The sequence below is a fragment of the Arvicanthis niloticus genome, chromosome 29 (genome assembly GCF_011762505.2).
Source record: "Arvicanthis niloticus isolate mArvNil1 chromosome 29, mArvNil1.pat.X, whole genome shotgun sequence".
In the NCBI taxonomy this organism is placed as follows: domain Eukaryota; kingdom Metazoa; phylum Chordata; class Mammalia; order Rodentia; family Muridae; genus Arvicanthis; species Arvicanthis niloticus.
Genome location: NC_133437.1, coordinates 188,737 through 455,492, shown reverse-complemented (window position 1 = coordinate 455,492; position 266,756 = coordinate 188,737). Strand labels below are relative to the sequence as shown.

At 41.1% G+C, this 266,756-nt stretch overlaps 6 protein-coding genes, 1 long non-coding RNA gene and 1 pseudogene across 15 annotated transcripts; 1 reads left to right on the top strand and 7 right to left on the bottom strand.

Moving 5' to 3' along the window:
- Nucleotides 1-35,934: 35,934 nt before the first annotated feature.
- Bsph1 (binder of sperm protein homolog 1) lies at nucleotides 35,935-61,502 on the bottom strand. Of its 2 annotated transcripts, XM_076926959.1 has the most exons (6): nucleotides 61,430-61,502; nucleotides 57,872-57,874; nucleotides 53,564-53,581; nucleotides 38,180-38,209; nucleotides 36,816-36,947; nucleotides 35,935-36,077 (listed from the first exon to the last, which is right to left on the bottom strand). In XM_076926959.1, exons 1-6 carry the CDS (start codon nucleotides 61,500-61,502, stop codon nucleotides 35,935-35,937), a joined length of 399 nt encoding a protein of 132 aa, XP_076783074.1. The 2 variants fall into 2 exon arrangements, with proteins under 2 accessions (XP_076783074.1, XP_076783075.1); XM_076926960.1 differs by lacking the exon at nucleotides 38,180-38,209.
- Nucleotides 61,503-94,083: 32,581 nt separating this feature from the next.
- Nucleotides 94,084-104,515, bottom strand: Cabp5 (calcium binding protein 5). 2 transcript variants are annotated; one of them, XM_076926982.1, is made up of 6 exons: nucleotides 104,245-104,515; nucleotides 101,906-101,936; nucleotides 101,280-101,423; nucleotides 99,222-99,331; nucleotides 97,491-97,638; nucleotides 94,084-95,184 (listed from the first exon to the last, which is right to left on the bottom strand). In XM_076926982.1, exons 1-6 carry the CDS (start codon nucleotides 104,305-104,307, stop codon nucleotides 95,159-95,161), a joined length of 522 nt encoding a protein of 173 aa, XP_076783097.1. In that variant the 5' UTR covers nucleotides 104,308-104,515; the 3' UTR covers nucleotides 94,084-95,158. The 2 variants fall into 2 exon arrangements, with proteins under 2 accessions (XP_076783097.1, XP_076783096.1); XM_076926981.1 differs by lacking the exon at nucleotides 104,245-104,515 and adding an exon at nucleotides 103,830-104,175.
- A 15,983-nt stretch (nucleotides 104,516-120,498) lies between these two features.
- Nucleotides 120,499-134,064, bottom strand: LOC143440316 (uncharacterized). The gene is made up of 3 exons (XR_013108075.1): nucleotides 133,870-134,064; nucleotides 120,825-120,936; nucleotides 120,499-120,621 (listed from the first exon to the last, which is right to left on the bottom strand). It is a non-coding gene; the product is annotated as an uncharacterized LOC143440316 (long non-coding RNA).
- Nucleotides 134,065-143,061: 8,997 nt separating this feature from the next.
- Nucleotides 143,062-186,369, bottom strand: Pla2g4c (phospholipase A2 group IVC). 4 transcript variants are annotated; one of them, XM_076926979.1, is made up of 18 exons: nucleotides 184,979-186,369; nucleotides 175,955-176,100; nucleotides 174,717-174,837; nucleotides 172,504-172,615; nucleotides 172,164-172,300; nucleotides 170,251-170,440; nucleotides 168,097-168,217; nucleotides 166,087-166,227; nucleotides 165,154-165,207; nucleotides 162,150-162,221; nucleotides 160,893-161,042; nucleotides 160,301-160,492; nucleotides 159,767-159,862; nucleotides 158,949-159,103; nucleotides 156,230-156,401; nucleotides 149,385-149,535; nucleotides 146,642-146,768; nucleotides 143,062-144,771 (listed from the first exon to the last, which is right to left on the bottom strand). In XM_076926979.1, the coding sequence occupies exons 3-17, from the start codon at nucleotides 174,752-174,754 to the stop codon at nucleotides 146,651-146,653; spliced, it is 1,899 nt and encodes a 632-aa protein (XP_076783094.1). In that variant the 5' UTR covers nucleotides 174,755-174,837; nucleotides 175,955-176,100; nucleotides 184,979-186,369; the 3' UTR covers nucleotides 143,062-144,771; nucleotides 146,642-146,650. The 4 variants fall into 4 exon arrangements, with proteins under 4 accessions (XP_076783094.1, XP_076783093.1, XP_076783092.1 ...); XM_076926978.1 differs by having other exon boundaries at nucleotides 160,893-161,045; nucleotides 175,951-176,100; nucleotides 184,979-185,469; XM_076926977.1 differs by having other exon boundaries at nucleotides 160,893-161,045; nucleotides 184,979-185,468.
- A 151-nt stretch (nucleotides 186,370-186,520) lies between these two features.
- Lig1 (DNA ligase 1) lies at nucleotides 186,521-220,239 on the bottom strand. Its single transcript, XM_076926972.1, has 28 exons — nucleotides 220,083-220,239; nucleotides 218,403-218,476; nucleotides 215,912-216,001; nucleotides 213,068-213,203; nucleotides 211,752-211,872; nucleotides 209,675-209,770; nucleotides 208,475-208,582; nucleotides 206,624-206,749; nucleotides 206,405-206,480; nucleotides 205,396-205,476; nucleotides 205,093-205,149; nucleotides 201,833-202,005; nucleotides 200,968-201,134; nucleotides 200,543-200,619; nucleotides 199,342-199,433; nucleotides 199,031-199,130; nucleotides 197,873-197,958; nucleotides 197,140-197,255; nucleotides 196,734-196,829; nucleotides 194,888-194,998; nucleotides 194,259-194,330; nucleotides 192,002-192,146; nucleotides 191,757-191,839; nucleotides 190,134-190,286; nucleotides 189,216-189,269; nucleotides 188,478-188,621; nucleotides 186,837-186,929; nucleotides 186,521-186,742 (listed from the first exon to the last, which is right to left on the bottom strand). The coding sequence occupies exons 2-28, from the start codon at nucleotides 218,465-218,467 to the stop codon at nucleotides 186,662-186,664; spliced, it is 2,799 nt and encodes a 932-aa protein (XP_076783087.1). The 5' UTR covers nucleotides 218,468-218,476; nucleotides 220,083-220,239; the 3' UTR covers nucleotides 186,521-186,661.
- A 22-nt stretch (nucleotides 220,240-220,261) lies between these two features.
- Nucleotides 220,262-239,716, top strand: Zswim9 (zinc finger SWIM-type containing 9). 4 transcript variants are annotated; one of them, XM_076926973.1, is made up of 4 exons: nucleotides 220,262-220,385; nucleotides 221,602-221,885; nucleotides 229,371-229,683; nucleotides 237,007-239,716. In XM_076926973.1, the coding sequence occupies exons 1-4, from the start codon at nucleotides 220,299-220,301 to the stop codon at nucleotides 238,993-238,995; spliced, it is 2,673 nt and encodes an 890-aa protein (XP_076783088.1). In that variant the 5' UTR covers nucleotides 220,262-220,298; the 3' UTR covers nucleotides 238,996-239,716. The 4 variants fall into 4 exon arrangements, with proteins under 4 accessions (XP_076783088.1, XP_076783091.1, XP_076783090.1 ...); XM_076926976.1 differs by lacking the exon at nucleotides 220,262-220,385 and adding an exon at nucleotides 220,511-220,562; XM_076926975.1 differs by lacking the exon at nucleotides 220,262-220,385 and adding an exon at nucleotides 220,575-220,686.
- An 11,634-nt stretch (nucleotides 239,717-251,350) lies between these two features.
- Nucleotides 251,351-252,298, bottom strand: LOC143440231 (vomeronasal type-1 receptor 4-like). Its single transcript, XM_076926947.1, has one exon. It carries the CDS (start codon nucleotides 252,296-252,298, stop codon nucleotides 251,351-251,353), a length of 948 nt encoding a protein of 315 aa, XP_076783062.1.
- A 5,671-nt stretch (nucleotides 252,299-257,969) lies between these two features.
- On the bottom strand, nucleotides 257,970-258,690 carry LOC143440230 (vomeronasal type-1 receptor 1-like; annotated as a pseudogene).
- Between the last annotated feature and the right edge of the window lie 8,066 nt (nucleotides 258,691-266,756).

Here is a 266,756-nt window from a genome sequence, read left to right as displayed (position 1 = left end):
TAGTGATTGAGAGTATTGCTGGGTATAGTAGTCTGGGCTGGCATTTTTTTTTCTCTTTGGGTCTGTATAATATTAGTCCAGGATCTTCTGGCTTTTATATTCTCTGGTGAGAAGTCTAGTGCAATTCTTATAGGTCTGCCTTTATATGTTACTTTACCTTTTTCCCTTACTGTTTTAGTATTTTTTCTTTGTTTAGTTCATTTGGTGTTTTGATTATTATGTGATGGGAGGTATTTCTTCTCTGGTCTAGTCTATTTGGAGTTCTGTAGGCTTCTTGTATATTTTTGGACATCTCTTTCTTAGGTTAGGAAAGTTTTCCTCTATAATTTTGTTGAAGATGCTTACTGCCCTTTAAGTTGGGAATCTTCACCCTCATCTATACCTATTATCCTTAGTTTTAGCCCTCTCATTGTGTCCTGGATTTCCTGGATGTTTTGGGTTAGTAGCTTTTTGTATTTTGCATTTTCTTTGACAATTGTGTCAATGTTTTCCATGCTATCTTCTGCACATGAGATTCTCTCTTCTATCTCTTGTATTCTATTGGTGATGCTTGTATCTATGACTCTTGATCTCTTTCCTAGGTTTTCTATCTCCAGGGTAGTCTCCATTTGAGATTTCTTTATTGTTTCTACTTCCATTTTTAGATCCTGGATGGTTTTGTTTAATTCCTTCACCTGTTTGGTTGTGTTTCCTTGCAATTCTTTAACGGGTTTTTGTGTTTCCTCTTTTAAGAGCTTCTACCTGTTTACCTGTGTTCTCTTGTACTACTTTATGTCCTTCATAAAATCCTCTATCATCATCATGATAAGTGATTTTAATTCTGAATCTTGCTTTTTCAGTGTTATAGGGTATCCAGGGGTTGCTATGGTGTGAGAACTGGGTTCTGATGATGCCAAGTAACTTTGGATCCTGTTGCTTATGCTCTTTTGCTTGCCTTTTACCACCTGGTTAACTCTAGTGCTACCTGCACTCACTGTCTCTGACTAGAGCCTGCCTTTCCAGTTATCTTGCTTGTGTCAGAACTCCTCAGGGTCCAGATGTCTCTGTGATTCTGTGATCCTGAGCTCCAGCTGCTCTGAGTGCAGTGGCTCCTCTAGGATGTCTCAGGATACGGTGTCTACTGCTCTGAGTGCAGTGGCTCCTCAAGGATATCTCAGGATATGATGTCTTCATGGGAGCAGACCAGCTCCCAGGTTTGATGTTGTCTAGGTTTGATGTTCTGAATGCACTTGCTTCTCTAGGATGTCTCAGGATATGATGTCTTCACCGGAGCAGGCCAATTAAGTGTCTGCCCCAGCCACCAATTATTTTCCATCATAACATAGTCTTAGTCAGACTTATCACTATCCATTTATGTATATCTTCAGGAATAAAAAGTTCTTATCCAAATTCCTTATTCATAGAGTTTGACAACTCTGTGGGAGTTAGCACATCCTTGAATTGATTTTTCTTCCTTTTTCCTGATTTGTTAAATTATGTTCTTCTAAGTCCTCTTTACTGTTTCTGTCTAACATTTTCTAAAGACAATGGGCATATATATTTTCCTTGAATATTCAAAAAGTTTTGGAAATTATGACAAATGTACACATAATAAATGAAAAGTTGTCTAAAGATGTCTCTTGTGCTATGTGCAAAAGTACTTTGTGATCAGATACCAGAGCACCTCACTCTGGAAGATTGAAATGGACAGCAAAAAGATCCCATTATTCTTCTATGCCTCAACTGAATAGTTATTTTGTCCTGAGGCTCTTGTTACTTATGCTAAAGAGAAAGAATTTCAATTTTCTCAAGACTAAGGCTGGTATCCAGCCAATAGTACTTGGTGAGTTGGGGCAAGTTTGAAAGGAAAAAATTTACACAAGTTTCAAAACCTACAAATGTGGCAGAAGTGGACTTGCATCTTTGGCATTCTACTTGCAGGCCAGTGAAAACTACCAGTGATTCTCATACACAAGAAGTTCATTTTCCCTTTTTATGTGGAACATTTTATGTGGAAAACAAAAACAAAGAGATATTGCAATGGATTTGTACTTTTACTGTTTGCCTGTAGAACCTGTTAAGAATATGCACCCATTAATATTAGATAGTTAACACTCAAATCATGTATGTCCCATTAATTAGTAGAGATCATGGCTAAAGGACTCTCTGTAGTAGGGGTTGTTTAATATCTATGCTTCATAATCACACAGCATAAGGATATAAAGGTCTCAAACATCATGAGTATTTTAGAATTTAAGAGTAGAGTAACTAAATGTAGATGAGGTGTATGAATCTATAGTATTGGTCTGCTGTGGTTGCCAATGCAAAATATCACAAACAGGCAAATTGCATCTTCCCTCACTCGAATGAGTGGACTTCTTGTCATTCCTCAAACATCCAAAACATGGTCTTCTGTAAGGACATTTACATTTCATCACTGTTGTTCCCAAACACTATTCCTCAGTTATCAGGGCAGACTTACTCACACATTTTCTTCAGTTGCCAAGAATCCCATTTTGGTAATTTGATAGTGACATATCCACTATACACTCTCATGTTTGAATACCACAACATCTTGCAGAACCTTTGAAAGGTGGTGACTTCATCCATTCATGAGTTAATATTTCCAAGACTTTTTCTGCCTGATGTCTACTCTACATTTTTATCTATAATTCACAGTTGAACTTCAATTCTTTAATACTTTATTCCAAGACAAATGGAGTAACAAATAACATGCTAGGCCTCTTTTTTTTTTTTGATTGAGTACACCAGGCTTTTCCCCTAGATTTGGGGATAAGAATCTTCTGACATAGTATAGATAAAGCAATTAGGTAGACATATGACATGTACTGGTTAATCATACAGAATAACTGTTGTGTTTCATGCCTACCTTACTACTTCTATGCTAGAATTTTGCCTGACTGGAACTTGTACAGGTTTTTTTCACACTCTCACAATTACTGTGAGTTTGTATGTGCATCTTCACAAAGCTGGGTGGAAAGGTGGAGAGGATGGTAATGGAAAGAGATAAGGGAGAATTTGAAAAAGAAAAGGAAATTTTAAAAGGAAAGTAAATTGTTAAATAAGTAAAAATAAGAGATGGCGGTTGGTCTAGTGAGCTTGACTGGCTTGAATACATTGTAAGATAGCTCTAATGTCCATTCTTCCCAAAGAAAACCAGTGATAACCTTGGTAATTGTGTGTGTTTTCACAAAGGAGCACTTTCAGTTAATATATCTGATTCTGAGTAGTATGTAGAATTTTAGGCATTATTGGCAACAATATTTAAAACCAGTTAATAATTTTGGGTGTGTCACTAAAGAAGAGTGTGTTCTGTGCCAAGATAGCTGAGGTTGTTACCAACTTTCTTATGTTCATTGCATATTGTGGCACCACCAACTGCTCACTGAATAAGCAAACATAAATAAATACAATTCAAATAGAATGTGCTTAGATCAATGGAAGACATTCCATCCTCAAGTCTGATAAATGTGATTTAACTCTAATTTCTGGCTCTAAAATTATTATAAATAAACCTCTATAGTAAGAATTTTGGTTTCTGTTGTCATTTTGTCTAAATGCAACTAACATGCTTGTGTGATCTATAAGTTTTGTGTTTTGTTTTCCTGATGTGGAAATAAAGGTTAAAATAGAATCATAGTCATAAAATTACAGAGTTTTTATGACTCATGGTGTGTGGCAATAAAAAACAATAATAGGCACAGAACATGATATAGAAGCATTCACTTACTGCTTCTGCTATTATCAGTGCAGCTACCAGTCTATGGGGACATTATCATTCAAACCACAACACTGTAAGAAAAAGCAGTAATGTGAATAAATTTGCAGACAGAGAGGCTATGGTATAAAAAGTTAAATACTAGTCTTATGATTTAATAAAATCTGGGTTAGTATTTCACGCTCCTTGATACCTGCCTCTATTGTATTCTCAATTACCAAAATACACTAATTCTTTGTACATTGTCTTCTGGTTGTTTTGGACTAGAGAGTGAACCAAGATTGGCTTGAGGCTTCCCCCTAGTGGGTTTCTAAAGAACATGTGGAAACCAATCACCATTTCTTGAATATTTATACGTTAATACTATCTGCAACCATCATGTTTAATGGATAGCTTGGCTGGATATAAAATTGTTTGTGTCCGTGTTACACATACATGACAAGTAATGGTTTTTTTCTCTATTATTTTCTCTTGAAATACATGAAGCCAAGATGACAATTATATTGCAGCTAAATGTCCAACAAGTGATGAATGATTAAAAATCTGTGGTATATTTATACAATGGAATTCCACTGATTCATTAAAAATCATAAAGCCATGTCATGTACAGTAACATAAATAGACCTGAAGGATATTATGTTAGCTAAAACAATCCAGTGATATAAACATAGATATTATATCATTTAACCCACATGGTTCAAAAAGATTGATCTTGTATAATGATAATAAATTAGTGCTCATTACAGACCAAGGGTGGCGGATGGAAGGGGCATGAAGAAGTTGATTGGTGAATGCAATGCTACACTTAGATAGAAGGAATAAATTCTGTTATTCACAGCATAGTAGATGGATATAGTTTAAATAATGATTAATGTGCCACTCAATTTAGTTAGATGTAGGGTTTTTGACAGCTATTTTTTGTTGGGATGCCTAAAGGAATCTGAATACTTTAATTGTGTCATTTTGCTTGGATAGGAATTAGCTTCACAGTTGAGTCTATTTTTCTAGTTAGAAGGCATATTCTCATGATATATTGAATTGAGATTTGTCTTATAGTGGGAAAGTTTTCTTGACCTATAACATGAAATTCTTTTCTAGAATCTGCAATTACTTCTGTCATTTCATTTCTGCTGCCTTCTGTGCTAATCCATGTTCCATTTTGTCTTTCCAAAACTATCATTTCATTTGTGTAAAACATAACATTCTTCATAATTAAAAGTCTAATTCATTTTCATATTCTGCCCTCCATTACCCTTACATGTCTCCCTCTTTTTCCCTCTCATCTCTCATCCTCTTTTTTCTCTCCTCTCTCTCTCTCTCTCTCTCTCTCTCTCTCTCTCTCTCTCTCTCTCTCTCTCTCTCTCTCTCTTTCTCTCTGTGTGTGTGTCTGTGTTGTTCTCTTTACCTCTCTCTGCCTTCTCTTGCTCACTTTCTCTTTTGTTTTCTCCCTCTTTCCTCCCTTTTTTCACCCCTCCCTTCTATATCTTTTCTTTTCTTCTGTCTTTCTCCCTCTTACTTCCTCCTTATTCTACATAAGTAGTTTAAGGCTCAAAACTGAGAAAATATCAATCCTTTAAAGTGACTCTAATTACAGGACAGATAAAACAAAGTAATTGATAATCAATAGCAAAAAGCAAAAAGAATAATGACAACTGAAGGACTGAATTCAAGAGGATAACCACCCAAATCATTCAATCAAATAAAATAAAGAGCAAAAATTTAGTGGGGACAATAAAACAATACTATTTAAAAAGTGAAGTATCCACTGATAGACTTCTCTTTGTGTTGCAGAATGCAGCAGAACTGCCTGTGACTCCAGCTCCAGGAGATACAATGCCTCTGGCTTCCATGGACATCTGCACTCACATGTATATACACACACACACACACATTATGGAATAATAACAGTTTTAGAAGAGAATACATAAAACAGAACTATAAATCACTTTCCCAGATTAACATAAGCAGAAAAATTTGCACAAATCTACATGAAAATAGAACTCAGCTACAAACTCAGAACATAATACCCACAAGTAAATGTGGCTCTCACCCCTCATTGAAGAAACTTCTGCTTACAACAGACAGTGGCCATTACAGAAAGCCATAAGTAGTCAAAATAGAAATAATAACTAATCACCAACTACCAAGTCCAGTGGACACATCTATAACACAACTCCCACAGCTAAGACTCAGAAAGCTTTATGAAAGAGGAGTCAGGAATATTATATAAGAGTTAGAGGACATGATATATGCTGTTACATTGTGTATCTTAAAGATACCATGTAAGCATCACCTCAACAATATCCCTGCCTAAACAAGACCTGAACAAAGACAACAGAATGGACATACTAACACAGGAGGGGAAAATCTCAGAGGGTCTTACCTTTAGACAAAGAACTTCAGGCAACCAATAACTTGAGAAAGGGAGAATTAGCATTTCCCAAAGATGAGCTTTCTAGTTGGTTATTCAATACAAAGTTGTCAGCCTGATTATATACACACAAGTAACAAAAACAGACTCATCAGGTTGTATTTATATATCTATGCATTTGCATATAGATATAAATATATAAATATAATAATTTTATATATGTATATATGTACACACATACACACAATAGTAAAGTAAATAGTAAAGAGGCCATCAAGTTTAGATAGATAGATGGTAGGAGTTTGATGATGAAAAGAGAAGGAAGGAAGTGACATATTCAATTAAAATTAATAAATAATTTTCAAGGTCTGATTATTTGTTTTAAAGTCTTAATTTTGACTGTACTCAGACTTAGATGTAGAAGCACTCAGCAAGGACAGACTAATTCTGTTAGTAATCTGTTTCTAGTATTTCTTTGGCCTTCATAAGTCTCTTGGCCAAAAGTTGTGTGTACTCCACAGCTCACTCCTTATTTTCCTTAGTGTGTTGTTTCTTTAAGGCAATACATTGCAGGACACATGAGGTAACATCTTCATTAAAATCTAGCTCATGTTTGGCTGTGTATCTCTGAATCTTTCTCCCTTTGCTGCTGGATGAAGTTCCTCAGGAGACAGTTATACTACTTTCCTGTCTTCAAGCATAGCATAGTATCATTTTTAGTATCTTGGGTTGGCTCTCTCACATGGGATGTGTCTCAAGTTGGAGTAGTCATTGGTTGGCTATTCTCTAAGTCTCTGCTCAGTCTTTATCCCTGCACTGAGACAGGCTGACTCCATGACAGTCTTCAAATTGAAAATTCAGGAGACTAGGCCTGAATCTGTTTTCAAGAACTGGACAAGGCAAGGCAAGGCAAGTCAGTTACTGAAAAAAACCCAGGCCTTAGACAGCCAGTCAGAAACTGCCCTGCCATCAGAAGCTGCCCTACCACCTGGCCTGAGGCAAGGGCAATAACTTTCCAGACTTCCCCAGTAACAATTTTCAGCTCCTCGTGCCCAGCAATAGTTCAGGAATGTCCCTAGAAGCAGAGCCAACAGATTAACATAAAGGTCACCAACCTATCCTCAGAATTTTTCTAATATGTTTTGGGCCTGCAAGCTCACTGGGGTACCTCCATTTTGGTAGATGGTAAAATGCAGTGTACTAGACTTCTGCAAAATAAAATGCTCTTTGCTTTTCCATACTATTTGAGTCTGGGGTATCATTCTTCAGAGAATCATGGACTTTTACAGCTCTTGTAGGCAAGATAAATTTTGAGTTGAAGGTTTTGTGGGTGAATTGATGTCCCCCCCTCCCTCCTCTGGAAGACCTACCTGGCTACAGGAGGTGGAACTTCAATCTCTATATCTCCTTCTGGTAGGAATTTCAACTAGGGTCACCCCCATTGGCTCCCTGTATCCTCCCTAGTACCAGGCCTCAAGCTAGTCGCGAGAGATGCCCACAACCAATGCAGAGACTCACAGCCAAACATCAGGCAGAGCTCTGGGTATCTAGTGGAGGGGTGGGACTAGAAATGGGCATGTCAGAGGGGTAAAGACACAAGAAGGCATACAGAGTCAACTAACCTGGGACCATGAGACTCACAGAGCCTGAGAGCCAAGCAGGGAACATTCTAGGGCTGAACCTAGGTCCCCTACACATTTGTAGCAAATGTGCAACTTGGTCTACATGTGGGTTTCTATAACAAGCTGATCAGGAGCTGTCTCCGTCTCTGCTTTCTGCCATTAGATCCCCTTCCTCCAACCTGAACTGCATGGTTGGGCCTCAGTGGGAGAGTATGTGCCTAGTCCTGCTGGACCTAGACGTCCTAGTGTGGGGTAATACCAAAGAGAAGAAAGGGGTCAATGGAGGGAAGCGTGTGTAAGGGTGAGCCTGGAAGAAGAAAAAGGAGGGGGCTGTGATCTGGATGTAAAGTAAATTTTAAAAATGAATTACTGGGGGTGGAAGGTAGCTTATATAAAAATGATTGTGTAGTGGGAGCTGCTCCTCTCTGCCTGCTTAACAAAATACTTTTTGTTTAAAAAAGAATGGAAGAACAACATAGGCAGGCCTGACCACCCAGTTCTTCCAAAGTTTAGACCACCAACCAAGGAATGTACCTGGAGGGATCCATGGCTCCAGATACAAATGTACTAGAGATTGCCCTTGCCTGACAGGAATGGAAGAAAAGTCTCTTGGTCCCAAGGAGATCTGATGCCTCAGCATAGGGGGATGCTGGAACAGTGTGGTGGGAAAGTGTGGATGGGTGGAGGAGTACTCTCACACAGGCAAAAGGGAGGGAGAAGGGTGAATGTAGGATAGGAGTTGGTGGAGGGGTAAGCTCAGAGTGGGATATCATGGGATGGAGGGTTGGTGGAGGGGGTAACCAAGAAGTGGGATATCATTTGAGATGTAAACGAATGGAATGATTAATTTTAAAAAAGGGAAAAAAAGAATGGGTTTCACTCTTAGGAGAAGAAGAAAGAATTTCCTAAATCTACTACAGTTAGACTAGAACTGCTCAGAGGTGTTAAAAAAAAAAAAGGAAGCACAAAACCCTGAAGAGAAATAAGACAAACATCTAAGAGAGGACTTCACAGGTAATCATTTGCTATACAAAGATGATGACTGAGAGTTCCTACATAACAAAACTGCCAAGCAGAAATGGTGGATCACTTGTATTCTTAATGCTAAATTGGTGGTGAGCTCTGAGTCAAGTGATAGGCATATATATATATATATATATATATATATATATATATATATATATATTGCCAGGAGGTACTGTCAGAGCCTGTAAAATGAGTCCAGAGAGTACAAAACTCAATTTGGCCAGTAGAGGGCACTGTGGCACAAAGAAGAGGCTGTACAGGCGAGGCATGTCTGTAATAAAGTTGAACATAGGTTAAGCAACCAGCCAACTATTCAACAGACCAAAGTTCACAAGTTCAACTGTCCTTCCTCTTGTATAATTAACTCAGTCTCCAGTCTTCAACAGCTCATACAGAAGCTGTGAGAACACTTCCTATTTTTTTCTTTTTGTTTTCTTTTTCTTACATCCCAATCTCTGCCCCCTCCCAATCCCACACACACACAGTCCCTTCCCCCATCCCCTCTTCCCTTCTTCTCTGAGATGGTGGAGGCCCCTCTATATATGAACCCCTACCCTAGCACATCAAGTCTCTGCAGAGCTAGGCCTGCATCCTCTACCACTGAAGTCAGACAATGCAACCCAGTTAGGGGAACATATTCCACAGACAGGCTTTAGGGATAGTCTCTGCTCCAGTTATTGTGACACTCACATGAAGACAAGCTGCACATCTGCTACATATTGTAGAGACACTAGGTTAAGCCAAGGTATGCTTTTTGGTTGGTGGTTCTGTCTCTGAGAGCTCCCAAGTATCCAGGCTAGTTAACTCTGTTGGTCTTCCTGTGAAGCTGCTATCCACTTCAGGGCTCTCGATCCTTTCCCTAATTCTTCCATGAGAGTCCCTGAGCTCTGTCCAATGTTTAACTGTGGGTCTCTCCATCTGTTTGTGTCAGCTGCTGGGTGGAACCTCTCAGAAGTCAGCTGTGCTAGACTCCTATCTGCAAGCATAGCAGAGTATCATTAATAGTGTCAGGGATTGCTGCTTGCCCATGGGATGGGTCTCAATTTAGGTTTGTTATTGGTTGGCAATTCCCTCAGTTTCTGCTCTATTTCCATACGGAATTTCTTGTAGACAGTATACATTTTGGGTTAAAAGTTTCTTTTCTTTTTAATTCATATCTGATGCTTCCACTTGCCATCCCACCCCAGAAAAGAGCAGGACTACCAGGGACATCAACCATACATGGCATAACAATATACAATAAGATCAGGAACAAACTAAAATCAAGGCTGGTCAAGGCAACTAAGGAAGAGGGAAAAGGTGCCAAGAACAGGCAAAAGAGTCAGAGACATTCCCACTTCTACTCTCAGGAGTCCCACAACAACACCAAGCTACACTGCCATAATAAATATGCAGAGAGTCTAGTGCAGACACATACAGTCTCCATGACTGCTGCTTCCATCTCTGTGAGCCCTATTTGGTGGATTCTGTGGTCTATGTTCTCATGATGTCCTCAACCCTTTGGCTACTAAAATCCCTCCTCTTCCTCTTCTGTAGGGTTCCCCTTGCTTTGGCAAATGTTTGGCTATGGGTCTCTGCATCATTTCCCATCATCTGCTGGATGAAGCCTCTCTGATGACAATTGGCCTAGGCAGCTATATGATAAGTATAGTAGAATATCGTTAAGGATTATTTCATTCTCTCTCTCTCTCTCTCTCTCTCTCTCTCTCTCTCTCTCTCTCTCTCACACACACACACACACACACACACACACAGCTGTGAGTCATTCTACCCTAAGTCTTTGGACCATCCAGCTTCTGATTCCTGGCCATCTAGGCAGTGTCAGGAATAGGCTTCCTATGGCAGCATGGGCGTCCTCAGACCAATCATTGGTTGGCCAATCCCGTAAGATCTACTCTACCATTGCCTCAGCACATCTTGTAGGCAGGACAGGTAGTAGGTTGAATGTTTTGTGGCTGGGTTGGTGCCCCAGTCCTACCACAAGAAGTCATATATGTTAGAGAAGATAGCTGGTGTAAGCTCCATATCACCCATTACTAAGAGTCCCCTCTACAGTCACCCTTATAGATTCCATAAAGTTTTCACTGCACTAAGTTCCCAGAGCATTCGCCACATTTTAGTACTAAAATCTTTTTACTGTATTTTAACAATTTATAATTTTTATTCTACTTAATTCTTTAACTTTGTTTGCAAGTATTTTTAGGATTTATGTTTATTTATGCATATGTGTGTTTGACTTGCATACTGTCTCTGCACCATGTGCCTGCAGAGGCCAGAAGAGGGCATCAGATTCCCGAGAATGGAGTTACAAATGGTTGGGAGCCATTATGTGAGTACTAGAAAGAGAACCTAGCTCCTTTGCCAGAACAACAAATGTTCTCAACCACTGAGCCATCTCTCCAGTTCTCTAACTCTTTTCTTTATCTCAGTCAGAAACTTCCTAACTGCAGCCACCACTGCTCAGATTTCTCGGCATTCTTTGTTGCCGAACCTTGCCAAAATAGAACATTAAGCTCAGCTATCCATACAAGGGCTGGACCTACACAGCCCCAGCACATATGTAGCATATGTGCAGGTTGATCTTCAAGGGGGTCCTCTAACAACTGGAGTGGAAGCTATCCTGACTCTCTTGCCTGCCTGCAAATCTTGTTCCCTTAACTGGGCTGCCTCCTCTGGCATCAGTGGGAGATGTGCCTGGGCCTGCAATGACTTGATGTGCCAATGTGGGTTGGTATGCAAGGAAGACCTCTTCCTTCTCAGAAGTGTAGGGGAGACAGAGAGGCTGTGCAAAAGGGGCACTAAAGGGAAGCTGTGATCAGGATGTAAAATAAACAAATAAATAAATAAATACGCCAATGGTACAGGACCCTTTCTGTCTACACCTGTGCCTGGAGCATCCCTAAGGCTTCAACTCTGCACCCAACCCCCCAAAACCCAGAGGAGGCTGGACTCCCAGGAGTTCTAACATGCCCATGAGTATAGGTGAGTAAGTTGCAACCCCCCTGCCCACTAAACAGGGAGTAATTTCAGACCCACTGAGACCCCAAAACTCCCTCAAGGCAAAGAACCCTTCCTGCCTGGGCCTAGGCACAGGACCCTTTCTGTTTGTGCTTGTGCCTGGAGCATACATAAGGCTTCATCTCTGTAACCAACCTTCCAAATCCAGAAGAGGCTAAACTCCCAGGAGCTCTAACACATAGGAACATAGAATAATAAGATCAGGGGATCTCAGGAGCTTGGGAACACCAGGATTTCAGGAGCACAGAAGCAGCCTGACATCCAGGAGCTATCACAACCAGGTTCTCAGAATCACAGGATCACAGAGACAGCTGGACCCTGAGGACTTCTGCCACAGCCAAGATAACAGAACAGACAGGCTCTAGACAGAGAGAGTGAGTGAAGGTAGCACAAGAAATAACCAGATGGTGAAAGGCAAGCACAAGAACATAAGCAAGAACAAAGATTACTTGACATCATTAGAACCTAGTTCTCCCACCATAGCAAGCCCTGAATAACCAAAGACACCAGAAAAGCAAGATTCAGATTTAAAATCACTTCTCATAATGATAATAAAAGACATAAATAACTTTCTCAAAGAAATACAGGAGAACACATGTAAACAGGTAGAAGCCCTTAAAGAGGAAACACAAAAATCTCTTAAAGAATTACAAGAAAACTCAACCAAACAGGTGAAGGAATTGAAGAAAACAATTTAGGACATAAAAATGGAAGTAGAAAAAAAGAAATCACAAAGGGAGACTACCAAGATGATAGAAAACCTAGGAAAGAGATCAGGAGTCAAGGATGGATGCAAACATCACCAACAAAATACAAGAGATAGAAGAGAGAATCTCAGGTGCAGAAGACACTATAGAAAACATTGATACAACAGTCAAATAAAATACAAAATGCAAAGAATTCCTAACCCCAAACCTCCATGAAATCCAGGACACAATGAGAAGACCAAACCTAAGGATAATAGGTATGGAAGAAAGCAAAGATTTCCAAAGTTAAGGTACAATAAATATCTTCAACAAAATTATAGAAGAAAACTTCCCTAACCTAAAGAAAGAGCTGCCTATGAACATAAAAGAAGCATACAGAACTCCAAATAGACTACATCAGAAAAGAAATTCATCCCATCACATAATAATTAAAACACCAAATGCACAAAACATAGAAAAAATTTAAAACCAGTAGGGAAAAAAGGTCAAGTAACATATGAAGTCAGACCTATCAGAATTACACCAGACTTCTCACCAGAGAGTATAAGAGCCAGAAGATCCTGGACAGATGTCATACAACCCTAAGAGAACACAAATGCCAGCCCAGGCTACTATACCCAGCAAAACTCTCAATTACCATAGATGGAGAAACCAAGACATTCCATGACAAAACCAAATTTACACAGTATCTTTCCACAAATCCAGCCCTACAAGGATAATAGAGGAAAACCTTCAACATGAGGGGAATTATACCCTGGAAAAAGCAAGAAAGTAATCTTTCAACAAACCCAAAAGAAGATAGCTACACAAACATAATTCCACCTCTAATAACAAAAATAACAAGAAGCCAAAATCATTTTTCCTTAATATCTCTTAATATCAATGGACTCAATTCCCCATAAAGAGACATAGACTGGATCTTTAAACAGGACCCAGAATTTTGCTGCATACAGGAAACACACCTCAGTGACAAAGAAACACACTACCTCAGAGTAAAACGATGCAATACAAGTTTACAAGCAAATGTTCTCTAGAAACAAGCTGGAGTAGCCATTCTAATACTGAATAAAATCTACTTTCAACAAAAAAGTTAATAAAAAAGATAAGGAAGGACACTTCATACTTGTCAAAGGAAAAATTTACCAAGAGGAAATCTGACTTCTGATATCTATGCCCCAAATGCAAGGGCACCCACATTCAAAAAAAAAAAAAAACTTTACTAAACCTCAAAGCATATACTACACCTCACACAATGATAGTGGGAGATTTCAATACTCCACTCTCAGCAATGGACAGATCATGGAAACAGAAACTGAACAGAGATTCATTGAAACTAATGAAAGTTATGAACCAAATGGATTTAACTGATATCTATAGAACATTTCATCCTAAAACAAAAGAATATACCTTTTTCTTAGTACCTCATGGTATCTTCTCCAAAATAGACCATATAATTGGTCACAAGACAGGTCTCAACAGATACAAGAGGACTGAAATAATCTCATGCATCCTATCAGATCACCTCAGACTAAGGCTGGTTTTAAAAATAATAAAAATCAATGGAAAGCCCAGAAAAACATAGAAACTGAACAATGCTCTACTCAATAACTTGATCAGGGAAGAAATAAAGAAATAAATTAGAGACTTTTTAGAATTTAATGAAAGTGAAGACACATCATATCAAAACATATGGGACATAATGAAAGCAGTGCTAAGAGGAAAACTCATAGCCCTAAGTGCCTACAAAATGAAACTGGAGACAGCAAACACTAGCAGCTTGACAGCACACCTGAAAGCTCTAGAAAAAAAGCAAATGCACACAAGAGGAGTAGATGGCAGGAAATCAAACCCAGGGCTGAAATTAACCAACTAGAAACAAAAAGTACTATACAAAGAATCAACAAAAGCATAAGCTGGTTCTTTGAGAAAATCAACAAGATAGATATATATACCCTTAGAGAGACTAATCAGAGGACACAAAGAGAATATCCAAATTAATAAAATCAAAACTGAAAAGAGAGACATAACAACAGAAACTGAGGAAATTCAAAAAATAATCAGATCCTACTATAAAAGTATACTCAACAAAACTTGAAAATCTGGATGAAATGGACAATTTCCTAGACAGACATCAGACACCAAAGTTAAATCAGGATCAGATAAACCATCTAAATAGTCCTAAAATCACTAACATAATAGCATCAGTTATTAAAAGTCTCCCTACCAAAAAAAGCCCAGAATCATATGGTTTTAGTGCAGAATTCTATCAGACCTATCAAGAAGACCTAATTCCAATTGCCTATAAACTGTTCCACAAAATAGAAACAGAAGGAACACTGCCCAATTTGTTTTATGAAGCCAATATTACGCTCATACCTAAACCACACAAAGACCCAATAATGAAAAAAAACTTCAAACCAATCTTCCTTATGAATATTGATGCAAGAATACTCAATAAAATTCTCACAAACTGAATCCAAGAACACATCAAAACAATTATCCACCGTGATCAAGTAGTCTTTATCACAGGAATGCAGAGATGGTTCAATATATGGAAATCCATCAATGTAATCCACTATATAAACAAACTCAAAAAAACCACATGATCATCTCACTAGATGCTGAGAAAGCCTTAAAGAAAATTCAACACCCTTTCATGGTAAAAGTTTTTGGAAAGGACAGGAATCCAAGGTCCATAGCTAAACATAGTAAAGCAATATACAGCAAACCAGTAGCCAACATCAAAGTAAATGGAGAGAAACTTGAAGCAATCCCACAAAAATCAGGGACTAGACAAGGCTACCTACTCTCTCACTAAGTATTCAATATAGTACTTGAAGTCCTAACCAGAGCAATTAGGCAACAAAAGGAGATCAAAGGGATAAAAATAAGAAGAAAGAAGTCAAAATTTCACTATTTGCAGATGATATGATAGTAAACTTAAGTGACCCTAAAAATTCCACCAGAGAACTCCTAAACCTGATAAACAACTCCAGCAAAGTGGGTGGGTATAAAATTAACTCAGTCAAATCAGTAGCCTTCCTCTACTCATTGGATAAACAGGCTGAAAAAGAAATTATGGAAATGATGCCTTTCACAATAGTCACAAATAATATAAAGTTCCTTGGTGTGAATCTAATGAAGCAAGTAAAAAGGTTTGTATGACAAGAACTCCATGTCCCTAAAGAAGGAAATTGAAGCAGATCTCAGAAGATGGAAAGATCGACTGGTCCATCTCCCAGCACTTGGATGACAAACACTTTCTATATATTTCTTAGCCATTTTCATTTCTGCTTTTGAGACATCTCTTTTTAGAGACACACTTCATTTTTTAATAATACTATGTTTATAAAAACTAAAATATAGTTTGTAACTGTATTTGAAATACTTATATTTACATTACAGTAAAACCCTCATGCCTCATCAAAGAAGATTGTTTTGCAGCAGACAGAGGCTACTGTAGAGATCTACAACTTGTCAAAATGCAGAGAGTAATTGGCCTTAGGGTGTTCCTTCTTGATTGATACATCTACAATGAAGTCCTTACCCCTAAGTCTCAGAGACCATTTTGGAAAAGGGGCCTGAAAATTGTAAGAGCCAGAAGATTAGAAAAGTTACTGCAATATATGACAGGGAAGTTGACCCATGAAATCTCTACTATATGGTTGTCTAAATGAGACCTGCAAAGTGACAACACCAGTTGAAATGACAACATGAGTGAGGATAATTTGACAAGACATCACCCCCAGATGGAGAGCTACAGGTAATCAATGGCTGATGAGAGACGAGGAATCAGTATAAAGTCCCTGATAGTTTATCCAGTCTTAAGTAATCAGCCTTAGAAATATATGCAGGCAAGCCATACTAACAGCATTCAGTAACTTAAATATAAATGTAATGTATAATATGTATGTGTAAATGTATGTATATATTATGGATAATTTTTTAAAAGAGGTTATGAACTTGAGAAAGAGTAGGGAAATGGGAGAGTGTAAGGGCCCAAGGGGAATGTAGAAATGCTGTAAATTTATTACTAGGATATTCTTAGCACTCTACCCCTATTCAAGTTTGAATACCTAAAGTTGTGTTTAGTTGCCAGTGGTTGCAGATGACCTTAATTTGGGTTATATAAGGAATCATCCACCCTAGCTAGAGAGGTCTATAACAGGTCAAAGGATTGCAGTCAAGGACAGATTGTTGAAAATGTTTCATTTGGATTCATTACAAAAATATGGATGAGCCGACCCAGAAAGACAAATACATGTTCTCTTTCATCTTTGATCCCTAGCTCCAAATCCTCAATCAAATAGAGACCATCATAGAAAGCCACAACTGAGCACAGTGTAGGAATCAACAGATTGTGGAGAGTCCCTCTCCAATGGCTACAAATACACCATACCTCCTGCATCTGTGGTTTAGGAAACATTGCAGTAGAGAAGGTAAAAGATTATAAGGGACAGAATACCAGTAAGTCTGCTGTGAAAGAGTCTCATCTAGAAATGGGTATATAATCAAGATGGACACAATGACAATATCAATGGATATTAACATCTGTGGACTCTCCTGAGGTACAGCTCACAACAGAAACAGATTCAGCAGATTGTATTTCTATATATTGGTGCATATACATATATACAGACACACAGATATGTGTATGTAACAGTCATAATTAGAGAGTAAATGCTATTAACTTGAGAGTGTATATCAGGGAAATGAGAGAGAGGGGTTTGAGGGAGAATGTTGGGGGTGTCTGGAGGAAGGAAAAGGTGGTAGGAATATGATGTAATTCTAGTGGCGGCACATGACTTTAATCCCAGCAGATTAAACATGAGAAGCAGAGGCTAATAGATATCTGTAAGTTCAAGGCAAAGCTCATCTACAAAGTGAGTTTTGAGACACCAGGGCCACACATTTCCCTTGGGAAAGGGAATGACATTTTAATTGTAAGTAAATAAAATATCCAATAAAAATTTAAAAAATAATTTACAAAAAATAAACTCAAAAAGAAAAGAATTTAAACATACTAATAAATTAAAAACCTCTTTTGAGAAATTGTCAGGACTGGCTATTACTCAACAAAAGAATATTTAACTAGAATACTCCAAAAACATGCAGCGAAGACATTACTTTCATATTTATCATGTCTTTGATTTACCTTTTTCACATATATAAAACAAAGAATAAAACACTATTTTCTAACATTAATGTGGTAACCCTAAATGAGCAATAATTCTCATTAGTATAACTACTACAGTTTTAAGATATTGATTGTAGATAAGACTTGGCTTCATTTAGCATCTGAGATTTCCATGTGAGAAAAATATAAAAGAACAGAAAATGACTTAAACACCAGTATAATTCAGCATTTCTTCTCTTATATTTAATGGAGTCTCAGAAACATATAGATAATGAGTAGAAATCCTGTAATTTCATGGTATGATATAATTTTGTGTTTTACACTGCTTTTTCTGTTTTTGTTGTTGCTTGTTTTGCTTTGATCAGACCTGAGGTTGAAAACCAACACTCTTACCTAATCAAAACAAAGATTATCATTATAAAAACAAATTTTATAAACCTAAAACACGTTTATATTGTAATTAATTAATTAATTAATTAATTAAGGAAAGCTCTGTTTACAGCATCATCAGTATTCCCCAGGTCACAGTTGCATGTGTGTCTACATTTCTCCCAAGCCCTACTTCCAAAGGTCTCCAATTCATGTAGCCAGAATTGATGACAGCAATGATCCCACTTGTTGGTGCCAAGTATCTGTAAGCTGGTACATTTTTCATTGCTGCAACAAAATATTTAACGGAATCAACTCAAAGATAAAGGGATTTATTTTGACTCACAGGTTTGTGTGTGTGTGTGTGTGTGTGAGTGTGTGTGTGTGTGTGTGTGTGTGAGTGTGTGTCTGTGTCTGTGTCTGTGTCTGTGTGTCTGTGTATGTGCTTAAATGCCCCTATTCTCTGTCACTTGTTGACAGTTTTGGCACGGATTGAAGAGGCTTAGGAGATGAGATAATGTTAGAGAAAGTATGTCACTAGAGGAAGGCTTTGAGGTTCCTGAAGATTTGCTCCATTCCCAGTTTGTTCCCTGCTTCCTGATTACCATTTGAGATGTGAGTTTATGGCTTCTGCTCCTGCTGCTATTCTTTCACTCAGCCATTATGAACTCCAACCCTCTGGCACAGTAATCTCAATTAAACTCTTTGCCTTTTAAGTTAACTTGGTTATGATGTTTTATCACAGCAATAGAAAAATAACCAATACAAGTACTCTTCCTACATGTGTCTTGATGTACCACATGTGGGATACTTTTGGAAGACAAATGAAAGTAAAGGATCCCCTGGAACTAGACATTAAAAACAATTGTGAGCTGACATCTGGGTGCTGCTCTTTACTCCCAAGCTGTCTCTTCTACCCCTAAACTCAAATGTTTAGCATTCAGTCCATCACAATAAGAAAAATGCAACACAGATCAGCCATAGTTATAGAAACAGGAAGATGAAACAGCTAGTCACATTGTGTTTATAGTCAGTAAACTACAAAGAAAATGAGTTCTAATGTCCCATTCACTTTCTTCTTTGTCCTAAGTCCATGACCACATACCATGGAGAGATGCAACTTTCATTCAAGTTAAGTCTTTTCCAAATGGAATTAATTTTATATCCAGCCACTTTCCTGAAGTTGTTTATTGGGTTTCCAAGTTCTCTGGTGGAATTTTTGGGGTCACTTATGTATAATATACTATCATATCATCTGAAAATAGTGATATTTTAACTTCTTCCTTTCCTATTTGTACTCCTTTGACCTCCCTTTGTTGTCTAATTGTTCTAACTAGAAATTCAAGTACTATATTAAATATATAGGGAGATATATTTAATATATATAGCCATATATATATAGCCATATATATATAGCCATATATATCCTTGTCAAGTCCTTGATTTTAGTGGGATTGCTTCTAGTTTCTCTCCATTTAGTTTGATGTTGGCTACTGGATTACTGTATATTGTTTTTGCTATGTTTAGGTATGGGCCTTGAATTCCTGATCTTTCCAAGACTTTTACCATGAAGAGATGGTAGATTTTGCCAAATGCTTTTACAGCATCTAATGAAATGATCATGTGGAAAGATCCTTTAGAAATATTGATGCAAAGTCAGATACAGGTTGGTATCAGCCAACCCGACAAATATGAAAAATGTTTCTCATCACAGACCAATTGATAGGGGCTGACTATGTGATTCCAGATCTCTTGCCTGCCTCAGAAATGGGAACTCTTTCCATTCAATTTACTCTTTCAATTCAATTTACAGTTTCTCCAGTGTACATCTGTAGTCATCAGTATCACAGCAAAAAAAAAAAAAAAAATGCTTCCTTGCTCTTCACAGTCAGCAAGAGCAAGAACCATGGGCCTCCACACAGTTTCTGGTGACAACACTGACCATAAACACAGCCCAAGATGCAGCAGGACAACAGACCTAAACAAGGCCCTCAAAGGCAGCCTAGACCACAGACATCAACAAGGCCTTCAGTGGCAACATGGGCCAGACAGCAACACAGACCTTAGCTGAAGCAGGACCACATCCCAGACATAACCCTTTGCAGCAGCACAAACCTGGACATTGCCATGGCCTCAGGCTGCAGCACAGACCACAGACATCTGGCTGGCCCTCAGTGGTAACATGGGCCACAGGCATCAACACAGGCCCAAACCACATCAGGACCATAGACCCAGGCATTGCCCTTGGCAGCATTACAGACTTTGAACCTCAACATAACCCCAAGTGGCTACACTGGCCACTCACATAAGCCTGACCCTTAGTATCAGCACAGCTCATGGGCATCAACATAGCTTCAGGTCTTGGCATAGACCACTGACATCCACATGGTCTCACTTCACCTGACCCTGGTGTCAAGGGCACCAGAAAGCTGAACAACTCAGCTTCCACCCAGGCTCAGATCCAGGCTTCTGAGTTGTTCCAACCCCCAGATCCACCCCATCTATGAAGTGCTGCAACAAATGAAAGAGCCTGTCCTGAAGATTCAAAACTGCAGGATCTCCATGGCACAGGGCAGCACTGGAATGTCTGAAAGGAGTCACAGTGAGAATCCAGTATTATGTGACAGAAGCCTCAAACCAGACCAATAACTCCTTGCAATGGACATTTGCATGTAAAGCTATATAGGCAAGAGGATTTACAATGTGACATACTGCAGCTTCTACATAAAAATGGGTTTTTTTGTTTTGTTTTTTTGGAGATTGCAGGGGTGGAGGGCAGATCTTGTGGGATGGCTCACCCACACCCAGGCCTCCAGAGTCACCTCCTCTGTACTGCACAGTCAAGATGCAGAACCCACTCTCCCAAATGCTATAGTCTGTAAGGGCTGGGCCAGCTCTCCTGCTCTCAGGGCTGTCTCACGTACACCCACACTACCAGAACCAGCTTTACTGTGATTCTCAGGCAAGGTTCAGATCCCGAGTGCTGTAGCTGGCAAGTGGCAGGTACAACTCTCCCATTCTTAGGATCTTCTGACTGCCAAGGGTGGTGAAGAGCAAGTGCGAAAGGCATCACACCCACACCCATGTCAACTTATGCCAAATTTATGGTAGGGCCAGCTTTCTTGAACTCTCACCCTCAGGGCTGGCTCACCTGTGTCCCTGCCACAAGGGTAAGCTCTGCTGAGTTGTCCAGAAAAGGTGCAGGGCCAGCTCCTGTTAGTGCTGCAGCTGGTGAGGGGCAGGGCTAGCTCTCCTAAGCACATGACCCTATATGTAGCCTTCTGGACTGTCAGAGATGGCAAGGGGGTGGCATCACATGTATACCTCTGACACCACATGGCAGATGAGTGGTGGAGTCAGTTCTTCCACACTCATACCTGCCACCAGTGTCAGCTCCACTATGCTTCCTCAAGTGAAATGCAGGGCCTGCTCTTCTGAGTGCTGCTGCAGGTGAGATATTGGGCCAGCTTTTCAGAGTGCCAAATCCAGAGAGGGGCAGGGCCAGGTATGCACAGCTCCTAGACAATCACTTGGTCCCTGACAGCTGTCCCAAGCATTGATATCCCCATGTTCTCTAGTGGTAATATGAGCCATGGACATCTTATCAACCCCTGCAACATGGTCAAAAACTCTGTCATGGCCCTCAGGAACAGCTCAGACTGGGACCACACCAATGGCCTCAGGTGGCAGAGTTGGCCACTCACAGGCTACTCCTCTCCACCCTCAAGTCTCCAGTTCTACCCTTCATCATAATGCTCAAACTGTTCCACTTCTCTTTCTCTCCCATCTGATTACCAAATGCTCACACATTGTGATTGTTCCTGCTGCAGGTGGGTCACACAGCTGGCAGCCCTCTTGGTGACATCCTCCATCTGTGCTATACAGCATGGCAGCAAGTGGGTGTCTATGGTCCTCCTGAGCCATGCACTGGAGGGCAGGCCTATTGGTGAATATGGTGGTCTGCAGGTCTCTGTTTGTTTTCCTCTTTCTACAGTGCACTGCTGGATGTGATTTGATTTGATTTGATTTGATTTGATTTGATTTGATTTGATTTGATTTGATTTGATTTTTATGAGTCCTAGGCATAAGACAGGTTTGACAACCAAGCCAGGCATTAGGCTTGGTTGAACAAAGGGCTGCCAAATGCTCTGCCCATGACAGATTTAAGAAAAGCAACAACAATAAGGTGTCCCTTTGTCCATTGCCAGGGGTGCTTAATTTTTAATTACATTTAATTATCTTTAATTGTGTGGAAGGAAGAAGTGGTCAGAGGAAAACACACAGGAGCCTGTTCTCTCCTTCTACTATATGGATTCTCTTTCTACTATATGGAATTCAGGTGATCAGGCTTGATGACAAGCACTTTTTTCATATTTTTTATTGGATATTATGTTTACATTTCAGATTTTATCCCCTTACCACATTCCCTCCACCACCCAGGAACCCCCTATCCCATCCCTCCTCCTGCCTTCACAACGGAGTGCCCCTACCTACACTCCACTCCCCACTACCCACCCTTGAATTCCTCCCCACTTGGTGTTCAGCCTTCATGGGACTAAGGATCACCTCTCCCACCCATGCCTGACAAGGCCATCCTCCCCTAAGTATACAACTGAAGTCATGGGTACCTCCCTTTGTGCTCCCAGGCTGGTGGTTTAGACCCTGGGGAGATCTGGTTGGTTGGCACTGTTGCTCTCCGCTTAAGGCCACCAACCCTTTCAGCTCCGTCAGTTCTCTAACTTCTCCATTGGGAACCATTGATCAGATCAATGGATAGCTGCAAGAATCTGCTTATGGATATGTCAGATTCTGGCAGACCTCTGAAGAGACAGATATATCAGGCTCCTGACAGCATGTACTTTCTGACATCCATATAGGCGTCTATCTTTGGTGACTGCACATGGGACGGAAACCAAGGTAGAGTGGTCTCCAGATGGCCCTTCCTTGACTTTCTGTCCCATATTTTGTCACCATATTGCTCCCTTAAGCATTCTGCCACTCCTTCAAAGTAGGACTGAGGCAACCACACTTGGTCTTCCTTCTTCATGAGCTCCATGTGGTCAGTTAGTTGAATCTTGGCTATTTCAAGCTTTTGGGCTAATATCTGCAAATCAGTAAGTAAATACCATGTGTGTTCTTTTGTGATTAGGATACCACACTCAGGATGATATTTTCTAGTTTCATCCATTTACCTAAGAATTTCTTGAATTTATTATTTTTAATAGCTGAGTACTTCTTGTTATATGTTGGAGCATCATCTGGGTATATGCCCAGGAATGGTATAGCTGGGTCCTCACGTAGTTGCTATGTCCAATTTTCTGAGGAACTGCCAGACTGATTTCCAGAGTGGTTTTACCACCATGCATTCCCACCAACAATGAAGGAGTGTTCCTCTTTCTCCACATCTTCGCAAGCATCTACCATCACTTGAATTTTTTATCTTAGCTATTCTGACTGGTGTGAGGTGGTATCTCAGGGTTGTTTTGATTTGTATTTTCCTGATGACTAAGGATGTTGAGCATTTCTTAAGGTGCTTCTCAGCCATTTGTGTTTCTTCAGTTGAGAATTCTTTGTTTAGCTCTGTACCCCATTTTTAATAGGGTTATTTGGTTGTCTGGAGTATAATTTCTTGAGCTCTTTGTATATATTGGATATTAGGCCTCTATCGGATGTAGGATTGGTAATGATCTTTTCCCAATCTGTTGGTTGCTGTTTTGTCTTATTGACAGTCTCTTTTGCCTTACAGAAGCTTTGCAATTATATGAGGTCCCATTTGTCAAATCTTGATCTTAGAGCATAAGCCATTGGTGTTCTGTTCAGGAACTTTCCCCCTGTGCCTAAGTATTCAAGGGTCTTCCCCACCTTCTCTTCTATTAGTTTCAATATATCTGGTTTTCTGTGAAGGTCCTTTATCAACCTGGACTTGAGCTTTGTAAAAAAGGGATACAAATAAATTGATTTGCATTCTTCTACATACTGACCTCCAGTTGAGCTACCACTATTTGTTGAAAATGTTGTCCTTTTTCCACTGGATGGGTTTTAGCTCCTTTGTCAAAGATCAAGTGACCATAGGGGTTTGGGTTCATTTCTGGATCTTCAGTTCTATTCCATTGATCTTCCTGCCTGTCTCTGTGCCAATACCATGCAATTTTTATCACTACTGCTCTGTAGTACAGTTTGAGGTCAGGAATCATGATTCCCCCAGAATTTCTTTTATTGTTGAGAATAGTTTTTGCAATCTGGGGTTTTTTGTTGTTCCAAATAAATTTGCAAATTGCTCTTTCTATCTCTATGAAGAATTGATTTGGAATTTTGATGGGGATTGCATTGAATCTGTAGATTGCTTTTGGCAAGATGGCCATTTTTACTAAGTTAATCCTACCAGTCCAGGAGCATGGGAGATCTTTCCATCTTCTGAGATCTTCTTCAATTTCTTTCTTCAGAGACTTGAAGTTCTTGTCATACAGATCTTTCACTTGCTTCATAAGATTCACTCCAAGATATTTTATATTATTTGTGAGTATTGTGAAGGGTGTCATTTCCCTAACTTCTATTTCAGCCTGTTTATCTTTTGAGTAGAGGAAGGCTACTAATTTATTTGAGTTGATTTTATATCTAGCCACTTTGCTAAAGTTGTTTATCAGGTTTAGGAGTTCTCTGGTTGAAGTTTTATGGTAACTTAAGTATACTATCTTATCATCTGCAAATAATGAAATTTTGACTTCTTCTTTTCCTATTTGTATCCCTTTGATTTCCTTTTGTTGTCTAATTGCTCTGTCTAGGACTTCCAGTACTATATTGAATAGGTAGGGTGAGAGTGGGCAGCCTTGTCTGGTCCCTGATCTTAGTGGGATTGCTTCAAGTTTCTCTCCATTTAGTTTGATGTTGGCTACTGGCTTACTGTATATTGCTTTTACTATGTTTAGGTATGGGCATTGAATTCCTGATCTTTCCAAGACTTTTACCATGAAGAGATGTTGAATTTTGTCAAATGCTTTCTAGGCATCTAGTGAGATGATCATGTGCATTTTTTTCTTTGAGTTTATTTATGTAGTGGATTACATTGATAAATTTTCGAATATCAAACCATCTCTGCATTCCTGGGATAAAGCCTACTTGATCATGATGGATGATTTTTTTGATGTGTTCTTGGATTTGGTTTGCGAGAATTTTATTGAGTATTTTTGCATCAATGTTCATAAGAGAGATTGGTTTGTAGTTCTCTTTCTTTGTTGGGTTTTTGTGAGGTTTAGGTATGAGCATAATTGTAGTTTTATAGAATGAATTAGGTAGTGTTCTTTCGGTTTCTATTATATGCAATAGTTTGAAGAAAATTGATATTAGGTCTTCCTTGAAGGTCTTATAGAATTCTGCACTAAAGCCATCTGGTCCTGGTCTTTTTTTTTTTTTTTTTTTTTTTTTTTTTTTTTTTTTTGTGGGGAGACTGTTAATAACTGCTTCTATTACTGAGGAGTTATGGAACTGTTTAGATGGTTTATCTGCTCCTTGTTTAATTTTCATACCTGGTATCTGTCTAGAAAATTGTCCATTTCATCGAGGTTATCCAATTTTGTTGAGTATAGGCCTTTGTAGTAGGATCTGATGATTTTTTTAAATTTTCTCATTTTCTGTTGTTATGTCTCCCTTTTCAGTTCTGATTTTATTAATTTGGATACTGTCTCTGTGCCCTTTGATTAGTCTGGCTAAGGGTTTATCTATCTTGTTGATTTTCTCAAAGAACTGGCTCCTGGTTTTGTTGATATTTTGTATAGTTCTTTCCATTTCTACTTGGTTGATTTCAGCTCTGAGTTTGATTATTTCCTGCCATCTACTCCTCTGGGGTATATTTGCTTCTTTTTCTTCTAATGCTTTCAGGTGTACTGTCAAGTTGTTAGTGTATGCTCTCTCCAGTTTTTTTGTAAGCACTTAGAGCTATGATTTTTCCTCTTAGTACTGCTTTCATGGAGTCCCACAAGTTTTAGTATGTGTCCTCCTTTTTATTAAATCCTAAAAGGTCTTTAATTTCTTTCTTTACTTCTTCCTTAACCAAGTCATCCTTGAGTAGAGTATTGTTCAGTTTCCATGTGTATGTGGGATTTTCATTGTTTTTGAAATTATTAAAGACCAACCTTAGTCCATGATGGTCTGATGGAGTACAAGGGATTATTTCAATCTTTTTGTAACTGTTGAGACCTGTTTTGTGACCAATTATATGTTATATTAGAAGGTACCATGAGGTGCTGAGAAAAAGGTATATTCTTTTGTTTTAGGATGAAATGTTCTATAGATATAAGTTAAATCCATTTGATTCATAACTTCTGTTAGTTTTATTGTGTCTCGGTTTTGTTTTTGTTTCCGTGATCTGTCCATTGCTGAGAGTGTAGTGTTGAAGTCCCCCACTATTATTGTGTGAGGTGCAATGTTTACTTTGAGCTTTAGTAAAGTTTCTTTTATGTATGTGGGTGCCCTTGCATTTGGGGCATAGATGTTCAAAATTGAGAGTTCTTCTTGGTACATTTTTCCTTTGATGAGTATGTAGTATCCTTCCTTATATTTTTTATTACTTTTAGTTGAAAATCAATTTTATTTGATATTAGAATTGCTACTCCAGCTTGTTTCTTGGGACCATTTGCTTGGAAGATTGTTTTCCATCCTTTTACTCTGAGGCAGTGCCTGTCTTTAACATAGAGGTGTGTTTCCTGTATGCAGCAAAATTCTGGGTCCTGTTTATGTATCCAGTCTACATCTTTTTATTAGAGAATTGAGTCCATTGATATTAAGAGATATTAAGGAAAAATGAGTTTAGCTTCCTGTTATTTTTGTTATTAGAGGTAGAATTATGTTTGTGTAACTATCTTCTTTTGGGGTTGTTGTAAGACTGCTTTCTTGGTTTTTCTTGGTTTTAGTTTCCCTCCTTGTGTTGGAGTTTTCCATCCATTATCCTTTGAAGTGCTGGATTTCTGGGAGGATATTGTGTAAATTAGGTTTCATCATGGAATACGCTGGTTTCTCCATCAATAGTGATTGAGAGTTTTGCTGAGTATAGTAGTCTGGGCTGGCATTTGTGTTCTCTTTGGGTCTGTATAATATCAGTCCAGGATCTTCTGGCTTTTATAGTCTCTGGTGAGAAGTCTGGTGTAATTCTTATAGGTCTGCCTTTATATGTCACTTTACCTTTTTCCTTACTGCTTTTAGTATTTTTCATTGTTTTGTATATTTGATATTTGATTATTATGTGACAGGAGATATTTCTTTTTTGGTCTAGTCTATTTGGAGTTCTGTGGGCTTCTTGTATATTTAAGGACATCCCTTTCTTTAGGTTAGGGAAGTTTTCCTCTATAATTTTGTTGAAGATATTTACTGGCCCTTTAAGTTGGTAGTCTTCACCCTCATCTATACCTATTATCCTTAAGTTTGGTCTTCTCATTGTGTCCTGGATTTCCTGGATGTTTTGTGTTAGGAGCTTTTTGCATTTTGCATTTTTTGACCATTGTGTCAATGTTTTCCATGGTATCTTCTGCACATGATATTCTCTCTTCTATCTCTTATATTCTGTTGGTGATACTTGCATCTATGATTCTTGATCTTTTTCCTAGTTTTTTTTTTTTTTTTTATCTTCAATGTAGTCTGCCTTTGAGATTTCTTTATTGTTTCTATTTCCATTTTTAGATCCTGGATGGTTTTGTGTAATTCCTTCACCTGTTTGGTTGTGTTTTCTTGCATTTCTTTAAGGACTTCTACCTGTTCACCTGTGTTCTCCTCAAATTCTTTGAGAGTGTTGCTTATGTTCTTTTTAAAGTCCTCTATCATCATCATGAGAAGTGATTTTAATTTTGAATCCTGCTTTTCCGGTGCGATGTGGTGTTCAGGACTTGCTATGGTGGGAGATTTGGGTTCCGGTGATGCCAAGTATCTTTGGGTTTTTTTGTTTACATTCTTATGCTTGCCTTCTGCCATTTGGTTAGCTCTAGTGCTACCTGTACTCACTGGTTCTGACTGGGGCCTGCCTTTCCAGTTATCTTGGCTGTGTCAGAACTCCTTGGGGTCCGGATGTCTCTGAGATCCTGAGCTCCAGATGTTCTGGGTACAGTGGCTCCTCTAGGATATCTCAGGATATGGTGTCTCCACAGTAGTAGACCAGCTAGGTGTTTGCTGCTCTGAGTGTAGTCACTCCTCTAGGATGCCTCAGGATATTGTGTCCCCTGCTTGAGGTCAGTGGCCTCTCGAGGATGTCTCCTGATTTGATTTCCACAGTGGAGCAGACCAGCTGGGTGTCTGCTCCAGCCACCGGGATCTGAGAAGGGGTAGAAGGGGAGTGGTATTCTGAGGCAGGGTTTGGGTGCCATGTGTGCCCTGCGGGCTCCCTGTTGCCAGTTGTGCCTCTGGAGTGTAGGGTGGTGGGCGAATGATCCTACCTGCAGCTCTGAGGTCAGTGGCCTCTCTAGGATGTCTCCGGATGCAGTTTCCACATGGAAGTGTAAGAATAAATTGTAAAAATGAAATTTTAGGTCTCAACATGAGAGTTTCTTAGGTTCAGAGTTTCAATTTACACTCAAGTGTTAGCTGCCCCTGGGGTGCATTCCAAGGGCTTGAATAAACATTTCAAAGGCACAAAAGACCCAAGATAGAGGCAATAAAACACCTGGGTAAACGGAAGTCACTTGAAAGGAATTCTCCCAGGAGCAAGATACAGATGTAAATTAGGATAATTGGGATGGGGGCTAGATGGAAACCAGGCTTGGGAACGGATGTTTGATATATCCAATCATATGTAACCGCGCCAAACTTTCCCGCTCTCCCCAGCCCCTACCCATAAATATCCCAAGTTTCCTGGGCTTGGGGTCGGAATCTCTATCTCTTTCGTGAGATATATTCCGGCCCGAGGGCCCTCGTCATTAAACCTCCTCTGCAATTGCATCAAGAAGGTTTCTCATGTGTCCTTGGGTTCGTGCAGGTCCGGACTTGGGTGGGAGTCCCCTTTTGGGGTCTTACATTTTGGTTCCCTGACCAGGAAACTTGCGACCACCCTAGACACACGATGACCCCTTGGAGGTAGGTTTGTGTGAGTGGTGTGTGTGAGAGTGCGGCGCTGCTGTCCTTGTCTCTGTGTTTTGGTTTCTGCTGCTGTCTTTGTTTCCGTGTTTTGATATCGGTTTCTTTGGTGAGGGGAATCTTCCCCATCGGAGACTGAGTGCAGCTGTCATTGTGGACCATGAGGGCCCAATGACTGTGGATGGACAGACGTGTTGAAACCCACAGGCTGCAGCCCGGGAAGGACGCTTCACGGGTGGTTAGGAAGTCAGAGTGGTCTGGCTGCCCTTGGGGAAAGGCGGTATCCTTTCCCATCTGGGTTAGGGAGTCAGGGAGGTCTGACTGCCCTGTTTTGGAACAGGAGATGAGTGCTCCTGCTAGGGGGAAGATGTGGAATCCTTCCTGTCAGAGGTCGAGTTTGGCTGGTTCTATGAGACCAAACTCGGGCAAGTGTGTCTGACTGTGTTAGTTCTGTGTGTTTATATTTTGTGTACAGTCTTTCTGGAACCCCTCCCTGCCGCTACTGTGTGGCAGAGTACCTGAGCCAGGCTCCACAACCACTGGCTGCCCTGGCCCCCTCGGTGGCCCCCTCTTCGCCAGCGCTCGAGCCGCCCTGGTACTGGAAGCCAGAGTACATGCAGGCCTCCCGCCCACCGCAGTTTAAAAGGCGGGAGAGGAGTTCCCAGCCTCCCGCCCGTGATGAATTAAGTACGAGCGGGAGGCGAGAGGCGGGTGGCGAACACATGCAGGCGGGCGCCTAGCAAGAGATAAGGGCTTTAGTGAGTGCACTCGACATCCTGAGAACTACGTTTCCCAACAGGCTTTGCAGCTTTGACAATTATATCCAAGATGGCAGCCGGCCTGAGAACTACGTTTCCCAACAGGCCATGCAGTTTCCAGACACCGCTGCGACTGTTGACAATTCTGTGCCACTGATATAGTGATAGGGGCAGTCTATTGTGTTGTCTTTCCTTGTCTTTTCTTGATAAACTTCGTTCTGTGTTATTTGTTTCACATGTTCTTGGACTCTGACTGACAATTGACGTTCCTTTTCTTTTTTCTGGACTGATACTGTGTTAACATCCTGAGTTTTAAAAGCAGAAGCAATGAGACAGGCTGGTCCTGTTCCACAGCTTGTGGCCAAGACAAAGCTCTGTTCCTCTGAAGGAAGAGACAGAGTGTGTCAGGTGCCTGATTTGGTGTGATGAACTACTAAAACTGCTTACTTAATTTAGTTTAAAACTTACTTGTGAGACAGTCTCAATTTACACAAGAAAAACATAATTCGCCCTGCTCTGTGGCCAGGAGAAGGACACCAACAGAAAGAACCTTGAAGAGAACAGACTGTTTTCAAAAGCGGCTCTTAGAAGGGGGCCAGCAGTTTTTTTGGCTTCTATGATAAGAAAGTTGATAGTGGGTTTTCCTAGTTTAATAAATAAAAAAGCACTTTTTTCCTTTAGTTACAGCTAAAAAGTTACAGGCTGTCCTGAGTCAGAATATATATATATATAAGCTTCTATTTTGATAGACTTTCTAGCCATTGCTGAGATAATTTCATTATGTATATGAGACTTTCATCAAGATTTGGTTCAAAGGTGAGAGTTCAGACAAGAAGAAGTGGTGAGGACTTGTGCTCTTATATTAGATATAAAATGTTTACTTTCCTGTTCTTGTTGTGTATCACTTCTAAAACAATATTCTAATTAGAAATAACTCTTTAAAAGATTTTTATAGAACTATGACTAAAGTTTCTATTTTGTCAAAAGTTAAATTTAAATAAGTATCAAATCATTAATACTATGTGAGCCTTCAACATCTTAATAGTCTTTACTGTGAAATGCTGTAGATAAAGTTATTCATTCTGATTTGATTTCTTTCTTAGAGCTTCAGAGGTGAGCTCACATTACACCTGTAGACAAGGTACTGTTTACAGACTGAACTAGGTTGTGGTCTCTAGTGTGAGGGGAACAACAGTCATGCAGCCTCACAAATACATCAGTCTACACAGAGTTCTAAAAGACTACTGCTTTTACAGGTGATCGAAGCAATGAATAAGATAAGAGCCTTTCTTCCACAAGACCCTTGTAGGTTCTGGTCTTCAGGAGTGAAGAACAAGAGAAGACACTGGAAAAAGAATGCTCCTTCAGGATGGGGACCCCATCAATTGATCAGGCTGTGGTCAACAGCGGGTTATAGAAGGTAAGGGACACCCAAAGGCCCACGCCAGATTCCATTGACAGATCTTGAGAGAGCTACATGAGATCCCACTAATTTTAATCAAGACACATGAGGTTAAGCAAGGGTCAGATAAGTTACCCACAGCCTTTCTAGACTAGCTCATAGAGACATTCTGTCAGTGTAGACAAGGCTTCAGAGGCTAGAGAACTACAAGATAAGTCATTGAAAGATTTAAGAAGTATCAGGGAGAAAGGAAAAGAAAGATAAGATAGATGAAATCATAGACAGGATTAAAATTATTGATGATAATAGCAAGTGTGAGAAGATTTAGTCTAAAAGAAAGGAGTAGAGAAGGTTTAGTGTAAGTCTAGAAGAAAAGAGTAGAGAAAAAGAATAGAGATAAGTTGCTGTGAAAGTCTAGAGAAAAAGAATGGAGAAGATAGAAAGTCTAGAGAGAGGTGAAGAAAAACAAAGGTGACAGAGAAAGAATTTACAGAAAGCAGAAAAGAGGGACTTCAATCAAAGAGAGATAAGAAACTCCTTGAAAAAAGACCAGTGTGCACATTACAAGTAAAGGAGCCAGCTTCGGTATCCAAGAGGGCCCTAACAAATAGAAGCCAGGGCCAAGAAATCCCAGGCCTTGAAAACACCCCAAATGTCGAAGATATTAACTCTGTGTAAAGACAGAGATTAAGATAGACAGGGTCCTCCTCCAGGCCAATGGGCCAAAATATATTTATGGACTACCCGAAAAATGATGGACTGAGAGATGGGCTGGGTATCCGATTCATTTATGATCATCCTAGACTGTTCCTACCCTCTGTCAGGTTGAGACTTACTCCCCAAGATGGTGGCCCAGACGGGCTACAACTAACTGACAAGAACTCACGGGTAGAAGAAAGGTTTCTCCTACTGACTCCAGCCAGGAGCCGAGGTAACCTGCTTTACAGACGGGAGCAGTTTTCTCCATGCTGGTCAGAGACAAGACAACTTACTGTGTTACTGTGGTAGACAAATGTCATCTGGGCTGACTCCCCACCCCTGGCCTCGTCGGTGCAGAGAACAACCTTGGAACTTGTGGGGCTGACGAGAAAACCAACATCTACATGGACAACAGGTATGCTTTTGCCACAGCCCATGTCCGCAGGGCTATATATCAAGAGAAGGAACCCTGATGAAGCCAGCAACTGTGAGTACTCGTTGCCCAGGACACCAAAAGGGAAGAGACTCAGTGGCCTGAGACAATAACCGGACAGATCAAGTGGCTTGATACGGGAGCCTGTTCCAGTTGTGGGCCTAAGAGATGGCCTCACTTAAAACACAGAATAAAAGAAAAAAAAAAAAACTCAGATTGCTAGCCATCCTGCCAGATACTATCTAATAGGAAAGAGACAATGGTGCACACAAGAAGGGAGAACTATACTCCCCAGAAAACAGAAGATTTACCAGGTTAAATGCACAGATGGACTCTTAAGATAAGAGTGCAACCAAGCAGCCAAGAGATTTAAAAACATATAATAGACCTCAGGTTTTGGGCCAGAGAAATGATAAGACAGTATAGGATATGCCAACAAGTAAAGGCTTATGAGACTTAGAGTAAATAAAAAAAAAAAAAAGCTAGAAGGGAACAGCCTAGAATAGAAGTTGTCCCAAGGTTTTCAAGCATCTGAGATAATTAGATCAGATAATAGCCTTGCCTTTGGTTGTAAGATAAGTCAGAAATTGTCAGAAATATTAGAGACTAATTAAAAGCTCCACTGTTTATACTGTCTCCAGAGCTTAGGACAGGTAGAGAGAATAAACAGAACCCTAAAAAACTAAATTACCCCTGAGAACTGGCACTGGCTAGAGTGTCCCTTTCCTTGTCCCTATTCCAAACTCAGAATGTCCCTCTTGTGTGAGAGATGATTTTTCAGGCTACTAAGAAACTATTCCTGATGCTGTTAAACATAACTCGGGCCGACACCTGCGTTTGATGCCAACTGGAGAGAACAGCCGGACACCTGAACAACCTCCTCAGGCTCAAGATCACCTGCCGTTCTACAAGGCCAAGGACCAGCAGGCCTTGACTCCTGAGATATGCCCATCCTGGAGACACAGGGATAGAGATTGCCCAATTGTCAGAGATAAGAGACATTTGAATCTAAACTGTGTCCCAGACACAGCCTTAAAGAGTGGGACTTAAACTACATATGTACATCCCCGAGATGAAAAAAAGCCAACAGGCCCATTAATGTGTGTGTATATGTATATGTATATGTATATGTATATGTATATGTATATGTATATGTATATGTATATGTATATATATATGTATATGTAGAGAGAGAGAGAGACAGCTACTTTACCTAAGTACATACTAGAGACCATCCAGGGGGTGAGAAAAAAATAGTTAAAGATTCAATGACAAAAATATAATTAGATGCTTAGACAACAATATCACTCTTTACACCCAGATGATGATTCATAATTCCAAGATTGGAATTTGACCATGAGAGAAAAGGAGGAAATGTAAGAATAAATTGTAAAAATGAAATTTTAGGTCTCAACATGAGAGTTTCTTAGGTTCAGAGTTTCAATTTACACTCAAGTGTTAGCTGCCCCTGGGGTGCATTCCAAGGGCTTGAATAAACATTTCAAAGGCACAAAAGACCCAAGATAGAGGCAATAAAACACCTGGGTAAACGGAAGTCACTTGAAAGGAATTCTCCCAGGAGCAAGATACAGATGTAAATTAGGATAATTGGGATGGGGGCTAGATGGAAACCAGGCTTGGGAACGGATGTTTGATATATCCAATCATATGTAACCACGCCAAACTTTCCCGCTCTCCCCAGCCCCTACCCATAAATATCCCAAGTTTCCTGGGCTTGGGGTCAGAATCTCTATCTCTTGCGTGAGATATATTCCGGCCCGAGGGCCCTCGTCATTAAACCTCCTCTGCAATTGCATCAAGAAGGTTTCTCATGTGTCCTTGGGTTCGTGCAGGTCCGGACTTGGGTGGGAGTCCCCTTTTGGGGTCTTACAGAAGCAGACCAGCTGGGTGTCTGCTCCAGCTACCAGGATCTGGGTGAGGAAGGGGAGTGGTATTCCACAGGGGTGGTGTATGGGTGCCAGGTGTGCCCTGGAGGCTCCCTGCAATGGCAAGCACTTTTACCCACTGACCCATTTCCCCAATATTGCAGAAGGCATGATGGTGAGGTACTATAATCACAGCACTTGGGAGGCTATGGTAGGAAATCTACCAGTTTAAGGCAAACTTGGCTTATGTACAAAGACCTCAACTTTTTCTGAAGTATTATGAACATTGCCAAACACAGACACTGAAGGTGGTGGCTCAGTGTGAACCTATTTAAAGCACAAAAATCTTGGGAATAGAGACCTAGACTTTCAGTTTTTGTTGTTTTCTTGCATTAATTCTTATGTCCAGCTCTAGACCAGACACTTTCTCAGACAGCTTCAGGAACTATTGTCTTTTCTTCCTGGATAAGAAAGGACACAGACACAATCTTTAACACACATATTCTTAGATTTATCCTTTTACGAACCAAGTGGGTGCTGATGTCAGGTGAACTCACCTAACAGCCAAGAAGAACCAAGACCTAGATAGGCATAAAGATGGCTACCTGGGTTCTAAGTGAACACAGGACCTGGCATCCTGTCAACCCTCCACCAAGCCAGGAGTCATGTGATCATGATGACAAACTCACTGCATCTATTTCAATTGTCTTGTTACATATAGCACCAATCTCATGGTGGTAGTTTATATAAGGTCCTTCATGTTCTGGATGAAATAGGAGACAGTTATAATGCCCACCAACTTGCACAGTACCAGATGTAGCTCCTACTGTCTAGTGTTGAAAATTCCTCAATATATTATCTTCAAAATCCATCTTTGAATTCTGCCCAGAAGACTTCACCTTTTAGAAAATTTAAGAAGCTTTTGCTTCCCAGTAAACTATTCCAAACCTGCTTTGTGTTGCTGTGGTATTTCCATGGCACACATGAAAATGTGGGGCTTCCCTTTTCTTCTATTAGAATGGATTTATGAGTCAGTTGTTCCCCTTTTGGGTGAAAATATGAGACATTTGCTGTATGTTCTTTGTTGTCAGATACAAATGGTGCTATAAGGGCAAAGGTCAGAGCATGATTTGACTTGGTTCAAATATAAAGCAAAGTAGAGACAGAGCAGGGGAAGAACTGTGTTCTCAAAATTTGAGCTGTTTTGGCAATAAACTTCTAATTGACTTAACTGTACACTTTAATCTTCAATGCAAAATCAAGAAGAATTTATGGATATTTCTCATATTCCCTTTGTCCCCACACATTCATCATGTCCCCTATTATTAATGTCCCCAACTGAGTAGTGTGAATACAGCAACTAAAAAAAATTGACAGACTGCTTTCACCCTGATATGACTTTTAATGGTTTCATTTTATACACATAGCAAATAGAAAGTGAAGGCTGAACAATACTTCTCCACCTTAAAATCCCGCAATTAATCATCTACACCCTAAGTCATCTATAGTCAGAGAATCTTCAAATTGCATTTTAGAAAAATAAGCTTTAAATTTAAATAAAAACTTGTAATAAAGACTCAACTTCTTCCCCTCTTGACCAAAAGAAAGGAAAGAAAGTCCTTTCCAAGAAGAATTAGTAATTTTCTTACTTCACCCCACAACCAATTACCATCATTGTCATCATCATCATCATCATCATCATCATCATCATCATCATCATCCAGTAAATCTCACCATTATATACAATATTTCCAAACATGGTCTTTGTTGTAATTTGGGGTCAGTGAACACCACCTTTTTCCAAACACCTCCCCATCCTCTGTGCAATCCCAGTAGATCATACGTCTGTACCAGAAGGGAAAGGTACATGGAGCATAGTCTGTAAAAGGAAGAGTCAGTGGGAAGAGGAACACTTTTTTCTTTACAGCACACACACACACACACACACACACACACACACACACACACTTCTGCACAATCTGCTCTTCTCTAGTTCATGTAGCTTATGAAAATGAGATTGCTACTACCTTGCAAGTCATTTCTCTTTGATGTTTTACTAAGAGTATTTTATCAAGATGATGGAATCAAAAACCCCTCTAATACATCTTTAACTCTATGTGAGTTTTATATTATCAGAAATTATGCATCTTGGGGACTTGAAAGACAGCTCCATATCTAAAGTCTTCACTGCGCAAGAATGAGGACCCAATTTCAGATACCCAGGATCCAAATAAAAATCCAGATGTAATATCACATGCCTCCAATGTCAACTTTAACAGAGGGTAGAGAGAAATAAATCTCCTGGGCTTGCTGAACAAGTACTTTTTACCAAATCAGCAACCTCCAAGTTTAATGAGAGACCTTGTCTCAAAAAATAAAAAACAATAATAAAGGTAAACAGTAATAGAATGAGATGCATGTCATTGACCTCTGGCCTCTACACACTCACAGGTGAACACCCACACTTATAGCATATGCACTCACTGAACAGCAACAAAAAAGTTGTATGCCTCTTATTTTCACAACAGAATTTCTCTGGATTCTGGGTTCTTATCTATCACATCAAATGGTTCCCAAGACAAGGGATCACCCTCCCATCTGTGAGTGAAGCACTTACCTGTAAGAGCACAGTATTTCCAGTAACCTTGAAAAGTCTTGTTTAAAGAACACCACTTGTGTTTCAGATTGAAATTGACACAGTCATAGAATATTTCACTTCTATACCAGAATGGAAAGACACATACACCATCTAAAAGAAAACAAAAATTCTTTATCTGTTCCCATGTGTATTACTGGAGTGTTTTTTAAAATGAATTCCTGCCCTAAATGAGATATATGTCAATGCCCACACAACACGTTATAAAAGGTGTGTTAGGATGTAAAGTCAAAAGGTTGGGGAGGAGAGCTGTGGCATACTGTCTATACATGGCATTGCCATTGTAGCTGTGATGAGTTGCTTAGCATCAAGTCAACAGATCAGTCAGCATTCCAGTAGGCATCTCTAGTTGCCAAAAATGAGTGAATTTTGACAAATAATTAGTTGCCAAAATGAAAAACAAAAATGAAGAGGACATGAAAGGTGGAAAGGAGTGTTAGGAATTTGAGAAGTGGGATGGAGTGTTAGAGATGGATACAATCAAAATACATTGTTTACATACATGAAATTGACAAATAGAAACCATTTTATATAACACATTTTAATTAAAATAGAATTACATCGCATACCCCTTTTCTTTAAATGTATTAGATTTATATATTTTTTAAAAAACTATTCTATTTTACATTTTATGAGCCTATGATGGTTATTTTTATTCAAACTACCACAGCCGTGATCCCACAAACATCAAAAATATTACTTATTTGACTCCACCTAGGCTAATATGTTTTTTCATATTGAAACATCTGTAGTATGGTTAGACAACTGATTATAAAACAAAGTGTTTTTCTACTTCAGTACTGTTTTGTTTGTAATATCCCAAATTATTATTAGCTGATTTTCTATATGAATTTTTAAATCTGGAATTCCCTATTAAAATGGCAAAAATTTAAAAGTATACATTTTTAGTGATGGTAAAAATTCATGGGGGCATATTTCACTCTTTTATCTGTTTAAAAGGACCATATTCAATGTTTTATGAAAAAAGAGAAAAATTACTAGAAACAAATCACTAAGTTCACATTTTTATGAAATTAGAAGAAAACACACAGGGACTGAAGAGATGGCTCAGTGGTTAAGAGCATTGGACTTTCTTCCTAAGGACCTGGGTTTAGTTGTCAGCACCTATATGTCTGCTCACAACCATTTGTAACTTCAATTCCAGGGAATTTGATGCCTTCTTCTGGCCTCCATTGAGAGTAGGAATTCATGTGGTGAACGGACATACAGACAGGCAAAGCACATAAAATTACACATAAAATTAAAATAAAGAAAACATGTAAAAGAGAAAGAACATAATAATGAAAATTTTCTGATCAACTTACCTTCAGTCTCTGGATTTCTAATTATAGACTCTGCAAAATTAAAATTTAAGTAAAGTTCATTTCAATTATAGACTTTAAAACATACTCTTCTGAGAAATGACATTAATAGATAGGTTAATATGAGGAAGAGCAGTGTTGGCATGAGATTATGTCAAGGAAGAGAGTCCATGACCACAGCAACTCTTCTGAAGAAAAATACTTAATTGGGACTGGCTTACATTTTCAGAGGTTCAGTCCATTATCATCGTGATGGGAACATGGTAGCACATAGACAGACATGATGCTGGAGAAGGAGCTGAGAGTTTTTCATCTTGATCCACAAGCAGCAGAAGACTGTGTGTCACACAGGGTGTAGCTTCAGCATTGGAGACCTCAAAGACCATCCCCACAGTGACACACTTCTTTTAGCAAGGCCACATCTACTCCAATAATGTTCACACCTCCCAATAGTGCCACCCACTAAGGGCCAAACATTCAAACACATGAGTCTATGGGAGACATACCTATTCAAATCACAATAGATATCATACATGTTCTGTTTTCAGATCTAGTTTAATGTTCCTGAAATGATTTGCTTTATAGAAATTATACATCCTTTTACATTGCTGGGGATTGAACTTGGGCCTTGTGAATGTGGCAAGTACTTAGCCATGCTTCCAGACCCTTGCTGGGGAAATTCTTGACAGGCTCTCTACTCATTCTATACATCCCTTAATGACTTCATTCTAAAGTACTTCATCATCTGTGTAAAAGAGAGTAGCACTTCCTCTTTTATCAATGTCTGAATAGCTCTTAACATTAATAATCCAGAAAAAGTATTTATAATATATTTATCTTATATCAGCCACAAAGTCAGATTCTAATAATCTTTGCCAGCTTTACTAGTAGCCTATTATTTTATACCAGCTTATAGGTTATTTCTCTTTCATAATATTACATATACTAGAGGTTCCCTTTGCACTTGAGTTAACTAGTATTTTTGACAATATATAGTCCTGTGTTTATTGGTTTAGTTGGAATGGCATTCTAATTAAAATTCCAATTCCATTACAAATCACATCTGGTCAAGTGCAAAGAATTGTGAATGAGGGAGCAGAAATGTTGTCAGACAGCCCAGGGCAGAGCCAGTGCTTCAGATTCCCTCTCACAACAAAAGACAGCTTGACTCCCAGGAGGTCCGTCACAACCAGGCTCACAGGTGAGTGAGACACCCTCTGCCTGAATATCTGGCCTAACTGAGACCCTCACAGGGCCTAGCTTAGGCAGGAATTATCTGTCCTGCCCTGCTGGAGATACATTTTCCTTCCATCCAACAACTGGACACTAGGACAGACCCCTTGCTATACCCAGAGACAGCTTGAGTACCAGGAGTTCCATCACAACCTGATTCACAGGAGGGATAGGATCCAGTCAGAAACACTGAGGCCAATTAACAACTAAGTTACCAGATGGTGAGAGGCAAGCACAAAAACATAGCCAACAGAACCCAGTTTTCCCACCACAGGATATCCTGGATACCACAACACACCTGAAAAACAAGATTCTGATCTAAAATCTCATCTCATAAACATGATAAGATAACCTTAAGGAAGACATAAATAACTTTTTAAAAGAAATACAGGAGAACACAGGTAAACAGATAGAAAGAAGCCCTTCAAGAGGAAACACATAAATCTCTTAAAGAAATACAGAAAACACAAGCAAACATGTGAAGGAATTGAATAAAGCCATTGAGGTTCTAAAGCTGAAAATAAGCAATAAAAGAAATCAAAAAGGGAAGAAACCCTGAAGATGGAAAAACTAGGAAGGAGATCAAAAGTTGCAAATGCAGATACCACCAACAGAATACAAGAGATAGAAGAAAATATCAGGAATAGAAGATACCATACAAGATACTGACACAACCATCAAAAAATACAAAGTACAAAAAGCTCCTAACCTAAAACATTCAGAAAATTCAGGATACAAAGAAAAGACCAAACCTAAAAATAATAAGACTATAGGAGATTGAAGATTCCTAATTCAAAGGGCCAGGAAACATCTTCAACAAAATCATACAAAAAAGAAAAAAAAAAAAAAAACCCTTCCCTAACCTAAAGAAAGAGATGGTCACAAACATATAAGAAGTCCACAGAACACTAAATAGATTATAGATTAGACCAGAAAAAAAAATTCCTCTGTCACACAATAATCAAAACAGTAAATAAACAGAACATAGAAATAATGTTAAAAATTATAAAAGTCCAAGTAATCTATAAAAGCAGATCTATTAAATTTACACCAGATTTCTTAACAGGGACTCTAAAAGTCAGAACATCTTGGACAGAGGTAATGTAGACCCTAAGAGAACACAAAGGCCAACCTAGGCTACTATATCCAGCAAAACTCTCAATCACAATAGTTGGAGAAACAAATATATTACATGACAAAACTAAATTTAAACAATATCTTTCCACTAATCCACTCCTACAGATGATGACAGAAGAAAAACTCCACTAAATGTAGGGAAATTACAACTATGAAAAACCACAAAATTAATTTCACAACAAACTCAAAAGAAGAGAACCACACAAACAGATTACCACCTCTAAAAACAAAATTAACAGGAATGAAGAATCATTTATCTTTAACATCTCTCAACATCAATTAACTCAATCCCCCACTAGCTAACATAAGCTAACATAAGCTAACATAAGCTAACTGTCTGGCTATTTAAACAGCACCCACCATATTGTTGCATACAGGAAACACACATCAGTGACAAAGACAAACAACACTTCAAAGTAAAAGGCTGGAAAATTTTTCCCAAGCAAATGGTCTCAACAAACAAGAGTAGCCACTTTAATATACAATAAATCAGAATTTCAAACAAAAGTTATCAAAAGAGATGGGAAAGAACACTTCATACTTATCAAAAGATAAAAATATTCCAAGATGAATTCTCAGTTCTGAATATCTACAACTCAAGTGCAAGGGCACCCATATTTTAAAAAAAAAATTACTAAAGCTCAAAATACACATTGAATCCTACATAATGATAGTGGGAGACTTCAACTCCCCACTCTCAGCAATGGACAGATCATGGAAACAGAAACTAAACAGAGACACAGTGAAACTAACAGAAGTTATGAACCAAATAGATATCTATACAACATTTCATCCTAAAACAAAAGAATATATCTTCTTCTAAGTACCTCATGGTACCTTCTCAAAAATAGACCACATAATTGGTCACAAAACAGGCCTCAAGAGATACAAGAAAATTAAAATAATCCCCTGCATCCTATCAGATCACCACAGACTAAGGCTGGTCTTCAATAACAACAAAAACAACAGAAAGCTCACATTTACATGGAAGTTGAACAACGCTCTACACAATGATAACTTGGTCAAGGAAGAAATAAAGAAAGGAATTAAAGACTTTCTAGGCTTCCGGTCTGAGGACTGGACCAGACTTCTGCCTGGCCTGTTGGTGAGTGCACCCCGGATCCCGCCACCTGAGACATTCTGGGGGCTCCAAGGATCCCACAGCCAGGTTTAGGTAGGAAAACCCACATACTGCCCTGAGCCCATAGCTGGGTGCCCGGAGTGCTCAGATTCCAGCAGATACCCCCCACTCCCCGCCTCTGCCGGCTAGCACCCTCCTTTTGCCCATCTCCAGGGTCTGAGGCCTGGACCAGACCTCTGCCAGGTCTGCTGTTGTGTGGACCCCAGATTCCGCCTGAGACATACTGGAAGGTCCACTCAACCCAGAGCCGCAGAGGAACAACTGAACTCAGAGCATCAGACGACATATCCTGAGATATCCAAGAAGAGACACTGCACCCAGAACAGCAGACACCTAGCTGGACTGCCACCTTGGAGGCACCATATCCTGAGGCATCCTAGAGGTACCACTGTAATCAGTGCAGCTGGAAAAATATCACAGAGACATCTGGAACCCTAGAAGACCAGATACAAGCAAGACAACTGGAAAGGCAGGCTTCAATCAGAGACAGAAGTACAGGTAGCACTAGATTTAACCAGATGGCAAAAGGCAGGTGTAAGAATGTAAGCAACAGAAACCAAAGTTACATGGCATCATCAGAACCCAGTTCCCCCATCATAGCAAGCCCTGAACACCCCATCACACCAGAAAAGCAGGATCCAGAATTAAAATCACTTCTCATGATGATGATAGAGGACTTTAAGGAAGACATAAATAACACTTTCAAAAAAACAGATAGAAACCCTTAAAGAGGAAACACAAAAATCACTTAAGGAATTGCAAGAAAATGCAACCAAACGGGAGAAGGAATTAAACAAAACCATGCAGGATCTAAAAATTGAAGTAGAAACAATAAAGAAATCACAAAGGGAGAATACCCTGGAGATGGAAAACTTAAAAAACGATCAAGAGTCATAGACACAAGTATTACCAACAGAATACAAGAGATGGAAGAGAGAATCTCATGTGCAGAAGATACCATGGAAAACATTGACACAACTGTCAAAGAAAATGCAAAATACAAAAAGCTACTAACCCAAAATATACAAGAAATCCAAGACACAATGAGAAGGCCAAACCTAAGGATAATAGGTATAGATGAGGGGGAAGACTCCCAACTAAAAGGACCAGTAAATATCCTCAACAAAATTATAGAGGAAAACTTCCCTAACCTAAAGAAAGAGATGTCCATAAATATAAAAGAAGCCTACAGAACTCCAAATAGTTTAGACCAGAAAAGAAATACTTCCTATCACATAATAGTCCAAACATCAAATGTACAAAACAAAGAAAAATACTAAAAGCAGTAAGGGAAAAAGGCAAAGTAACATATAAAGGCAGACCTATAAGAATTAAACCAGACTTCTCACCAGAGACCATAAAAGCCAGAAGATCCTGGACCAATATCATACAGACCCTAAAAGAACATAAATGCCAGCCCAGACTACTATACCCAGCAAAACTGTCAATCATTATTGATGGAGAAACCAAAATATTCCATGACAAATCCAAATTCACACAGTATCTCAACACAAATCCAGCACTTCAAAGGATAATTGGTGGAAAACTCCATCACAAGGAGGGAAACTACAACCTAGAAAAAGCAGGAAAGTAATCTTTCAAAAACCATAAAAGAAGGTAGCTACACAAATATATCTCCACTGCCAATAACAAAAATAACAGGAAACAACACTCATTTTTCCTTAATATCTCTTAATATCAATGGACTCAATTCTCCAGTAAAAAGACATAGACTATCAGACTGGATACGTAAACAGGACCCAACATTTTGCTACATTCAGGAAACACACCTCTGTGGAAAAGACGGACACTACCTCAGAGTAAAAGGTTGGAAAACAATCTTCCAAGCAAATGGTCCCAAGAAACAAGCTGGAGTAGCGATTCTAATATCAAATAAAATCAGTTTTCAACCAGAAGTAATCAAAAAAGATAAAGAAGGACACTTCATATTCATTAAAGGAAAAATGTACCAAGAGGAACTCGCAATTCTCAACATCTATGCCCCAAATGTAAGGGCACCCACATACATAAAAGAAACTTTACTAAAACTTAAAGCATACATTGCACCCTACACAATAATAGTGGGAGATTTCAACACCCCACTCTCAGCTATGGACAGATCATGAAAACAGAAACTAAACTGAGACACAATGAAACTAACAGAAGTTATGAACCAATTGGACTTAACTGATATCTATAGAACATTTCATCCTAAAAAAAAAAAAGAATATACCTTCTTCTCAGTACCTCATGGTACCTTCTCCAAAATAGACCGTATAATTGGTCACAAAACAGGCCTCAACAGATACAAAAAGATTGAAATAATCCCTAGTACCTTATCAGACCACCATGGACTAAGACTTATCTTTGACATGGACAAAAACAACAGAAAGCCCACATACACTTGGCAACTGAACAATGCTCTATTCAATGATAACTTGGTCAAGGAAGAAATAAAGAAAGAAATTAAAGACTTTTTAGATTTAAATGAAAATGAGGACACATATCAAAACTTGTGGGACTCATTGAAAGCAGTACTAAGAGGAAAAATCATAGCTCTAAGTGCTCACAAAAAAAAAAAAAAATTGGAAAGAGCATACATTAACAACTTGACAGCAAACCTGAAAGCATTAGAACAAAAAGAAGCTAGTATACCCAAGAGGAGTAGACAGCAGGAAATAATCAAACTCATGGCTGAAATCAACCAAGTTGAAACAGAAAGAACTATACAAAATATCAACAAAACCAGGAGCTGGTTCTTTGAGAAAATCAACAAGATAGATAAACCCTTAGCCAGACTAACCAGTGAGCAGAGAGTCAGCATCCAAATTCATAGAATCAGAACTGAAAAGGGAGACATAACAACAGAAACAGAGGAAATTGAAAAAAATCATCAGATCCTACTACAAAGGCCTATACTCAACAAAATTGGAAAATCTGGAGGAAATGGACAATTTTCTAGGTAGATACCAGGTACCAAAGTTAAATGAGGAGCAGATAAACCATCTAAAGAGTTGCATAAAGCCTAAAGAAATAGACACAGTCATTAAAAATCTTCCCACCAAAGGCCAGATGGTTTCAGTGCAGAATTCTTTCAGACTTCAAGGAAGACCAAATACCAATCCTCTTCAAGCTATTCCATCGAATAGAAACAAAAGGAACACTACCCAATTCGTTCTATGAAGCTACCATTACACTCATACCTAAACCACAGAAAGACCCAACAAAGAAAGAGAACTACAGACCAATCTCTCTTATGAATATTGATGCAAAAATACTCAATAAAATTCTCGCAAACCAAATCCAACAACACATCAAAACAATTATCCATCAAGATCAAGTAGGCTTTATCCCAGGAATGCAGTGATGGTTCAATATTCAGAAATCCATCAATGTAATCCACTACATAAATAAACTCAAAGAAAAAAACCACATGGTCATCTCACTAGATGCTGAGAAAGCATTTGACTAAATTCAACATCCCTTCATGTTAAAAGTCTTGGAAAGATCAGGAATTCAATGCCCATACCTAAACATAGTAAAAGCAATATACAGCAAGCCAGTAGCCAACATCAAACTAAATGGAGAGAAACTTGAAGCAATCCCACTAAGATCAGGGACCAGACAAGGCTGCCCACTCTCACCCTACCTATTCAATATAGTACTGAAAGCCTTAGCTAGAGCAATTAGACAACAAAAGGAAGTCAAAGGGATACAAATAGGAAAGGAAGAAGTCAAAATTACACTATTTGCAGATGATATGATAATATACTTAAGTGAACCGAAAACTTCTACCAGAGAACTCCTAAACCTGATAAACAACTTTAGCAATGTGGCTGGATATAAAATCAACTCAAACAAATCAGTAGCCTTCCTCTATTCAAAGAATAAACAGGCAGAGAAAGAAATTAGGGAAATGACACCCTTCACAATAGCCACAAATAAAATAAAATATCTTGGAGTGAATCTAACCAAGCAAGTGAAAGATCTGTATGACAAGAACTTCAAGTCTCTGAAGAAAGAAATTGAAGAAGATCTCAGAAGATGGAAAGATCTCCCATGCTCCTGGATTGGCAGGATTAACTTAGTAAAAATAGCTATCCTGCAAAAAGCAATCTACAGATTCAATGCAATCCCCATCAAAATTCCAAATCAATTCTTCATAGAGATAGAAAGAGCAATTTACAAATTCATTTTGAACAACAAAAAACCTAGGATAATGAGAACTACTCTCAACAATAAAAGAACCTCTGGGGGAATCACCATTCTGGACCTCAAACTGTACTACAGAGCAGTAGTGATAAAATCTGCATGGTATTGGTACAGAGACAGACAGGATGATCAATGGAATAGAATTGAAGACCCTGAAATGAAACCGTACACCTATGGCCACTTGATCTTTGACAAGGGAGCTAAATTCATCCAGTGGAAAAAGGACAGCATTTTCAACAAGTGGTGCTGGCTCAACTGGAGGTCAACATGTAGAAGAATGCAAATTAATCCATTCTTATCCCCTTTTACAAAGCTCAAGTCCAAGAGGATAAAGGACCTTCACATAAAGCCAGATACACTGAATCTAATAGAAGAGAAGTTGGGGAAGACCCTCGAATACCTAGGCACAGGGGAAAAGTTCCTGAACAGAACACCAATGGCTTATGCTGTAAGATCAAGAATCGACAAATGGGACCTCATCAAATTGCAAAGCTTCTGTAAGGCAAAGGACACTGTCAACAAGACAAAACGGCAACCAACAGATTGGGAAAAGATCATTACCAATCCTACATCTGATAGAGGGCTAATATCAAATATATACAAGAACTCAAGAAATTAGACACCAAACAACAAAATAACCCCATTAAAAATGGGGTACAGAGCTAAACAAAGAATTCTCAACTGAGGAAACTCGAATGGCCGAGAAGCACCTTAAGAAATTCTCAACATCCTTAGTCATAAGGGAAATGCAAATCAAAACAACCCTGAGATACCACCTCACACCAGTCAGAATGGCTAAGATCAAAAACTCAGGTGATAGTAGATGCTGGCGAGGATTTGAAGAAAGAGGAACACTCCTTCATTGTTGGTGGGGTTGCAAGCTGGTACAACCACTCTGGAAGTCAGTCTGGCGGTTCCTGAGAAAATTGGACATAGCACTACCTGAGGACCCAGCTATACCACTCCTGGGCATATACTCAGAAAATTCCCCAACAAATAACAAAGACATATGCTCCACTATGTTCATAGCAGCCTTATTTATAATAGCCAGAAGCTGGAAAGAACCCAGATGCCCTTCAACAGAGGAATGGATACAAAATATGTGGTACATTTACACAATGGAATATTACTCAGCTATTAAAAATAATGAATTCAAGAAATTCTTAGGTAAATGGATGGAACTAGAAAATATCATCCTGAGTGAGCTAACCCAATTACAAAAGAACACACATAGTATTTACTCACTGATAAGTGGATATTAGCCCAAAAATTTGAAACAACAAAGATTCAACTACCAGACGACATGAAGCTCATGAAGAAGAAAGAACAAGTGAGGATGCCTAGGTCTTTCTTAGAAAGAGTAACTAAATACCCAAGGGAGCAAATATGGAAACAAAGTGTGGGACAGAATCTGAAGGGGGGGTTGTATGGAGACCATTCCATCTGGGTATTCATTCCATGGGCAGTCACCAAAAATAGACACTGATAGGGATGTCAGGATGGGAAAGCTGACAGCAGCCTGATAAGGCTGTCTTATTAGAGGTCCCCTACAGTCTGACATACCTAGAGACAGATACTCACAGCAATCCATTAATCTGATCAAAGGTTCCCAATGGAGGAGTTAGAGAGTAAACTGAAGGAACCTTAAGGGCTGGTGGCCCCATGAGGAGAGCAACAATACCAACCAGCCAGAGCTCCCCAGGGTCTAAACCACCAGCCTAGGAGCACATATGGAGAGACACATGACTCCAGCTGTATATGTAGGGGAGGATGGCCTTGTGGGCATAGGTGGGAGACAAGGTCATTGGTACCCTGAAGGCTGAGCACTGAGGGGGAGGATCTGAGGGTGGGGAGAGGGGTGGGGGTAGGTGGGTAAACACCTTCATAGAAGCAGGAGGAGGGGGGATGGGATAAGGGGTTCCTGGGTGGTGGGGAAATGTGGTAAGGGGATAAAATTTGAAATGTAAATATATCCAATAAAAAAGGGGAAAAAATAGAAAAGCGGTTAGAACCAACATTCTTAATAAATTGTCAGCCCTCTTTAAAAAAAACTATCTTGATACTAAAATTTGTTTTGAGAATTGTATATTGCAGAATGATCAGCCTTGGTGTATCTACTCAACAAGCAAGCTGGGCAGACCTGCTCAAACCTCTGAGGTCCATGAATTCCATCTGGAGGCAGCGAAGACACAGCATCAGAGGATTGTCAATTTGCTCTTCCCCCCACTCCTCTGCTAATATCTCAATGCCCATAATCAGCTTGAAGAAGCTAATGAAGAGTCAGTGCCCCTATTCCCTGGGCTTGGGGACTAAGGTGGTAAATGTTGGTCTGTCTCTCTAGGGAAAAGTAGTGGTTTTGTGGGAATAGAAAGGATTAGCTAGGGGTTAATTGCATAGCCATAACCTATTAGTAGAAATCTGTATAATTAATATCAAGATGAAGATATAATTTCTTAAATGGCACCAATTTACTTTGATTACTAATTTTAAGGTTTTTATTGGCATGAGCTTCTTAGTGATATAAGAGTGAGATGAATATTGTTACTCTCATAGGCATTGTATCAGTATAACACATTTAGGAATACAAAGCTTAGACCCAGTCCTTCTTTAACTTTTTTTAACTGACTTGAGATGGTCAGCCTGTGAGTTAAGGGACTATAGCAAATTCATGACTTGGAGTTTATTATAAGGGTGTTTTCTATGTTTTATTTAGAAATAGCTGAGTGGAGTTAACAGGCAACAGTCCAGATTACCTTACATGGATAGTTGGTTTTCAAAACATCAGAAGTCCTTAGAATTGACATGACAAACATTTCAGTATTAATGTTCATTTTCATTAGAGACCTGTCTGCTCCGGACAGCTTCCTATATTGAATTCTAAGAAGAAATTGAGCATCCTTGGAGTTACTCCAGTTGTGGTGAGACAGCCACTAGGCAAGAATTGCCACTTTCCTTCTACAGACAAATTACTGTCCAGAAAAGGACACACTTGCAGAATAGTCGACTGATTATATCTGCCTAGACAGAGTAATCAGCCCTTAATAATTCTGCAGCACTAAGGTCTGTCAGATGATCCTGGGCCAGAAGGCAGAAAAAAAGATAGTTGTTATATCTAGGTTGGTTAGTGGGTTACACCTCTGATTGAACAATTCCAAACTTATAAAGCCTATGATTAACATTTTTTAAAAAAATGTGTAAATGCAAAAAGGAAAAGGGGGCATGGGATAGGGGTTTTCTAAAGGGGGAATGGGGAAAGGGGATGGCATCTGAAGTGTAAATAAAATATCTAATAAATAAAAAAATTTTCTTAAATGTGTAAAAAAAATAAAAATAAAGACGTTCTAGAATTTAATGAAAATGAAGGCACAGCATACCCAAACTTGTGGGACACAATGAAAATAGTGCTAAGAGGAAAATCCATAGCGTGAAGTACCTTTATTTTAAAAATGTAGAGATCCTATGTTAGCAACTTAACAGCACATATGGAAGTTCTTGAACAAAAAGAAGCAAACACATTTAAGAGAAGTTGACAGCAGGAAAAAAATCAACCTCAGGGCTGATGTCAATGAATTAGAAACAAAGGGAACTATACAACAAATCAACAGTACTAAGAGCTGGTTCTTTAAGAAAATCAACAAAATAGATAAACCCTTAGCCAAACTAACTAAAGGACATAGAAACAGTATCCAAATTAACAAAATCAGAAATGAAAAGGTAGACATAACAAAAGAAACTGAAGAAAATCAAAAATCATCAGATCCGACTACAAAAGCCTATACTCAACAAAACAGGAAAATCTAGATGAAATTGATAATTTTCTAAACAGATACCAGGTACCAATATTAAATCAGCATCAGATAAACCATCTAAACAGTCCCACAACCCCAAAGGAAATAAAAGCAATCATTAAATGTACCCCCCCCCCACAAAAAAGCCCAGGGCCAGATGGTTTTCATGGAGAATTCTATGAGACCTTCAAAAAGACCTAGTACCAATACTTTTCAAATTATTCCACAAAATAGAAACAAAAGGAATACTGCCTAATTCATTCTGTGATGCCACAGTTATGCTGATACCTCAACCACACAAAGACCCTACAAAGAAAGAGAACTTCAGAGAAATCTCACTTATGAGAATCAATGGGAAATCCTCAATAGAATTCTCACAAACTAATTTTAAGAGCATATCAAAACAATCACCACGATCAAGTAAACTTCATCCAAGGGATGCAAGGATGGTTCAATATATAAAAATTGGTCAATCTAATCTATTATATAAACAAACTCAAAGAAAAAAATCACATGATCATTTTAATAGGTGCTCAAAAAATCCTTTGACAAAATATAACAGCCCTTTTATTAAACATACTGGAAAGATCAGGAATTCAAGACTCATACCTAAACATAGTAAAAGCAATATAGAACAAACCAACAGTCAACATCAAATTAAATGAAGAGAAACTTGAAACAATCCCACTAAAATCAGCAACAAGACAAGGATGTCCACTCCCTCCGTTTGTTCAATATAGTACTCAAAGTTCTAGCTAGAGCAATTAGACAACAAAAGTAGATCTAGGGGATATGATTTGGAAAGGAAGATTTCAACGTACCAATATTTACAAATGATATAATAGTATACATAAGCAACATCAAAAATTTTACCAGAGAACTCCTACAGCTAACAAACAACTTCAGCAAAGTGGCTGTATATAAAATTTGATCAAACCAATAAGTAGTCTTCCTCTACACAAAGGATAAATGAACTCAGAAAGAAATTAGGGAAACAACACTCTTCCCAATAGTAACAAATAATATAAAATATTTTAGCATAGCTCTACAAGCAAGTGAAAGATCTGTATGACAAGAAATTCAAGCCTCTGAAGAAAGAAATGAAGAAGAACTCTGAAGATGGATAGCTCTCTCATGCTCATAGATTGGTAAGATTAAAATAGTAAAAATGGCTATCTTACTAAAAGTAATCTACAGACTCAATGCAATCCCCATCAAAATTCCACCTTAATTCTCCACAGAGATAGAAATAACAATTCTCAACTTCATCTGAAATAACAACAAAAAAAACAGAATAGCAAAAACAATTTGCAGCAATAAAAGAACTGGGAAAATCACCATCCCTGATCTCAAGTTGTACTAAAGAACTATAGTAATAAAAAACTGAATGATATTGGTACAGAGACAGACAGGTAGTTTAATGGTATAGAACTGAAGAGCCAGAAATAAACTCACATGCCTATGGTCACTTGATCATTGACAAAAAAGCCAAAAACCTACAATGAAAAAAGACATTTTCAACAAATGGTGCCAGTGTAATTAGTGGTCTGCATGTAGAAGAATGCAAATTGATTTAGTTTTATATCTTTGTACAAAGCTCAAGACCAACTGGATCAAAGACATTCATATAAAACCAGATATATTGAATCTGATAGAAGAAACTGTGGGGGAAAGCCTTGAACACATCAGCACAGGAGAAATTTTCCTGAACAGAACACCAGGATCTCAGGATCTAAATTCAAAAATTGACAAACTGGACCTCATGAAACTGGAAAACTTCTGTAAGGCTAAGGACACTGTCAATAGGACAAAATAGCAACCTAAAGATTGGGAAATGATCTTTCCCAACCCTAGATCCAATAGAGAGCTAATATCTAAAATATACAAAGAACTCAAGAAGTTAGACTCCAGAAAATCAAATAACCCAATTAGAAATGAGATACAGAGGTAAACAAAAAAATTTCAACTGAGGAATTTTGAGTGGCCAAGAAGCACCTAAAGAAATGTTCAACATCCTTAGTCATCAAGGAAATATAAACAAAAAGAATCCCGAGATTCCATCTCACATGAGTTAGAATGGCTGAAAACTCAGGGACATCAGATGCTGGAAAGGATGTAGAGAAAGAGGAACACCCCTCCATTGCTGGTAAAGCCACTTTGGCAATCAATCTGGTGATTCCTGAGAAAATTGAAAATAGTTCTACCTGAAGACCCAGCTATACTGGGTATTTACCCAAAAGATGCTCTACCAAATAACAAGGACACATGCTCCACTATGTTTATAGCAGCCTTATTTATAATAGCCAGAAGCTGGAAATAACACAGATGTCCTTCAGTGGAAGAATGGATACAGAAAATGTGGTATATTTATAGAATAGAATACTACTCAGCTATTAAAAATGACAACTTCATGAATTTTGTGAGCAAATGGATGGAACTAAAAAATATCATCCTGAGTGAGGTTACACAGACACAATAGGACATTGATGGTATGTACTTCTTGATAAGTGGATATTAGCCAAAAGCTCAGAATACCTACATTACAACTCATAGACCATATGAAGCTTAACAGGAAGGAAGGCCAAAGTGCTTCAAATCCACTTAGAAAGTGTAACAAAATAATCACAGGAGGCAGAGGGAGGGAGGGACCTGGTGGAAGAGGAGAGAAGAAGAAAAGGGTAGCAGGACCATGTATATGAAGGGAAAGAAAAGAATTTAAGTGGGCCAGGAGAATGAATAGAAATAAGTAGCAATGGGGTGTTGGGAATTTGGGAACCACTAGAAAGTCCCAGATGCCAGAACCCAATGGGGATTATATTAGCTGAAATACTCAACATCAAGGAGATAGAACCTGTAGAGACCACCCCCAGAAGATAGACATGGCTCTCAGTGGTAGGATGGTGCCACCCACCCATCTCAAAAATTTTAATCCAGAATTGCTCCTGTCTAAAGAAAATGCTGGGACAAAAAATGAAGCAGAGACTGAAGGAAAGGCCATTCAGAGACTGCCTCACCTTGGGATCCATTCCATCTGCAAACACGAAACCCCAACACTCACTATTGCTGGTGCCAAGATGTGCTTGCAGACAGGAGCCTGGTATGGCTGTCCTCTGAGAGGCTTTGCTAGTACTGTCTAAAACAGATGCGGATACTCATAGCCAGTCACTGGACTGAGCACAGGGACCTCAATGAACGAATTAGGGGAAGGGTTGAAGGAGCTGAAGGAGAGATTGCAACTCCATAGAAAGATCAACAGTATCAACTAACTGGACCCCTCAGAGTTTCCAGGGACTAAACCACCAGTCAAAGAGTATATGGACCTGTCTATGGCTTCCAATATATATGTAGCAGAGGATTGACTTATCTGGCATCAGTGGGAGGGGAGGCACTCGGTTCTGTGGAGGCTTGCTGCCCCAGATAAGGGGATACTAAAAGAGTGACATGGTAGTGAGCATGTAGGTAGGGGAGCACCCTCTTATGAGCATTGAATAGGAGGATAAGGAAGAGCATGGAGGGGAGACTGGGGATGGGGATATTTGAAATGTAAACAAATAAAATGATTAATAAATTTAAAAACGTTGTCAGAGCCAGATATGGTGGATGAAAGAGTGTTTTCCCTACACAGCAGGACTGTTACACATTTGAACTCGGAGTTATTATAACAGCAATGCACAAGACCCATGCAAATTCAAACCATATAAAACCCTTAACTATTTTAAAGAAACTTACTTTCATATATATATACACATACATATATATATATACATATGTGCATAAAATAATATTTTGTCTTTTAAAACTATGAAATATCCAATGATACCACGTACTACAACATTTTTACAACATCTAATAAAAGGTTTTTAAAAACAAACTTACCTATAGTTGGTGCATAATCTGAAACACACAATTAGGAACAAATACTTATTTCACTAAATTTAACATTTAGAATTAAAGAGACAAAAACGTCTCACTAAATTCAATTGTAAGAAATTGTATTCATAAGTTGCACATTTGAACACAGTGGTTGTGATAGCATGCACAAGAGTTGTACAAGCTCAAGCCATACAAAATTCTTAACCATCTTTAAACTTAAGTATTAAAGTATCATGGCTTGTAGAAGTCAAGAGAGTACTCTGAGTGACTATGACTCTAGTCCAGTGGCCTCAGAGGTCAGTGAAGGGCTGACCTTTGGCTCTAGTGCTTAGGATCCCATAAAGGAGTGAAGCTTTGCACAGAAACTGAAGTGGGAATCATGAAACCTGCATGAGCTTGAGCTAGGTCCTCTGCATATATGCTATGGTGGTTGGCTTGCTGTTTTTATGGGACTCCTAATGGGAGCTGGGTATATCTGATTGTTTCACCTGTTCAGAGGAACTTTTTCCTCCTCTTGGGTTACCTCACTTATCCTTGATATGAGGGTTTGTGCCTAGTCTTGTTGTATCTTGTTGTGCCATGTGCAATTGATATTCTTGGAGACCTTTTTTTTTGAAGGAAAACAATGAAGGAGTGGAGGTGCTGGGGGAGAGGGAAGGTGCTGGAGAACCAAGGGGAGTGGAGTGAAGGAAAAATGCAGTTGGAATGTATTGTATGAGAGAAAAAAATCTTTTAAAAAAATGGAGCTTTAGTCTTGAAGGTCATTGTGAGAGCTGTCTTCCCATTGCTGAAGTTTCAATTGTTGCTGCAGAACCTTGACACTCTGTACAACTGTGGTTTTAGAAGATATTCTTGGCTTGTAGATTTAACCACAGTTCCCAGATAGTAGACAGACTTTACTGGATCTGAAATGTGTTTTCTGTCTCCAGAAGATTTTTAGAACCCAAGGTATAATAGAAGTTTTGACTCCACCTAGTCACCTTAGTGCTGAGTGCCCAGCCTCACTCTTGATCCTATTGGCATATAGCCAACACAGGATGATATCAGCAATCCATCTGTGTTTCATCAGCCCCCTAGCTTAACTGCATGCAGTTATTCCTCTAGGAATCATCACAGAAAACAGAGCATCCCAATAGACTCAGGAGGAGAGGAAATTTTAACAAATACTCCAACGAGTGCATAAAAGAGACAAAGCAACACAAAAAATATAACCCAACCTCCACTTTTGATCCATTACCTACTAACCAAATCCACTACATTGTGATCCAAAGTTACAGAAATTAAAAAGAGAAATGTCTTTCAAGAAGAGTAATTTTGAGGGTGCTCCCTAGGACTAACATCAAAATATGAGCAATGAGAGCTTTGAAACAAGAAAAACATAGGTTATTGAGTGTTCAGCCCTCAAAGATTGGGATATCACTGGGGCTAGGAAAATGATGCACAAAAGGAAACAGAAAAATATAAGATCCAACATGTGGAGAGAAGTGTGAAATGATGTTCTCTGGACATGGAATGGCTTGGCTATCACATTCGCAGCAGCTGGGGTAATCTTGCAAATGATCAATAGAATCAAAGTTCCAGCATAGACAGAGGAGATGTGGGAGGTGACCTCTGTAGGCACAGACCTTACTGGGAAACAATTGACAGCCAAAAGCTTCTGGAAGAGAGCATCATTCTTTTTTGAGGGTGCGGCTACTGATAGAATTCTGTAGTTCCCATGTCTGAATTGCCTACACTCATGCTCACATGTGTTCCATTTACTAGACTTAGTGCATTATTAAAAAAAAATTTGGTGTTGCAGGAAGAAGACACTCAGGCCACCCTGCCTTCATGGGACAGGTGGTGGGTACCACTATAAAGAGCAAATAATTGATGGAGAGATTGGAAAGATAGAAAAATGGAGAAGTACATGCACTGTGAAAAGAGGCAGATCTGGAGATGTGACAACATGCAGCAGCAGTGAGAACCAGTCTGATGTGAGTGGAGTGCACTGCCACCTAACACCATGGGTGATGTCTCTATTTGTGCTACCTTCAAAGGCAATGTCTGGGTCTATGATCCTACTGAAGCTAGGGTCTCTGTTGATGTCTGTGGCCCATGTTACCATAAAAAACCATGCATATGACTGTGGTCTGCACTGCCCCCTGAAGCGATGTTGATTTCCATGGACCATACTACTGCTGGGGCCATACGGATCTGAATGACCTGAACTTCCACTTGAGGCCATGGTTGTCTGAGCCAGTGCTGCCTTCAAGGGCCATGTCTGGATCCATGATCTTATTGATGTGGGAATCTGTGTTGTTGTTTGTAGCTTACAATAATACCAAAGTTCATGAGGATGTTCATGGTCTGGATAGCCACCTAAACCTATGCTGATGCTTGGGGGTTGTATTTCCTCTGGAAGACATGCTTGATCTGAATAGCCTGTGCTGCCACCTGAGGCCAGGGTGATTTCCAGATCCATACTGACACCGAGCACCATTCCTGGGCCCATGGTTCTACTGAAGCTAGGATCTTTGTTAATATCCATGTTACTACCAAAGGCCATGTGGATGCCTGTGATCTGTGCTATAGCCTGGATCCATGTTGATACCTGTGGACCATACTGCTACAGGGGGCCATAATGATGTGGGTGGCCTGGACTACTACCTAAGGCCATGGTAATGTTTGACCCTCAGGGTCATGTCTGGGTCAGAGGTCCTTCTGAAGCCTAGGTCTGTATTGATGTTTGTGGCCAATGTTGCCACCAAATTGCATGTGGATGTCCATGGTCTGAACTGCCATCTAAATACATGTTTATGTTCATGGACCTTGCAGTCACTGGGATGTGAATGGCCTGCACATCTACCTATGGCCATGGTGATTTCTGTAGTTCAGGCTGCCTCTAAGAGCCTTATATGTTATCTGTTGGCCTATGGCAGACTAGGGCCATGTTTATGGTCTGTGCTGTCACCAGAAACCATGTGGTCTATGTTCCAGCTGACTGTAAAGACCAAAAAACCTATTTCAGTTATAATGAGTACTGTAGATTCAAAGTTGAGAAAGAGGATCCTGGAATGCTTATATGACAACCCCTACCCCATCCACAACCACCGCAACCCCCCCAAAAGTAGAAGCCTAACATTAAGCCATTGAAGAGAACTATTAAAGTGTTATAAGAATACTGAAGTTAGCTCTCAACAATTGATGGCTTCTGATAAGGGATGTGGGAGGGGAACAACTCAGTGCTATTTAAGGGGCAAGCTACTCTAGCTACTAGAGTTTGACCATGTTCTACTGAGTATAGAGATAACACAAATCTGACTTGGTTTTTTTAGGAGGGTCACAAGGCAGAGGGTGGACATGGAAGGACTGGGAAATGAGTGTAATAGGGTACATGAGATAAAACTGTCAAAAATCAGTAAAAATATTATGTTTTCTTTTTTGGTTGAGAAGAGAAATTAACTTTCTTTATTTTTTATTTTTTATCTTTTTATTGGATATTATATTTACATTTCAAATTTTATCCCCTTACCATATTCCCACCACCACCCAGGAACTCCTTATCCAATCCCCCCTTCTCCTGCTTCTATGCGGGTGTGCCCCCACCTACCCCCCACTCCCACCTCCCCACCCACTTCGTGTTCAGCCTTCATGGGACCAAAGATCTCCTCTCCTACCTATGCCAAACAAGGCCATCCTCCCCTACATATACAGATGGAGACATGGGTCCCTCCCTCAAAACATCAAATATACAAAACAATGAAAAATACTAAAAGCAGTAAGGAAAAAGGTAAAGTAACATATAAAGGCAGACCTATAAGAATTACACCAGACTTCTCACCAGAGACTATAAAAGCCAGAAAATCCTGGACTGATATCATACAGACCCTAAGAGAACACAAATGCCAGCCCAGACTACTATACCCAGCAAAACTCTCAATCAATATTGATGGAGAAACTAAGATATTCCATGTCAAAACCAAATTTACACAATATCTTCCCACAAATCCAGCATTTTAAAGGATAAAGGATGGAAAAGTCCAACACAAGGAGGGAAACTACAACCAAGAAAAACCAAGAAAGTAGTCTTACAACAACCCCAAAAGAAGATAGTTACACAAACATAATTCCAACTCCAATAACAAAAGTGACAGGAAGCAACAATCATTTTTCCTTAATATCTCTTAATATCAATTGACTCAATTCTCCAATAAAAAGACATAGGCTACTAGACTGGATACATAAACAAGACCCAGAATTTTACTGCATACAGAAAACACACTTCTGTGACAAAGACAGACACTACCTCAGAGTAAAAGAATAGAAAACAATCTTCCAAGCAAATGGTCCCAAGAAACAAGCTGGAGTAGCAATTCTAATATCAAATAAAATTGATTTTCAACCAAACATAATCAAAAAAGATAAGGCAGGACACTTTATACTCATCAAAGGAAAAATGTACCAAGATGAAGTCTCAATTCTGAACATCTATGCCCCAAATGCAAGGGCACCCACATACATAAAAGAAACTTTGCTAAGGCTCAAAGCATACACTACACTTCACACAATAATAGTGGGAGATTTCAACACCACACTCTCAGAAATGGACAAATCATGAAAACATAAACTAAACAGAGACACAATGAAACTAACAGAAGATATGAATCAAATGGATTTAACTGATATATATATATATATATATATATATATATATATATATATATATATATATATCACCCTAAAACAAAAGAATATACCTTTTTCTCAGTACCTCATGGTACCTTCTCCAAAATAGACCATATAATTGGTCACAAAACAGGCCTTAACAGATACAAAAAGATTGAAATAATCCCTAGTACCCTATCAGACCACCATGGACTAAGGCTGGTGTTCAATAATGACAAAAACAATGGAAATCCCACATTCACGTGGAAACTGAACAACACTCTACTCAACGATGATTGGTCAAGGAAGAAATAAAGAAAGAAATTAAAGACTTTTTGAATTTAATGAAAAGGAGGACACATCATACCAAAAATTGTGGGACTCCATGAAAGCAGTACTAAGAGGAAAACTCATAGCTCTAAGTACCTACAAAAAGAAACTGGAGAGAGCATACATTAACAACTTGACAGTACACCTGAAAGCGTTAAAACAAAAAGAAGCAAATATAACCAAGAGGAGTAGACAGCAGGAAATAATCAAACTCAGAGCTGAAATCAACCAAGTAGAAACAAAAAGAACTATACAAAATATCAACCAAACCAGAAGCTGGTTCTTTGAGAAAATCAAAAAGATAGATAAATCCTTAGCCAAACTAAACAAAGGACACAGAGACAGTATCCAAATTAATAAAATCAGAACTGAAAAGGGAGAGATAACAACAGAAACTGAGGAAATTAAAAAAATCATCAGATCCTACTACAAAGGCCTATTCTCAACAAAATTGGAAAATCTGGAGGAAATGAAAAATATTATGTTTTCAATGGAAGGAGAGGCCCTTGGTCCTGTGAAGGCTGAATGCCCCAGTTTAGGGGAATGCTAGGGCGATGAGGTAGGAGTGGGTGGATGGGTTGGGGAGCACCTTCTATAGCAAAGGGAGGGGGAAATAGATAGAGGTTTGTGGAGGGGAAACTGGGAAGAGAGATAACATTTGAAATGTAAATAAGTAGAATAACCAATAAAAGAAAAAACATTGTAAATAGGACATGTTGGGGTAAACTGAAGGGGGAAATAAAACTATATGTACTTATTTTTATTGTATGTATGTATGTGTGTGTTTATGTGTGTATGTATGTATATATGTATGAAATTCATAAGAATAAAGAAAATTTTTAAAAAATTAAAAGAAACAGCAAACAGGAAAGGTTTGCTAGCTATTGGTTATATATTTTATTCCTAAAATAATGATTTCAATCTTGGAAAGAGATCACTCAAACCAACCCTCTGTGAAGTGTTTCCAACTCTCACTTCTCCCTCTCCAGGCAATTATCACAAATGGTTTCAGCATGTACCACTCAAGGCCTGTTTCTTGTCTTCCCACTTGCCTGTTCAATCATTGACTGAAGATATTTGTGATGTTTAATTTTAAACCTACCATGATATCAGTGCCAAAATGCTAAGTAGGATTTGATGATTTTCATTATTGGATTTCTCTGAAAGCAGAATGCCTGTAACTTGTGATCACATTCTCTCATCTTCAGGCTGGCTATTGTAGTAATATGATCATAACAGCCCATACTGACTAGAGTCAGCACCACAAGTCTTCTGTATGTAATTCAGTGGCTCAAATAAAAGGCTGATAGGCACTTGGCAATTGCCACCAAGCCAAGTCTGAGGACCCAAGTTAGATCCCCAGCACCCACATAGCAGAAAGAAGATATTGGATTCTCACAAGTTGTCCTCTGACCACCATATAGGCACTGTAATGAGCCACCACCAGCCCTTCCAAAAAACCCACATAGAACAAGCTTGAGGTGACACCTGGAGAAGTCTCAGTATTTAAAAGCCCTCACTGCTCTTGTAGAGGATTTGGGTTCAGTTTTCAGGACCCATATGGCAACTCACAGCCTTCTGTAATTCCAGTTCCAGGGCATATCTTACACCCTCCGTGGTCACCAGGTATATAGATGGTATTTATATATGCACAAAGGCAAAACACTCAGACATGTAAAATAAGTCTTTTTGAGGAAAGACACTGATGGTAGCCTTTGTAACTCCAGGAAGCAAATATTCATAAACTGTCTAAAGGAGGATCATAAATAAGCAACAGTTGGATGACCAAAAGTAAAACATCACTACATCATTCTAAGTACAGTATAGCATGCCTAAGATCCATGGGATATCACTTTATATAGCAGAGATGATGATGATGATAATATATGGAGGGATAAGATGTCAATACCTTAGAAGGCCAGATTCTGAAAGTAGAAAGGACTTAGGAGCATCTTAAGTAACTTCTTGTATTATGTCCTGTGTGAATTGTACACGGTAAAAGAGAGAACTGGGCCAGCAAGATGGTTCAGGAGATAAAAGTGCTTGCTGACAAAGCCTGATGACCTGAATCTGGTCCCCCAGAATCTATATGGTGGAAGGAAAGAACAGACTCCTGCAAGTTTTTTTTTTTTTTGATCTGTACATACACACTATGATATCCAAGTGTATATGCATGTACACAAATAAACTTTATTTAAATTTTTCAAAAAAAACCACATAGCTATGGCAAAAGTGTTGCCTTTTAATAGTCATAAAATAGGAATTCCAGTTGATGAAAAAATGGTTATACAAAGAGAATCTTTTCTTTTTCTTTTTTCCTTTTCATTTTTAAGTACTTATTCACTCTGGCTTTAAAATATTTTTAGATGGAAAGGCATTCTGAGGAGTACTTAAATGAGTATATACTCTCTGCTGCTTCATAAAACATAGCTTGCACAGCTCGGCACAATCCTCACATCACTAAGATAGGAACCAGAATGCAATCCTTTCTTAAATAGCCATTTCAGAATCACCCAAGAAAACACAACTTTAAGGAAGTTAAAGTTAAGGAAATAAAATGGGCTTTACAAAACTATGTCTTCTTTTCTCCATATGTAGGCACTCCAAATATATCAAAATAAAGAGAAAACTTGTTCTGGATGTGATTTCTGGCAAGGGAATACCCCAATTTGCATTCTCATTCTTTCCCCTTTTTTTAGTTTTATCATGCTAGGTTTAAGCATTTTGTGGGATCCTGTTTTCTAGAAAACTTGCTTTTTCATTTATTAGAACACACAAAACAAGGGTGGCCTCTTCTCTACAGGACATCTCAGAGTTTGTTACATATGGCAATAATGTACTAGGCTGCTTCATCAAAAACCCACCCCCAGCCATACTCACTTCATTCCTTACCTTCTTCTTGAAAACTAAAAAGGCTATGAAACAGGCAGATTGAAACCAATAAAAAAGCCACAGGCTGTGCCATGTTCCTCCTGTTAGGTTGATAAACGTAGCTCACTCTGAAGATCTTTCAGGGCTGATATCCGGTCACAGCCTCTGTCTCCTCCTTGTCATGTCTCCTTTCCTCCCTTCTCCCTCCTCTTCCCACTCATTTTTCTCTTCAGACCTAGACCCAGTCGGTTACTTTTTCTTATCCTTTTCTGTTAAAAATGCCTACTTGGTTTCCTATCTCCCTTTTCCTTTCTCACTACTTCCTCCAACTCTTATTTCTCCTCCACCTTCTCATCTCTTCTTCCTCACCAACTGCCCCACTCACTCCATCTCTAACTCCAGTTCATCTTGTCATCTACAACCGTCTTCCCCTAATCTCTTTAATCTTCCCCTATGTTTTCTCCCCCTTTTCCATTTCCCCTTGCTCTTCTCTTCATTCCCCTCCTTCAACTTCCTCTACTGCTCACTGTTTCTCCATCTCCCTCTCCACCATTTTCTCTTCATCATCTTTCCCTCTCTCTAGACAGCAAAGTTAAGCCTCTATACATGCAAGTGAATATATACATAAAAAGAAATACTTCACATTAATGGCACTAAGTATAAACAAAGAAATCCTAGGTGTTCCCTGGAAGTTAATCATCTGGGTCACATGGGAAGCCATGTGTATAAGACTACCTACATCCATCTTCATAAGCCAGGGTTGAGGAAAATGTTACAGAAACCCAAGAAAGCTTTTTGTTCCAGAGTCCTATGACTTAATAGATTGGTTGAAGAGTGGCTGGGTAGCTCCCTGAATTGTGTTCTTTTCATGCTGCACAAAGTGTTTACTAAAATGTGTTCACCTCCAAATGAAACAGAAACATTTCTCAGTGAGGTTCCTCCCAGCAACTCCACAGATCCTATGGTCTTGTATCATCTGCCAGTAACCCTTGGGCATTAGGAACACTGTGACCCAGGAAGTACCATCACCCACCAGTGCAGAAGAAATCTGTACTCAGAATTCTGACACCTGTGTATGGAAGAAGCAGTGGGTACAGGCTGGATAGTTGTCTTGTGGAGAACATTGTTGGTTTTCCAGCCAGGATGATGGCAGTCTGTGAGATTGTGATGTAGTAAATAGTCTCAGAGGACTCTGCCCTGAATTTCTCTCTCTCTCATGAGTTCAGTGGTTTTTCCACTGAAAGATGAAGAAGAATGTAAGAACACAAATGACAAAAAATCAAGGTTAGGCTCTTTTACAATTTTCTTTATAAAAACTTTGCTTGCTTGCTTGCTTGCTTGCTTGCTTGCTTGCTTGCTTGCTTGCTTGCTTGCTTGCTTGCTTGCTTGTTTGCTTGCTTGCTTGCTTCCTTGCTTGCTTCCTTGCTTGCTTCCTTGCTTGCTTCCTTGCTTGCTTGCTTGCTTCCTTCCTTCCTTGCTTGCTTGCTTGCTTGTTTGCGTGCTTGCTTGCATGCTTGCTTGCTTCCTTGCTTGCTTGGTTAATTAGTTTTTAAACATGGTCTCACATAGCCTAAGCTGACTTTAAATTTGCTGTAGCTGAAACATATCTTGAACTCCTGATCTTCCTGCTCCCTAGTGCTAGGATTATAGGCATGTGCCACCAGGTCCAGCTTGAGCGGTCATTTTTATTGATAAATATTGTTTCCATTAATGAGATACAATGTTGAAGCTGTTGCAATGTTAAGGTGTACATGGTAATATCAAATTAATCAAGAAATCTACCACCTCCAAAACATATGATATTTGTGAGCAAAGTTCTGAAAGTTTCCCTTTTAATTTATTTATTCACTTTATATTCCAATTACTGTCCCCATATCTAGTTCTCCCTCACACAGTACTTTTCTCACCCTCATGTCCTCTGCTGAGATGATGGTAACCCTCTTGGGTATCTCCCCACCACTCTGGCACATCAAGTCTCTGCAGGGCTAAGAGCATCCTCTCTCACTGAGGCCAGAGAGTGCAATCCAGTTAGGAGAGCATATCCTACAGACAGCCAACAGCTTTAGGGATAGCTCCCATTCCAGTTATTGGGAGATCCACATACTAATCAAGCTCCACACCTGCTACATATGAACAGGAAACATAGATCCAGTTTGCATATGCTCTGTGGTTGTTCTTGAATTTTTGAAAGGCTTTTTCAGTATCTAGTGAGATGATCATGTGATTTTTTTCTTTCAGTTCATTTAGATGGCGGATCACATTGATGTATTTTTGTATATTGAACTGTCCTGGGTTGAAGCCTACTTGATCATGTTTTTGATATACTCCTGGATTTGGTTTGTGAATGTTTTTACTGAATATTTTGCATGAATATTCATAAGAGAAATCAGTCTGAAATTCTTTCTTTGTTAAGTCTCTGTGTGGTTTAAGTATCAAGGTAACTGCAGCCTCTTGGAATGAGTTTGGCAGTATTCCTTTTGTTTCTATTTTGTGGAACAGTTTGAGGAGTGTTGGTATTAGCTCTTCTTTGAAAGTCTAGTAGAATTCTGTGCTAAAACCATCTGGACCTGGAATTATTTTGTTTGGGAGACTTTTAATGCCTGCTTCTATTTCCATAAGGATTATGGGGCTGTTTAAATAGTTTAGTTTTCCTTATCTTAATTTAACTTTGGTAAGTGGTATCTGCCTAGAAATTCATACATTTCATTCAGATTTTCCAATTTTGTGGAGTACAGGCTTTTGAAGTAAGATCTAATGATTCTTTGAATGTCTCGATTGTCTATTGTTATGTCTCCCGTTTCATTTATGATTTGGTTTATTTGCATACTGTCTCTCTGTCTTTTACTTAGCTTGGCTAGGGGTTTGTCTAGCTTGTTGATTTTCTTAAAGTACTACTTCTTGGCTTTGTTGACTCTTTGTATTATTCTTTGTTGTTTGTTTGTTTGTTTCTAATTGATTGATTTCAGCTTGGAGTTTGATTATTTCCTGGCTTCTACTCTTTAGTGTATTTGCTCCTTTTTTCTAGAGCTTTCAGGTATCTATTAAATTGCTGGTATAAAAACTGTCTAATTTCCTTATGAAGACACTTAGCACTATGAACATTCCTCTTAGTATTGCTTTTATTGTGTCCCATAAATTTGGGTATGATGTTTTAATTTTCATTGAGTTCTCAAAAGTCTTTAACTTTTCCTTTATTTCTTCTGTGACCCAGACATCAATGAGCAGAGAGTTGTTTGATTTCTATGAGTGGATAGGTGTTCCCATGTTTTTGTTGTTGTTTAAGTCCAGCTTTAAACCATGGTGGTCTGTTATTTCAATTTTTTTTATTTGTTGAGGCTTGCTATGTGAATGACTATATGGTCAATTTTGGAGAAGGTTGCATGAGGTGCTGAGAAGAGGGATAGTCTTTTATGTTCAGTGAAATATTCTGTAAATATTTGTTAGATTCATTTGATTCATAATGTCTGTTAGTTTTGTTATTTCTCTGCTTAGTTTTTATCTGGATGACCTGTTTGGTGAGATGATTATTAGTGAGAGTGTGATGTTGAAGTCTCCCACCATTAATACGTGTAGGCCAATGTGTGAGGTTAAGCCTTATGATATTTCTTTTACAAATGTGTATGTCTTTGCTTTTGGAGCATAGATGTTCAGAATTGAAGTGTCATCCTGGTAATTTTTTTTTTTTTTGATGATTATGAAGTTTCCTTCCCTGTCTTTTTTGATTAATTTTGGTTGAAAGTCTATTTTATTCGATATTAGAATGGCTATTCCAGCTAGTTTCTTGGGTCCATTTGATTAGATGCTTTTTTCCAGCCCTTTACTCTGAGGTAATGTCTATCTTTAATGCTGAGGTTTGTTTCTCATATGCAGATTCTGTTTTCACATCCATTCTGTTACTCTGCCTTTTTTATTGGGAAATTGATTCCTTTGATGTCAATAGATTTTAATGACCAGTGATTGTTAATTTCTGTATTTTGATGTTGAAGGTGTTGGTGTTTTTTCTGTGGGGGGGAGCAGGGGAAGGGGAGAGAGACAGAGACTTCCCTTATTTTGCTGGCATGAAATTATTTCCTGTCTTTTCTTCGATGTAGTTATTTTCCTTGGCTTGGGATTTTCCTTCTGGTATTTTCTGTAGATCATGATTTGTGGATAGATGTTGTTTGAATTTGGATTTGCCTTGAAATATCTTGTTTTCTCCATTTAAGTTGACTGCGAATTTTGCTGGGTATAGTAGTCTAGTTTAGTATTTGTGGTTTTTGGATGTTGCACAATATCTGTCCAGGCCCTTCTAGGGTTTTGAGTCTCAGTTGAGGATTTGAGTGACATCTGATAGGTTTACCTTTGTATGTTAGCTGCCTTTCTCCCTTGCCACTTTTAATATTCTTTCTTTGTTCTGTAGATTTGTGTTTAATTATGTGCTAGGAGGATTTTCTTTTCTGGTTCAGTCTAACTGGTGTTCTATAAGCTTCTTGTATTTGTATAGGCATCCCTTTCTGTAGATTGGGAAAGATTTCTTCTATGATTTTGTTGGAAATATTTTCTGGGCCCTGGAGCTGGGACTCTTCACCTTCTTCTATTCCTATTATTTGTATAGTAGGTCTTTTCATGGTATCCCAGATTTCCCAGATGTTTTATGTCAGGAATTTTTTGGATTTGATATTTTCTTTAACTGATGTATAAATTTCTTCTAGTTTATCTCTACACCTCAGATCTCTTCCATCTCTTATATTCTGGTGGTGATATTTGCATTTGTTGTTCCTGTTCTATTCCCTAGGTTTTCTGTATCCAGCATTTTCTCAGTTTATGTTTTCCTTATTGATTCTATTTCCATTTTCAGGCCTTTAACAGTCTTATTCCTTTTCCGGTTTAATTGTATTTTCCTACATTTTAAGGGATTTTTTTCCTCTTAACTTTCCTCTATCTGTTTGATTATATTTTCCTGTATTTATGTAATGGATTTATTAATTTCCTGTTTAAAGACCTTTATCATCTTTTTAAAATGGTATTTAAGGTCATTTTCTTGTGTTTCAGTTGTTTACAGATATCCAGGGCTTGCTATAATAATATAGTTGTGCTTGGGTGGTGTTATACTGCCCCAGCTTTTGTTTATGTTCTTTCTCTGGCCTTTAGCCATCTAGATGGCTTTCATTCCTAGATGTTCCTGTTGTGATAGGTATTGGGAGAGAGGAGGCCTAACATCAGTGACCTTGGTGTGGCAGACCTCTGCTGACTACCCTTCGGCTTTAAGGTTCCAGATCAGCTAGTATGTATGGTTCTGGATCAGCAAGTCTGATAAAAGTGGATAAAAAGATGGTGGAATAATAAAGGTCCAGTAAAGATAACAGCCTGCTCAGAGCAGCTAGGCCTGCCCAAGAGGACTTGAAGTTGGGTGGGGGAAATTGGTTCAGGAAGGGAATCTAACCTCTATGGTTCTTGACTGCATAATTGTGCTGTTTATATACTCAATGAAGAATGGTCAAACTCCCAGTGGCCAGTCCTTTAAAGAAATCATGGTCCTTCCAGACAGGCACCCCCCCTCCAGAAGCCATCAGTTGTGAAAAGCTATACTTCCACATTCTCATCACAATTTTAAGGGTTCTTTTCAACAACTTTCTGTCTAGGCTGTTAATCTTTTGGTTGGGGAGGACAGAGGGCTTGTCCCATAAGCCTTCTATGTCCCTCTTTCTTCATTGTGTATCTGCAGTCATCAATACCATGGCAAAAGTGTCAAGGTCTCCAGTGTCAGCACATGCCACATGCATGGTCTCTAGTGGCAGTACAAACCATGAACATTAACATGGCTCTCTACCACTATATGAGCCACAGACACCATAATAGCCCTCAGTAGCAAGCACAAGCCAAAGACATCACCATGGTCTCAGGTAGCAGTATGGGCCACTCACATCAATATGGTCCCTGGTGGCAGCATGTCCCACAGATATCAACATGACTACAACACAGAATATGAACATCCACATGGCCTTTTGTGTTAACACAGTCCATGAACATCAAAATAGACCCTAGTTGCAGTAGGACTATGGACCCAGACATGGCTCATAGAAGCAGCATGGATCCAGACATCACCATGGCCTCAGGTGGTAGCACAGAACACTCACATCAATATGACCTCAGGCAGTATAGTACTGCCTGCCTGCATCTTAGAACATATAAAACATCTGTTAATTAAATAATTTCAATCACAGCTTTCTGTGGCAGAAATTTTCCTGAGCAATCTATTTGCAGTGGGAGGCTTGTGATTGGACAGAAAGAGGGGAGGTGGAGCTAAGGGTGGTAGACAGAGAGAGGGAGAGGGGGGAGAGGGAGAGGGAGATGGGGAGGGAGAAGGAGAGGGAGAGAGAGAAAATGCAGAGAGATGCAAGAGAGTGAGGGAGGAAAAATGGCTGCAGACATGGACCCAAGTGGCATCAAGTAAATTGGTAGATATGAAACCTAAAGGTTAGGAATATTCAGATAACCTTCTAAATTGTGTGGGCATCTTGTGATTTGAGTATTTGCTGATATATAAATCCATTGGTTAACTTAAAGCATCTAGAGTTTTGATTTACTGGGTTGCTGGAAGGTGGGTCCACTGACAACTGGGTGGTTATGGCTTTAGAGGAACTAGCAGCTCCAGGGAGGAGTGAACTGGAGCTAGAAGCACAGCAACTGATTGCTATGGGGGCAAGTTAAAATGAGTAGCCTGGAGGACAAACAGCTCAGACCAGGAGGCCCAGTTGTAGCCAGCATTAGTGTGGGAACATGGCGGCTGAGCCATGAGCCAGCCAGATGTCACCTTCTAATACCTCCCACAGCAGCTTTCTCTTCACTAAAATGGGAGAACAAGACTTACCATAGAGGGGTGGTACAAAGACTCACATAAAGAATGAGGTATAGATGGAAAATTAAGGTTAATAAATTAACTAAGGTGTAGCTGTCAGGTTTCTAGTAAGGCTATGATACAAGCATGGAGGTGTAGCTTGTAAAGGGTCTGGAGGACATAGCAGAAGTTGCTTCTCTCCATTCTCCATATATGGGAAGTGAGGATGAAGAGATAGCTTGGTAGTGAGAGCACTGACTGCACTTCCTACTGACCTGGGTTCAATTCTCAGTACCCAAATGGTGACTCACAAACCTCTGTAACTTCAGTTCCAAGGGACCAAACACCATTTTCTGACCTCTGCAAACATCAGGCATATATTCAGTGCACTGACAAACATGCGAGCAAAGCACCCATACATGGTAAATAAATAAATAAACAAATAAACATCTAGAATCTGCCTCATATATTGTATGATCTTGAGATGGGTTTATTCTTCCTTATTTGAAGACTAAAGAAAACTCATACCCATGTCTGACTGTGACTCTTCTCTAGAGTCATGCACGCTCTTCCCTGTTCTACAAGAAAACTATTCCCCAAGACTTGCGACAAAATATACTCTAAGTATCTGAATTGAATATTGAGTGGTTGCAGATAAGCTTAACCTCTACCTAAATATTTTTAGGGTGGGTGTCTAGCTACCAAACTTTATCTCAGTGTGATGCTGGTTAGAGACTACCAATATTTCCTATTAATATGCAAAACTTATACTAAGTAGATATCATGTTCATTTGAAATCATAAATAAATTTCAATCCTACAATATCATTTAACCATTTGTAAAATCTCATCTTGCACAAAATCCCTTTTGTTATGTAAAGTAGTAAGCCTTGCAAATGACTGGTGAATTGAAACATTACAGAGTAAATGCAAACATCTTGTCACATTGAAAAACTTTTGCTTGTGCAAAAATCAGCCAGATGCATAACTCTGTTGCACAAATCAGCTCACACCAATTCTGGTGGCCTGAACAATCAAAATTTTAGCATGAATGGGTCAGAATATTCCAAGGCCCTCACATTGGCAGAGTAGCAGTCAACAGTGGGTCATTGCTGAGGGAGGAACAGTGACTCTCCTTTGGGGACACATGTTTGATAAGTCAGCCATGCTCAAGTGCATAGTTCCACACTCACATGCATATATGAAGCAATAATTGAATTAGAGTGTGTGAGAGAGAAGACAAAATTCAGAGGAGGACAGGGTTATGGCATTAGAGGAAGTTAGAGGAAAATAATAGTCAATGGATATGATAAAAATATATTGTATAAATGCATGCAATTCTCAACAAATAAATAAAAATACGACTTAAAAAAATCAGATAAAGACTGAGCAGATCTTGGGTGGCAGCTCTGCCCCCAACCTTCAAGAACCCAGAGGAAGTGGGGATCCCAGGCACTCTAACTCAGGCAGTATCTTAGGTAAGCAGACAGCAGGGCCCGCCCTAAACAGGGAGTAACCTGGACCAACCGAGGACTCAGGAAGTCACTCCCGGCCTGGAACACTGGTTCCTTCCGGTCTGGGCCAGGGCACTGAGCAGATCTGGGGTGGCAGCTCTGCCCCCCAACCTTCAAGAACCCAGAGGAAGCGGGGATCCCAGGCGCTCTAACTCAGGCAGTATCTTAGGTAAGCAGACAGCAGGGCCCGCCCTAAACAGGGAGTAACCGGGACCCACCGAGGACTCAGGAAGTCACTCCCGGCCCGGAACACTGGTTCCCTCCGGTCTGGGCCAGGGCACTGAGCAGATCTTGGGTGGCAGCTCTGCCCCCAACCTTCAAGAACCCAGAGGAAGTGGGGATCCCAGTCGCTCTAACTGGGACAGTGTCTTAGAAACTAGTTCTTGGATCTGAGGCCTGGACAAGACCTCTGCCAGGTCTGCTGTTGAGTGGACCCTGGATTCCACCTGAGACATACTGGAAGGTCCACTCAACCCAGAGCCACAGAGGAACAACTGAACTCAGAGCATCAGACAACATATCCTGAGATATTCTAGAAGAGACACTGCACCCAGAACAGCAGACACCTAGCTGGACTGCTACCTTGGAGACACCATATCCTGAGGCATCCTAGAGATACCACTGTAATCAGCTCAGCTGGAAAAGATCACAGAGACATCTGGACCCCTAGAAGATCAGACACAAGCTAGATAACTAGAAAGGCAGGCTTCAGTCAGAGACAGTAAGTACAGGCAGCACTAGAGTTAACCAGATGGCAAGAGACAAGCACAAGAACATAAGCAACAGGAACCAAAGTTACATGGCATCATCAGAACCCAGCTCCCCCATCAGAGCAAGCCCTGAACACCCCATCACACCAGAAAAGCAGGATTCAGAATTAAAATCACTTCTCATGATGATGATAGAGGACTTTAAGAAAGACATAAATAACACTCTCAAAGAACTTAAGGAGAGCACTGGTAGACAGATAGAAACCCTTAAAGAGGAAACACAAAAATCCCTTAAGGAATTGCAAGAAAATGCAACCAAACGGGAGAAGGAATTAAACAAAACCATGCAGGATCTAAAAATGGAAGTAGAAACAATAAAGAAATCACAAAGGGACAATACCATGGAGATAGAAAACCTAAAAAAAACATCAGGAGTCATAGACACAAGTGTCACCAACAGAATACAAGAGATGGAAGAGAGAATCTCATGTGCAGAAGATACCATGGAAAACATTGACACAACTGTCAAAGAAAATGCAAAATACAAAAAGCTACTAACCCAAAATATACAAGAAATCCAAGACACAATGAGAAGGCCAAACCTAAGGATAATAGGTATAGATGAGGGGGAAGACTCCCAACTAAAAGGACCAGTAAATATCCTCAACAAAATTATAGAGGAAAACTTCCCTAACCTAAAGAAAGAGATGTCCATAAATATACAAGAAGCTTACAGAACTCCAAATAGTTTAGACCAGAAAAGAAATACTCCCCACCATATAATAGTCAAAACATCAAATGTACAAAACAAAGAAAAAATACTAAAAGCAGTAAGGGAAAAAGGCAAAGTAACATATAAAGGCAGACCTATAAGAATTACACCAGACTTCTCACCAGAGACCATAAAAGCCAGAAGATCCTGGACCGATATCATAAAGATCCTAAGAGAACACAAATGCCAGCCCAGACTACTATACCCAGCAAAACTGTCAATCATTATTGATGGAGAAACCAAAATTTTCCATGACAAATCCAAATTCACACAGTATCTCAACACAAATCCAGGACTTCAAAGAATAATTGGTGGAAAAATCCAACACAAGGAGGGAAACTACAACCTAGAAAAAACAAGAAGGTAATCTTCCAAAAGCCTTAAAAAGAAGGTAGCTATACAAACATATCTCCACGGCCAATAACAAAAATAACAGGAAAAAACATTCATTTCTCTTTAATATCTCTTAATATCAATGGACTCAATTCTCCAGTAAAAAGACATAGACTATCAGACTGGATACGTAAGCAGGACCCAACATTTTGCTGCATTCAGGAAACTCACCTTTGTGAAAAAGACAGGCACTACCTCAGAGTAAAAGGTTGGAAAACAATCTTCCAAGCAAATGGTCCCAAGAAACAAGCTGGAGTAGCAATTCTAATATCAAATAAAATCATTTTTCAACCAGAAGTAATCAAAAAAGATAAAGAAGGACACTTCATATTCATCAAAGGAAAAATGTACCAAGAGGAACTAGCAATTTTGAACATCTATGCCCCAAATGCAAGGGCACCCACATACATAAAAGAAACTTTACTAAAGCTTAAAGAATACATTGCACCCTACACAATAATAGTGGGAGATTTCAAGACCCCACTCTCAGCTATGGACAGATCATGGAAACAGAAACTAAACCGAGACACAATGAAACTAACAGAAGTTATGAACCAATTGGACTTAACTGACATCTATAAAAAATTAATCTTCCAACAAACCCAAAAGTAGATAGCCACACAAACATAATTCCACATCTACCAACAAAAATAACAGGAACCAACAATTACTTTTTCTTTATATCTCTCAACATCAGTGGATTTAATTCCCAAATAAAAAGACATAAACTAGTAGACTGGGTACATAAACAGGACCCAGCATTTTGCTCCATACAGGAAACACACCTCAGTGACAAAGACAGACATAACCTCAGAGTAAAAGGCTGGAAAACAATTTGCCAAGCAATGAATAAAATTGACTTTCAACCTAAAGTTATCAAAACAGATAAGGAAGCACACTTCATACACTTCAAAGAAAAAATCTACCAGGATGAACTCTCAATTCTGAACATCTATGATCCAAATGCAAGGGCACCCACATTCATAAAAGAAACTTTGCTAATCCTCAAAGTACACATTGAACCTCATACAATAATCGTGGGAGACTTCAACACCCCACTCTCAGCAATAGACAGATCATGGAAACAGAAACCAAACAGAGACACAGTGAAGCCAACAGAAGTAATGAAACAAATGGATTTAACAGATATCTATACAACATTTCATCCTAAAACAAAAGAATATATCTTTTTCTAAGAACCTCATGGTACCTTCTCAAAAATAGACCACATAATTGGTCACAAAACAGGCCTCAAGAAATACAAGAAGATTGAAATAATCCCCTGCATCCTATCAGATCACTACAGACTAATGCTTTACTTCAATAAAAACAAAAACAACAGAAAGCTCACATTTACATGGAAGTTGAAGAATGTTCTACACAATGATAACTTGGTCAAGGAAGAAAGAAAGAAAGAAATTAAAGACTTTTCAGAATTAATGAAAGTAAAGGCACATCATACCAAAACATGTGTGACACAATGAAGCAGTGTTAAGATGAAAACTCATAGCTGGGAGTGCCTACAAAAAGAAACTGGAGAGAGCATACACTAGCAGCTTGACAGCACACCTGAAAGTTCTAGAACAAAAAGAAGCAAATAAACCCAAAAGGAGTACATGCCAGATGATGCTGGTAATATTTATATCAGCACCACCCAATCTGGCTTGTTCTTTTTTTTTTCAGAATATCTTTGTTTTTGCATGCCTATTTGATTGTTTTACCTTTTTTCTTTTTTTATTTATTGTTTCTTTTTTGATATTCATTTCACATTTATCTTATTTTTTATATTTTATTTATATTTCAGATGCCATCCCATTTCTCCATTTCCCCTCCCTAGAAAATCCCTATCACATGCCCCCTTTGCCTTTTTGATTTATACATTCTTAAAATGTTAATCAAAGGCTTTATAAGTTTGGTAATGCTCAATCAGAAGTGTAACCCAATACCCAATCTAGATATATAAACTATCTTTGACTGGTGGAGACACGTGAACATCTGCCTCCATGCCTCCCTCTCTTTCTCTCTCTTTCTCTCATTACCTAGCTTCTCCCTTCCTGTTAAAAATAAAACTTTTCTCTCTAAATACAATTAGAGCATAATTATGCCTATTTGTATCAGTGAGGTAAGAGATAGTCATAATACCCAGTCCATCATTTTGTTGACTAGCCAGAACCTCTGTCATCTCTCCTAACAAAAACACTTAGTTCTGAACCTGGCTTTTTTCTTGGCTTTAGAATGAATGTCAGCTGAAAACCACCCACTCAGATCTTTTCTCCCAAAGTGAATAGCCAGGATTGGCTATGAGACTATCGGTCTTCAACCCCATCAGAAATCCAGAATGACTGAGTTAACTGAAATTATAGGAAGCACTAAGCATAGCTTCTAAAACTTAACCTATTTATAGAGACCACTGAACACCTGGAAAGCCCCTATACTACCGAACGTTGGAGCATCAAATCTTCAGCCTTCTGGCCCAGAATCATCTGACAGACATTAGTGATGCAGAATTATTAAGGGCTGATTACTCTGTCTAGGCAGATATAATCAGTTGACTATTCTGCAAGTGTGTCCTTTTCTGGATAGTAATTTGTCTGTAGATGGAAAGAGGCAATTCTTGCCTAGTGACTGTCACTGCACAACTGGAGTAACTACAAGGATGCTCAATTTCTTCTTAGAATCCATGATAGGGAGCTGTCAGGAGTAGACAGGTCTCTAATCAAAATGAACATTAATATAGAAATATTTGTAATTTTTTTGAACTTCACATCTCTGAAGAAAGAAATAGAAGAAGATCTCAGAAGTTGGAAAGATCTCCCATGCTCCTGGATTGGCAGGATTAACTTAGTAAAAATGGCCATCTTGCCAAAAGCAATGTATAGATTTGTTGGGGGCCGACTTTTAGCAGAAAGCGGCTATCAGCTTTGCAGCCATCTTGAGCCATATACCCTGACATGAGACTTGAATTACAATAGCCTACAACAGCTGAGAACACTCCAATAATCTTGGTTTAGATACCTTGAGATTAAAGGTGCGTGAGATTAAAGGTGTGTGAAATTAAAGGTGTGTGATTTAGAAGTATAGAGATCAGAGTTAGAGACAAGACCTAAGGGCATGATTAAAGGTGTAACTTAGAGGCGTGGCTTAGAAGTAAGACATAAAATGCAGAGGCAGACAGTAGGATTCAGACATTAGGGAGACTATAGACGACAGAACCAGACATCAGACTAGAGAGAGAGATTCATACACATCAGACATTAGGTTGAATCTGCCCTCACCCTCGCTCTTGCTGAAACCCGACCTGCAGACCGGAGCAGCAGCTTGGGCCGGGATACAGTGGCCGCCCAAACGTGGGTTGGCCCAGGCCTCAACATTTTGCTCAGGACGAGACATTTTTTGGCCACCCCAACGTGGGACTAGTGCAGTCCCCAACATAGATTCAATGCAATCCCCATCAAAATTCCAAATCAATTCTTAGTAGAGATAGAAAGAGCAATTTGCAAATTTATTTGGAACAACAAAAAACCTGAGAGGAGTTAACAGACAACAGTCCAGGTTACCTTACATGAATAGTTGGATTTCAAAACATCAGAAGTCCATAGAATTGACATTACAAACATTTCTGTATTGATGTTCATTTTGAATAGAGACCTGTCTGCTCCTGACAGCTTCCTCTCTTGGATTCTAAGAAGAAATTAAGGATCTTTGGAGTTACTCCAGTTGTGGTGAGACAACCACTAGGCAAGAATTGTCTCTTTCCCTCTACAGACAAATTACTGTCCAGAAAAGGACACACTTGCAGAATAGTCAACTGATTATATCTGCCTAGACAGAGTAATCAGCCCTTAATAATTCTGCATCACTAATGTCTGTCAGATGATTTTGGGCCAGAAAGCTGAAGATTTGATGCTCCAACGTTCGGTAGTATAGGGGCTTTCCAGGTGTTCAGTGGTCTCTATAAATAGGTTAAGTTTTAGAAGCTATGCTTAGTGCTTCCTATAATTTCAGTTAACTCAGTCATTCTGGATTTCTGATGGGGTTGAAGACCTATAGTCTCATAGCCAATCCTGGCTATTCACTTTGGGAGAAAAGATCTGAGTGGGTGGTTTTCAGCTGACATTCATTCTAAAGCCAAGAAAAAAGCCAGGTTCAGAACTAAGTGTTTTAGTTAGGAGAGATGACAGAGGTTCTGGCTAGTCAACAAAATGATGGACTGGGTATTATGACTATCTCTTACCTCACTGATACAAATAGGCATAATTATGCTCTAATTGTATTTAGAGAAAAAAAAGTTTTATTTTTAACAGGAAGGGTGATATGTAGGAGGATCCAAGCAGGAAGCAGTACAGAGAGGAAGAGATGGGGTAAGGAGAGGAGGAGAAGAAGGAGAGGAGAAGCTAGGTGATGAGAGAGAGAAAGAGGAGGGGGCATGGAGGCAGATGTTCACATGTCTCCACCAGTCAAAGATAGTTGATATATTTAGGTTTGGTATTGGGATACACTTCTGATTGAGCAATACCAAACTTATAAAGCCTTTAATTAACATTTTTTAAAAATTGTATAAAACCAAAAAAGGAAAAGGGGTCATTGGATAGGTGTTTTCTAGGGAGGGGAAATGGGGAAAGGCGATGGCATCTGAAATATAAATAAAATATCCAATAAAAAATTCCAAAAAAAAGAAGGAACACTACCCAATTCATTCTATGAAGCCACAATTATGCTTATACCTAAACTACACAAATTCCCAACAAAGCAAAAGAAGGCCCTTGTGAAGACAGTGGGACAGAAGATGTGCTGGGGGGTTTCCAGGGGAAACTGGGAAAGGGGATAACATTTGAAATATAAATTTAAAAATCTAATAAAAAAGAAATATAAAAGAGGTAATTTTAAAAATATTTTTCAAACTTTGCTCTTGTGTGAATGCATAAGAGCATGCATTAAAGAGGCCTTCCATAAGGGTTGAGGTTCTAACTTGGTATTGGACTACATGCGTAGAACCTACCAGTGAGGAAGTGAGATGTAACTTAGAAGCAGCATACTTGTCTAGCATGCATGAGGTTGTGTGTTTAATCCACAAAAAAATCTCATCAGTAGCTTTGAGAGAACAGATAAGACAGCAAAAGGCTGGAAGCTCTAGATACACAAAACCAAAGTAAAAAGACATAGCCATCTGCACAAAATGTGCCTTTGACCTTTACCCCCCCTTATACACACACACACACACAGAGAGAGAGAGAGAGAGAGAGAGAGAGAGAGAGAGAGAGAGAGAGAGAGAGATGACAATAATGTTTTTGTATTATTTTTAATATTTTTAATTTATTCTGCTCTCATATATTAAAACCCAACTGCAGTTTTTCTCCCTAATCTCCCCCCAGTCTGTCACCTTCCCCCAAACCCCCATTTACTTCTCTTCAATTTCTTTTTAGAAAACAGCAGGCCTTCCATGGATATTAACCAAACATGGCATATGAAGTTTCAGGAAGACTAGGCAGCTCCCCTCATATTAAGGCTGAATAAAGCAACCAAGTAGAAGGACCAGAGTCTCAAAAGCAGGCAATAGAGTCAGAGACAGCTCCTGTTCTCACTGTTTAGGAGTCCCACAAAAAGACCAAGTTACACAACTGTAACTATAACATATGTGCAGAGAGCCTAGGTCAAACCCATGCAGGGTCTCTGGTCATTAGTTCAGTCCCTGTGAGCCCCTATGAGCCCATATTAATTGATTATGTAGGTTTTCTTGTGGTTTTATTAACTCCTCTGGCTCCTATAATCATTCCTTCCCCTCTTCCACATGATTCCCCAAACCTTCCAACTAATGTTTGGCTGTGGGTCTCTGTATCTGTTAACATCAGAGATGATTGGTTCAGGCTCTGTATCCTCCATTGCTAGGAGTCTTAGCTAGGGTCACCCTCGAATATTCTTTGGATTCTCCACTTTACTAGGTTTCTAGAGATGGCCCTCAATTCCAGTTGTCTTTCCCAATACTCTCTCCCTCTCTCCTCCCCCAACCTGGTCCCTCCTGTTTCCATCCCCACCCATCCCACCCCCATTCACTTGCAAAATATATTCTATTTCCCCTTCCCAGGGAAATTTATGGATACAGAGCCTCCTATAACCAGGCAAGATTTCTAGAACTGGTCTCTGTAATGCTATTTTGGAAGCTGACAAAAAAAGATCTCAAGTTCAAGGCTTGACTAAACTTAACTACACTTACTTGAAGAGTAGGTTCAATACTATTCTGGACAATTAAACAAGATACTGTTTCAAAATAAAAGGTAAAAATGGATCTGGGAAGTCATTTTCAGTGGTAGAAAACCTGCCTAGAGTCCCTCAGTACACAATGGATTTGGACATGGCTCAGTGGTAGAGCACGGGCCTAGAATTCATCACAAAGGGACTGGAAGTGGGGACATGACTCTGCATTAAATCCTTGCAATCTTTTCTGAATAAGGCCTAAGAAACTCTCATAAATTCAGTGTTTGATTATTCAATATCTATCCAAGAGTCACTGGTGGTCTGTTAGATGCCACAGAACACTGATTTTGTATTTTAAAATCTGTGACACCCCCCTAAGGATTGAGCATAGGGTTGTGCTTATAATGGATAAATTCTAAAATATCATCACTTATACACAGAAACTTTTTGTCTTGTTCCTTCCTATAGTTTAGGCCTTAAACATCTCTCCCTTCTTAAGTACTTATATTAAAGCCTTACTCTTCAGTTTATAGAGCTATGGGGAAGAGATTTAAAAATAAAAAACTTGGAATGGTATGACCAAGTAGAAGGACCGAAAGGAATTATAGGATCCCAGTCTCATTTTGCTCAGGCTTCTGTTGTTCTGTTCTGGCCTTGGAAGGGGTGGAATGACATGGTTCCTGTGGAACCATGACATATACCTGTGGAAAAGGGCCAACATGGCATGGGCCTCTGCATCAGTGGCTGCTGTGGCTGTAAGGCTTGTTTGAATAATAATGTACATATTTTCATGTTCTTCCTTCAAAGAATGCCCTCCCTGTTAACATTACTAACTTTATGGTAATCAGAGACAGCCTGAGCCCAGGAGAAGAAGGTGTAGCCAATGTCTCATCAAAATGGTAAACACTGACACTTTCAGAATAACCCTTAAGGCTGTGGGAAAGAACTCTGAAAACATGTACTTGAAAATATATAATTTCTCAACTATGCAAAATATAACAAAATATAAATTATATAAAGAGCTTCACAAATATAAAAGAACAAAAGCAGCTGTGCTGTGAGCCAACTTGTCAAAAAGAAACTAAGAAAGAAAATAAAGAGATTTAGGGAGCAGTAATTGCAAGAGATCCCACCCAGCTAAGTTTTTTGTTTATGTTTACAAAATACAAGCAGATTCCTGAGTTCAAGGTTAGCCTGGGACAGAGCAAATTTAGGTCCAAGTGTGGTTGAAATGGTAATTCCAGGGTGGGGTCCTACCCAGCTATCTTATCTTCTATGCTTATGCTTGTTGTTTTTTCCCAAGAGTCAAAGGGCTAAGGTCATGGAATGCTGATACTTGGGATGGTCAAGAGGAAAACTGGAATAAATAACTAAATTGATATGCGCTGAGCTCTCTCTGGAGATCTCTGGAGAGCAAACACAGCTCTTCAAGAATTTTTTGTAATAGAATTTCTGGTTTCTGTCAGAAAAAAAAACATGGAGAGTGAACACAGCTCTTTTAGAATGTTTTATAGCTCTTTTAGAATTTTTTCTAGCAGCTATCCAGAAAAGGCTGTCTGAAGAGCAATACAGTTCTTTTAGAATATTTTCTGGCTTTCTGATTTTGATCAGAAAATCCAAGAATTACTTTTAGAATTTTTCTTACAGGATCTCTGACTTGTTTGGAAGATTCAAGCATTTTTACAGCAGATTTTCTGACTTTGGTCAGAAAACTCATGAGCTACCCAGAGAGTTTTTAGAGTTTGCACTAGCAGAGAGAACTGTCTCAATCAAAGAGAACTGCCTCAAGCAGAAAGCTGCCAACCAAAGAGTTTTTTAGAATAGCAAAAAAAAGCTGTCTAGAGCAGAGCAGAACACAAATACCCACCCACTCACACACACACACACACACACACACACACACACACACACACACACACATATACAGAGAGAGAGGGGGGCCAGACAGACAGAGAGAGAGAGAGAGAGAGAGAGAGAGAGAGAGAGAGAGAGGAGGAAGAAAAAGAGAAAGCAGTATGAAAATATGTCTCCAGCAGACTACAGAGCCAAGAGCTATCTACAGAAAGCTATCTAGGGAGCCATCTCAAGTAGAACATAGGCTGCCAGCTTGTTTTTGTTGCTCCCAGACACTTTTTGCTTCTCTCATAACCCTTCTCCAAGCCAATGCTGGTCCTTGAAAGAAACTTCCTAAGAATACACCTGTATTCCATTGGAAAACTTGGTTTCCTAGTGTCTTCTCTGCACAGATTTACTGGAGTATGTTGTTGTTGTTGTTTTGTGAATCTTTGTTATGTGAGCCTAAGTTTGAGGTTCGGGATTATAAACAAGGAGTACAGCCATAAGTCAAATCTAGCACTTTTATTGAAAGAGCTAACACTGAATAGAACTGTTAGATCACAGAAAATACTCAGATTGGTGAGTTATTTCAGCTATTTGCAGAATAATACAAACATGGTGAAGACTATTGATGCAGGTTGCAAGCAAGTTGTCATAGATAAGGAATATAAATTATTAGAGACAGTAAGAAAAAAATGACATTCAGGGTGGAATAAGGGGCATGAGAAAAAAGGAAAATACAAGAGAAACCATAGGGTAAGGTCAAGAAGACATTCATCAGAGAGTGAGAACACAAAGGTCAGTAGGATGTGGATTATGGAGGATTGTAACCCAGTTAAGAAGATTAGGCCATCTGTTGAATTGCTTCGCAGATGGCTAATGGTATTCATTATATTTGGGTTCTTACTAACAGTTCTGAAGGATAACCTTAATTCCATGCATAGGAGCCATCTGCCCTTTTAATTTCCGCAACCTACCATGTACTTAGTGCATCCCATGGTTGAGGACACACTTTGTTGTTGATGATGATAGTACTGATGATGATGATGATGATGATAGTACTGGTGGTGTTGATGGTGATGACGGTGGTGGTGATGATGATGGTACTGATGACAACATGACTGAAATAATCATAACAGGGACAGCTATTATTTGCTAAGCATAACCCATGCTTTCTATATAATTTTAGTAGTTTCCAGATTCAAGCTAGTTTAAACAACATTTCTGAGAGCCACAGATGGAAAATGCCATGTTACTTAAGAACCCATAAGCACATCAACCCATTGAAGAAATTCAAAAGTGGAATTCTCTTCTTTATTCTTGCTAGTCCTTTCCTCATGATCCAAAGTAAGGATGATTTAATAGTGTCAAACAGCTTGAAGATGTACTTCATGTTGCCCACTTGCAAAGGACTGATTATTATAGCAATACATTATTCAATATTCAAGTTCATTTAACACATCATGATATATTGAGCAGAAAAGCATTTTACTGGTAGAGAGAGAACAAGATCTTTCTGCTTTATATCTATTAAGCTCAGGAACTCAGATCACTTTCTTAGACTTTTATAACCATACTCCAATTTGAAATTTAGGTCCCAGTGAGTTTTCTCTTTGGAGAGTTTATCTGTGCAATCTGACATATAAGAAAGTGTCAGATGTTAAATATAGAACTATTAGACTCTCCACCAGTTACAGCACCCCCCAAAAGTGGAAATTTTTGTCTAAACTCAGTGGGTGGGAAAATTACAGCTCCCTTCCTACCACCTTCCCCAAACATGTTGATATGCATTTAACTAGCAGGCAACAGAAAGCACTGGACAGAGAATTCCTTGAGAATTGTTTTGAACCAGAAGATAACAAACAGCATTTCCACTACAGTGTTTGGGAGAAGAGCAGGAGGGGTTACCTATTAGATTATTTTATTTGTAGACTCCCTCATGTTGTTATAGAATATCAGGGAAAGGAAAATGATGAGTTTGAGCCTGGATTAACAGACAAGAAAGTTAAGCTGTCATTCCATCTTTACTCCAAACAAGTACTTTACAGTACTCCTTGAGTGATGTGAATGTTGGCTAGAATAGCACTCCCTAAGATAGAAGACCAAATGTTAGCTATCACATATTGAGTAGTAAAATAATAATGATAATAAATAATAATAAAGCAACAGCCTATAATTTGGCTCTAATTTGTATTTTGCCTCTTCTTATGATCCCTTCATTATTTTAAAATAAAAATTTTGCCAGCTTGATCAGACTTCTTGACTTGCTGTGCTTCCTTATTTTCTTGCACATCTCAGTCCTCTCCACAGGGTCTAAGAGTTCCACTTGATTGCCCAGCTGGAGTGGGCAAAATACTATTCAGCTATTAAAAATGAAGACATCATGAATGCTGCAGGCAAAGGAATGAAAATAGAAAATATCTTAAGTGAGGTAATGCAGACCCAAAAGAACATGCATGGCCCATTAAATGTCTTCTGTTGTGGTATTTTCCTGTGAGCCATGTTGATGCCATAATAATTTTAGAGTTTGGAATATCACATATTTAAAATAGGGATGCTGATACTATAATGTTAATAATGACAGTATTAAAAGACTGCTCTAGAAGTAAAGATATAATATATAAGGCTAATCAAGATTATCATACTGTCTCTAAGTTTATAGTTAGTGGGGAAAATTGCTGAAGAGATGATTCAGCAATTCTGGCTGTTCTTGAAGAAGATTAGAATTCAGTTTCCAGCACCCATACAGTGGCTCAAAACTGTTTGTATCTCAGTCAATACAACATTTATCTCTGCAGACTTCCACCCTTTCTTTTAACCCCCTATTCTGTAATGATCCCTGGGCCTTGGAGACAGGAGGAGGAGATGATAAAGATGTCCCATTTAACATGCAATCTTGATAGATGTCTCATCCTGACTTTGTAAGGAAGAACATTTATTCAGTGCTCTCTGGTGTTGGGCTCTGATCTTGGGACCAAATCTTAACAAATCTATTGATGCATTAAGACACCAATGCATTTCTGGGAGATGGAGTCACATCCTCTTCATTCAATAAATGTTCCCAGTAAAATTAAGGCATTCCCAAGGTCATACCCCTAGGCTGTGTCAGAGTTAGAGTTTGAATTCTAGTACAACTTGTTCATGGTGCTCTCTCATTATGTGCTGTTGCCTACACAGAAATAAAAGTGTGTACAAGGTACTTATCCATGGACAAATTCATTTTCGCATAAAATGCAATTATGTTCTTTCTTTGTCATTTAAGAAATATTGATTATATCTAGAGTCTTGTGTCCTAGATCTACCCTAAAATCATGTATTTTCATAATTCTAGATCAACCTTATCCTTCCATTAAACATCACTCACTTCTAATGTTTATTTCAACATTCTATCCAACACTATCTATATCTTTCTTCATTACTGCTCTCAGATTTAATTTATATCATTAATACGGATTGGCACACACACAGCTTCACTATTTTTTTTCCATTTCTGTTTTCTTTATTGACATTCCTAGCTTTAAATAAACATTAAAATCTTTAATGGCACAAAATGGAGTGTTACTCAATGTGTTGGAGATTCTCGATTTGTACCTGCTGAGTAATAAATGTCTTAATATCAATTGTTTCTTTTTTTTTCCATTTTTCTTTTTTTTTATTAGATATTTTATTTACACTTCAGATGCCATCCCCTTTCCCCATTCTCCCCCACCCCCCTTAGAAAATCCCTATCACATGCCCCCTTTTCCTTTTTGCATTTATACATTTTTTTAAATAATGTTAATCATAAGCGTTATAAGTTTGGAATTGTTCAATCAGAGGTGTAACCCACTGACCGACCTAGATATAACAACTATCTTTGACTGGTGGAGATACATGAATATCTGCCTCCCTGTCTCCCCCCTCTTTCTCTCTTTCATCACCTAGCTTCTCCTATCCTTCTTCTCCTCCTCTTCTTACTCCTTTTCTTGCTCTCAGTACTCCTCCTACCTTAGCTCTTCCTACACATCACCCTTCCTGTTAAAATGAAACTTTTCTCTCAAAATACAATTAGAGCATAATTATGCCAATTTGTACCAGTGAGGTACAAGATAGTCCTAATACCCAGTCCATCATTTTGTTGACTAACCAGCACCTCTGTCATCTATCCTAACTAAAACATTTAGTTCTGAACCTGGCTTTAGGATGAATGTCAGCTGACTACTATCCACTCAAATCTTTTCTCTTACGGTAAATAGCTATAAGTTTTCAACCCCATCAGAAATCCAGAATGACTGAGTTAACTATAATTGTGGGAAGCACAAAGCATAGCTTCTAAAACTTAGCCAATTTATAGAGACCACTGAACACCTGAAAAGCCCCTATACTACCGAACGTTGGAGCATCAAATCTTCAGCCTTCTGGCCCAGAATCATCTGACAGACCTTAATGATGCAGGATTATTAAGGACTGATTACTCTGTCTAGGCAGATATAATCAGTCGACTATTCTGCATGTGTGTCCTTTTCTGGACAGTAATTTGTCTGTAGATGGAGAGAGGCAATTCTTGCCTAGTGGCTGTTACCACACAACTGGAGTAACTCCAAGGATGCTCAATTTCTTCTTAGAATCCACGACAGGAAGCTGTCAGGAGCAGACAGGTCTCTAATCAATATGAACATTAATATATAAATATTTGTAGCATTAGTTCTATGGACTTCTGATGTTTTGAAAACCAACTATCCATGTAAGGTAACCTGGACTGTTTTCTGTTAACTCCTCTCAGCTATTTCTAAGTAAAATATGGAAAGCACCCTAACAATAAACTCAAAAATATGAATTTGCTATAGTCCCTTAACTCATAGGTTAACCATCCCAAATCAGTTTAAAAAGTTAAAAAAGGGCTGGGTCTAGGCATTGTATTCCTAAATGTGTTATACAGGCACAATGCCCATGAGTGTATCAATATTCATCTCATTTTTATATTAATAAGAGGCTCGTACCAATGAAAACCTTAAATTTGAGATCAAAGTAAATTTTGTACCATTTAAGAAATTATAACTTCATCTTGATAATAAGTATACAGATTTCTACCAGTAGGTTATGGCTATGCAGTAAGTCCTAGCTAATCCCCCCTGTTCCAACAAAACCACTACTTGTCCCTGGAAAGACAGACCATTATTAACCACATTAGTCCCCAAGCTCAGGGAATAGGGGCGCTGACTCTTCTTTAACTTCTTCAAGCTGATTAAGGGCATGGAGATTTTAGAAGAGGGGTGAGGGGTAGAGTAAGTTGATAAGCCTCTGATGCTGTGTCTTCACTGAATCCAGATGGAATTTCAGGACATCAGAGGTTTGGGCAGGTCTGCTCAGTATGCTTGATGAGTAGATACACCAAGGCTGTGTATTCTGCAATATACAATTCTCAGAACAAGTTTTAGTATCAAGAAAAAAAAAAAATTTTCACCCCCAGGGCGCTGACATTTTTTTTTTAAGATGTTGGTTCTGAAGACTTTTTTTTTTCCCCGCTTCTTAAAATTGGTTGTAGTATTTACGTTTCAGATTTTATCCCCTTAGCCTACTTCCTCCCACCACCCAGAAACCTATCCCATCCCCCTCCTCATGCTTCAATGAGGCAGTGACCACACCTACCCCCCTCACTATCCCCTCCCCGCCCTCACATCCCCCCCCACTGTGTGTTCATTCATTCATTTTTCATTCTTTTTTTTTTTTTATGGGACCAAGAAACTCCTCTCCCACCTATGTCTGACAGGGCCATCCTCCCCTACATATACCTCTGGAGTCTTGGGTCCCTCCCTATGTGTTCCCAGGCTGGTGGTTTAGACCCTGGGGGGCTCTGGTTGTTTGGTATTGTTGCTTTCCACCTGGGGTCAATAACCCTTTCTGCTCCTTCAGTCCTCTCACTAAGTTCTCCATTGGGAAACCCCTGATCATATCAGTGGTTAATTGTGAACATTGTCCTCTGAGTGTTTTAGTCTTTGGCTGACCTCTAAGGAGACAGCTATATCATGTTCCTCACATTATGCACTTCCAGCCATCCACAACAGTGTTTAGGTTAGGTGGCTGTACATGGGGTGAATACCCAGGTGGAATGGTCTCCTGATGGCCCCTCCTTCAGTTTCTGTTCCATGTTTTGTTTCCCTATTTGCTCCCTTGAGCATTTTTATTTCTCGTTCTAAGTAGAACTGAGGCATCCCCTCTTGGTCTTCCTTCTTCATGAGCTTCATGTGGTCTGTGGGTTGAGTCTTCCATAATCCAAGCTTTTGGGCTAACATCCGTGGAGATATGTTTGTGTAACTCTCTTCTTTTGGGGTTTTTGGAAGATTACTTTCTTGCTTTTTCTAGGTTGTAGTTTCCCTCCTTGTGTTGGAGTTTTCCACCAATTATTCTTTGAAGTGCTGGATTTGTGTTGAGATACTGTGTAAATTTGGTTTTGTCATGGAATATTTTGGTTTCTCCATCAATAATGATTGACAGTTTTGCTGGGTATAGTAGTCTGGGCTGGCATTTGTGTTCTCTTAGGGTCTGTATGATATCGGTCCAGGATCTTCTGGCTTTTATGGTCTCTGGTGAGAAGTCTGGTGTAATTCTTATAGGTCTGCCTTTATATGTTACTTTGCCTTTTTCCCTTACTGCTTTTAGTATTTTTTCTTTGTTTTGTACATTTGATGTTTTGACTATTATATGGCGGGAAGTATTTCTTTTCTGGTCTAAACTATTTGGAGTTCTGTAAGCTTCTTGTATATTTATGGACATCTCTTTCTTTAGGTTAGGGAAGTTTTCCTCTATAATTTTGTTGAGAATATTTACTGGTCTTTTTAGTTGGGAGTCTTCCCCCTCATCTATACCTATTATCCTTAGGTTTGGCCTTCTCATTGTGTCTTGGATTTCTTGTATATTTTGGGTTAGTAGCTTTTTGTATTTTGCATTTTCTTTGACAGTTGTGTCAATGTTTTCCATGGTATCTTCTGCACATGAGATTCTCTCTTCCATCTCTTGTATTCTGTTGGTGATACTTGTGTCTATGACTCCTGATCGTTTTTTTAGGTTTTCTATCTCCAGGGTATTGTCCTTTTGTGATTTCTTTATTGTTTCTATTTCCATTTTTAGATCCTGCATGGTTCTGTTTAATTCCTTTTCCCGTTTGGGTGCATTTTCTTGAAATTCCTTAAGAGATTTTTGTGTTTCCTCTTTAAGGGTTTCTATCTGTCTACCAGTGCTCTCCTTAAGTTCTTTGAGAGTGTTATTTATGTCTTTCTTAAAGTCCTCTATCATCATCATGAGAAGTGATTTTAATTCTGAATCCTGCTTTTCTGGTGTGATGGGGTGTTCAGGGCTTCCTCTGATGGGGGAGCTGGGTTCTGATGATGCCATGTAACTTTGGTTTCTGTTGCTTACATTCTTGCTCTTGCCTTTTGCCATCTGGTTAACTCTAGTGCTGCCTGTACTTGCTGTCTCTGACTGAAGCCTGTCTTTCTAGTTATCTAGCTTGTGTCTGATCTCCTAGGGGTCCAGATGTCTCTGTGATCTTTTCCAGCTGCACTGATTATAGTGGTACCTCTAGGATGCCTCAGGATATGGTGCCTCCAAGGTAGTAGTCCAGCTAGGTGTCTGTTGTTCTGGGTGCAGTGTCTCTTCTAGAATATCTCAGGTAACGTTGTCTGAAGCTCTGAGTTCATTTGTTCCTTTGTGGATCTGGATTGAGTGGAACTTCCAGTATGTCTCAGGTGGAATCCGGGGTCCACACAACAGCAGACCTGGCAGAGGTCTGATCTAGGCCTCAGATCTGAGAACTAGTTTCTAAGACACTGTCCAAATTAGAGCGCCTGGGATCCCTGCTTCCTCTGGGTTCTTGGAGGTTGGGGACAGAGCTGCCACCCAAGATCTGCTCAGTGCCCTGGCCCAGACCGGAAGGAACCAGAGTTCCAGGCCGGGAGTGACTTCCTGGGTCCTTTTGGTTCCCAGTTACTCCCTGTTTAGGGCAGGCCCTGCTGTCTGCTTACCTAAGATACTGCCTGAGTTCGAGCACCTGGGATCCCTGCTTCCTCTGGGTTCTTGGAGGTTGGGGGCAGAGCTGCCACCCAAGGTCTGCTCAGTGCTCTGGCCCAGACCGGAAGGAACCAGTGTTCCAGGCCGGGAGTGACTTCCTGGGTCCTTTTGGTTCCCAGTTACTCCCTGTTTAGGGCGGGCCCTGCTGTCTGCTTACCTAAGATACTGCCTGAGTTCGAGCGCCTGGAATCCCTGCTTCCTCTGGGTTCTTGGATGTGGGGGGCAGAGCTGCCACCCAAGGTCTGCTCCGTGCTCTGGCCCAGACCGGAAGGAACCAGCTTCACTATTTTTAACAATGAATCAAATAGATGGAGTAATAAAGTTAATAGTTTTACACTATCAAAAGTTTTAAGTCTATTTCAAACATTAATGTAACTTAACTCCTATATCAATCTATATATCAGGGTGAGGTTTGCTGTTCTGGTTTTGTTCTCTTTAATGTTCAAGCTCCTGAGATCTACAAAGTCGGTCATAGATTATTCCAATTCATTTGATCATTGTCCTACCTTGCTCTCTATTGCTGTGATAAAGAACATAATCAAAGGCAATCTGGGAAGAAAGGAGCTTACTTCAGCTTTCAACTTTCAGGTTACTCTCCATCACTGAGGAAAGTCAGGGTAGGAACTGAAGCATGAACCTGGAGGCAGGAACTAAAGGAGAGGCCATAGAGAAACACCAGCCATGACTTGTTCCCTGTGTTTTTCTCAGCCTGCTTTTTCAAAAATACAATTCAGGATCACATGCTCAGGAGTGTTATTACCTACAGTAAGCTGGACCCTCCTACATCAATAATTAGTTAATAAAATGCCCCCAAAGACTTACCTACAGGTCAATCAGTTGGGGACATTTTCTAAAATGAAGCTCTTCCCAGATGACTGTAGCATGTATCAAGTTGCAAAAAAAAAAAAAAAAAAAAAAAAAAAAAAAAAAAAAAAAAAAAAAAAAAAAAAAAAAATTAACAAGCACAGAAGTATAGATTATAGTCACTCTGGTTGGGCCAGGGGTTGTAATGTGCATGGAACCTGTTGTTGGGTTGATGTCTGGGTCCTACCTCTGTCTTGCCACATGACTAGGGCCTCTCATGGGAACAAAGGTGTGGGGAATTTGGCTGTGTCCACTCCATGCTGGTACCGGGTGTACATCAGGTTATTTGAAACCACAGGACTCCACTTGGGGATGGGGAGCACAGTCTAAGGTCCCCCAGGGGGTTAGAGCTCTTAGCTTGAGTGATTCCCCAGGCCAAAAGGCCACCAGAAACCAGCTGGTTCTCAGGCCCTTTGGCTCCCAGGCATGACTGGGGGTCTTGGAAGGGCTAAGAATAAAGTGGGAGCCTACGGTCTAGGAGGGAGGAGAAGAAGCTCTGGTTGTGTCCCATAGGGATGAGAGTTCTTGGTCATGGTAGTTCACTTGGCTGGGTCATAGCTGGCTTGGCTTGCTTGCTTGGCTTGGGGGTCTCCATGGCTGGAAATGCAGAGAGTTCTGTGGGAGATTAGACAGTGGCTCTATAGACAAAGCCCCGTTCCATTGTTCCCTATGGGTGGACCCTGAAGAAGAAAATTAGTCCATGCTCTTAAGATATTTATTGTCCTTGTACAAAGCTCAAGTCCAAGTGGATAAAAGACCTTCACATAAAACCAGATACACTGAAACTAATAGAAGAGAAGGTGGAAAAGGCCCTCGAATACCTAGGTATAGGAGAGAAGTTACTGAACAGAACACCAATGGCTCTAAAATCAAGAATTGACAAATGGGACCTCATAAAATTGCAAAGCTTCTGTAAGGCAAAGGATATTGTCAATAAAACAAAACAGCAACCAACAGATTGGGAAAAGATCTTTACCAATCCTACATCCGATAGAGGGCTAATATCCAATGTATACCAAGAACTCAAGAAATTAGACTCCAGACAACCAAATAACCCTATTAAAAATGGGGAACAGAGCTAAACAAAGAATTCTCAACAGAGGAAACTCGAATGGCTGAGAAGCACCTTAAGAAATGCTCAACATCCTTAATCATCAGGGAAATGCAAATCAAAACAACCCTGAGATACCACCTCACACCAGTCAGAATGGCTAAGATCAAAAACTCAGGTGATAGTAGATGCTGGCGAGGATGTAGAGAAAGAGGAACACTACTCCATTGTTGGTGGGATTGCAAGCTGGTACAACCACTTTGGATATCAGTCTGGCAGTTCCTCAGAAAATTGGACATAGCATTACCTGAGGATCCAGCTATACCACTCCAGGGCATATACCCAAACGATGCTCCAACATATAACAAGAACCTATGTTCTACTATGTTCATAACAGCTTTATTTATAATAGTCAGAAGCTGGAAAGAAAAATGTGGTACATTTATACAATAGAGTATTACTCAGTTATTAAAAATAATGAATTTCAGAAAGTCTTAAGTAAATGAATGGAACTAGAAAATATCATCCTGAGTGTATTAACCCAATCATAAAAGAACACACATGGTATTTACTCACTGATAAGTGGATATTAGCCCAAAAGCTTGAAATAGCCAAGATTCAACTCACAGACCACATGAAGCTCATGAAGAAGGAAGACCAAGTATGGATGCCTCTGTCCTACTTAGGAGGAGTAATAAATTTTTCAAGGGAGCAAATATGGAGACAAAGTGTGGGACAGAAACTAAAGGAGGGGCCATCTGGAGATCATTCTACCTGGATATCCATCCCATGTGCAGTCACCAAAGGTAGACGTTGATGTGGATGTCAGGAAGTGCATGCTGACAAGAGCCTGATATAGCAGTCTCCTTAGAGGTCTGCCAGAGTCTGACATATTCACAGGCCAATGCTCACAGCTAACCAATGATTTGATCAAGGATTTCCCAATGGAGAAGTTAGAGAGAAGACTGAAGAAGTTGAAATGGTTTGTGGCCACATGAAGAGAGCAACAATACCAACCAACTAGAGCTCTCCAGGGTCTAAACCACCAGCTTTGGAGCACATAGGGAGGGACCCATGACTCCATCTGTATATGTAGGGGAGAATGGCCTTGTCAGGCATAGGTGGGAGAGATCCCTGGTCCCATGAAGGCTGAACACTGAGTGGGGGAGAATTCGAGGATAGGAAGGTGGGAGTGGAGGGGTAGGTGGAGGTACATTCTCATAGAAGCAGGAGGAGGGGGGATGGGATAGGAGGTTCCTGGGTAGTAGGGGAAATGGGGTAACGGGATAAAATCTGAAATGTAAATATAATATCCAATAAAAATGTAAAAAAAAACAAACACAAAAAGATATTTATTGTCATGGTGGAAAATAGATGAAAACTATACCCCAGTTTCTCAGGGCAGGCCTAATGTTAAATATCTTTTGTAAGGAGGAGGGTCTGGGAAGGAATGTTTAATTGGCTATGCCCCTCTTGCCTCTAGGTATCTCATTAATATGGAGATCGGTATTGAGGCTCTGTAGGCTATACTTATGCCCTCTACCTGTGCAGGGACTAGAGGGCATTGTCCTACATCACTGGAGGACCCCACTCTATGGAGGTCTTCAGCCTTGAGTAAGAAGCCTGGAGCCTGGAGTCTGGGAGTCTAGAGAAATGCATGTAGTCCCTTAGGATCATCTGAGGTCTCTGACAATTTCTAGCCAGTCCTCAATCAGAAACCATGCTGTCCCTTTGAAAGACCCCCAAAAGGGGACCCTCACCCAAGTCCAGACCTGCACAAAACCAAGGACACACGAGAAACCATCTTGATGCAATTGCAGAGGAGGTTCAACGACGAGGGCCCTCCAGCCAGAACATATCTCACGCAGGAGATAGAGGTTCTGACCCAGAACCCAGGAAACTTGGGATATTTATGGGTAGGGGTTGGGGAGAGTGGGAAAATTTGGTGTGGTTACATATGATTGGATATTTTAAACATCAGCAACTTGCAGAACTGGCAGAACTTGCAGAACCTCGGACCTCCCAGAAAGGGAGGAAGAGAGAAGTAAACACCAGATAGCCCATTACTCACTTGGGCTTGTTTGGACTTATCTGGGCACGCCCTTGCATGTCTTTATTTTTGGTCACCCTGCCCCTGCAGGGACTTAATATTTTATTATGACTAAATTTAACAAATTGTTGGTGGCCTTTGCTGACCATGAATTTTTGGTTATTGTTTCAATGCTGCTTTCAAATTTTATTTTCACACTTTCATGGTCCTACAGGGAACATACATAAACTGTGGGATTCTGCAGTTGGCTTGGCCACAATATACTCAAACCCTAATCTTAAGAAAAAATACTTCACTTTTTACCAAGTTTCTATTGACCAGGCCTATAAAAAGCCCCTGAACACTAGATCAAAGGCAACCCACTGAGGTGCCCTTGAATTGACCCTAGGATCTTAGCTTCCTTTTTTTTTTCTGCAGTAACTCTAAACCTCCGTGTCCCCCCCACCCCCATGAGCCTTCTTTTAAGACTAATACTTTATAAAACTAACCCTCAGGCTGGAGAGATGGCTCAGTGGTTAAGAGCACTGACTGTTCTTCCAGAGGTCCTGAGTTCAATTCCCAGCCACCATATGGTGGCTTACAACCATCTGTAATGGGATCTGATGCCCTCTTCTGTGTGTCTGAAGACAGCTACAGTGTACTAATATACATAAAATAAATTAATCTTAAAACTAACCCTCTGCTGACTGTGGATTTTATTTTTAAGTTTTATTTTTAAGTATATGACCATGAATGTTTGACATTCTACTTCCTGAATTAAGCCCATCTGAGAAAGGAAAGCCTCCATCCCATTCATCCCATGTTTCAGTCTCAGTACTTAACAATAGTGTTTCATCAAGTAGACTTTTGTGTGTCAAGGTCAGAAGAAAACTGTAGCATAACCATCAACTCTCTGCTTGAACAAAAGACATGGTGGATATGGGGTTCTTTGTGTGTGTGAGTGTGTATATGTGTAGTATTTTTATTTATATATTTTTTAAATAATACACTTTATTCTTTGATAACTTCAAGCATCATTTCAGTGTCTATTGATCATCTCTGTCTATGACTACCTCCCTCTAACATTCATTAGTGACTCCACCCCATTTCCTTCTCAACTTCATGTCCTCTTTTTATTGTTACTAATAACCCTAATGCTAAAATACTGATCTGCTCAGAGGCTCAATAGTGGCATGACAGTTATGACAATAACCAACTGATAGATTAAGAAACCTACACCATTGGAGGGAATTCATTCCTGGTAGGCCTGGTCAAAAGCTCACAGGCTCTAGAAGGAAACCTACTATTGTTTCACAATATTGTCATGCTGTTAAACCGCATCCTAAATATTTGTAATTATAAATAGATTTGTTCTTTTTTTTCCTTTGGTCAGAGAAGCTTCTTTTTGCTTGGGTGCATAGAGATTAATGCATAGGCTCATAAATTGCCAAAGTTCTGGGTATAAACAACTATGAGTGCTCAGCGGTGGATGAGCTATCTCTATCAACCTCTCATCATTCAAAGTTCAGGGAATATAATAGAAGAGAGAGGTTGAAAATGTAAGAGCTGGTGGATGGGTAGTAGAGCTGTGAAATGCTGATTTCTAAGCACAACAAGGCTGTTAACTGCAACAATTCATAGTAGCTATGGTTACTTGCATAAGATCAATCCAGTCAAAACTCCAGCATAGGTAGGAATGGGAGGAGGGCACTTGAGGTACCACCACCATTAGAAGAGCCATTGACTGGTTACAAATAGAGAATCACTCTCTTTGAAGGCTGTTCATGCCCTGGTGGATATAAGCATACCACTCTCTCACTTTACGTTCCTCCAGATTGTTATTCCCAAGAAATCCAAGACTACATACACAATGTTCTTCTTTTAATGTTTATGGATATTTTATCTGCACATATATATGTGAACTATATGCATGCAGCTCCCACAGAAGCCAAAAAGAGAGCAAGATACCCTGGAACTGAAGTTATAGATGATTATAAACCACCATATGGATGCTGAGAATCAAGGTCTAGTCCTCTGAAGAGCAGCAGAGGCATCTTTCCAGACCAATATTTCCTGCAGCTTGTTTTTCCATTAATTTATTAATTAATTTATTTGTTCATTTTACATCTCAGTTGCAGCCCCAGTCTCTCATAACAAACTCTCTACTTACACAGTCCCTCCCACTACCACCCTTCCCCTCCCGGACACCTCTGAAAAGGAGTAGGTTACTTTCTGAGTACTATGGGGCCTCCTTTGTGAATTCATGAGTCCTAACAAGCTTTCCTCTGGGTTAAAATGTTTCAAATCAGAGATAATTGCTACATAAATACAGAGAGAGAGAGAGAGAGAGAGAGAGAGAGAGAGAGAGAGAGAGAGAGAGAGAAATACTGAAAGAAAATCAAGCTGTCCCTGGATAGTGACACAACAGAAACAGCAACCACAGACAAAAGGATGGGAAATATGTTCTTCTACTTTTACTTTATTTCAGTTGTGTAAATTGAGCCTATTGGATCAAGAATCAGATGACATATTTTATATTTCTAGATAATGGACTTCAGTGCAACAAAAGCTTGGAGGAAGACATGACACAAATTCTTTATCTTGAATGATAAAGCAACTGAAGGGTCCAGATTCATGGTGGTACATGAGGGATGAAGTTCACAAACAACCTAAGGTAGAGACAAGCCTGGAGATGCCTGGGACAGATCAACACACAACAGAGAGCTTCCAGAAATAATGCAGTCACTTGGCTTGGGTTAGGGATTTGGGGAATATTCATTCTCTCTCTCTCTCTCTCTCTCTCTCTCTCTCTCTCTCTCTCTCTCTCTCTCTCTCTCAATTTGCATGGGATTAAATACTCAACAGGGATCAGCTTACAATAAACCTTGAAAATCCAGCTTTGCAGTTTAGCTCAGTTCCCCTGGGGTTATCTCACACTAGGGCAGGGACATGGGTGTTTACAGGGGGAGGGCAACAGACTTCTGGGAAATTGGAAAAAATGCAACCTTGAATGCTTCTTCCTGATACATTTCTAAAATGATACTTATTAGGATTGTCATTATAACCCTTTGACTAGTAGAACATTCTCTTACTAAGAGAAGGAAATGAAGTTAGAGTAGCTAGGGGAAATGTAAGCTATGTGTATAACTTTCTGAAAGTCTTTTTTTTTTTTTTTTTTTTTAGACTGTGAAAAAGTTCCCACACCATCTTTTAACCAAGGGAGTCATGGAAGGAGAATCTGGTGGAAAACAGATTAGGAAATGATCCCATAGCCTCTGGAATGTTTGAATGGCACTAGATCCTAGTATAATTCAGATCCATATACATAAATTCTTCCTTCTAAATCTGCTTCTATGTATGCCTCTGCTCCCAAGAAGCAAAACAACTGTTTGCAGTTGCATCCCAGTCCATACAGTGACAAGTCCACTCCCACCCTCCATCCTTTAAGGTATTCCAGGCATCCAGTGCTCTACAAATGTTCAGCCATGTTAACAAGGCAGCATGTGTCTGGAGCTCCTATTACCTCTTCAACGAGACATCATCTTCACAAACTCTGAAGAAAGAAAGGGAAAAAAAAAAACACCTGTGAGGCTCATCCATGAGGCAACTGAAGTTACTTAGGAGAGCTTCTCCTATGTTGCAGGCAATGACATTAATCTTTAAGAAATACCTTGAACTCTCTATGACAGTGTTCATAAAACATACTAAGAGCTTATCAACATAAATTATTAGTACTTTATTTTATTTTGTGTGTGTATGTGTGTTTGTTATATGAATGTATGTACAGATGCATGTGCACCTGTGCATTCATGTGAAGAGCAGAAGAGAATACCCAGTGTCCTTCTCTAATTCTCCTTATTTTATTCCCTTGAGAATGGGTCTCTCATTGAACCTGGGGCTTTACTAGTTGTAGCTGTTGTTTTAATGTGTATTTGTATTTTGCCTGCATGTATGCCTGTGTACCATATGCATGCAGTGCCCAGTGGACCCTCACCAAAGTCCAGACCTGCACGCCCCAAATTTTATTTTCACACTGGAATTGGAACTGTAAGCCTCTGTGGGTTATGTGACCTCTAGAAGAGCAGCCAACACTCTGAACTACTGACACATCTCTCCAGACTCTCCTCACCAATTTTTTGTTAGGCTGTTGGCCAGAGAACTGCAGTGAACCTCTGCTTTCTAGTCCTATCTACCATCAGTTACAGGCATAGGATCCTGGGTATTAGGTATCCAAACACAGGTCCCCATACTTGGGCAGCAAATGCCCTTATATACAGAGCTATATTTCTAGCCTTTGTTCTATTTTTCAGTTCTCCTGGAAGAGTGACATTCCACAAAAATAAATGAGCTTAGTAAGGGAAACTGGGTTGGTCAAGATCAAGTGGACAGTAAATAGAAAACCCTGCAGGAACAGATTGCCCATTACTTTGTTTAGACTTAATTACAGATGACCTCACTGGCCCCACTGTGTCTTGAGGCTATCCTATCCTTCTCTTGCTAATAGTTAGCCTAAAATTCTATCTGATAGACTCACATCCATTTTTCCCTACTTTTAGTGATGCACATGGTACATCTGAGACTGATAAGATCTAGCAGGTACCCAACACATTTACTAAGTTTCCACTTGGGGACTTGTAGAGCAAATATAGTTTCCAACTCCCCCTCAAAATGACTGGGGGGGGGTGGTGGATCAGTGTTTGCTGCAAAAGCAGGAGGAGCTCACTTTGCATCCCTGGTAATGACCTAAAACTCTAATTGTGAACCTGTAACCATAATGTTGTAGGCGGTGGAAAGAGGATAATGGCTGGGGCTTGCAAACTACCAGCCTAGCTTCAGGTTCAGAGAGAGCTTTTGTCTCAGTGAAATACAGAGGAAAGCAATTGATCAGGATACCTAATACCCTCTTCTGAATGCTGTGCATGTGCACCCCTTGCTCTCTCTTTCTCTTGCTCTCTCTTTCTCTCTCTCTCTCTCTCTCTCTCTCTCTCTCTTTCTCTCTCTCATACACACACATACACACTGTCCATTGACTTCACACACAAACACCAGAGAGAGGGAGAGGGAGGGGTGGAAGAGAGATCCTCAACTGTCCTGCAGCATGGAAACAAACACAAGATATATTCCCTGGAAAAGAACAAAAACTCCTGTAAAGGTCACAGTCAGGATTAATGCATTCAAGTAAGGGAGAGGGGAGATTCTTCACAAAGAGGAATTATCTTGTGTCCTTGAAGGACGCATAAGTCTTATAAGTGGAACAAGAGGGCAGGACATAAGTTACAAAGGAAGAGAAGTTGAAGCATACCAATTCACATCATAGTTGCAAAAGATAAGACTGGGTAGGCTGAAAAGTCATAGACTTGAAAAACAGACTATAGATTTTGACCTCTCCTGAAGGCAATAGCTAGATGCTTAGTACTTTAAATCAGAGAATATCACAATTTAAACTTGATGTAGCCAATGTATGCCTACCTCAGATATTATCCCACAGAGTACTAGTTCATACTTATTACCAAATTGACAAAACCTAGAGTTGTCTGGAAAGAGGAAACCTCAACTGAAGAATTACCAGAATCAGATTGGCCTGCGGGCATATCTGTGGGACACTGTTTGGCTACTAATTGGTATAGGAGGCCCCAGTTTACTGTGGGTAACACCATTCCCTGGACAAGTGGTTCTGGGCTACATTAGAAAGCTAGCTGAGCAAAGGCCAGTGAGTGAGCTGTTTTATTACATGAACACACAGGAAACTAGAACATACCTTCAAATGAAAACTTGGAGAAGATTAAAAAGTGGATGACTTGGAGAACCACATAGAGAAGTGACAGGTGTAAATTCCTAGATTTCTGCCCAAAGTATTACCTTCAAAGTCAACTGTGCCATCTCCATTGACATCAGCCTCCTGTACCACCTCAGCAATCTCCCGGGGTGTGAGCTTCTCCCCCAGCAGCCTCTGCATGGCCTGCTGCAGCTCTGCCAGTGTAATCTCCCCATCTCCATTGGTATCAAACTAAACAGAAACAATGAGGCTAGATCAGCTTCACTGGAGAGGATGGCCTTGAGGAAGGTCAGGGTTCTAGTTACTCACTGAAAGCCAAGAACTAAGCTAAGTACTTAGGACATATCACCTACTGGAATGTTGGCTCATCGACATTATTCTTTTAAATTTGACCTACATTATTTTAAATATATTTATTGGGTATCATTTATATACAAATTATACACACACACACACACACACACACATATATATATATATATATATATATATATATATATATAGCATTCAACTAGATGAGTTTGGAAAGATGCATAGATTCAAGGAATCATCATCACAACTAGTGTGAGACATATGTCATGGCCAGGAGCTTCTGTTTGTTTTCCATGTCTTTAAACAAATTATTACATTTATTTGTTTGTTTATGTGCATGTACACATGTGGGTACACACATTCCTTGATGCACTATGAAGGTGGGATAACAACTTGCAGAACCCACTATGTGAGTCCTGAGGACTGAACTTGGGTCATCAGCCTTTTAATATTATCCTATGTCACTATAAGTATTATATCATCATAAATGTTTAATTTCTTTCTGATTTTATTCAGCCACAAATGAAAATTTAATCATGACATTTGTAAAAAGATGGATGATACTGAAAATCATTATGTTAAACAAACCAGATTCAGAAAGACAAAAGCCACACATTCTCTCTCATATATGGCACCTAATTTTAAATTTAAATATAGATGTATAGGCATATATAGGAAGTGAAACTAGAAAGCAGACAACAAGAGGGGAAGAAGCTATTTTAAGGAAGAAGGAAAGAGGGGAAAGAGGGCAACAGAATACATATGAAATGAAAGCTAAAGAGGGACCAAGGCAATGTTCTAGTGGAAATCACACACCCCAGCCCCTCATTAGGGGATTCTAGGCAGAGGCTCTGCCATTTATCCATGTCCCAACCTCTCACTGGGGAATTCTATGCAGGGACTCTAGCACTGAGCCACACCCATAGACCCTCACTAGGGGATTCTAGGCAGGTGCTCTACAACTGAGCCATGTCCCCAGCCCCTCACTGAAGGATTTGAGGCAAGTGATCTATCACTGAACCATGCCCCAGATCCACACTGGAAGATTCTAGGCAGAGGCTCTACCATTGATCAATTCCCTCACATCCTGGAGACCTTGTCTATTTCTTATTATGTCCATCACTTGGTCTTGGCTCCCTTCTCAAATATTTTCTTATTATATAACCTCTGCCCTAGAATGTGCTCCCTGTCCTAGAATGTACTTCCAAAGAAGAGCTCTGCCCATCTAAAAATATCAAACTCTTAGATTCTTCCTTCCTATTGAAGAAACCAAGAGGCCCCAACTTGGGGAAAGAGAGGGTATTGGATATCATCTGTGATCTTAGAGCCTCAGTTTCTTCATATGTATGATAAGAATTGTGTTTACTCCTAATATTGTGAGAGTCAACTCATATGAATCACACACAACTAGTTGATTTTGGGGTGCACTGTCTATGGTGTAGACTAATAAAACATGATGTCTCCCTTGCCCATCTCTCAATATTATGGAGTTATTAACTCACCTCTTTAAAGGCATCTCGCATCTCCTGAACACCGATCATCCCTGCTGTCTCTGCAAGCAATTTGGGTGTCATCAGTTCCACAAAGTCTTCAAAATCTACACGGCCACCAACTGAGGAAGGAGAAACATGGTTAGCAAGGATTCCACAGGCTTTGATTTTTCCATTCCATCCCTCTACTTTCTCATTCATGCCATAAATAAGTATGCTCCCAGCCTCCTGCATTCTAAGGATTCTCTTTGGGTTTCTACCTCTAGCCAGCCAATTCAAGTTCTCAGGTTGCTCTAATATGAACTTATTAGACAAGGGATATACATATAACTAGGTGACCTTCATAAAAATCTCTTTAGTTTTTATTCATTTTAATCTCTCTCTCTCTCTCTCTCTCTCTCTCTCTCTCTCTCTCTCTCTCTCTCTGTGTGTGTGTGTGTGGTGTGTGTGTGTGTGTGTGTGTGTGTGTGTGTGTGTACATAAATGCGGTTACCTCAGAGGTCAGAAGAGGGCATCAGATTCTCCTGGAGCTGGAGTTACAGATGGCTGAGCTGCCCAACATGGATGCTGGGATCCAAACTCAGGTCCTTTGCAAAAGCAGTAGACACTCTTAAACAGTGAGTCCAGACCCACTCAACAAATACCTTATTTGTTTAAAGCTTATACACACCCCATCTATAGACCAATAGAAGAAATATAGATTTAAATGTGGACCAGTCTCTTTCAGGTATGATGACAGTCATCCCTTTGTGTCCACTGAAGACTTGTGTCATGAAGTCCATGGCATATCAAAGCAAGTCAGTGCTCAAGTTCATAAGTGGCATAATGTGTGTATCTTGCACTTGCAGTGTCCCGTATGTTCTAGTGACCTCTGGATTTTCCATTATATACTATACTGAGATGCTCTATGAATAACAACTGTGCTGTATTATTTAGGAAACAAAGGCAGAAAGTCCTTATATGTTTAATGTACATACAGTTCCTTTTATATATATTTTCTGTTGTACTTGCTTGAATGTGCAGATAATGGAACCAGCAGACAGAGACTTAACTACTATTATGATATAAAATTAAATCTTGTTAACTCAGACCCATGCCCAGGAGCCAACCTAATTCTGGCTTCAATCACAGAATTGACTTTGATCTCCATTTAATGATGCATCCCTGAGCAGTGCTACTGAGTGACACTGGCTCCAAGTCCAGGTTCATGTTCAACATCCATCAAGCCCCACTACAGAGAAACCCACTACAGATGAATAGTTATATTCAATAAGGGTTCATGGGGAATATGACCTTTCACACAGTGGCACCCCTTCCTTTCTACAACACAATAAATAAGTAAGCCATGATCATATCTTTATTTGATAGATGGAAAACTAAAAACCAGGACTATTTCAGAAGTATTCTACTGTTGAAAATGACCACAATAAGTAAATAATAAAAGTGAGACTCACAGGCCAGGTAGATGACTTAGCTGGTAAAACGGACTTGCCCAACTCGAGGACATTGAGTTTGAGCCCCAGAACCCACATGGTGAAAAAAAAAGCCAACTCCTTCAAATTGTTCTCCGATCAGCACCCAAATACTGTGACATTCATATGTACCCCCATCCTCCCTCAACACACAAATACAATTTAAAATTTTAATGTGGAAAGCTGGAGAGCTCTGCTATTAATTTCACTACCTATTCCTGCAGAGAACCTGGATTTAGTTCTCAGAACTCATGTCTGTGTATAACACCAGTTCCCAGGGACCTGACATTCTCTTCTGGCTTCTGCAAGGTGATAGGCACATGCTTGGTGAACAGACATACATGCAGGAAAAACATTCATACACACGAGTTTTTAATCTTTAACCTTTTTAATAATAAATGATGCAACTAGTATGTAGAGCTATCTTGTTCTAACTACTTCACATGCAACCTCTCTCAGCATAGTCTGAGCTGCTTTCCGGCATGTGGCTCTTCCCCTTAACCACCTTCTTATTTAAAGTGCTATTCTCAACATAACCATCTTTCTTACTCCCACCCTGTCCCCAATTCCAGGCATGCCTTCTGCCCCTTGTCCTCACAGTTCATTCGAATTTGCTGGCCCAACTCAGTCAATTCCATCTCTGTAGGCATGTAACCCATTGTTCTCATGAGATTGCCCAAATCTTTGTAAGAGATGAACCCATCTTGGTCCTTGTCAAATTCAAGAAATGCTTCCCGGAGCTCTAAAAGTTAAGAGAGAAAAGTGTTAGAGAAACTTGAAACAGTCATTGTGGAAGACTGGTATCCCCTGAAACTATCGATGAGACATTGCTAGAGATTCTACAAAGAATACATTTAATGAAGTAGATGATTCATTTTTTAAAAAGCAGGGATATTTTTAAAATGTGCTAGCAAGAAGATGACCCTATGAGCACTGAAGTCCTCACACTCTTGAGTGAACTTGCAAGGGATCTCAAAAACAACACCAGAAAAGGCAACTTTTTAAGCCACTCTGAAACTTGCATCATTTCTGAGTATCTGTGACTTATGAAAATGAGACAGACACCTATCAACACTCAAGGAGCAGAACCTAAAATGAGCTGTGCAGATTATATTTGATCAGGGACACAGGAGAAAAGGAATCTTCACATGTGGTAATTTAAACAGAAGGAAGGGAGGGCAGTAATGGGTAGCTACATGGAAGGACATCTGGTAAAGGAATTACCATCAATCTCATCCTGTCCCAGTGGTCTCTCCTGAAAAGAACACAGATGAGGAGATTGAAAGAGTCAGAAATACAATCCCCACCACCCCAAACAAGCCCATTGTTCCATCAAGCTTTCTGGTCCTTCACAGTCGTTCTTTAACTTCCATCTTCCTCCCTTCAATACAACTCCATCCCCAGGTCTTCTCCAAGGTCTTCTCTCCCATCCCCACTCATTTCTTGTCTCCCATCCTTGCATCTTAATCTCCAGCTTTCTTTCCTAAACATCCTGGGATCAGAACTTCTTACCCAGATAAAGAAAGTACAATATGTCTCATCTACTGTATTCAGAGGGATGTCTATGTGAGTTCTTTCATTATATTTACACCTCAGAACCACATCACTGAGGTAGACTCACATATTCTTATCTTACCCATGAGAAGCTAAAGAACAGAAAGACTTAATGAGCCTACCAAAGGTCACACAGATCATAAATAGAATATCCCCTTTCTATTTATTGGAGAGATAAATCAATTAGTTCTACTTTCATTTTATTTGTTTGTTTGTTTTATTGTTTTTGAAATGCAAGTACTTGCCAAGTACTTGTGATCAGAGGACAATTTGAGGCAATTGGATCTCTCCTTCCACAAACCTGGAGATAGAACTCAGGTCATCAGACTTAGCAACAGTTCCCTTTGCCTTGTGATATATTTCATTGGCCCTTATTTATTTATTATATTATTCACTTATTTATTGAGATAGTCTCCCGTAGCCAGGCTAAGAGCTAAAAAGGACTTCTGATCCTCCTGCCTCCATCTGCCAGTTGCATCCACTTTGTATGGTACTGAGGATTGAATATAGGGGCTCATATATGCTAGATAAACTCTACCAGCTAATGCACATACTCAGACACTTCAACCTTTAAAAATGAATTTGTGTTATCGCCAAAAAACAGTTTTATACCAAGATGTTGTCACACACCTACATCATTGTTTTTTGATGACTTTAGCACCACCACCTCTAGCACATGTTCTACTCTCTCCAGTCCCATTTCTTCCCCAAAATAATACCCACTTCTGCCTTTATGACATGTATACTCCTTTGAAGTCACCCAAAGATCAGACAAAAGAATGAGACTAGGATGTAGGACTCCTGACTCCTATGCCAAATTCTTCCTGCTACATCCCACTGACTCTAGCACCTTGGTCCTCATTCCTGGGATGAGCTTACCCTTGTGTGAAACCAGTACTCAGAGGGGTTTTTGTAGAATATTCAGTCTTACATCTAGGAATTGCTGGTCATTATTCCTTAAACATGGGTACACCCAAGGGTAAACTTGGTTAGCAGGCATAGTGCCTGGTAATTTACTTCTTATCAACCTTATTCTTAGAGACCTCACTTTGGATTTTCTTTGTTCTTTTCTTCCCATGCAACCTCTTATCTTCCCTCATCTCTCTTCCCCATCTCTCCTTCTCTTATTTTCCTTCCTTTCTTTTGTCTTCCCTTCCCTGCCTTGCCTCACCCTGATCTTTGTCCCTCCCTCTTCTCTTCCCTTCTGTCTTCTCCTGTTACTCTTCTCATCTCTCCCTTCTTTTCTTCCCCTCTCTGGTGATTTTTAAAGCCTCACAATGAAGAACATAGTCCTGAGACTCAAACACGATTGAATAAGTAAACAAATGAGTAAATTAACAGATAGATAGATGATAGACAGACAGACAGACACACTTATTGTCTGTACAGACTTAAAACAAAATACTTCATGACTTAATGGCCTCAGATTACAATTTTACTGCCCTGTAAAATAGGAATAAAATTTTATCCAACTTCATGTGCTGTTCTGAAGACTGAATGCCATCAAGCATGTAAACACTTTTGCACAGGACTGGACACTCAACAAGACTTAATAAGCAGTAGCTGATGTTAATAGCATCAGCAGCATCATTACCAGCATCATCATTATCATCACCATCAGAAGCAGCAGGACCACCACCATCACTATCATCATTGTCATCACCATCCTCATCACCACCAACAGCACCAGCATTGCCATCATTACCAGCCAAAGCAGCATCACCATTACTTTCATCACCATCATTAGAGCATGATTTCCCATATGAAACAATGATGCTATCAGCAATGGCTCCATACCATCTCTTTTTATATTTGTCTCACTCCACTATCCCCCTCTGCTTCTGACCCCTGATCACTGACACTTATGCCCACACAGTGCTACCTGAGCTTCAGTTCATGCTCTTTCTACCTGCTTCTCTTTGTTGCTCAGCATTTTCTCACCCCTTCTTTCCCCCACACCCCAGATCCCCTTGCTCTTCCTACCATACTCTGCACCATCCCCACCTCACCCGTTGCTTCTCAGCAATGCCTTTTCTCAAGAAGATGCAGGCAGGACCCATGGGAAACTGCATTGGAGCAGGTAGAGTTCACCAAGCTCTGATGTCAAGATGGCCCCTCCTTCTTGCTCCCTTGCAGTAGGCAACACAGCTTCCTGATTGTCTCAATCTTTTTCAACTCCTCCTGTCTCTCTTGGCCTCTCCCTCAGTCCCTGTGACAGATCTGTGACAGCTCATGGAAAATCTCTACTCAGACAGTGGAGAGATCAGAGCGCTTCCTACCTCCCATTTATGGTTGGAGTAAGATGGGAGGGGGAGCCAATGTGGGCCTCTGAAACTCTTTTATCCCCAGAATGGAATTGGATAGTACATTTGAAATAGGGATTAGGATGAATCATTTGCTGTACCAACAAGCATTTTGAACACTCATCTAAGCCTGACTTTTGGTGAGTGAAAAATGAAAAAAATAGATGTGGTCATCAGTCATGTGCCCAAAGGAGCAGAATGCAAAAACCCTTGATACCAGAAGGCCACAAGCACTTGGCGATACTTACACACTGTTCTTTTGCTAAATAGGTATTTTGCTAAACTAAACTGCATTCTAAATACTTATGTTTATACTTATAAATTAGTGCTGCTTTTGACGTTGACTAGAAAAGCTTCTCTACAGTAAACAGCTGTCAATACAGAGACAATAATCAGCCAAAGTGCTGAGTATAAGTATTTGTTGAGTGCTCAGTCCTAAATGGGACACTGACATCAACCCCTTCCTCAAGACTCAGAAAACATTAAGGCGTGGGGATGTGTGAAAGAATGGAAGCACTGAAGTGTGGGAAACATGTTGTGAAATACTGTCTTCTGAACATGACACAGCCATTGTACTCAGTCATTCATTGCACCTATGGTGACTTGCACAAGATCAATTGAACAAGATTAGTTAGCAGTGGATAGAGAGAGAGGGGAGAGAGAGAGAGAGAGAGAGAGAGAGAGAGAGAGAGAGAGAGAGAGAGAGAGAGAGAGAGAGAGAGAGAATATGAAGGTAGAAAGGAGAAAGGGAAGCATTGAGCATTGAGGTGTCCAGCAGGAGTAAGAAAAGTGAGGCTATGCTCAGTATACATTATATACATGCATGAATTTGCCAAAGAATGAATAAAAAGATAAAAAGAAGCCATTTGATATCAGATGCTATGTAACCTCCTAAGGAGGCAAAAATACATGTTTATTCTACATAAGGCACTTGCAGCCAACCCAAATCTGACTTGGTGAACCAATGAGTTCATTTGGGTTGCCAGCAGGAATATGAGTGATCAATTATGACCCATCACTAAAAAGCCTATCATAGGTAACGACTCATGAATGCTGTATATTGGAAAATTCCTACACAACTTGCAGACAGTTCCCCTGAAGAGTGTCCTCACCTCTAGAAATTATTTAATACTTATATAACTTTGGGGAAGAACCTTGTGAATCATGTAATTGCTTGAGCTGCCTTGGTTTTGTAAGTTTCATGAGCTTCGTGAATCTCACAGGTTCGATAGCTTCCTGAGGGTTATAGACCTATTCCCCTCTGGAAGAAAATTGCTACATAACACTTGACCCTAATATATAAATATGAATAGGATGGAGGCCATGGCAGTCATTCATGCTCTGCTCATCTCCCCCCATTCTGTTCCTTCTGGATCCTTATGGGGGAAGAGCAAAGTTGGGTATGTAAGGAAGATGAGAAGTCTTATCAGCATCACAGTCAAGAAGTGGTGATAATATTAATATATGATGGATATGGGTTATATGATATAGAAAACAGAGCTCCCAGAAAAAATGAGGTGAGAATACAGCATTGCTCAGAAAATATTATGGTTTTGGCATGATTTCAATGTGCCCCAAGTATTCATGAGTTGGGAACTTGGTCCTCAATGGGAAGCCGTTATGGGTGGTATCCTAGTAAGGAATTAAGGCATTTTTCATGGGAACCCTTCTTAGTTCTCTCAAAAAGTTTTACTTTAAAAAATAATGACCCTGACCACTTACCAAAGTCAGGTTTCCTGTCTCACTCTCATAGTTGAGGTTTCTATTGCTCTGAAGAGACACCAAGATGAAGGCAACTCTTATAAAAGACAATATTTAATTGAGGTTGGCTTACAGATTCAGAGGTTCAGTCCATTATCATCATGTCAAGAAGCTTGGCACTGTCCAGGCAGCCATGATGCTGAAGGAGCTGAGAGTTCTACATCTTCATCCAAAGGAAGCCAGGAGCAGACTGTCCTCAGACAGCTAGGAGGGAAGGTCTCAAAGCTCACTCCCACAGTAACATGCTTCCACAAATAAGGCCAAATCTCCTCCAATGGGGCCATACCTTCTATTAGTGCCACTCATTCGGCTAAGCATATTCAAACCACCACACCTACTGTTCTTTATCTCTATGTCTCTTGGACCTCCCTTCTTTCTCTCTCTGGTAAGTCCCCTCCATTATCTTTCTACCAGATGATGTGACCAAGGAGGCTCTCACTAATACCTAGCTAATAATACCATGCTTTCAAACATCCAAATTTTTGAGCTATATAAGCATATTTTCTCTATTTGGTTCCTAGCTTCAGGCACATTGTAACAGTAACATATAACAGGCAAGTACATGGGCCCTGGAAATTAGAGGGGTTTTTTGTTATTGCTCTAAAGAGATGGGCCATGATTTATGCTAAGGGCTCTCCTTTTACAGAACAAAACTGAGTGAGACTTGGGGTATAAAATGAGCAGTTATAGGATGAGAGAAAATTTTAAGATGTTTTGATTTCAATCACTACATTCATTTTAGCCACATGGATGGCTTTGATAATCAAGGAGTTGTGTTTCAACATTAGGGTCCCCTGGGGCATTTGAAAATCCCCCTTTGCCTTTTAGCTCTGGTGACTCACTGGCCTGAATGATGTCAAAGACTCTCTCCAGGTCTCTGGAGATTGGCTCAGTTATAATAGCTAAGGCAAATTCAATTTTTTTGAGTGGCATAGTTGAAGGTAACAGAGAACATCAAAGCCAAGTTGATAATTGAGCCTTGGTAAAGCAGTATGCCCACAGTGCCCGGGAAGCTACAGTTCTTCACAAAGAGACAGATAATGGTGGACTTTGGAGAGAGCACATTCCAACTCTTCAAGTAGTGCCTGGAAAAGAAGAGTTATAGGTAACAATTGATTTATGCAGGTAGCCTTGCCTATGGGAGATGACTATAAGACCTGGAGCCATCTACAGACCACTGCATGGGTTCAAAACAAGACAGTTACTTTTTCTACAATGTCAGAAGCCATAATGGGATAAGCTAATAATTAGCAGGTGATCATTCTAAAATGTTTGCCTTGAATTATTATGTAATCTGCAACAAGTGAGCCCTCATTCAGCAAGGCTGTGAGGGACTTATTTTAGGAAAGATTCCTGCTATTAATATGCTTTTCCTATTATTATTATTTAACATATGTAACAATCACTAAGCAATATCACACCCCTTTGGAGCAGATCTCTGCAGATCCATGAAGATGTAGTGTCTTGTAGACAAATAGACGACTTCTTAAGTCTTGATGATGATCCTATAAGAATTCCTAAAATTATATCAATGATTATTAAGCTCTTTTATAGTGGGACTGCTATTAGGTCCCTTTCTGACAGTCAAAACTGCAATAAGAACTCTGCCAATCTCCCAAGTGTCATCAGTTAATTGCCCTTAGATAGTAACCAGACTTTCTCCTGCTCAGAGCACATTCCAAGAGGTTGTAAAACAATTAACCAAAGGTCACTAAAAGAGAACTAACGACTTATTATAGGTGCTAGGACAGAAGATAAAATATTGCCTGGGTGTATCTATACAAAACTTCACTAATTCTTAATTATAGTTTTATAGCTCCAGTGAACCTGTGGAGCTAGACAGGTGATGAATGTTTAGCCAGATAATTACTCCTAATGGATATGCATGTAAACATTCTCTGTTGTAAACTTCTATTTCAATTTATGATTTGATTATTGGTGTGAACTTCTAATGAACTTTGTAACATGTGACCATGTACTCTGAAAGATGCATAAGTACTAAAGAAAAAGACAAAGAAGGAGTAGTAGTGAAGAATGAAAAATTATAAAAATCATTTTTATAGAATATATACATATATAGATGCCTTTCAAGTTCTTTTAGGGACATGGAAAATTTTCTCTGAGACAAGCCAGGCCAGTTCCAGGAACTGGCTGTAAGGAGTGAAAGTCATTCAGGTGGTAAAAACACAATGACAGGACTGTGGCTTTACAGCTGGAGCTAGTGAGAATAAATAGTTGATAAATGACAAGGTAGGGCAGTGACTTGGTGAAACCACATTTTTGAGAAAATGATTGTACTGGGTAATTTCCATGGCCATTAACCTTTTAGGGTCGGTTTCTTTGGAATGTATCACTATTCTCATGTTATGTATCCTTGGCAACCTCTCGCCCCCTCCCCACTCCCCTGGTTTGTGGTTTTGCTCTTTAAAAGACCCGGTACCCATCACTCAGTGCCAAATCTTGCTTTCTCTTGCGAGAGAGCTTGAGGTTTGACCGCCGGCTTATTTCCCTAATAAACCTCTGCCGTTTGCATCCAGGTACGGTGTCTTGCGAGAGTTCTTGGGTGGCCACGATATCCCGAGGTTTGAGTAAGGGTCTCCCTAATTTGGGGGTCTTCAGTAGGAGTAGCATTAGTTGTAGTAGCTGTGTAGTCGTAGTTAGTTAGCCTTTATCCCTTCTTTTCCTTTTCCCCTGCCTAGAATTATTGCCCTTAGAACTTTTCCTTTATTAGAATTTTTTTCCTTTTCCTCACTTAGGACCTTTCCACGCTTCCTCTTAGATAGTTTTCATAGGAAACTTTTTACACTTAGTACTAAACTCTATAATAAATTCTTTAAGTCTTTTTCTTCCTGTGACCTCAGACTAACAGGCATTAAGTTAGAGCCCTGCAGTTCCTGCTGAGATAGAACAAAGGCCACATTGCCTAATCTTCTGCTGTTAGGCTACAGGTGTTAACTACCTAAGCTTGCAGTTTTTTACCCTCAGAAAAAGTTTTTAGGACTTTTTAGAAGTTATCATCAGCATTTAAGTACAGGTAAGAGAGTCAGAAAGCCCTGAGACCCTCAGACTTTAAAGCCATCACCAGAGTCCTACTCTGTGTCCCTGTCACTACCCTCTCCAGGCCAGGAGGCTCTCAGCACTACAAAAAACCCTAGATCTAATAACACCTCCATGGCTTAAGGGGCATTCCTATTATCTATACTTATTGTGTAACTATTTGTTTATCTAATGATGTCAAGTCTAGGGGCAACTGTTCAGATCCAGGTCAACTGCTCAGAGTCAAGCAAGGAGTTAACTATTACATTAAATATTAGACCTGTCAGAATCCACATCATATTTCATTCCATGTTTTCTGCATCTTCACACTGAGCCACCAATAGCAGTTTTCTTCCTGCTTATTTAACAGGTGAAGTCATTCTACTCCAGTTCTTTGCATGTGGTTCCCTTGTATATGGAATTCTTTATGTGACACCACAGACTCCATGGCTAGCACTCTTTCCTGTGCTCTGCAACCCTGATTCACCCAATTCACCATTTAAGTGCTTGGTAACAAGAAAACCAAGTTCACTGCCTGTGAGCAGAGGCAGCTGTGAGAAACTGTGTTCAGCTCTGCCATGTGACATGCTGCCCACTGTGGGGAGGAGGGTCCCACCATCAAAACAGTGGCAACTCCTTCCAGGTTAAAGAAAACCACAAGAGTCTGAGAGAAGGAGCAGGTCCTCAAAAGATAAGCTCGTTTTGGACAGGACTGCTGCTATATTCGTGAACTCACAGCATCTGGGGTTACCTGCACAGGATTAAGCCAGTCAACAGCCCTTTCTCCTGAAAAAACTTCTTCAGCCAGCACCTGAGATTCCTGAAATGCTTCCCCATGCTAATGGGGCATTCCAGGTACCCTAAGCCATCCTGGATATCCCTGTCCTTAGTCCTCCAAAAAGTTATAAGCCTTCGATCACCCTAAGTAACGTGGACTGGCCTACTGACAAGCAGATCCTAGTGTGGTCATTCACAATACATTTATCACAGGGCTTCTGAACCCTAAGTTCCACATCTCTGCTCCCACTGCCCTTGAGTGGTTTCTACTGGCCAAGAATCTACAAGAGCAGGGAGACCTACATTTTCTGTTCATTTATGTCAGAGGTTGATAAACTATTTCTGTAGCCCCATCCATCTGGCCTACACTTGGCTTTATCAATAAAGAGGTTATACATTGCATTATGAAATGAATCCTGTGTCTTTCTATTTATCCTCCATATCTGCACAGAGGAGAGGAATGTCTCCTTTTCCATATTAACCTATATTGTCTGGAGCTATGGCTGATGTAGGTGAATAAAAAAAATATTTCTTAAAAGAAGGAAGAAACATGGCTGAAGATAAAGCTCAACATTTAGCAGTAATAGTTACTCTTCCAGAGGACATGGACTTAGTTTGTAGAACTCACATGGTGGCTCATAACCATCTACAACTTCAGTTCCAGAGGATCTGATGCCCTCTTCTGCTTCACTGGACAACAGGCTTGCACATGGAATACATACATACATGAAGACAATATAGCCATAACTGTAAAATAAAAACAAAACATCTTCTAAAAAATAAAAGAAAAAGATTAGATATACTAAATGGGTGAGGCAGTGCACATCTATCATTGTAACACTTGTAGACCAAGGTAGGAGAATTGTGAGTTTGAGCTGAGGCTAAGCTGCATAGTGAGACTCTGTCTTAACAATAAGATTGTTGGGAAAGAGCTCAGGAAAACTCATACTGTTCTTTCAGAGGACTGAACTTTGGTTCTCAGCACTGGTATCAGATGATTCATAACCATCTGTAATTCCAGCATAAGGAGATAAAATGCCTCTGTCCTTTTTGGGCTAACTAAAAATAATTTTTAAAAATAATTTTTAAAAATAACTTTAAAAGAAAAAAGAGCAGTAGGAAGAAAGAGATAAAGCCTCATGTGGCTCAAAGGTGCAATGTCAACACGTAGAAAGTTGAGGAAATAGGATTCCGAGTTTAAAGCTACCTTGGGTGGTAATACCAAGATCCTATCTGTAGAAAGAAAAAGGACATGCTTTATACCATGTCCCTTTTAAGGAAACCCACTCCAAAGGCAGAGTGTAGAGAGTAACAGAGAGTCCAGTCTGGAAAATAGCAGGGCTGAGACTAACAGGATTGCCATGGTACATGCTGAGCCACATCTACAACTGTTCATCCAGGACTGTATAACAAATGTGGATGCCCAGGTAGAAAAAGCAAGACAACCAACTAAGACACAAATGTCCCCATAAAAAGAGGCAACAGAACAGGATATCTGCTGGGTAAAAGTTCAGGGGACAGGTTACTATGACTCTGCCTATGATTCACTTGTCCTAATCTAATGGTCATGATGTTTTTTTCTTAGAACCAGAGATTCTAAGACAGTTTTTGTTACACGATCTAGTGTACTAATATAATAGACCACCTCAACTGTCCATTATTAACAATTTTAAAAATGTTTTAAGTAACCTTTTTAAAAAGTGTTTATCACCAATTAAACTTTTAAAAAAAAAAAAAAGAGGCAACAGACAGACATACCCTAAACAGAAACTAAAATATGAAGCCCTTTTGGAGCCATAGGGTAGACAGTATGAGGCTTCCTACTCACTCTCTTGAGCTTTAGATATTGAAAGGTGGACCAGGTATCCCTAAGATACAGCACTGCCAGCCCAGTCCCATGACTCCTTACGCTGTTTTACTCACACACCTACCTCCACAGTTGTCTTTGTTGAACTGAAAGTACAACAAGTACTTGACAACAAATCCTGTTTCCCCTCTGAGTATCCTCAGGATATAGCAGGAGAAGGCAGTCTAGGGGAAACATTCACACATACGTTCCTTTTCAGTGCTTTTCATTCCCTTGCTACCTCCCCACCCCTCCAATTTTTTTGCTTACTCTGAGTTTTTCTCTCCTTCCAATCAGACTGAAGGTTGCCATCAATGGCTGCAAAGATAGGATAGGGCAGCATTCCTTCTTCCACTTGCTTCTTTAGGCTGTACAAATTCAAACCCTTAAGCTTTGGAGAAAAATGTACCACCCAGACTGATTGGGGTAGAAGCACATTGTTTAGAAGAATAGGTTTTGTCTCTCCAAATTGGGTAGAATGGTTGTACACTGTGCACCTAGTCCTGGAAGTCAGAGGACAATCTACAGGAGTCAGTACTTCATCTACCATGCAGGTTCCATGAATCAAACTTAGATCTTCAGGCTTGTTTGCAGTGTCTTTCTTCACTGAACTATCATTACAGCCCTCTGTTCTCTCTTTTCAGTATAGAGAATAAGTGACACAAAACTTTTGGCCCAAAATGCATCCTGTCTACAAGGAATATAGTGAGTGGGAATGGTGCAGAGACTTGAGGGAATGGTCAAACAATAACCAGCCTGACTTGAGAGCCTTCCCATGAGCAAGCACCAATCCCTGACACTATTAGGAGTCTAGCATGGCTGTACTCTAAGAGGCACAACCCAACAGCCGACTCAGACAGATGCAGATACCAATAGTCAAACAGTGAATGGAGCTTGCGGACTCTTATGGAAAAGGTAGGAGAAGGATTGTGGGTACCAAATGGGATAAGAACTCCATAGGAAGACAAACAGAGTAAACTAACCTAGATCTTTGTGGCTTTTAGAGACTGAACCACCAACTAGAAAGGGACCCCTACTCTCTCTCAGAGGAGAAAGAAAGGGAGATGGAGGAAGGGTTGTGAGAGGCAGTGAACAAGCAGGCACATTGAGTGGGATGTTAAGTGAATAAATTTTTAAAAGCAATAAAACACAAATAAAATAAAAATTTTAAGAGAGAAGAGAGTAGACGTAACAGACAGGATATAAAGAAATTAGAAAGAAAGAGAGAGAGGAATGTGGGAAGGGATAAGAAGAGAAAATAAATATACAGTAGGTATCTGGTCCACTTTGACATTTCTGAATAACATCTGTTCCACTACAACCCAGAGTGCAAGAAATTCTAACAGCATCATGAGAAAGTTCCAGTTTCTTTTCTTATTTTATGCCAATCTCAGAGTTCAGGCTGTCATTCCCTCTCATTTCTAAGAATTGGACAATGCTCAACCCAATCTAATCAAACTGTAAAAATCAAAGTAATCCTCTGGAGAAAGAACTCATTTCAGAATGACTTCCCACTGCCATCCTGACTCTCTTATTAGGAATGCAGCCATGATGCATTCAATCTGGTAGTCACAGACATTTGGATAATAATAGCCATCTGATGTGAATTGAGCAGATCAGGTGATGTGCTCAGACAATCTGAGGTTGGATCCTGTAGCCAGATAGCTGGAGGGTCTGCAGGTGTCCACAGTGGTACTCTGGGGCTGGGGAAAATATTTCCTACTAAGAAAGTGGAGATGCAGAAAACTCCATTCTTTCTCAGGTAAAAAGCAAAATCTGAATATAAAAAGAGAGGAAAGTAAATTCAAGAAAAGAAAGGACCAATGAGACAGATGGAAAAACAGGTTCCTTAGAACCTCTTGGCTTTACATGTTCCTAGATGTTTCCAATAATTTCTACCTATTTTACTGCACAAAGGAGTCAGAGCCTGATTCTTCTTCTTACAATCAATCAGCCCTGAGATATTTTTAGACTGGAGGTAAAAGTTCTAAGTGCCCAGATTTGGATGATCTGAAAGATGAGATTGGTCAAGCTGTTTGGAATCCCACATGCTCTACTGGGAATGACTTACTTCTCTGGTTTACCTCCAAACAAATAGGCCCAAAAGTCAGTCAGGGAGTAATTGTCCCTCCTTGATGTCTAAATGACTTTTTTCAGGCTCTCATCAAAGTCCCACTCATTCTCCTCATACAGATGTTTCAGCTCTTTTCCCATCCCTTCCATATCTCCATTCTTTGTATAGAATGAAGACAGTGCCCTGGAAACAAAGAAAAGTGATAGGCTAGTGATCAGAATTTTGGGCCATGAAGGTTAAAGAGTGGATGAGCCAGGATGCCATTGATTCTATTTCCCTGATGACAAAGCAGGGAAAGATGATTAACTGTCAAGAAGGAAGTTAGGGATGGTAAACAAGGACTGGAGTACATGGACAACTGAGGCAGTCTCTATGTGATTCTTCTACTTAATACATAGGCCAATGAGAACAAGATAGAAGAAATACATCATTATGTAATGTTAGAATTCAAGACTGCTGCTCTTCCCATCTTACAGACTAGGACACCTACTAACAGCATAGTCTCTGAAGATCTATTAACATATTTCCAAGTTCCAGGATCTCTCACCTAAGGAACTTAGTTTACACTGAAGACCCACATCCTGCTCCCCTACTGTTTCCAGGAGAGTCAGACTGGCTGCACCCTGTCTCATGGTGAAACCTTCCTATGAGATCTATAAGAAGACTCTTGCATGTGAGTCCTGACTTCTATTCAGAGCTCCCACCATATTACCTGTTTCAGTCCTAGGTCCTGAACTTTGCTAGTATCTGTATGTCAATGGCATTCATAAATGTCAGTTTAAACATTCATGTGTTTGAACTGGGACTCCAGTTGGTGGCACTGTTTGGGGAAGTTTGGAACCTTCAGGAAGTAGAACTTTGCTGTAAAATACATCACTGGGGATTAGCTTTGAAGCTTCATAGCTTTACCTCATTTCTCTCTCTTTGTGTTTGGATAGAAGATGTGATCTCTCATCTTCCTGCTTCAGCTCCCTGCTGCTATGCCTTAACCAAAGCTACAGACTCTCTCTTTAAAGCTTGAAACCCAAATAAACTCTTCCTTTTATAAGTCACTTTGGGCATAGTATTTTATCACAGCAACAGAGAAGTAACTGATATAGGCACTTCTAACAATGTTCTAACCCCACAATCTAGTCAGTGTCCCCTTGAATCCCACATCTGGGATTGAATCCAATCCTACACAGGCAGATAGTATTTGTTTTTCAAATGAATATCTGTCAAATATGTGACTGTTACATCATTTTTCTATCTTGGTTTCTATTGCTGTAATAAAATGCTAACCAACCAATTTTCAAAGCAAAAGGTTTATCGGGCTTACAGGCCAAATTTTAGTCTATAGCTGAGAAAATATAAGACAGTGATGTATTGTAAGATATAAGATGAAATAAACTCTTCACCGCCCCTCCCCCCAAGAAAGATAAAGCAGAAACTCTGGCAGAGTAGGAATAGATGAAGTGTCCATGAAGAAATGTTTCATCTCCATAGCGTGCTCAGCCTGCTTTCTTATATAATCAGGGACCAAAAGCCTAGGGGTAGCCCTGCCTGCAGTAAACTGGGTCCTCGAACATCAAACATTAATCAAGAAAATGCCCTCAAAGACCTGTCTACATGCCAATCTGATGTGCAATTTCTCGGTGAATCTGCTTCCCAAGTGATTCTGGTTTGCGCTGAGTTGACAAAGAAACCAATCAGTACAATCATCTTCATAATTAGCCATCAAAAGTAAAAATAGGATTAGTCTCAGTTTAGAGAGGCACAAAGAGGCTAAGCATCTTCCTCCGGGCTCACACAAGTATTGAAAGGGAACTGAATTTGTTTTCAGATAACTTACTATCTTAACACTTTATTTCTTTATGTGGTGATCTTATATAAACAAATTGAGAGCATGGCTAGATGGGGAGAGGTTTTCAAAGGGGAACTCCTTATCAGTTTTTACAAGGAAATTTGATATCAGCTGTTTCAGTCAGTGTTTAAGATTTTTTAAAATTTGCATCAATGTATATGCTTGTACCTGCAGACAGATAGCTATATATAAGCACATGGGTTTATATGCATGTGTGTGTTTTGTACACATATTTCTATTTCTGCATGTACATATGTGTGAGGGTACCCTCAGAAGCCAGGAGATAGTGTCAGATCCTTCAGAGCTAGTGTGAGTGTGTGTGTGTATGTGTGTGTATGTGTGTGTGTGTACATGTTTCTGTCGGTATGCACATGCATGTGAGGGTGCTCATAGAAACTCAGAGTGTCAGATCCTTCTGAAGTACAGTTATGGATGTTATGAGCCTCCTGAAGTAGATGCTGGTATGTACATTCCAGTCCTCATGACTGAGCAGCAAGTGCTCTTAATCACCAAGCTATGTCCCCAGCCCCATTAGTCAGGTAGTTTTGACAAAGCAACCAGAATAATTAATAAAATGGAATTAATGTGATTGAGAATTGGCTCTCCATTTGATTTAATTTTATTAACTTGAATTTAAACACTGGCATGCCATTCCATTACTGGGAAGCTGAAACACATGAGAAATGAGCTTGGTACCAACAGTTCCTTTTACACATGCATATTCTTGTTATCACACAATGAGACTCATGCATCAAAACAGAAATGTGATGTAGACATAAAATATGCATCAGAGCCAGCAGGATGGTTTGAGACAGTTTGTGGGTAAAGGCATTTACTACTATGCTTAGCCACCTGAGTTTAATCAGTAGATCCCTGGTATAAAGAGAGAACCTACAGTTCTTCTCTAACCTCCATTTGTGTGCTGTGGCACATATATGCACATGAACATATACATGTATGCTCAATAGATAAACATAATAAAAATATTTAAATTATATATCAGCTTTCAAAGACTTGATCTGACAAAAGAAATGTAAAGTATTTGATTAATTACTTGTATGGTGAAATACTCATGAGCCAAATACCTGAAGAAAAGAATCATTTTTCTTTTGAGTGTAACCTATACCCCAGAGGATGATGCCTCACCCATGTGCACATGGAAGTACTAATGAGACTGAGTCATAATAAAAGGCGGGGCATGAAGTTGGGAGGGAGCTGTGATCAGGAAGGCCTAGGGTAAGTGGGTAATGAATATGATAAACATTTACTATATAAAAAATATGCACATACATAATTTTCAAATGGCTGAAAAACTGTTATTAAAAAAGAAAATGTACCATTACAATTAATGTCGCTGTATCCTTTTATGTCTTCAATAGGGCTTTTAGAAAATCAGAAGAGACAGATGTGACTCAAGTTATATTTCTATTAGATAGCTCTGTATGGATGCTTTCTCTGTCACAGAAACCCTGTACTATTAGAAATGTAATCCTCCTGATATCCCAGGAGACAGGGACACACAGATGTGACAGATGGGTTAATACTAGCCCCAAATAATTCACTGTTAGGGTTATGGGAATGCTGTTAGACTGCAAAACCTGCCTCTTATTCCCCTACAGGCACAAATATCATGCTTAAGCTTTGAGAAGAAAGTCTATACTTTCTATTTCAATAACACCTATGAAGTTGGTAAGAAAGAAGTATGGCTCAACCCTAGCCAACACAGAGATGCAATGTAGTAGATATGTAGTACATGTCTGTCTGTCTGTCTGTCTGTCTGTCTGTCTTTCTCCCCTCCCTCTTTCTCTCTCACTCTGTGTGTGTGTGTGTGTGTGTGTGTGTGTGTGTGTGTGTATGTGTGTCTTTGTGTGTGTGTCTGTGTGTTTCCATGTGCATGCATGGGTGAAAAGGAGCACAAATGTACATATGTACATCCATGTTGAAGCCGAAGGACAATATTAGGGGTCCTTCCTCAGATGCCATCCACCTTGGTTTTTGACATGGTTTCTCACTAGCCTAGACCTCACTGATTTTTATACAATGCTAATTGACTAGTTAACTCCAAGGATCTACCGGGCTCTACCTCCCTTGTGTTGACCTCACAAGCATCTGCCACAATACACAGCTTTTTAGACTATGGATTCTGGGAATCAATCTCTGGTCTTGTACTTGGAGTTTACTGACTAAATTATCTTTCTAGCCCTTGGGATGAGTTGTGATCACCCAGGAGACTCATCTCTTGGTGGCCTGAAAGGGCATTTCAGGGAAGTAGGAAGATACATCAAAAAGTTTTTCAATCTTCCTAATGCTGCACCTTTTACTACAGTTCCTCATGTTGTAGTAACCCCCAATTGTTGCAGGACCTTTCCTGCCCACTGTATTTGCAGTGGAGCTCTGTGATTGGGCAGTAGAAGAGGTAGGTGGAGCTAGAAGTTGGGAAGAGGAAGGAATGAGAGAAGAAGGAGGAAAAAGAGAAAGGAGAAGCAAGATGGAGGAAGATGTATGAGTCTCTAAGAGTCTTAGGTAGTTATTCATGTCAAAAGGTTAGATATTGGGTTAACAATTCTAATTGTGTGGGCATCTTATGTATTGAGTATTTGCTAATATATAAATCCAATGGATAATCTTTAAGCATTAAGAGTCTTCTTTCTATCCGGTACTGAAGTTGTTATATCTACCACATGGGGGTGGCAGATATTCCCTGGGTTTAGGGGCATGGACTCCATGGAGCTGATCGTCGAGGCAACAGCCCTACTGACTTCTTTTGTGTCCCAGCCTGCTAGTTAGCCTGCAGCAGCCACAGAGCTTGCCAGAGCTGTGCTGCTTTTTCCAAATACCTCCCACTACACCCAATCATAAAATTGTTTTTGTTGCTACTTCATAACTGTAATTTTACTACTGCTATTAATCACAGTGTAAATATTGTTGGAGATAGAAGTTTACCAAGGCATTACAACACGCAGTTCAGAACTGCTGGCCTAGAATGTGGAAGGCACGAATCCATGGGCTGGTGTCTTGGACTGAATGAAAAAGATAAAGTGACCAGATCACCAGAATTCATCTCTTTATGCTTCTTTCTTTTCACCTTTGTTTCCATTTTTTTTATTAATGTACACATATATCTGTGTGGATATGGGAACATGAGTATGCCTGTGACTGCAGAGACCAGAAAGTGTAAGATTCCCTGTCAGGTCAAAGCCACCTGACATGGGTGCTAGTAACTAAACTCAAACCTTCTGGAAATAAGGTAAGTGCTATCTCTCCAACACCTCTCTCTGCTCCTGAAATGAAGATACAATGTGACCAGCTGTCTAATTTTCCTGCTTTCATGCCTTCCCTCCATGATGGACCATAATTGATGGAACCAAAACCACATTTCCTTCCTTGAATTACTTTTGTTGAGTATGTTCTACAGCAAGAAGAAACAGTAACTAATACAACAGGTATGTCTTTGTAGGAGCTGTCTTGCCATTAAGTACTACATTTCTGCTATCTGTTACCTCCACCATTCAGTCTCCATAAATTTACTTCAAAAGCATCTGTAGTTTTAACTATTACTGAAAAAGTACCAAGAATATTAACAATGTTTACCATAGGCTAAAACTCAAGAAATGAGGAGAGTGATTAACAATGCCTTGGGCTCCGAATCAGGCTATCAGGTATAAGAGCTTCTGAGCACATTGGAATAATAAAGTCCCACATAGATTTAACACAACAGTCTCTCCTATGGACTAAAAGACCATAAGGGGCAATATACACCAACCTAAAATGTAAACACTGCCCTAGAACTTGTAAAACCCTAGAAATGAGGCAGCAGGAGAGTGAGAAGCAGGAGATAAATGGAGTAATAGGTTGATATGAACAAAAAATTACACTATATGTGTCATATAAATATAACAAAAGCCCTTCTGTTGTACAATTAAAACACTATTTAAAATGTAACTTTAGACCAGGGAAAAGGATGAGTAAATAAGAGGGCTTACTATGCAAGTATGGGAACTGAGTTTGAACCAGCTTTCATGTAAAAAGTATGCATGGATTAACATGCTTGGAACTGTAGAACTGTAGAGCACACACAGGTGGATACTATAGCCAAGTCTGTGAGCTTTAGGCTCTTTAAGAGGCCACGTTTCTCAGCAATAAGGTAAAGACCAATAGATGAAGTCTGCCTTGTTCTAACCTCAACATGTCTCCACACAAGCATGCACACCCCACACATCCCAACACCACACAAGCAGTGACAAATCTCTGGGTGTCTGTGACAGTGTTTACAGAGACATTTAATAGGATGAAAAGACACCATTTGAATAAGATCATACCATGTCCCAGGATGGACCCAGACTGAATAAACAGAACCAGCACACCTTCCTTCACTTCATAGAGGGCCCTTTCTGCCATGACAGGCAATGTTCTCAAGCTGAGAACCAATGTAAACTTTTCCTTCTTTAAGTTGCATTTGTCAGGTATCACACCATACAGCATAAAATAAACTGTCATCTGTTCATTTAAGAAAAGGAAAATCAAAGGCAGCATGTATTTGGTGACTGGAGGAAGACATCATCTCATTTTAATAGTAGAAAACATGGTGTATCCTTGCATCCAAACTCAACACTTACCAAGTTGACCCAGAGACCCCTGCGAGGTATGTGACAGCATCCAATAGGCTTTCATCTCACTCAGCACACCAAGACAAGCAATGTGGGCCTGCAGCCCCCCACCAAAGCTCAAGACAGCAATGACTGGAGCCTGGGCATTGGAAGAAGGACAATTAATGGACCATGTAAGCAACAACAGCATATCTAAGTTTCTGCTTTCATGGAGTGAAATCTGTCCCATGTTACTGCTCTAGTAGGGTAAGCCACTTTCCTGTTCATCCTAGAGTAGTTGAGCTGCAGAGGCTAGGGACAGCACAGACAATCCCACCAGTGTGGCCCCTTACTTGCACCCACCTGGTCAGCTTGGATGTTCAGCTTTTGTAGCGCCTCCAACACCTTGGGACTGCGTTTGTGCACAGCTACCTCTTCTGCTTTCTGGAGTCCAGTGGCAAAGCAGATCCCAGAGCTTCCAGAGACAAGGGAAAACAGGACACTTCAGGAATTTTTCAGTGAGAAAGGAAGCACAGAAATCACCTAGAGTGGTGTCCTCCAAAGAGTTACCTACCAGTTGCAGGTTGCTTAGGAGCAAAGGTGGTCAAGGGCTCTGAGTTTAAGATGTGTATCAGATACTCAAAACATAAACTAAAGAGCAGCCAAGGGCCAGTCAAGATGGCTCTTAAGGTAAGAGTGTCTGCCAATCACTATGATGACCTAACCACATAGTAAAGGGAAAGAACTGCTTACCCTAGTTGTCCTCTGACCTACACATGCACTGTTGCATATGTGTGCAAGCATACAGGCAAGCATGCACTCACACACATACACACAACAAACAAACAGATGATAGATTGATGAATAAATAAATCAGTGCAATTTGAGCTGGATACAAATGTCTCTGAAGGATGAATAAATAAATCAGTGCAATTTGAGCTGGACACAAATGTCTCTGAAGGAGCTGCCTCACCTCTAATTAAATACTACATTTCAGCTGTTACCTCCACCTTCCATTCATTCCCCACAGTTACTCAAAAGCTTATATAGCTTTATCTGTAACTGAAAAGTTGTCAAAGAGAGAGGAAGGGGGGAAGGGAAGGGACAGGGCTAGGAGAGAGAAAAACAAAGAGAGAGAGAGAGAGAGAGAGAGAGAGAGAGAGAGAGAGAGAGAGAGAGAGAGAGAGAGAGAGAGCTGATTATTGATTATTATGTGGCAAGAGGATTTTCTTTCCTGTTCCAATCTAGCTGGTGTTCTGAAACTGCTTGTACATTTATAGCTTAGGGAAGTTGTTTTCTATGATTCTGTTAAAGATGTTTTCTGGCCCTTTGAACTGGGAATCTTTACCCTCTTCATAACTATTATATTTGGGTTTGGTATTTTCATAGTGTCTCAAATTTCTTAGATGTTTTGGGTTAGAAATTTTTACATTGGCCATTTTCTTTGACTGATGTATCATTTTCTTCCATGGTATCTTTTTACAGGTGAGATTCTATTTTCCACCTCTTGCATTCTGATGCTTGTTATGTAGCTTGTGTTTTCTTTCCTAGGTTTTCCATCTCCAGAGTTGCCTCCATTTGTGTTTTCTTATTCTTTCTATTTCTAGTTTTAAAACTTGTACCATTTTATTCACTTCCTCTGAGTGTTTTATTGTATTTTTCTGTATTTCTTTAAGCATTTTCTCTTTAAAGATTTCTACCTATTTGAATGTGTTTTACTGTATTTCTTTAAGGAAATTAATGATGTCCTCTTTAAAGGCCTCTATCATTTTCATGAGATGGGATTTAAGGTCATAGTCTTACTCTTCAGGTGTGTTAGGATATTCATGCTTTGCTGTAGTAGGAGAGCTGGGTTCTGATGGTGCCATATTGCACTAGCTTCTATTGATTATGTTCTTGCACTTGCTTTCATCATCTGGTTGTTTCTGGTATTGGTTGGCCTGTGTATCCCAGATTTGAGCAGGACTCCAGGGAGTCAGTCAGACCTATGGTGCGGGGCATTGTTCAACAATATGAGACTGCAGGTGTAGATGAGGAGGGAAGGAGGATGGAGCTCCAACAGGTTGGGGCAGTCTATTGCTGCTGGGCATGCTGGAGTCCCAGCAGACAAGAGGGATTGGGACAGGTAGGTCTCACCTGAGTGATGCAGGTTAGAGCAGGACTCCTGGGAGGCAGGTGGAGATGGGGGTTGGGGGTCATCACCAACATTCTTAAAAGAAACTTTACCAAAGTTCAAATCACACATTGAACTCTACACAATAATAGTGATGCTTGGGAGTCAGCCCCCAGCATGGTGGGAGGAGAAGCTGCTTCCTCTTTCTTCCTTGTCCAGTTCTTCTTGAGGCAGCCCCAGAGAAGAGGGGATGGAAGGTGGAAGAGCATTGGCAGGGGGTAAGACCTAAGGTTGTGCTACTGTAGTTAACCTGCCCTCTGCTATCATCTGACCAGAGACTACAACCTCTGGCACTAGCACCTCAGCTCAAAGACAGCAGAGTATTAGAAAAATAGCCTTGTACTATCTTAAAAACTTCTTCTGAGGGTAAAAGACTGAAGGCTTAGGTGATTAACACCAGTAGCCTAACAGCAGAGGATTAGGCAATGAGGCCTTTGTTCTATCTCAGCAGGAACTGCTGGGCTCTAACTTACCTCTGCTAGTCTGAGGTTGCAGGAAGAAAAGACACTTAGAAAAGTTATTATATAGAGTCTTTTTTTTATAATTTCACATGAGAAGCACTTTTAATTTGTAAAAGTTATTTACTATAACTTATGAGTTCATAATATAATTGCTTCATTACTCTCTTCCCTTTTCTTTCTCCAAACTGTTCCATACATCACTCCCTAGAGTTTATTACTAAGTGTAAAAAGTTTCCTATGAACGCTATCTTGTGGAATAGTTTGAAGAGAATTGGTATTAGGTCTTCCTGGAAGGTCTGATAGAATTCTGTACTAAAACCATCTGGCCCTGGACATTTTTGGTAGGGAGACTTTTAATGACTGCTTCTATTTCTTTAGGGGTTATGGGACTGATTAGATGGTTTATCTGCTCCTGTTTTAATTTTGATACTTGGTATCTATCTAGAAAATTGTCCATTTTGCCTAGATTTTACAATTTTGTTGAGTATAGGCCTTTGTAGTAGGATCTGACAATTTTTTTTTAATTTCTTCAGTTTCTGTTGTTATGTCTCCCCTTTCATTTCTGAATTTATTAATTTGAGTACTGTCTCTGCACCCTTTGGTTAGTCTGGCTAAGGGTTTGTCTATCTTGTTGATTTTCTCAAAGAACCAGCTCTTGGTTTTGTTGATATTTTGTATAGTTCTTTCTGTTTCAATTTGGTTGATTTCAGCCCTGAGTTTGATTATTTCCTGCCGTCTACTCCTCTTGGGTATATTAGCTTCTTTTTGTTCTAACACTTTCAAGTAAGCTGTCAAGTTGTTAGTGTATGCTCTTTCCAGTTTCTTTTTGTGGGCACTAAGAGCTATGAGCTCTTAGAGGATGCAGAGAAAGAGGAACACTACTCCATTGTTGGTGGCCTTGCATGCTGGTACAACTACTCTGGAAATCAGTCTGGCGGTTTCTCAGAAAACTGGAAATAGATCTACCTGAAGACCAAGCTATACCACTCAGAAAACTGGACATAGCATTACCTGAGGATCCAGCTATACCACTCCTGGGCATATACCCAGAAGATGCTCCAACATATAACAAGAACATATGCTCCACTATGTTCATAGCAGCCTTATTTATAATAGCCAGAAGCTGGAAAGAACCCAGATGTCCCTCAACAGAGGAATGGATACAAAAAATATGGTACATTTACACAATGGAGTATTACTCAGCTATTAAAAATAATGAATTCGAGAAATTCTTAGGTAAATGGATGGAACTAGAAATTATCATCCTGAGTGAGTTAACCCAATCACAAAAGAACACACATGGTATTTACTCACTGATAAGCGGATGTTAGCCCAAAAGTTTGGAATAGCAAAGACTCAACTCACAGACCACATGAAGCTCATGAAGAAGGAAGACCAAGTGTGGATGCCTCAGTACTACTTGGAATGAGTAACAAAAACACCCAAGGGAGCAAATATGGAAACAAACATGGGACAGAAACTGAAGGAGGGGCCATCTGGAGACCATTCCACCTGGGTATTCATCCCATGTACAGTCACCTAAGCTAGACATGATGTGGATGGCTAGAAGTGCATGTTGACAAGAACATGATATAGCTGTCTCCTTAGAGGTCTGCCAGAGACTGACACATTCAGAGGACGATTCTCACAGCTAACCACTAATATGATCAAGGGTTTCCCAATGGAGAAGTAAGAGAGAAGACTGAAGGAGCAGAAAGGGTTTGTGACCCTATGAGGAGAGCAACAATACCAATCAACCAGAGCTCCCCAGGGTCTAAACCACCAGCCTGGGAGCACATAGGGATGGACCCATGACTTCAGCTGTATATGTAGGGGAGGATGGCCTTTTCGGGCATAGGTGGCAGAGGAGATTCTTGGTCCCATGAAAGACGAACACAGAGTTGGGGGAAATGTGAGGGTGGGGAGGGTGAGTGGGGGTGGGGGGTAGGTGAGGGCACAGCCTCATAGACACATGAGGAGGGTGGATGGGATAGGGGGTTTTTGGGTGGTGGGGGGAAGTGGGGTAAGGGGATTAAAATCTGAAATGCAAATATAATATCCAATAAAATAAAATAAAATAAAATAAAATAAAATAAGAAAGCCATCTAAAGGGAAAAGCAGAAAGGTCCTAAGTGGGGAAAAAGGAAAACTTCTATTCTATCTGGGAAAAGGGAAAAAATTCTATTCTATCTCTATTTCTATATCTAACTATTCTAACTCCCTAACTATTGTAACTATCTGACTATTCTAAGTAACTAACTCTTCTCACTAACTCACTCTTTTCTTTGTCCTCAGAACTTATACATCTTTCATAGTACATGATCACGTGTTACAAAGTTCATCACAAGTTCACACCGAAATTCAAATCACAAATTGAAATAGAAGTTTACAACAGAGAATGTTTACATGATATCCATTAGGAGCAATTATCTAGCTAAACATTCATCACCTGTCTAGCTCCACAGGTTCGCTGAAGGTTTAAAAAAACTATAACTTAAGAAATTAGTAAGTTTTGTATAAATAAACCCAGGCAATATTTTCTCTTCTGTCCTGGTACCTATAATAAATCATGAGTTCCCTTTGGTGACCCTTGGTTCATTGTTTTACAACCTCTTGGAATGTGCTTTGAGCAGGAGAAAGTTTGGTTACTATCTCTCGGAGCAATTAACTGATAATACTCAGAAGACTGGCAGAGTTCTCATTACAGTTTTGACTATGTGTGAGGGATCTAATAGCAGTCCCGTTATAAAAGAGCTTAATAATCATTGATATAATTTTAGGAATTCTTATAGGATCATCATTAAGACTTAAGAAGTCATCTATTTGTCTATATAGCATTACTACAAGACAGTACACTTTCGTGGATCTGCAGAGATCTGCTCCAAAGGGGTGTGCTATTGCTTAGTGATTGCTACATATGTTTAATAATAATAGTAAGAGGAGAAGTATATTAATAGCAGAAATCTTTCCTAAAATTACGTCCACCACAGCCTTGCAAATGGGGCACAATCATCACAGATTATATAATAATCCGAGGTAAGCATTTCAGGATGATCATCTGGTAATTATTAGCTTGTCCTATTATGGCTCCTGACAGTGTGAGATTTCAACACCCCATTTTTACATCAAAATAGAAACTAAACAGAGAAACGAAATGAAACAAATAGATGTTAGGAACTAAATGTATTTAACAGATATCTATAGAACTTTCACCCCCCCCCCCACATGCACACCAAAAAAAGAATATACCTTCTTCTCAGCACCTCACAGGCCCTTCTCCAAAATTGACCCTATAATCAGGCACAAAGCAAGCCTGAACAGATACAAGAAGATTGAAATAATCCTATGTATTCTATCAGATCACCATAGATTAAGGCTGGACTTCAATAACAACAGAAACAACAGAAAGCCCACATACTCAGGGAAACAGAACAATTCTCTACTAAATAATAACTTGGTCAGAGAAGAAATAAAGAAAAAATGAAAGACTTTTTAGAATTCAATGAAAATGAAGGCACAACATACCCAAATTTATGGGATATAATGAAAGCAGTGCTAAGAGAAAAGTTCATAGCACTCAGTGCCTTCATAAAGAAATTGGAGAGATCACATACTACCAATTTAATAGCACACCTGAAAGCTCTAGAACTAAAAGAAGCAAACACATCCAAGAGGAATAAATGGCAGGAAATAGTCAAGCTCAGGGCTGAAATCAGTCAATTAGAAATAAAGAGAACAATACAAACAATCAACAAAACCAAAAGTTGGTTCTTTGAGAAAAACCAACAACATAGACAAATCCTTAGCTAAATTACCTAAAAGGCACAGAGACAGTATCCAAATAAACCAAATGAGAAATAAAAAGGGGGATACAACTATAGAAATTGAGGAAATTCAAAAAACCATTAGGTTGCTAGACAGTGGTGGCACATGCCTTTAATCCCAGCACTTGGGAGGCAGAGGCAGGAGGATTTCTGAGTTTGAGGCCAGCCTGGCCTACAGAGTGAGTTCCAGGACAACCAGGGCTACACAGAGAAATCCTGTCTCAAAAAAACAAACAAACAACACACACACACACACACACACACACACACAATTAGGTCTTACAACAAAAGCCTATACTTCATAAAACTGGAAAATATAAATGAAATGGATAGATTTCTAGATAGATACCCATACCAAAATCAAATCAAGATCATGTAAACAGTCAACAGTCTCATAACCTCTAAGGAAATAGAAGCAGTTATTAAAAGTTTCCCAACAGGGGAATGTGGGGGTAAGTGAGCTAGGAGTGTGTGTGTGTGTGTATGTGAGGGGGTCACAGGAGCACCCTATCAGAGACAAAATGGGAGGGTAGAAGGGGTGAAGAACTCTTGGAGGGGGACCTTGAATGAGGAAACAACTAGAATCTAAGTAAATGAAAGAATTAAAAAAAATTCCCCACCCCAAATGTCAATAGGCCAAACGGAAAACTACAGATTGGGAAAAATATTTTCACTAACCCTAAAAACAACCAAGAGCTAATATCCAAAATACATAAAGAACTCAAGAAGTTAGACTCCAACAAGTCAAATAACCCAATTAAATTGGAGTACCAAGATAAATAGAATTCTCAACCAAGGAATAGCAAATGGCCAAGAGCCACTCAAACAATACTCAATATCTTTAGTCATCAGGGAAATGCAATAAAAAAAACCCACCTTATACCAATTAGAAAAAAGTGATTCCACCTTATACCAATTAGAATTACTAAGAGCAAACTCTCAAGTGACAGCACATGCAAGGATGTGTTGGGAGCTGACTTTAGTAGAAAGCGGCTAGATCAACTTTGCAGCCATCTGGAACCATATACCCTGATGAAAGACTTGGTTGTCAAAAGCCTATAACAGCTGAAGCACACTCTGATAAATATATTGTTTATCCCACATAGCTTGTTTTGCTGTTTAGTGACCTCAGCTGTATGGTGCACGTGGTAAAGTGTTTTCACCTGTGTTCTCCTGCTTGTGTATATAAATACCTCAAAATTCCCTTCAATAAAAGAGACTCAATGGAAGAGACTTGAGAAGAAAAAGAGACTGAATCACACCCTGTCTTGTCTCCATTCTTCGAGTCTCCTGCCCCAAGAGCCTCTCTCGCTCTCTCTCTTGACCAGAGCACTTAGCCCCAAAAGTGTTGAGGCAAAGCGTTGAGGCAGAGTAAAAGCCACAACATTTGTGGCGTCCAACGTCGGGCTCCAGTAAGCGGGATACAGTGGAAGACACCCTGCGCTGGAGAACCAGTGGACTGACAGAGTCTCAACATTAGAGTTCCAGTAAGCGGGATACAATGGAAGACACCCTGAGCTGGAGAACCAGTGGACTGACAGAGTCTCAACATTAGAGTTCCAGTAAGCGGGATACAGTGGAGATAGCGCTGGAGAACCAGTCGACTGACGGAGCTGGCTGAATTCGGAAGTGAAACAAAGGTGATTGCATAGTAACAAAAACGGGGCAAGAAATAAGTAAATAGAAACAGATGAAAAAGGATTTAAAGATGCAAGGAGTAAATTGCAGGCTGCTCTGAGTCAAGAGAGCCAAACAGATAGATAAAGGTTATAGTAACAAAAACAGGGCAAGAAATAAATAAGCAGAAACAGATGAAAAAAGTTTTAAAGATGCAAGGAGTAAATTACAGGCTGCTCTGAGTCAAGAGAGCCAAACAGATAAATAGATAAAGCATATAGTAACAAAAATGGGGCAAGAAATAAGTGAGTAAAAACAGATGAAAAAGGCTTTAAAGACGCGAGGAATAAATAGAAGGCTGCTCTAGAGAGACAGCTAAGCAGAATGATAATAATTGATTTAACTTTCAAAATGGGTGTGATTCTGAGTTATATAGTTATATTTTTCTGGATAAAAACTCAATGTAAAGGTTTTTCTGGTTACTTGCTTAAGGAAAGGCTAATTTGGAAAAAAAAAAAAGGTTTTTCTATGAGTTTTCTGATGAGGTCATTAAGGTAGTAGTTATGTCTTCCAGAATTATATGGATCAGACATGACAGAGGTAGGCCTCCAGAACACTAGATTTCAGAGAATCAAAATAATTATCTTGATACTAAAACTTGTTTTGAGATTTGTATATTGCAGAATACACAGCTTTGGAGAATGAATCTTATCACCTGCATGTTCACTGATGCCCTGGACTTCCAGCTGGATGCAGTTAAGACAGACTTCAGAGGCTTATCAATTTACCCTTCCCCTCATCCCTCTTCTAATATCTCAACACCCATGTTCAGCTTGAAGAAGTTAATGAAGAGTCGGCGCCCCAATTCCCTGGACTTGGGGACTGAGGTGGTTAATATTAGGCTGTCTTTATCTGTATAATTGTTACTAAGCTGATGCAAAATTCAAGGATTTCATTGGTATAAATTTGTGGGTACAAGGCTTAGACCTTTCACTTCTCCAACAGGGGAAGTTGTGTGTTGCCTTAAAGAGTGTTGCTTTTATATCAACAGTTCAGATATTAAGTCTCTTGTCTCTCAGGTTCATGCTGTTCAATAAACTGATGGCTTTTGTACGATGCTATTCAAATGAAACCCATACAGGTCCAATATTACAGGCTGGAAGCAGGGGACTCTTAAACCTCTGTCATCAAGATTGACGAGGATTAACCCCTAACTTACGTGCTAAGCCGGATAGCCAATGACAGGTAAAGGAACACTTCAAGACCCTTGCCCCTAAAATAAAAGAGGCCTCACCATCTTAAGTGAGGCTGGGGTCCTTTGTTCCAACCTAGGACAGGCACAGTTTCTGTAAGTTTTTCCAGCCTTCCCTTTTGAAAAAAAATTTTTAAAAGGGGGACCTGTTGGGAGCTGACTTTAGTAGAAAGTGGCTAGATCAACTTTGCAGCCATCTGGAACCATATACCCTGATGAAAGACTTGGTTGTCAAAAGCCTATAACAGCTGAAGCACACTCTGATAAATATATTGTTTATCCCACATAGCTTGTTTTGCTGTTTAGTGACCTCAGCTGTATGGTGCACGTGGTAAAGTGTTTTCACCTGTGTTCTCCTGCTTGTGTATATAAATACCTCAAAATTCCCTTCAATAAGAGAGACTCAGTGGAAGAGACTTGAGGAGAGACTCAATAAAGGAGAGACTCAATAAGAGAGACTTGAGAAGGAGAGACTTGAGAAAATAGAAGAGACTTGATCACACCCTGTCTTGTCTCCATTCTTCGAGTTGCTTGCCCCTCCAGCCCCACCCACTCTCTCTCTTGACCAGAGCACTTAGCCCCAAAGGGTTGAGGCAGAGTAAAGGTTACCAAGGATGTAGAGACAGGGGAACATTCTTCCATTGGTGGTGGGATTGCAAATTTGTACAAACACTTTAGAAATCAATCTGGTGGATTCTCCAAAAATTATAAATAGTGCTACCAGAAGACCCAGCTATTATACCTAGGCATGATCCAAAAGATACTCTACCATAATACAAGGATACATGGTTTCTTATGTCATAGCTGCTGTAATGATAATAGCCAGAAACTAGAAACAATGCATAAATCTCTTAACCAAAGAACTACAGAAAATGTAGTTTAATAGAATGTAGTTTAATTTTAATATTTAGATATTGAAATCAAGGACATCATCAATTTTGCAGGCAAATGGATAGAGCTAGAAAATATCATCCTGGGTGAGGTAACCAAGACCCAAAAAGACATGCATAATATGTTCTCAATTATAAGTGGATGTTAGCCAAAACATAAAGATGCCTATGATGCATCCCACAAACCCAAAAGAATTTAACAAAAGGGAAGGCCCAATTAAGGATGCTTGACTCACACTTAGAAGGGGGACAACATAGTTATAGGGGACAGAGAGAGAGAGGGAACTCGGTATGAAAGAGGGGGTGCAGGGGACTAGAGAGTCAGGATCAAGTGTGGGGAGATACTGGAGAGAGATCCAGAGGGCCAAGAAAATGAATGGAAATCTGCAGCTTCTGGTGGTGGGGGATGAGTGGAATCTCTAGGAAATCCCAGAGACCTGAGATTGGGAAGGCTCCTAGGAGTTAATGTGGGTCATCTTAGCCAATATGCCTAACAGTGGGGACATGGAACCTGAAGAGGCCACCTCCTGTAGTCATGCAGGAACCTCATTGGTGCTATAGAGACAACAACCCATCCATAAAATTTCCAACCGAAAATTTATCCTGTCTACAAGAAATACAGAGATTGGGAATGGAGCAGAGAGAGGGAATGGCTAAGCAATAACCTTGAAGCCTATCCCAGGGGCATGCACCAATCTCTTTTTTTTTAATTTTTAGTTTATATTTTATTTACATTTCAGATGCCATCCCCTTTCCCCATTTCTCCTCCCTAGAAAGCCCCTATCCCATGCCCCCTTTTCCTTTTTGCTTTTATACAATTTTTTAAAATGTTAATCAAAGGCTTTATAAGTTTGGTAATGCTCAATCAGAAGTGTAACCCAATACCCAACCTAGATATATAAACTATCTTTGACTGGTGGAGACACGTGAACATCTGCCTCCATGCGCCCCCTTCTCTCTCTTTCCATGCACCAATCTCTAACTTTATTAATGATAGTCTGTTATACTTGTAGACAGGAGCCTAGCATAATTGTCTTCTGAGAGGCTCTACCCAGCATTAAGTGAAACAGATGCAGATATCCACAGCCAAATGTTGCATGGAGGTCTGGGACTCTTATGGAAGAGTTGGGGTAAGGATTAAAGGCCCTGAAGAGGAATCCCACAGCAGGGCCAATGTAATTAACTAACCTGAATCCCTAGGAGCTCTCAGAGACTGAGGCACCATTCAAAGAACATACATGGGCTAGAACAAGGCCCTGGCACATATGTAACAGAATTACAGCCCAGTCTCCATGTGTTCTCCCAATAACTGGAGCATAGGCTCTCCCTAATTCTGCAGTCTAACTATGATATCTGTTTTCCAATGGGGTTGACATATCTGGCCTCAGTGGAAGAGGATATGCTTAACTGGCAGAGAATTGATGTGCCCAGGTGAGGGTATGCCCAGGGGAACCCAATCCTCTCAGGAGTGAAGAGGACAAGAACTAGAGGACTGGCTCTGTGAGGGAAGCCTGGGAAGGAGACTTTAGATGTAATTAATTAATTAATGACAGAAAAAAAAGGAAAAGCAGGATTGTAGGATCCAGGTGGGTTTAGACACCACAAGAACATGTCCCATAGAACCAAATAAGCAGGACACATAAGACCTCATAAAGAACGAAGTTGCAGTCACAGAACCTTCATAGGTCTGTACTAGGGCTGCTGCACATATGTTATGGTTGTTTAGCTTGGGGTTTTTATGGGACTCTCAAGGGTGGGAGTGGAGGTGTCTCAAACTCTAATGTATTCTCTTGGGATACTTTTTCTCCTACTGGGTTAACTCATCTAGCCTTGATATGAGGATTTGTGCCTAGACTTATTGCATCTTGTTATGCTGTGTTCAGTTGCTATCCCAGGGAGGGCTGATGTTTTCTGATAGAAAACAGAAGAGTAGATATGGAGCATTTTCTTTGATTCCTGGGACAGACATGGTAGAAAAAATTACTCCCATAAATTATCATTTTATTTCCACATATATGCTATGGCACAGACACACTACTTCACACACACACACACACACACACACACACACACACACAAATAAATGAATGTGATAAACACATTAAAAGTTAATCACGCCCATGATTCACCACTTATGTCCTGATTTGGGAGACTCTGCACAGCTCATCTTCCTGACTTCTTCCACTACTTTCAAGGTTGCTTTCTCCTGCAGCACAATCAGGTCCCACTTTGTTGTGGAATGATGGAGTTCTGAGGTGAGAATTGGTTTCTGTAGGAATGAACCTAGATGAATAGTCCTTAAGGCACATTAATCCACCAGTTTAGACTTACTTTGCAGTGGATATCTGATAAATGTCATAATGTTATAGACTGAATTCAAATAGTCATTTAAACAATTGAAGTCTGGCACAGACAAAACGTAATTAGGTCCTTGTGGAAGGTTTGTTGAACATACATTGGAAGATTCTGTCTTTAAACCAGATGTTTTTGTCTTTTCAGCCATTGGCTCCTCAGCCCAGGTGACAGTGATTCCATCAAATTGTAGCTATTGATATGGCTGCTGGTAGGATAAGGCTAAGCTTATCTTGAACACACTACCCTCCTGAAGGCCAGTCCACAGTTTACCCTCCCCCTACCACACTCCCTGATGGACACTGGGGAGGAGGTTCGTTTTAACTACACCCCAAACATGAAGAGCAGTGGGCTGGCTATAACTACTGACCTGTTCTTGCCCTGCCCTAATCTAGAAATTCCTTACTTCTGAAAGGCCTTAGATGTTTCAAGTCCTTGTAAAAATTGCTAGGAGATGGGCTAAGAGGCCCTGATACCTGGACCTGTCCAGTTTCCCCAAACATTCATCTAGCCAAACATTCTTCCCTTCTGTGGGAGAAACTGATGAAAATAGACAAAATACACCAGACAAAATTAGCTCTATGGAAGGTAATTTTGCCAATCTCAGTGACTATCATCAGTGATATAATTCATGAACTCTACACAATAGTTGTTTTTAGTTTGATTGTGATGGGGTTACTTTTATTCTATTTATACTCCACCCCTGTACTACTTGAGTTTCTCTAGCAACTTACCTACACACTGCTAAATGCTCACTATCAGGGAGTCAGGTTACAGGAAGCTTCAATGACAAAAACAAATATAAAAGGAAAGTTTGGTAAAAAGATTTTGGTACTTACAGATCTTGGGGATGCCTAGCAGGTCTCCTGCACAGAGAAAAGATAGATGGAGAAGAGTGACGACCAGCAATATGTAAGGAGGAACTAGGTTGTGAGTTGCTTCAAGATGGCAGACAAATGCCTGGATGGTGCATTTAAAGGAAACCCAGCCTATGGAGGGGAGAGGAAGAGTGCTTTCTAGTTGTTATCTGTATTGCAAGCTGGCACCCTTTGGGTGTGGTAAAGAACTAACTGGAAATTGTGTCAAAGCGGAACTAACTGGAAATCTTGTTCCTGGGATTAAAGTCAAGTTTACATTAAAAATAGGTAGAAGGATAAACATATGAGAGCTGTTTTTAAAACTGAAGTGTTTTATAAAAGCTTTTAATACCCAAACTCTTCTGTTATAATAAAAACTTAAGCATGATGTTATCTATGTTATACTTGACATTCAGAACTGAGATCATTTTCTATTAATTAATTTTGTCCTTTTAGACATGACAGAGAAACTGTACCTGTGAAACATCAATGTAATGGTTTCTATAAGACTTGCAGAATAAAAACTCCAGTTGACATGAAAATGTAGACAGGGGAAACCTCATATGGCCTCATCGCTACATGAGATTTTAATGGCTACTGAGGGAGAATCAGTATTCTCAAAGAATAAAATAAGTAGGTTATTAAATTATAAGTAGTCAGCCTTAAGCACATGCACATACAAGCAACATTAATTAGACTCATTAGAGTATGCCTGTGTGTGACATATGTGTGATAATAATTATTAAAGAGATACAAGCAACATTAATTAGACTCATTAGAGTATGCCTGTGTGTGACATATGTGTGATAATAATTATTAAAGAGATACAAGCAACATTAATTAGACTCATTAGAGTATGCCTGTGTGTGACATATATGTGATAATAATTATTAAAGAGATCACATATTTAAGGAGGGGATACAGAAAAGATTGGATAGTGAGGTGGAGAGGTGGAAATGATGTAAATATAGTACTTATATAAAATTATCAGAATAAAATTCCTGATCAGGTCATCATGTTTCAATGGAAGGCCACACATTCGTAAACATATAAGTAACACAAATGGAAACTGATGCGTGAGGAAAAATTTTAAAAACTCAAAGTTAGGGGGATAAGAAATGGTGGATGGATCTGGGGAGAGTTGGGTGAGGGTAAATAAAGTCAAAACACATTGTATAAAATTCTCCAAAAATAAAAAGATTTTAAAACTACATTTTGTTCTTCTGACAAGGCTGGTTTATATCTATAGGAGACCTCTCCTTTTCTGACAAGAAGAGTAAGGGGTAAGGGGGAGGAAAGAGAGAGACTGGGAGGAGAGAATGGAGGAGAAGCTACAATTGGGGATATAAAGTAAATAAAACAATTGACAATTCCATACACCCATTCTCCTGCTTCCTTCCTATCCATACCATCTCTTTACTCCTTACAAATCTCTTTCCCATATTTACTAGTTTTTTGTTTTGTTTAGTTTCTGCTAAGGAGAAGGAAGTGGCTCACCTGGCCCTACCACTTACTCCTGATCAACTGGCATCCAACAGACTAGAGAAGAGAGGGTGTCACAGTATCCATTGCATGTCCATTGTTGACCACACCAGGCTGTGATACTTCCAAACTCAGAGCCATTCAAACAGCTCTGTATGAGATTGATTTTACCCTTCTGCCCTCTCCTCTTTTCCACCTCCTCTCTGTGGATACCCCACCAATAAATATCTCATATCATCTTGTTCTCTTATGCTTTCTGTCCCTCCCCTCTCTCTCCATCCTTTTCTATTTGATCTTAATGCCTTATTCCTTATAGCCATTCCCTTGAAAGCATTGATGATCTCATAGGTGGCATCAACATCCAAGGTCTTCACCATCAGGCCCTCACAGGAGTCTGTAGAAAACATGGAAGCCTGACTGAGGAAGCAGTGGCTCACAAGATTATGAATAAGCAGGCAGGATTCCAGGAGAAGATCAGGGTTTGGAAAATGGAAACATGGTCAGCACAGGTACAGCAAAGCTTCAAACCCTGGGAGAGAAGAGCAGTTACACTCACCCTTCACTGATTGCTCCAAGAACTCAGCAATCTGCTCGATGTCCTTGGTGTCCAAGGAGGTGGCAAAGACAAACTCACCCTCCGTCTCCACAAAGTTCTCCCTGAGCAGCTGCCGGCGTCGAGACAGGGCTGGCGAGCCAAGGACTATGAGGAAAGGAAGTGGGCAACACTGAGGAAACAAAAACTGTACAAGTGCAGACCTTGACAGCATACACAGGGTCACATATTCAAGAGGATCTTCCCTATGCTAATGAAGGACTGGGAATCACCTTCTAAGTGAGAAACACATTAGTCAATGCAATGGTCCCTTAATATCTATGGAAGCCTTGCCTTAGATACCAAAGTTCAGACATGCTAACATCCTTTATAAACAATGGTTCAGTAAGCTAGGCAGGGGTGGTGCCTGCTTGCTAACTTAGGAGGCCCAGGCAAGATCACACACATGCCAACTTTATACATACAGACAAGACAGATATAACCTGAATGAGACATCATCTACCCATGGGAAGGCTAGCCTCTGCTCATCTTATTACTCTAAGGTAAACTCATGTGTCTAGTGGAAACAATCTGAACTCTGTGGCTCAGTTTGCCAGGTCCATATAGAACGTCAGTTCTCCTGATGCCCTAGTAACAGATTTAGATCTGAACTAGTACAGAGATTTGACTGGCACTGGCCAGACAGAAGACATCAAGAGAGAAGCAGAGAGAGGAGGCAAGAAAAGAATGAGAGATCTTACCACTCAGCCCTACCCCATAAGCACATAGGATGATCTCTCACTAGGCTGAGGTGAAAATGATTTCTAGTAACCTAAATGACCATTTTCAAACTTTTCAGTCTCAAGACCCTTAATAATCTTTTTTTTTTCCTTTTCTTTAAAGCAGATACTAAAGACTAGAGATATTTATGAGACATCAGGTCTCATAAACACCAGGCATGTACTTTACTTCTGAGCCTCAGCCCTTCACTAGGGGATTCTAGGCAGGGACTCTACTACTGAGCAACACCCCCAGCTTATTAAAATGTACTTGAGGACTCTGTTTAAAGACCTTCTATTTAGGGGAAAAGAAGAGGGGTCACACTTCTTGATATTTGTGATACAGAAATTTGAAATTTAAAGACTTGTTAATTCATTAAAAAAAACAGTGCATCCAATACACCCAAATAACATTTATAGTTCCCTTTTTTGTGCTCTGCAAATGAAGCTTGGGATCTTGAGAGCAAGCTAAACAGGTGGTCTGCTCCTGTGCTACACCTCCATACCTCCAAACAGCATGTTTTATAAAACACATCTCTATTTTAAAATGAACAGCAAGAAGAGGGGGTACAGATGAATAACAGTGTACAGACCCTTTTGTTCAAGAGAGCAGAAGCTGGCTTCTCCATAGTTTTTGCAGTCATGGGGAGAAAAACCTACATCATAGAAATATGACAGGAAGAAAAACCATACAAATGTAAAAGCACAAGAAGAGTCCTCCAAAACATCCTGTTTTGGATAGCCCCAGCCTCAAAAATCTGAATTATATGGAATAATCATGGTGTTGTCAGATTTTCAAGAGTCCCTTAATATAGTAACTGACTCTCAATATGCAGAAAGGGTTGTTTTACACATAGAGACTGCTGAACTTATTAGGATGATTCTAAATTGATCTTACTATTAATTCAACTACAACAAATTATAAGAAATAGGAGTTACCCACTATATATAACACACATAAGATCCAATACAGGTCTTCCAGGCCCTCTAGCACAAGGTAATAATGAAATCCACCAGCTATTGATAGGAAGTGTACTAGAGACTTCAGAATTCCATAAAAAAAACACCATGTTAACAGCAAAGGTTTAAAGAAAGAGTTCTCTATCACTTGGCAACAAGCCAAGGAAATTGTGAAGCAATGTCCTACTTGCTCATTATATAACCAAACTCCACTGCCTACAGGAACTAATCCTAAGGGTACCCAAAGAAATGATATTTGGTAAATGGATGTCTTTCATTTTACAGAGTTTGGTAAACTGAAATATGTGCACCATACTATAGACACATATTCAGGATTCCAATGGGCAACTGCCTTGGCATCAGAAAAGGCTGATTCTGTAATTACACATTTTTTTAGAAGTCATGGCCATTATGGGAATACCCATACAAATTAAAACAGACAATGGTCTGGCATATATCTCTAATAAGATGAAGAATTTTTTTACATATTATAATATAAAGCATGTTACAGGCATATCACACAATCCTATGGGACAAGCAGTTATGGAAAGATCTAATCGAACTCTAAAGGAGATGCTTAATAGGCAAAAGGGATCAATAAGAACCCCCAAAGATAGATTACATAGTGCTTTATTAATCTTAAGTTTTTTGAATGCTAATGAACAAAACACCACAGCCTCTGAGAGACATTGGATGGAGGAAAAAACTACTGAACTAAATCAACCTGTTTATATTAAGGATATTCTGACGTCAGAATGGAAAGTGAGAAATGTGTTACGCTGGGGAAGAGGTTATGCCTATGTTTCCACAAGGAAAAAAAGCTGTGGGTTCCTTCCAAGTTGATAAAAATCAGACATGACAAAGGGAGACCTCCTGAAGACCTTGTCAACACAGAAGAAAAGGGAGACTAACACAACAAACCAAATAGGTGATGTATATATGGTGTTGTTTATGTCTCTTATATGGAGATAGCTCTGGAACTGGCTGGGACTAAAATGTCTATACAAAGCCAAGAACACTTAATTGGGTACTAATTTTTCATGACTTGTTAATACATGCCATCCTTTATGAGGGCATGTATACCACATTATATTACAGTTTGATTAAGTGATCAAACTAACCTGAAGGGCAGTTGCCTTTCTTTATTAATCTTCATTGACCAAGCTGTGTGCCCTACATGCTCCATGTGAATGTCTTTATAGAACTATCTGCTGCTTTTAAGTTTTATTTGTTGCAGGATGAAAGAAGAGAAACACAGCCCTAGCAAGATTCATACTCAGGGATTCTGAGACTCTGGGACCTTCTATTCCAGCTTTGTGCTTGATTCTACTGCAACTACATCAAAGCTGCTTCTTTTAAAGACTTGCTTCCAGAACTTCTGAACAGCTTGATTGCCTGTCCAGCCTTTCTGACTGTCACAGTCACAGTGTCAGCTAAGCAATGAACTTTCTCAGCACATAGTGACTTCAAGGCAAATGATGCCAGCTAGCTCTCCTTTAACTAAGCCAATTTTCCTATTTTTCTTTGGGCCCCCAGATGGGAATTCTTTGCCCCAATTCAGCTGGAAGCAGACAAAAGGAGATCATCGTCCCAGTTCTTTATGTTGGGGTGGATGATTCTGGTTACTTTAGAAATTATACATGTGTTGTCATTTAAAGGATACTTTACAAATGTAGCTTTAGACAGGGAGGGAACTAGAGAGCTTAAACTCAGGGATTTCTATGCTTCCTGTCCTCTTCTCTATCCTTCTTTCTTAGGTAAAAGGGAGGGAAGAAAGAAGGGGGGGACATAGTAATATCATAGAAATAGACAAACAGGGTTAGGTTAGAAAATTTACTCTTAAGTGAAACATTACATAGGTATATCTTACATTGGTGGAAATCTTTATGATTGTTACAAAGTTGAAGTTATATTCTCTTATATTGGTATAAAATTTATTTTGTACAAATTTAGGGTTTTCACTGGTGTGAGTTTCTTATTGATATAAAAGTGGGATTAATATTTTTACTCTCATATAGGCATTGTGCCTATATAACTCATTTAGAAATACAAGGCTTAGACCCAGTCCTTTTTTAACATTTTTTTTTTAAATGATTTGAGATGGCTGGCTTGTGAGTTAAGGGCCTATAACAATTGCATGGCTCAGAGCTTACTGTTAGGGTATTTTATAGATTTTTAATTAGAAATAGCGGAAAGGAATTAACAGACAACAGTTCAGATTGCTTTACATAGACAGTTGGTTTTCAAAAACTTCAGAAGTCCACTGAATTGATGTTACAAGCATTCCTGTATAAATGTTCATTTTATTGGAGACCTGTCTGCTCCTGACAGCTTCCCTGTCTTGGATTCTAAGAAGAAATTGAGCATCTTTGGAGTTACTCCAGTTGTGGTAAGACAGCCACTAGGCAAGGATTGCCTCTTTTCATCTACAGATGAAATATTGCGCAGAAAAAGGACACACTTGTGAAATAGTTGACTGATTATATCTGCCAAGAGAGGGTAATCAGCCCTTAATAATTCTGCATTACTAGGTCTGTCAGATGATCCTGGGCAGAAGGCTAAAGACCAGAAGCTCCAATGTTTTGAAGTAAGGGACTGTACAGGTGTTCAGCAGTCTCTATAAATTGGTTAAGTTTTAGAAGTCATGCTTTGTGCTTCCCGTATATTCAGTTAATTCAGTCATTCTGATGGGGTTGAAGATTTATAGTCTCACAGCCAACCCAGGCTACTTACTTTGAGAGGATGATTTTCGGATGCTGTTTGTTCTGAAGACAGAATATAAGCCAGGTTCAGAACTAAGTCTTTTAGTTGAGAGAGATGGCAGAGGTTCTATTTAGTTAACAAAAATGATGGAGTGGGTATTAGGTCTATCTTGTACTTTAACAATTACAACATGGTAATATAGTTTGTATTCAATTTATATCTGAGAGAAAAGAGTCTTTTAATTTGACAGAAAGGGGGAAATGTTGTGGATAGCCCCAGTCTCCTGTTTTGATGGTTGGTCCACTTTCCTGGGAGGAGCTGTGGAGGAACCTTCTGTCCAATTGAATTTGTAAAATAAAGGCTAGAGTCAGTGACAGGGCAGTAGAAGGGGAGGTGGAGAAAAAGGCTTAGGGGAGGAGCCAGAAGGGGAGGAGTTGGATGGGGAGGAGTCAGAAGGGGAAAAGTTAGAGTAGGAAATCGACAGGAGAGAGAGAGGATCTGGAGGAGCCAGAGGTGGAAGGACAATGGAGGAGGAGAAGAGCGTGGCCTGGAAAAATTGCAAGTTGTAAGGGATCTCATAGCTGGGGAATAGAGTAGTGCAGTGGTAAATCTGCCCAATCTAGGCCTCCAGTTTATATCCATAAATATTGAGTTGTGTTTTTCTTGACCGGACTTATTTGGGTCGAAGATTTACCACAACACCCTGAAAGAAAGACTGGGGACCTCTGACCTCCAAAGTCCACACTTAAGAAAGTTACTGCCCATGCATGAGATCCCAGCCCAGTGCTGGGGTAGAATCAGAAACAGAAGCCAAAGAGACAGCTCCATGTTCACTCCAACCTGCCACCCTGTGGCCACCTGTCACAAAGCAGAACTCACCTCTCCATTGAGGTAGATGAGGTCAAAAGCATACAGACACACTTGCACCTGTATCTCCGATGCATCAACATCCTAGTTGGAACAGAATAAGAGACCAGGCATGAGGGCAAGAGAGGTGTCATTCTGTGCCCTATCTCATCACGTCTCAGGCTGACCCTACCATTCCTCACTCCTACCCCCAGCTAAGGTCACACTGCCTAGGAGGCAGCAATGCTGCAGGCATAAGCCCTAAATGAGGGTGGCTCTTGGGAAATCCTAACCTCATTCTCCTTCACACATGATTTGCTTTCCAGCTTCCCTTGTAGCTGATGATGATAAAATGCCACAATTTTAGCCAACTAAATATAAAAGAAAAGCCAGCTGAGGTACAAGATATGTGACTTCCTCAATAGGGCTTTCATAGTAAAATGACAGATACAGGAAAAGAACTCTTCTACCTTCCCTAACTGAGATGCTGGGATAAGAATGTGATGGTTTGTACAATGGTGGCCACTTTGCCAAAGCTAGGAAATCCACATTCAGATTCATTCTGCCCCTTAGAGAACCAAGTAGTCCCCACTGGACTGGAAGGAAAGAAACAAAGTGTGGCAGTGCTCCAACAGCATATGGGCTGATGCTATGTTGCACTTGCATGTGGTGAGGCACTTGGAATGGCTGGATCTGCTTCTTTTCCCGGTCCCATCCCTTCTAGTCTAGCTCTGTGTTCATGGGATGATTAACAAACTACAGTCAATTCCAGCCCCCTATGATGTGGTCCCAGCACCATGCCCTCCCTACCATGATGGATTCATATCCTTAAATAATGGGTCAAAGAAAATCCTCTCCTCAAGTTGATTCACTCAGGTGTTCTGTCACAGCTATGTGAAATACAGTCTTTGACTTCAGATCCCTCACCTTGACACAGTAGGCAAATGACTCTGATGTTCAAATGGCAAATGTGGAGCCTACTGCAGGACTTAGCCACACACTAAACTTGCCTCTTACCCCATTGTTCCAATCTCTCCTGTTCATTTCCTCTCCTGTATTCTCTTCCTCTCTCCTCCTTAGCTAAACACACAGCACTGACATAGGTAAGATGTAATGTCTTGTGTTACTCTCTTGTTAATTTCTCATGGAAAAATGGCTACTTAACTTACCAGAGTCACAGGCCTATAGACAAGGACTTTATCAATTTATGCAAAAATAAAAAATAAAAAACAACAAAAAAGATGCCAATTACTTAACTTGCCAGGGTCTCAAGTTCATTGCCTACAGAATGGGTATTGTTACTTCTTGGTAATTTCTCCAGAAAACACTTAACTAGCCACAACCTCGAGATTATCATCTGTAAATTGAAGATAATAGTATCTGTCTTGGGGTGTATTTCACTTATAACCTACCTTACACTGAATAAGCAATGTCTTTGTGTAAACTGTTAATCTTACCAGTTATTACCAGGTAGTGGTAAAAGGCAAACAGGGTCTCAGTGACCTTGAAGAAGACCAAGATATGGCCCAGTGTAATGCAGGATTCTGGGCCTAGACCCTTTTACAGAGGTCAGTATTTTGACAAATGACTATTTGCTGACCATCTTTTGGTGTCCCTTGTCTCAGTGGGCATCATTGTAACCTTTCCTTTCATGGTCTCATAGCCCAGTACCTGTGTGAACATCTGTTTACATGTTCAAGTCCTGTTATGTGAGAACAATAGTAGTAGTAGATGAGCACGTCCCCCAATCATGTAATTTATTTTTTCACATCTGTAAAGTCCTCCTTTCCTCTTAAGGTGATACACACACATACACACACACACGCACGCACGCGCATGTCATTTTAGGAGAAATAAACAATTCAACACCCAGAAGTCTTTAATGTTTATTGAGTCATCAGGAAGAGTAAAGTTATATTGTTTGTAGAAAACTGAACAGACCTGGAACCTATCATGTTAAACAAAAGAAATCAGCCCCCAAAAGACAAGTATCATGTTTTCCTCCATAAGAATAACAGTTATCTAGCTATCAACCTAATATATTCCTTCTATAATCAATTAATCATCCATCTTATCTATCCACCTTATAACTATCATCAATCTACTAATTATGTACCTTATCTAGTTACCTTCTATCTCTCACCTATTTTTAACCTTTCGGCTTATCTTTCTTTTATCCATCTCCGTATTATAAAAGTCATGAAAGAACAAGGGGGACAATTTTCTGGAAGGAAGGAGTACTAAGAAATGGAGGGCAAGAGAAAAATTGAGAGATAAAGAAGGACAAATATTGCATGTCTTCTTTTACATGCCAAACTTAGATTAAAATACATATTTGTGCATACATGCAAGAGCAGGAGGAGATTATTTGAAGGGAGGAAGAAGAACCACATGAAAAAGAAGGAAGGCCAAAAGGAAGCAATGGGAAACAAAATAACAAACAAAGTATTTTTATGTGTATAAGATGCCATGATTAACCCCATAATCTTGAATACCATCTAAAACATAGTAATTTTTAACAAAAAGAAATTTTTTTTTGTTAAAAAAAAATTGGCTTGAGGAGGAAAATGAGAAATGAGAAATGCTTCTTGAAAACTTCTCTGTACCGGAGCAGGTCTAAGGTCTTAGGACCAGGGCACAACCACAATGCACATCTATTCCACAGATGATTAAAGTAAGGCACGCACGTGAAGGAACTTGACTATGAACAGACTGTGGAATCTAAATCAGAAAAGATCCTTTAAGCATGACCACTGAGTAACACATGGACAGTATGGAAAGGAGAGGAAGTAGGCAAGCAAGAAGGAGGCACTGAGGCAGCAGACAAGACAAGAAAGGTAAGTATCATCCTGAAACAGATAGAAGGGAAGATCCTGAGAGAGAATGCAAGCCACAACAGCATGGTGTGAAGCAGAGGAATAAAACGATGCATCGAGGTGACACAGAATGCAGGAGACGGTGAGGAACTAATAAATGCATCATCAATCTGTTAGTAAAGGAGCAAGCACTTATATTTCTCCTCTTAGAGTTTTTATTTGTTGTTGTTTTGTTGTTTTGATTTGTTTTGCTCTGCAGAGATAGACCATGATTTATGCTAAGAGCTCTTCTTTTATAGAACAAAACTGAGTAAGACATGAGTATAAAATGACAAGTTAGAGAATGAGACAAATGTTTTAGAGGTGTTGCTTTCAATCACTAAATTCATTTTAGCCACATGGATATTAAACATACATGGCGGATTTGATGATTAGAAAGTCATGTTCCAATGTTAGGGTCTCTGGGACATCTGAAGATCACCGTTTGCCCTTTTAACTCAGGCGACTCAATGCCCTGAATGATGTTGTCAAAGATTCTCTCCAGGTCTCTGGAGATTGGCTCAATTATAATAGCTAAGGCAAACTCAATTTTGTGAGTGGCATAGTTGAAGGGAACAGAAAATATCAAGGCCAAGTTGACAATTGGATTCTGATAAGGTAGTAGGTCCACAGTGCCCTGGAAACTGCAGTTCGACAGTTGATGGTGGACTTTGGAGAAAGCAAAGGTGATCGGTCCATTAATACATACCAACTCTTTAAGTAGTACCTGGGAAAGAGGAGTTACAGGTCACTATTGATCTATGCAGGTAGCCTTGCCTGTGGGGGATGACTAGAAGATCTGGAGCCATCTACAGACCACTGCATGGGTTTAAAACAAGACAGTTACTTCTTCCACAAGAAAACCTAGATCCAATCCCACCTCCATGGCTTAAGGGGCACTCCCATTAACTATGCTTATTGTGTAAGTATTTGTTTATCTAATGATTTCAAGTCTAGGGGCAACTGTTCAGATCCAGGTCAACTGCTCAGAGTCAAGCAAGGAGTTAACTATTACATTAAATATTAGACCTGTCAGAATCCACATCATATTTCATTCCATGTTTTCTGCATCTTCACACTGAGCCACCAATAGCAGCTTTCTTCCTGCTTATTTAACAGGTGAAGTCATTCTACTCCAGTTCTTTGCATGTGGTTCCCTTGTATATGGAATTCTTTATGTGACACCACAGACTCCATGGCTAGCACTCTTTCCTGTGCTCTGCAACTCTGATTCACCCAGTTCACCATTTAAGTGCTTGGTAACAAGAAAACCAAGTTCACTGCCTGTGAGCAGAGGCAGCTGTGAGAAACTGTGTTCAGCTCTGCCATGTGACATGCTGCCCACTGTCGGGAGGAGGGTCCCACCATCAAAACAGTGGCAACTCCTTCCAGGTTAAAGAAAACCACAAGAGTCTGAGAGAAGAAGCAGGTCCTCAAAAGATAAGCTCATTTTGGACAGTACTGCTGCTATATTCATGAACTCACAGCATCTGGGGTTACCTGCACAAGATCAAGCCAGTCAATAGCCTTAATGGGTTAGGGAGGGGCACTGAATCACACACACCCACAGGGGGAGCTATTTACAAATTGATAACTTCTCGGGAGCACCAAATGAACTCAATGGGTTATTAAAAATATGTGATGTTATGTCTGGAGGAGGACCTTGAGGTATCTGGGAAGAATTGGAGGGTATTCTTCAGACTAAATATGATTAAAATGTATCATACACGTGTATGAAATTCTCAAAGAAAAGGTATTACATTTTTAAAAGAAGTGTTGGCTCGGCAGCAAAGAGCACTTGCTGCATTTCCAGAGGATGCAGGTTCAATTCTCAGCACACACATAGCAGCTCATAACCATCTGTAACTCTAGTTCAAGGAAATTTAAGGCCCTCTTGAGCATCTGCAGCACACATGGTGCACATGCATATAAGCATAGGAAAATCCTTATGCATATGAGCTAAACAAATCAAACTTTAAAATTAAGATACTTACAAATGTACTTTAACCTACTATAAGCACACATGCTATGAAATCTTTATAAAGGAGAAGCTGAGGATCAGACTGGCTGCATCAATCCGATCTGCCGTCATAAACTAAGCCTTGGCTCTAAACTGGAAGCTTCTGGTTACATTAACCTGATCTGTCATCCATCAGACACTGTGATGGTTTGTATATGCTTGGCCCAAGGAGTGGCACTATTTGGAGGTGTGGCTTTATTGGAAATGTATGCCACTGTGGGCATGGGCTTTAAGGCCCTACTCCTAGCTGCTTGGAAGTCAGTATTCTGCTAGCAGCCTTCAGATGAAGACATAGAACTCTCAGCTTCTCCTGCACCATGCCTGTCTGGACGCCAGCATGTTTCTGTCTTGATGATAATGGACTGAACCTCTGAACCTGTAAGCCAGCCCCAATTAAATGTTGTTTTTATAAGACTCATCTTGGTCATGGTATCTGTTCACAGCAATAAAACCCTAACTAAAACATACACTAAGCCTTGGCTCTGAACTTGAAGCTTCTACAGAACACCCACTGGTCACATACGGGACATGGGGATGTTTTGGGTCAGGATATAGAAGGACAAGACAAAGAACTTACAAGAGATCGTTAATCTTTGTGTATGTTGTGGGATATCTTGATCTCCATAGTCCGAGAGCCTTGGACATCCTGCACTGTGTCTCTCAAGCCGGCCTCCTTGTTCACCCTTGGGAAGTTCCCAGGTTTCCTGAGAGTAGAATGAAAAGCATCTCTGAATATCATGTGACAGACACTTCTGGGACCAGCAATGAGTGAGGACTCACTGTCAGTCATCAAGGGCTGTGATGGGGTGGTCATTCAGTGAATACACTTTGCTTATTGGAAAATCTTGTCATTTGGGCCCCCTAGGCAGCTTCAACAGCCATAGCAGCCTAGTTCATGCTGCTTTCATTATCAGGAAGCCACTTGCTTCAGCACTGTTCACTGTCTCTTCTCCTACACAGATGCAAGCTAAAGTGGAAAGAGAGGTTTCTCTCTTCACATAATTTTCTACTTATAGGACAGAGGATGAAGACCAGCATCTCATATATACTGTAGAGTGAAAAATTATATATACAGGCTTTTCCTTTATCCTATACCTGAACAAGAATGTAAGTTCCAGAACAAGGAACTGAATGTAAGATTTTCACCACCCCAGGACACATTCCAGGTGAATGTGAATCTAGCCTCAAACAATAGGCCCACCTATGGGTGGGAGAGGCCCAAGGCAGGAAGGCATTCCTGACTACAGATAAAGATGCTGCCACCTAGGTGGGGCTATAGCCGGAAGATAGTTAATCTGAAATAGTTGGTAAATGGCAGGATAGGACACAATAGCATGGTAAAAACCACATTTTTGAGAAGAATGAGTGTGCAGAGTGATTTTCACATGACTCTAGATCATTTGGGCTAGATTCTCTGAAATGTTCCACTGTTCTTGGTTACCCCTCCCTTGGTCTTCCCAGTGCTATGTTCAAAATTTGTAAAACAACCAATCATGTGTAACCGCGCGAAAATGCAACCATTCAGGTGTAAGCGTGCGAAAATGCCTTCCTTCCCCCACCCCATGCTATAAAAGACCCTTTAACCCACCACTCGAGGCCAAAACCTTGCTCTTGGAGCCAAAGAGCTTGTAGTTTTGATCGCCGGCTAATTTCCCTAATAAAGTCTCTGCTGATTGCATCCAGGTATGGTTTCTTGTGATCTTTGGGTGGTCGTGATCTCTTGAGGAAGGGTCTCCCGAGTATGGGGGTCTTCAATACTAAACAAGTACTCTACCATTGAGCCACACCCCTAATCAGTCACTGTAGGGCTTTAGTCTGGGAATCTGCAATTGAGCCACACCCCTAGCACCTCATTGAGGGATTCTAGGCAGGGCCTTATCAATGAGACATATCACCAGCACTACAGGGTGGATTCTAGACAAGAGTTCTACCACTTAGAGTTCTACTGCTCTAAGAGATTCTAGGCAGGGGCTCTTTGTTGTGGATAGCCCTGGTCTTCTACTTTAAGCTAATACCACTTTTCAGGGAGGGGCTGCAGACAAGGAGTGAATGGTATTTAGGTGACTTCTTGTGAAACTTCTACCCACCTTAATTTGCAAAATAAAGGCTAGAACCTGTGGGTCATTGGGCAGTAGAAGAGGAGGTGGAACTTAAAAGTTTGGGGGAGAGGGAAAGGGAGGAGGACTAGGAAGAAGAGGAGGGGAGGCAAGATGGCTGTGGATGTCACCCTCGCTTCTCTAGCAGTAGCAGGTAGTTATTCATATCAAGGTTAGGTAATTGGGATAATGATTCTAATTGTGTGGGCATCTTGTGGATTGAGTATTTGCTGACATATAAATCCATTGGTTAATCTTAAGCTTAAGAGTCTTATTTCTACCGGGTACTGGGAATTGTTATATCTACTGAATGGGGGTGACAGAGTTGGCCCAGGAGCCATGCCTAGAGTCGTGGAGGCCATGGAGCTGATCAGGGGAGGCAACAGACATGCCAACATCTTGTGGGTGCTGTGCTGGCATCACTGGCCAGCTGGTGCTGCCATTAGTGCAGGAACTTAGAGCAGGAGCTAGCTAAATTTTTCTAATACTTCCCACTGAAGAATGAAAAATTATAAAAATCATTTTTATAGAATATATACATATATAGATGCCTTTTAAGTTCTTTTAGGGACATGGGAAATTTTCTCTGAAACAAGCCAGGCCAGTTCCAGGAACTGGCTGTAAGGAGTGAAAGTCATTCAGGTGGTAAAAACACAATGACAGGGCTGTGGCTTTACAGCTGGAGCTAGTGAGAATACAAGGTAGGGCAGTGACTTGGTGAAACCACATTTTTGAGAAAATGATTGTACTGGGTAATTTCCATGGCCATTAACCTTTTAGGGTGGGTTTCTTTGGAATGTATCACTATTCTTATGTTATGTATCCTTGGTAACCCCTCCCCCCCTCCCCACTCCCCTGGTTTGTGGTTTTGCTCTTTAAAAGACCCCGTACCCATCACTCAGTGCCAAACCTTGCTTGCTCTTGCGAGAGAGCTTGCGGTTTGACCGCGGGCCTATTTCCCTAATAAAGCCTCTGCCATTTGAATCCAGGTACGGTGTTTTGTGAGAGTTCTTGGGTGGCCACGATTTCCCGAGACTTGAGTAAGGGTCTCCCTAATTTGGGGGTCTTCACCACAATACACTACCCTTAAGGCAAAGCCTCTGCCACTCACTAAGTAGACATCAATTGCCAACCATACCTACAACCCTCATACCAGATTACTGAAACTTAGCTTTGAAACTAGATACAACTTAGAAGTCAAAAGAGCTGTAGCCCAACACTCACTCAGCCACTTTCCTCATCTCATTGAGGATATTAATTTTGTTTTTCTGCACATTTTCCTTGGATACCCTCAGCAAATCTGTCACCAGGTCTGGTGTGTATGAGTCAGATAGTTTCATTGTCCCATATTTTTTTCTCCACATCTCAATGTCATCTGAAATAGAACCAAACCAAGAAAAACATGTCAAATTAAGATTGTGACCATTTATGTCCAGGAATGGTAAGGAATTTCTGTACCCCAAATCCAGCTGGCCCACCATATAAGGCTGCTATAAATAAAGAAGTACTAGTTTACACTGCTTTATGAGATGAAGCATATGTTTTATTGTCTATTCTTCATACCTTCACAAAGAGAATGTCTCCTTTTCCATATTAACCTGTATTATCTGGAGCTACAAGTGTATCAGCTACAAGTGGCTGATATAAGTGAATAATGAATATTTTTTTTTAAAGGTACAAAAAAGGGCTGAAAAAATAGCTCAACAGTTAGACATAATAGCTACTCTTCCAGAAGACATGGACTCTGTTTGCAGCACCCACATGGTGGCTCACAACCAATCAGAATGGTCAAAAACTCAGGTGACAGCAGATGCTGGTGAGGATGTGAAGAAAGAGGAATACTCTTCCATTGCTGGTGGGATTGCAAACTTCAACAATCACTCTGGAAATCAATCTGGAGGTTCCTCAGAAAACTAGAAATAGATCTGCCTGAAGACAAAGCTATACCACTCTTGGACATATACCCACATGATGGCCCACCATACCACAGGGGCATATGTTCTACTATGTTCATAGCAGCCTTAGTTATGATAGCCAGAAACTGGTAAAAAAAAAATCCCAGATACCCCCAAAGGAAGAATGGATAGAGAAAATGTGGTTCATTTACACAATGGAATACTACTCAGCTCTTAAAAAGGAGGACATCATGAGTTTTGCAGGCAAATGGATGGAACTAGAAAATATCATTCTGAGTGAGGTAACTCAGACTCAAAAGGGCATGTATGTTATGTACTCACTAATAAGTGAATTTTAGTCAAAAAAGTACAGAATGGCCAAGATAAAATCCACAGAACTCAAGAAGGTTAACAATCAGAAGAGCCCAAGTGAGGATGCCTCAGTCCCAACTGGGAGGGAGAAGAAAGCAGGGGGCATAGGGAAGGAGAGACCTGGGGAAAAGAAGAAAGAGGGAGGGGAAAAGGCAAACATGATTAGATATTGGGGGAATCAGGGGGGGGAAAGAGTGAATCCCTGAGGGCCAACAGAAAGAATATAAACAGGCAACCTCAGGAAGTAGGTAGGAGGGGGGAAGACTCTCTAGAATGTACCAGAGACCTGGGAGATGAGATATACTCAGGACTCAAAGGGAGGGATCTTAGATGAAATGCCCTACAGTGGAGAGGGGGAACTCATAGACTCCACCTCCAGAAAAAAGACAGGGCATCAAGTGGAGGAAATGGGTTTCCATCCCACAGTCAAAAACTCTGACCCAGAACTGTTCCTGTCTAAAAGAAATGCAGGGACAAAAATGGAGAAGAGACCAAGAGAAAAAAGGTTCAGTGATCAGCCCAAATTGGGATCCAGCTCAAGAAGAGGCTCTAAGTCCTGACACAATTACTGATGCTGTGGTATGCTTACAGACAGGAGCCTAGCATGGCTGCTCTCTGAGAGGCCCAACACACAGATGAAAAAGTCAGATGTAGATACTTACACCCAACCAATGGACAGAAGCCCATTGAGTTTGAACTAGGGAAAAGGTGGGAAAAGCTGAGGAGGAGGGCAACCCAATAGGAAGACCAGCAGTCTCAACTAACCTGGACCCAAGATTGTTGGGAGCCGCAGTGATTCGCCATTCCAAGATGGAGCGGACATCCTGTCCTCCCACTTGTAAACAACTGACTGCGCAGTTGCAAAAGGCAGAAAGTGCGCCAAAGTCACTGCCCATCCCGGGGCGTAATATGGGGTCATGAGTGAAGAGCCAATCAGAAGTGAACACGCCACTCTAGGGTATATATAGCAGTGCCTTTCTCGGGCTGGGGGTCTTTTCCGCTTTTGCTGTTACAAGAAGTAAAGCCTCGTCTGTAGTGATACCCGATTACTGCCTCTGTGTCCTTTTTCGCGGGCGAAGGGGACACAGAAGAGGTGCGCGCAACATCTGGTGCCGAGAACCCGGGAATTTCAAGGCGCCGCGGAAGACCCCCCCCAAGTTTTGGGGCAGGTTAAAAGACTGAAGGATTCGAGGTACACCTTTGGAAGGTATGCTTGGGGTAGAAACCTTCGTTGTGGGTGGATATTCACCCATTGCCACCGCAGCAATAGCTAGCCTCTTGTTTGCATTGCTTCAGCTATTAGGGCAAGTCAAGAGGTTTCAAGACTGGTCCGCTTCAGGCTTTCAGAACCAGAGTGTGTTAGCCGGCATCAGGCCAAAGGGTCTGGGGGTCAGGCCAAAGAGCCTGGAGAGACAGAGTACTCAAAAAGGAACAAAGGCTACTGCACAGCTCATTAAGCTTATGGAACCTCCACCGGCGGGTGGAGAGAGAGAGGAAGAAAAAAGGATCCTCCTTTATGGCAGAATCTTTGGGGAACCGGAGCAAGCAATGCCAGTGATAGAACAGATGATCTTTGAAAATGCCACAGCTGAATGCCGTGCAGCCGTTGTTCCTCGTAAGAACAGGAGGCTACAAGATTGGCTAAGGGCCTGCTGTGGCCCGGGAAGGGAGGCTGTTTGTGCTTATTCCACAGGTGAAAACAATTCAATTTGGGTCCCTATGCGGCTGGTGCAGATTGTGAAGAATGGAGCTAGGTTGCAAGACTACAGCTCTGAGTCTCCTGATACTGAAGTTCCATTTGGCGATAAGTATACCACTGTGGGACATAATTAGATCTTGGCCTGTTCCCTTGCCAGTATATTCAAATGCTGAAGTACTGCCTATTGTTTACAGCTATTGAGAGTTACTTGGTTGCCCTGGCCTCAGGCACATGCGCCGACAGCCTGGGTCATAAATGCTACAAGTTTTCCATTAGATTTTACACTTTATTTTGTGGCAGCAAAACTTTATAACATAAAGGTAATCCACTTGGTGTTGATTTGAGAGAAAATAGATTGCTTACATCATTAAAGATTGGTTTTTGGATTTGCCTATGTTTATAGAGAAAAGATACAACACGTGTCTTTTAAGGTTTACAGTTTAAAGTTAAGGTCAAAATCGCACAGTTCAGGCTTAGCCAAGCCTCAGAGAACAGGCCTGAGGAAGGTTACATTTACATTTGAATTAAGACAATGCAGACTTAGCTGCAGAAGCTCAGGTGTTAAAAGCTCCTTTTGTTCTGGGTCTTCAGACCAGGCCCTAGAAATGTGCTTAAGGGAATTTGTCTTTTGTCCTCATTGTTTCTTGTGAGAGGAGGGGTAAACTTAAGACCCAAAGACTTTACAACAGTCTGTGGGCTAAGAGTTATGATTATGCTACAGAAATTAAAATTATGCCTGCTTCCCTCCATGAGTATAGCTGTGCCTGCTGATAGAGTATGGTTCAGCTTGTTTTAATTCCTCTGTATTCGGAGTTGTTGAGAATGAGATGCTTTAGATTCCTCTAATATATGTAACAATTATTAGAGAATAAGGTTGGCTTTTATCCGATATATTCATTGGACAAAAAAAAAAAAAGATTGGTTATTAAATTAATCCAAAATAAAGTTCAAATTTAAGATTTATGCAGCCTAACTTGCCTACTCCAGCTGCCATTTCAGTAAATGCTTATAAAAAAGATGTTTTTATACCATCCCTTTACATTTCTGGTAAAGGTGAGAGATTTACAGGTAGTAAATTTATTCATAATTTTTAAGAACCCATGAAGCGATATTTGTTAGAAATAATTGCTTCAGAAAATGGTTGTTTTATATTTTACATATATAAATATTGTTGTTGCTTTAATACAAAAAATTAAGAGGTTAAATTTTTTAGTGTATATTATTCATTGTGTGATACTTTATTAGTGGATTTCTCTAAAGAAATTTTTTCTGAAAGCCATTGCTCATTATAACGAGCTTTAAAATTTTTAGAGTACTTGTTACTCCAAAAAAGGATTCAAAGACAGTGTCTTTCAATATTTGAGACATTTTGGGCTAGAGAGAAGGGTAGACTTAATTTAAAATATAAAGGCTGAACTCCCAGCAACCACATGGTGGCTCACAACCATTTGTGGTGGGGATCTAACACCATCTTCTGGCTTGTGAGTGTACATACAAAAAGAAAATGGTTTACTTTTAATCTTGATTTGCTCTTAGTGATTTTTAAAAGTTGTTAAGAGATATTATTTGGCTAAAACCTCATCTTAAGCTTACCATAGGAGGATTCAAACCTCTGTTTAATGTTTTCAAAGGGATGCAAGTCCTAAATTAAATCATATGTGTATTTTCTAGAGTTTATCCTGCTTCAACACAATTAAATTATGTGTTGTAGCCACTGTTTAGAATGTTAAAAAAGGGTGTATCTGCCTTTGTCTTGTTGAATGGTGTATTTCATGAAGTGTAAAATGTTTCAGCTACACGATCTAATATCTCTAGCTATTTGAATAACATTAAAATTAATAAGGTATTTAGGAATGCATCTGCACAACTGGTGTTGGTGTGTGTGGACCCTCCATTTTCCTTTATGTTATCCAACTTTCAGAATAATTCTGATATCTTGGATTGTAAGAATGTTACATGCCTTTTGGCACAATGCTGGAATGGATCACTAGACCTAGCCATGGTTAATCAAGTTACAACAGCTACTGTTGTTAATCAAATCTCAGAAAAGACCTCTAAGGCTTTGACCATTTTGCAGAAAGTAGATGCATATCAGACATCCTGTTGGTCAATCAGAGAGTTGATTTTCTCCAAGCCCATGTGGAGCAGCTCACGGATGTGGTTCAAATAAGCTGCGTGTCAGCAACCCCACATCTAGGTATTACACCTCTGAGATTTGTGAATGATACATTTAGTCAAAGCCATAATCTTTCTGCTTATTTAAAAGGGAATTGGAATGGGGAGTTGGACCTGGTGCAGCAGCAATTGCAAATCCGGATTTCGAGCCTTGATGGAACTCGAGTGGACCCTGTTACCCCTGGCGATTTTACTTCTTGGCCTACCTCCGCCTTTTCCTTCTTTCTTTCTCTCTTTCTTAAAGGGTGGGATAGGCCTGCTTGGTGCAGCCCTATATTGTGGATTAGTGTTCATGATGGTTGGTCTGTAAGCTCAGAGCCCAACAAAAATGTGACAAGGTCGCTATTGCCCAAGCACTAGTAGTCTTGGAGCAAGCATCTCCCCCTGAAATTTGGCTATCTAGGCCAAGAAAGTAGCTGATGACTGAGACCCTCAGTCGCTGCACCCCAAGGGTTCAGCCCATTGCACTGGGTCGATGAGAGGTCTAAGTCCAGCCAGCCCTTGCCTGAATAACTGGTACCTGAATATTTAGAGGTGTTTGCGAGTGGGTACTCGACAGGGAATGTTCCACGAGTGTGGATAGATTTCCCGAAAGTATGCCTGATTGCACAAAGGTTTGATGCCAAGAAACCTCCCCTGGTGGCGTCCCAGGGTGGAGGCTCCCTTTCCCTGTCAAAAGGCATCGAGATGGGTATGGGAAGTAAACCCATTACAATATTTCATTTTGCACAGGAGATCAGGCCTCTGCTTTTCCTCACTGAGTTGTTGCCGCGCTTGATAGGCAATAGGCTGTTCCATCTTAAATATATAGATAGGGGGAGATGTTGGGAGCCGCAGTGATTCGCCATTCCAAGATGGAGCGGACATCCTGTCCTCCCACCTGTAAACAATTGACTGCGCAGTTGCAAAAGGCAGAAAGCACGCCAAAGTCACTGCCCATCCCAGGGCGTAATATTGGGTCATGAGTGAACAGCCAATCAGAAGTGAACACGCCACTCTAGGGTATATATAGCAGTGCCTTTCCCGGGCTGGGGGTCTTTTCCGCTTTTGCTGTTACAAGAAGTAAAGCCTCGTCTGTAGTGACACCTGATTACTGCCTCCGTGTCCTTTTTCGCAGGCAAAGGGGACACAGAAGAGGTGCGCGAAACACAAGATCTCTCAGACACTGAGGCACCAACCAGGCAGTTGGTCTGAGGTCCCCAACACATACATCAGAGGACTGTATGTGAGGCCTGGTCTGGCCTCAGTGAGAGAAAATGCACCTAACGCTTGAGAGACTTGAGGTGCCAGGGAATGGGGAGATTTGAGGGTAGGAAGACATCCTCTTGGAGACAGGAGAAGAGGAATGGGATGAGGAACAGTCAGAGGGCAGACCAGAAGAGAGATAATGACTGGACTGTAAATAATAATAATAATAATAATAATAATAATAATAATAATAATAATAATAATAAAAGAAAGTTGGGGCAATGGGATCCTGAGCTCAAAGCTACCTTGTGTGATAATAGTAAGACCTTATCTACAGAAAGAAAAAAGATAGGCTTTATACTATATCCCTTATAAAGAAACCCACTCTGAATGCAGAGTGGTAGAGAGGCCCATAGAGTCCAGTCTGGAAAATAGCAGGGCTGAGACTAACAGGATTGCCAGAGTACATGCTGAGCCACATCTACAATTGTTCATCCAGGACTGTATAATGAATGTGGATGCCGAGGAGGAAAAAACAAGACAACCAGCTAGGACATGAATGTCCCCACAAAAAGAGGCAACAGACATACCCTAAGCAGAAACTAAAATATGACACCCTTTTGGAGGTCCTACTCACTCTCTTGAGCTTTAGATGTTGAAAGGTGGACCAGGTATCCCTAAGATACAGCACTGCCAGCCCAGTCCCATGAACCCTTACCCTGTTTTGCTCACACACCTACCTCCACAGTTGTCTTTGTTGAACAGAGTAAAGTGCATGACAACAGGTCCTGTTTCCCCTCTGAGTATGTAGTAGCTCATTGGGGCTTTGGCCCACTCCATCAGCTGATCGTCGCTCACTTCAGGAAAGGAGATGTCATGGCGTTGGCAGTAGTCTGCTGTGGCCCTGATGGTCTGAGAAGAGAAAAATAAGTGGCCTTGAGATACACTGTAATCTCAGCAAATAACTCAGGAGTAGGCTGTACAGTGCATGATTATTATTGGGTTTGGTTTGTACAGAAGACACCTTGCATTCAATGAGGGCCAATAAACAGTTTCTGCAAGGGTTGAGAATAACCTTGGGATCTGTATAAAGGTCAATGTGCTCAGATGAGGGGACACCCACAAATATTCAGAATCAGTCAATCTTATTTCCTCCCTGAGAGACTCCTATTTTTTATTAATTTCTTTCTTTATTCACTTCACATCCTAATATCAGAACCCCCAGTCCCTCTCACACTTCCTTTCCTCATTCTCTGTGCCGCACCAACCCTGACCAGGAATTAAGACATGGAACAACCGGTTCCTTCTCACAGCAGTTTACTCAGGATGCTTAGCAGTTGGTAGTCAAGATGGCGAGCCCGAGACCCCTTCCCGGGCGCAGCTTATAAACCCTGCCAGGAGCCCATGAACTCATGCCACGTATCATCTCTCCATAGGCTCATGATGCTTGTGTAAGATCAGGCCACCTTGAAGCACAGCCTTCACACCTAATAATATCACTCGGCCCTTGAGTGGCCATTGCCATCTTGGGGCGAGGTTCTTTATGGCGGGCGCCTAACAATTCTCCTCTGAAAAGAGGTAGCACCCCCTGGATATTACACACATACACACACACACACACACACACACACACACACACACAAACTCCACTCATCATGTTACTGCAGGACTACAGGTATCATCTCTCACTGATCCCAGACAAGGGGCAGGCAACAAATTCAGAGACAGCCCCTGATCCAGTTCTTGGGAGACCCACATGAAGACCAACCTGTATATCTGCTACATATGTAGGGGGAGAAGAGGGTGCTAGGTCCAGTTCATGCTCACTCTTTGGTTGGTTCAGCCTCTGGGTGCTCCCAGAGGTGTAGGTTATTTGACTGTGTTGGGCTTCCTGTGGAATACCTATCCTTCAGTCCTTCCCCCAACTATTCCACAATTCCATCTAATGTTTGGCCATGGGTCAGATGTTCAGAACCAGCCAAGCTAATTTTCTCCCTGAGAGACTCTTCAACATCTACCTCACTGGGAGAATTAAATGGTGACAAAGCCAGTTTCCAGTATTGATAACAGAAATGGAAAGTTGGCCACAAAACTTTTAAATAGCCTGATTGTTAAAACAGAAGTAAGTCAGTCAGTTTTCCACTGCTGTAGAGAACACCAAAGACAATCAGCTTACAAAGAAAAACTGAAGGGCTTTCAGGCCATGATCAGTTGGCCAAGTAGTGGAAGTATATGACAGAGCAAACCTACTAATGTCATAAGTCAGAGAGCCGAGGGAAAAAGTATTTCACTGTCCTTTGAGAAAATAAATCCAATGAACTACAGACCTCCCAAAAGAACAGTGGTTCTCAATCTGCAGGACTCAACCCCCGTGAGAACTTAATGGCCTTTTCACAAGGGAAACTTAAGCCTATCATAAAACACAAATATTTACATTCGAATCATAACCGTATCACAATTACATTTATAAAGTAGCAACAAAAATAATGTTATGGTTGGGAGTCACCACAACATGAGGAACTGTATTAAAGGGTTGCAGCATTAGGAAGATGCAACTGCACTACACTAGTTGCATCTCCTCAGTGGTCTAACATTCCCCAACCTCTACACCAAAGAACCATGATCTAAAAACTTGGCTTTCTGAGGTACACTTCAGACCAGACCTAGCAATAGCAATCTGCCAAGAGAAACATAAATATAAAATATAAATCTTTACCCAGGCCGGGCGGTGGTGGCGCACGCCTTTAATCCCAGCACTTGGGAGGCAGAGGCAGGCGGATTTCTGAGTTCGAGGCCAGCCTGGTCTACAGAGTGAGTTCCAGGACAGCCAGGACTACACAGAGAAACCCTGTCTTGAAAAACCAAAAAAAAAAAAAAAAAAAAAAAAAAAAAAATTTACCCAGTAGCAATAAGGGTAAGCAGGTATATTTGCCACCAAGCCTGATGATCTGAGACTGATCAAATATAACTCAAATATAACTATACTTTTAAGTTTTTGTATGCATTTCATAAGAAATGCCTATTATGTAAGTGTGGATAACTAACCCTCTATTCGTGTGTGTGTGTGTGTATGTATATGTATATATGAATAACAAAATGGATATATATATATATATATATACTAAATGCCCTTATTTAGTGTGTGTATGTGTGTGTCATCATCAGAAGATAATTTATGACATCCATCACATGAGTCTGTCTAGAGGATTGAACTCAGGTTAGCAACAAGCACCTTTATCTGCTGAGCCATCTTGCCAGCGTGCAAGAATCTTATAGGATTTTAAATGTATGATACTTATGTGTGTCCATGCATGATGTCGGGGGATGCATGCATGCTGTAGTGCACTGAGACCACAACTGCCCAATACCCACTTCACAGCCAGACCCTGAGTTTCTTTCTGCACAGCCCCACTGCTGCACAAGGCCATCTCAAATACATAAAAGTTTCTTTTCTATTACCTCAAATGGGTCCCCAGCACTGAAGTCAAATGAGAGGATGAGGTGAGCTTCACGTACAGGAGGCAGAACAAGTGGGTAAGGAGTATTGATGGCCAAACCAGCGTCCACCAGATGGAGAAACTCCCGGCTATACATGGTCTCATCTTCAATGTTACCTAAACCCAGAAAAAGAACTTGTCTAATCTACAGCCAGAATGTTGGTATAGGAAGCAGTTTGTTCAAACAGAGCTGTTGTCTCAGAAACGTGAGCAGGGAGCCATTTCCATCTAGAATTCACTTCTGTCACTGTCTAGACATGGTTTGAGTGTGTTCCTCACAGACTGATGCACTGGAAGCATGGCCAGCAGTGTGAAGTGTGGAGGTGGAGGAACCTTTAAGAGAAGGAGCTTAGTGGAAGGCCAAAGTACCAGCCTTAGAAGGGATTTGTGTTGCATTGAATTAGCTCTGGAAAGATCAAAGAATTTATACAATTAGTCCCATGCACCAAGACTATGTCCCTGATACATGTGGCTATGCTATCTGAATAAAGGATGTTAGATCATGACAAGACAAACTACAGTAGATATCTACATCTTTTCAGACTTGGAGAAAAACATCAACATTTCAGAACATTACTATGCCTTCTATCGATACTGAAAAGACCTATGTCTCTCACTGTGAACCACTACCATGGGAAGTTCTGCCACACTGTCCAGTGACCACCATGCCATGCCTATCACTGTATTTCCAGGAAAAGGATGAGCTGAAATCATCCCTCCTTCTCCACAGCCTACCCCAGCCCATTAGAGTTCAGGGAGATGAAAAAAGGAGATTCTTACCATGTTTATAGAGGAAGTTATAAACACTTCCCCACTCCCACCTCCATAAGTTCATTAACGTTTTGCTCAGAAAAGTTAAAGTATCCCAGAATAAACCTAGATGCAGAAACCAAAAGTTACAAAGTAACCATCATGGGATGGTACATGCTGTCACTTCTCTAACGTCCTATGGTGAATCACTGACCTTCAAGGTGACAGTTTTCAGTGTGGAAGTCTCACGGACCCAAATGAAAAGACAGACAGCAGTATCCCTAAGCTTATGTCACCAAAAAGGAAAGAGTGAACTAAGTGCCAGCATACTCTTCTCTTATTCTCCCCTCCCTCCCTCTCTCCTTCCCTCCCTTTCTCTCTCTCCTCTTTTCTTTCTCTCTGTTTCCTCACATCCTTCTGCTATAGTCAACAATATGTTCTCAAACTGAGTCAAAATGAAGAAATCTAAGTTGCTTCTGCCATGTACTTTGTCATAGGGTTAAGAAAATGAAATGGACACCAATGGGGACAAGAGAGGAGGTGTCTGAGGGTGCTGGCATTTACCCTTGATCTGGTTCATCAAACTGTATGTGATGGGCTGGCATTTACCCTTGACCTGGTTCTTCAAACTGTATTTGATGGGCTCTTGTGTCTTCTTGAAGTAATCCAACAGATGGTCCACAAACTGCTGCTTCTTCTCTAGGGAGGTCTCATTCCAACTCTGGATGATCTCAGCCATCTCTTTGCCAAACTCATCTGCCCCAAGAAACCCAGGTGATTACCTGGTCAGGACAGACATATACCGCCTGCTGACAGCCACTGTTTAGCCTAGTCTATCTCATCTCTTGTGGTGACCTGGTAGTGGCTGTGTCATACAGCAATTTCCTCTGAGAAAAAAACATTCCATCATTTAGGGAAACCTATGAAAACTCAGGGCATCAGGGCTTACTGGCACACACATTCAATTGTAAAAGGCACAGTGAAGGAGAAAAGAAGGCCATATCTCCATGCAGGCCACCCGCCTGTCTGTCCATGACCCAGTCCCCCCGCCACACACACACACACACACACACACACACACACACACAATTTCCTTATACTCTCCAACCCCTTAGCATCTTCACAGGAATTTGCAAGTGTGTTCTCATGCACAAACCTTTCTCAGTACCCAGAGCCTGCTGAAGGGCACAGAGCTTATCCTTGATGCTGGGATCATTCTGATCCATGACACAAGCCATCATTAAATCCAAGAGCATTTCATCCACCTCCATCCTTGGTGCTTCTGAGTATGTCACTGTTCCAGCCCCTGCTATAAAATAAAAATGTCACCAAAAAGAGGGTGGCCCTACCATCATTGCCTTGCCTCACAAAAATCTCTTTTACTGACACTGCAGTTGTATTCAGCCCAGCTTCCATGTGTTTTACTTACAAAGGCTTCTATCAGCAATTCCTCATAACCTGAATGGTTCCCCTAGGCCCACTTGGCTGGCAACTAGCCCACCTCCCTCATTCAATGTAGCACATGAATACTCAAGATAGGGCTTCTTATTCTCTCCCATTACAGGTTCCAGGAACATTAAGGATCTCCTTCTCTTCTCTTCTCTTCTCTTCTCTTCTCTTCTCTTCTCTTCTCTTCTCTTCTCTTCTCTTCTCTTCTCTTCTCTTCTCTCTTCTCTCTTCTCTTCTCTTTTCTCTCTCTCTCTTCCCCCCCCCCTCTCTCTCTCTCACACACACACACACACACACACACACACACACACACACACACACAACCCTACCCTTTCCACACACAACACAAACATACCCTTTCCAGTCCAGGTTTCTCTGGCAGTCCAGGATCCTCAGTTGCCTGATCTATCAAAAAACTATGATAGGGATTGGGCAATGGCTCCAACTCTGTGTGTGTGTGTGTTTAGACCCTTTTCTATCACTTTTTCTACCTTGTTTGAACATGGAATTTATTAATTCTACAGACTTCTCAAACATTAGGATCTGACTTCAGATCTCCAATGTCCACTAAAGTGGCATACAACTCTAATCCCAGCAATGATGGTGCACACATGAACAACCTGAAGGCTTCTGGGACAGTCAGTCTGCCCTATTAATAAACTCCCTGTTCATATACAGTAGAGTGATAGAACAAGGCACCAGACATCATCTTCAGGCCTCTACACATATGCATATATACATGCATCACACATATCCACACAAATACACACACACACACACACACACACACACACACACACAGAAAGAGAGAGAGAGAGAGAGAGCGAGCACATTGCGCAGCTGAGGTAAAAATAGCACTTCACAAGGTGACAATAAATATAAATGTGACATTTTGATACATATGACTGGCATATACATCTCATACATGTTCTCATCAGTGATTCACAACAAGCAGGGTGCTTACCTTTCATAATCTGACATTTTCCCATAAGTGGATGTTCCTTCCTCGATTGTGAAGACAGGTCCTTTAAACTGTCTGCAAGAGGGTAAAAATGCAGAATGTTTACCTGTACAATACAGACTCCAGCTATGATGTTGAATATTTTATTTTTCTTTTTAGGTATTTAAGACATGATTTTATATTGACTGGATTGGTCTCAAACTCACTACAAAAATGAGGATGACCTTGAACTCCTGATCCTCCTGCTTCCATCTCCCAAGTGCTGGGATCACAGGCACACACTGTATTGAGTGTATGCAAGGCAAGTTTCTCCATGGCTGTTCCTTTGTAGGATTGGCCACAGTAGGCTGGAGCTTTGCTGATATTGACTCTCAAGTCCTAACTCCATGCCTTTCTTCCAACTCTGCCTCAAGTGAACTCACACTTGTAACTTGAAATTGGATGGGATAATACACACCACTACAAATCAATACTTCTTCTTCTGAAGAGCAAGCCTAATTTACCTACTAAGAAAATAAAATATGAGGCAACTTCCAAATTTAGCCAATGGGAGGCTACCAAGAAAAACCCTCCCCCCCCCCTTTTTTTTTTCCTTTTTCGTACTGTTTAGTGTTTGAGACAGGGTTTCTCTGTATAGCCTTGGATATCTCAGAACTCTCTCTGTAGACCAGGCTAGCCTCAAACTCAGAGGTCCACCTACCTCTACCTCTGGAGTGCTGAGATTAAAGGTGTGAACCAACACACCCAGCTCTAGACTAACTGAATTTGCCTTTAACCAACAGATGATTAATGTTATTTTCAAGGAGCACTCTTAAAACATAGAGTATGGTTTGGCTATAAGTGGTATTAAGTGAAGAATGAATGCTTAGGATTGTTCTCTCTCAGTAATTATTGTTACTTTTAGCAGCTACACTGAGACAGGCAGCCTTGGAGGTCAAGAGAATCCTATATACGTAAGTCTCCTTCAGAATGTTCTTTACTTTTGCTGTAACTAAGACCTTGGAGAAAGAAATATTTTGTTTTATTAGGGCCCTACACAAGGTCAGCTCACAAAATATCATCAAACAACTTCCCAGCACTGTGGCAACTTGATGCAGTCAACTATCTTTACCATGAAAGTAATGCAAACCCACAGCATTCCTGCCCACCATCCATCCTTAACCCAGCTTTAGGTACCCAAATATTTTCCCAACTTCCATTGTTCCCTCTTAAACTGAGCATGCACAATATAGAACATTTTACTTATTTTTTCCCTTTTGCCATTTTTATGTGTGTCACTGATGTAACCCAAATGAGAGGAACATATATTTGAGAAGGTACACATTATGTGTGTGTGTTTGTGTGTGTATGTGTGTGTGCTATGTACGGAGGCTGTTTATGCTGGAAATTATCCTCTATTGCTTTCTACATTATTCAAGGCAGGGTCCCCAATCAAACCCAGAGAGAAGAAATAAAGAAATTAGTTGCTAGTTTGCTTGAAGGATTCCCATGCCTCTGTCATCTGGATTTACAGGCAGGCTGCCATGCCCACCGAGTATTTTACACAGGATCTGGAGATCCAAACTCTGGTCCTCATGCTTGCATGGTAAACGCTTTAACCAATAAGCTACCACTATAGCTCTTCATCTTTAATTACATATGCGAAGAAATGGGCCACTTCTGAAATGTTTTCCCAAATAAATACTCACAACCTCTCCTAATAAGTGCTCACACTTCCTTTGTTTGAAGAGGGCATCACTTTGCAGTCAAGGCCTAACTCTCCTTACCCACGGTGGTAATTGATAAGGACTCTTTCAGCTACTGTTTCACCTCTTGGCTGTGGGTTTTGTCTTCACAGTCACCAAGATGCAGATTGATTCTGTCTGGTTACATTGCTGCTATTATATATTAGTCAGACATTATTACTATGGTCCAGGCTCGGCTCTAAGAACCTTACACACATCAGGGCATTTAAAACTCATCATTTAAAACACGTGAGGCTGGGGATGATTTTGTCTTCATTAGAGGAGGCAGGCTTTCAAAAAGCATTTGGTTAGCCAAAGCATATATCATATTGATCAGAGCTGTGATGTGGGTCTAGGCACAAACTGTCATCTATTCCTACATCAGTGTTCACTGGATAGTGAGAGCAGGGAAGGAACTTAGCATTCTCATGACTCAGTCACTATCTATAAAAAAGTTCAAGATGGAGACTGGAGAGATGATTCACTTCCAAATGATCCAGGCTCAATTCCCAGCACGTCTATGACAGTTCAAAACAAGTCTAACTTCAATTCCATTGAATCTGATGCTCTCGTTTGGCCTTTGCAACCACAAGGCACATGTGGTACACAGACATACATGCAGACAAAACACCCATACACGTTTAAAAAATGATGTTTTGGGGTTGTTTTTTGTTTGTTTGTTTGTGGGTTTTTTTGTTGTTTTGTTTTGCTATTTTAGACAAGAGTCTTTCTATTTAGTCCTGGCTGTCCTGGAATTCTCTATACAGACTAGGTTGGCCTAGAACTCACAGAGAACTCCTACCTCTGCCTCCCAAATGCTGAGATTATGGTGTATACCACGATGCCTGGCAAAACAAATACAATTTTGAATTCAGGTGACTGTACCATCCACATAATCCTAAGGAATCTGTTATGGATTATGTAATAGGACAGATATTAATTGCTAATGTTTCCTAGTGCTTTTACCTACCAGGATTCATCCTGAGCACTTTATAAGAATTCACTCTCTGAAACCTTACAACTACTGCTGTCATCATCAGTGTGGTATAGATGTTGCAACTGAGGTACAGAGAGGCTGGGTAATAGAGCTCACATGTAACTAAGGTACCCTGCACCTAGCCACTCTGCAATCATCCTGAGTGCTGCCCTCATGGAGGCTTGAAAGACAGCAGTAATGTCAGGACAATGACACACTTTCCTCTTCTGTCACAACAAAGTGCAGAGAAGTTTCTTTAAAAGAAATATCTCTAGGATTGGTACCTGGAATCCCCTCAAATACTCACTAAAAATATATTTCTTAGTTTCTTCAAAATCAGCAAGAGCACTTCCCCATAAACCTGTAAAGAAAAGAGAAATAAAATTAAGACTTCTTGTAATTGAAGTGAACCAATAGGGTTGTGTTATTATATTTCAATCCTCTTGCCTATAATAACAGAGGCAGAACTGGAATGTGGACAAGTCTGGGGGTTAGTTGTTCTAATGTCAAGACAATGCTAGCTCAGGGGTGAAAATCCTGGAAATAGTAGATAGAGGAGTTATAGACAAACTGTAAATATATAAAAAGCATCAAAAGACCCTACTTCCATGATTAAATAGATGAAAGTGCCATTTTCAGTGGAAGATGATGGAGAAAAATACCAGTCTTGTCTCTGTTTCTATCTCTGCAGAACCAGGCATCCAGAATGGACTTTATAATATATCACAAAATTATATGACCACTGGCCATGGTGGTGCACACCTATAATCCTAGTATTTGGAAGATGGATGCAGAAGAAATAAAAGTTCAATACTAGACTCAGTCACACAGTTTTGATTCAAGGTCAAAATAGAATATATAAGACCCAGTCTCAAAGAACAGCAAAAACTCTGCTAAGTAAATGGATACATAACTATCCTTAAAATCCTAGCACATGCTGGTCACTGGACTAGTATTTAGATGTGAGATTGCATGTAACTCCCATAACATGTTCTAAATCTGTTTATCAGGAGGTATAGCCTTGGATTCAGCCATCTCCTTGAACATTTAGTATGGTGCCAGGTACTTGCCAGGTAAGGGAGTTCCTGAGAGATGCTTAAACTGTTCCTCTGGAAACCCAGATACCTCTCCTTTTCTCCTAGCAATGAAGGAGTAGGGCAGAGCTAGAATCTCTGGGAGGACATTCTTGTCCAACATCCACTTCCAATCTTCACTGAATTCCATCTGATCCCTTACTTACCTCTCAGGAAAGTCAAGTCTCTCTCAGGCTCAGATCTAACCAGTTTTCCATTCTCAAATCTGCTTCCAAACTCTGTGATGGGGACATAAGCCCCAAGTGCAGGGTACCCAGCATGATGAGGAGTGAATTCAAACCAGGAATCTGGGAAGGCAAAATGAAGTTAAACTACAAGCTCTGAGCCTGAAACAGCAGGTGCTGGGTGTGGGGGATCCATAGACTACGGAATGCCAAGCAAGAGACTACTATATAGAGGGCTGGCTGATCTCAAATTAACTGGGGATTCCTGCCAATATATGTGTCTAAGATATATATGTAGATAGATAGATAGATAGATAGATAGATAGATAGATAGATAGATAGAGATATCAATGTGCCTAAGAGCCTATTCAAATGGAAATGAGTCATTATTCCAAAAGAACCCTGTTATCATTACTGCCCCAATCTTAACTGTTTTTCTTCTACTTCACAGTAGGTGGAACTCTGGAAAGCAGAATGGTGAAGACCCTAGACATACTATCACATGAGGGTTATCTGGAGCACTGTGGAATGGATGGACTATTTGTTGTAAAAAGGAAAATTACATCACCATATTTGCTCTAGAAACTTCTATCAGGTAGCTGTGGAAGAAGGAGATGACATGGTACAGAAAGACCAATGAGAAACTAATTAAAGACTTCTCAAGAGAGATGCTGGAACCTGGTCTGAGATGTACTCTGGGTTGTGGAGAAGATAATAGTTTCAATGCAGAGGGTTGAGTGAGAAAAGTCATGGACTAGAGGTCTCATTGGTCTTAAGAGGAATTTGGAGAGAGTGAAGCTATTCATATATTCTTGACTCAATAATTGTCTTCCTCTATAAGGGAAGGCCATCCTCTCCAAATTAATACATAGCTCAGGAGATTATATATATAGAGAGAGTAGATAGGGAGGAAGGGACATTCTGATTAGGCACCCAGATCAGTCAAATCAACCCTGGTAATCAATGATGTTAAGACCAAATTAACCTTACCTCTAGACTGCTGGAGGAGGGTCTAAGAAAAAAAGGTGGTCAGTCCTATGTATTTCAGTAAAATAACCATTCAAGGACTATTCTGATGAGTTTCAACCTTCAACCTGACATAGCCCAGAATACTTTCTAAAAGGGTTTTAATGACTAATAGATCAGGTTAGTCTATGGGCATGTCTGTGGGAGCATTTCTTGATTTCTAAGAAGAAAAATTCCAGCCCATTGTAAGTGTCACTCATCCCTGGGCAGGATCAGTATAAAGGGGAGAAAGTAAGCCAATAAAACACAAGTAAATAAGGATCCACATATCTGCTCTTGACTGTGGAAGTGGTATGTTGAGTTCCTGACTTGACTTTCCTCTAACCATGGCCATAATCTGGAATTGTAAGCCAAATAAACCCTTTACTTCCTAGGTTGCTTTTCATGACATTATCAAGGACCCACACTAGGAGAAGAGAAATGGAGAGATAACCCAAGGAACATCTGAGCTTTAGAATGCTAGAGTGAGTGAGCACCTGGAACATTGCCTGATAGATACTGAGCAACAAGGACATACTCATCAAACAAATAAAGGCATTTTATATTAAGCAAATTGGATGAAAATTTCTTGATCCCAGGGCAAAGACTGTGGCTTGAAACACAAATGGAAAACTAGGAAAACCACCAACACTAGGGTAGTTATTAGAACCACTGAGAAGATGGCAGGTAAGTAGTAAAGAGTTATGCTACTATATCTCCAATCTGGGACTCACACCTAGCCCACATTACAGCTTCCTTCCTCATCCAAAACAAGTGTCTGCCCTCTGGTGTTTTTTAAGACTGCTGTTGGCTCTTTTATGATCTGAGCATCCTATCCTGAAAGCCCCTTTTCCATGAGTCCTTTCCTTCTGGGCCTCCCAAGAGGCAGTCTAGGGGAAACATTCATACATACGTTCCTTGTTCAGTGCCTTTTATTCCCTTTCTACCTCCCCACCCCATCCCTCCCCACTCCAACTTTTTGCTTACTCTGAGTTTTTCTCTCCCTCCAATCACACTGAAGGTCGTCATCAATGGCTGCAAAGATGGGATAAGGCAGCATTCCTTCTTCCACTTGCTTCTTTAGGCTGGACAAATTCAAATCCTGAAGCTATGGAGAAAAAAACAGCACCCAGACTGAATAAGGTAGAAGCACATTGTTTAGAAGAATAGGGTTTGTCTCTCCAAACTGGGTAGAATCTTTGTACACTGTGCACCTAGTTCTAGAATATTCTTTCTTTCTTCTTCATCTAGGAAACCTATTCCCACATGTGTAGAAGTCAGAGGACAACGTACAGGAGTCAGTTCTCCATCTACCATGCAGGTTCCATGAATCGAACTTAGATCTTCAGGTTTGACTGCAGTGTCTTTCTTCACTGAACTATCATAACAAGCTGTCTGTTCTTACTTTTCAGTGTAGAGAACAGACAGAGTAAGGTGGGGTACCCTCAAGGGATGAGAGTGGATAAAAGTCAGAGAGACCAATGCAGAGGAAAACAGTTTCACAAGGTGAGAGTGAACAGAGATCACATCCCTACTCATTTGGCCGAATTTCATCCTCCTTCAAGCAACAGTGCTCATCTGCCTCTGCCTCAAGGCACCGAATGCCAGTGTGTTCTTTTCTCCATTTCTGTGAGTTTTTCTATCTTAAATGCCTCAGAGGAAGTGGAATCATATGACCGGCCTGTGCCACTTAGTATAACTAAAAGGGATAGATGTCATGTAAAGTATTCTTCTCATCCACCTCACATAAAAAACCACAAGAAGCACAACAAATTTCTGCAGGGGATGAATACGCTTAGCACTTTGATCACGAGATACTTCACAGTCCAAACTTCTCAAAATGTTCATGAAATATATTCAACTCTGTCTGTCCATTTCTGTTATATTTCAACAAAGCTTAAAAAATTACATTAAACTTTGAGAAGGAGGGAGGAAGGGAAGAAAGGGGAAAGAGAAACAAACTAGGGGGAGAGAGAGAGAGAGAGAGAGAGAGAGAGAGAGAGAGAGAGAGAGAGAGAGAGAGAACAAAGATGGGAAAGAGAGAAGACAGAAAGAGGTTTGGAAAGATGTCTCAGAGAATATGAGCATTCTTTAAGGATCCATTCCAGGACCCATGAAGCAACTCATAACCATCTGTAAATCCAGTTTCAAGGAATACAGTGCCCTCTTCTAGTTCCATGCATGTAGCATACAGGTGGGTAAAACACTGATATGTAAATAAAATAAAAATAATTTTAAGGCAGAGGCGAGAGAAGAGTAGGACTGACACAAAGGATAGTAAGAAGAAAGAAAGAGGAAGTTGAAGGCAGGGACAGATAAGGGGAAAATAAGTATACTGTAGGTATCTGGTCCACTTTGACATTTCTAAATAACATCTGTTCCCCTATGACCCACAGTCTGGAAGAAATTCTAACAGTATCATTGAAAACATCCAATTTCTTTTCTATTTTTATGCCAATCTCACAGTTCAGGCTGTCTTTCCCTCTCATTTCTAAGAATTGGACAATGCTCAACCCAATCTAATCAAACTGTAAAAATCAAAATAATCCTCTGGAGAAAGAACTCATTTCAGAATGACTTCCCACTGCCATCCTGACTCTCTTATTAGGAATGCAGCCATGATGCATTCAATCTGGTAGTCACAGACATTTGGATCATAATAGCCATCTGATATGAATTGAGCAGATCAGGTTATGTGCTCAGACAATCTGAGGTTGGATCCTGTAGCCAGATAGCTGGAGGGTCTGCAGGTGACCACAGTGGTACTCTGGGGCTGGGGAAAATATTTCCTACTAAGAACGTGGAGATGCAGAAAACTCCATTCTTTCTCAGGTAAAAAGCAAAATCTGAATATAAAAAGAGAAGAGAGTAAATTCAAGAAAAGAATGGACCAATGAGACAGATGGAAAAACAGGTTCCTTAGAACCTCTTGGCTTTACATGTTCCTAGATGTTTCCAATAATTTCTACCTATTTTACTGCACAAAGGAGTCAGAGCCTGATTCTTCTTCTTACAACCAATCAGCCCTGAGATATTTTTAGACTGGAGGTAAAAGCTCTAAGTGCCCAGATTTGGATGATCTGAAAGATGAGATTGGTCAAGCTGTTTGGAATCCCACATGCTCTACTGGGAATGACTTACTTCTCTGATTTGCCTCGAAACAATCAAATAGGCCCAAAAGTCAGTCAGGGAGTAATTATCCCTCCTTGATGCCTCAATGGCTTTCTTCAGGCTCTCATCAAAGTCCCACTCATTAGTCTCATACCGATGTTTCAGCTCTTCTTCCATCCCTTCCATATTTCCATTCTTGGTGTAGAATGAAGACAGTGCCCTGGAAACAAAGAAAAGTGATAGGCTAGTGATCAGAATTTTGGGCCATGAAGGTCAAAGAGGGGATGATCGAGAATGCCATTGATTCTATTTCCCTCATGATAAACCAGGGAAAGAATGATTAACTGTCAAGAAGGAAGTCAGAGGTTGTAAACAAGGACTGGAGTACATAGACGACTCATGCAGTCTCTATGTGATTCTTCTACTTAATACATAGGCCAATGAGAGCAAGATGAATGAAATACATAATGATGTAATGTTAGAATCCTACCAGATTGCTGTTCTTCCCATGTCACAGACACAGCTGCCTTATGTTCCTGCTGCCATGCCTTCCCTACCAGGATGGACCATACCTCCATAAATTGAACCAGAAAAAACCTTTCCTTCCTTGAGTTACTTTTGTTGAGTATTTTCTACAGAAAGGAGAGATAATAACCTGTAGGTCTCTGTAGGAGCTGCTTCACCATTAAGTACTACATTTCTGCTATCTCTTATCTCCATGAACATCCATTCATTCTCCACATATTTAGTTGAAAAGCTTATATAGTTGTATCTGTTACTAAAAAGTTCCAAGACTGATTAACAATATCTGCCCTGGGCTTGGAATCAGGAGGTGCAAAGAGTGATTAAAAATGTATGCCCAGGGCTCAGAATAAAGCTATAAGGCACGAGTGCTTCTGAGCCCTTTAGAATAAGAAAGTCCTACACAGACTTTCACACAATAGTCTCTCATTAAGATTAAAAGATCATAGGTGTTGTATTCCATCAACCTAGAAAACACTGCCCTTGAACCTGTAAAACCTTAGAAATGAGGCAGCAGTGAAGTGAGAAGCAGAAGAAGATAAATGGAGTAATAGAGATGTTGATATAAAAAATACATTATATGTGTTATAAAAATATAACAAAACCTCTTCTGTTGTACAACTAATAAACTATTTAAAATAGAACTTTAGGCATGGGAAAAGACTGAGTAAATAAGAGTGTTTGCTATGCAAGCATAGGACCTGAGCTTGAATCACCAATACTTATGTAAAAAGTATGCATGCATAAACATGCCTGTACCTGTAGCACTGGAGAGCACACACAGGTGGATCCTACATCCAGCCTGGCCAATACTTAATGAGCTTTAGGCTCATTAAGAGGCTATGTTTCACAACAGTAAGGTAAAGACCAACAGAGAAAGACTTGATGCCTGCCTTGTTCTAGCCTCAACATTTCTCCACACAAGCATGCATAGCCCACACATCCCAACACCCCATAAGCAGTGACAAATCTCTGGGTGTCTGTGACAGTGTTTACAGAGACATTTAAATGGATGAGAAGATACCATTTGAATGTTATCATGGCATTTCCCAGGCTGGACTCAGACTGAATAAATAGAAGCTGAGCTGAGAACCAGGATACCTCTCTCTGATTCACATAGGGCCCTTCCTGCCATGACAATGTTCTCAAGGTGAGAATCAATGTAAACCTTTCCTTCTTTAAGTTGCTTTTGTCTGATATTTTGTTACACCAAGAGGAATGAAAATACAACTAATCAGTATACAACAAATCCTATAGCAAAATATTGCACCATACAGCATAAAATAAACAACTGTCATCTGTTCATTTAAAAAAGAAAAAGAAAATCAAAGGCAGCATGTATTTGGTGACTGGAGGAAGACATCATCTCATTCTGATAGTAGAAAACATGGTGCATCCTTGCATCCAAACTCAACACTTACCAAGTTGACCCAGAGACCCCTGCGAGGTATGTGACAGCATCCAACAGGCCAAGTGCTTTCATCTCACTCAGCACACCAAGACAAGCAATGTGGGCCCGCAGCCCCCCACCAGAGCCTAAGACAGCAATGACTGGAGCCTGGGCATCGGAAGAAGGACAATTAATGGACCATGTAAGCAACAAGAGCATATCTAAGTTCTTGCTTTCATGGAGTGAAATCTGTCCCATGTTACTGCTCTAGTAGGGTAAGCCACTTCCCTGTTCATCCTAGAGTAGTTGAACTGCAGAGGCTAGGGACAGCACAAACAATCCCATCAGTGTGGCCCCTCACTTGCACCCACCTGGTCAGCTTGGATGTTCAGCTTTTGTAGCGCCTCCAACACCTTGGGACTGCGTTTGTGCACAGCTGCCTTTTCTGGTTCCTGGAGTCCAGTGGCAAAGTAGACCCCAGAGCTTCCAGAGACAAGGGAAAACAGGACACTTCAGGAATTTTTCAGTGAGAAAGGAAGCACAGAAATCATCTAGAGTGGTGTCCTCCAAAGAGTTACCTACCAGTTGCAGGTTGCTTAGGAGTAAAGGTGGTCAAGGGCTCTGAGTTTAAGATGTGTATCAGATACTCAAAACATAAACTAAAGAGCAGCCAAGGGCCAGTCAAGATGGCTCTTAAGGTAAGGGTGTCTGCCAATCACTCTGATGACCTAACCACATAGTAAAGGGAGAGAACTGCTTACCCTAGTTGTCTTCTGACCTACACATGCACTGTGGCATATGTTTGTAAGCATGTGGGCAAGCATGTACTCCCACACATACACACAACAAACAAACAGATGATAGATTGATGAATAAATAAATCAGTGCAATTTGAGCTGGAGACACAAATGTCTCTGAAGGAGCTGCCTCACCTCTAATTAAATTCTACATTTCTGCTATCTGTTACCTCCACCTTCCATTTATTCCCCACACTTTTACTCCGAAAGGTGCCAGAGACAAAGAGAGAAAGAGAGAGAAAGAAAGACAGAGGAAGGAGGAGGAGGAAAAGGAAGATGAGGAGGAGGAGGAAGAGAGAAAGAGAGTGCTTGCTGCTATTCTAATAGCCAGGAACTGGAAACAACCTATATGTTCCTAAACCAAAGAATGGATTGATTAAAAAAAAAAGTGGCACATTTACACAGTGGGGTTTTAGTCAGCAGTTAAAAATTAACAAAAACAACAACAACAAAAAAACAAAGAACAAAAAAAAGTCTTGATAAAATTTGAAGGCAAATTGATGGAAATAGAAAAAAAAATCGCCTGAGGTAACCCAGACACAGAAAGACAGACATAGTGTGTACTTACTTATAAATAGATATTTGCTATTAAGAATATCAGAGCCAGAAAAGCTAAATAACAAGCAAGGCTCTAGCGGGGTGTGGGGGGTGGGGGGGGGGTCTTATGGATCTCCCTGGAAGGGAAATAGAATAGCTTTTGTGGGGAACTGGGTGGAGGAGTAGAGATGGGGACAGAAGGGATCAGGTAGGGGACAGAAGTATGAAGAATGAGAGTATGGGGGAAACCAAAAGCAATGAAGGAGCATTTGGGGGCGATTTGGACACCTAGTGCAGTGAAAACTTCTAGGAATCTATGAGGGCCACACCAGTGAAGACTCCTAGTAATGGAGGATGAAGAGCCTGAAGCAGCCATCGCCTAGAACCAGGAAAGACTTACAGTGCTGAGACTAGAAAACCAACCCAGCTCCCCTCCCCCCAAAAATCTACAACCTGGCTAACCAGCAATCCCAAGCTATGAGAGGGACATCATAGCAGATACTGTCTGGATGGCCAGGAGCTGGAAGTTGGATAGTCCAGAGACCTATGGCAGAACTAAACAGGACTGGAAAAAGGGGAGGGGGGTCAATGAATCATTACCAATAGTCTTAGATTAGGCCCTAGTCCAATTGTAATCAAAGAGGCTTCATCTAGCAACTGATGGGAGATGATGCAATGACCCCCAGCCAAACATTAGGCAGTGAGGAGGAAAAGGAAGGATTATAGGAGATAGATGGGTTGAAACACCACGAGAACATGGCCCACAGAACCAACTACTTAGGGCTCACAGGAGCTCACAGAAAATGAAGTGGCTGTCACAGAACCAACGTGGGTCTGTGTCACGGCCACCGAATATGTAATGGGTGTTTAGCTTGGGATTTTTATGGGACTCTGAACAGTGGGAGTGGGGGTGTCTCTGACTCTTAGGACCCTTTTTCTCCTACTGAGTTGCCTCACCCAGACTTGATATGACGATTTGTGCCTAGACTTATTGCATCTTGTTATGCTGTGCTCAGTTGCTATCTCTGGGACATCTGATGTTTTCTGAAGGGAAACAGAGGATGAGTGAGTCTGGGGAGTTTGGGTTTGATTCCTGGGACTCATATGGTAGAAGAAAATTACTCCCATAAGTTATCCTTTGATTTACCCAAATGTGCCATGGCAAAGGCAAACCCTTCTCTCACACACACAATAAATGGATGCAATTAAAAAACATTACGCCCATGAAAAAAATCACGCCCATGACTCACCACTCATGTCCTGATTTGGGAGACTCTGCACAGCTCATCTTCCTGACTTCTTCCACTACTTTCAAGGTTGCTTTCTCCTGCGGCACAATCAGGTCCCACTTTGTTGTGGAATGATGGAGTTCTGAGGTGAGAATTGGTTTTTGTAGGAATGAACCTAGATGAATAGTCCTTAAGGCACATTAATCCACCAGTTTAGACTTACATTGCATTATATCTGATAAATGTCATAATGTCATGGATTGAATTCAAATAGTCATTTAAACAATTGAAGTCTGGCACAGACAAAACGTAATTAGGTCCTTGTGGAAGGTTTGTTGAACATACATTGGAAGATTCTGTCTTTAAACCAGATGTTTTTGTCTTTTCAGCCATTGGCTCCTCAGCCCAGGTGACAGTGGTTCCATCAAATTGTGGCTATTGATATGGCTGCTGGTAGGATAAGGCTAAGCTTATCTTGAACACACTACCCTCCTGAAGGCCAGTCCACAGTTTACCCTCCCCCTACCACACTCCCTGATGGACACTGGGGAGGAGGTTCGTTTTAACTACACCCCAAACATGAAGAGCAGTGGGCTGGCTGTGACTCCTGACCTGTCCTTACCCTGCCCCAATCTAGAAATTCCTTACTTCTGAAAGGCCTTAGATGTTTCAAGTCCTTGTAAAAGTTGCTAGGAGATGGGCTAAAAGGCCCAGACACCTGGTCCTCTCCAATTTCCGCAAACATATTCATCTAACCAAACACTTTTCCCTCCTGTGGGCAAAACTGATGAAAACAAACAAATTGCACTAAAATTAGCTCTAGGGAAGGTAACTACCAACTGAGAGTTGTCATTCTCAGTGACCAAATCCAGTGATATACAAATCCAATGTCAGTTATTTTCATTTTCTTTTTTTCCAACAAAAACAAATAGTTTAATCTAATCTAAATGGGATGCCTGTCTTTAGCTTGCTGGGCAGCATCTGACAGATTAGCCATTTAACAAGTTTCCATTTGCTGCTGTTATCCCAAAGCAAGAAGTTGAAAGACACATTTACTTCTGCTGTATTGTTTTCATTTTCAATGTGCTGGGTTGCTTTTATTCTATTATCCATTGCTCCATCCGTATCCTAGCTGAGTTTCTCTAGCAACTCACCTGCACACTGGTAAATGCCCACTGTCAGGGAGTCAGGTTACAGACAGCTTCAATGACACAAACACATAAAAACAGTTTGGTAAGAAGATTTTGGTACTTACAGACCTTGAGGATGCCCAGCAGGCCTCCTGAACAGGAAAAAGGTAGATGGAGAAGAGTAGGAACCAGCAATATATATTCAGGGACTAGGTCATGGGTTGCTTCAAGGTGGCAGACAAATGCCTGGATGGTGCATTTCAAGGGAGCCCAGCCTACGGAGGGGAGGGAGGATAAGGGTGCTTTCTAGTTTTAATCTTTAATGCAAGCTGGCACCCTTTGGGTGTGGTAAAGAACTAACTGGAAATTGTATCAAAGGAGAACTAACTGGAAATCTTGTTCCTGGAATTAAAGTCATGTTTACATTAAAAATAGGTAGAAGAATAAACACTCACATGAGTGAGCTGTTTTTAAAACTGAAGTGTTTATATTCAATTGTCTCAAAGGGCAAATAGTATCCCCGACTTCTACCTGATTTCTCTGACATTTTTCAAAACACTGTTGGATATGTACTCATGATTTCTAAAGTTTTTAATCCCTCCTAGTTTTTCTATAATAAAAATTTATACTTAACATAGAATATGCTATCTATGTTACACTTGCCATGTAGAATTGAGATTATAATTTTATTAAATTTGTCCTTTAGAAATGTCAGAGAAACGTATGAAACCTCAATGCAATGGTTTTTCAAACAAGACCTGCATAATAAAAACTCTAGTTGACAGAAAAATGTGGATAGTGGAAATCTCATGTGGCCCTAACCCTATATGAGCTATAGGCAATTAATGGTTATTGAGAGAGGGAGAGTCAGTCCTCTCAAAGGATAAACCAGGTATGTTATTTAATCCCAAGTGGTCAGCCCTATGCACATGTACATACAAGCATCTGTTCCCATCAGTTCTAGATGAAGACTCTTTGATTATGATTGAGCTGGGGTCCAATCTGTGACTATAGTAGAAATGTTACAAATCATTTCATTGACTTTTTTTCCAGTACTGTTTAGTTCTGCCATAGGTCTCTGGACCACATCCTTCCCCCTTTGATCTTCTCAATGCCTTGCTCCTCACAGCCTTCAGTTGGGAGCACTCTCACTATCCGCCCTTTTCCTCCTTTCTTCCTTCTTTCTTCAATCTTTGTTCTGTAGTCAACAGAACCCTGAGGAAAAAAGCAGGCCTGGGACCAAATGCTGGCTCCAGGGACCCAGTGATAAACCACCAAGCCCTTGACTGTTATGGTTTCCATATAAAATGTCACCACAGGCACACATGTTTCAACACTTGGTTCCCAGTTGATGCCACTGTTTTAAGAGACTGTGGAACTTTTAGGTAACAAGATCTAGTTGGAGGATGTAGGACCACCAGAATGGGCCCTCAACATTACAGGCCAGCATCCCTTTTAGTCTAGCTCTGTATTCATGAGATGATTAACAAACAGTCAATTCTAGGCCCCTATGATGGGGTCCCAGCACCATGCCTTCCTTACCATGATGGGTTCATATCCTTAAACAATAGGTCAAAGGAATCCTCTCAAGTTGACTCTGTCAGGTGTTCTGTCACAGCTATGTGAAATATAGTCTTTGACTTCAGATCCCTCACCTTGACAGTAGGCAAATGACTGATGTTCAAATGACAAATGTGGAGCCTGGCCTAGGACTCTGCTACACACTAAACTTGCCTCTCACCCCATTACTCCAATCTCTCCTGTTTCTTCCTCTCTCCTCCTTAGCCAAACACACAGCACCTATATAGGTGAGTTGTAATGTCTTGTGTTACTCTTTGCTAATTTCTCAGAAAAAAGATGTTTACTTAATTCGCCAGGGTCACAGGCCATCACCTGTAGACAAGAACTTTACACCATCAATTTCTGCAGAAAATGAACTTGGCAAGGTCTCAAAGAATATTGCCTACAGAATGAGTATTATATTACTACCTGCTAATTTCTCCAGAAAATACTTAACTAGCCAAGGTCTCCAGGTTATCATCTGTAAATTGCAGACAACAGCCAACTGTCTCATGGTGTATTTATATTATACATGAATACAGTCACTAACAACCTACCTTATACTCAGTAAGCAACATCCATTTGCAAATCATTAATCTTATCAGTTATTATCAGGTGGTAGTTTAAGCCAAACTGTATAAGGAACTGATATGAAGTCTTCCTTCTATTCTTTTGGTTTGGTTTTTGTTGTTATATTTTTTTGTTTTTTGAGACAGGGTTCCTGTGTAGTCCTGGCTGTCCTGGAACTCCACTGTAGACCAGAACAGGCTGGCTTCACACTCCACCTGTTTTTGTCTCCCAAGTACCAGGAAATAAAGTCATGTACCACAACCACATGGTTGTCTCTCCTATTGTTAAAGAATCTACATTTTCTCAACCTTCAGTATTTTTCTCACGTCCTTCCAGAATTAACATGTGCAAATAGTAAATGTATCCAGTACATACATATACACTAATATACATATGTATATACTACATAGACTAAGGCACACACATACACATTACATATATACACTATAGGCATACACTATACACATTTACTCACTACATATACAGTATATACACACACCATACACACTACATATATATACCACATATACACATATACATATTATACACATGCACACACTTTAAATATATACTATATGCATTATTTACATATATACTACATATATACATACCATATACACATGTGTAAACATGGGTATACAATGATATATATATATATACATACCTGTATATTTACATCTACATTAATGGACATATAACCCATCTACTCTATATATTTATATATATGCTATATATAGAGAGAGATATACTAGATATAGATATATAAAATCCATCCATACAATATATACCACTATATACACTATTATCTGCATATATATGTGTACTTATATATACAAAACATATATACTACATATTTAAATATATGCAATACATATAAATATATAATATCTCACGTATGTACATATTGTATCGGGTGGTGTGCTAGTATACATTTACCAACTATCTTTCTGTAGTGGGAAGACATTATTTAACTTGACTTCTTGGGATACATACATACTAAGAAGCCCAGTTTGATAGCAGAGACCTTGACTTGCAGCACCTAGCAGTTCCTGTGGTAAACCACAGTTGATTTCAAGCTACCATCATGAGGAATGTAGAATTGGGAAGAGGGCCAGACAAAGAAGAGGAAGAGACAAGCAGGACAAAGTAGAGAAGCAGGGAGTGAGGATTGGGACAGCAGGAAGCAACAAAAATTTTGTATAAAAATGTCATAATGAAACACACTTCTTTGAATGCCAAATTTAAAAATTAATTTTTAAATGTATACTGCCTCATTTTTAATAGTTGAATAGTATTCCATTGTGTAAATGAACCACATTTTCTGTATCCATTCTTCGGTTGAGGGACATCTGGGTTGTTTCCAGCTTCTGGCTATTACAAGCAATGCTGCTATGAACATAGAGGAACATATGTTTTGTGGTATGGTGGAGCATCTTTTGGGTATATATCCTGGTATATATATAGCTGGGTCTTCAGGTAGAACTATTTCCAATTTTCTGAGGAACTTCCAGACTGACTTCCAGAGTGGTTGGATGGAATTAGAAAATATCATCCTAAATGAGGTAACTCAGACTCAAAAGGACATACATGGTATGTACTAAGTGGATATTAGCCAAAAAGCTCAGAATACCTATGAAACAAATCAAAAACCGTATGAAATTTAACATACTGTTAAATTTTTTAAACAAAAACCGTATGAAATTTAACAAGAAGGAAGGCCCAACTGTGGCTACTTCAATACTACTTAGAAGGGGGAACAAAATAATCACCAGAGGCAGAGGGATAGAGAGACCTGGATGGGAGAGGAGGAAGGAAAAAGGCAGGGGCAAGTAGGTGGAGAGACAGGAGAAAAGCTCAGAAGGCCAAGAGAATAAATAGAATAATGCAGTAGGCGTGGTGGGGGACACTGGAAACTTCTAGAGAAAAGTCCCAGACACCAGAGATGTGAGAGGCTCTCAGGACCTAATGGGGATGACCTTAGCTGAAATGCCCAACAGTAGGGAGATAGAACCCAAAGAGACCATCTCCAGTAGATAGACATGGTCCCTATTTGAGGCATGGGGCCACGCATACATCTTCAAAATTCTTGACCCAGAGTTGTTCCTGTCTAAAGGAAATGTAGGGACAAAAACAGAGCAGAAGCTGAATGAAAGGCCATCCAGAGACTGCCCAACTTGGAATCTATCCCATGTGCAGCCCCAATCCTTGACACTATTACTGATGCCATGTTGTGCTTGCAGACAGGAATCTAGCATGGCTATTCTCTGAGGGGCTCTACCAGCAGGTGACTGAGACAGATGCAGATACTTACAGGCAACCATTGGACTGAGCCTGGGGACCCCTATGGAAGAGTTAGGAGGACTGAAGGAGCCGAGGGGGATTGCAACCCTATAGGAAGACCAACAGTATCAACTAACCCAGACCCCCTCAGACCTCCCAGAAGCTAAGCCACCAACCAAACAGCAAACACAGGCTGGTCTGTGGCCCCCACTACATATGTAGCAGAGGACTGCCTTGTCTGGCCTCAGTGGGAAAGAGTATGCTTAATCCTGTAGAAACTTGATGCCTCAGAAAAGGGGGATGCTAGAGAGGTGAGGTGGAAATGGGTGAGTGGGTGAGTGGTGAAGAGCTCATGGAGGGGAGACCAGGAAAGGTGGGGGGGGCACATTTGGAATATAAATAAATAAAATATTTTTTTAAAAAAGGTAAACAGCCCCTGAGAGTCAATGAGATCAGACTTTAGCTCAATACTTGTAACACACACACACAAACACAGGAGAGGGGAAAGAGGGAGAGAAGGAGGGAGGGAGAGAGGAAGGGAGGGAAAAGAGTAGGAAGGAGGGAGAGAGACACAGAGAGAACATAGACAAAATGCATTAGCGTTTTTAAAGTGCTTTTATCCTAAGGCAAGAGAAAGTAGAGGGGTTTGGGTTAAGAAATATAAAGGACTATAGAATTCTAAACACTTCTCCAGTAATCCAGAATAGAATGGGAAACTTGGTGTCTGGTCATTTACTGATTTGACAGTCACAAAATCTGAATGGGCCTGACAGCTACCAGTTACTCTCTTTTGGTTTTTTTTGTTTTGTTTTGTTTGTTTTTTTGTTTTTGTTTTTTTGTTTTTTGTTTTTTTTGTTTTTTTTTTTTTTTTTTGTTTTGTTTTGGCACCATTCACCATGAAAGCAGAGGAAAAAGAATAAAGGCATCTCAGGAAAGTCAGTCTTATATTAATAGTTTCAAGCAAGCATTCCTCAAATAATTAACCTGAGTTGCTGGCCAAGAGCATGGTCAGAACTCCATAGGAAAGGCACAAAGGGGTGTTACCACAGACAAGATCTGAGAGACTAAAAACAGTCCAGCACCCTCCAAACCAGCATTCTGTACAGTCCATTACAAGCAAGTAACAGCACAAGTGAAGCAAAGGTGTTGATTTGGGTTCTATATCAGCTCACCAGCAATCCCTCTTTTCTCCAAGCCAACTAAAGATACCAACAGCAATGGGATTCCCACGTGTTAACAATGATGGAATGGGGCTAACAACTGTTCCCCTGCAAATCCTAAAAAGTATGTCTTTTCGTACAATTTATGTATTAACAAAATTCTCATGACCCCTAGTGGTTACCTTTACAACCATAAAATATGGTTCTTTTGTGCCCATTTTATAGGGAAAGAATCAAAGACACAAAGATTAAATGACTTGTCAGTATAGAATACTGCTACCTACTCTGCGTGCTCAACTGTCCATCATTCATCCAACTGATATTTCATACTCATGTCTACTGTTGGCACGATTACCAACTTATATGTAAGAAAACCAGGGTTACAGTGAGATCACAAGAGTTACCCAAACCCTCCACAGGCGAACAGCAAAGCTGTGTTTCATGAGAATCAAGAGTTCCTGCTCACCCATACTAACAAACACAGTATGGAAACAGCACAGAACCCCTACAGTTGCAGCCACCTGATTTTTGACAAAGATGCCAAATACATACACTAGAGAAAATGTCTCTTCAATAAGGAGTATTAGAATAACTGGGCATTTACGTGCAAAAGAATAAAGCTAGATCTATTTCTCACCTTCTATAAAGGCTGTTCTAAATGGATCTAAGAAAAATGAGGCAGAGAAGAGGCAGACTCCACCTCAGCAGGCTGTGACTGCCTTATTGGAACAGCAAGAGAGACCCAGCCTTTCCAAAGGATGAAGGCTGATCACCTTTACTAGAGGACATATATATACATATAGGTAGCTATAGATATTTTTGTGATTTGACTGGGAGTAGAGTGCATTGTTTTCAATACCTAGACATTGTTTCTGCAAATGGAGCTAAAGGTCAGGCCTGAGATAAATTCTTTATGGCTTGGCACTATCATCCAATGCATCATAACTCAATTCCTCATGATATGAGGCCATTACTCAACAATCTTAAGACCTGTAACTCCTGTTAGTGAAAAAAATTAGGGTAATCATTTTAAGATACAAGAATTTGCTGAGAAGAGACAGGGTTTTCTGAGGATTCCAGATACTCAGGAAGTAATGCCGAGAATTAACAAATGGGATTGCAAATCTTAAAAGCTGTGCATAGCAAAGAAATGGGAGTGAAAAGATATCCTGTAGAATTAGAGAAAATCTTTGCTAAATATATCTCAGATGGAAGATGAGCATCTACAATACATAAAGAACTCAAAAAACAAATACCAAGAACCAACACAATGGGCAAATGAAATGAGCCGGTCTCAAAAGAGGAAGTATAAATAAATTAATAAAATTTAATTAATGAAATTAATAAAATTTAATAAATAAAATTAAATTTAAAAAAATTATCACTAGCCATTGAGTAAATGTAAATGAAAACTACATTGAGTCTGCTCATTCCAGTAAAATGGCAGTCATTAAGGAAACTAAGTTAAGAAGTCAAACCAAAGTTTGGTAGGAATGTAAATTAGTCCAGGCACTATAGGAATTAGTGTGGAATTTCAAAAAAAAAAAAAAAAAAAAAAAAAGAGAGAGAGAAAAAAAAAGAAAATAATTAAAATACAGATCTATCCTCCTGGGAACTTTGTTGAAGGGTTCCAAAGAGACCTGCACACCAGTGTCCAGTGTAATCACACAGCTGTAGTGACAACAGCCAAATTATGGAACCCTCCCAGGTGTCTTATCTACAGAGGAATGGATACAGAAAATGTGATCTGTGTACACAAAGAACTTTTATTCAGCCATAAAGAATATGATAAAGACTATATCACTTGCAGGAAAATGGCTAAAACTACAGATTATGAGATGAAATCTCAGGCCCAGAAAGGCAAATATCCCATTCGTGATTACTAGGTTTTATATAGAGGGGGAGAAGAAAAGGAGGGGCAGTAGTAGAGAGAATGAGAGGAACAAAGTCAAAGTGTATCATACAATGGAATGAAAACCTTTTTATGGTTTTTCAGTACTGTATTCAATGTAATATAATGAAGGGTGAGCAAGATGTCTGTGGTAATGCTGCTTGTTGTCAAGCCTAATGACCTAGGTTCATTCCCTGGGACCCAAATTGTAGAAAGCGAGAACTAACTCCCTCAAGTTGTCTTCTGACTTCCCCATGTATGCTACGGCATATATACAAATAAATGAACAGAGTGAAAATTAACTTTTTGCTCTCCAATGGAGAATAAAAAAACTAAACTTAGGCTAGAACATTGAAGTACTGCTTTCAAATAATTGCTTTAAAAGCTGTCCCAACTCAACTAGTGTTGACCTAGCAACACTGACTTTCTAAAAGCTAATGGCAGAGTATAATGGTGCATACCTGTCATCCAACAATGGGTATATGAGGTAGAAGAGTCATGGGTTAAGAGGACAGCCTGGGCTACACAACAAGTTCGACTAAACAAAACAAAACCAGACAATGGGCCAGCCTCTTGTCAGTAGGCACACACCTGTAAGTCTACTAGCCAGTCATACTAAGGGGACCCCATTTCTGCCAGACTCCAGCCAGGTTTCGAACATAGCTTGGAGGTATGGCAGCAGTAAGAATGAAGACACTAACCACCAGCTGTTATTCAGGCAAGCAGCCCCAGTAGCTCAAGCCATCTTTATTTATACAAGTTCTAAAGCATCCAAGCATGAGTAGCTTCAATTTGTTTCTTTTTAATCATTTTTCCAAAAATCACGATACTTACTCATTTTAGTTTCTTTCTCCCACTCCCTTGTTGTCACTGACCTTTACCCACATCTAAGCATTAATTAACCATTACCTTGTATCTAAGCATGAATTTTATATTGCAAGTCAAAATGATTATATTTAGCCACGCACATCCTACTGTTCCCAGGCCAGCAGACACAAGCCCTAAGGCTAATCTTTATTAACAGCATGCTATATTTTTGTAGTCAGCAGAAAGTATGACACTATACCTAGAATATTTTCCAGGTGTAAGTCTAATAATTTCTAAATGGTTTACATACCACTTTTATGTTAACAGTAGTTTTTGATACCATCCTGTTCCTTTTTATACATTCCCAGAATGGTAATAATTGTTGCCTGATTCTTAACTGTTGGGATCAAGTTTCTTCTCTTCCTGGCAGTTTCTAGTTTCACTTTTATCTCCAAGGGGATCTCCAAGATTTAGAATTCTTTGTTAATTTTTTTGGCACCAAAGAGATGTCTGACCTTTACCATCCTTCATCTTTTCTCTGTATGTTCCCAAAGGTTTCAATTTCATTTTTTAAGAAACCATCTCCTAAGTTCATGGAATGTATTTAATCTCTTCTCTAAAAGAGTTAAGTAAGCAAGAATCATTAATCTAAGTAATTTTCTCCAGCTTACTAAGATGATTTTAGAGACAGCCAGGAGTAGGAGTAGTAGGGAGAACAGGTTTCTGTGTTCCAAATACAAAAACAAATAAAAGTTCAATAAACTAGAAAGAGGCCTTAATTCCCATATAGAAACTTTAGACTATTTAACAAAGACTCGTCCTAGAGGCTTTTGTTTCTAGTGAACTCACTGCAATCATGACTGACAAAAGAAAACTAAAACTTACCTAAAGAGTAAACAAAGCCAAAGCCTGGAGGGCCTGAGTCACAGGGATCTCAATAACATTTCCACTGGTCCTTGCCAAGTGGGCAGGAATTCTCCAAAGGCCTTGTCCTGAGGAGCTCCATTTGCAAAACATGGTTACAGCATGGCTTTTTACCACATTTCTACAACATTTTGTTGATCCCTAAACCTACAAACATCTGACCATCAATCCCTAACCTCTTGGCTTCCCTAAGCCCAAGAGACTAGTGCTATGCTCATGGCTCCACTGTCCCTAGAGCTGTGCATTCCCTTGCTGAACAGCTTGTTCCTCTGGTTTCATACCATGGTTCTGGTAATTAAGCGTGGAAAACAGGCTTAATCTCTCCTTTCTGCCAGCCCTTACTTAGAAAGGACTTACCTGCTTGGGAGAACACTCGCTAGAGAATAACCACACACCCCTAACTTGTCAAGAGCTGGGTGTTCCTGGCAGCAACCTGAGCAGTGCCTTGATCTATTGCCAAGATGGCAAAAACCTTGCAGGCATGGCAGTGGGCAAGTGTGTCCAGAACAACTGTCTCCTCTTCATAACAAGCCAAGATGAGGGACAGTGAGAAACAAGCTCCAGATAAAAAATAGCACTTAAAATCAGATACTACTCCCAATGACTAGCTTTGTTATCCCTTAGCCTTTTTGGCAGCTGGCAAGCTCACTTTTATCACTAGTGGGCTGAGGGGTGGGCCCATGAAAAATGTAACAGATCTTCAGCTAAGCATAGAGAGGTCTTTTTATATCACAGTACATGAACAGTCTGAAGGGTCTGAGGGCACAAGCCAAATATCAATCCACTACTTGCTAGATAAAATTTGTAGCAAGCAATAGCATCCTCTTAAAGTTTTCTTTTTCTAAAAGACATAGACAATAATTGTACCAAAAGAATAGCTTCATTGGATGAAGTCATGCATAAGACATTTAAGGCTAAGTCTGGTTCATTTTACACCCACATGGGAAAATGTGGTATGTTCCATTCACAGTTAAGATTGTTTAACAATGCCTTCCCAGCATAAAACACTTCCCAGCAAGCTTTGCTGCAGGTTATGGTCATGTGACTGAGATCTGGTCCTTTTGCACATATTGTCTCCCAAGAGCATACATGGACCTTGTAGAAAGATGTGAGAGTGACTGCCAGCAGAGCTATTGGATTAGAGTACTAAGTGCTGATGCTCCTGGCAAAGGCGCTGGCAGTTTCTGTATCCTCATCTCTATCTGCAAAAGAGAGCTAACAGTGTCAACCTGACAGAGGTCTGGGAGTTCAAAGACGCTAAAACATGAAAGCTCTTGATTGCTGCTATCCACTAACACTGACAACATGTGGCTATTTAAAATAAAATGAACTGTTCTAGTCCTAAGTGGCAACAGTCATGTTTTGAGTATTCCACAGCACAAGTGGCTGGAGGCTGCCCGACTGCAGGGAACATGTCCAACACCTGGCATGGTCATATGCTATACCTGTGTGAGCTCATCAGAGCAATACCGCAGAGTTCAATGTAGACCTCCTCACCAAGTAGGCATTTGATAGTCATTTATTGAAGAAAATGAAACATCCCAGCCCCAGGATCTCACTCCTGTGACCCCACACACACCAGTCAACACCACCAGCCCAATAGTACCCATGTTCTCTCAAACATGGCCCCAGGAGAGCAGGTGGTTAATAGTCTTCAACGTCGGAGTCCAAGTCTGAACTTTGTTGGTTCTGAATCTGACTCTGTTTCCGGTACAAAGAGGCCACCTGAGGAGAGTGGGGGTAGGGGTATGAGCAGCTCCCCAGTTATTCCCATCTCTATAGCTCCTAGCCAGAACCAACCCTTTACCCAGGGCCTCACCTGGTCGCTGGTAGTGGCCTGCTCTGGCTGCTTGTCTTCACGGACACGAATGAACCGAGGGAAACGAAGAGAGATCCCTTTCTCTTTGTCCACCTGTGGGAGAGAATAGTAATAGGGGAGGGACTCTGCTAGGCTCCAACTGCAATAAGCTGACAATTGACAAGTGACTCCCTATCTGGTCTCTTCTTCTTTCCTGACCTGGACCTTAGCTCAATGGGACTAGCAATGGGCTGTAAGAGTTAAAGAAGGTGCCAGCATGATTGAAATCTTGGTACCTGATGCACTGTAATACTCAGAAAATACAAGATTCTATAGTTACTTATATTGTTAGCATCTTGATAACCATGAATGCTGAAAAGCAGGCAGGGATTTAATGTCAGCGAGCAGTTCTCAGGAGCCAAGCAGCAGTTACCACAGCTCTCTGTGAAGCTATCTTTCTCACCTATGAACACAGGTGCAGACTGGCATTTTTGTGAGGCTTACATGGGAGATATGCCGGTTATTAAACTATGGGTGAGTCATGTAAGGTAGGACAAAGGTAGCTCCGTGCACTTGGTGCCAAGGGCCCTGGCTCTCTACTGTATAGTAAGTATAAAATAATAATACTAATGATGAGATAAACCAAGCTTGGCAGAACTTGCTTGTAATCCCAGGTGCTTAGGAAGATAAGGCAGAAGAATCTCAAGTTCAAGGCCTGTGTGGGCTAAATAAACAAAACAAAAACACAGGGAGAAAAAGAGGGAGATGGTAAAGCAGCAACACCTCAGTGAAGGGACTTGGCTCACAGGTAAAGCACCTGCCTAGATGAGGTGCTGAGAGCATAGCTTAGTGGTAGATCCCCTGCCTAGAATCCCCCAGTGAGAGGCTGAGGGCGTGGCTCAATGGTAGAGTCCCTCCCTAGAATCCCAAAGTGAGGGGCCAGGGACATAGAGCTCAGTGGTAGAGCCCCTGCCTAGGATCCCCCAGTGAGGGGCTGAGGGGGGCGTGGCTCAGTTGAGCCTAGAATCTCCCAATGAGGGGTTGAGGGCATAATAACTCAGTGGTACAGCAACTGCCTAGAATCCCACAGTAAGGGCATTTAGTAGCGAAGCAGTTATCTTAGGCTCCAAGAAAACCCTAAAAGCCAACAACAGCAAAAACCTAGGAGGTCCACATTGCAAGATACAAGTCTGCTTCTACTCAGAAAGTACATACCAGCCAAGCTTTAGGACAGGAAGAAAGGTCAATGAAAGAACCCTTTAAGTTCAGTTGTACTATCTCCTATGTGCTGCTCACTGACTGCTGGAGCCACCAAGACTATATCACTGATCTGTTCTGACATATGGACATTAGCCATGGAATTGCAAAACTGGTACCATGACAACTAATTCTGAGTGACTTCAGTCATGAAGGAAACCCTGGTGAGGCATGCTGAACTTTTTCATAAGTCTGGGTTCTCAAGTTACTTAGGAGACGAAGGTGAGAGGCTACCAACTGAGAAATGTCACTGTCTTCTTTTATAGCTGAGAATGATATTTGACACCCAAATATATTCAAAGTTTCTTGATTAGTATATAGGAACAGCACATCCCAAGATCTTTCCCCATCATCTCTGCCTTCCTTCCTTCCCTCGGAGAGTCCTTCCCAGACGCCAGCACTCACCAGGCCCCGTGCAGCAGGGTAGATGGGGGACAGGGAGAGATCAGCACACTTCACCTCCCATACAACGCTTGGGTCCAGCCAGTGGTCGGGGGCCACTGCCCCATCAATCCTCACATAGGGGCGAGGAGAAGGCAATACCAGGGCCTGCCATAAGCAGAGGAAAAGGAGATGAGTTTAAAATCTCAAAACCAGGGCCAAGGCTTAGGGGGATGGAGATTAGGGATGAGAGAAGGAGAAAAGAAAATGGAGCAGTCCTTAAAGCCAAAAAGCTAGATGAGAAGTATCAAAGGAAGGAGACACATTGGGACTGAGAGGGATACTAAAAATAGAGGCAGAAGCCCAGAGACAGAGACATAAGACAAAGACACAACACACAAGGGGAAAAGTTTTTGAGGGGGAGTGGCACAAGCCTGGGAAACAGCAGAGAGATATCCAAAAATGGAACAGAGATGGGTCAGACCTGAAGACACTAACATACAGGGCAGAGCTTCATACCCTAAAATACCTGAACCCATTAAGAAAAGTCATCCTTCTCTAGAGGCTCAAGGCACTTCTCAGGGAAAACTACCAGAACCCAATGGCCACATGTGTGCTGGGCTGGGACATGCAGTACTTTGGACAGCATCACCAGAAGTAGCTGGTAGATCTGGGACTTGAACCTGGATGTTCTGGGATCCCATGAAGCCAGAGTCCTGCACAGAGTAAGTGTGGTGAGAGATACCAGGTCACAGGACCCACCTGCAGGCTCTGGTAATGTTCCTCTAGCTCCTCATCGCTGAATCCAGTTCCCAGCTGCAGGAAAAAAATGGCAGAATAGAAGTTCATCTGGTCAGATGGTCAAGTAGCCCTGTTCTTGCTACCTGAGATGAAGTGGGGTGATGCTACTGAGCTATCAGCCACAATTCCCTGCCCAGAAGGGCTGTGCTTTTAATGCACTGTCCTTTGCTCTCTAACAACAACAACAAAACAAAACAAAACAAAACAAAAAAACCAAAAAATAAAACAAATAAAAAACAATCTACTCTCTTCTGTTGACTCTCCCCAATGTTTAGGCAACATCTCTACCACTAAGCCACCACTTCTCTAGCCCCTCACTGAGGGATTCCAGGCAGGTGTTCTACTCCTGAGCCACAGACCCACCCCTTCACTGGGATATTCTAGAGCCAAGGGCTCTACCACTGAGCCATGGCCCCAGCCCCTCACTGGGAGATACTAGGCAGCATCTGTACTGCTGAGCTACATTCCCAGCTTCATACCCAGGATGGCACTGGCCTTGTGACTCATTAAGTCCCAAGTGGCTGGAATCACAAGCTTGCACCACCACTTACCACTCCTACCCTTAACATTATCAAGGCAATGCTAAAATGGGAGTAGTAAGTCTGTGCTGTTAGCTACCTATAACCGTTTATGTAAGTTTCTAACTAGACAGGTGCTGTCTGTATTAATAGCCTAATTATTTCTTACCTTCTGCCCTAACAATAGTGCTTTTAAAACTCAAATGGTAACATACTAGTGCCTAAAAATGTGGCAAATTACAAGCTACTTGATCACATGGGTAAACATGTTGACTGAACCTGCACATGCATGGTAACAGGTGCACCTCAGAGTAGAACTATATCCCTCCCAGTTCCGTGATCAGCACCAAGTCCAGAGGACCTTGCATATGGCCTGCAGCTCTTCACTCTCCTCATCGTAGGCAGCCAACAGGAAGCCCCCATACCGGCCAGCTCGCTTCCCCCGGCCCAGGTAGGCACCAATCACCACAAGGTCCAGAGTGTCACCCACACCATCAAGGTAGTCCTTCTTCAGCTGGAGGAGGAAAGTAAGGGTGAGACAGGCAGAAAGGCAGATGGGAACATGCTACTAGATATGTGTACTTGAGAGCTTTGAGGAAGAGAAGTAAGGCTCAGGGGAAGCTGCAAGTAAAAGTGCTTTCCAGCTTTTAGCAAATCAAATGAGCTGGAGGTGTGTGAGGGGAATCATCCTTTAATCTTCCCAGGCTGAGCTAGAATCTGGATCCTCCTGCCTCAGTCCCCAGAATGCTGCAGTTCAGTATATACTACACACCCAGCTTGGGAGGCACCTTGTTTTCCTCTTTGCTTTAGTTCCCGAATACCCATTTCTTCACCCTTACCCATCTATTCAAGAAACACTTACAAAGCCGGGCGGTGGTGGCGCATGCCTTTAATCCCAGCACTTGGGAGGCAGAGGCAGGTGGATTTCTGAGTTCAAGGCCAGCCTGGTCTACAAAGTGAGTTCCAGGACAGCCAGGACTACACAGAGAAACCCTGTCTCGGAAAACCAAAAAAAAAAAAAAGAAGAAAAGAAAAAAAAAGAAAAGAAGAGAAACACTTATGAAGCACCAGCTGAGTGTCTTGCAGGCACTTATGATTATGGGAACAAAAGTGAACTAAGGCAAGGAAGGTTTGTAAACAATGACCTGATTCTAGACAGGACAAACAGAACAAAAAAAAATTAAAAAAAAAAGTACAGCAGGACTGGCTTTCACAGCTCCCAAGAGCCTCCATCTGTCATCTTGTGCCAGAAAACATTCCCCTAGTCTCAACATTTTAGCCCAATCCTACATCCACATTCTACATTACATTCTCTAAAAACCAGCCAGAGGACCCCTGCAAAATGACAACAGGATCACGTGACTTTCACTAAGATCCTGCTGGCTTACTGAAACCTTTAGAAAAGAACCCAGTTTGGTCTCACAAGGCCCAAGGTGCTAGTCTTACCTTGACTGTTCCCTTGACCTCCCCTGCTCACTCTGTGTCCTATATACTGAGCCTACTTCACCTCTAAGCCATTGCACCTGTGGCTCTCCAGCCCACCTACTCTACCCTCTTTACATAATCCATCCTTTCCTGTTGTCCACTGCTGGGCCCAGATGTCACTTCCAGACAATTCTTCTGAACTACCCAGGACCCCCTCAAGACTCTCCCTAAGCAAGCTGACTCTTTCCATGAGTTCTTCAGAAGCAAGTTACCCTGGACACAACCCAGAAGCCTCTTCTCTGTACAACTCATGCAACAAAAACACAGACAGGGGACATGAAGACCAGGCTTGGCTTCCTCACCATGATATCCCTAAAGCTTAGGCTAAAGTTCACAGTGAGTTCCTGGAAGAGCCATTAACCACACTTTACTTCAGCACATCAAACTGGAGTATAATCATATAATGGGATCTCACACTCAATTAGGGAGTGGATGGAGACTCTGTGCCAAGTAGGGATAGGCATCCACACTGGGAAGGCCAAGCACAAGACAGAATCACCTTGAGCCAATTGTGTGACCTCTTGGCGATCTCATAGGTGGCATCAACATCCAAGGTCTTCACCATCAGGCCCTCACAGGAGTCTGTAGAAAACATGGAAGCCTGACTGAGGAAGCAGTGGCTCACAAGATTATGAATAAGCAGGCAGGATTCCAGGAGAAGATCAGGGTTTGGAAGATGGAAACATGGTCAGCACAGGTACAGCAAAGCTTCAAACCCTGGGAGAGAAGAGCAGTTACACTCACCCTTCACTGATTGCTCTAAGAACTCAGCAATCTGCTCGATGTCCTTGGTGTCCAAGGAGGTGGCAAAGACAAATTCACCCTCTGTCTCCACAAAGTTCTCCCTGAGCAGCTGCCGGCGTCGAGACAGGGGCTGGCGAGCCAAGGACTATGAGGAAAGGAAGTGGGCAACACTGAGGACACAAAAACTGTACAAGTGCAGACCTTGACAGCATACACAGGGTCACATATTCAAGAGGATCTTCCCTATGCTAATGAAGGACTGGGAATCACCTTCTAAGTGAGAAACACATTAGTCAATGCAATGGTCCCTCTATATCTATGGAAGCCTTGCCCTAGATACCAAAGTTCAGACATGCTAACATCCTTTATAAACAATGGTTCAGTAAGCTAGGCAGGGGTGGTGCCTGCTTGCTAACTTAGGAGGCCCAGGCAAGATCACACACATGCCAACTTTATACATACAGACAAGACAGATATAACCTGAATGAGACATCGTCTACCCATGGGAAGGCTAGCCTCTGCTCACCTTATTACTCTAAGGTAAACTCATGTGTCTAGTGGAAACAATCTGCGCTCTGTGGCTCAGTTAGCCAGGTCCATATAGAATGTCAGTTCTCCTGATGCCCCAGTAACAGATTCAGATCTGAACTAGTACAGAGATTTGACTGGCACTGGCCAGACAGAAGACATCAAGAGAGAAGCAGAGAGAGGAGTCAAGAAAAGAATGAGAGATTTTACAACTCAGCCCTACCCCATAAGCACATAGGATGATCTCTCACTAGGCTGAGGTGAAAATGATTTCTAGTATTCTAAATGACCATTTTCAAACTTTTCAGTCTCAAGACCCTTAATAATCTTTTTTCTTTTCTTTAAAGCAGATACTAAAGACTAGAGATATTTATGAGACATCAGGTCTCATAAACACCAGGCATGCATGTACTTTACTTCTGAGCCTCAGCCCTTCACTAGGGGATTCTAGGCAGGGACTCTACTGATGTGGATAGCCCTAGCCTTTTGCTTTCATGGTATTTCCACTCCTGGGAGGGGCTGCAGAGGAGGAGTGAATCTTGTGAACCTTCTGTCCAATTGGATTTATAAAATAAAGGCTAGAGCCAATGACTGGGCAGTAGAAGGGGAGGTGGAGAAAAAGGCTTAGGGGAGGAGTCGGAAGAGGAGGAGTTAGAAGAGGAGTTGGGGGGGGGGGGGGAGGGAGGCTTATGGAGAGCCAAGGAGCCAGAGGAGCCTTTGGAGCCATTGGAGGAAGGACAAGGAGGAGGAGAAGAACATGGCTTAGAAAACCACAGGTTTTAAGGGATCTCATAGCTGGGGAATAGAGTAATACAATGGTAAGTCTGCCCAATCCAAGGCTTGCAGTTTATAATCATAAATATTGAGTTGTGTTTTCCTTGACTGGACGTGTTTGGGTCAGAGATTTACCACAACACTCTACCACTGAGCAACACCCCCAGCTTACTAAAATGTACTTGAGGACTCTTGTTTAAAGACCTTCTATTTAGGGGAAAAGAAGAGGGGTCACACTTCTTGATATTTGTGATACAGAACTTTTGAAATTTAAAGACTTGTTAATTCATTAAAAAACAGTGCATCCAATACACCCAAATAGCATTTTTTTCTGCTCTGCAAATGAAGCTTGGGGTCTTGAGAGCAAGCTAAACATGTGGTCTGCTCCTGTGCTACACCTCCATGCCTCCAAACAGCATGTTTTATAAAACACATCTCTATTTTAAAATGAACAGCGAGCCAGGCAGTGGTGGCGCACGCCTTTAATCCCAGCACTTGGGAAGCAGAGGCAGGCGGATTTCTGAGTTCGAGGCCAGCCTCGTCTACAGAGTGAGTTCCAGGACAGCCAGAACTACACAGAGAAACCCCTGTCTCAAAAAAACCAAAAGAATAGCCAGAAGAGGGGCTACAGCTGAATGACTGTGTACAGAACCTTTTGTTTAAGAGAACAGAAGCTGGCTTTTCCAAAGTTTCTGCAGTCATGGGGAGAAAAACCTACTTCATACAGATATGATAGGAAGAAGAATCATACAAATGTAAAACCACAAGAAGAGTCCTCAAAAACACCCTGCAAGGAAGACTGGGGGCCTCTGACCTCCAAAGTCCACACTTAAGAAAGCTACTGCCCATGCATGAGATCCCAGCTCAATGCTGGGGTAAAATCAGAAACAGAAGCCAAAGAGACAGCTCCAAGCTCTCTCCAACCTGTGGCCACCTGTCACAAAGCAGAACTCACCTCTCCATTGAGGTAGATGAGGTCAAAAGCATACAGACACACTTGCACCTGTATCTCCGATGCATCAACATCCTAGTTGGAACAGAATAAGAGACCAGGCATGAGGGCAGGAGAGGTGTCATTCTGTGCCCTATCTCATCACGTCTCAGGCTGACCCTACCATTCCTCACTCCTACCCCCAGCTAAGGTCACACTGCCTAGGAGGCAGCAATGCTGCAGGCATAAGCCCTAAATGAGGGTGGCTCTTGGGAAATCCTAACCTCATTCTCCTTCACACATGATTTGCTTTCCAGCCTCCCTTGTAGCTAGCTGATGATGATAAAATGCCACAATTCTAGCCAACTAAATATAAAAGGAAAGCCAGCTGAGGTACAAGATATGTGACTTCCCCAATAGGGCTTTCATAGTAAAATGACAGATACAGGAAAAGAACCCTTCTACTTTTCCTAACTGGGATGCTGGGATAAGAATGTGATGGCTTGTACAATGGTGGCCACTTTGCCAAAGCTAGGAGATCCACATCCAGATTCATTGTGCCCCTTAGAGAACCAAGTAGTCCCCAAAAGTCAGGACTGGGAGGAAAGACACAAAGTGTGGCACTGCTCCAGCAGCATATCGGTTGATGCTACCTTGCGCTTGCGTGTAGTGAGCACTTGGAATGGCTGGATCTGCTTCTTTTCCCGGTCCCAGGCCACAGCCTCAGTGTCCAGAATGAAAGATGTGACTGAGGGGTGTTTAATCTACAAAAGGAAGAGGTCAAAAGACAGAAGCAGACCAATGAATTCCTTTACCTTTCCACTGCTCTCTCAAACCACAGCTGACCTCAGCAATACACAAGTCCTCACCAAGGTATACTAGCTTTCCTGATGTCTTGACATTTGGTACAACAGACCCGACACTGTAGCAGCAGCCAGAGAAACTTCCCTCTTCTCTTAACCACATTCAACTTCTTGTGAACCCAATACTTCCACTCTGAGATCTGGCTAAGCCAGACTGTCTCCACCTCACCACACCCCACCTCAACCACCCCCAACTGCCAGCCTCCCATCCTGCACTGACCTTGACTGCAATAGTCTCTGGCTAGCAGACAGGGTAGTTTTCACAAACCCTGATTATTTTGGCTGTACTTGCTGATATAAATCGTATGCCACTTCCCTGAGTTTTAGAGAACTTTCATCAGTTCCTGATCCTCTTTCCTTGCCTGGTCCCCTCAGCCTCTTGTGGCTTCAGCACATCAGCAGGTGGTCTGTGTCTCTAAGGGACTGGTGTCTCACAGCACTGGGCCTTTGCATTGCTTGTCTTCCTCCCCACTCCCTTTCCTGTGGTCTGCCTTCCCTGGAAAGCCTTCTTTTCCAAGACACAATGCCAGGAACTGCCTTTCTCATTGCATCCCAGAGCTAGCTGTACGGTTTAGGAGCACTGCTTTCTTGACAAATGAAAAAAAGTTCAAATCTACTTTTCCCTCACTAGTGCTAGGGATTAAACATAGGGTCTTGGGTAGCACATGTCAAGCAAACATTCTACTACTGAGCCATACTACCAGTCACTCACTGGTGTTTTCAAAGCAATGGCTCCATCAGTGAGCCATGCCTTCAGCTCCTAACTGGTGGACTAAAGACAAGTGCAGTACTACTAAGCCACACCTCCAGTTTCTCATTGTTAAGACTCTACACTAGTGTTCTAACCACTGAGCATTATCTCAGCCATAGTTATGGGTTTTTTTTTCAGTCATAGATATTGGACCTTTTCTTCAGAGTCCATATTGCCCATCTCTAATGAAAGCAGCAAGCCCTGCCTGTGGTACCACAGGTCATGGCACACAGTAGAGGCCTAATCAACTCTTGCTGAATAAGAACTGGCACAGAGAAAACATATTGCTTAAGGCCACTTCTGGGATACAGCAAAACTAAGTGTTCTCAGTGGTAAAGAGTAATGTTCTTACACAGGATCGGATTCAATTCCTAATATCCACAAGGTGCAAAGAAACTCCTGGCCTAAGACCGAGCCCTGCTCTGCCTCTGAGCTACTTGTACAACCCCAGCTGCTCACACTCCAGAGTTCTTGAGATCCTCTCTCAGCCTCACCACTGGACAGACTCCAGCCTGATCCAGGATTCTACTAAAGTCATTCAAAGGAATCTGTGTTAGACAGTATCCATAAGCTGAAGCCAGTGGGGGTAGCGGGCTGGGTGGGACATAAGCCTAAAACATTCTTTCTCACTGTTTCTGTCTGGATTGTAGAGGCTATGGGGAGACAAAAATGGGGATGAAAAGCTGACCAACCAAAGATAGTGGAGTCAGAACAGCCTACACCTGGCTCCAGATCAGAAAAGTAAGCAACATTGGCTCAGGCCACACTGAAGCCAAGTTTATCATATGCAGATATATATTTTCCAAACTCTTCCTAGTGAACTCCATCCCCACAAAACCAGGTTGGTCCAGAGGGGGCTGTACAACCCAGCAGGCAGATGCTCACCTTGGGGATGCGGCTGATAATGTCAGGATACTTTCCTGTGTTGTCTTCCTGGTTCCTGCTGAAGATCTTCACTTCTCCATCTTCCAGAACGTGTATCTACCATCACAGGAGAAGGAAGAGGAAATCAAGCCAGTTCTTCCTATGTGACACTGTCTTCATATCTCATCTTCACTCATAGGTTGGGAAGCTCAAAGAGCTGCTACACAGATGGGAGAAAATCACCTCAAGTTTCCTGATACCTTGAACCTGTGTCTGGCATCCACCATCTTTTTTTTTTTTTTTTTTTTTTTTTTTTTTTAAAACTTCTATTTAAAGTGTGTGTGTGTGTGTGTATGTGTGTGTGTATGGCACTTAAGACCTATACCGAGTACCTTCCTCACACAGGAAGGGTTGGACTCGCTCATACCTGTGCCCTCTGCCCATCGTACTTGTACTCGCAGGTAAAGTCGACCTCTTCAAAGCGTTTCAGGACCTCGCTGACACCCCGAGTGGGATGGGCCAGCATTGGTTTCAGAGGGACCCCTGGGAGGAAAGAAAGCAAGTTAGGAGGGCAGAGGAAAGGCAACAGATAACGAATTAGAGGGAGAAGCAAAAGCTACCAATGTGCATTTGCACCTACTACTCACTTCTCCTGACATCATGTAAGGGAGAGGACTACCCACATTTCAGAAGAGAAACTTGGGTCCCCATACCTGCCTCCCTAGACGCTAATAAAGGCCATAAATAGGTACAGAAGTGATAAGTAACAAACAAGTAATATGGTCACATTAGTCATATCCTTTACAAGCAACATTACCTCCCACCTTCCCCGATCATATAGGCTTTGGAGTGAAAGGAAGCAGATAGAAGGACGAGATAGAAGGAACCCAGGTCCCCGGATGAACACTAGAGCACAGCCACATGCTGCCACAGCTGCCTGCCTTGCTCTGAACATGTATGTACATGACAAATTCTGTGGCCAAACCACTGCCTTCTGGACTGCTGCAGCCCATCCCCGGCTCAGTTCACAAAGACTTGAGGGGGAAAAGATAAGGGCCTCAGCAAAGAGAACAAGTACTCAGAAATAGTTTGGGTATGGTTGTTCACACATGCTCCATGGAAGATAGCTGCCCCAGCCTTGAGGACCTATGGAGTCATACCTGGGCTCAGCTTGCAGTGCTCTGGGAGATGTTCCAGGCCATGTTCCAGGAGCACAGGGATGATTCGATCCAGGTCAGGCACCTCACTAGGCATGGGTTGGAGAAAAGAAAGCAAGATGACAAGGTCTTTTGTTTTCTTCCATGGTGCTGAGAAAAGGGGTAGAACCCAAGCCTTGGGCATATGTAGACAACCTTCTGCTGCTGGACTATACCATACCTGGAACCCAAATAGGACAGACCTAGGCAGGCATTGGCAAATTCAAGGGAGTGGATTCTAGGCAAGCACACTCTTAGCCCCTTCCTGGTGGATTCTAGCAAAGCAGTCAACAAACCCACTGCTTGATTTTATAAGACAGGATCTTGCTACATATCCCAAGTTGGCAGAGAACTTGAGATACCAAAGGTATACTAGGATTTCAAGACTGTACCACCACACCTAGCTTATGACAGCTCTTTCTACAAACTCCTAACTGAAAACTCTAGATAGAGATCCCTCAGCCCATGCCTGGGCTTTACTTATCTTTGTGACCATGTCCCCAACTCTGGCCACCTGGTGTTCTACTCTCAGTCACCACACATCATGCTGTTTTTTCCTCAGCATGCATCCTCCATTACCCCTTGCTCATGTCCCCGTGACTGTGTCCCACTCAAGGCTATTGTTGACTTATTCAGCTAGTCTGGGACCGGGCAGAGTGGGTTGGACAGAGCTTGGCAGATGTTGGATGCTCCAGAGGCTGAGCCACTGGGAGATCTGTGAGAAACGCATCACTGCTGTGTGCCCAGCACCCAGGGCAGTCAGGTGCAGATCCAGTACAATGGGGACATTTATGAAACGGCTCACTGTCCCCCTTTCCTCTCTGGCATAACAACCAGGTCAGTCAATGGCTAAAGTCCTTCCATGTGGCTCACTATAAAGCCCTAATCATCTCTGTGCTGGTAATATCTATTATGATTAGTCACTGCCCTCTTCTCTGGGTACCTTAGGGCTTTGGCTGAAACTCTGGGCATCTTGTGCCTGCAACCCTCACATGCTATCTCTGCCTCTCATAGCTCACAACCCAGCATCATCCCTATCTAGACCATAATACCTTGTTATTGTGAGCCCCATGTCAGTCACTCATGTGTTAGTCATTATTTTGCCCCAACCCTGCATCTCACCAGAAGGTCTGCTTCAAGATCATGTTTCGTTCTTCCAACCACATCTTCCTGGCCTCTGCTGTCTTGCCCTTCCCAGCATCCACCACGGCTATGGGAAATTCTATGAAAAGACCAACCAGCAGCTTAGTAATGAGCAAGACCCCTCAGTAATTCAAGGGTCCAGGGTCACAGAGGGTGGTGTATGGCATGTGATAGGGCAAGAAATGAGGTAGGCTGCCCAAGTGCATTCTCAGAAGAGAATGGGGCAACAGATGGAAAAGACAAGCCCTAGTAACACAGTGATGGGAGGAAAATGGGCCAGAGCTACTCACCTTGGCCAGGGGGTGTGAGGCTCACAGCCTGGGCAAGAGCAGCCAGCACCGACTGCTCAGCCAGCCCAAGGCGCAGCCGCCCACTTAGGGACCTGAGGATAGAGCAGCAGGTGTGAGCTGACTGGCCACTCTCATCTTGCCCATCACACTTTGCCTGCTCCTGTCTCCCAACCTCCACCTTTTGTGGAACCTCTTCAATATTCAGTCTTCAAAGCCTCAAAGGGACTCAACATATCACATAACTCCTAAAAGAGGAGAAAATCAGGGCCAGCCAGAGATGGCCATGACTGATGGTCACTGGGAGACAGGAGGAATCTCACAGCCAAGAGGGTAGAGGCTTGAGGAGGCCAAGTTAAGGCAAAAGCTGAAACAGAACCTAATTTGCTACTGGGTGTGACAGTCAAAAACCTGACCCATCCCAGGCTGGGTAGCTACACTGCCCGCACCGTACCTCAGTTCCAGTGAGGATAATACCTCACATACTGGCTGGGAGACTAGATGGCATCAAACAGTAGGTACAGTAGTAGAACACCTAAAAAATTGCCTCAAGACACACTTCAAGAGAGATCAGTAACTTTCCTTCCACTGTCATGACAGCTTATGCTGAACATGAGCCAAGGGAGACATCAGTAATTAATCACAAAATTTACCCTTGAACTCCAGGATCCTTCTCTAGGCAGCATCACTAATGGAGGAGAGTTAGTCCATGACAGAAAGTAATTATGGTTTGATATGAAATGTTCTCCACAGCTCATACTCTGAATGCTTGTCTACAGCTTGGTGATACTATTTTGGGAGGCTGTAGAAACTTCAGGAAATGGGGCCTACCCAATGGAAGTAGGCCACTATACAGAAGGTTATACAGGCCTTGGTCTTGGTCTTACTCTGCTTTCTGATCTGCTGTGATACGAGCAGGCTCCCACATAAGTAACTCCTGTTACCATAAACCCTACCATGTCTTCCCCACCAAGATGGACCAAACCATCCAAGCCATGAACTAAAATATTCCTTTCCTCACCAAGTGGTCTAACCACAGTAATGCAAAGGTAACTAAAACAGTCTTCCAATGCAAAGTCAGAACTGGGTCATGTTGGTACTTTTCTCATGAGAAGGCAGTCAGGGTGTTAGCAATGTCTGCAGCTGCCAAGTGCTCACCAGCTAAGTCCATACATCTCCCCAGTCCCATGCGCCCCATATTGACCTGGCAATGAACCGGGCTTCCGAGTGGCGGCAGGCAACAAAAAGGCCCTTGATAATGTCCATCTTCTTGGCCATGGACTGAACAAAGTAGAGAATAGACAAGGAACCATCAGAGAACACGTATGAACTTTAGAAAAGCTGCCACTGCTGCGATCACCACAACCATCACCTGTTGTAGTGTCTTTATCTGAGAACAATGACAATGAACTAGCTCTCTTTGCCTCTTTCCCTTTGTCCAACAAGCATTGACAGGTGCCCTGACACCCAGGACACATGGCTTTAGATGGTAGGTTCTCCAGAGAAGAATGGAAAGAGACATTGTAAACGCACAAGCACAAATGAACACTAAGGTACACAGTCCCCACAGGCTTTGCTTTGTTTCTTGTGACATTTGGGTGTTGGGATAAGCCACCCTGCTCTACTTACAGCACTGCCAGTGAGCCGGGCAATGTCACAGAATTTGGTAAAGACTCCAGAAATGGTAAGTGGAGGTGGAGGCAGCATGAGTCTCTGAGTGCTGCGGCTGTTCTCGGCCACGAGACCCACATCCCCCTTTTCAGCTACCTCAGCCCGAATGGACTCCAGCTGACGACCTATAGAGGAGGCAATGGGGAAGAAAGCAGGAGAGGACAGTGCAGCAACCCGTTTCTCTTCACTGGCTGGATGTTTCTCTAGCTATCTGGACTTAGGGGGCTTCCCCTTGTCTACAGACTGCTTCCTTGGTACAATTAGTAAATGTCTGCTCCCATTAGGTCGGCATAAGAAGCCTAAGCCAACAGTCAGTCTGAGAAAGACAAGCAGCTGGGTGAACACACCCAGACTGGGAGTTATGTGTAGATAGAACTAAAACCTATGGGATGGGATGGGATGGGGCCAATGGAAGTGGAAAGGGCTGCCTGTTCGATCCTTAATTGGTCTCTAACAGTCTACAACCTCTTGTTTATCGTGTTTCTATTGTTCTGCCTTTTAAAAAGTATGAGATACGCCTTGACCTTGCTTATGTTTGAAAACAGAGTCCTATTATGGCACACTTGAGGTAAGAGCAGGAGACTGGCTAGAAAGACAAGCAAGTAGTCAAGACAATTCAATAACTTTCATCACCCTTCCTCTCCATCACACAGCTCCTATCACACAGCACAACACAGGTTGTGCCTCCCCACCCTATACTGCCCAGACCTTGAAACTCTGGCCTTGTCAAGTACTCTTCCACTGGCCTCTTCCTCTACCTTTACCCCCCAGCCCCAACTTTTTCACAAACTTCAAGTGCCCTCTCTTGTTGGATCTCTCCTACCTGTGGCCTGGGCAACTGCCTTGAGGAGGACACCATCACCAACACCCAGCTCTAGTCCCTGCTGAGGCGGCCCGAGGCGGTTGAGGCTGAGATAGAGAACAGGGAGCAGGTCTGAAGGGGACAAGGCCACCACAGAGCGCAGCAGGTTGCTCAGTGTCTCCACCATCTTGAGCCTGAAAGAAACGGCCAGGGTGTGTCCACCTATGTCAAGTTCAGTGGGGTGTGGCACCCCAAGAAGTTAGAAGGAAAAATGAAAAGAACAGGAGAAAGGAGAAGGATAAGGAGCCAAGAGAACAAAAACAGCTTGCTTGTGGAAGGGCAACTGAAAAAAATTACAATGAAGATGGTGGGAATCACTGACAGAGAGCGGCAGCCATACAGACTCTTCCTCAAGAAGCCACTGGTTGAAACCCTTTCCACCATCTAACTGATTGGACCCACGCCCACTCTAAGACAGGTGACATTATTATGCCCACTTTACAGGTGAGAAAACAGGGACAGAAAGACTTATCCAAGGGCAGGAAGCTAAGAAGCATCAGGCTGAGGGTCAGGTCAAGGCTGTCCACTCTAGGACACTCAAGCCACTGAAAATGATGGCCATGCTTCCTGTAAACGCTGTTCTCCCACTTATGTGGTCTAACTAAAGAGCCATGTGAGCTGGGGATATAGTTCAGTTGCTAGGATGCTTACACAGCATGTACAAATCCCCACATAAACTGGGGTGTGGAGACCCATATGCAATCCTAGTACTCAAGAGGTGGAAGCAGAAAGAGCAAGCAGTTCAGGGCCAGCATGAGCTACATGAGACCTCTTCCCCCAAACCCCCGGCCAAAAAAAAAAATTAAAGAAAGACTGTGTTTTTCTTAGAACAAGCCTAAAGAACAATTCTTTTAGAAAGGCAGGAGGAAAAAGGGAAATACAGACCACCTCATCACTCCTGTGCAAAGACCACAAGAATGGATGACTGATGCAGACAAAAAATCAACTACTGGGTGTTGGGATGTACAGATACCTTCTTCCCCAAACCCATGTCTGCTCAGCAACAGAATGTGACGTATCTGGAAGCAGGAACTTTGTAGGTATGAATAAGGATGGAAAGAAAAGCATGCTAGATAAAGGTGATCCAGCCCAGGCCCTCTCAGAAAAGGACATGGTGATATGTATAAGCCTAGAAATGCCAAGGCTGGCTAGAGTCCCAGAAGCTGGAAAATGTCAGGTTAAGTTCTCTCTCCAAGCCTCAAGAGGCGTTAACCTGCCTGTCAACAAGCAAACTATTATCACCATCTTAGCTTTAGACCTCAGGCTTCCTGTACTGTGGGGAAATAACTTTCTATTGTTTTAATTCACCTAGGGGCAATCTGTTTCTGCTGTCCTGTGACAGCAGCAGAAGTGGAACAGTGGGTGAAGGTTACTCCACAAGGTTGCCAAGAGGGAGACTGCACAGGGAAGCAGCCAGGCACTCAGCCTTGGGGCCAGGTGAGCGATGGAAGACCAGGACAGCGACATCATATGCAGTGAGAAAACATTGCCTAAAACTAATTCTGAGAAAATGGGCTATAAATCCAAACTGAGAACCACCAAAACCTTTAACAGTAGCGAAGTCACAAAGAACACAGACAGATGGAGGGGACAGGCCAGCTAAACACCATGAATGAGAATCCAGACAAGAAATCAGGACAGAAAAGGGCAAGTGTCACAAGGCAAATGAAAGTGGGAATCTTTGTCACTAACAGCTGGTGTCGACTTCTTGATTCTGGTCATCTTGGTTCTGACCATAGCCCTAAACCAGAATAAGACAACACAATGAAAGGCAGTCCAGAAACATGGGGACACTCTATTGTTTTGAAAGTTTTCTAAAAACAAAAACAACAAAACAGAAAACTTAAAAAAAAAAAAAAAAAAGCTTTAAAAAAATTTGTACCCCAAGATTTTAGATTATGGGTCAAAACAGAATAGTTATCCTGCAGTTCCCTCGAAGTATGTTATGTTGATAAACTCAATCTCCATAAAAGACAGAGATATATGTTCTTCCCTTTATTCATGGGGGAACTAAAGCTTAGAGGGGGAGGCCAAGCCACCTGCCACAGGCACACAACCAGGAATCAGAGCAATGCTAACTGTCCCCTTGGCTGCCTCACCGAGCTGCTGCTACAAGCCGCCATCTGAACTACATATCCTGATGCTTAAGGTTCTTCCCATGTCCTCCATTGTCTCACTTTGGTGATTACATCCCATGGGAAGTTCTTAAACATTCCCAAGGAAACATTTCTAAGGCCAAAGCATTGAGGGCAGCCTAAAGATGTACTAAAATGAAGAAATATTATAGGGACATTTATATATGCCAGGAAAGCTTAAACCAACATGGAGAACTGAAAACAAGAATGAGACTGATTGAGGTATACCCCACAATACTTATATCACCTAGACACACAGAAGAAAGCCCTAGGTATCAGAGGCCAGGAAAGGACAGGATTTGAGAGAGGAGCAAAGGTGCCAGCATGGACAACTGATGCTGACACGGAACATCACTGGGAGGGAAGGCTCTGCAGAAGCTTGGCAAGTGAGGTCATCCTCACTGTAACCAAGACTAGACTTCCATTTACTTGAGATGCACAAACAAGACACAAGTCACTTTGTGTGACACACCCCCTATAGTTCCTAGAATCTGTTTCCTAACCCTGCAGACCTGGCTGACCCTGTGTCTCACACAAGCATGTTCAACCTTTGACACTGACAGGGGAGGATATCTGAAAAGTTCCAGAATGGCACAATAAAGTTACAATCACTGAGAGAGAGTTCTCACAGGGGATTAAGTGTTAATACATCTATGTTCAGCTGCATTCATAGCTTTCTTGGCTGCAGGCATACTTTAAGCACAGGCTGGACCCACTTAGACCAAGAAACTATGCCATCAAAAACGATGCTGTAGCCGGGCATAGGGGTCCAAACCTTTAATAGTTGCACTCGGGAGGCAGAGGAGGTGGATCTCGAGTTCAAGGCCACCCTGGCCAACATAAATGAGTTCCAAGACAGCCAGGGCTACATAGAAAGACCCTTTCTCAAAAGCCAAATGGAAAAGAAAAGAGATGCTAAGGGTCTTCTCAGGCTGAGCCTCAAAATTATGTCAGCCATTTTTGTTAATGGACAGTGACCATGGTAAGAAGAGGTGAGGAAAGGCTGCGGGGCAGGAGGCAGCACATAATGCCATGCTGAGAACAGAGCCACAAAGAACCTGCCCCCATGCCTGAGTAACCAATTACCGAGCAGAAACCTCCTCAATCTTTTCAAATGTCCGGGCCACAGCGAGGAAAGGGACCCTGAGAAAGAAAATGAGATATGAGAAGTACTTGAGTAGGCTGTAACATCCTGTCTCCATCCTTCCTCTTCACATCCTCCTGGGGGATAAATGCAGAGGCAACTATCCCCTATCCCTTCCCATAATTCTGTGTCCTCAAAACAGAGAGGGGAGAGATGTGACAGCTCTTCTTATAGAGGTCAAAATGGCAGCCTCCCATAGTCACAGGGACAGGACATAAGACAGCATGGGAAGACTAACTCCTTACTTCTGGCCATGTTTCCAGCAGGCATCTTCAATGGGATGGTAGTTATTTTTGGAAGGATTATAATTTGTTGGATCCAGGGTTCTGTGGAGGCAAAGGAAAGTTGAAATTGGGTAAATTTGGGTCTAAGAAGTTACTTTTCAAAGTGTTGGGCCTGGCTCACAAGGCCAAAGGTTAACACATTTCCATCATCTCACTGGTAGATTCTAAACATGTACTCTACCACTGAGCCACAACCCACAGCCCCTCACTTGGTGATTCTAGACAAGTCTACTACTGAGCCACAACTCTAGTCCACATACAGCTTTCAGTAAGGCATGGAAGGGATCTATCTGGTCCCATTACTTTATAGGATGTGTATCCACCTATCCACCTGATTGTCCATTCAACAAATCCTGTGTTCATAACCAGTGGTATAAGAACAACCCAATTACAATAAAACCATCATTTAGCAGCCTATTCAGTCCCACTACTATAATCTAGAGTGGTTACCAGGAAAGAGAAGTGGATCTTGATCCATATCCATTAGCCTCCCAGTGCTGACACAGAGAGGCCTTCAGGAGATTCCAATGTAGATGTCTGCTGCTCCCAGAGCATGCTCAGTATAGGGAATCAGTGTGCTAAGAACTGAGGATAGAGTGCTGGGTGGTACCAGTGGGCAAAGAGGCTTAAGATTTTGTCGTGGGAACAATGCAGAACCACTCTAGGGAGGTAAGTCGGAGTGAGGGGCAAGAATTAATACCATGATTACCTTGCTGTATACCCTTAGCCCTTTGGAAGTCATACTAGAAGCTAGAGGTCAGACAAGACGCCAAGCAATCAATGTATGCAAACTCCCTAAATAGTTTTTACTCTGCCTGTATCCTAAGGCTTTGCAAGAGGGTCCAAGTGTCTAAAACACTGACCAATGACCAAGCCCTGCAAGAGGAGAAAATCCAAGCTAGGGCTGAGTCATGGACTTGGAGAAGAGAATGTGCTAGGAAATGTTTCTCAGACCTGAGCACTAACTCACCCCTTGGTCTCTTCTTTCCTTGGAGTGCCTGACTCTTCTTGTTTGACTTCAGTTTTCACTGCTGGTTTTCGGGGTGCTGCAAAGGAAGACAGAAAGCAGAGCATCCTTACTCCTCATAGGTCCAACTCTGGTGCCTTGTTCAGCCAGCACTGCCTAAACAGAGCCCCACAATCTGTTGCCTACACAGCCCAGATGGATAAAGATGAGAAAGGTGCTCACTGAAGAAACTGCTCAGTGTCTTGGCACCTCTGGCAGGAGGCTTGCTCTGTTCCTCTTCCTGAGGCTTCTGTTTCACACCTGCCTTACACATTGGAATATTCTCTGTCTTTGTCAGGGTTACTGACTCTGAAACAAGAAAGAGATGATGGTGATACAAACAGTTGTTGGAGCTGGTCTTGTACACTGTGTATTCAGATGCTGAGTTCTGTACTCCAAGATCAGGTTGCAGTCTGGACATGGGTATTGTATTGACCAATGTGCTATGAAGAATGTTCCCCAATAATCTCTGATTGGTAAATAAAAAGCTAGAGCCTGTGACTGGGCAGCAGAGAAAGGAAGGTGAGACTTCCAATAGAGTGAAGTGATCTCAGGAAGGGACCATGCAACAGAGAAGGAAAAGAGAGAGCAGAAGACAGTTGCCATGAAGCAGGATGGAAGATGATGGACCACAAGCACATAGCCAAGAGAAGCTCGCACTGAGGATACACATGGAAATACCAAGACTCAACTGACAAGTAATGAGGAATTTATCTGGTTATTAATAGACTAAACAGGTTAGAATAGCACCCAACCTGCCCAGCACAGTGCCAGCAGATTGTTATAAAATCTGATGTCTCTGTCATTTACTCTGGAGCAAAACAGTATAGAATGGGGCAGAAAGTCCCCATAAAATTACCACTATAAATAGTTTCTACCTGACCCCAAAGTCACTGCACACTATGAGTGGAAAATTAAGCAATTCTGACCTTTCTGCATCTGTTGTGTAAACGCAAGGCCTCTCTGGCCTAATGTTCATTCCTCAGTGCCAATGAAAGCACAGGTGACACTGGACCAAAAATGGAAAACTTAGGAATGGTAGTGAAAAGAAACCTTATCACCCAGCTGGGTGGCCACCACCGTGAAATACCAGCTACTCAGGACACTGAGGTAGGTGAATTATAAAACTACAAAGCCATTCTACATCTCATAGTAAGATCTTGTCTCAGACAAGACAAAACAAAACAAAACAAAAACAAAACAAAAACAAAAAAAGAACTGGAGCATGGCTCAGTAGCACAGCACCTGCCTAGAATCCCCAATGAGGGCTGAAAAATTGGTTCAGCAATTGGAGCACTGACTGCTCTTCCAGAGGTCCTGAGTTCAGTTCCCAGCAATCACACGGTGACTCACAACCATCTGTAATTTAATGGGATCTAATACCCTCTGGCATGTCTGAAGACAGCTACAGTGCACTCATATACATAAAATAAATAAATAATTCTCTAAAAATAAATTTTAAAAAATCCCCCAGTGAGGGGCAGGGGCTGTAGCTCAGTGGCCGAGTACCTGCCTCTCCCACTAGTGAGAAGATTGAGGTATGGTTCAGAATTAAACATCTGCCTAGCATATATCAGGACCTGACCATGAGCATTCCCCCCACCCCAAAAAAAGCCTAAAATCTTATCATGATTCAAACAAAAAAAGCAAAAAAGCACCATTTTTCTTATAGAAAATAGATATATTTATATGCCTAAAAGTCTCTTTGCAAACATAACCTATGACACAGGGGTCTCAATGACACCAAGGAAGCACTCCCGCTTCTGAATCCTGTAACTAAGCTTAGATATTGCACTTAATAAGCACCTACCCAGTTGGCTGTATCTGACTGACACCTATGATGTCTAAAAGCATTTTATTTGAAGGTTCTTTTCTCTCTTCCCACATGCATGAGGTAAAACCAAAACCTCTGATTATCTTGGAGTTCACACTGAATCCAAGTTGGGGACTCTGTGCCTTGTTTCAGTGAACCACCCGCCACAGACAAGTGATGCCCCAAGCAGGATCATGAAGTTGAGGGAATAACCAACTCACCAGGGGACTTGGTGGGCCCATGGGCTACTATGGGCTGGTCCCTCTCCTTTTCTGCCTTCTGTTTTACCTCTTCAGCCTCTGTGAGGCTTTCTGTTGGGGTCTGTGTTTCTGATGACAGACAGAAAAGTTAAAACAGAAGTGGGGCCTAAAGGCACTCCCACACAGTAGACAGTTTGAAGCAGGAAGGCACAAGTCCAAAGCCTGCCTGGACTACAGAGTAAATTCCATTTTTTGTTTGGGTAACTGTGTGAGACCCTGTCTCAAAAACAAGATACTGACATGTAACTCAGTAGTGAAGCACCTGCCTACCCTGTACATTTTTATTTACAAATGTACTAAAAAGTCATGCCACCAGGGTAATGATAAAATTACAGACACTAACCTGGGGGAAATCTGCCTTAGAACTCCTTTTACTAGGAGATACTCAGAACTGCTAAAATCTCCAACTTACAGTGAAACTTTTTACTGACTACAAATTGCCAATAGGAAATCAAGTCTCCACTAAGTAAGTCAAACCTGTCATGGGAAACTGGGCCATATGGAGATTTTTAGTCTTATCACATGAACAAGATCCTGGCTGGGTCAACAACTGAACTGACAGCTCCCATGATCACCAGATCCAGCTCTATGGCTGTTTCCCTGTGTTGCCCCCAAGATAAAGGGAATCCTCAACAGTCTATAGCAGTCTACAGCCTCCAAGGGAACACAGCGACACCTGCTGGACACTACATGAAAAGCTAGCTAAGGGAATTTTGTTAGTTTCCAGTAGTCTCAAAGAACATCCTTGAACTCACCACCAATGAAAAGTAATTTCTATTAAATAAAACACAGTAAAATTGAAATTATAGATAAATAATATTGAATTAAGACAAAAAGTTTCAAAAAGCTTTCACAATGAGCTCCTGTATACTAGGATCTGGAAAATGTATTCATTTTACTATTTATTCATTGCTATGTAGAACAGGCTGGCCTCAAACTGCAGTGATCCCCCTGCCCCAGCTGCCTGAATGCTATTATAATAAGCACAGGCAACCATGCCTGGCCCCAAGTCTGAAATGTTGACTTAAAGGTTTGGATATCAGATTTGAAAGTCTAAACATCTTGTACTGCACACACATCCCCTACCCTTCCAGGTCCCTGTTCTGTGTCCCTTGGAGACACCAGCACACAAACAAGCTCCTCTCATCTTTGTTCCCTCACCTTCTTCTTTCTTCCTTTTCTTAGCTGCTTTGTCCTTGTCTTCATTCTGCTCCTCGAGAGTGTCCTCAATTGTCCGTTTGGGAAGCTGCTTCCGTGCTAGAAAGATAAAGAGGGCACCGTTTGTCTGTGTCTGCCCCAGTGATCAGACACACTGTCTGGTGGAGGGGCAACCTAGAAGGTTCTGGATCCCCTTCCTCTTCTTACCTACCATAGACACTACCCCAATGTACACCTCATCTTTCCAGCTCTGATCTGTGACCTTGGGTGAGTTATTTATTCTCGCTGTTTGTTCCTCCCTCTCTTGCATTTTGAGAAAGGAAACAAGCTCCAGTAAATGATAACAGGATGCACTCAGCCCCTCAGCCTGCTGTCTGAGAACCCAGAGGATCCAGTCACCACACTCCTCTCTAGCTCTTACCATACTCTATCCTCACACTGCCTCTTCAAACTACACTGTATTCTCCACAAACACCATAGTGTCAGAATTCCCACGTGTCCTGTTTTTCCTGCCTCTCAGCCTTTGTACATGTGGCACCTATCTGGGAAAGTTAGGTGCCTTTTCTGAACCTTCCCTAGGCTCCATGGACAACTGACTTCTGAGCTCCCAGGGCAGCCCTGTAAATAGCTCTGCCCCATGGAAGCTGCATATGTGGTATTAAACTTGAGTGTTTAAAGGAGCGAGAAAAAGCCAAACTGGAGAACCTAGTTTTAATCATACATCATGATCTGAACACAATTTCAAGTCTTTTTAAAATGCTGAGTGTGGGTTCACATTCATTGTAACTTGACTAAACCTGAAATTCCTAGGAGATGCACTTCTGTGTCTGTGAGGGAGTTCTTATGGAAATTTCACTGTGGAATATTCACCCTGACTTTGGGTGGCACCATACCATGGGCTGGGAACTAGGAATAATAAAAACAAAAGAGGAGAAAATGAGCTGAGCTCTAGCATTATCTGCTTCTGCTTCCTTATATAATCCTACTGCCATCCTTCCCAGTCACTACGGACCGCACTGTCAAACCGTGAACCAAAACAAACTCCCCTCTTTTACACGTTTCTGGAAGGTATTTTGTCACAGTATGAGAAGGGAAAAGAAAGAACAATAAATATACACTAAGTTTTCAAAATCTGACATGTTGTGTGAATGTACCTGTCAATTCACACATTGTGTTTAGGGTTTTAAAAATAGACAACATTCTATAAAAAAAGCAGATTCCCACACCCAAGTTGTCTCACAGGAGACTGGAAAGACTTCCCTTACTGAGGCCTGCTCTTGTGGAGTACCCTGAATAAAATGCTTGGGTCCAGAGGTGTTGCAGAGTTTCGGATTTTCTATTTTACATCTGGAGACTGCACTGGCTGAACTGAATGAGTATCGCTGATCTTACAGCATGCACCAGCTTTCCAATGTCCACTAATTAACACACTGAGACTTTACAAGTACCCATCTCAGTCACCACACTGCAAACCATCACAGCAGACTCAGTCCTCAAGTCACATACAGCCCTCACCTGGCCCTTCCCCATACCAATTCTTCTCCTTCCATTTAGGCCTCCCGTCTCTGGTTGATTCTGTAGAATGTTCTCTAATCTCTTCATTCAGTGTCCCCTAAACTCTGTGGTCCCTGTAACAGAACTCCAAACTTAAGTGACCCAGATATTCCCAACTCCCTCACACTACTGGAATCCTACCTGGCTCCCTTTGCCTTTCAGGGCTCAGCTTAGTTACCTGCTTTTCCATAAGTTTCCACACTTGCACTCTTGTATTCCTTCTTAGAGCCTTGTGCAGCACTCCCCATGACAATCACAATTTCCCACATATACCAAGCACTGACTGTGGGCTAAGTCAGGCCCATGCACTTTACATGAATCAGCTTTCAATCCTGGCACTTCTGGGCAGTTGGCACTATACTTCAAATCACCAGTTCCACAAGTAAAGGTGAGGTTATTTGCCACAGGTCACATAGCCCAGAGACAGTTAACCATGCTCACCACCACAACTCTACCATCAGAGCCACTGGAAGGATGATCACAATGAGTAGTACGGATAGACGGCATGGAGCTGGCCTGTCCTTACCAGTTCGACGTTTTGGGAATCCTGATGGGGAGATGTCCATGGAGGGGTTGAAAAGAGGACTGTTCTCAGGACATGTGTCAGAGCTGGGAGGAGAGCTCTGTTTGGAGTCTGGCACAGGCTTCTGAAAGGAGACAGAAAGAACAGATCTAGAATAAAGAAGATGCATGCCATCACCTAGCAGTCACAGCTACTACATGCTTCAGAGCAGAATGGACTCAGCCTCTCGTGTACAATGTCATTTCTGGTTCCACAGTCCCATTCCCACCCAGGCTACCACCTTTTCTCACCTAGGTATCATTATACCCACTAATATAACTTTGAGTTTCCCAGATTCACTCCATTATGAAAAACCAATATTAATTCTGCTTCTTAAAGGAACAGATCTTTTTTTTATACTTACACATATGGTGGCCTTACTAAAGATTTAACAACTTCTCTTGGAGTTAATACAATCATGGGCCTGAGGACTCTATTTCTCTGCCTCCTTTACAACTAGTGTGGTCATGAGACTAAGGACTGCAATTTCAACCTCCCTCATAGTTCTAAGATCCAAGAAGAGAACTAATTTTTGTACATTATCCTGTGATACCATATACATGGCATGCACTTGCATGTCTCTCACACACACACACACACACACACACACACACACGTTATAAAAAAAATTTAAGTAGAAGAAGAGTCACAAGAAAACGTGACCACAGAAAGCACAGTAAGAGAACCTAGAACTGCCTCAGCTAATGGAAGGAACAAGCTTCTAAAAAAAAAGAAACATGAAAGTAGTCTTCCCCTAGAGGCTCCAGAAACAAAAGGCCCTGCCCACACTCTAAAAGAATCCACTCCAGGTTACCTGACCTACATAATTACAGGATAACTGTGAAACAGCCAGCACTACAGGTATGTTCTCCATGAGGTACCTGAGGTATGATGATGTCAAGGGGCCCAATGAGCCCCACCTCCCAGAAAAGAGGTAGACTGGAACCCTGTACCCCAACCCTCCTGCTTCAGAGAACAGCAGCAGAGATTACCAGTCACCTGAACAATGTCCCCACAGAGTCTTCCTGTACAGCTACTGTACTCAGCTACATGAGTGACGAGGAAACTGGCAGATTTGAGGTCAGCAAGATGGTTCAGTGGGTAAAGGTGCTTGATGCACAAGTCTAGAGACCAGAGTTAAATTCCTAAACCTCACGTGAGTGTGGATGCAGAGAATACCACAAAGTTGTCCTCTGACCTCCACGTGCACAGCAAGGATATACACACATACACACAAAAATTAAATTTAGTAAGGAAACCAGCAGGCTGCTGGAACGTACTTGGACGTTGGGGGTGCAAGGGGCTTCATCTTCGTCCTCTCCTTCACTGCTCAGGACCTGAGTTACCTTCCTTCCTGGTCTCTTCACTGGAGAATCACTCTCGGGTACCACTCGATTCCTCTCCTTCAACGCCACCCTGGAAGTCAGAAGGGTGATGGTGGAGCGCATGGCAGGCAGCATGGGGAAACCGCCCACAAAACTCTGCATTCCCTTCTCTTCCATTTCAGTGAGCAGTGAGCATCTTCTAGGTGCCTCCATGACAATCGCTTTTATTTTCCCTTTTGAGATGGTCTCATGTAGCTAGGCCTGGCCTCAAACCCAGTAAGTAGCAGAGGCTGCCTTTGAACTCCTGATCCTCCTGCCTATACCTCAGCAGCACTGGGATTATGATGTGTGCCACCATACTTGACTTCATTATATGTACTTAAGTATCCTTTCCTCCCTCCCTTTCTCTATCTCATGCCTGAGGCATCCTGTCAGGACATGTCATGAAGAACAGGTAGATTTCTCACCAGGGACAGTCTTGACACTAATATCTACTTGAAGACCTTTTCTCTTAGTCACAAGCGTTTCAGCAGGAGACATCATCAGGCAACAGCATAATAGCTGAAGTCTTACATGAGCAAAGGGACACTTAATCACTGTCCCCTTGATGCCAGAACCGATCTTTCAGCTTATGAGGACATAGGCATGGCGTCATACATGCTGGTGGCAGTCACTCAAGTCCTGAGTGTTCTCAGAAAGCTCACGGTATGAACAGACGCCATCATGAGTATCAGCAACTCCTTACTATCTGGTGACAGGCACTCACCCTACAAAACTTCTTACAAAGAGAGAAGCAGGTTCATGCTCCGCACCACAGAAAGAGTCCTACAAGCTTTTAGGAGAGTAGAAGAATGGCCATTCACTTGGTTCACCTCAAAACCCAGTGTCTTGAGCTGTGATGGCACATAGAAAATACTTGACAGCTGTTTTCTGAGTAAATACATATATACAGTACCATGAACATACAACCTATACAAGCAATTTACATATTTAATAGTCTCGCTTTTGTTATTTAAAAGTAAGCTAAAGGTGTTCGTGAATGTGTACAGATTACATTGTCAGGCATTGTGCCAACCACTGGAGCTCTAACAGCATCAAACAGGCAGGCCCTGTGCTCCTATGATAGACACTTACCCATTCATCAGGTATATTAAGCATCTAATATGTCAATCAATGTGTTTGCTAGAGCACTGCACACTGGTCACAGTGCTTCCTCTGGGAAGGATTAATGGAAAGAGTTCAAGAAATCTTAGATTAAAAAAACATAAATCTGTTTACTTTCATGTGTATGGGTGCTTTGCTTACATGTATATCTATGTACCATAATAATGCCTAGTGCCTGCTTAAGCCAAAAGAAGGCATCAGATCCCCCTGGAACTGGAGTACCAGGTAGTTGTGACCACTACCTGAGTACTTGGGAATTGAACCGAGGTCCTCTGGAAGAGAAGCAAATGCTCTTAACTGCTGAGCCATTTCTGAAGTCCCTAGATTTATCATTATGACTATTAATTATGTGTATGTCTATGCATGAATAGGTACAAATGGGCACAGTTGTTCAAAGAAGCCACAGGTATTAGATACTCTGGAACTGGAGTTACAGGTAACTGTGAGCGACCAGACATGGGTGCTGAGAAGCAAACTGTTGTCCTCTGCAAGAGCAGTTTGTATTCTTAACTACTATACCATCTCTCTAGGCCCAAGGTCCAATTTCTCCTTAGTTATCTGGGTTAATGTCTTTATGATTACCATATATAATTCCTCATATAGAGACCAATGTCAGACAAACAAAAAAAAAACCTACACACATAATTACACTTAATTAAAAATAAAAGCAAATCCTAATATATTAGTATAGAACTATAATACCCACAAAAAGGAAACAATCTAAATATTCACCAGAAATGAAACGCTAAATAATTTCTTTAGGATAGCCATAGAAGGGAATACAACATAGAAACTTAAAAAACTGAGCTCCTGTATTCTTTAACAGAAAAAAGAAAATTCCTCTGTGCTATATTAACAAAAGCAAGCTGATAAACAGTAACATAACATACATAGCATGACCTAAGTAAATCACAGAAAAGAAACGTTCTTATGCATTTCCACAGAGCAATGTATATGACCAGTGACCTAATTCAACATTTATAGCTTGACTCCTACATGCGCAGAGTGCCACTCTGCAGTAAGTAGTGTTATTAATGGCACATCTGGGCAGGCAGTGGTGGAACAGGCCTTTAATCCCAGCATAGGGAGGCAAAGGCAAATGGATCTCTGTGAGTTTGAGGCCAGCCTCGTCTACAGATCGAGTTACAGGATAGCCAGCCAGGTTATACAAAGAAACCCTGACTTGAAATACAAAAACAAAAAGGTACATCTATTCACTCACTGACCCCATGCAGAAAGCTTATCAGATATTAGGTACCTTTTTACTGCTGAGGAAGCTGGGACAAAGGAAGTGAAGTTTCCTGCTCAACATCTCAATTTGGAGATTATGACCAGATGTATTCACATCCATGCTCTGGCCCAAGGGTGATCATGTTACCCAAACAAGGCCACCCAGCATCTTTCCGAAAAATGTATGAATCAAAATGTGGCCAACATTACTAACTCTTGGAGAGTCTGGTCTAGAATGAATGCAAAGCATGCGCAAACAGATCCCTGACAAGAATTCTGTTGACTGTCAGCCATCTAAATTAAATATCATTTTGAGGCCTGATACATCTGAAATGGGTTTTTAACACACACAGACAAAAGAATCTTGACTGTTAAAGGCATACGCTGTCCCAGCCCCTTACATACTTTGGAGGGAGTTCCTTCTCTCTGATGCTGCTGGGTGTCTCCTTCTCTGGCTTCTTCCCTTTACCTTCTTTTGTGGGTTGAAAAAATGACCTGAAGGGGCACAAGGGAATGAGTTAATAGCACTGATGCTCTGCAAACCTGGACAATACCTGTATCTTCAGACACCGTCCCCAGCCATATAGATTCCTATACTTTTGTATAACATTAAGGAGTGTTGGGGGTTGGGGGAGAGGGACAATGATAGGAATTTAGTAGTTCAGTGGTAGAGGGCTTCCCTAGCTTGGGCAAAGACCCTGAGTTTTATTCTATTCTAGACTCTTGGTGGCAGGGGCAAGGGGGTAGTGTGTAAAAGTCAAGAAAAGAAAGTAAGAAAACAAAAGCATATAAACTAAGAGCTGTTATCTCAGGACAGGTTATATCCAGGTTTTCCCATCACATGAGCGCCTGGGGATTTGTGCTTCGCAGTATCTAGGGTGGATGATCAGGTCTGAGTCTGCTAGTATCTATTCCCTCCTTTATCGGATACACCCTTCTTTCTCTTAGTATATAAGTGACCAACATTTACACCTATGATACATAGACACATAACCCAGGACTTAAAAATTAGTACACTGCACTGCATACCTGTAGTCACTGTGATTGTCTAAGCCAAAATTTGACTATAAATAGCTCTGGGTGAGAACAGAGAGAGGAGGATGGCCAGGAGCCAGAGGCTGGACAACCTAGAGACCAAGGATAAAAGCGAACATGACTGGAAGGGGAAAAAAGTCAATGAAATGATTCATAATGATATTCTGCTATACTCATAGATTGATGCCTAGCCCAACTGTCACCAAAGACCCTCCATCTAGCAGGAGTAGTTGCAGAGACCCACAGCCAAACACTGGGTGGAGCCAAGGGAACCCCACAGAAGGGGAGGAGGAAGAATTGTAGGAGCCATAAAGGTAAATGACACCAGGAGAACAAAACCTATAGAGTCAACCAAGTAGAGCTCATAGGGGCTCACAGACTGAATCTGAAATCACAAACCCTGTATAGGTCTTTGCTAGGTCCTCTGTATATAGGTTATGGTTGTAGAGCTTAGTATTCTTGTGGGACTCCTAAAAGTAGGAGGGGGTATCTCTCTTTTGCCTGCTTTTGGGACCCTTCTCCTCTTAGTGAGTTACCTCATCCAGCCTTGATATGAGGTTTGTCCCTAGACTTGTTGTAACTAGTTATGCCAATTTGGCTAATAGCCCTGAGAGGCTTGCTCATGTTTTGAAAGGAAATGGATGAGCAGTGAATTGGAGGGAGGGGCTGGGAGGAGTAAAGGAAGGGGAAAATTCAGTCAGGATGTAATATATGACAGAAAAATAAAAATAAATAAAAAATATAAAGGAGAGAGGTACTCTGGGATTTCTAATTTTGGGAGAGCCAGCCTGAGAGTAACAACATCAAAGGTAACAGAGCTGACCACAGAGAGAGAGAGAGAGAGAGAGAGAGAGAGAGAGAGAGAGAGAGAGAGACAGACAACAGACAGACAGACACAGACACACACACACACACACACACACACACACACACACGGACACACACACACGGACACGGACACACAGACCATGACAACATTTTGGTACATGGATCTAACCAAGCCTACAACTATGGAAACCAAGTGCCTTCCTCTCTCATGTTCCTAAAGCTATTGCATTAGTACACAGATTCTGAACTAGCACTGAGGCTGTCCTGTGCACTGAGGGAGGTTTAATGCATGTCTAACTTTTGTCCACTAGATATCAAAAGCAGATTGTAGACCCCCTAAACCATCAGAACCAAAAATGTCTCCAGTCATTGCCACATGTTCCCAGGGGGCAAAACTGATGACTAAAAACTACTGCATTAGGGATCCATACCCTGCAACTAAAAATTAATTAATGAGTTAACTGAGTCATTACCTTTCTCCTATGTCCCACTTCCCATTTTCCATACTACTCAACTCTAGGAAATTTCAACTTTAGGTCTCCCTCAAGGTCTTCTCAGAAAAGGCAGATATGAAGCAGAAAGCCTAGGTTTTTAGAGAATGAATCATGTGGACATTTCCTCTTGCAAGGAGGAGCTCAAGAATCAGGAAGCTCACAACACTGAAGAGCCTCAGAAAATTATAGGACTCACTAGCCCCTCCCCAAGGTTTACAAAATAGTCCAGCAATTGCTGAGGGTGAGGGGACTCTTCAGTGGAGCTGCCTGCATGTTGAGCAGAGAGCTCCAGGGATGCAGCTTTCAGGAGTCATCCCCATGCTGGAGTTAGCTTTAGAGTGATGTGGTTGCTTCTGGGGCAGCAGCTTTCCTGTGAGTAACACCCTATAACTTACTGGTTTACTGAGCTACATTTGGGTAGAATGATTTCTTTGACTTGTGTCACCAGTGCCCTATCTGAGGTGAATGTTAGTTCTTATTCCCCCAAGAAATGTCCCAACACAAAGACACAAAGTCCCTGAGCATGGCAGGGACCTTACATAATACTTTTCTGCATGTTGGCAGCAGAAGTCTCTCCTTTCCTCTCTTGCTCTTTTTTTCTCATCAGTTGTACCTGAAAAAGAAATCCAAAGACCAGCTAAGGATATGGGTTGTGCAGAAACTAAGACTTGGGGAAAAAGGGAGAACAACTCTTCTTAAAAGAACATGCGTAATCAAGGGCTACAGAGATGGCTCAGTGGGTAAGAGTGCATACTGTAAAAGAAAGAGATTGAATGCCCAAAACCCACGTAAAATAAATATCAGGCATGGCTGTACATGCCTGTAAACCCAGCATTATAAGGTAGATAAAGGTGGATAAGGGCAGATCCCAGAAGCTCACTGGCCGGTCAGCCAAACTACCCAGAACAATGATTGGGCTTCAGGATCAGTGAGAAGCCCTATTTAAAGACAATAAGGCAGAGAGTGGTATTTGCACACATGGGCCTGGATTCCCACACACTCATGTGCATTACCAATACCTGGTGTATACACACACATACATTTTCTCTTCAGAAAAAACACCCAATTTTAAAAACAAATATGGAATTTTGACTAAGATTTATTATTAAGACGGGGGGGGGGGGAGGCTGGAGAGATGGTTCAGCTGTTATAAGCACTGACTGCTCTTCCAGAGGTCCTGAATCCAATTCCCAGCAATCACATGGTGGCTTACAACCGTCTGCAAGGGGATACAATGCCCTCTTCTCATAGATCTTAAGAGAGCAACAGTGTACTCACATACATTAAATAAATAAATCTTTAAAAAATTATTATTACAGCATAAAATTTCCAAATCAGAATGTGGGAAATCTCTCTTAATGGTGACTGCTTTCCATATAATATGAAAATTTTTACTGAAAACATGTTTTTTTCACATTTTTAGTCTTTGAGAATTAAATTTCGTTATCTGACCCTCCCTCTTTATATCACTGAAGATATAATACAGGCAGGGTCTGTTGCTGCTAGGCATACACTCAATCACTAAGCTGTATCTCAAGCCCTCCTTGGCTGCCAAATGCCAGCTTCCCTTTCTAGATGTCCATCCTCACCCGGACAACTTCTTTCTATTCTCCCTGTCCAAGTTTCTCTGCCTCCTCAACTCCACACACAATAAGCGGCAAGATCTGATCCTCCCTTAAGTGTTTTCAGGCCTCACTTCCAGATCTCCAATTTTATCCCAACCGTGTTCATCTTTTCCCTGCACCCTGACATTCATCGCGCCAAGCTTCTCCCACCTTCAAATCGGTCCGCTATCTGACCAATGCTCACTACAAGCATCCCATAACATCTAGCATCCTATACTAATTGACAGCAGGCGTCCGGGGTTAACCGCCACACTCTGAAACCTTCCCTCCAGCCCTAGGCCGCCCCTCCTCTCTTGGCGCCACTTAATTCCGATGGCCACGCCCACCACCAGCCTTTCTCCAGAGCCCCGCCCTTCCAGGCCTCCACCAGGCCTCGGCAGACGCCGAAACTTCCAACTTGCTGTGGCCTTGGTCATCCAGTCAGGCAGTGGCTCTCCCAGTACGCGGCTCCTTGCAGCCCTCTCGCCTGCGCCCTCGGCCAACCCCGACGTCCCCATGCCCGTTCCGCTGCCCGCACCCGGAACCAGCAAAGCTCACTGGCGACAAGTGCTTGGCACGCTCGCCGACTCCAACCCCACCCACGGACCCACTTGCCTCTCCAAATCACTTTGCCGGACGCCACACTCGGTCGCTCAGAGACGCAAACCCGAAAGCCCCAAATTCGCGGCACACAGATTTCGCGCGCAGACTTTGGCGGGCGGGGTCGAAGGCGGAGACGGGCGAAGGCGGGGCCTGAGAGTATCGCGCGCCGCTACTATCGCCCGGAGGCTGCTGGGAGTTGTAGTCTCCAGAGCGTGAGGCAGGCTGGAAATGGGACAGAGTAGGGAGAGGAGGGGCGCTGTCCCGCACAGCATGCTGGGAAGCGGCTCCGAGCCTGTCCTCCCTGTGGATGAGCCGGTGAGGCTGCGAGGTCATAAGGGTGACAGCTGGGGAGAGGAGAAGGGTTGGTGGAGAGCCACCTTGCCAGGCACTGGGGGAAGAAAGGCAGGATACCGCGCGAGGCATCCCGGGAGCAAGGGCAGGGCCAGGCTTGGGCGCGGGGCATTGTGGGAGGTGGACGCCGCTTTGGGTTGGGTAGGTGAGTGGAGGGGGAGGGGGCCGGAAGGGTGCACAGCTTTGGGAGTGGAGAAGTACTTCTGTGTGGGATGGTCAGGCCAGGAGGAGCAGTGGAGAAACCGGGCTGAGAGAGTCTCGAGAGGTGGGAACTGGGTAAAAGGGGCTGTGCAAAGGAGAAGAGGCTCAGCAGGACGTGGAGGGGGCAGGGGGAGCATTAGAAGTGAAGAAGCCCCTATGAGGACACGGGGCCATGTCCAGAACGAAGATACAGTTTGAGAATAGTAGCTATTGCTGGGAAGAGTGGCCTGCAACTTGGCCGAGGAGGAGAGTAAGTCTTAGTAGGAGTATGGACCAAAGATGACTATTGGTGACACTTATGAATTGAATTTGCCACAAGTGGGCCACACCCCTGTAGGCGAAGGATCTTTGACTGGACTTGGGGAGCACATCTGGAGATAAGAGCACCTCTGGGAAGGCTAAGCCACAGATCAAAGTAGCAATTCAAGGCGGTCATATCTGAGGGGCAACAGCTGCACATCTGACACACCTAAGGAGAAGAAAGCCAAGGTGTATGAGGATTATGCCTGGGATGAGAGATTTATGCCTAGCTATGAGACTAGATATGAGTTACAGTCAAATGTAGATTTGTGGGAAAAGGGAGCTCCAGATGAATGGGACCACTAGGTGTTATCACCAGGCATAGGAGACACATCTGGAAGAAGGAGAAAGCCAGAAGCTAGGAATACATTTACAAAGATGTCCACAGCTGAGCTGAAGGCAAAATATTTAGAAGAATTGATTCCACTTGTACCTAGAGGTTACATCTAAGGAACTAGAATTGAAATTGATTAAGTGCCAACTGAACCTAGGGAAGCAACAGGTGAACCACAAAAATGGGATGGCGATTCCTATCTGAAAAGTAAACAATAAATCCACTTTGATTTGTCTGAGACATACCTGAGGCACCAATAGCTTATAAGACAGTCTGATAAGGAAATTAGGGAAACCCAGGTGGAGATGGGTCTGATATCCAGCTCTTCTCCCCACTTCCACTCAGGGTCCCAGGATGGAGCTGGCAGAGCCCTCACCAAGCACAGCAGTGCAGAAGGAGGAACAGGAATTGTTGGATCGAACCTTCTTCTCTTGGGCTGAGTTCAGCCGCTTCTTCGACAAGTGGTGCCAGCAGCGGCTGGTAGTCTTCTCCGTGAAGAGCTCCACACGCGTGGCACGAAGCCCCTGGGCCAACACACCCCCACTCTACAGGCTTATCCACGTGCTCAAGTACAGCTACGTGCTGCTGGTGTGCAAGGATGTGCGCATGCCCAACAAGTCCACAGCGTGGTGCGTGAGCCTGAGCTGTGACCCTTCAGGGGGAGGGGAGCAAGGGGTGAGCCAGACAGAGCTTCCTACCCACAGATTCAATACCAGGGAGAGAAGCCCACTGACTCTGCCAAGGACAGAAAAGCCAGGCAGGACTGATTCAAGGAAGGACACTTACTGAAACAGAGAGAGACTGAGCCAGGAAATTACACTTACTACAAAACAACCCAGGCTTGAGATACAGGGTTTAGTAGAGGCCATTGTAAAGAATGAGGGACATACTGAAACAAGCCAAAAGAAAGAGAATTGGTCCTCCTTCCCCCCACCCCACCCCTAAAAAGTACCAGAGCCAGCTAGAGAAGTGGGAGGGCCAGGTTTTGCATACCTATGAAAAGCAGCCTGGAAGACTGAACTGTGAGGAAAGCCATAAGACAGGAAGATATCTCCATTCAATGTAGGACCAAATCCTGTCCTGAGAGCTGGGGGTATTTTAGACTAAAATCTACCCATCTGGAACTTTCTGACTATCCAGGAAGACTGGTGTTAAAGCAGGTAGTTCCTGGCAGATAGGTAGTGCTACTTAAAGGTTGGTAGATAGTCAAAGAGAACCACTTGGTACTAGGGAAGTCTTACTTGAATATAGGACAAGACAAAACGTACTTCTATACAGCAAATGGTCACCTGCTGGGGCGGACCTTTGAGAGTTTCTGTTTGCCTCCTATTTTACTTCTCTTTACTACAGCATGCTCAGAGCTGCTACCATTCTGTCCTGCCTCTCTGGTGGTCCCTGTGTGTGTCTGATAGAGAGTTTGAGAACATTATTTTGAAGCCATGGATAAGAGCAGAGTACTTAATATACAGTCTGTGCCTTTGGGCTGCCAGACTCCAGCCCTACCACTTACTGGAGTAGGATACCATTGACATGGGTTTCACACTTCCAAACCTCAGTTTTCACATCCCTGAAATGGGACTGTTACATGTGTACTTGGTTCTGAGGACCACTGCCAGGATGTATGAGCATGCATAAGAAGGCATTTTACCCATGTCTGGCATCCAGGGCAGCCAATTAGATGATAGTGTTACCTAAGTAGGGGCACAGACTCAGGACTGGTATCTGCCTATGATTATGGTCATGGAGGAGATAACCTCACCTTCCTGAGCTTCAGTTTGCTCATTTGGGAAACAAGAAACACAGAAGTATCTGTCATGGGTTTTGAATAAATGAATTAATACCTATAAATTATTTGGGAGGGCATCCCACATGGAGTAAGCACTCCACAGCTGTTCTTACCCAAAGTATCTCAACATTTGTCATGGGGATATGCTCTGGTTTGTTTTTTATTGTAAAAGTGGAGCTTTAGAGGTCTACTACCAGAGCAACAGCTTCAAGCGCGTGTTCTCACATAACTGTTTAGAGAGGGAGCGCTTGCAAAAGAGACAAGCCTAATCCAGAGTCTGCCTTTGCTAGCAGGACCCAGTTCAACATTTAACAAACATTTATTGAGTACCTCTTGTGTGCACTCTGGGTGTTTTGAGACCAGAGTTGATTATCCTAGCTCTTGAACCACTCAGAATCTAATCAAAGAGGCAACTAAAACAGTGGAAGGGAGGAAAAGGCACAACACAGACAAAGGAAGAAAGAAATTTCAAATAGCCACATACAGTAGTAAGAATCAAGTTGAGGTGAAGATGGGAGGTGGAGAAAAGGAAAGTCCACTGCACTTAAAATACTCCTTTTTAACATGTAATTATTTTGTGGGGAAAGAGGAACATGCCACAGTCTAGGTATGGAGGTCAGAGAACAACTGGAAGGAGTCCATTCTCTCCTTCCTCCATGTGGGTAGCAGGCATACAACTCAGACCCTTATGCTTGACTTGTCAGCAAACACCTTTACTCACTGAGCTATCTTGTATTTGAAATCTTAGGGTTGGTTCTAGAAGGTTTTTTAGAAGAGATGACCAGTAATCAGATCCTGGAAAGTTTTATTTATATATTTATGCATGTACAGTTTTTTTTTTTTTTTTTTAACACATGGTATCTACTATAGCTAGTTACTGTCCTAGATGTAGCTACTAGAACTCCCAGATATTCTATAAATACTAGGAAAAACCATTAGCCAAGGGGTTTGTGGAGTGAGAACAATGCCCTAAATATTTGAGCCTGATAACCCAGTGGACAGAAAGATTGGTTCCTTGGTGGAAAGCTCTGTAATAGAGGGTTGGTGGCTAGTTTGGGGACAGTGACTTGAACTCATTATTTCTAAGCTCTTGCACCTGCCCTACCCAGTTACACAAAGCAGAGCCTCTCTGATTCCACAGTCTAGGGATAGGCTGTGATTTAAAGTCTGCAGGAGGGAATGTGTCAAATCTGGGACTTGGCAAAGCTGAGTCCAAGGACTGGGGCTTCATCCTTGGGATACTGAGGAGATCCAAAAGACTGTAAGCAGTGTCAGGGCTGATTCAGGAAAGTCTCACCCATGCTGATGTGATCTAGAGAACAGGGTTGAGAGACGAGGGGGAGACTGAGTATCTGGGGAGTATTTGAGTAACCCACTTTCCAGAGATTCAGTGCCCTCAAATTGCTCCCCATATACCTCCAACACAAGTGCCATTTCCCCTAACATTTTTGTTTCTAGGACAGTATTCCTTAACTCTTCCCAACATACCCTAGCCTTCAAAAACACAAAGTCTTTAAAATCTGCAAGATGAAAAACAATTATGCCAGGCCAGTAAGATGGCTCAGTGAGTAATGGTGCTTGTTACCAATCCTGACCACCTAAGTTTGATCCCAGGGATCCAGATGGTAGAAGGAAGGAAATGATTCACACAAATTATCTTCTAAGCTCCACACCCACTCTAACACAATCTTTTTATTTATTTATTTTTAACAATAAACATGAAGGGAACACCAAATGGATGAAAACCCCATTCTTTTAGAAGAATGTTTTGGGAATATTGACTACCATTTGTTAAATGTTTTCTCAGCCCTCTAACCACTGTACATCATTTAACTCTGCTTATCAAGCCTGGAAGAATAACAGTATTTCAGCCCCAGTTTCCAGGTGAGAAAACCAAGGCATGAGGTAATCAAACAACTCACATACACAGTTGCCCAGCTGCTGCAGGAAAGCCAAGACTTGGACCCCACAGTTTTGATTACAAAGGTCATGATTCTAATTTTTAACGTACTCTGCTCCACCCATCTGAATTTCAGTCATGGATTGTCATAAAGAGTCAAGTGTTCCAGTACCTGACAGTTCTGGGGATCAGTCTATTGGTCCAGTCAAGAAGAATGTTCTGAACATTCCATATGTACAGTGTATGTGTCTTGAGATGGAATGAAGAGCACAGGATACACATAGGCATCCTTCACACCCTCACCTTAGTATGTGTTGGAATCTACCCTATTCTGGAATTCATCAGAAAGGACTGACTTCCTGAAGTAGGAGATGCTAGTGTTATGGTCTGAAGGAAGAGTAGTAAGTCATATAAATGTAAAAGAAAGGCAAAAGATGTGTCATGATAAAGGAAAAAAATGCTGGTGGCTGTAAAAATAGAAAAAAACATGGATGGTCCTAAGACATTTTAAAAACATGATAGGCAGGGCATGGTGATGGGTGGTTTTGATGAGATGAGAAGGGATGCTGAATGTGCTGCCAGGTGTTTAGGTGGGATCCAATGATTCACTCAGTATACACTTGTCTGTGATATCTGTGCACTGATTCTAGAACACCAGAGTCCACAGGTGCTCAACGTGTATAGCATTTGCATATAGACCATGCATATCTTCCTGTGAAATTTAATCACTTCTACATGACTTGTAATACCTACTGCCTGCAAGTGCTTAACCCTGTTATACTGCTGGGGAACGTGACAAGGAAAGTATGTATACAATGTAGTCAGTATAGATGGTTTGTTTGTTTGTTTGTTTTTCCTAAATAACTGATTCTATGGAGGGTTTGCAGATAAAACCAGTAGGTGTGGAAAACTACTGTATATTGTTGTTGAGCTTCTTTGAAGGCCAGGTGTTGCTATAGGTAATGTGTTAAATGGATAATTCCTGTCCACGTGGAGTTGCATTTAGGGGAGCTGGCATTACCCACCCCTATGTGCAGAGAAGCAACTGCTAAAAATGGCACATTGAGGCATCCGTATTTTGTCATCTGAGATACCAGGACCCCACAGAGGACATGTGTTTTCTGGCAAGATTGATGGCTTCACAGACATGGTGGCATCCCCTGAATTATAAGATCTGATCTGACCTAGGAGCAGAAACCACCCAGTCTCAAAATGACCAGACCAAACTCCAACAAATGACTATGAACTCTTTAGAAAATAGAATGCATGGAATCTTAGGAATGTGACATTTTGGGTAGGTCAGATGTGCATGGTGCTTTCACCTGATACTACTGTGGGCCTATATGTTTTTTGCTTATTACAATTTATGTATGTAAGAATTTTCTGATCCCAGCACTGAGTCAGGAGATTTTCAGCTCAAGACCAACCTGGGTTGCATTGCATGATTGTTTCTCAAAAACAAAACAAAACACCAAAATAGATTACTTCTCTACCTTCATATTTTACTACTTTTAAATAAGAACATTTAAATAAGGGGGAAAGTCACAGATTATTTAGATTTTTTTTCTTTGCCTAATCTGCTGGGTTCTTGAGTGCACATGTAGGAGAAAAGAGATATTTCATCATGCTGTTTATCTTGAGGACAATCACCTGTCTCAGGAGTGATTTGGAGACAGTGGAAGACCATTTGTGGAAGAATCCATTACTGATATTTACTAGACCACTAAGAAATGATCCATGACTTCCTAACTACATAGTAGGCTCTGTAGGCTACAAACAAGGGCCATCAAGTTAAGCATTTGGACTCCATCCAACCTGAAATTTATTTTTATACAGTTTTATTGTAACATAGCCACACCATTCATTTGCATATACTTGTGTATATTTTCGTATATCTGTTTGTAGTATATCTACTTTCTTACCCTTAACAGAAAATGTTTGCCAACCACTCTATTCTATAGGCTCCTCTATGGGCTATTCTATAGGCACTCTATTGCCTCCTGGGTGGGGTGGGGGTGGGGAATGCTGTTATCATACCACTCCATAGAGAAATACCACTAAACCCTATTTCAAGATGTCAATTTAAATATTATTTTATGAAAATACTGGTTTTTTTTTAAAGATACTGGGATCAAACCCAAATACTGATTTGTATTTTCTTTTCTCCTTGATTCTTTACAATAATGATTTATAACTCCTGATTGATTTCATGCAATGGGATGTGCTCTTCAGTTTGAAAGCCATTGCTCCAAACTCATTCATACAGAGTGTTATCTAAGAGAGTGAGCTGAGTAAACAACAGGGAAATCACTTAATAGATGTCAGCGTCGTGGGATGCAGCAATAACAAAAGTCTGGGAAAAAAAATCTAACAGTCTGCAAAGGAAGCACAGGGGTGCCCATTGTCACTGTCTCCTATTTTGTAACCAACTACTGCAAAGATGGTGGCTTAAGCCTTTTTCTTTTCTTTCTTTCTTTTTTTTTTTTTTTTTTTTTTTTTTTTTTTGAGACAGAGTCTCATGCAGACCAGAATAACTTCGAAGATGACCTTGCGTTTCCAATACTTCTGGAGGTGCAGGAACAAGGATACACTATCCTTTTAGCTTCTAGTGCCTACACAAGCCACACAAGTGTTTTGCTTCCTTCTCTGAATCTTTTACTTCTCTCCCATATGAAGATCCTGGTAATGATACCAACCCCTTTGCCAACACTATAATCCAGAATTGTTCCATGTCAAGATACTTAATTTAATCTCATCTGAAAAGACCCTTGAACAACTTTAGGTGACACATATAGTTATGACTAGGGGAAGTTATGAGGGTGTATCAGTTTTCCCACTGTACTACTACAAAACAAAGGAGTTTTTTTTTTCCAGAGTGTAACACACATATAGGGAAATATACACACTGTGCATGTTAAACATGATAACATTGCCCAAAATAAAATACATGTGTAAAAAACCTAGAACTCTTGTGAATCAGAGGCCAGCCTGGTCTACAGAGAGAGTTCCAGGACAGCCAAGGCTACCCAGAGAAACCATGTCTCAAAACACAAACAAAAACTAGTACTCAACCCCACATCTTCCCTTCTAGGATTTACTCAAAAGCCACTACAATCTAGTCTAGTAGTAAAGGTTAACTTAGTATACCATTGAATTTAATGTAGATGGGAATCCCACAATGGATTGCTTTTCTGTTTCTGGCTTTGTTGAGGTTCATCCACATTGGAAATGGTTGTAGTTAGTTGGTTCTTAGAGTTGTTTGGTGTTATATTTCTTTAGAGTATATCAAAGCCTCCTTTTTCAACCTGTAGCTTGGTTTCAGGTTCTGGCTGGTATACAGAGTCCTGTTGTGTGCATGCCAGTCAGTGTCTTTTAGTGCCCACATGCAGGCAGTCACATTGATGAGGATCATATGTTAAAGGGCTCCATTGATAGATACCACCCTGGTTCTCCAACGTGTCTTTGACATATCTATGACAGGTGCTGCATATCCTGATAGGCACTATTCTCATTCTCTATTATTGAAGGGCTTTATTTATTTATTTATTTATTGACTTAAGAAGGGTAGTAGCAGTGCTGCCCAGTCTAGTCTGGAATTCCAGGACTCAGGTGACCTTCCTACCTCCAGCCAGAGTAGAGTACCTGGATATACAAAGTTTGGAAACAGAAATATACTATCCATCGCTTGTGGTTTTGAAAACATAGCAAGGCAAAATAGGTTATTACAGGTTGTGGTTGTCTCTGAGGACAGAGGGAAGGGAAAAATCATTAAGGCCTCATCTGTGGAGATGGTATTGTGAAACCAAAAGCAGATACAAGACAATCTGCAGTTTTTATATGATTTTATTACATTTATTTACTTATTGCATGGGTGTCTGCATATATGTTTGTGCTCACGTGTGTGTAACAGTCAAGAGAACAATTTGCAGGAGTCTTGTCCTTTCCTTCCAACATATGGGTTTCAAGGATCCAACTCAGGTCTTCAGGCTTGGTGGAAAGTGTCTTTACCCACTGAGCCATTTTATCAGCTCCTGGATTATTTTGTTGCTAGAAATTTCTGGTTGTGATATAACAAGGTATGTGGCCGTTTTGGGACAGAGTTGGGTGTATAGATGAAGACTACACCTGTGTGTAGTGTTTGCTATGTTGTAGATGTTTTTTCAATCTTGGGGGTTTTAAGCATACCAATTATGTTTCATCTTCACAAGGATCCTATGAGACAAGTTTGTTATTAATTCCCTTTTACCATACAGAGATGAAACGCAGAAACTTGTACAGATTCACTCAGCTGGTATATTCTTAAGCCTCTCCATTCCTCTAACCTTGAAACTTAATGAGAGGAAAGGGAGGGGGGAGGGAGAAAGAGAAAACAGAAAACCGAGATTGCACAAAGGGTTATGACAGAGGCGCTGGTGGTTCCCCCTGCAGGCCTCCCCAGCCCAGCTGCCCAGCCTTCATCACTGTCAAGCTGAGCCCTTTGCGGGATCGACTCGTGGTGACTGAGTGCCAGCTGACCCACTCACACCCAGCCTGCCCACGCGAGTTTGCCTACCACTTCCGTCCTGGCCATTTGCTAGCCAATTCCTGCCTGCCGGTCCGCATCACCAACCAGATCTCCAAGCAGTTTGTGGCCCCTGCTGACGTCCACCGCCTGCTGACCCATTGCAAGGGCCCAGACCACGGGGTCCTAGATGCCCTGCAAGTGCTTGAGGGGCTCTTCCGCACAGATCCGGAGGCCAAGGTAGAGTCTCACAGGAGGTAGTATTGGGCTGGGAGAACCACATTAACTGACTTCATGGGTTGTTCATTCATTCTTTTGCTACACATCATTCATTTATTCAGTAAGCACCTAGTAGAGTGCTTAAGGTGCAGCCACAGAACATCCTCTAGTGTGGACTGTCCAATAGCAATTTTCCATCTCGTACAGACTGTTTGATTCTACACTGCATTGTATGGGAGCTCCAGTCATGCGTAGCTGATTAACACTTGAAATGTAACCAGTGCCAAGAGTCTGAGTTCATTTTAATGGACTGAAAGTTAAATAAGCACAAATGGCTGTTAGCTGCCATTGTGTTAGCTGCCATAGTGGCAGAAACAAAACGCCCAGATAGGATTTCAGTTGAGTATTAGGAGGAAGAGGACCCAAGTGAGGGAAAATGAAATCTAATTTTTTTTCAACTTTGACTATACAAATGGAACATAAATAAACAAGTCCATTGTTTAATGAATGTTCCCAGGATATGCCCCTGAACTCAGCACACAGGAAACTGTGTTATATAGTGTGATAGAGTGCAAAGTATTGTAAAGCAGAAGCTGGGGACATGCAGAAATTGTAATGTACTATTAATTATCTGTTGTTTATTTTTGCACTCCTAGGAATAGAACTTGAGGCCTATTACATGCTAACCAAGCGCTCTGCCACTGAGTCATGCTCCCAACCCCTCATTGGGGGATTCTAATCAGGTGTTCTCCCACTGAGCCATGTTTCCAACCCCTTAATGGGGGATTCTAGTTTTGCTATCCAGTAGCCGTTGGTCTCATATACTCTTGATCATTTGAAATGACTCTTAATATGGTTAAGGAGCTGGGTTTGTGGTTGGTTGGCTGTTGATTAGTTTGGGGCTTTTTGTTTGTTTTTATTATCTTTCTTCGGTTGTGGGGGTTGGGTACACGTAAGCACCTGAGGTTGACCTTGATTCCTTTGCAATGGTTTTTAAATATATTATGCTTATTTGTGGGAGGTGAGTGTGCAGGTGTACCCATGCCACAGCTTGCATGTAGAGGTCAGAAAACAATTTTCAGGATTCAGTTCTTTCTCACTGCCATATAGGTCCTTAAGATTGAACTCTGGTCCTCTGGCTTGGTTGTGAACACTTTTACCTGCTGAAGCACCTCGATGCCCCACCACCTCTAACTTTTGAGACAAAGACTCTCACTGAACCTGAAGTTCACTAATTTGACTAGGCTGGCTACCTGGCCAGTGAGCTTCAGGAATCTACCTGTCTCTGCCCCCACCTCTCACTAGTTATTTATGTGGGTTTTAGGCATCTAAGCTTAGGACCCTGTACTTGAGTGGCAGGTACTTTACCAACTGTGCCATTTCCCCGGCCCAAAGCTAGAGTTTTTAAGTAATTGAATTTAACAGACCTCACCATTGTGTGGCTTTTGCACCAGGTAGCATAGAATTGTACATGTGCAGGTAAGTTTGCATTTCTGTATTTAAAATATATTTTATATATGTATATCTAGTACATATAGCTATAAGTACACAAGATTTCCATTCAAGTGTACTATGTACTTGGACCTTAGTCACCAACCCCATATCATCCTCTCCCCTTCTTCCCCTGTTATACTCTACATCCTCTTTCCTAATAACCTGTTTTGACTTTTATCATGTATATTTTTTGGCTGTACATATGAGAGAAGAGTGCAGATTTTTCTATTTCAGTCTAACTTGCTTAATATGATCTCCAGGCCCATCTATGTCCCTGTAAATGACAAATGAACCAATACTGTTCTTTATGGATGATTAAAACTCCATTAACCATAAACTGCTCCAGCTTGCACACATATGCATGACTTCACACATGCTCAAGTGCACACACACACACACACACTCAACAATGTTGTCTATTCTGCACATCATTTGCATCTTCTTTTTGGTTGGTTAGCTGGTTGAGGTAAGGGCCCATGGTAGCCTAGGCTGGCTTGGAACTGGCTGTGTACTTAAGGGTGACCTTGAACTCCTAGTCTCTGTCTCCTGAATGCTGGGAGTAGTGTGCTACCATGCCTAGCACACAAATAGTTTGTGTTACCTTGCATGCTGAAGAATGCCAAATGTCAACATCTTTCCTTCTTTCTCTGGGGCTTGGTCAGGTCCCCTGAGAAAAGTCTTCTCACTTCCTGAGTGGGGGTGAAGGCCAGGCTGCCACAGTCTAGCAGCCATGTGGGGAAGAGACTGGATCTGGCAGTCAGCATGATGCATGCCAACCCTGCATGGAGCTTGGAATCTCCCTCCTTCATTCTCAGGTGGGCCCGCTATCCCCAAGGCCAGCAACTTTTTCCATTTACCCTGTTTACAGAATAAACCTCCAGCCACTTGGAAGAGTGACAGCCTAGAGGGAGAGGAGAATCACAGGGTTTCCAACAGCCCTAACCTGATCTTATGAAAAAAACCCTGTATTAACTGGTCCTAATGGGGATTCCGCTATTGGTTACCAGTACTTCCCATCTGCTCTCTTAGGTTTCACAGTTTTTGTGGGTGGGATGACCATCAGTTTCCTCACCTGCTTTCCAATTTTCAAGGTAAGTGTTGCACCTGTCATCCTTTCTTCTCCATCTTAGGAGGGTGTAAAGAGAGTGGGATGCTTAGTCCATCCCCTTGCATAGTCTCACCCAGGCTCTTTCACTTCTAAGTTCTTTTGAAAGACTCCTATATTATAAAGCATATCAGTAGTCAAAAACAAATTTCTTTATTGTCATCCCAAGACTAGATAAACACCATTTATATATTCCTTTCACTTTGCAGCAGTTTTCCAAGAAAGGGTGTGTTAGCTTTACATCAGTATACTAAAATGCCCAAGGCCATAAACTTTACAAAGTAAATAAGTTCATTTATTTTACAGTTATAAAGGTTGAGGTCAAGAAGAATCAGCGGCCTCATTGATTTGGGACCCTGGCATGGTGTCACATGATATGAGGAGTACATGGCAGAGAAAGCTGGTCAAGGCCCTGGCAAGACAAAAAGCAGAGAAGCTTCAAGGACCAGTGGAAGTCACAGTCTTTCAGATACATACCCTAATGAACTAAAGACTTCCCATAAGGCTCCAAGGAGCACCACATGTGCATGAGCCTATAACACAATACACCATTTAGGACACTGCTGGGACTGAAAAGCATAGCAGAGATTGTTTTTGGAAAGCTTAGCACCTGGCTCATTTCTTTATATGTCACTGACCAAAGCAAGCCATGATGCTGCCCACTTGCAAAGCACATGAGGTAATACTAAGTGCCCAGGATGGAGAAAAACAGTCACTTGTCATGTTTTGAGTGTGAAATGTTCCATATAGGCTCATGTGCTTGAACATGTGGTCTCTAGTTTATGATACAATTTTGGAATGTTGTAGAGCTTTCACAAGATGAAGCATTGCTAGAGGAAGTGGATCACTGAGGTCGTGTCTAAAGTCTTTATAGCTTGGCCCAATTCCTGTCAGAACTCTGCTTCCTAGCCGTAGTCACAGGTTACCAGACACTTCACACTCCTCCATACCCCTCCCCCTGTTGTGAAGGTGTTTTGACTCAAACTGTAAGCCAAAATAAACTCTCCTCATGTTAGTTGTTTCTTAGCAAGTATTTAGTCGCAGTGACTAGTGAAATAACCAGTACATTTGGCAAAGGACAAAATCAGGACCCATGTTATCAATATCTTTCCTAAGTTTTGCCACTATTTATACCACTTCAGCCATCTTGGAGGTGGGAGTGAATATAGTCAAAGAATATAGGCAACTTTATTTATTGCTGTTGATATGTTCTCAAAGCTTCCCATATGTTGTGGCTGTGCTATTTACAGGCTGTAGGACAGTGAACACATTATGAACAGGTAACTTAGGTTCTTGGAGCCTCAGTTTGTTCATCTGTAAATGGAGGTGATAACAGGCACGACTTTTTAGGGTTGTCAGGTGTGGATTAAGTATGCATATCAGGGGAACGTGTGAACTTTTCCTCAGATGAACAAATGTCTGTTCACCCCAGATGGAGCACCAACAACATACCCAACATGCAGTTCCACCCAAGTCTAGCTTGGTAAACTGATGGTTTAATTAGGGTTACAGAAGCATGGGCAGTTTACAAGGAGCTACGCTGCTGAAGAAAATGTCTTCTAGCAACCAGTAACATCCTTGGGCAGGGTCTGGCTCTCATGAGCCACTCCTCACCATAATAGTGGAACTTAAATAGGCCCAGTCTTGTACAGGTTTCAGACAGAGAGACAGCCTCTGCTAAAATCTCAAGAGATTGTCTGTCATGTCATGCATGGGTGACAGTGTCCCACAAGAGTGAGACAGAGATAGAAAGAGAAAGAATCCAGAAAGTAAAAAAGCCCTGTATATTTTAATTATTTAGCTATTGTTGTCTCTCCTTCATTTTACCTCCTTCAGGACAAAGTGGAAAGTACTATCTCTTTAATATGGAAGGGAAATGGCATACTTGCATAGGGAGGTGTGAGTGGTAGTGGAGAGTGCTGTCATTGGTCTCTACTCGCTACCTGCACACACCTGGAACAGTGCTCCTTAAACGTTTCCATCTCTGCAGATGCACCAGTGTGCACAAAGCCAAAGCCTGTGAGTCTGGCCTTATGCCCAAGCAAGCAACTGGCTTCTGTGTATCTGTTTCCCCCTCTGTAAGAGGAAGGGGGTAATTACAGTGCATGCCTTGTGGGATAATTAAAGGGCTTGGAGGAGTGTCTCGTAGAGAAGCTGCTTCATGAATGGCTAATGTTCCTCAGCACTTCATTCACCCAGAATCATCAACATAAGGTGTATTTCTTTTTGATTTTTCTGCCTGTTCCACATATACACCCCACAGTGCACATTATTTACAGTTTCCATGCCTAGAGCAGTGCTCTGTTTATCATACTTGCTCTAAAACTATTTGGAAGAAAACTAAACTTGTTTACATCAGAGCTCCACCTTCATCAAATGTCAGCACACCCATTAAGTATCACCCACACAACCCTGCCTTCTCCTGCCCTACCACTCCTAAAGGCCTAAGCTTTTCTCCTAGACTTCCTAGCCCAAAGACTTGGGCAAGTTACTCCCCTGGTGCCATTGGAGACCTTTTTGGCCACTCTGGGGTTCAGTGATTCACTAGGAATCACAGAACACAGAAAGCATGTTATACTCACAGTTAATAGTTTATTACAACGATATGGCACAGCTTAAATTGAAATGTTAACAGTTCCATGTGGCTACCCTACTGGATATAGCAGGTGTGGATTGAAAATCTTTTAAGTAAATTCAAATGACAGAGTAAATGATGGAAACTAGAGGGATGAATCAGAGGTTAAAAGCACTGGCTGCTCTTCCAGAGGATCCGGTTTCATTCCCAGCATCTACTTGGAGACTCACAACTATAACTCCGGTTCCAGGGGATCCAAGGACCCCAGCCACACAATATATAGATATATATACAGTCAAAAAACATACATAAAATAATTTAAAAGTAAGTAATATCTGAAAATGTTGTAGAACTATAATTTGAGTCAATGATAAATTGTGTGTGTGTGTGTGTGTGTGTGTGTGTGTGTGTGCTTAAAACATACTGAATCCCGGTACCCTTTGGGGTGCTAAGTGTGATTTTAGGGTTAGGTAAGCAATGCCTTTCTTCTCTTTCTTTTTTTAGCAAATATCTATTTCAGTCGTGTGTGTGTGTGTGTGTGTGTGTGTGTGTGTGTGTGTTTTGCATGTACCTGAGCAAAACAATGCATGTTTCCATGCAGAAGTCAGAGCAGAATACCACCGGTCTTCCTCTTATCACTGTGTTATTGCCTTGATCTCAAGCTGAGGTAAAAATTCCTGTTTTCAGCTTGGCTGGCTATCTCTAAACTCTCAGGATCTGCCTGTCTTTGCTTCCTAGTTCTGGAGTTACAATCACACAGCTGTTCAGTTTTTATGTGGGTGCTGTGGATTTGAATCAGGTCCTTATGCTCATTCTGCTCATTGAGCCATCTACTCAGTTTGTCCATAGGTTATTTAGTAGATTTTGTGAAGGCTGGACATTATTCAGTGTTTTCTTTTTGTTTTTTTAAGTCTTTTAGGATGAGGTTGAATTATGGCAGAATGGCTGTGGAGAGGTCTCTGATTAAATTGGATTCAAATTCTGTCTCCACCATTGTAAGTTATTTCTTACAGAAACTGACTCAAGTATCTTCAGCCACTGCTTAATATCTCTACTTAAAGAGATCTGGAGCTGGTAGTGTTGCTCAGTTGGAAGAGTGCTTGCTCAATCAGCTCCCTTGGTTCCATGCCCAGTACCTCATATAAGCCAAGTGTCGTGGCACATGCCTAAGATGTGTAATCCCACATCTTAGAAGGTATCCCTAGCTACATAGTTTGAGACCAATGTAAGTGACAGGAAACCCTGTCTTGGGGCAGTGGGGAGTCTTTGAGCGATAATGAATATAATCATTATGAACCTGAAGTCTTAAGAGAATACGTATATACCACTTCTTAATAATAAGGATGCTGCTTACACCAGGCAATATACAAAACTCATTGATATATTTCATGTCTCTGGTCCCAGGACTTGCTGTTGCCATTTTAGAGATGAAATGGAGATAAGGCAAGCTGCCAGAAGCCACTTAGCCAAAAAGAAGTAGGTGCAGGACCTCAGGTGGGGCAGTCTTGTCTAGAAAGATTTGTTCTTAACTGCTGTTCCCTCTCTCAGGACTGGGAGGAATGAACAGTCAGTTCCTAGAAGAGGAAACCAGCAGGAATGGAGGTTAAAGAGGAAACTGAGGCAGAAAGGTAAAATCAAGCCATGAGGCGGGTAGGGAGGCTCAAATCAAGACCATCTGATCTGCCTCCACAATCTGCTGCTTACCAGTGGCCCTCAAACTAAAGCCTTGGGGACCCCATTGGAGGCTTGTCTAAGTAGATTCACAGTCGCTGCCCCAGCAGGCACAGAGGGGTTCCAGATGGCTGCTTGTCTCATGCAGTTCCTGCTGCCTGTTGTGGTCCAAGGCCCTTGCACAGACTGCTGCTGGGTGTAGGAAGGAGTAACAAACACCTGGCTTCCAGCAGCAGCAAATAGGACTCAAGAGTATCACAGCAGCTAACAGTAAGTATCACGTGTGCCAACGTCCCAGTATTATCAGGTCAAATCAGAATGTCCTGGTCACAAACTGAAGAGCTATAAGGTTACAAAAACTCCTGATTTTGATTTTCTTATATGCCTCTTGCCAATGAAAAGAATATGTGCAGATCCATGAACGAATGGATTTGCATTACACACAGAGACACGGTGTACCCTGACCCTCTTTTTCTCGACTTCCTGCCCCTGTCCGCAGGTGAAGCTGGTGTTCGTGGAGGACCAAGCGATGGTAGAGACTGTGTTCCTTCTGACATCACGTACCAGGGCACTGCTGCGGCGCTTCCCGCGCATCCTGTTGGTGGACCGGCTACCTGGGTTGCAGGGCGCGCTAGACCTGATGGCAGTGCTGTGTGTGGACAGCGCTGGACGTGCACGCCAGGCTGCCTGTTGTGTGGCGCGTCCTGGGACACCTAGCCTTCTGCGATTCATGCTGGTCTCCCTGCTGCAAAGCGCTCCTGATGTCAAAGGCCGAGTGCGCTGCCTTACAGCTGGACCAGAGGTGGCTGGACAACTGCGCGCAGTTCGCCAGCTGTTGCCGTGTGCACGTGTGCAGATCTGTCGTGCTCAGGGTCTGGAGACACTCTTCAGTAAGGCACAGGAGTTGGGCGGTGCCAGCCAGGAGGATCCGGACCTGTGGCCACTCCTCTGCCGCCTAGCAGATTCAAAATCCTATACAGCTTACAGCGAGGCACTAGCTGAGTTGCGTTCCCAGGCTCCAACTGCCTTCATCAGATATTTTGAGCACAACTGGGCACCCCGCCACGATATGTGGGTACGCTTCCGTGCCTACGAAGCAACTCGTGACCTGGATGCCTGTGCTCTAGTGCGCGGCCATCGCAGGCGACTCTTACGACGCCTCAACCCCTCACATAGTGTAGCTCAGTGCCTTCGTGACCTAGTGGCCATGCAATGGGCTGATGCAACTGGAGAGGCAGCCTCAGAGGGCATTAATGGCGACAGAGTGTTGTTGGAGAGTGAGCCCAGGAATAGGGCACAGATGGAGAAAGAGAAGGTGAGGGGCACAGAGACCAGCAACTGTGGAAGGCCTGATCGAGAGAGTGAGAAAGGGAGGGGATTGCACTTGAGAGATGGTCAAAGAGTCTGGTTGGAGAATCAGAAGGTGAGGGGACCTGAAGGGACAGGAGCCCAACTGGAAAAAGAGCATTTGAGAGAGCCAGTGGTCAGAGATTGGAGGGGAACCCAGATAGAGAATAGAAGGGTTAGGGTGCTGGGTCCCATAGATCAGAGAGGCAACCAGGTTGAGTCTGAGAAGGCCAAGAGTCTTGAAGGAAGGTCCTGGAGAGATGTACAATTACAGGAGGAGAGGGTACGTGCACCGAAACCTCAAGAATGGAAAGAGCCTCAGTTTGAAATAGAGAAGGGAATTGACGTTAGAAAATGGAGAGAGGTCCATTTGGAGAAGCCCTTAGAGTTAGTTCCCGAGAACGAAAATCAGAGGGGACAACAGTGGGGAGCTGAGGGGCAGAAAGGCCCGAAGATTACAGAGGAGAAAAGTGGGAGGTTTCTAGTCAAAAGGAGACGGGGCCTGGAGGACATTGTTGTTGTTCATTTAGAGGATGCAAGAGCTACTACAGGCATAGTGAATGGAGACCATACTACAGGCGGGAGACCCCAACCTGTGGGTTTTAAGAATGGAGGACAACAGGTGGAGTTTGGGGAACCTGGGGGGAGGCTTCCAGGGATGGAGAATGGTGTACCATGTACCACCCCTGTGCAGACTGTGTTGAAGGGCAATTCAGAATGGGCAGTGAACAGGGTTGAGTCCCTGGCTGCAGGGGGGGCAGTACAGGGAGGAGGTGACGAAGGCCCAGGGGAACCAAAGAGGCTTTGCTGCCCCTGTAGAGATGAGGGAGTGGACTGTGAGCCACTAGCCAAGTTCCGAGCAGCCTGTGGGCCAGAGTTGGCAGATTTAGTGGGAGAGGAGCTGGCCTTCGCCAGGCAGCATGGGACCCGAGGTTTCCACTGGACCGGAGCTGGCTTTGCCCTTAAGGATGGCACCTCAGACTTCTTCCTGGATGGGGCCCTGACACACTGCAGCTGCTCAATCTATGCTGCCAGACGCCTTCCCTGCAGACACCTCTTTGCTGCACGTCTCCTCACAGGGGCAGCCTTGTTCCACATAGATCTGATCAGAGATTGCTGGGGAAGATCTCAGGAACCCTGACCCTGTGTACCTTTGCCTGCTGCCCTCCACATGAAGGGCAAGAACATATTCTTTGATCCCAAAGATAATAGGGCTTATGCCCAGTGGGCCACCCCAGACCTTCTGATCACCTCCTGAGTCATCCAAGGACCTCCTCTTGGTCTTCTTTCTCTTCATCCTAGGGGATGCTGGCTATTATCTCTGAAATCCTGGAGCCACACCTGTGGGAAGTACTAATGTCCAGGGCAAAGGACATTACCCTAGAGAAGAAATACATGAGGAGAAGTCATGAGAGACAGGCTCAGCCAAGACAGAAGACAAGAAAGGGATAGAGCTGGGACAGGGGGAGGCACAATGGAGGTCATGGAAGGAAGCTAAGGTATGGGGACACTGACAGGAGTAAGGACCAAGAGCCCTAGGGACTACAGGTTGAAATGGGAAAACCCAGGAAGAATGAGCAAAACTGAAGAAGAGGAGAAAAGATAGGAGGGAGGGCAAGAGACAGGGCTGGGGAAGTGAAGCACGGAAGGAGAGAGGGTGAAAAGGGGTGAAGACAGTTTTTAAAAGGAGATGACAAAGCATAGGAAGACATGATAAAATGACCTGGGGAGTTGGCCATTTCTCAGGGTGGGGCAGGGGAGATGGCTCTCTGGTGGGACAACCTACATATTGCCTCAGAGGGAAGGGAACTAAGTGAACAGCTGTGCTTTGAAATTGAAATAAACAGCATTATTTTGGTCTCCAGGCTGAGTTTGTGGCTTCTGGAAGAATATGGGGAAAACAGATCCAGAGGAAAAATGAAATGACCCAGCATCCGTTTCTTCCTTTTGTCTATGAATTTCTAGGGCCCGATGAATGGAGGGTTCACAATTAATCCATTGCTAGGACAGCTGATATCCCATCGTTCTTCTGAACCACTTTAGAACCATGGCAATTTCCATACATCTGACCATGCCAAAGTCTTCTCAGCAATGTTTGAAAATGGGCTTTTCAAGGAAAAAGCCAGGTTCAGAACTAAGTGTTTTAGTTAGCATAGATGACAGAGGTTCTGGTTAGTCAAAATGATGGACTGGGTATTAGGACTATCTTGTACCTCACTGGTACAAATTGGCGTAATTATGCTCTAATTGTATTTTGAGAGAAAAGTTTTATTTTAACAGGAAGGGTGATATGTAGGAGGAGCTAAGGTGGGAGGAGTACCAAGAAGAAGAGAAGGAGTAGGTAGAGGAGGAGAAGAAGGAGAGGAGAAGCTGGGTGGTGGGGGGGGGCCAGGGAGGCAGATGTTCACGTGTCTCCACCAGTCAAGGATGGTTGATATATCTAGATTGGGTAGTGGGTTACACCTCTGATTGAGCATTACCAAACTTATAAAGCCTTTGATTAACATTTTTAAAAAGTGTATAAATGCAAAAAGGAAAAGGGGGCATGGGATAGGGGCTTTCTAAGGGGGGGAGTGGGGAAAAGGGATGGCATCTGAAGTGAAAATAAAAAAAAAATAAAAATGAAAAAAAAACCAAAAAACAAAAAAAAAACAAAAAACAAACAAAAAACCCAAAAAAACAAAAAAAAAAGAAAGAAAGAAAGAAAAGAAAAAGAAAGAAAGAAAGAAAGAAAGAAAGAAAAGAAAAAGAAAGAAAGAAAGAAAGAAAGAAAGAAAGAAAGAAAGAAGAAATCTGCCGGTTGTGGTAGTGCACACTGGTAGGATTTGCTGAAAGAAGAAATCAGGAGAAGGGGATGGGGGGAGGAACTCTGTGAGGGGGGATGTGGGAAGTGGCTCCGCTCTCGCCATTACAAGGTGGCGCTTGGCATAGGCATTGCTTGAGAGAAAAGGCAACTCCATATATGGAGTTGTATGCACTGAGAGGTGTGGTTACCCGATCACCCCACCTCGCATCATTGAGAATGGCCAATCACCAGTGACTTCGTGGCAGTTGCTGGTAGGATCAAGGCAATGCTTATAAGGGGCTGCGGGAGCTGGGGAGGGAGAAAAGAGAAGAGAGAAGAGAGAGAGAGAGGAAGCGCACTGTACAGGGATAGCTGAATAAACCGCTTGAAGAAGAACATGGTTGCTGTTGCCTTATTCCACGGGTCGGATGTGGGTAGCAATAAGTGGTGCCGAAACCCGGGTTCCACTGAAACCTCCCGGGACGTGTTCAGAACTTCTTGCAGCTTCAGGACACTCGACTGGGTAAGTTCCCAGGTAAGTGGGACAAGTTAGGTTCTCAGGTAGGAGACAAGATAAGTTCCCAGGTAAGTGGGACAAGTTAGGTTCTCAGGTAGGAGACAAGATAAGTTCCCAGGTAAGTGGGAGAAGTTAGGTTCTCGGGTAGGAGACAAGATAGGTTCCCTGTATTGGGACAAGTTGAAAGTGAAAGCGAGAGTTGAAAGTGACAGTTGAAAGTGACAGTTGAAAGTGAAAGTAGGACCCTGGTTAGTGGAACAAGTCAGGCTCTCGGAAGAGACTATAAAGTTCCCAGGTAAGTGGGACAAGGATAAGTTCTCGGTTTAGAGACTATAAAGTTTCCAGTTTTGGGACAAGTTAAGCAGAAAAATCGAAAGGAGTAGAGCTTAAGAAGGCTACTTTGGAAAAGTTCTTACAGGCCATGGATGAGGTTTCCGTTTTGGGGAAGGATCTTAAGATGGCTAAGGAACGAAGGGTCCAAGAATGATAATGTTAATTGATTTAACTTTTAAAATGGGTGTGATTGAGTTGTATAGTTATATTTTTCCTCTGGACAAAAGGTCAATGTATAGGTTTTTCTGGTTACTGGCTTAAGGAAAGGCTAATTCGGGAAAAAAAGTTTTTCTATGAGTTTTTGGATGAGGTCATTAAGGTAGTAGTTATATCTTCCAGAATTATATGGATCAGATATGACAGAGGTAGGCCTCCAGAAGACTAGATTCCAGAGAATCAAACAAAATAATTATCTTGATACTAAAATTTATTTTGAGATTTGTATATTACAGAATATACAGCTTTGGTGAATGAATCTTATCACCTGCATGTTCACTGATGCCCTGTACTTCCAGCTGGATGCAGTTAAGACAGACATCAGAGGCTTATCAATTTACCATTTCCCTCATCCCTCTTCTAATATCTCAATGCCCATGTTCAGCTTGAAGAAGTTAATGAAGAGACAGTGCCCCAATTCCCTGAACTTGGGGACTGAGGTGGTTAATATTAGACTGTCTTTCTAGGGGAAAGTAATGGTTTTATTGGAACAGGAAGGAAGAGGTAAAATTGATTACACAGCTATAATCTATTGGTAGAAATCTGTATAATTGTTACTAAGCTGATGCAAATTCAAGGATTTCATTGGTATAATTTCATTTATTGAAAATTTGTGGGTACAAGGCTTGTGTGGGCCTGCTTAACACCTGGCCAATATTTAGATTGGAAAGCCTATTTCATAGAATATTCAGCTGAATATGTGGCTCAAAATCAGGCAGCCGGACAGCAACAATGGGATCAGTACATGCTTTTAGGACAAGGTAGATGGACCATCTTGAATATCAGAGAGAAAAAGGGTTTTGAAAAGCAGTTGTTCTCTCTCTAGGTTGTGTCAGCAAAAAAGAATGAAAAGGCTGTTTCAGAGCTCTCCTAGGAACAAGAGAAAATTCAGGAGACGTCTTGAGTTTCTCTCTTCCACAGGAGAAATCCTTAGTTCTGCTTTCTTTGTTTATTGTCTTGTCCTTGGTGCACCAATGTCCACGTGTGTCAATTGTTGTTTGAATGATTGGTGGTCTGTTTTATGGTGTTCTATGTTTCATGTTCAAAAGAAAAGATCATTAAAACTGTTTGATCCAGCCTTTGATCTAGTTTACCTTGGTTTGAAAGGCAGTCTTAATATGCACAGAAGAGGTTGATAAGTTACCCTACACCTGTAGCTAAGAGTTGAGCTGAGCTGGAAAAACCTTTCCAGGAACTGATTGTCAGCATAAGCTGCTTTTAAAAGGCCCAGCAGCTTTTTGGCTTCTATGATAAAGAAGAGTTGTCTTTCTTAGAAAAATCTCAATGACAAGGTACTTTTCTCTTGAAGTTATAGCTAGAAAGACAAGAAAATTTTGTTTGGTCTAAATATGAACATTTGTAGGGAAATAGGAGGACCTTTATCTAATGCAGGGCTAGCCACTGCATGATGCAAATGACTCGCAGTACAGGTGCAGCAAATAATAATGCATGCTTTAAGTGCGGGCAACCAGGACACCTGAAGCATCAATGCCCACAGCTGCAGGGTAATCAGGATCAAAGAAGCTGAACTGCAGGTTTATACCCGAAGTGCAAAAAGGGAAATTATTTGGAGGCATCATCAGCTATGACCCTGTTTAGGACACACAGGGATTTTGATATCACTGCTGTCATCGTGACACCTATTGCAGTGTCAGCTACTGTTGCTACTGTAGCAGGCCAATGCGGCTACGGCCCTGGATACACAGAGGATACACAGATTAATTCTCAATTGACAGCCAGCATTATGCTGGTGAATCAAAGAGTGAATCTAGTCCAGGAGCAAGTAGACGCGTGCTCATGGAATTAGCTCAGTTGGGCTATCGTGGAAGTATACAGGTCTTTGTGTGACATCTGTAAGATATGAAAATGCAAGTCAAGCAGCTCATTTGTCTAGAAATTTGTCTCAGTATTTTACAGGAAATTGGACGGAAGATTCGATGGCTTGATGCAGAAGCTGCAGCTAGCCATGGTGCACGTGAATTCCACCCGTGTTGACCTGTCTGTTGCTGAGGGCCTGGCCTCCTGGATCCGATCTGCAATGAACCACCTAAAAGAATGGGTGGGAATTGCAGCCCTTAGCTTTTTGCCTTGTTCTTGTCAGTTGCCTAGTACTATGGTCCATTCTGAAGATGCGTATGCAACAGCACAACGCTAATGCCATGATTGTTCAAGCATTTACTGCTCTTGAAGGAGGCCAGTCCCCGAAAATCTGGCTAAGCTATTTGAAGTGCTCTGAGTTGTAACATGCAGCAGGATGTAGGGCATAGCACCGCAGAGGGTGCTGTACGTCCTCAGACATATGTCTGACTGCATACAGGTTTTGCCATAGTTCCTGTCCCCTGGAAAACAGCATCGGGTTGGGTCACCCATGGTAACCATACTGTAGACGACAGGTGGTGAAAATGGGGTTGACAATCTCCCTTCAAATACAGGGGGTCAGACCTCTATGTCCTTCTGCTTGCATAAAACAAAAAAGGGTAACCTGTGGGAAGCGGCTCTGCTCTCGCCATTAAAAGGTGGCACTTGGCATAGGCATTGCTTGAGAGAAAAAACAACTCCATATATGGAGTTGTATGCACTGAGAGGTGTGGTTACCCGATCACTCCACCTCGAGTCATTGAGAGTGGCCAATTAGTAACTTCGTGGCAGCTGCTGATAGGATCAAGGCAATGCATATAAGGGGCTGCGGAAGCTGGGGAGAAAAAACAAGAGAAGAGAAAGAGAGAGAGGAAGTGCACTGTACAGGGATAGCTGAATAAACCGCTTGAAGAAGAACACGGTTGCCGTTGCCTTATTCCGCTGGTCGGACATGGGTAGCGACAGGGGGACAGAGAGAGGGACAGCATTTGGGAAATAAATAAATAAATAAATAAAGCAGAAATAAAACTGTACAGGAAAGTCAGATTTAAATTATAGGAATTAACAGTCCTAATGTTTTGCATGTTACCCCAATTCCTAAATTTTATATTCCATAATCTAATGGCTAATTATCAAAATCAGGAAATTGGAAAAATAAAATATTACAAGTCCCATTTTTGGTCTAACTATGACAGCAATGTTTCTAGTATTGTGCACCTTCTATTCCAGTATCCAATTCAGAAATGAAGCTTACATTTAGTTATTCTATATCTTAATTTATTCTAGTCTGTAATAGTTCATTAGTATTTTTATCTTCTTTGAAGAGAAATACTTATTTTGCTAGGATGTCTCTCAACTTGAAAAAAAAGAAAGAAAGAAAATGGGCTTTTGGCCAAATTCTGGCCAATGGAGTCTTCTTAAGTGGAGGCAGGACTCTTAGGAAAGATTGTCTTATTCCTAAGATGTTCCAAAATGAGATGAGTCTAGACCTGCTCACCACTAAACACCTCAGGCTAGTGTGGGGATGAAGCCTAAACTGAGGAGGAGCAGAGAACTGAGAGCTGAAGAATATCTAATGTCAAAGAGACAGCTCAGCAGATTAAAATTTTACAAACCTGGTGATATGAATTCAGTCCCCAGAGACCATGGTGAAAGGAGACAACAGACTCCCAAAAGTTGTTCTTTCACCTTCACATGCATATGTTAACACACATACACTCGCACACGCGCACGCGCACGCGCGCACACACACACACACACACACACAGAGGGGGGTGGAGAAAGAAGGAGAGAGAATATGTCAAAAATACCTACATTCTTGCTGGACTCTAGGTCCTAGGCTTTGTTCTAGTGTGGTACTTCTGAAGTGAAGGATCTTAATGATGAAGCATTGATTGACATTGGGGTTCTGTGTGCACAACTAATACAAGGGACCTAAGTAGTAGGCTACAAAATCCAGCTTGAGGTCAATTTTGATCAAACCAACCTACACATAGACATGAAAAGAAAAACATGTTGAGGCACAGAGTTGTATTTGACAGGTCTGGAAGGGGCTGGAATTTCTAGAAAGATGATGCTTCTGTTTGCAGTGTATCACAAGGCACACTTAGAAAAGCAATAAAAGAATTTTAAGGTAAAAGACAACTCAGTGTATTAGACAAAGAGTCAAAAACTCTATACCTGAATGTGAGCATTCCAATGACAGGTTTCCTTTCTTTTGTCCTACTCCTTTTTATGATGGAACACACACACACACACACACACACACACACACACACACACACACACGGCCCTCTCTTGGCTAAAAACAGATACCTGTTTGAAGTCCTGGTATCACATGTTCATATTTAGATCCCAGAAGACCTTCATATTCTCATCCATAAATCTCAAGCTTGACTAGACTTACTAAGTGTAAGTAACTTACTAAGTAAGTCTGTGGCTACACTAATGCTGGGCTAACAACTGAAACACATCCTGGATACATAACAATAAGCATTTATTTCTGATATGTCTTGGGTCAATTAAGAAGACTGTCTATATACCCTTGCTTCCCACAATCCACAAAACAGAATTGATAATTGGGAGCACATAAGAAATAGGGGTGAGGGCTGTTAGAGAGATGTCTTAGTGGTTAAAAACACTTGCTGCTCTTGCAAAGGACCTAAGTACAATCTCCTGGATGACATGAGATGGCTTACAACCATCTATAGCTCTAACCTTAGGAAATTTGATGCCCTCTTCTCTCCTTTATGGACACACACACAGAGAGAGAGAGAGAGAGAGAGAGAGAGAGAGAGAGAGAGAGAGAGAGAGAGAGAGAGAGAGAGAGAGAGAGAGAGAGGTGAGACAGAAAAAATAAATTAAAAAAAAAATAAAGCATAGAAAGAGATTTAGTGAAATGGGTATGGTTCTTCTCATGAAGAGCTTCCCCTTGAAAGAAATGTTTGCCAAAACAAAACAAACAAGGAACAGGGTGAAGTGTGTTTTTGGCCCAGGGACAGTATATATAAAAAGATTGTGCTTCAGGGAAGGCAAGAAGGAAACTCAATATTAATTACTCTCATAGTTTGTTTTTGTCAACTTGACAAATCTAACTCTAACTGTACCTGGGAAGAGGGAATATCAGCTCTAAAAAAATAAAAATAAAAAAATAAAAATAAAAAAAGCCTCTGTCCTGGTTAGGTTAAGTCTAGTTCTGTTAGTTTGACACAAACTAGAGTCAAAATGAGAAGCAGAACTTCAATTGAGAAAATGCTATCAGATTATGTGTAGGTAAGTTTTGAACATTTTCTTGATTGTTCCATGATCCAGGAGAGCCCAATCTTCTGTAGGTGGTGCCACCCGACAGCAGATAGTCCTGGGTTGTATAAAGACAAGCTGAACAAGCCATGGAGAGCAGGCCAGGATGCAGTATTCCTCTATGACTTCTGCTTCAGTTCCTGACTCTAGCTTCCTGCCTTGAGCTCTTGTCTTGACTTCCTCTCAATGGAGTGTAAGCTGAGATATGTAAGCCAAATAAACCTTTTCTTCCCAAGTTGCTTTTGGTCATGGCGTATTATTGAAGTAACAGAAAGCAAACTAAGATAGCCTCCATCCAGTTGCCCTTTGGACGTATCTGGGAATCATTTTTCTTAGTTGGTAACTGATGTAAAAGGACCCAGCCCACTGTAGGTAATGCTGTCTTTAGACCAGTTGGCCTGGGCTATTTAAGAAAAGTAACTAAGCAAGCCAGTAAGTAGCATACCTCCGTGGTCTCTGCTTCAGTTCCTGCTTCAGGTTCCAACACTGATGCCCATGATGAAGAACTGTTACCAGTAAATCAAATAACTCTTTCCTTTTTTCCTAGGTTGTTTTTGGTCGTGGTGTTTATTTGTTCATTACAACAACAAAAAGCAAAGTAGGACTGTGCCTCCTGGAGTACACTCCAGGCACCCAACTCATGAATAAAATCAGTTTCTTTTGGTCAGTGCAAACCTCATCTACTCCCAAAAACCATCCCTGAGTAGTTTCTCCACAATCACCTCATCTTATTCTCCCACTTTCTCTGCCTCATTCCTCATGACACAGATTGTCATCTGGAACTCTATCACACATTTATCAGCTTGACACTGTGGCTGATCTCCTTAAGTACGAAAACAAATAGCCTGTGCTTACATCCATGGCACCACCTATGTAGCTTCCAGTTGATTAAGTTATCTATGTTGCATTTTATTTGTTTGTTTATTAGTTAATTTTGTGTGCTTGTGTGGGTGCTACAGCATCTGAATGGAGGACTGAATAAGGCCTTGCTTCCATGTGTGTACCCCTGGGATTCCAATCCTGGTTGTCAGGGTTGGCAGCAAATACTCTCACCTGGTGAGCCATCTCCCTAGCCTCTTTATGTTATAGTTTGGGAATAATAATAGTACTTATTTCACAGGGTTCTGTGGGGATTCTAACATTACCTGGATTTCTTCTTTACTCAAAGGGTCTTATTCATCCATTACCATATTGTTTTCGGTCAGTGACCCATGTTTGCAGTTATTGTGAGTCTATGAGCAACACTCTACACACACACACATTGTTTGCATAGCAAGGATTCTCTGTACCTTATATGCAGCCCAGGTGAGGAAAAACTTCCAGTCCTCTTGTACAAACTAGTCAATGTGTGTGTTTTTTTTTGTATGACAACCAGGTTGGGAAGGACTTCCAGTCTGAAATAGGCCTGTACATGCTCTCTTTGTTGTATGAAGCCTAGGCTGGATGGACTTTCAGTTTTCTGGCAAATGGCTTCTTATGCTAATCTTGATGTGACTGTCTCCAGCCCCAGGTTTCTAACCATATTCCTTACATATCATTTTCTGCATGTCTCCTGTAGAGACCCACAGCCAGACTTGCAGAAAATGAGAGACCTTGGAACACTCAGCCACAAAGGGATGTCTAGATCAAATTCTCAGGGCTCAGGGAACCTTGTGGAAGAAGAGTCAGAAAGTGCAGAAAAATCCAGCAAGGTGTAGAACAACAAGAAAACAAGGCCTTCTAAATGAACATGATCTAAGCTCATATGAACTCAGAGACTGAGGCAGCATGCATGGAGCCTGCATGGTTCTGCACTAGCTCTTTCATATATGTTACATCTTCCACGTTGGTATTTTTATGGAATTCCTGAGTGTGTGAGCAAGTAAGCTTCTGTTTCTTGTGTTTCCTCTTGAGATCTTCTCCTTTTGTTGGTTGGTTGGTAGTGGGTTTTTTTTTTTTTTTTTTTGTCCAATTCTAATGTGGTTTTGTTTTATCTAATTTTATTTTATTATTATTAGAAGAAAGAAACAGTGAAGTAGTTCAATGCACATGAACCATATTCAAGTTCTGTTGAGAACCTTTACTCTGCCTCAACGCTTTTGGTGCTCTGGTCAAGAGAGAGAGTGGGGCTGCAGGGGCAGGAGACGCGAAGAATGAAGACAAGATGGGGTGTGATCAAGTCTCTCTTTTTTTTGAAGGGAATTCTGAGGTATTTATATACACAAGCAGGAGAACACAGGTGAAAACACTTTACCACGTGCACCATACAGCTGAGGTCACTAAACAGCAAAAAAAGCTATGTGGGATAAACAATATATTTATCAGAGTGTGCTTCAGCTGTTATAGGCTTTTGAAAACCAAGTCTTTCATCAGGGTATATGGTTCCAGATGGCTGCAAAGTTGATCTAGCCGATTTCTACTAAAGTCGGCTCCCAACAAAGTTCCAGTTGTTATATACTATGTGGCCTTAGGCAAACAATTGACAATTACTACCTGTAATTACAACATGATAGTCTAGAGTCAATGAGTAATTATCTGGATCAAGTTGTACTGTACACATGACTGTGGTATTTGTTTTATTCTTAACTGGTATAAGAAGCCATAGTCTAACTATGGGTGGTACCATTTCCTAGGAAGGCAATCTGGACTATATAACTATAGTGAGAGTGATAAGCCAGTAGGAAGCATGTACACATTCACTTCTCTCTACTCTCCACTGTGTAGGTGATATGACTAGCCGCTTCAAGGTCCTGATGTTGTAACTTTCTCCACAATAGTGAGTTATAACCTGAAACTGAGAGCTAAAATAAACCTATTTCCCCTGAGTTGCTTCTCTTCAGATATTTTACCACAGTAACAGAAATGAACCTATGACACTATACTTCTGTCTCATTTGTAAAACAGGAATAATGTCTTAGCTACAGTTCTATTGCTTTGATAATATACCATGACCAACTAACTATATAAGAAAATGTTAATTTGGGGATTATTGTTTCAAAAGGTTAGTGTCCATGACCAGCATAGAAGGAAGCATGGCAGCAGATAGGCAGGTATGGCACTGGAGCAGTAGCTGGAAACTTACTTCTTGTTTCACAGCCATGACACAGAAAGAGACATCTAATTGGAAATGGTGTGGGCTCTTGCAACTTCAGAGTACATGTATGTAGAAACCCATGGTTGACATCAGGAATCATCTCCCATCATTCTTCCACCTTATCTATTGAGGTGAATTATCCATTTCAGTCAAGCCCAGAACTCACTGGCATGGCTAGTCTTGCTAGCTAGATTCCTCTGAAGATCCCCTTTCTGAGTCTGACAGATCTGTTTTAGATCTGAGTCTGAAATAGGCAGGCCTCTATGGACACTTGGCATTTAATAGGCTCCAGGGTTGTGAACTTTGGTCTTCATACTAGCATGGCAAGTGTTTTATCCACAAAACCATCTCCGCAGCAATACATATAAATATGGTCTACAGCCTTCTTTTTCTGAATTATTTATTTGCTGTCATTAATACAGCTGCAGAACATTCCTGGTATTATTAACAAATTTATAAATAAAAATTGTTGAGGGAAGAATAATTTCATAGAAGAAAATCAACCATACATGCAACAGCAAACTTTCTACTTGCTTTATTTTTTTTTACCTTTCTTTTACACCACAATAATCAATGATTAGGATGGAGAAGTATGAACTTAAGATGATGAGGACTGAGATGCCACCCTGTCTCAAGTTGCTCTTGTTGGGCAGTTCAAGATGCTTGGATGTTACAGCCCATAAAATGCTTTACAAACCTCATGAGAAAAAAAATCAAAACATTTGCACCAAGCAGGGAAAACCAAGCAGGTTGCAGGTCACTTGGAATAAACAATGTGATTTTGTGCTATAAAATGACATCAGGTTTCATTGCACTTAAAATTTAGGAGCATTATCTATTGAATATTCTCTGTTCAATATTAAAAGAGTTCATATATACATATAAAGTTAATTATAACACTATTCCATACTGAATTTGGTCAGTATAAAAGTCATATAAAACTTAATTTATTAATGTATGTTTGTTCCTATGAAATCTTCCAAGTCTCATATTAAAAAACATACCATCACTTTTAAAAATATATGACTACATGCCTGTAATCCCAGTACTTAGGAGGTGGGTCAAGAAGAACAGGAGTTCAAGGTCATCTCCAGTACATAATGAGTTTTAGACCAGCACAGCCTACATGAGAACCTGTCCTTTAAAAAATGTAGTGCTTAGCCAAGATAATCCCAGCACTCCAGAGACAAAGGCAAGTGAATCTCTGAGTTTGAACCCAGCCTGTTCTACAAAGAGAGTTCAAGGACAGCCATAGCCATACAGAGAAACCCTGTCAGAACAACCAAAAACAAACAAACAATCAAAGCAGTATCTGTTAATTCTTACTGTGTGTGAATATTAGGTTCTCAGGAACCATGTTTATTTTTGTCAGATGTGATAATCCTCCAAGGCAGAAGTAAGTTTAGGATTTCAAATTAGACATAGCATCCTCTTGTAGAAAAGAAACATTCAGAGTTTGATAGGGAAGAAATGAATTCGGAAATAATTTTTCTATTGTTCATCATAACATAAGGACAGATGGTTGGGTAGCCTGAAGATAAAACTCTAGTAATTACATCCAATACTGGGTTGTTCTTAGGTCTATATAACAAATAGAAACTGACAAAGGTATTTGAACAATAGAAAAACACAAAGAAACCCACAAGCAGAAGGATGCTGTGAGTGGCTCTCTTTTCAGAAGATGCATGGAGAGACACACTGAAATTGTGGATATGCTGTGTTCTCCTACTGTGTCTGAAGAGGAGGCTCACCATGTAAAGGCTGGACCACATCATGAGAAACACAAACAGAATGTCTCTAATCATTAGTGCAGTTACAAGTGACATGGTGGAGTGATAGCGAACCTGGCTACTTTGGCAGTATATCTGGGAATACCTAGAAACCACAACAGTGAGGTTGAGTTGTTCCTTTACATTTTCAACCATTGGAAGATAAAGAAATGTGTTGATGATCCAGATGATGATGAGGGATGGAAAAATGCATGACTCGAGCTTGGAGTTAAACCATGTCCACTTGGAATGGTTAGAACTGATAGTGATGGCTTGAAATGCACTCAGTAGAGAAGTAGTGCAAATGGAAAGGCCCCTAGTAACACTGTATGCATACAAAACTGCCTTACACACAACATCATGGAAAAGGAGCCTGACTGCAAAGGATGCCATGACATCTGGTATCAACCTGAACACAATGCTCAAAACATTGACAAGCATTAGATGTGTGAAGATCATATCTATGGGCTTCTTCTGACGAGGATGAGTTAAGAAGATGTACATGTATAGTATGAAGAGAAGCAAGTTTCCCATGAATCCAATGAAAATTTCTAACAGGAGGAAGAATCCAGAAATTAGGTCTCTTGGAAACATTATCTTAATGAAGTTTTCAGTAATCTTCTGCTAGGATAAGGCAAATCAAGCAAATATAAATAATATAAATGCATAGTGTTGTAAAGTTAAAATTAATGGACTAGGTAGATACAGTGATCGAAAGATCAGCACAAGGAGATGGTAGTGAAATGCACATTCTACAGATGACCCTCAGAGGTAACTCTTCCAAGAAGTAGAATCCATATTTCTGACAACATGAGAGTAAAAAAAGTCAGGGTTAAAGAACTTATATGGAAACACCTATCATGTTAGTATATGAACCAGGGCATATTTGACTCACATAAAAATAGACTTATACAGAACTAAAATCCTGAACATCAAGAAAACAAATAATCAAAAATTTTAAGGTATATAATTAAATGTAGAGTTCTCAAAAGACAAATGTAAGACAAATGGCTGAGAAACACTTGTTTTTTAAGTGTCCACATCGTTAATCCTCAGGGAAATGTAAACTAAAACTATTTTGAAATTTCACCTTACTCAGAAAGGTCAAGATCAGTAAAACAAATGATATCACATGCTGGGGAGGAAAGGAAAAGACTTTCCCAGAGTGCTAAGTGGTACATCAAAAATGGAAATCAGTTTAGGGTTCCACAAACAGCTGAAAATGGATCTACCACAAGATCCAGCTACATACCACATTTTGGCATATGACCAAAGGATGACACAGCTCACTACAGAGACACTTGTTCATTCATGTTCATGGATGCTCTGTTTACCAAATTAATGGATAATAAAAATGTGATTTATGATATATGAGACTCGGTGGTTAAGGTTGCACTGGAATGCTGATTGGCTTTGATTGACTCTAGCACACATCTCAGCTGGACTGGATATATATATATATGAAACACATATATATATATGAAACACATATTTCATATATATAAATATATAATATATATGAAACACATATTTCATATATATAAATATATAATATATAAAATATGTAAAAATATAAATATATAATATATATATATATATATATATTTCATATATATCATTCATGAAGTCTGCAGGTGAATGGAGGGAGCTACATACAATCATCCTGAGTGAAGTAACTCTGTCTCAGAAAGATAAATGCTGCATCATTTCTCCATGTCAATGAAGGCTTTGCTATTGCCCTTGTACTTCCTCTCTAAACAAATATATTCTTAGTTATTTGACATACTTAGTTACTTTCTATAGAATACTATAGCACAGAACAAGCATGTTGGCATTCACAGTTCTAACCTTGGTTAGGACTCTATAACAAAACTCTGTTAGGAAAAGGATCATTTCAACAATCACCTATCTAAGCTGTCCAGATATAGACTTTTAGCTCCCTGCCTCTAACTTTATTTTCTGAGACAAAAGTCAGTGTTTGGGACAATGAGTTTTCCACAACTTGTAAAAGTTCCTGAAATAAAAAGGGTAAAACTATACCTAACAATCCAACTGTACAAAACAAAATCTCAACCAAAGAATTTTCTGGATAAACCAGTATTCATGACATGATAGAGAAACCAGATCTGATCAGGAATTAAGTGTCTTGCTAAGTGATACAACATGCAAGAGTAATATTTGGTATACCTTTATGAAAGATCATTTTGGCATTCTCATGCATAGTACCAATGAAACTGGTACATGTTGAGGAGATACAGACATAAAAATTTGCATTGATCCTGAAGTGTCCTAAGAGATAAAATCAATGAGATGGAGTCACAGAGTGACACCTCTTTGCACACAAGAAGCAACACTGCAGACCTAGATCTGGGCTGTGGGCCACAGAGCAGCTGAGTGACTCTGTTCCAGTCTAGTTCAGCTGTGTGCTAGAGTCAATCAAGGCCAGCCAGCATTTCAGTGTAACCTTAACCACCCAGGCTCAGTTACATGCTCATCATACACAGGGTGCAATTTATACCCTTAAGCAGATTCTCATTCCAAGGATGGCTTTTCAGATTAAGATCCTAGACTAGGCCTTGTGACCAAACAGGGACAAGGGTGGACACAAATAATTGATGTTCCTAGACACAAGATAAACAGGAGAGGTTCTTTGTACAAATCATGTCACATACATGACATCTAGGTCCACTGTCCCTCAGGTATGAATGTGGAGGGATCTAATACACCCAGAATACTTTAATTAAAAATTTAGAAACTTAGAAATGACCTTGGCCTCTTCTATGCACAGATCTCAACACAAGCCAATACACACAATCCATATTCAGGTAAACAGAAGGGAAACTAGCTGAGCTACAGTGATGTGCCTTGTATCTGGATGCAACATAGGTGTAAATGTCAAAGCATCATGGGCTGTAGAGACAAAGCAGAAATGAGACACCAGAGCCTGAGGCTGAGTCTCTGTAAATTCCCTGAATAAAGTAACCTTCCCTACCATTTACTGGCTGAGAATGTAGAGTCAATGGAACATGAGACCTTTGCCTATAAACTGGGTGCAGTCCAGATGAAAGGCTTGCCTAGAAGGAGAACACATGGAGACAAGGCTCTCTGCTTCCACTTTCTCTGGACCTTACTGGAACCACAGGTGAAGCACAATTGTTCTATTTCAGGTTAAGCTGGACTAGCTGTCAATCACTGCAACTGCTGCTGTTTTTCTCTCTCCCCACCTCACATACTGCAATAGGAAACATAAATTCAGCTGAAGACAGCACACTGGACAGACACAATAAAAGAGGCAAAATGGATAGGGAAAATGAGAGTTAAAAACCAGATAAGAACATCCACCCCAACAATGTGCAAACACACACACACACACACACACACACACACACACACACACACACACACACACGTATGAGAAAACATTCACTGTCATCACACCTCCAAATAGAACAATAGAACTAGAATAGAAGAAATAGAACTAGAATCAAGGAAAGGGGTGGGGGTACAATTTACAAAAACCATTTCAGAGTATTAGTGCACAGTGTATCCATGGCATTGCCCAGACTGATGAAAGAAGTGTGCAGATCATTTCTGGCCCCCAATGAGAAAGTTGGCAGAGTTGATGAAAGGCCCAGCAATCTGAGAGTACAATTAAAGACACAAAGGAGAAAGTTGGCAAGGTAATTAGAACTCTTGCAGCAAACAGAAACTTGGCAGATGACAGACCCACTCAATCTAGTCAAAAGCATGGCTAAAAACAGAAGCCCATGAGAGCAAGCTGAGAAAAAATTTTCAGACTGGGAGATAACATCAAGACAACCATACACTGAGGTGTATATATAAAGGAAGGAATGAGCTTTTCCAGATCTGTGCAATACACTCAACCACTCCCAGTGAGGTAGAACATGATGGGATAAAATCTACAGGCACTGATAAGATAACCAACAGAAATAGAGCTGATGCTTCCCAAACCTTCAGAAGAAATGATAGTCCAAACACACCATAAGTAGACAGGACCAGAAAGGAGCCACACAAAAGACATATCATGGTCAAGATATATAAACAACACGAACCCCAGAACCAATCTTACATGTTATAACTGTAGATTGCTGGCCCTCCCTCCAAGACAGCCCTGTGAGAATGACATCAGCTCACCAGTCAACAACCTCAAAAGCCAGGAAAGCTCAAAATGACAGATTCATAGCTGTGGCAGTAACTGGCTTTTCAACCAGAGCTGCTGTGCCCAGCACAGTACTCTTCCATTTGATGGTGATGTCAGTGCCTCTCAAGACAAGCACAGACCACGGCAGTCTGCAGAGCTAAGGTGGCAGCTCACAACTTAGTTGTAACATTTCTGACCACACTGGAAAGAGGACATGCTTTGAGAGGAGTGACAGGAGAAAGGAGTTTGAATGTTGTGAGTATCTTGTAAAGAATAAGCCCCTGTGAGGCTGTGCACTGCCCTGGACAGGGGAAACAGTATCCGCAATCAAATGTAGAAGGCAGGAGGCCAATGCAAATGCTTGTGAAAAGATTAGAAGATGGGGTCCTACACCAGCACATCTAGAATACATGCTAAGATAAAGAATAGAAAATGGTAAACATGCATAAAGGTAAAGAGATGTAGAGAAAATAAGAATGAAGAAATACATGATAGTAGACATGAGACAAAATATCTGCTAAGATCACAGTCTGCACAAGGACGCTGGGAAACCAGGACACTGACAAGTTCTTTGTACTTCCCTCTCAGTCTCAGGCTAGGATGTCATGGCATTCTCACTGGATGTGACTCCATCCCACAAAGAGATGTGCTGGTAAAGCTTCCTACACACACCCATGATCAAACTGCACACAGAATGCAGCATGTCTCTTTCCAATTGACTTGCCCCCCACCCCCCGTGGTACCTGAGGCTTTGATGGCCTTGTTTTAGTGCATCCTTTGGGGCCACCCAGAGGAATAATATATCAGTCTTCTACCTTTAAAATGAGTCTCCTGGTGAACTTAATAAGTTGTCTAGGCCAGGTGCCTTTGAGGACACACCTTTCCCCAAGTTGAGCTACACCAGAGAGTCCACTCTGGGAGCTGGAAAGTCATTAAAAGTTAGCTCTTCTGTAGTGGGGGATGCCACCACAGCCATTCAAACAGGCTGAGCACTGAATAGGACTCCAAAGAATACACTCTCTGTTCCATGGGAGACCATCGTGTCATCTACTCCCACGGAGTGCTTTGAAATTCTCCTTGCTCCACAGAGACATGATTCCAGAGGGTGAATTTGACTTTTGCCCCCATACAGGGATTAGTCATGATATAAGACACTTTGTTTCCCCTAGACTCTTATTTGAAATTCCTTCCTATGATTATAAGATATTTCTCTAATTATTGTGTTAAATATTTCTAATAATTGCTTGCTGCAACATGAAATTATACATATCACACATGGCAAGTAACTTTTTATCCACTAATGTGTACTTATGTCACTGTAACCCTTTCTTCCCTCATGGAGCAACCATTGTGAACATTTCATATATCTTTACTTTTAGGTTTAATGGCTCAAATTAAGAATTAAAAGCAAAAAATTGGTCAGGTATGGTGGAACACTTGGGATGTAGAGATGACTGTCTTTCCATGAGTTCTATGCCAGCCTGGTCTTCACAGTGAGTTTCTGGACAGGCAGGGTTACATAGCCTGACCCAAGGGCAAGCAAGCAAGCAAGCAAACAAACAAATAAACAAATTATAGTATATAACTGAGAATTTAGAGACTTTTATTCTCAGTGGATGAAATTTAAGTTCTATCTTTAAAAATATCATTTTGTGGTGGTAAGAACATAATTTTGAAGCTGTACTTACTTCATTTTTCACTACTATATTGTGTTCAATTCCATGAATATATCAATTTTGCCTTCTATCACACAGGTAAAATATGAGATCATGGGATCCTATGTCAACAGTGATTGAATATTAGATTGTTTGAAGACTCCACAGCTTAGCAAAGAGATAAATACAAATTGTTTTTAAAATATTCTTTCAGATTATTTGGAACTTCATGTAGAACAATTTGATCAGATTTACCCTTCCCAGTTTCTCCAGTTACACACCTGACTCAATAACCACACTAAACCATTGTTATGTTCTCTCTCTCTCTCTTTCTCTCTAATGTGTGTATGTACATGTGTGCATGTGTGTGTGTGCATGTGTGTGTGTGTTCTTCTCTTAACCCTTTGAGTCCAGCTATTCTTTGTGTTGTTCCTGTCCTATAGTGTGGTCAGTATAATACAGGCCACAGATTAATGAAAACCATTCCACCTCCCAAGCAGCTATAAAATTCCAATACTTCTGTAGTCATGATTGGGTCTATGTGTTTATTCTTTCCTTCAACACTAGAATTTTTGTCTGTCTTGACTGCCAGAAAGAACAGATGTGTTATTATAATAACACTCAGGAATAATCCTGGATTGGGGTATTCAACTGGACCACTTCCACAACAAACATGAGACTATCTATAATCAACATCAGAGTAAAGTGGTTTTTGCTATCAGGGTCTCAATGAGTTGCACATATATGACCAAATTAATGAAGCAGGAAAACAGGAAAGAGCAAAAAGTCCAAGTTGAGAGTTTAGGATTAAGCCCCATCCACTTAGAATTACTGGGAGTGATGGTGATGGCTTGGAATGCACTTAGAATAGAAGTGCTACCACTTAGCCCGGGTGACTATGTAGACATACTCAATGGCCTTACAGCCACTATCACCTAGAAAACTGGGTACTCCAGAGGATGATGTGATATATGGTATCATAGCAAATATGATTGCCAACATATTGACTATCATCAGGTACATGAAAATGGGATCGATAGGTCTGCTAAAGTGAGCTTTGACCAAGAATTTGTACACATGCAGCATGAAGAGGAATGAGTTCCCTATGACACCCACACAGAGCTGGGATATGAAGAAAACTCCTAGAGGGTGTTGCTTGGAAACATCATCTCAGTCAGGCCTTCACTGAAAAGGAATCAGGTTGAAGTATAAAGCTAGTTACATACTGATGTTTATGGGAAATGATAGAAAGTAGTAAGATAGGTGGGATTAAAGTAAAAATCTTCTGAGGGCTGTTATATTAAGAAGCAGAATGTTGCCAGGTGGTGGTGGTGCACACCTTTAATCCCAGCACTTGGGAGGCAGAGGCAGGCGGATTTTTGAGTTCGAGGCAAGCCTGGTCTACAGAGTGAGTTCTAGGACAGCTAGGGCTATACAGAGAAACCTGTCTTGAAAAACGAAAACAAACAAACAAACAAAAAAGAAGCAGAATGTTAATGACCTGAAAGGCAAATTTGCATACTATAAAGAGTTTTTATTCAGTAGATTACAGTGTATATTTTTAAAAGAATTATTTTGTCTTTTATGTATATAAGTACACTATGGCTATCTTCAGACATGCCAGAAAAGGGCATTGAATCCATTTCAAATGGTCGTGAGCCACGAAGTGGTTGATTGTTCGGAGGTAAAGAGCACCAGCTGCTCTTCCAGAGAACCCAGAACAGAATCCAGTACTCACTTTGAGGTTTACAATTATAAGTCTATTTCCAGGGGATGTGATACCGTCTTCCTGCCTCTGTGACACCAGACATGGACACACATCAGAAATGTACATGCACACATACTTCACAAACATACATGCAAGCCAAATACTGTACATATAAAAGAAAAAGAATAAACTAAACATCAATTCTCAATGAAAGATTTTTCATTTGGGATTTGTTTCTGAGTCCCAACCCTTGGGTCATTTGGGGGTCTGTATCCCCGTATAGAGCTTCTGTTATTCAGAACACAAAGAAATGGTTAATAAAATACATAGCCCAGTGTTGAGCACATTCTCAGAGAAATATATTTTCCTGTGATTCTTTTATTATTTGTAGGGAAATGAACAGAATTTCAGATCAATGTGTTATGTGAAATAAAGAGTCCTTACACAGATAAACAGGACATATATCTTCAAATATGGAATCTGGAGGAGAAATTCAAAAACCCAATGGGGTGATTCTTAGCTATGTGAGAGAAATAGAATTGGCAGAGTGATACAGTAGGGAACTATGGGCAAATGTCATGAAAGTCATGCTTGTGTATGAAATCAAATTCATAGTACAATATACAGATAGGATGTGTATCTGTCAATAAGATTTCAAAAAGCATCAATGAAACAACAACATCAACAACAAACACAAAATTGGACTAAATATACTAAATAATGTTTTCTATTACATATCAAATATGTCATAAGTCATCACCAAAACGTTACATTCCAGTGACCTGTTAGTATGTCCATATTTTAACAAAAACACAAACATATCGAAGGTAATTGATGGATAAAATGTAAATGCTAATGAGCATATAGCTCGAGTGTTCAAAGGAACAATAGAAATGTACTCTTTACTACACTGCATACACTCTATGAGATTTAACTCTAATGAAAGTGTAGATAGTTTAGATGGAAACAGAAGGATAAAGGGCATGGGGTGAAGTCTTCAACACATGCAAATGAATAAATAAATAAGCAAATGAAAGTAGGAAAATAATGAAAATATTATGAACTAAAGACAAGAGTTGGTAAGAAAAACAAAAAAATGATATAGTTTAGCTATCTGAAAAGAAATATAGGAGAAAAGGAAATCTGAAGGAAGAACTGTCCAAAGTCTAGAACAGGGTAGACTGGGGAAGAGGATCAGTGTGAAGCTCATCATGCCTTCCTCTGGCTCTGAGTGCTGAGTAATGGGAGCCCTCAGGGCAGTGTGAATCCCATGGATAGAATGTGCCTTGGAAAGGCTGCCAGGCAGGAGGTCTGGCTAAATCAAGGACTGGATGTCAGGATTCTTCCTCCCAGTGGACATGAACCAGCTTTTCATCCATGGTAGCAATAAACTTATTTACTGCACATTACTTAGATGAAACCAGAGGAAAACTTCGATCTCCTAGATACCTTTAAAATAATAAATGTAAAATCTGAAGCTGTGGGTTTTCCCAAGGTTTACCATATCAGAAAGTAAACTTGAAGACCGAGGAAGACATTAAAAGTTAAGACAGTGGTGGGAATTATCACAGCTGTTAAAATAAAAGCTGAATTCCAAGAAGGTCCACAGAGAACACTCAAACTCTTCTAGTGGAGATCACTGTGCCTTTTGCTCTTAAGGTCCATAGAGAATATGAACGAACATTTGAAGTTTTATTTTGACCACATAGTGCATGAATTAGTCATGGTTGTATTACATCTTTGCTCAACAATAGAGTTTGATTTTAAGATTGCTCAGTTTTGCAAAACACACACTAGTCCATCTGCCATACCAAATATTATGCTTATACTTACAGACAAGTCTTAGTTCAGCCCAGATCACAAAACCTTCTTATCAGAGGTTGATGTTTAACATGGAGATTCACAAGTGTTCAAATTGCTTGGAATAACTGGCCAGTATGTCTGGAGACATAAACATGATATCTATTATATCTTTTTCAAGACCCAGGAACACTGCAAGGAGAGAGCAAACATTCTAAGGTCAAAAGCAACAATGTCATGAAATGCTGTCTCTTGGTTATGACATGGTCATGACAACCATGAACACCCCATAGTGGTGTTCACATACTCAAGACTTGAATGCCAAAAAGGAGAAGTGGCTGGGTGTAGTGGGTTCCTATATTCCCAGATCTTGGGAGACAGAGGCAGAGGTAGGGCCAGGAACAAGGGCACAGGTGGGACCGGGGCAGGGGGCAGAAGCAGAGAGCTAACTTCAAAGCCAGCCTGCTCTATATAGCAAGTCAATGGCCAGCCAATGCTGCAGTAAGACTCTGTTTCAGAAAAAGAAAAATGAATGGAAATAGGTTTCAATGAGCATGAGAAGGGAAGTAGAGGAGGCAGTAGGAAGTATACAAACACAATGATGATATACATTATGTAAAGACAGGAAAATTACAAAATTACAGCTGAGCAGTGGTGGCTCACACCAATTATCACATTATCATCTGAGGCCAGAAATTTCTACATTTCCCTGTTCATGTCTGCAATGATCCACTGTTCATTTAAAGTTGTAGTGTTCAGTCTTCAAATCTTTGTGCAAATTCTGTTACTACTTATTTCTGGTTTTATTATACTATTTTATAATAAGGTACAAGTGGTTACACTGGTTCTTTTGTCTTTATATTATTAATAGTAGCATTAGTAGTATTATTACTATTATTATTGTGTGTGTCTGCTTAAGTGTTGCCAGCATGTTACCTGTCCACCACATGCATGCAGTGCTCATAACGTTCAGATGAGGGTTTTGGATTCTTTAGAAGTTGTAGCACACTGTTGTGTGCCACCCTGTGGGTTCTTGGAATTAATCAAACCATGGTCCTCTGGAAGAGCAGCCAACTTTGTTATCCATTTGGCCATGTCTCCAGCCCCCACATATATAATTTTATTAATTTGGATATCTTCTCTTTATATTTGTTCATTAATTTTCATAAAAGTTTGTTCATCTTAGCCAGGTAATGGTGAAACACGCCTTTTACCCCAGCACTCAAGAGGCAGAGGCAGGTGGATCTCTGAGTTGGAGATCAGCATGGTCTACAGAGCTAGTTCTAGGACAACCAAAGTCTTACAACTTTTAATATTTTTTCATTTATTTTGCACACTTTGTGTTTTGAGTATGTCCTGTAGGGAATTTCTTTTCTGGTCCTATATATTTGGAGTTTTGTGCTTCTTGTATCTTGATAGAAACTTTCTTCTTTAGACTAGGAAAACTTTTTTATGGTTTTGTTAAAAATATTTTCCATAATGTTGAGTTGTGTTTCTTCTCCTTTCCTATCCCGATCATTCACAGATTTGGTTTTTTTCATGATGTCCTGTTTTCCTCAATATTTTATGCCTCCATTTTTCCTTTAACTAAGTTATTTATTCATTTTACACCCTGGCCCCTCCTCACACAATCCTTTCCCCTCCCAAGCCCTTTCTTCTCTGTGAATGTGGGGACCCCTCTGCATGTCTCTCCATCCTGGCACATCACGTCTCTGCAGGGTTAACACCTGTATTTTTAAAATACTTAACATGTGATTGAGATATCCATTTCTTCTCTCTTCAACTACCAGGATTCTCTCTTCACTGCTTTGTATTCTGTTGGTGAGATTAACCTTTGAGATTTTTGTTTGAAATCCTAAATTTTTCATTTACACTTTTTTTTTCAGTTTGGATTTTCTTTACTGATTCTATTTCTACCTTTACATCTTGAAATGCTTTCATTATTTTACTTAACTATTTCTTTGTGTTTTCACAGACTTCATTAAGGGATTTATTCATACTCTATTCAAATTCCTTGAACATATTCATAATAGATATTTTGAAGTCCTTCTCTACTGCTTCCACTATATTGCAAATCTCAGAGCCTACTATAATAGGGATAGTGGGTTATGGTGGAAACATATTGTTTTGCTTATTCTTTTTTTGTATTTTTGAGCATGTGGAGTTATGATGCTTGAGGTCTTTCTTGATGTTGATAACTGGTCTTGTCTTTGTTGGGTCGGAGGTCTGTTCTTTGATTTCTGTTGCCCTCTCTGGACACTAGACAGCTGTAGCAGCTGTGAAGTCCTTGGTAGAGAATGCTTCTGTAGGTCAGTGGGTGGCAGCAAGGAAGGGAGGTGGTTTAGGAGGAAATACAAAGAAGGGCTTTAGGAAAGAGGTAGGGGTCAACTGAGTACTCCGCCAAGAAGTGGAGTACTCAGGGAGTGGACACATGGTGGGAAGAGGGGATCCTGCAAGCAGCCTGCTACAGGATTTATAGGAAGTCAGTGTAATGGAAAATGAAGAGAATAGTGAGCATCTCCTTCTTGAATCTCAACCCAGGGTTGCCCTGGGATTTTCTAAATGTGTTTCTGTTGATCAGTGCCTCACAGAAAGTAATGAAGATGGCCAGAAGGTGTGACTGAGAGGCTCAGCTGGAAGGAGCTAAGGTGGGTTTTTCAAGCATTTTAGTTTTAGGATATCATGATTGGGAGTTTTCTCCTGGCTTGTTTATGAGCATGCTCATTATTACTGCATATAAAAGTTACTAACGTTTGCTTCTTCATATTGTACCTTGCTACCTTAATTAAAGTTATCAAAAATAAATTTTCTAGTAACTTCATTAAAGAATTTAAATTAAATATTCATGTCACCTGTAAACAGGCCTACTTTGTCTTCTTTTGAATTGTGTCTCTTATTTTTCCTCATTTCTTATAAATTTGTCTAAGACTTCAAGCACTACAACCAGTAAGAGCTGAACAGTAACTCTTGACTCATTCTGATATTATTATTTTATTTCTATTTTTATTTATTAATCATTCCATTTGTATACATCTCAAATGATATCCCACTTCCCAGTTACTCCTACACAAACAACCATTCAACATCTGCCCTCTCCTTCCTCCCCTTTGCCTGTATGAAGGTGCTCCTCCAGACATCTACCCTCTCCAGCCCCACCACTTTAGCATCTACTTACACTGGGGCATCAAACCTCCACAGGACCAAGGGCCTCCCCTCCTATTGCTGTAAGGCAAGGCCATCTTCTGTTACATATGTATCAGGAGCCATGGATCCCTCACTGTAAACTTCTTGGGTGGTGGTCTAGTTTTTTCAAACACTGTGTGCTCTAGCCAGCCTATGTTGTTCTTCCTATGAGGTTACAATCCCCCTCAGATCCTCCAGTCCTTCTGCCAGCTCCTCTACTGGGGTCCCTAAGCTCAGTCTGATGATTGGCTAAAAGCATTCACATTGCATTGGTCAGTGGCTGGCTGGCCCTCCCAAAAACCAGCCACGGTCATGTTCTTGTCAGCAAGTGTCTCTTGGCAAAGGCAAAAGTGTAAGGTTTGGTGTCTGCAAACAAGATAGATATCCAGGTGGGGCAGTACCCAGATGATCCTTCCTTCAGTCTCTGCTCCAATTTTTGTTCCTGTTCTTCTTTGGACAGGAACATTTCTGGTTTAAAAACTTTGAAATGGGAGGGTTACCCCATCCCACCACAGAGGCAGTGCCTATCTCCTATAGGTGGTCTCTATCTCCCACTTCTCTGTGCATTTTGACAAAAGTCATCCCCTTTTGTGTCCTGGGTTTCCCGTGTATCTGGGACCCTCCAGAGCCTATCTCCAGTTTGCCATCCTCTATGTTACACATTTGTATTCAACTTCCTGACCCTCAGTACCTCTCTCGCATCCCCTCCAGTAAGCAATACTGCCCCCCTATTTTCTCCCCTTCTTCTGTCCCTCCCACATCCCCCTCCCTCCACCTCTCAGGATCATCCTCTTCTCCCTCAACGCAGGACTAAAGCATCCACACCATGGTCTGTAACAGCCTGCTCTGTTCTGCAGGTCCGGGTCTAGTGAGAGAGAGTGTGGGGCAAGTGACGCGAAGAATGGAGACAAGACAGAGGTTCTGATCAAGTCTCATTTATTGAAGGGAAATCTGGGGTATTTATATGCTTTTACCATGTGCCTTGTAGGCGCATGGATACCACATGCCTTGCAGGTGTTGATATGACATAAGCCTTACAGGCGTGTATAGCGTGGATAGCACTTGCACCGTGCGCCTTGCAGGCTTGGATACCATGTGTGCCTTACAGGCATATATGGCATGGATAGCACATGGAGAGCATGTGAATCACATGCCTTGAAGGCATGGATACCATGTGCACCTTGTAGCTGGGAGCAGTAAACAGCAAAACAAAATATGTGGGATATCAAAGTGTGCTTCAGCTATTGTAGGCTGTTGAAAAACAAGTCTCACTTCAGGGTATATTGCTTGAGATGGCTGCAAAGCTGATAGCCTCTTTCTGCTAAAAGTCGGCTCCCAACACTGGTCTTCCTTCCTACTAAGCTACATATGGTCTGTGGGTTGTACTATGTGCATTGTGAGGTTTTGGGCTAATATCCACTGATCAGGGAATACATACCACTTCTTTTTTAACTGGGTTGCCTCACTCAGGATATTTTCTAGTTCCATCCATTTGCTTGTGAATTTCATGAAATCGCTGTTTTTAATTGTTGAGTAGTACTTCATTGTGTACCACATTTTCTGTATTCACTTCTCTGATGAGGGACATCTGGGTATTTTTCACCATCTGCTTATTATAAATAAGGCAAAGAACATAGTGGAGTATGTGTCCTTGTTATATGTTTAAACAGTTTTTTGGTATATGCCTAATAGTGCTATAGCTGGGTCTCCAGGTAGAAATACTTCCAAGTTTCTCAGGAACCACCAGAATGATTTGCAAAATTAGTTGTACCAGCTTGTAGTCCCAACAGCAATGAAAAAGTGTTCCTCTTTCTTCACATCCTCTCCAACATCTGCTTTCATCTTAGTTTTTTATCTTAGCCGTTCTGATTGGTGAGAGATGTTGTGATTTGCATTTCCCTGATGACTAAGGGTGTTGAATATTTCTTTAAGTGTTTCTCAGACATTCAAAATTTCTTAGCTGAGAAATCTCTGGCTGGCTCTGTACTCCACATTTATTGGGTTTATTTGGTTCTCTGGAGTCAAACTTTTTGAGTTCTTTCTATATTTTGAATATTAGCCCTCTGTTAGATGTTGGTAAAGATCTTTTCCCAATCTGTGGGTGGGTTGTCATTTTGTCCTATTGACAGTGTCCTTTATCTTATAGAAGCTTTGCAATTTTATAAGGTCTCATTTGTGGATTGTTGACCTCAGAGCATAAGCCATTGGTGTCCTGTTCAGGAAGTCTTTCCTTGTGCTTATGTATTCTAGACTCTTCTCCACATTTTATTTTTATTAGATTCAGTGTATCTGGTTGTATGTGGAGATCCTTGAACAATTTGAACTTGAGCTTTGTACAGGGAGACAAGAATGAACCAATTTACATTCTTTTACAGGCAGACCTTCAGCTAAGCCAGCACCATATGTTGAAAATTGTGTCTTTTTTCCCACTGGATGGCTTTAGCTGCTTTATCAAAGATCAAGTGACCATAGGTGTGTGGGTTCATTTCTCGGTCTTCAATTCTATTCCATTGATTTGCCTGCCTGTCTCTGTGTCAATACCAT

Excerpts from the sequence above, each read along its gene's own strand:
- Bsph1 (XM_076926959.1), bottom strand. The coding sequence starts at position 61,502 with ATGGCACAGCCTGTGGCTTTTTTATTGGTTTCAATCTGCCTGTTTCAT. Across the intron at positions 36,948-38,179 it reads TAGAAATCCAGAGACTGAAG|ATGGTGTATGTGTCTTTCCA; the intron begins GTAAGTTGATCA and ends GTTTTCTTTTAG. Across the intron at positions 36,078-36,815 it reads GAAATACTGTGCTCTTACAG|ACTATGCTCCATGTACCTTT; the intron begins GTAAGTGCTTCA and ends TTCCTTTTACAG.
- Cabp5 (XM_076926981.1), bottom strand. The coding sequence starts at position 104,030 with ATGGAGCCATTGCTGATAGCATCATTGTTTCATATGGGAAATCATGCT. Across the intron at positions 101,937-103,829 it reads TGATGATAATGATGATGCTG|GAGAGACCACTGGGACAGGA; the intron begins GTAATGATGCTG and ends TGTTCTTTTCAG. Across the intron at positions 99,332-101,279 it reads CCAGCAAATTCGAATGAACT|TTGGTGGCCGTGTAGATTTT; the intron begins GTGAGGACAAGG and ends CTCCTTCCTCAG.
- Pla2g4c (XM_076926978.1), bottom strand. The coding sequence starts at position 174,754 with ATGAGCTGTGCAGAGTCTCCCAAATCAGGACATGAGTG. Across the intron at positions 162,222-165,153 it reads AACTAAGAAATATATTTTTA|ACAGTTTAAAGGACCTGTCT; the intron begins GTGAGTATTTGA and ends ACCCTCTTGCAG. Across the intron at positions 146,769-149,384 it reads GAGATGAGGAAAGTGGCTGA|GAAACCTGGGAACTTCCCAA; the intron begins GTGAGTGTTGGG and ends TTCTACTCTCAG.
- Lig1 (XM_076926972.1), bottom strand. The coding sequence starts at position 218,467 with ATGAGAAAAAAAGAGCAAGAGAGGAAAGGAGAGACTTCTGCTGCCAAC. Across the intron at positions 213,204-215,911 it reads GAGAAGGAACTCCCTCCAAA|GGTGGCGTTGAAGGAGAGGA; the intron begins GTATGTAAGGGG and ends TCTGACTTCCAG. Across the intron at positions 206,481-206,623 it reads GACACTGAGCAGTTTCTTCA|CACCCCGAAAACCAGCAGTG; the intron begins GTGAGCACCTTT and ends CTTCCTTTGCAG.
- Zswim9 (XM_076926973.1), top strand. The coding sequence starts at position 220,299 with ATGGGACAGAGTAGGGAGAGGAGGGGCGCTGTCCCGCACAGCATGCTG. Across the intron at positions 220,386-221,601 it reads TCCTCCCTGTGGATGAGCCG|GGTCCCAGGATGGAGCTGGC; the intron begins GTGAGGCTGCGA and ends ACTTCCACTCAG. Across the intron at positions 229,684-237,006 it reads GCACAGATCCGGAGGCCAAG|GTGAAGCTGGTGTTCGTGGA; the intron begins GTAGAGTCTCAC and ends CCCTGTCCGCAG.
- LOC143440231 (XM_076926947.1), bottom strand. The coding sequence starts at position 252,298 with ATGTTTCCAAGAGACCTAATTTCTGGATTCTTCCTCCTGTTAGAAATT.